Source organism: Phycodurus eques, chromosome 19 (genome assembly GCF_024500275.1).
Source record: "Phycodurus eques isolate BA_2022a chromosome 19, UOR_Pequ_1.1, whole genome shotgun sequence".
Taxonomy (NCBI): domain Eukaryota; kingdom Metazoa; phylum Chordata; class Actinopteri; order Syngnathiformes; family Syngnathidae; genus Phycodurus; species Phycodurus eques.
Genome location: NC_084543.1, coordinates 8,264,883 through 8,539,886, shown reverse-complemented (window position 1 = coordinate 8,539,886; position 275,004 = coordinate 8,264,883). Strand labels below are relative to the sequence as shown.

General features: G+C 41.0%; 33 protein-coding genes and 2 non-coding genes across 74 annotated transcripts in view; 17 read left to right on the top strand and 18 right to left on the bottom strand.

Moving 5' to 3' along the window:
• The window catches only part of sfxn2 (sideroflexin 2), a 9,788-nt gene extending 7,778 nt beyond the window's left edge, over positions 1-2,010 (bottom strand). For 2 of the 4 annotated variants that reach the window (XM_061706444.1, XM_061706446.1), the window contains exon 1: positions 1,432-2,010. The gene's annotated coding sequence lies outside the window, so the exon portion shown is untranslated. Of the gene's footprint in view, positions 1-50; positions 91-844; positions 874-1,431 lie in introns of those variants that run through there. The other 2 variants (XM_061706442.1, XM_061706443.1) reach the window with 2 other exon arrangements.
• A 509-nt stretch (positions 2,011-2,519) lies between these two features.
• Positions 2,520-7,119, top strand: arl3b (ADP ribosylation factor like GTPase 3b). Its single transcript, XM_061706447.1, has 6 exons — positions 2,520-2,581; positions 4,155-4,298; positions 4,522-4,638; positions 4,722-4,772; positions 5,357-5,542; positions 6,453-7,119. Exons 1-6 carry the CDS (start codon positions 2,579-2,581, stop codon positions 6,498-6,500), a joined length of 549 nt encoding a protein of 182 aa, XP_061562431.1. The 5' UTR covers positions 2,520-2,578; the 3' UTR covers positions 6,501-7,119.
• A 2,475-nt stretch (positions 7,120-9,594) lies between these two features.
• On the bottom strand, positions 9,595-23,646 carry trim8b (tripartite motif containing 8b). Its single transcript, XM_061706161.1, has 5 exons — positions 21,215-23,646; positions 14,976-15,071; positions 12,766-13,031; positions 12,572-12,687; positions 9,595-11,527 (listed from the first exon to the last, which is right to left on the bottom strand). The coding sequence occupies exons 1-5, from the start codon at positions 21,818-21,820 to the stop codon at positions 10,875-10,877; spliced, it is 1,737 nt and encodes a 578-aa protein (XP_061562145.1). The 5' UTR covers positions 21,821-23,646; the 3' UTR covers positions 9,595-10,874.
• Positions 23,647-26,209: 2,563 nt separating this feature from the next.
• LOC133395314 (U5 spliceosomal RNA) lies at positions 26,210-26,322 on the bottom strand. Its single transcript, XR_009767226.1, has one exon. It is a non-coding gene; the product is annotated as a U5 spliceosomal RNA (small nuclear RNA).
• A 946-nt stretch (positions 26,323-27,268) lies between these two features.
• Positions 27,269-36,351, bottom strand: LOC133417976 (alpha-N-acetylgalactosaminide alpha-2,6-sialyltransferase 1-like). Of its 2 annotated transcripts, none has more exons than XM_061706264.1 (9): positions 36,226-36,351; positions 34,422-34,695; positions 34,193-34,355; positions 32,907-33,069; positions 30,772-30,910; positions 30,596-30,699; positions 29,577-29,660; positions 29,357-29,456; positions 27,269-29,275 (listed from the first exon to the last, which is right to left on the bottom strand). In XM_061706264.1, the coding sequence occupies exons 1-9, from the start codon at positions 36,324-36,326 to the stop codon at positions 29,078-29,080; spliced, it is 1,326 nt and encodes a 441-aa protein (XP_061562248.1). In that variant the 5' UTR covers positions 36,327-36,351; the 3' UTR covers positions 27,269-29,077. The 2 variants fall into 2 exon arrangements, with proteins under 2 accessions (XP_061562248.1, XP_061562249.1); XM_061706265.1 differs by having other exon boundaries at positions 34,422-34,603; positions 36,226-36,283.
• Positions 36,352-39,722: 3,371 nt separating this feature from the next.
• On the bottom strand, positions 39,723-45,826 carry LOC133418040 (alpha-N-acetylgalactosaminide alpha-2,6-sialyltransferase 2-like). 3 transcript variants are annotated; one of them, XM_061706367.1, is made up of 9 exons: positions 45,708-45,826; positions 44,514-44,811; positions 44,220-44,382; positions 43,309-43,471; positions 43,100-43,238; positions 41,410-41,513; positions 40,707-40,790; positions 40,447-40,549; positions 39,723-40,334 (listed from the first exon to the last, which is right to left on the bottom strand). In XM_061706367.1, exons 1-9 carry the CDS (start codon positions 45,806-45,808, stop codon positions 40,140-40,142), a joined length of 1,350 nt encoding a protein of 449 aa, XP_061562351.1. In that variant the 5' UTR covers positions 45,809-45,826; the 3' UTR covers positions 39,723-40,139. The 3 variants fall into 3 exon arrangements, with proteins under 3 accessions (XP_061562351.1, XP_061562352.1, XP_061562354.1); XM_061706368.1 differs by having other exon boundaries at positions 40,447-40,546; XM_061706370.1 differs by having other exon boundaries at positions 44,514-44,700.
• Positions 45,827-45,871: 45 nt separating this feature from the next.
• On the bottom strand, positions 45,872-49,835 carry LOC133418041 (matrix-remodeling-associated protein 7-like). Its single transcript, XM_061706371.1, has 4 exons — positions 49,380-49,835; positions 48,078-48,342; positions 46,841-46,931; positions 45,872-46,229 (listed from the first exon to the last, which is right to left on the bottom strand). Exons 1-4 carry the CDS (start codon positions 49,704-49,706, stop codon positions 46,115-46,117), a joined length of 798 nt encoding a protein of 265 aa, XP_061562355.1. The 5' UTR covers positions 49,707-49,835; the 3' UTR covers positions 45,872-46,114.
• A 1,664-nt stretch (positions 49,836-51,499) lies between these two features.
• srsf2a (serine and arginine rich splicing factor 2a) lies at positions 51,500-55,511 on the bottom strand. Of its 7 annotated transcripts, none has more exons than XR_009767200.1 (3): positions 54,965-55,499; positions 52,418-53,615; positions 51,500-51,950 (listed from the first exon to the last, which is right to left on the bottom strand). XR_009767200.1 is itself a non-coding variant. In XM_061663879.1 (3 exons), the coding sequence occupies exons 2-3, from the start codon at positions 55,300-55,302 to the stop codon at positions 53,327-53,329; spliced, it is 627 nt and encodes a 208-aa protein (XP_061519863.1). In that variant the 5' UTR covers positions 55,303-55,354; positions 55,435-55,511; the 3' UTR covers positions 52,324-53,326. The 7 variants fall into 7 exon arrangements, 5 of the variants coding, with proteins under 5 accessions (XP_061519863.1, XP_061519862.1, XP_061519861.1 ...); XR_009767201.1 differs by lacking the exon at positions 51,500-51,950 and having other exon boundaries at positions 52,324-52,514; positions 52,704-53,615; XM_061663879.1 differs by lacking the exon at positions 51,500-51,950 and having other exon boundaries at positions 52,324-53,615; positions 54,965-55,354; positions 55,435-55,511.
• A 905-nt stretch (positions 55,512-56,416) lies between these two features.
• Positions 56,417-75,184, top strand: rnf157 (ring finger protein 157). 8 transcript variants are annotated; one of them, XM_061706269.1, is made up of 19 exons: positions 56,418-56,999; positions 59,303-59,421; positions 61,188-61,276; positions 64,235-64,384; positions 64,476-64,593; positions 65,338-65,523; positions 65,610-65,657; positions 65,759-65,830; positions 65,898-66,057; positions 66,137-66,249; positions 67,279-67,508; positions 67,613-67,703; positions 67,780-67,888; positions 68,477-68,694; positions 69,138-69,188; positions 69,266-69,314; positions 70,800-70,910; positions 72,046-72,080; positions 73,358-73,446. In XM_061706269.1, exons 1-18 carry the CDS (start codon positions 56,912-56,914, stop codon positions 72,078-72,080), a joined length of 2,037 nt encoding a protein of 678 aa, XP_061562253.1. In that variant the 5' UTR covers positions 56,418-56,911; the 3' UTR covers positions 73,358-73,446. The 8 variants fall into 8 exon arrangements, 7 of the variants coding, with proteins under 7 accessions (XP_061562253.1, XP_061562254.1, XP_061562251.1 ...); XM_061706267.1 differs by lacking the exon at positions 72,046-72,080 and having other exon boundaries at positions 56,420-56,566; positions 56,667-56,999; positions 73,358-75,183; XM_061706268.1 differs by lacking the exon at positions 72,046-72,080 and having other exon boundaries at positions 56,426-56,999; positions 65,338-65,404; positions 65,480-65,523; positions 73,358-75,183.
• A 924-nt stretch (positions 75,185-76,108) lies between these two features.
• On the top strand, positions 76,109-80,876 carry LOC133418120 (5-hydroxytryptamine receptor 3A-like). Its single transcript, XM_061706512.1, has 10 exons — positions 76,109-76,153; positions 76,742-76,908; positions 76,978-77,022; positions 77,108-77,217; positions 77,654-77,823; positions 78,692-78,852; positions 78,916-79,126; positions 79,632-79,784; positions 79,856-79,938; positions 80,176-80,876. The coding sequence occupies exons 1-10, from the start codon at positions 76,120-76,122 to the stop codon at positions 80,392-80,394; spliced, it is 1,353 nt and encodes a 450-aa protein (XP_061562496.1). The 5' UTR covers positions 76,109-76,119; the 3' UTR covers positions 80,395-80,876.
• A 2,064-nt stretch (positions 80,877-82,940) lies between these two features.
• LOC133395265 (5-hydroxytryptamine receptor 3A-like) lies at positions 82,941-90,939 on the top strand. The gene is made up of 10 exons (XM_061664024.1): positions 82,941-82,980; positions 85,603-85,763; positions 86,878-86,922; positions 87,768-87,877; positions 87,944-88,113; positions 89,541-89,698; positions 89,843-90,053; positions 90,295-90,468; positions 90,561-90,640; positions 90,718-90,939. Exons 1-10 carry the CDS (start codon positions 82,941-82,943, stop codon positions 90,937-90,939), a joined length of 1,371 nt encoding a protein of 456 aa, XP_061520008.1.
• Positions 87,290-87,404, bottom strand: LOC133395311 (U5 spliceosomal RNA). The gene has a single exon (XR_009767223.1). It is a non-coding gene; the product is annotated as a U5 spliceosomal RNA (small nuclear RNA).
• Positions 90,940-93,228: 2,289 nt separating the features above from the next.
• LOC133417963 (5-hydroxytryptamine receptor 3A-like) lies at positions 93,229-97,836 on the top strand. Of its 2 annotated transcripts, XM_061706239.1 has the most exons (9): positions 93,229-94,093; positions 94,209-94,253; positions 94,375-94,484; positions 94,696-94,865; positions 95,296-95,456; positions 96,150-96,360; positions 96,439-96,564; positions 96,983-97,056; positions 97,131-97,836. In XM_061706239.1, exons 1-9 carry the CDS (start codon positions 94,076-94,078, stop codon positions 97,362-97,364), a joined length of 1,149 nt encoding a protein of 382 aa, XP_061562223.1. In that variant the 5' UTR covers positions 93,229-94,075; the 3' UTR covers positions 97,365-97,836. The 2 variants fall into 2 exon arrangements, with proteins under 2 accessions (XP_061562223.1, XP_061562224.1); XM_061706240.1 differs by lacking the exon at positions 94,209-94,253 and having other exon boundaries at positions 93,229-93,473.
• A 1,010-nt stretch (positions 97,837-98,846) lies between these two features.
• On the top strand, positions 98,847-103,245 carry lrrc59 (leucine rich repeat containing 59). The gene is made up of 8 exons (XM_061663860.1): positions 98,847-99,000; positions 99,106-99,216; positions 99,368-99,427; positions 100,171-100,329; positions 100,428-100,532; positions 100,603-100,675; positions 101,179-101,382; positions 102,068-103,245. The coding sequence occupies exons 2-8, from the start codon at positions 99,115-99,117 to the stop codon at positions 102,349-102,351; spliced, it is 987 nt and encodes a 328-aa protein (XP_061519844.1). The 5' UTR covers positions 98,847-99,000; positions 99,106-99,114; the 3' UTR covers positions 102,352-103,245.
• Positions 101,723-105,854, bottom strand: nat9 (N-acetyltransferase 9 (GCN5-related, putative)). Its single transcript, XM_061663862.1, has 6 exons — positions 105,690-105,854; positions 104,726-104,835; positions 104,377-104,517; positions 104,254-104,313; positions 103,871-103,965; positions 101,723-102,753 (listed from the first exon to the last, which is right to left on the bottom strand). The coding sequence occupies exons 1-6, from the start codon at positions 105,764-105,766 to the stop codon at positions 102,583-102,585; spliced, it is 654 nt and encodes a 217-aa protein (XP_061519846.1). The 5' UTR covers positions 105,767-105,854; the 3' UTR covers positions 101,723-102,582.
• A 593-nt stretch (positions 105,855-106,447) lies between these two features.
• syt15 (synaptotagmin XV) lies at positions 106,448-107,940 on the bottom strand. The gene is given in 4 exon segments (XM_061664023.1): positions 106,448-106,554; positions 107,487-107,607; positions 107,724-107,816; positions 107,818-107,940. Coding segments are annotated over 4 exon segments (444 nt in total).
• Positions 107,941-108,850: 910 nt separating this feature from the next.
• Positions 108,851-112,427, top strand: LOC133418049 (G protein-regulated inducer of neurite outgrowth 1). Its single transcript, XM_061706379.1, has 2 exons — positions 108,851-109,228; positions 110,492-112,427. Exon 2 carries the CDS (start codon positions 110,501-110,503, stop codon positions 112,202-112,204), a length of 1,704 nt encoding a protein of 567 aa, XP_061562363.1. The 5' UTR covers positions 108,851-109,228; positions 110,492-110,500; the 3' UTR covers positions 112,205-112,427.
• A 3,664-nt stretch (positions 112,428-116,091) lies between these two features.
• zgc:112285 (uncharacterized protein LOC561476 homolog) lies at positions 116,092-119,822 on the top strand. The gene is made up of 6 exons (XM_061706064.1): positions 116,092-116,194; positions 116,271-116,380; positions 117,769-117,863; positions 117,944-118,224; positions 119,373-119,536; positions 119,614-119,822. Exons 1-6 carry the CDS (start codon positions 116,092-116,094, stop codon positions 119,791-119,793), a joined length of 933 nt encoding a protein of 310 aa, XP_061562048.1. The 3' UTR covers positions 119,794-119,822.
• timm23a (translocase of inner mitochondrial membrane 23 homolog a (yeast)) lies at positions 118,157-122,991 on the bottom strand. 2 transcript variants are annotated; one of them, XR_009770406.1, is made up of 8 exons: positions 122,400-122,991; positions 122,223-122,281; positions 122,038-122,131; positions 121,417-121,501; positions 121,114-121,172; positions 120,925-121,035; positions 119,353-120,240; positions 118,157-118,230 (listed from the first exon to the last, which is right to left on the bottom strand). XR_009770406.1 is itself a non-coding variant. In XM_061706065.1 (7 exons), exons 1-7 carry the CDS (start codon positions 122,503-122,505, stop codon positions 120,116-120,118), a joined length of 639 nt encoding a protein of 212 aa, XP_061562049.1. In that variant the 5' UTR covers positions 122,506-122,991; the 3' UTR covers positions 119,134-120,115. The 2 variants fall into 2 exon arrangements, 1 of the variants encoding a protein (XP_061562049.1); XM_061706065.1 differs by lacking the exon at positions 118,157-118,230 and having other exon boundaries at positions 119,134-120,240.
• A 6,164-nt stretch (positions 122,992-129,155) lies between these two features.
• Positions 129,156-150,729, bottom strand: qki2 (QKI, KH domain containing, RNA binding 2). Of its 4 annotated transcripts, none has more exons than XM_061706798.1 (9): positions 150,236-150,729; positions 148,821-148,969; positions 146,599-146,715; positions 139,674-139,817; positions 137,476-137,563; positions 136,981-137,265; positions 135,848-135,871; positions 134,305-134,382; positions 129,156-131,663 (listed from the first exon to the last, which is right to left on the bottom strand). In XM_061706798.1, exons 1-9 carry the CDS (start codon positions 150,375-150,377, stop codon positions 131,641-131,643), a joined length of 1,050 nt encoding a protein of 349 aa, XP_061562782.1. In that variant the 5' UTR covers positions 150,378-150,729; the 3' UTR covers positions 129,156-131,640. The 4 variants fall into 4 exon arrangements, with proteins under 4 accessions (XP_061562782.1, XP_061562784.1, XP_061562785.1 ...); XM_061706800.1 differs by having other exon boundaries at positions 134,305-134,379; XM_061706801.1 differs by lacking the exon at positions 135,848-135,871.
• A 6,750-nt stretch (positions 150,730-157,479) lies between these two features.
• Positions 157,480-163,982, bottom strand: prph2a (peripherin 2a (retinal degeneration, slow)). The gene is made up of 3 exons (XM_061706142.1): positions 163,363-163,982; positions 160,600-160,846; positions 157,480-158,304 (listed from the first exon to the last, which is right to left on the bottom strand). The coding sequence occupies exons 1-3, from the start codon at positions 163,941-163,943 to the stop codon at positions 158,095-158,097; spliced, it is 1,038 nt and encodes a 345-aa protein (XP_061562126.1). The 5' UTR covers positions 163,944-163,982; the 3' UTR covers positions 157,480-158,094.
• A 1,170-nt stretch (positions 163,983-165,152) lies between these two features.
• On the bottom strand, positions 165,153-166,344 carry tbcc (tubulin folding cofactor C). The gene has a single exon (XM_061706347.1). It carries the CDS (start codon positions 166,316-166,318, stop codon positions 165,290-165,292), a length of 1,029 nt encoding a protein of 342 aa, XP_061562331.1. The 5' UTR covers positions 166,319-166,344; the 3' UTR covers positions 165,153-165,289.
• Positions 166,345-168,538: 2,194 nt separating this feature from the next.
• On the top strand, positions 168,539-178,940 carry bicral (BICRA like chromatin remodeling complex associated protein). Of its 3 annotated transcripts, none has more exons than XM_061705802.1 (10): positions 168,539-168,813; positions 172,851-172,896; positions 173,029-173,077; positions 173,189-173,254; positions 173,767-174,906; positions 175,563-175,645; positions 176,026-176,171; positions 176,242-176,336; positions 177,688-177,790; positions 177,859-178,940. In XM_061705802.1, the coding sequence occupies exons 2-10, from the start codon at positions 172,856-172,858 to the stop codon at positions 178,227-178,229; spliced, it is 2,094 nt and encodes a 697-aa protein (XP_061561786.1). In that variant the 5' UTR covers positions 168,539-168,813; positions 172,851-172,855; the 3' UTR covers positions 178,230-178,940. The 3 variants fall into 3 exon arrangements, with proteins under 3 accessions (XP_061561786.1, XP_061561785.1, XP_061561784.1); XM_061705801.1 differs by lacking the exon at positions 168,539-168,813 and adding an exon at positions 168,824-170,528 and having other exon boundaries at positions 170,619-172,896; XM_061705800.1 differs by lacking the exon at positions 168,539-168,813 and adding an exon at positions 168,824-170,683.
• si:dkey-21c1.4 (uncharacterized protein C17orf80 homolog) lies at positions 177,421-184,290 on the bottom strand. 5 transcript variants are annotated; one of them, XR_009770394.1, is made up of 7 exons: positions 183,986-184,290; positions 182,291-183,085; positions 181,353-181,451; positions 181,139-181,255; positions 181,015-181,051; positions 178,152-178,217; positions 177,421-178,044 (listed from the first exon to the last, which is right to left on the bottom strand). XR_009770394.1 is itself a non-coding variant. In XM_061705808.1 (6 exons), exons 1-5 carry the CDS (start codon positions 183,993-183,995, stop codon positions 181,023-181,025), a joined length of 1,050 nt encoding a protein of 349 aa, XP_061561792.1. In that variant the 5' UTR covers positions 183,996-184,290; the 3' UTR covers positions 177,421-178,217; positions 181,015-181,022. The 5 variants fall into 5 exon arrangements, 4 of the variants coding, with proteins under 4 accessions (XP_061561792.1, XP_061561794.1, XP_061561795.1 ...); XM_061705808.1 differs by having other exon boundaries at positions 177,421-178,217; XM_061705810.1 differs by lacking the exon at positions 178,152-178,217.
• Positions 184,291-186,552: 2,262 nt separating this feature from the next.
• On the bottom strand, positions 186,553-194,386 carry LOC133417741 (guanine nucleotide-binding protein subunit alpha-13-like). Its single transcript, XM_061705806.1, is given in 6 exon segments — positions 186,553-186,791; positions 186,793-187,011; positions 188,329-188,529; positions 189,296-189,346; positions 191,271-191,497; positions 193,861-194,386. Coding segments are annotated over 6 exon segments (1,134 nt in total). The 5' UTR covers positions 194,144-194,386; the 3' UTR covers positions 186,553-186,638.
• On the top strand, positions 193,655-205,995 carry LOC133417740 (regulator of G-protein signaling 9-like). Of its 3 annotated transcripts, none has more exons than XM_061705805.1 (17): positions 193,655-196,953; positions 198,370-198,466; positions 199,040-199,090; positions 199,175-199,281; positions 199,848-199,899; positions 199,976-200,034; positions 200,111-200,187; positions 201,387-201,468; positions 202,686-202,748; positions 202,972-203,001; positions 203,096-203,157; positions 203,996-204,109; positions 204,179-204,294; positions 204,358-204,445; positions 204,611-204,749; positions 204,822-204,904; positions 204,985-205,995. In XM_061705805.1, the coding sequence occupies exons 1-17, from the start codon at positions 196,885-196,887 to the stop codon at positions 205,136-205,138; spliced, it is 1,443 nt and encodes a 480-aa protein (XP_061561789.1). In that variant the 5' UTR covers positions 193,655-196,884; the 3' UTR covers positions 205,139-205,995. The 3 variants fall into 3 exon arrangements, with proteins under 3 accessions (XP_061561789.1, XP_061561788.1, XP_061561787.1); XM_061705804.1 differs by having other exon boundaries at positions 202,954-203,001; XM_061705803.1 differs by having other exon boundaries at positions 202,954-203,001; positions 204,179-204,445.
• A 716-nt stretch (positions 205,996-206,711) lies between these two features.
• LOC133395263 (regulator of G-protein signaling 9-like) lies at positions 206,712-209,704 on the top strand (the record flags this gene model as incomplete). The annotated part of the gene is made up of 2 exons (XM_061664022.1): positions 206,712-207,199; positions 208,244-209,704. Coding segments are annotated over 2 exons (651 nt in total), but the record flags the coding sequence as incomplete, so codon positions are not given.
• A 5,732-nt stretch (positions 209,705-215,436) lies between these two features.
• LOC133417610 (parvalbumin, thymic-like) lies at positions 215,437-217,185 on the top strand. 2 transcript variants are annotated; one of them, XM_061705465.1, is made up of 4 exons: positions 215,437-215,726; positions 215,820-215,947; positions 216,031-216,140; positions 216,979-217,185. In XM_061705465.1, the coding sequence occupies exons 1-4, from the start codon at positions 215,715-215,717 to the stop codon at positions 217,005-217,007; spliced, it is 279 nt and encodes a 92-aa protein (XP_061561449.1). In that variant the 5' UTR covers positions 215,437-215,714; the 3' UTR covers positions 217,008-217,185. The 2 variants fall into 2 exon arrangements, with proteins under 2 accessions (XP_061561449.1, XP_061561447.1); XM_061705463.1 differs by having other exon boundaries at positions 215,815-215,947.
• A 2,266-nt stretch (positions 217,186-219,451) lies between these two features.
• LOC133417612 (parvalbumin beta-like) lies at positions 219,452-226,195 on the top strand. The gene is made up of 4 exons (XM_061705467.1): positions 219,452-219,518; positions 220,553-220,685; positions 221,580-221,689; positions 226,140-226,195. Exons 1-4 carry the CDS (start codon positions 219,458-219,460, stop codon positions 226,193-226,195), a joined length of 360 nt encoding a protein of 119 aa, XP_061561451.1. The 5' UTR covers positions 219,452-219,457.
• On the top strand, positions 225,136-229,025 carry pvalb9 (parvalbumin 9). The gene is made up of 5 exons (XM_061705466.1): positions 225,136-225,160; positions 226,140-226,207; positions 227,950-228,082; positions 228,385-228,494; positions 228,847-229,025. Exons 2-5 carry the CDS (start codon positions 226,147-226,149, stop codon positions 228,870-228,872), a joined length of 330 nt encoding a protein of 109 aa, XP_061561450.1. The 5' UTR covers positions 225,136-225,160; positions 226,140-226,146; the 3' UTR covers positions 228,873-229,025.
• A 746-nt stretch (positions 229,026-229,771) lies between these two features.
• On the top strand, positions 229,772-238,605 carry ccz1 (CCZ1 homolog, vacuolar protein trafficking and biogenesis associated). Its single transcript, XM_061663902.1, has 17 exons — positions 229,772-229,882; positions 230,797-230,872; positions 230,963-231,059; positions 231,175-231,272; positions 231,383-231,476; positions 231,578-231,658; positions 231,735-231,782; positions 231,919-232,002; positions 232,793-232,968; positions 233,039-233,120; positions 233,225-233,286; positions 234,477-234,588; positions 235,606-235,639; positions 235,745-235,862; positions 237,388-237,546; positions 237,980-238,107; positions 238,188-238,605. Exons 2-17 carry the CDS (start codon positions 230,859-230,861, stop codon positions 238,241-238,243), a joined length of 1,443 nt encoding a protein of 480 aa, XP_061519886.1. The 5' UTR covers positions 229,772-229,882; positions 230,797-230,858; the 3' UTR covers positions 238,244-238,605.
• Positions 238,606-240,239: 1,634 nt separating this feature from the next.
• On the top strand, positions 240,240-248,843 carry dlgap5 (discs, large (Drosophila) homolog-associated protein 5). 5 transcript variants are annotated; one of them, XM_061706789.1, is made up of 16 exons: positions 240,240-240,320; positions 240,790-241,037; positions 241,164-241,345; positions 242,713-242,799; positions 242,893-242,932; positions 243,083-243,190; positions 243,781-243,855; positions 243,939-243,988; positions 244,081-244,466; positions 244,610-244,698; positions 244,785-244,945; positions 245,029-245,130; positions 245,264-245,507; positions 246,514-246,840; positions 247,861-247,913; positions 248,030-248,843. In XM_061706789.1, the coding sequence occupies exons 2-16, from the start codon at positions 240,803-240,805 to the stop codon at positions 248,135-248,137; spliced, it is 2,247 nt and encodes a 748-aa protein (XP_061562773.1). In that variant the 5' UTR covers positions 240,240-240,320; positions 240,790-240,802; the 3' UTR covers positions 248,138-248,843. The 5 variants fall into 5 exon arrangements, with proteins under 5 accessions (XP_061562773.1, XP_061562775.1, XP_061562774.1 ...); XM_061706791.1 differs by having other exon boundaries at positions 242,890-242,932; positions 243,939-243,976; XM_061706790.1 differs by having other exon boundaries at positions 242,890-242,932; positions 244,084-244,466.
• rsph10b (radial spoke head 10 homolog B) lies at positions 246,364-256,432 on the bottom strand. Of its 3 annotated transcripts, none has more exons than XM_061706793.1 (17): positions 256,186-256,432; positions 256,034-256,109; positions 255,392-255,460; positions 255,103-255,270; positions 254,299-254,384; positions 253,972-254,128; positions 253,513-253,692; positions 253,244-253,346; positions 252,909-253,006; positions 251,948-252,137; positions 251,408-251,516; positions 251,199-251,278; positions 249,965-250,113; positions 249,507-249,611; positions 249,366-249,425; positions 249,111-249,156; positions 246,364-248,325 (listed from the first exon to the last, which is right to left on the bottom strand). In XM_061706793.1, exons 1-17 carry the CDS (start codon positions 256,302-256,304, stop codon positions 248,201-248,203), a joined length of 1,920 nt encoding a protein of 639 aa, XP_061562777.1. In that variant the 5' UTR covers positions 256,305-256,432; the 3' UTR covers positions 246,364-248,200. The 3 variants fall into 3 exon arrangements, with proteins under 3 accessions (XP_061562777.1, XP_061562779.1, XP_061562778.1); XM_061706795.1 differs by having other exon boundaries at positions 253,972-254,092; XM_061706794.1 differs by having other exon boundaries at positions 254,299-254,363.
• A 566-nt stretch (positions 256,433-256,998) lies between these two features.
• Positions 256,999-264,315, bottom strand: pms2 (PMS1 homolog 2, mismatch repair system component). Its single transcript, XM_061705797.1, is given in 17 exon segments — positions 256,999-257,386; positions 257,470-257,639; positions 257,745-257,845; positions 258,282-258,449; positions 259,005-259,776; positions 259,850-259,898; positions 259,900-260,003; positions 261,039-261,123; positions 261,211-261,310; positions 261,376-261,473; positions 261,552-261,563; positions 261,565-261,720; positions 262,520-262,703; positions 263,473-263,575; positions 263,651-263,737; positions 263,860-264,002; positions 264,079-264,315. Coding segments are annotated over 17 exon segments (2,490 nt in total). The 5' UTR covers positions 264,093-264,315; the 3' UTR covers positions 256,999-257,242.
• A 447-nt stretch (positions 264,316-264,762) lies between these two features.
• Positions 264,763-274,421, top strand: eif2ak1 (eukaryotic translation initiation factor 2-alpha kinase 1). Its single transcript, XM_061663973.1, has 15 exons — positions 264,763-265,323; positions 268,435-268,602; positions 268,695-268,831; positions 270,028-270,071; positions 270,257-270,356; positions 270,442-270,522; positions 270,610-270,703; positions 270,792-270,840; positions 271,039-271,432; positions 272,848-272,956; positions 273,056-273,162; positions 273,247-273,361; positions 273,434-273,513; positions 273,596-273,829; positions 274,059-274,421. Exons 1-15 carry the CDS (start codon positions 265,155-265,157, stop codon positions 274,185-274,187), a joined length of 2,010 nt encoding a protein of 669 aa, XP_061519957.1. The 5' UTR covers positions 264,763-265,154; the 3' UTR covers positions 274,188-274,421.
• The last annotated feature ends 583 nt before the right edge of the window (positions 274,422-275,004 follow it).

Below are 275,004 nucleotides of genomic sequence, written 5' to 3'. Positions count from 1 at the left end.
AACACTCATTATTTCTCCAAACGTTCCTATGACTTCAGTTGCATTTCTACCTGGTGTCCAGGAACTTTTCGTTTTCTTCGCTTGGAGCTCCTGAAACCAAAAAGGCTCCAGTAAGTTAAGCATTATGGCAAGCTGTTTGAACATTTATTTAATATCTTTGATATCCACTTTAAAGTCAATGTACTGGTACGTGCTTTCTCATCACTTTTAAGCCAATTCAGCGCACTAGTTGGATATCAAATAAATGCTGGAAGAGCTTCCTGCCAAGCCGTTTGAGCATTTATTTGACAGCAATACTAATGAGCGGCTAGATGTTAGCTAGTTAAACTTTACAATGTCATTAGTAGTACTAGTAGCACACAGTTGTCAACTAGAGCAAAACTTTGCCTCACTAGGAACATTTACTTTCCCTACTCGTATGCAAAGGTTGTCCTACAAATGAAGACAAGATGCATACTGGTATACGTGGACCTTTAGCTGGATATCGAATAAATGCTCAAACGGCTTGCCACCACTTGAGACAAATCCTTAAACAAGCCCCCCGCTAGAAATCATTGACAGGATTCTGGTGAATGGTTCCTCAGATTGTCTAACTGCAGCAGCGTTCCCGTTACACGACCAGAACCGGCCCAGCATAGCTTCTCAAAAAAAAAAAAAAAAAAAAAAAAAGAACACCATAACTTAATAATTATTCACATAAGGAGTTAGTTAGTCACAGATGCTGCTGCACGTGTTGCTTTTAAGGGACAACCCCACTCCGGCCTGATCTGAACATATCTGGCTCTTTTTACTTTAAAATGTGGATCTGCAAGAGTCAAAGGTCAATTTTGTGCATAACACTTACTGAGCTTTACCAACAAGCCTGGAACTGCTAGGCCCCTGCAGGACATTGACTTGCAGAAAGTAGGTCAGTAGTAGAAAAAAAGACGGGTGAAAAAAAAAAAAAAAAAAAAAAAGCTTATTCGTGGTTGCAATGTTCAAGTTTCCAGATGTTTAGTTAACCACACGCCTGCTACATTAGTAAACAAACGCATGGATCATGAAGTCAAACGACTAGAGTAACTTCAGACAGCATTTTGCTCTCATTAATGCATTTAAGTACAGTTATCATGGCCATAAATGAAGCACCCCTGATTGCAACTGGAGCTTGCCAAACTGGACCTACAAGCCGGAGTGCATCTGGATGTAGTCCACGCTGTCCCTAAACGCCCGAACTGTTTAAAATAACCGAAGATGTGATGTCATTGATTTTGTGAATTGGTTAGAGTTGGGTGGGGATGGTGTGACAGCAAAAGGAGAGAAAACATATGTTGGTAGACTGATCCAACTCGTGACTCGCGTTACTGGCGTACTGCTTGCGGCGACGAGGCAAAGAAAACCTACACAAGCACCTGTTTACAGGTTAGCCTGACGAAAAGACGCAACACTCACCTCTGTACGGGTGGTTTGCCTCCTTTGCGTAAAAAGCTCCCAGGTACAGTCAAGAAACGTAAAGAATTGTTGCACGTGGCAAGCTCTCCGCCAATGGCGTTGCGGGGCAGCTCCCCGCGACGCGAAATTCGACGGGTCCTAAAGCCCGCCCTGAAAACATTAGTCTAGCGTTAGCTTACTAACGCTAAAGAATCCACTACTTAACTAATTCCTCCCTAAACAACTTTTTCTAACTAATTTTTAAATGTCTATAGAACCACCGTCTAGTCGTCAAAAAAAAAAAATCTAAATTAATGTATTTTAACGGACTGGATGGGTGACCGAAAGGGGTCCTTGAAGCAACATTACGCGAGACTGATGAGTCCGAGAGTGAGCTGAGGTTGGTGGAGAACCCGAAAATGAGTATGAGCGCCTCGCGCTCGCATGCGAGTCGAGTAATTGTTGTTTTCGTAGGTTACGGCCGACAGTGACTTATCAAACAGTTGAAATAAAACAAAAAATAAACAGCAGTGTCTCCGTGTCACTTTCAGAACACTACAGTATGTTTGGATGCGAGACGAACAAGACAAATCTAGCCACAACAAGGTGGGTGCATGATCTTACTTGTTGGTTTCAACATAGGGAAAACGCCTCGTTGTCGCCACCTTCGGCCTGACGTGGTATGGCAGCTCGCGTTCGTGGGTTAAAGCCCGTAAATGTAAAATACTAGCCCGGTGCTACAGCTTTCTATCTATCTCGTAAACCACCTATCGACGTAATTTCACACTTCGGTCCCATATCGTCGACGAAATAAAACGAATTAGTGTATCTGCGTACATGTAAATCCAAGACAAATGGCCAAAATAGACAATTCAGTATCTTCACGGTTGGTCTCAAGCGACTTTAGCTTAGCTAAATGTCGCCCACTTGTGGATGCGAGTGAGCACAACTGATTGAATTTTGCCAACAGTAGTTCGTTTTATCTATTTTTATGTTGGCGCTCTTGGGATATATATATATATATATATATATTTATATATAGCGTGGGGATAGTATTAAGAAAGTGCTTATCAAGCACGTTGCGGCTCAAAAAGTAACCCACTCGTTGGCGTGCCTGTGTGCGTGACGTCATCGTCCTTAGTAACCCTCCGCGACACAAGACAACAAGATGGTGAGTGTCCCTAATTCGCTCGTAATGACCTTTAACCAGGCGAAAACGGGTAGAAATGTGCTCGTTGTTACACAGACGGGGATGCCAAGTTGCTAATGTTGTTCGCGGGGGTAGTTATGCGTGAAAGGCCGCCATGTTGCGTTAGCTTCAGTTGTCATGGGGGAGATTAGCAAATTAGCCACTTTTAGCATCTCCCGTGCCTCGGTTAGCGTTATCTGGGCCCACCGCCGGCCGGTGAAAACGCAGCAGGATACTAGTTTAGCCCAATGGGCCAAGAACTTCATCGATTGTTGTGCCGAATTACGGTTTAGAAGATGTCATAACGGCGGCATGGTGAGGTGAGGACCGGGGTTCAATCCCCGGCCCCGCCTGTGTGGAGTTTGCATGTTTTCTCCGGGCACTCCGGTTTCCTCCCACATCCCAACTCTTAATTTGCCCGTAGGTGTGAATGTGAGTGCGAATGGTTGTTTGTTTGTATGTGCCCTGTGATTGGTTGACAACCAATCCTGCCCGATGATAGCTGGGATAGGCTCCAGCACGCCCGCGACCCGAGTGAGGAGAAGCGGCTCAGAAACTGGATGGATGGATGGATCGATGGAAGATGTCATAACACTTTGAACTAGTGATTTGCACGCCTGCCTCGCAGTTCTGAGGTTCAGGGTTCGAATCTCGACTCCGGCCCCTGCGTACAGCATGAAAGACCTGACTCCAAAAATACACCTTTTCTATCATAATTTTAGCATAAAAATCCAGTCAGATGGAAATTTGATATGTCCATCACTTTATTGTCACAGTATCAGATGCAAGCAAAGAAACTGCTTATACATGTTTTCTTTAGATATCGTTGCTGTCCAATAAAAAGATGTATCTCCGTTTTTTATTATTTCCTCCCGAATAATGACGACAACAGGGGACACGGTGGACGAGCTGTTGGCACATCTGACTCAGGGTTTGAATGAGAATCATTACACAAGGAATTTGTCTCCGGTAGTTGGAGCCACTGTAGTACTACAGCAAACAAGCAACTATGACAAAAATACATTTAGGACACAAACAGATACAGTAGGTACAGAGAGTCATTGAGCAATGTGGCAGTCCTGGTACAATGACGATTGTGCAAAGGAAGCAGGGGGGAGTCAATAATTTGAAGTGACCAGTAGTGCGCTAATTGTGGTACAACAACAATTGTGCAAACGGCAAAGGGTGCCGAGAGTCCTCAAGCACTTTAAAGTGACCAGTGGTGTGGTGATACTGACCCACAACAGATATGCAAAATATAATGCAGTGTGATGAAGAAACAGCAATGAATACTGTGATATTGTCACAACAGAGATGTGCGAAATTGGCAAAAGGTCACAATTATAAAATAATTCTTAGTTTTAAGTCAATTGTTAAAGACGTTAGAATACTCTTAAGTTGTCTATAGGTGTGAATGTGAGTGGTTGTTTGTCAGTATGTGCCCTGCGATTGACAGGCAACTAGTCCGGGGTGTACTCGCGTCTCGCCCAAATCCGCTGGGATAAGCTCTATAAAAAGATGGACATACGTAGAATAATGACGTGTTTGTGTGCAGGGATTGCTGTCAATCCTGCGCAAGCTGAAGAGTACACCGGACCAGGAGGTGAGGATACTGCTGCTGGGGCTGGACAACGGCGGAAAGACCACCCTGCTCAAGCAGCTGGCCTCTGAAGACATCAGCCACATCACCCCCACCCAGGTCAGCCACTAACATTACTACGTCTCAAGCGAATGCCCTTGCCTTGAAAAATGCATGCTTACATTACATTTCTGTAAAGTCAAAAACAGAAGATGTAGCGCTTGTTTTATCTCCCCCCCCCCCCCCCCCCCCCTTAAAGAGTGAGACATCCATGGTTAAAAGAATAAACTATATTTACCAGTGTGAAAATTCACAAAATCGAATGCTCTCCTCCTTCCTCCAGGGCTTCAACATCAAGAGCGTTCAGTCGCAAGGTTTCAAGCTCAACGTTTGGGACATCGGCGGCCAGAGGAAGATCCGGCCATACTGGAGGAACTACTTTGAAAACACTGACGTGCTCGTACGCTCGAAATTTCAAAGGACACGTCGTGGAACTGCGTCCCAGTTCACATCTTAACTCGTCATTTGTTTGCTCGTTTGCAGATTTATGTCATCGACAGCGCTGACAGGAAGAGATTTGAGGAGACGGGTCAGGTATGTAACCAGTCTTGAGGTTTTTTTGTGACGTTTGGAACAACTTTCACTCTTCACTAACACGCTACATGTTTTAAAACATGCCTATGCTGAGCCACACACACAAAACAAGTCATATTTTTACATCAATAGGGGCCGCACAATTTTGTTTTGTTAGTTACACACTACGATAGTAAGTCGATTCAACTTTAACAATGTATTAATAAAACACAATGGTGTGGAAGTGGTTTACACAAGAAAATATACAGCCAATTTCTGTAGTTAATTTACTGTACAAAAATTCGGGTTTCCTATGCAGCATCAACAACAAAATGAAATAAAACTCAATTGCTTTTTTAATGCTTGTTTCTGCTTTGGCATCAACAACATTTTTAAAAAGTACTGGAACAAAGAGCTGGTTTCCGTTGCATCATCAACAACAACAAAAAATAAATTCAGTTACTGAAAAAAATAATGGTGATGATAAAAAACAGCAGACGAGTGAGTGTGCCTGATTGACGACAATGTTCATTTCGGGAGCCATTTTGTCGACTGATTCACAAAAAACAAACCAATTAAACATTGATTTTTTTTTGTCTTTTCAGGAGCTGGCTGAGCTGCTGGACGAGGAGAAGCTGAGCGGCGTGCCCGTGCTCATCTTCGCCAACAAGCAGGACCTGCTGACGGCGGCGCCGGCCTCCGAGATCGCAGAGGGCCTCAACCTGCACACCATCCGCGACCGCATCTGGCAAATCCAGTCGTGCTCCGCCCTCACCGGCGAAGGCATCCAGGTACGGCGTAGTTATGGGCCCGCCGCATATTCTATTAAAAAAAAAAATGAAAAGACGGTCCGCACCAGAAGATTTTGTGAAAATTAAGTGGGGCACAGAAGAAAACAAAGGCACAGTCTAATCTGACAAATGTGTGTATTATATTAATGAATTATATTTCCTATTTATTAGGTTTAGACCAATTATCGTCCGGGCCAATTATTGGCAGCAATATTCGGCATTTTGACGCATATCGGCATCTAGCTTTTTTTTTTTTTTTTTTTTTTTATATTTTTTTAAATCCGACGGCTGATAAGAGATCAGTTTAAAACTGGGTAAACTTCAGGGAACTATTTATTTACTTACTTAAATTTATAGTAAACTTTATAAGAGATGCTGCTGAGCCTGGGAGCTCCCTGCACTTTTTCTTAGAATTTTAAAACAAGGACGTCTATTGTCAAAGATTTTTTTTTTTAAATAACAAAAAAAAACGTTAACACGTTGCAAATCTGAAAAGCTGTTTAATAAACGTATGCTTAAAGGCACTTTTACAGCAAATGAATATCGGCTCCAAATATGGGTTGTCGGCCTCCTTGACTACTAATATTCTGTATCGGCCCTGAAAAACAAAAAAGGTCTATCTCTATGTATTATGTTTGTTAAAAAAATTATCCTAATTTCATTTTGTATTTTTTTTAAATTTAAAATTGTGAAACCATTTGAATGTTACAAGAGATGCCTCTATATTTGTATTTAAAAAAATAATCAGATATCACACCAATACGAAAGGCTTTTTGTTTTGTCACCAATAGCACCAAGATGAGATTTGTACTGTTATTGTATTTCTTTCAATATGTTGTCTGACAGCCTATGGAATTGTTTTGCTATTTTCTCTTTATCAATCTCACCGTGATTGCTCCCCGTGCTGCAGGAGGGCATGAACTGGGTGTGCAAGAGCGTCAACTCCAAGAAGAAGTAGCTTCGCTTCTCAGTGGTCTTCTCCTCAGGAGGACATGCGACCACACCTCCTGAGTCTTAAACACTACGGGCTCCACCTGTGAATGTACACACACGCACAACTCATCCAGCGTGGAGTTTTGAACCTGACTGCTGCATGCCTACTTCTCCGACTTTTCGTAATCCATCCGTCACACTTTAACCACTAACATTCCCATTGAGCTGCTGTCTTTCGAGAGGAAGTTTGGCATTCCCCACTCATCATCAGGTCAAAGTGTGTCATTCTTACTTTTTTCTCTTTAGTAATCGTTCCATGCGCTTTCATGGCTCTGTTTGATGTGAGGTTTTCTATTTTTTGTGTTTTATTTATGGCAGAGGGAAGTAGTGCGCTTTCACCACCCCCAAACCCACTAAAGAATGTTACTGTACGTTATGTATAAAACAAAATGAGATAGAGGACTTTTTAAATCCACTGTAAATAGCGTGAGACCCCCTCATGTGCTCTATTTTGTAGTCCTCGTACCAGCAGATTTTTTTGTCCCACTTCTGCGACACCCTTTCGAGCTAGTTTCCTTTTGATATTCTCGAATGTGATCTGTGCAGAAGTGAAGGTACTGTATGTGAATAAAATAAGAAAAGAAATGGAACTGAATCTTCATACTTGCCTTACATGCATGGAAGTGTGGTCAGCAGCTGTCGGTGGCAGTGGAGAGGCCTCGACAGTCAGTCTGTTTGTGTTTGTGTGTGCGTGCGTGCCTGTGTGAGCTCAACTGGACAAAAATACAAATAGATCAGAAAACTCGTGGTGCTTTGGTCCACAATTCAGGTCATACAGTATGTCGAAAACAAAGACAAATGCTGGTGTTGAAAAAGATTCTCAGGGGTTTCAAGGGCTCATCTTCTGTCAAAAACATCCCTTTGTCTCATCCTAGTCATATGCACACAATTTAAAAAATGCACATATTTAAAATGTTTATTACATAAAAATGGTTAGTTGAAATAATATTTAAAAAATATGGTTTTATTAGTAAAATTTTGATATTTTGTATTTAGTAAATGTTTAGTTGGACTACAAAATACATATTTTACTATTAAAATAAGAATGAATTAATAGTAAATTAAAATTATACATATATTTATTTTTTATTTTGTCAAGTAATTGATGGATTAATTTAATTTTTTTGTAAAATGAGTAGAACATTTTATTAGTAAAACATTAAATGGTTGATTAAGTGTAAATTATAAAATATAAAACAATTTGACATTGTTCTAACATTTGTATTGCTTGATTGAAATAATTTCAAAATGAATTATTTTTATTAAACCATTTTACAAATACATCACATTTTAAAATGTATTTTCTTAAATATTTGATAGATTAATTTTAATTAAATACAATTTGCTAAGAGTGGTTATTTTTAATTATAAAATAGTTAATTTTCGATTTCATTGTATTAAATGGTTGATTAATTTAAATTAGATTAATCATAATATTTAAAACGAGAATTTATTTTATTAGGAAAATACACTTAATTAGGCATTTTATTATTATTTTTTTAATTTTAATTATAAATAATACAATTTAAAAATAAATTATTAGTGTTAAAAAAATACTGTTTTGCATATACATTTAACACTTTTTATTTAAAGGATTATTTGGTCGAAATACTAAATTCTAATTATGATAATTATTTTGTTTCTTAAAACTTTTCCATACACATTTAAACTCGGATAAAATGAAATTAATTAGAAATACATTGGGAAAATTCGAATAAATTGTTATTATTCAAATCAACTTTTTACATCCACATTTGAACCGTTTTGGCCCTTGAGCCCAAGTTTGCCCACCCATATCATAAAACGGAAACATTTCATCACATTCACTTAGAATAATTTAAGAAAGTTTTCAAAATTCACAATTCCATGTCCCCAATTTGACTACTCGTATATGCACAGTACACAAATATGTCTTTATTGATATGTGCGTATTTGATACGTGGGCGACCCTATCTCCCCTCTTTCTATTGCATCTGACAGCTGCACGACAGCTGTGTGCACTCGTGTGGGAGAATGTCAGGAGGCTGGAAAAAGGGAGTGTTTTGTGTGTGTGTGCTCGTATACTGTAGAAAGGGAGATGAATCATGAAAAAAATAATACCGTAAGCATTGTTTCAAGTGTGCTCTGCTGAGGTTCCCTCACGTGAAAGGCCTCTGGAAGGGGCACGTAGGTGTGGGTGGGGTCAGAAAAGAGGAATGTTGCGCATGTCAGCTTGCCAAATCTCTTCAACTCTCCGAAATCATTTTAGATTATGGACCTTAAAGGAGACATATTTTGCATTTCGGTGGTTCTTTCATGCTCAAACTTCAACCGGATTTGCTGATCATGTGATTGGTGGAAAATTCACTATTTGGTCACAGCTGGGCGGAAGTAACAGAAAAGCTCACAGACACATTTGCAGAAATAAACTGATATGGTTGTTTAAATTCAGTCTTGATGGTTGAACAGGCACTCCATAGGTCCAACTATTTGTATACAAATATTAAAAGTCAATTTTCCATCACGTCTCCCTTTAAATGTGAGAGCAATATCTGTCGGGGGAGCAGTTGCTTTATACTTATATGCAGACTACAAATGATCACTAAGTATATGGCCCACAATGAAAAATGTATATTACTTAGAATAATAAAGCCATATTTTTTTCATAAAAAAAAGTATGGTCATATTTTTTTCAAGACAAAAAGTCCACTTTGAGTGAAGTATTTTTTTCCAAGACAGTCACAATATTAAAATTATACGAGTAAAAATAGTATATATATATATATATATATATAATATTTTATTTTTTTTGGGCAAAAAGTTCCAAGAGGAAAAAAAAACTTTTTTGTCCACAAGATAAAAAAAAAAAACAGTAAAAATGTCAAGTTATACTTAAGTACAGTATTGGGTGTTAAGAAAAGGTGAAACACACACAAAAAAAATAATAATCACATTTCTCATTACCATTTTCCAAAACAGAAAGTTGCAATATGAAAATTAAGTAATTCTTTTACCAATACTTACGAATATGCTTGCGATTTCAATCATTTTGTAGAAAAATCAAACCACCCAGACAGGAATGTTTTAAATTCCTCTTTATTTGGAATTCTCCTCCAAATCACGTCGTGTCATTTTTCCATTTCACAAAATATTTACAAAAAAGATACTTTCAAGTTGTTGTTTTTAGTCCTTTTTCTTAAAGTCGAGGGTCGTAAATGGCTTCTACGCAAGAAGGATGACCAGTCCATTCTCGTTTTTTTAGAAAAAAAATGTAGATCGTACACTTTTTTTGTTTTTTAACTGCATACATTGTCTCTTCTTCTGAGTGCTTTAAAAAATCTCTTCCTTTGCACGCTTACAGCTGCAAACAGGAAGCCTAGAGCTATCGCGCACGCGTATGTGTGAGTGTGTGCTCATTGCGAGGAAGTGACATCGTAGCCCTGAAGGAAGTTCGTTAAACTGCGTCGTCGGACCCTCTTCTACTCTGCCGGAGTTGCTTGTAAAAAGAGAAATTTCCTGTGAAGTTGAGCATCTGTGGGGGAGGAAAAGCATCCTCGAAGTGCATTGTGGGTGTACGGTGGAAGAGCCTGGGAAACGGTAACAAGTGCAACGACAGAGGGGAAGGAGGGTGAAAAAAAATAAAAGATTTTGTGATGACGACGTAAGGCAACTGACCTCTGCAGACACTAAACGGGGACCACTTGCAGGTCTTCTTCCAGTTTTTAGTTCCACCCATTAAAAGTTCATTTTCATCTCTCGCTGTATAAATAAAAATACAACTTCCCTTCTGCTTCCAGCCTCCCTCCCTCCTTCCGAGTCACTTAAAATAACCACTCGGATTTCTATATGATGTATTTTATGGTTGTTTTCATTTTGTTAAACGTACATTTTACAACACTGACCGAAAATAAAGTAAAAATAAAAAGATCGACCCTGCCCCCGAATGTGTATACATAGTATTCTAGGTGTGTGTGTAGTTTAAATGTGTGTAGGCTATAACGGCTTTAAAGCAGTGTACTGTAATCCCCTGCATATTCATGGTTCGCAATTAAGGAATTTACCAATTTGCAATTTTTGTGCTCTTGTATGTTGGGGAGGAGCTAGGTTTAGCCCGGGTTGTTACAGAGTCTTCGCCACGTGCAAGTCCAGTGTTTGTTATTTTGCCCATAATCTGTAATCCATTTATTTCTAAGTATAATGTAAGATGTGTTTAAAATGTTTGTCTTTAGTTTGTGGTATATGTCCAGTTTCACTTTTAATATCGGCAATTAGGGAGGCTTCAATGACTTGCGAATAGCATGGGATTACATGTTTGGCAGTGTGTGTAAGTGTGTAGTCTGTATACGTGTGTGTGTGTGTGTTAACTGGTGACGTAGTGCTTTGCAGAGGGCTGCCCGTACAGCCCGTAGAAGTCGGCGTGTCTGTGCGACTGCGAGGCGTCGATCCAGTCGCGCACCGCCAGGCCCTGCATGGACGGACCCCCGGAGGTCAGGCCGGGTGGCGGTGGGTAGTCCTGCGCACTGACCCAGGGGAAGGAGCCAGACCGCGGGTACGGCGGGTGGCCGCGGTGGCCCGACACGGACGGAACCCCGGAACAGTAGCAGTTATCCATGGTGCACACCAGGATCTTGCGCCCGCCGTACTGCGGCAGCACCGCCTGCTGCGAGGAGTGCGAGGAGGCCCCGGTGCTGCCGCCCCCGCCGCCGGGAGGGAAGTGAGAGGAGCCGAAGACGCCGCCGGAATGGTGGTTTGCGCCGTCGACGATGTGAGGCAGGCCGCACGGCTGATTGCTGGACTGACCCTCCCCGGAGGACGAGGAGGAGGAGCCCAGGTAGGGTTGCTTGCTCGAAGAAGAAGAGGAAGAAGAGGCGTCTTTGAAACTGGCCGCGCCATTCTTGCCAGAGTTTCCTTCCGGGAAGGCAGCGGAATGCTTCCGTTTCTCCGCACCCGAGGTCTGGCCGCTCGGGAAGGCCGGGACGGACTGCAGGAAGGTGGAGGGAGGGGTGAGCGGAGCTGAGGAGAGACAAAGCACGTGTTAACACAGAAAACACTTTTTTATTTTTTGCATTTACGTGAAATGTCTGCGTTCTTTTAACTATTAAGTTCCTTAATTCAAGCAACTAATTCAAATCTGACCAAATAATATCTGGTGCCTGAACAGGTTAAACTCACACATCACTCACTTCAACATTCATTGTGCTATTGGGAGGGGCTACAAGGAGCTCAAGGCAAGAGCGAGTGATTTAGCGCAAGAATAGTTTTTATTCACCCAAAGTTAATGTAAGCGTGTTATTCCTTCATATGGGGTGGGCAAAGCATGGACTCGGTCGGGGCCACATAAGGCCAGCTCCAGTTTTCATTCCGGCCTGTTAAACATTGACATTATCAAGATTGTTGTCATCAAAATTGGTTAATTTAAATGAATGTGTATGTATGTTTTTTATTTTTATTTTTTTTAAAACTAATCGGGTCCTCGCTTTACGCAGATACCGACATACATTGCATTTTGAGTTTGCACAGCGGAATGATACGTTGTCATGTTGCACAAAAGGCAAACGTAGGTACCATCCTTATTAAAGTTTTTCATTTGATTGTGTTATATTTATGGCCTAGAGGTGATTTCCCGACAAATATGTATTGTAATTATGACCTTCGTTGGCACAGGTTCCGACTTGTGTAAAATCTAATGTTACGTTGCCAGCGTAGGACAAGCACTCCGTTGTAAACCGAGCAAGCCCTTTTTGAATTAGGCTCTATCGCAGTCCTGAAAGGTTTGTACGTATGTACTATGTATGGTGACTCGCAATATCAATACTGCTTACATTTTTGTATTACGAGTTTGAAATGATAGCATTTTGGTATCATAGTTTGTGTTATATTTCCATGTTTTAAGCTAATAATGTGGTCAGTTCTAAACATTTTTCTTGAGGGGGGGAGTGTTAATTACTCTTTTCATTTCGCTATTCGTGCTCGGGCTGAGTCCCCTACTAATAGCGGGGGTACTGTACTGAGTTACACCAGTGAAGACGTTCCTTTCAAAATAATCTGACTTTGTACCTTCCAGCGTTTTCTTCAAGCTCTTCTCCCGCCTGGAGATCTCCGAGAGGAAAAGCTTGGCGTTCAGATTTCCAACCTTGTAGGGGGGAAGAGTACTTCCCACGCATGCCTGAGACCTAAGAAACATTCCAGGATTAGACCCCAAGGCCAGGCAATAAGACTGTGTCACGGATGAGAAGGACCTGCCCGTGTACCTGTCGGTGAGGATTTTGACAGGCTTGGTATTCTTCATGAAGCCCAGCTCCTCCGCCTTGCCGAACGCCGTGTTGATGGCGCTCAGCAACTTGTGCGCCTCGTGCCGCTGCTCACCCAGTGCCAGGACTTGAGCGGCGTTCTCCTGGCAGAAGCGCGCCTGCGCCCGCTCTAATGCCTCAAGTGTGCGGCCCAGGTCCTCCTCCAGGAGCTGGTGCATACGCTGGTACTGCAAGCGCACATCCTCCTTCAGCTCCAGCACACGGTCCTTGCGACGGAGGAGGAGGGAAAGATCAACGTGTTTAGGTCACAAAATGGAGGCTGAATTGTGCAATTAACAGTACATCCAGAAAGTACAGTATTCGCAGTGCTTCACTTTTCCCACATTTTGTTGTTACGGGCTTATTACAAAATGAAACAAATACATTTTTCCCTCAAAACATTACACACAACACTCCACAATGACAAGATGTAAAGCGTTTGTTCAATTTTAGCAAACATATTACAATTTTTATTATTTTTTTTAAATGAAGGAATCAAATGTACATATACTACCATACGTTTGTGGTGACCCTGACAATTACGTGTTTTTCATGAAAACGCACACTTGTACAGGGTGTTTGGAAAGTCAGTGTGCACTTATTTTCATAACAGACATGTTTCAAAATCCAATGCATAAGTGCCTCCTATATTCTATATTGAAACATGTCTATACGTCTCTATTACAGACATGTTTCAATATAGAACACAGTGGTATCGGGCAAAATCCTCGCATCTCTCTCTACAACTCACTCTTCAGGGAAAGAAAAAATCCATTAACATGGCATCATCAAAGAGAACAAGCTACCCACTGACCAATAGTATCGAGTTGTCAAAACATATCAAATTGACCAAGTCAGTAGTAAGATGATTTTACTCATGAATGAAACAAAACAAAACAAACACATTCCAAATCTTAATTTTCACATTTGGATCACAACCAATCAAAGAACAACATACTACTTAGTTTATTCTGACAAAAGCTACAACTGTTGCCAAACGCATTTAATAAAAAAAACACGGGCGACGCCATTTTGACATGGTTTGCATTGCTTCTGCGCATGTACGCATTGTAGGTTCACAGAGATAGCCATGAAGTTTGGTTAAAAGAAAACAAAAAAACAAAAAACGAGCTCTCCGCTGAAGAAGGCTTCCCATAGCCTAGTTTCGGCTAGCAACTCGGATATTCAGGGGCGCGAGCGCCTAAAAGGAAGCCAGCAACCCCAGCAGATTGAATTTAACAAGGTTTATCCAACACAGCGTGAAAGATGGCGAGAGCCGGCTAGCTAGCCAGCAAGCTACATAGAGTAGGGAGACAGGGCAGCTAAAACCCATCAGCCAAAATGCTCCGGCGGGTTTTTCATTTGTTGAACTATTATTTTGGAATAGTAAAAGGAGTAATGATTCGGTTCTGATTCCCTAGTCATTCGTTACTGTCAATACGAATTCTGAAAGCGGATTTATAAGGCGCGTCGAGCCCAAGTACCTCCTGTATTCTATACTGAAACGTCTACTCTTTAAAATATAAGTGCAAAGTGACTTTCCAGACACCCTGTTTATATAGACTCCTATTCAAAAGCTTAGGGGCCACTAAGTAATGTCCTTATTTTTTAAAGAAAAGCTAATTGCACGCCACTTCATTTTCATCCTTTTTGGTTTGAAGCGCGAAGTAGCAGCCCGGCTAACCGACGTCCCTACGAGGTGGCCATGTTGGAGAGGTCAGTGGACGTGCGTGCGTATGCAAGTAATGTCCGTGTGGAAAACATGCACAATGGCGCAAACATGGTTCCGACGGAGTTTTGAGGCAAAAATTTGGGGTTGGCTAATTTTTGTAGTCGACTTAAAAGAGTAGTCAACATTTTTTTCCCCAGGCCTAATATAGACAGGTGTGTGGGTTTCCAAATCATGTCCAATAAACTGACTTAACCAAAGGTGGACTCCAAATGAACTGCGGAAACATCTGAAGGATGAGCTTTGGAAACAGGATACACCTGAGGTCAATTTTCAGCTTTAAGGCAAAGGCCGTGAATACTTATATGTACATGTGACTTCATAGTTTTTAATACATTTTTTATGTTTTTTTTTCAAAATGTCATTTTATGTAATATAAAATGTTGAAAAGTGAAGTGCTGTGAATACTTTCCGGATGCAATGTATGCATGTGCAAACATACCTCTACCACACACTTGTCTGAGTCGAGCTTGCATAGCTGCTCCTCGATCTCTTGCACGCGCTCCTCCACGCGCTCCTGCTGTCTCAGTAGGCTTTGCTGCAAGGTGACAGACGACGAAAAAAGAAGAAAGAAGGTCTTTAAAGGCTGCAATATTCCCCCTCCCACCATGTCCCCATCCAACACGCACAATCCCCGCAGGAGGGGTGGGGCGTGCTGTCATGGCAACCAGCAGCTATTTTGTGTTTGCATAACTGTGTGTTGGGGGTTTGAGTTGATAAATGAACCAACATAAGCAGGCAAGAAAAGCTCTCCCTGCTTTAGTGGCCAGCTACAACATGTGCTGTGTTTTTATAATGATCGTGATAATGCGAGGCTACGATGATGGAATGCTTTTCATTTCGAGTTGTTGTTGTTTATTTCTGTTGTGCAAGGTGGCGGTTATCGTGAACAACTGGCGAGAGGAGCAGTAGTGCTAATCATGAACGTGACCGAGTGTGTTGTAGATTTTTTGGGTTATGTGATTACTAGTTGTTCTGTTTTTCTATTGTGCAAGGTGGAGACGATCATTAATAACTGGCAAAAAAATAAATAAATAAATAATTATTCCACAGCTACACAGTTTAACATTAATTATAATGACACTGGGTACTAATTTTGACATATTTCTGTCTTTAATTCCAATTAGAATTACATCTAACTCATGAATAGTACGGGGAGTGATATGCTTTTTTCGAAAATTGAATTTTTATTATTTCTGGACGTATACGCTTATAAAAACTTGTTGGGAAAAATTTTTTCAAAGCTTTTTCAGGAGAGATAACTCAAATACAAGAGGAGGGACTAACCAAAACCTTTGAATACTGTCATTTGCTTTTTCTAAATGCGAAGGGAGAAAAATGTCATTAGATTCTAAAATTGGAAATGTATTTTTTTATTATTTTAAGACCATATCACCCAGCCCTATGAATCTCCGCACCACATAAATGTGAATGAATCGGTTGCATAGTGACCAATGTCGATTTATCGGTGAAACCCTATAAATGACCCACTAATTAATATGTCTGGCTGTAGAAGGTCCCACACTATTTGTGAATAAAATTCATTATTAAATGTGGAATATAAACAGACACGTGCTGCGTGAACAGAAACAAGACGAGATATTGCGGCGGCATTAACTTGATCCAGATTCGAGTGAACACCCCCCTCCAGCCACATTAGCGCTTCCAGCTAAATGCTAATGTCATCGCGCAGACCTGGCTCTGTGTTCACTTGGCCCATCTTTGTCCTTATTTCACTACCTCGGTGCGTAGCATGCTAACAACAAGCAATTTCAGCGTGTGGAGGTCGAGATTGTAAGACTCCAACGTGGCTAAAAAAGCACCCCAGTAAACATTAGCCCCTCACTCTGAGCAAACAGCTGATTTTATCATCAGTTCCCTGGCTGGAAACCACTGGCCTAGATATTAAATGCGCACACGCACGCGCACACATGGTTGCCATGTTACATGCAGGACTGTGACCTGGTTGTGCTGATTGATTGAGTCGGGCTGTGAGCAGAAAAAAACAGCAGGGTCGAAGGAGAAGCAGCTTAGCAGAGTAAGGTTGCAGCTATGGATACATAGGGCAGTGGATGGTGGGATCGGGTGGTGGGGGTCAAGGGGGGGTTGGGAGGGCCCCTCTTTAGCTGTCATTTCAGCAAAGTGTCTTCTCCATCAGGAGCAAGGGGCCCCGGGCAAGGTCTGGCCACGCCTGGAGGTGCAGTGAGGTGAATTTGACGTGGGGCTAATGGAAGTGGAGGGGAGGGGGATGGCGGAGCAAGGAGTTGAAATCATATTAAAGATGGCTGATACGGTTTGAATCAACGGTTATTCATCTTACCCGGCTGGCAAATCGATTCATGGCAGATTTGGTGAATATGTAAATATATGTTAAATACACTCACATAACTACATATATGAATGCAGAACGCTAATGCGGTGTAAATACTCTTAATAAATAATTCATCCATCCATCCATTTTCTGTAATGCTTATCCTCAGTAGGGTCGCGGACGTGCTGGAGCCTATCCCAGCCATCTTCGGGCGAGTGGCTGGGTACACTCTGAACTGGTTGCCTGCCAATCACAGGAAACATAGAAACAAACAACCATTCATACTCACATTCACACCTATGGGCAATTTAGAGTCTTCAATCATCCTACCGCGCATATTTTATTTGGGATGTGGGAGGAAACCGGAGCACCCGGAGAAAACCTACGCAGGCACGGGGAGAACATGCAAACTCCACACAGGCGGAGCCGGGATTTGAACACTTGTCCTCAGAACTGTGAGGCCGATGTGCTAACCAGTCACCACCGTGCTGCTTAAATAATTCAGCGGGTTATAATTACGACCATCCAGACCATTAATAATGTAGGGAAAAGATGGAAAATAATTTTTTTGGGGGTTGGGGCATAGCTTTAGAGTTCAAATGGGCAACCACGTTCCCGACCGTAACCCCCTCCCGCCCCCCCTCCCTCCCAATCACCCACGACACCCCTCCTGCTGAGTCACAGCAACAGGAAGTACGAGGCAGCTTGACAGTGTTGACACAAAAAGCTGGTGTCATGAGTCAGTCGTGGACGCCTCACGTTTCCCCCCTATGACTAATCTGACTCCCCCCTGACACACACATACAACCCTTCGAGGAATGTGTATGTGTGTGTGTGCGTGTAAAGGGGGGGTTCAAAACGACAGAAAAGCGAGATGTCATTTAAAAATTTAAGAAAAAGAAATATCCACACAATCGAGTGACGAATCACTGTAATCCCTCACTGGCGGTCCCCGGGCGAGGATGCACCTGTACCGGGGAGATAAGCCCACCCCTCCTCCTCCACAATGAGCGACCCTCATTGTCCGCGCTACCCGCAGCCCCCCACCCATCACTGCATTGTGTGGCATTCCGACAGATGAGGACGACGACTGCAGGGAGCTGGATTTATATTCTAGCCTTTGAGAAACTGAAATGCGACCATTTCAAGGCCTGGATTTAAATGTGCTTGTTGTTGTTTGGCTACTATACAAAATGTACAGTGATAGCTTTCGTATGTGTGTGTGTTTTTGCAATGCAGTGCGCAAAACCACTTATTGATCACAGACAAACTTGATTGCGCTCCTCAACCTGTCCAACAACTGCTTCCATGGCAAACGTGAGTCAATAGATGACTAATTGGGTAATGCGATGGCGCACAACACATTGCTACAAAAAACGCTCTTCTACTACGAGATATCTGAAGCTACTATAATTTAAAATACAGTGACCCCTTGCCAGTTTGCAAATTGAGAATTCTGCCAACGATTCAGGAAATTTTATCAAAATGTCCACCATTAGGGGTTAACATATTGGATCTCCATTAATTATCAGTACAGCACCCAGCAGCAGGTTGGAAGATTTCAGTAGAGGTCCGATTGGCAGGTGCTGGAGGCTCCTCGTGGGGTTGATGCCGGAGATAGCAGGGTGATAAAATTCTAAAGATGATGCACAGAAAAGTAGGTAACGGCTGACTGTTCATTGTAAGGTCCACTAAGTGCCCAACAAAAGATTTTGTGATATATGTATTTAAAAAATTAGTGTACAGTATGCATCACTGAGTCAAAAACGTAATAAAATGCCTGAGAGGAAAGTAGCAATTGGTACTTTTACAGCTTGCAAAGCAGCAACATACAGTTTTTGTCACCTGACTTTTTTTTCTAAATCTAATCATCTGTAAGCAATTTAGTTATAGGCAATTATGAACATTTTTAGGACAGCACCTACTATTCAAAACTGTTTGCTATGTGCGGAGGGTAGGCCTGTCACGATAAAATTTTTATTAAGACGGTATATTTTCCCAAAGACTATCATGATAAATGTTTTTTAAAGCCTCTGAAATCATGAACAATAAGGCCCGTCCTAGAGCTGCAAGACTGTGGGTGGTCCACTGAAGACGAGACCTTCACCTGTCAATCAAATATATGTTGATGTTCGCTGCAGTCAACTACTTGCTAAATAAAGTGTACCACTGCAGTTATGCTTAATAAACAGTTGACTTTTCCGTGTTTGTGTTAATTGGTGACTGACACACAACAACTCGGAGAGAGGCGCTGACCATTTAAACTAATTCGCCGTGGTGGAGCCAGCTATTGAGCTCCTTCGCTCGCAGGCTAGCGAACATAATAAACAGTTAACCTTCCCGTGTGTGATGATTGGGGACTAACGCACAACAACTCGGAGCAAAGGACTGATGTTTTAAAGGATGTCGCCGTGGTGGAGCGAGCTGTTTAGCGCCTTAAATTGTTATCTCGTTAGATTGTGGACTAGCTTGTTACCTCGCGGGCTAGCTTGTTAGCTTGCAGGCTCGCGAGCATAATAAAAAGTAAACTTTCCCTTAAGTGTCTCTGTTGTGTGAATCTACCTGTTTCTCATGGAGCAAAGTTGCGCAGTATTGGACGCAGCCACACCGTCAAAAGTGTACTGGTCCGCCGGTGTTCCATGAGCCCACTAGCGGCTAATGACACAGCCGTCCAACTCTGTTTTCGCTTAATGTGTGATCCGCGCGCTGGCTCACCACAACAATGACAATTTATCGAGTCCAGTATCGTGTCCATTTTATTTATCTAACGATAAGTCAAAATACTAATTATCATGACAGGTCTAGCGGAGGGTCTTTGTCCTTAAGCATGTTGTGGAGGCAGATATGGTTTGACTACATAATTGCCAAGGCTGAAATCTTACAAAAGTGTTGATTTGGTGGTTCTTTATCCACCTGTTAGCTAGCTAGCAAACTTGCACCAAATTTTAACAGGTTTTTCTTTGACCCATTGTTCAGTTGGTCGTGTAGTTTAGGCGTAATCCACCTTACTAACGAACAGTGCTTGGCAGAGGCAATTACCATCAGTGCATGGAAGGACAAGGACAGCTGTCGAAAAATGATCGCACCAATCACCACGGCAGAACTAAAGTGTTTCTTTGTTTCTGTTTGTCAACTTAGCTGGCTGCTTCCTGGTTGTTACAAATGGCAAGACGCTGCCATTTTGATTCTGGACGGAGAAGTTAAAGAATTCACCAATGGTACTTGTCAAAGGTAATCCCCCCGGTGCATGTAAATCGGAACAAGCAAGACGTCAATTAACATGAAAAGTCCAACTATGGTGGTAGCTCAACTTCACACTGTAGCTCAATGTTTTCGAAATCAAATAATCTGTAAGCAATTTATTTTTAATGTATAATACTGTATGTTGAGTTTGAAATAATGAGTGTTTTGGGATCTCACACTTTAATATCGTTGTAAATTAATTCCCCAGCATTACCCTTAAAAATAAATGATTTACGGATGATTTGATTTGGCGTGTGTGCACGTGTACTTCTCTCATAACTTCTGCCGCTCACAATCCAAGCTTGATTTAGCTCCTCCCCGACATACAAACCTTGTTTCTCAGTCGAGATGTATAACATACTTCCCTGACATAAATTTTCAGTGAATACCATGAAATTGTATTAATGAACGTATTCACAACAGTCTAATCTCTTCATTTCATAGCGTTGCAATTGGCTGCTGTTTCTTTAACCAATCGGACTTCAAATTCACCTCACAGGGCCAACAAGAGCGGGTTTGACTAGAAAAACACGTCTGCAGTGATCTGCACACATTAATAGATTTAATAATCAGTATCACTGGTAAGAATGACATGGTTTTTTTTTTAACGTTTTGTGATTTTCATGTTGTTGATGTAGATGGCATCGTTGCGTGCTGCGATATTGCCAGTTATAATAAAAAGGCTACTGCCACAGATGCCACAAGATAATGGCAAAGCACTACTGTATTTTTTTTTTAAAATATTTTTATTTCCCGTCTGCATGTTTTTTATGTGTTTTCTGCAAAGACTGGTAAAACCCAATATAGATACAACATGCCGTTTTTTAAATCTTGCAGTATACAAGTTTGATTAGTGTGCATGTAAGTGTGGTGACCTATCCCTGCCCTCTCTGCAGGCAAATAGCCTACTTTTATACTGAACAAGGTAAAGGCCTGTCTAAAGGAATCTCCTCGACTCAGTTCAACATAGATCCTTGGCACCAAGCTGCAACAAGGGGGTGGCAAAGCAATACTTTTCTATTAGACATGAACCAAAATTTTTGAGAACCACTGCCAGGCCCATGAGACAGCAAGCCAGCCAAGAGCAGTTTAGAAAGAAGGGTCTGTTGTGAGTGGGTGTCTCTTACTCTGATGTCATTACGGCGCAGCTCCACGTCAGCGACGGCGTGCCCGTGGCTGGGGTGGCAGCGAGCGAAGCAACAGTATTGGCACACCGCCGTCTTCTCGGCTTCGCAGTGGTATAGGCGGTACTCGTCGTGTTGCGGACACGTCCACGCTTTGACCGCCTCGGCCTCCACCAGCAGGTGCCCGAGTGCCGAGCACGGCTGCTGCAGGTGCGTTTGCACATGCGACTGGCAGCACGGTGCGTTACAGCGCAGGCACACCTTGACGGCGGGCAACGGGGGACCGCGCCGGCACAGGATGCACTGGGGTGGCGGCAGCGACACCTTCTCCACGCTGAGGGCGTTGTACTTCTCTACAATGTTGGACAGCTTGTGGTTCTTCTCCAGGCTGGGCTTCTGGCTGTACGCATGGTTGCACTCAGGGCAGCGGGCCAGCGTGGAGTCCTTGGCCCAGGCCTCGCTGATGCACGCCCGGCAGAAATTGTGCTTGCAGGGCAGCTGGATGGGCTCGGAGAAGACGTGCAGGCAGATGGGGCAGATGAGCTCCTCCTCGAAGCAGTTCTTCCACGTCTCGGCCATGTCGGAAGCCATGACGCCACAGGCAGGCATACGACGACGCCTCTGGGCTTCACCGTGTGTTCTCAGGAAATCCGACCCTACCCTTCCCAGAAAAAAAATAACCTGACACGGTCCTGAAAGTGTGCGTTTATCTCTGCGCTGACACCCTGACTTGTTAAGTTATTGCTGTGGTGAGTTCCGGAAAACTGACCAGAGGAGAACACACACACACACACAAACAAACACAGAGTGAGGCTGACGTTACAAGATTACTGTAAACTGTGACACACACACGCACACACAGGGCGTGTGTGTATGTGTGTGGCCTACAGGAAGCAGCAACCTGCAGGTAAAACCTTGGAGTCCAAACAAGGCACAGATAACTAAACCAGGGGCAGCCCAATATGCAAATGTGCACAGGACCTCCTGCACGTGCACTGACAGCTGCCTAACCTGCGCCCACACCCTGATTAACACACTACTACTTTTTATTTAAACCTGACTCTAAACCTATAACAGTCACCGTTTTGTCCCCAAAAGCCCAAACAGAGAAGCACAAGAGGTTCGGCTCGGCTCGGCCCGATTCTGTTAAGCGCACAGGAGCCATGAACGCACCGCAGACCCACAAAAGGCTCGGATTAATAACGCCTCCGTTTCGTTTTGACGGGAACACGCCATTTCCATGAGATGAATAATAATCCACACACTCACACACATACAAGGCCGCGGCTCTCTCTGGCACTTTCCACTCGATAACAAAAGGGTCTGCTAATCTTATTAGATGGAGAAATCATAAAATCATAGCCGGGCCGTCGCTTTGGATGCGGTTTTACTGCATAGTTGTAGCTTTTTTTTAAGGGCTCCAATCAAAGCTGCTGAACAAAAGAGCTTTTATTTAGCTTTAAGGATCCGTAGGAATGTTGCTCGCTTTAACACCCATCGATCGAATAAGCTCCCCCAACCCACATAGAATAATATTCTGTTTTTAGTTTTACTTCGGCGTCTTGCTTATTTGTATGCTCTCGCCCCCGCCGTCGACCAACAACATAATTAATCGACTTATCTCGACGAAAATCGTGGGGGGGAAGCAAAGCGACTCACCTCACCATTTTCGCAGCACAGGTACACATTTTAAACCGCACTTTCGTCACAAACGCCGCCGTTGCTTGAATACAACAAACACATTATTTTCTTGAATATATATTTGTAACTATTCCAAGCTTACTATAAAAATAAGAGGACATTAAAAGGGGACGTCGCTCTGCTGTCCTTGTTATACGGGCTAGCTGCTGTCATCAGCCATCTTGTTATTAAAAAAAACACACACACACGCAGGATATCCACGGTGGAAAAGGTTGGAGGTCGTTTCGCCGAAGCTTCTCGTCTTTTTACTCGACATTAACAACGACACAGAACCAAAAAAACGGCCGTTGTTGATGTTTGACGTCGCTCTTCTCTTCAGGTCCAAAGTCCACAGTCCTCCTGACGTGCTTGTTATTTAGTCACGGGGCATATTTGGTCACCCGGTCCGATGTAAGAGTCGTCTCCTCTTGATTTATAAACATCCAGTTAGCTTAAGTGCTGCTGGAGACAAAAACGATTACTTGACGTCTTCCTCTTCTTCTTTAATGGCCTCCTTTTTTTCCCTGTGTCTCACTCTGCTCCAGCCAGGCTGTCGACAGAGGAGGAATGCGGACGAGCCGGACGCTTCCTTCGGTTAGCGTCAACGCAGGCCAGCGGCAGAACCGGCCACGTCCTGCTTTTCAAAATTAAACAAAGGTAGAATCAAATCACAAAGTAAAATAACTCACCTACTCGTGTATTTATTTTCCATTGAACCTAACTATCAAGCAGAGGTGGCAGGGAGTAAGTCACATTCGTGCAATTCATTCAAGTTTCAAGTTACTGTATGACTGTAAAAAAAATAAAATAAATAAAAAACAAGCACGGGGTTTGCCTCACTGCAAGAGACATCCGCCTCTTGAACCATGGCAAGAAATATGCTGCAAAAGTACGTGTATATTTTTTTGTATCCTTATTTTGCATGCCACACAACATGTCATTAGACACCTGGGAACTGTTTCAAATTGTGGAACAAATACATAATATGTTCCCCTTGGTACATTATGTGACTCTGTTGGAAGTATTTTGAGTCGCGTGTAGACAGCGTTTCAAAATAAAGCATTGTCAAGCAATACTGAGGACAGTGCGGCTCAGCAGCGTGCTATTGATAGACTCGAGTAAACAATGGAGGTTGATGACACACCGAGGAAAATCAGTATGTGGCCACGCAGACCATTATAATGGTCGCTGGGTTGTCGGCCTTTTAAACCATGCTAATCGTTAGCCCTGATGCTATCACCTACGTGCTATTTACATCAGTGCAGTAAAAAGTCCTTCCACTTACTGTTATACTAGTGGATAAACGTTAACTACTGAAAAATAAAAATAAAATAAATACTTTGAAGAAACCTGACAAAGTAAAAATGCCCAAAGCTTCTCTGGTCATTAGCGTGCTATCCATTAGCCATAATGCATGCTATTCAAGTTAGCATATATTCAATGAAATAACAAGTCCATCCACCTCCTGTTTTAAGTAACATTTTAACGTTAATTGCTGTCATACAAATGTAAAAATAAGTTATAACGCTATATAATAAAGCTAAAATAAAGTACATGCTAGTTACATTAGCATCAGTTAGCATTAGCAGAGGTTCTATGGTTATCGTCACACTAACTCAAAGCACACTAAGTCCTTTTGCTGCGCCCTAAACAGAAGCCTCGTGTGATTTTCTGACTTCACGCGTGATTTGGCTTCATTTTGAAGTCGGGCAGCTGTGCATGCGACTGCGGTTCTCTCCAGACCGATGCAGCTACCCCCGCCTTCCTTCCTTCCTCCCCAGCTTCCACCTACGTCCGGATGGACTTTAAGGTCATCACGTGATGCACCACGCAACAGACGTGTGTGTGTGTGTGTGTGCGCGCATGCTGCAGGAAACTAACTTGCCTGATTGTGTTTCACAGCTTCTTATCAGAGGCCTCATTATGTGTATTGTCAGCCATTGAACGCCTTTGTTTTGCTGTTTACATATGGGAAAGTTCCGAGTAGTGTCTCAAACAAAGAACCTCTGTAAACGTGCAAGAAGTCGTCTAGAAACTTTTTTTTTTTTAATCAAATGAGCACCTTAGAGCAATAATTCCCAACCACTGTTTGTGTGGTGAAGAGGTGGCGAAAGTACTGTCTCTGTACCTGAGTAAAAGTCAAGACACTTAAACACATTTTAAAAAATTGTAAAATTAGAACTATTAATTCAACTCCTTGATGTAAGTGAAACTAAAAGAGTACCAAAAAAAAAAAATATATATATATATATATATATATATATATATATATATATATATAAAATATATATATAATAAATATATATATATTTTGTCAGTTAATGATGCACAATACCTGTGACAAAAGTACCTTTTTTTTCAAAAGTACCACAATACCTGTGACAAAAGTTACTGACATTATTTAGCCAAGAAACCACCAACAAAGTAAATTTAACTCTGTTTATTTAAACTCTTCAATTAACTTGGGGTCACGTTCATAATTCCTGCACTTCGTCAGCTTTTGAACGACTCACAGTGGCGAATGAGCGTTGTACAGTGAACTGAAATGTATGGTTGCAGTTTCGTGGGCCGTACTGCATTTAGCCTGCAGGGTGCGACAAAAAACCTTTTGACGGTGAAGGTGAACAACTTTGTTTACCGAAAACAAAAACAAAAAAGAAGCTTTTAGCTCAAGGGCCACATTTAAATTTTTGAAAAACGAATGGGCCAGCTCATTCAAAGATGCGGTAAAAAAAAAAGAAAAGAAATATATATATATATATATATATATATATATATATATATATATATAAATAACGGCATTTTTTTTCGATATCAAAAAAGTAAAATATAAAAAAATCTAATTAGAAGTAATCAATTATTCAATAAAATATATTTCAAAACGTGTATGCAATATATGTAAATTAGTTAATTTTGGTAATATAGTTAATTCTATTTTTGGATTAGTTCATAACGTAATTAAAATTAATCAACCAATCATTTAAGTAAAGAAAACGTTACCTATATTTGTAAAATGGTCTATTTTACGCACAAATTTAATTCATTCTTATTTTTAAATTATATTATTTAATATTAGTCATATTAATTTACCAGTTATAATAAAATAAAAGGTGTATGTCATTTTTTTTGTTTTATTTTGGTGACATTCTTTCTCATTCTGTATTATGTTAATTGACATTAATTTAATTATAGTTAATTGTTTTAATGAAAACAAATTTTTAATACACATTTACAAAATTCAAAGACTGTCACACGTAGAGCAACTTGACTAAATGGTCATTGCGCAAGCTATTTCGTTTACATTCACCAAAAAAAGAATGCTCGCTCTCGCAAGATATCAAAAAATTCATAGAAACTCTATTTGTCTCTCCCCACGGAAATCTTTAGTAAAAGGCGAAAGATTTATGCTGTTTGAGCAGAAACAAGAGTGCACTCGTTTTCTGCTATCAGCGCGGTGGTCCCATTGTGGGCGCTACGATGTTAATTAACGGTGCGAGTTAAAAAAAATAAAATAAAAATAAATCAGATTACTCACGCAAAACATTTTAGTCGCAAAAATACCCGTTATAACCGACTTTTATACACGTTAAATGTGCTACAATTGAAATAAATGAGTCATAAATCCTTAGAAATGCTTAAAATAAGATTTTTACAGCGCAAAGCATGCTGGTTGGACAAAAAGGGATTCCTGGGTTCGCGGCCGACATGCATGCTGCTAGTTCTTATCTCAGGGTTTAGCTCAGACAACAGCGTATCTCTAGCATAGGGCAGCCACTCCCTCTTGGCTGGGTGGTTTTTACATCGAGATGGGAGAATTTCTGTTTCTCGAAGCTTCATGTGCACACGAAACCATCTGCTGGCCATTTGTATAATCACATGCAGCTGAAGCTACCACATAATGTGTGATGCACTGAATTCTTGGGAATGACTGAATTAAAAAAAAAAAACGTATGACCAAATAATTTCTCGAAGACAGGGAATAATCAAATATTTCAGAGCAGCCATTTGGCTTAGCTCTGGTAGGACTGAGGAGGTCAGAAAATCCTCAGAATTGTAGTGTTTATGGAAACAACGACTATACGTGAGACCGATGTGGAATAACTAATATACATTTGGAACCTTAAAAGACCCACGAACGGCACTAATTAGTCACTTGTAACGAAAAGTTTTTCCCCTTTCTGTGGTGACCTGCTTTTTTCCCCCTGATACCAAACAAGCTTTGAAACACTATTTTTCAAGCAAGTTTTTCCCAGCATTAACCTGCATTAACGTATACAGAAATATATTTTTTCTTGACAGATAATGTGAACATAAGTGCTTCCTCTTGAAAAAATAATGTTCCTTTATTCAAAACATGTACGAAAACACGATCATTAATAAACATTTAAGATAGTAAAATGAGCCTTTAAACTGAGCTGGTCCATATCTCCGGAGTACCGCCGGACCCACTCCAGCTCTCTCATCCTCTTTTCTCATGTAGTAGGATTGTCCAGATGAGGCAAGCAACGTCGACAAAATGTTTACGTGCTTGGCAGCACATATTTGGGTCAAAAGTTTCCAACGTGTTTAAAACCCTGCTTTTTGCAATGTATAAATGCCTTTGGAAATGTTGCGCATGACTGACTTCATGATTGCCTGCCACCAAGCTCCTTTCTTGTCGTATGCTGAAAACAATGTGAAAAGCAATCCACTCACGTTGTCTGTTTCTTAGCGGGAATTAAAGTAGTTTGTAGTTTCTGAAAAGTAGTCGCTCCGAGGGTCGGAAAAGTCAGCAAGTTGGCAACGCCGACTGTGGTTTTATAAACTCGCTCCTCTTCGCTGCCATGTTGTTAGTGAACGGAACGGAAGCTGATGGGGGAAAAAAAATGGTCATCTCCAATAAACATTATTAAATCAATGAAATCCATCAATAGCCCGGCCCTGCATCATGTACATAATATTCATTTCCCTCAAACAAATCCTCTTTATTCCAACTACCTCTGAATCGCGACTGAAATTCAAGACATTGCATGACTTATTTGACCTACTTTTGCTAATTCCTCCTTATTGTTGTGTACTAACGCGTGTCGGAGAGACAATGCCGCAGCCCAGCTCAGAATTCTTCACTTCAGCATCGTGTGCAATCGGGTGAGCCGGTTTTGCCACCCTAGCATCAACACGATGACCTACCGCAATAATGTTTCCCCGTCCATTGACCCCAACCACAATAACACAAGCATCATGTGTAACGGAAAAGCCATTAAGGGAAGTATACTACAGCAATACTATACAAAAACAAAAGCAACTGTGCCACGCACATCATATGGACTGTTGACAATAAACATGTATCTGATAACATAGCAATTAAAAAAAATTTGGTAAAATACTTCATGGCTGACCACTTCTTTGTGCACTGAAGCATTGCAGGCGCAGCCATCAATTTGTAACAAAACAGGTTTGCTCAAGTGTATCTAACCTAAGCATTTTCACTTCTGATTGTCTAAAAAAAACACCCAGAGTTGCAATCTTGAGGTGACACGTCGCAAGGCTCCTGAAGAGTGAGGGAAGCGGTGGAAATTTACAACACTTCTCAGACTGTTGAGCATAGAAGAGCGTTAATAAAATCAACATATTTACAACACTTCAAATTGGTTAATCATGCGTAAAAACAATAGAAGACATGGGGACAGACCAGTCGTATTCATTTGTGAAACATTTAGGAATTAACCATATTTGGATGTACAAGGTTTCCGCGCGACAGTGAGGATATTCACGAAAGATGCTGATAAATAAATGTGTCAATGTGTGCAGATCGCTACATGTCATCAACGGCCAGCCCCGTGAAGACGAATGTGCAATCTGATTGGTTAAAGACGTTTATACTCATACTGGCATCGGTATGAAAAAAAAGTGGTATCAAACATCCCAAGACAGACAGTTAGTTAGGAAAACATTTACACCATTTCATTGGGATTGATCATTGATTTTTGATCGTGTTTATGCCAGAAAAGAGGCTTTGCTGGCGCATACTGCTCACCACTGCCATAATTACTGAAAACATAGCCTTATTTTGTCACTTAAAATATACTGTACATAAATAGTGCTGAAAAGAGTCCTTCAAATGTATTTAGGAGTGATGCTACAGCTGCGGATGTAACATATTGCTACAAAAAAGAAAACGTTAAACCGATCGGACATTCTTCCCAGTTATGTTTTCGGAGGGGGTTTCTTTTCACTTCTTTGATACAGACGCATGATTTCGTCATTGTGCAGTTTCTCCCAGGTTTTCATTTCCAGAGTGTAGTCATGATTGGCATAGAAAACCACGTGGCTCTTGTCATGCTTCTGGAAGTAGTAGTTGGAGTACTTAGCGTAGTCTCTTGTCATGAAGCCGTACGCGTCAACCTGCGTAGAACAGAACATTTTGGATGCGGAAAATATTTTTATGTCATTACATTGTGTAAAAAAAAAAAAAAAAAAACTCACTGTATCACATGTGTGAAGAGCCAGGAAGAGTGTAAAAGCACCATTGGTTGGTCGGACTATTGCCCAGTAACGTGCGTTCAGGTGGGGAGACTTCAAGAACCTGAAGAGTGACAAAAACATGCTTGAGCCATTTGAAATGTGCCGAGTGTCGTGTGGCTGAGTGTTTTTGTTTTTGTTTTTGCACAGGGAGGAAGATGGTAAATAATAAGTGAAGGTCGACCTGTTTCGCACATATCGCAGAAAGTCCTGGTGCAGGACGTAAAAGCGGCTCTCGTTGTACTGCCCCATGTAATACGTCCGGGGCCTGAATGTGAAGGAAGAAAAAGAAAAAAAGTGAGAAAAAGAAAAGAAATCAAATGCAACAGTTATTCTACTCTTCTCTTTATTGGTCAACGAACCAAATTTGGTACCCAAAGTGTGTCTCAGTGAGCATGTAGAACTGCATGACTTCGTACAGCCAATCAGCAGAGAGAAATCATAATATTTAACAATTAACAAAAGAATAAATAAAATAATAACACCTGGCATATTTACAAATAAAATAAAATATGAATAGTAAAATAAAATAACAAAATTCATCAATACATCAATTCTGAAGAAGTAAAGAAAAGTCCCTCATCAGTTAGTCAATGAAAACACTACTTGGAAATTCTACTTTTAACCCTATTGCGGTGCATAATGTGTACTTTTCTGACTTCACTGACAAAGGACCCTTTGAGGCACTGAACAACAATAAAACAACAATACGACCTGAATCATACAATTACGGTCCCTAATTACAATTGCATTTAACGACAATGTCAATCTGTTTGCCAATATTTCATTATGTTATAGTTGTACTTACTAAGCCCTAAAAGGGCTAAGAAATGACCAAAAAAAACCAACTAATTCATTTTTACAGTGAAAGTAAGACACATAGATAACTGTTGGATGGATCAATGCTGAAATATCAATACTCCGATACCATTTTCAAAATATTTTGTAAACAAGTGATTGTTTGGATGATACTTACAAGCTATAATCCTAAAGATGATACATTTTAAATAGGAGGTATATGTTAAATCTTCCCTGAGGTATCAATATTGATATCTGCGCGATACTAGCCTTGCTTATGGTAACAGTAAGGACATTTGTGGAATTAGCTATCACTAACATACAGTCAACAATTCCGCTGTACTTTTCTGCGTTTCAAAAGAAATAAATATGTATGAAGCATATTCAGGCCAGGATATTCATCACCGTTTGTTTTGGTACTGGCCAAGCGGCACCCTTTCCCCTCTGAGGAGTCCTCCGAGCCACTGGAAGTCCCTCATGCCCTCTGGAATCATCACATACTTGATGCCCTGCACGAAATGAGCTGCATGAGTGATTGATTGACAGATATAATAAATGAATGCAGTTGACGGTAGGCTTACCTCGTCGTGGGGGGCCCATTTGTAGCCGTATTTCTTGAACAGATACAAAGACGTGGTGATGGAGTGCGCCGTGTGGACGTAGACAGACGTTTTGTTCCCGACGTCCTCCTCGTAACCCTTGGTGACCGCGCCGTTCATCCTGACACACAAACGCACCCAAAAAGCTTCCAAATCATAACTGCTTTTACCTTGTGGAGTGATTGGTGTTTTTTTTCTTTTTATAGAGTCGTCAAATTTCGCGGCCTCGTTGCACCCACACACAACGAAAAGTTAACCGGTTGTATAATTAGCGTCACCGATCCGTCTAGTATATGCGGTTAAAATTCGGTAGCCGTTGGACAAAAGCTATGGGACAAGTTCAGGAGGGATGCTTAGAAATGGAAAAAAAAAAAGATCCCAAAATGGCAGCGTCATAGCAAAATGGTTGACTTCCTGAATCTTTTGAGGCAGGGGCTTCTGTGACTTTTTATGTGTGTCTAATCGTGATAGAAATACAGCAAATTTCACGTCGCTAAATGAGATAGGCCACTCCAGGAGATTTTCCATCTTTTCAGGCAAAAAAATTGGGGGTCTGCCCATGATAGACACTCCTAGCAAATATCATGCTGTGAAGTAAAACTGCCCATGTGATCTGAATTTCCCAAATAATCTGGGGTCCTGAAAATGGCCAAACTGACCCTAAAATGGCAATTTTAATACAAAATATCAGACTTGCTGTGTCTTTTCGAGCATGGTTATTGAGACATTTTTGTGGGTCTACTCATGATGGACATACCTACCAATTCAGGAATTTCCCAAAATTATGGGTGCTAAAAAATGGTCAAATTGACCTGCTTCAAAACAAAATGGAAGACTTCCTGAGTCTTTAGGCAAAGCTTCTTGTGACCTTTTTGTGGTCCCTTCTTGTTGCATCTTTGTGACACACCTGGCCCAAAAAAAATGTCACTTCTCCAGTCTGGTGGGCAGAACATTTTTGTCTGCTTCTATTGTCAACTTGTCATTGTAAAACAAACACAAATTCCTATTCACTGATACGGTACTCGTGTGTGTCGCCTTTGTACAGTCTGTGCTGTTTTTTGTCTCCCATGAAGTGAGACGCATACTCGCACGAAAAACACTGTCACGCCCTGGAGGTCACCTCCATCCACACGCACCACATGGACTAAAGTATTGGGACACCTGGCCATTCAGTCAGTCTACATGTCCACGTGTCAATCATTAGACACAGCATCAGCGATTGGTCAAGGCAGGGACTCCCATTCTTCATGCAGACGTTGGTCAGTATGAACCATGACTTTCTCTCATGCTCGTGTCTCTGACTTCAGAAACCCGACAAGGTCATTGTCAATCATTGGACGGAGCAATGTAAGGTGGATAGAACACATATCCAACCCCATTTAATAAGCAACGCTATATTATTCACATTTTGGGTGAACGTCACTTCAAAAATAGATCGCATCACCACGGTGTGCTGCAGGATTAAGCCACACGGAAGCTCTTTGTGTTGGACGACACGTGGACAAACTGGTTTGCGTATATAAATTGCCGTAGGCTCTATGTTGCCTTTGTGAGGTATTGTGTGTGCACGCCTTGAGCAATATTTATTTAAAACATCCTGAAGCTTACTAAATTTCAAGCACAAAGAATGCTGCTGACGTTGTGACTCGAAAAAGAATAGACAGAAATAATATTGCATGACAACTCATAATTCTATCTAGCCTTATACTGGGGTTCACTGCAAACTCAGTTTGCCTTCAAGTAGCATGTGCAGTCCACCAATTTAAAATATTGCCTTAGCGCAGGGGTGTTCAAAGGGCTACATACAAAACAATCAAAAGATGTAAGTGCAACTTTGACATTCTTCACCTTTAATTTATTTAATACGCCAAAACCAATCCATCAGTGGAGGTAAATTTATGCTAGGGAAATATATTATGTTTTTATATACAGTATATCGTATATATTTATTATAAACACAGCTAGGTCATAAAGCACAGTCGAAGAATATTAAGGATTTTGGGGTGGACATCCCACAGTTAGAGTGTATCACAAAAGCGCTGGGATTGATTTAAAAAGGAGTAACAGGACTAAATGTGGACCAAAAGGCTTGAAAAATGAACAAAAGAATATATTACCTAAACACGTAATCGTGGGCGTCGATTTCTTTCCCCATTTTGGAGCCGTTCAGGATGCCGGCAGTACCCACAACAGCGCAACGAATGCAACCATCACCGCCTGGCTTTGGAGACAGGAGAGGCTCCTTTGGCTCTGGAATCAACTTGACTGAGGACATTACATCTAAAAAAAAAAAAAAAAAGGACTAATTTTTATGAATGTTTCATGTTTCGTTGTGAATGGTTACATTTCCCATGCTCCACCCACACTATGACACAAATTTAAATTCCTAAAGGCATGGCTTCTTGAGACTCTTGTAGGTCTACTGTTAGACATTTCATAGAGGTTTTAATAGTAACTTACTGCCACCACTGTTTCCAGTAAATTTCTGTAAACCTGATTACAGGACTTATTGACAACAGTTTCAAACCATGTTTCTAATCACTGTGGTACTGATGACCACACGGCTTCAAAATTCTGCCGCATGCAAAATACAGCAAGTCTCTGTGTGACATCAACCAAAATCGTAAGATTCACTGGAAACGGTAGTTAATTACTGTAAAATCGCTGTAAACGTATTTTATTGTAATGTATGTGGTAAATAACTGTAGAATTTACAGGAATGTCCAACAGTGTACTCATGACATCGCAGAGGCTTTTTACAGTAATTACTAACAACACCGTTGCTAGTAAGTTACTTGAAACATAAAGGCACATAAAATACATACAGTAATAAACATGCACATAAAAAGCACCACTTTCAAAATACAGCACTATCTATACTATATATATATATATATATATATATATATGGGGTCCTCAAAATGACCAAAATGATCTTAAAATGGCTGCTTTGATCCAAAATAGCAAACTTCCTGTGTATTTTCAGGTATGGCTTCTTGGGACATTTTTTTGTAGGTTTACTCATGATAAATATGTCTTCCAAATGTCATGTGGCTATAAGAAAATGGCCTTGGGGACTTAAATTTTAGAGCAAATTTTGGGGGCCTGGAAATGGAAAAAATGACCCTACAATGGCTGCTTTGATCCAAGATTGCAGACTTTCTGTGTCTTTTCAAGCATGGCTTGTAGGCTTTTTTGTGCGTCTGCCAATAATAGACATGACCTGCAAATCTCCTGTTGCTATGGGGGCTGGATCTTCCTCAAATTCCAGGGGACCTGGAAATGGCAAAAAGAAGCCTAAAATTGCCACTTCAAAGCAAAATAGCAGACTTCTTAATACTTCCGTTGGACAAAATCTCAAGGAGTTTGTCTTTGAAGGACGCCTGATGATGCATTCGCATACCATTGTAAGAGAATCCCATGAAGCCAAAAGGATTGTTGAAATGGGAGAGTCGGTTCCACTCGCTCATGTTGATGTTGTCCTTATGGAGGAACAAACGTATATTGGGAAGGAAAGCCTGCATGAAGCTCTTGTCCTTGGAATTCCTCAGGGATTGCTGGCAACTCTATAGGGGAAAGAAATTAATTCAATTCAAGCGTTCCTTTTCTTTCCTGCCATGGCGCATACTTACTGTGTTTGCTGGTGCAGCATCCTGGTTATAGACATCGTCAAAGTCCCAGACGGGAAGTTTGGAGAAGTTTGTTTTCAGGAGGATGGGCATGGGGGTCTCGGAGACGACGCCACGCGTGGACACGTTTTCTCTCTTGCGTTCAAACTCTGTGACGGCCATTGATGTTACCCACTTGGCGGGTGCTGTAGCATTTAAGACAATGGGTCTGGTGGCCTTTTCCTCATTATCCCATTTTGAGACGATAGTCTCAGAGTTCCCAGAGAAAGCGGTCCAGCTGAATTGGAGGAGAAAGCGAGAGCAAGGAGCTGACTCCTCAAAGAGGGCTAGAATACTTTTTAACATTTGTGCCATCCCTGTATTTACACTTAATGTACAAAATTATGTTACATCAATATTTTTTTTTCAGTTGGTTGCTTTAATTCCATAATTACCTTTGACTCTGATCAAAATGATCAAATATTATTTTCAGCATTCTAACCCTTTAAATGCCACATTATATCATCTTTCTCCTTTGAAACAAATATAAATGCCATCAATCCATTCCAGCTCCGCCCCAAACAAAACCTACAAAAATGTCATAATATTGTACTGTGTATATAAAAAAATACAGTAATGACATAGAATGTAAAGAAATTAAACAGTTTTGCAATATTTTTTGCTTCAATTCAATGGACATTGATCTGCTCCTTTTGGTGTGCGTGCCTCAGCCACCTTGGGCAGTATAATACAGGCAGAGACACACACTAAGAAGAGTTTCACAAATGACTCAGTAAGGTGCAGCAATATTACTCATTTATTGCAAAAGATAAAGTGCCTTTGAGGTTTGTCTTTCTACAAGTGTTGCTGCACAAGTTTGTTTAACTATCCATCATTCCATGGTTTATAACACCCCGACACCGATGCAATTTGCCCGTCAATGGCGTTTTGCATTGATTGTTAACATTAGGCTAAATGAACTCTTGTAAGGCAAAACTAAGTAGTTGTTTTAAATACATGTGTAATTCTCTTTGTTTTATGCTTAGTTTGACAATAATCTTCGAGTGGGAGTGGCAATAAACAGATGGAAGAAGACTTTGTTCACTATATGCCAAACTGCTTCTTGTTGTGAAGTGAGTTCAATGCCACCACACAGTGCTTGTATCTCAAATCAAATTTTTTGCTCACAACACGAAGCAAAACAACGTCAGAACTGCAGCTTATATCTTGAAAAACTCATAAGTCGCGTCACTTGTATCCCAAGGCGCTACTGTATTTAAGCTTTTAGTCAAAAGAAAAACAAAATTTTTTTTAACATTTTGCAAAAAATAAATAGGAGATTGATTCAACTTTGTTGGTTATTAGAATATTACATATGTCAAAGATTAGCAACAAATGTATTGATTTTTATTTACCTGAAGTTCTTTAGAAGTTCCAAATACTCCCACAAAAATGCACATGCACAAAATCTATCAAATCTCATATCGACATATAAAAATCATCATACATCAATATTTTAATCAGGTTTCTTTTGCTTTAATCCCTTATTCAACTTCAGCTCTAATTTAATTATTTATCTTTCAATTTCTTTAGCTCTTTCAAACCCCCACTTAAAGTTACAGGAACTTTGCACTTTTGGTATGTGTAGTTGTTGGAACTAAAAGGTTCCAAGAATTTAGGAGAAAGAGTTCTAGACCTATCGACCAGTACTGCTTTCAGACCCAATTAAAATAGTAACAGAACTGCATTTTGACAATAGTTCCCACCGTCCATATACAGCACAACTCTCCCAAAAGTTTTACAACTAAAAATAAATAAATACACTTACTTGATGTTTACTGTTACATTTTCTTGATATAGAGCAAAAAAGACAATTCCGATGGAGATGACAAGCAGCCAAGTAAAAATCCTAGATGTGTGGAAGGCCATGGCGGCACCTTGGACTTGCCCGGCTGGAAGGATCGCTGCTCTGCTGGGGGTGGGAGGGATGTGGCACCTTGTGGCAATTACACAATGGGCAGGGTTTCTGCTCTGCACTCGCACAAGCCCACACACACACACACACACACACACACACACACACTGGGCCTTATCACCACACACAAAGGCCAATCACCACTTGTGTGTTCCCGAGCTTCACTGAATCAACAACAGAGGAGGTTTATATGAGGTTCCGGACGAGTTTTATCATCAGCATTAGATGCAAGTTGACATGATTCTTAAGCAGCGTCCTCAAAAACGATTAACCCTCTGGCGCATAGCGGTCACAACAGCGGGCCGCCACTAAAAAGTAACCTTCTCTTTAATGCATTGGTTTCTATGGTGGAACTGGATATCAGCCTCTCTAAATAAGACCATTGCTAAGTGCACTTCAGGAGACATTCGAGGCAGCAGCCGACCCTGAAGAATTGCAATCAGTTGAAGGGCAGACAATTCCTTTCAAGGGCCTACTGTCCATCAAACAATACATACCAAAAAGCCCAAACCCGAGGGGTGTAAGATTCACGGCTATGAGTGCCATTGTTTTTTTTTTTTATTATTCTATACAGTGTTGAAATTTTCCAAAAATTGTTGAAATGTTTTTCAAAGCATAAAAAGAAACAAGTGTTTGTATATTTATAATAGACCACAAGTTAATTCATTTTTACAGTAAGTTCACAATGTTTTATGTTGAGTGCTTAGGCGCATGTAGTCCACTTGTTTGGACATGTCTGTAACTTTAAGAAAAATATCATATACTTGGGGGTGGGGGGGTTAAACATTTTGTTCCATGTCCTGAGAATATGTGCCCTGCGATTGGCTGGCGACCAGTTCAAGGTGTACCCCGCCTCTCGCCCGAGGATAGCTGGGATAGGCTCCAGCACGCCTGCGACCCCAGTGAGGATAAGCAGTACAGAAAATGGATGGATAGAATAAAAAACTGATCAATAAAAAAATAAAAATAAAATCTTGACCACGGTTTTCATAATTCATGCATCAGTGTTAAATATACAGTTCTGAAAGAATAACAATACTTTACATCTGCTTTGTAACATTCTGCAGTCATCATTCTTCGTGGTAGTAAAGCCATTTAAACTGAATTTGGTTTATAACCATCAACATATAAAGGTATTATCATTCCTGTAATTCCTAAATATGGAGGACAAAGAGTGCCCAGCAAGAAATGGACCATTACTTGAACCAATGGTCCAAGTTACTGAATATTACCTTGAATCCAGACTGAGTACTGCTCAGCTACAGGACTAACATTATTTGCTAATCACATTTGAAAAAGCCTCGCTTACACAAAGCATCCAAAAATTAGTTTTGACTCTTGCTGTTCCATCCATCCATCCATCCATTTTCTACCACTTATCCGAGGTCGGGTCACGGGGCCAGTAGCTTTAGCAGGGACGCCCAGACTTCTCTCTCCCCGGCCACTTCATCCAGCTCTTCCAGGGGGATCTCGAGGCGTTCCCAGGCCAGCCGAAAGACGTAGTCTCTCCAGCGTGTCCTGGGTCGTCCCCGCGGTCTCCTCCCGGTGGGACGTGCGGCATCCGAATCAGATGGTCTCAGATTCGGAGGTGCTGATTCCCATCCCAGCCACTTCACACTCGGCTGCGAACTGCTCCAGTGAGAGTTGGAGTCACGGGTTGATGAAGCCAACAGAACCGCATCATCTGCAAAAGGCAGAGATGCAATACTGAGACCACCAAACCGGACCCCCTCTACGCCTCGGCTGCGCCTTGAAATTCTGTCCATAAAGGTTATGAACAGAATCGGTGACAAAGGGCAGCCTTGGCGGAGTCCGACCCTCTCCGGAAACGAGTCCGAATTACTGCCGGATATGCGGACCAAAGTCTGACTCCGGTCGTACAGGGACCGAACAGCCCGTATCAGGGGGTTCGGTACCCCGTACTCCCGAAGCACCCCCCACAGGACCCCCCGAGGGACACGGTCAAACGCCTTCTCCAAGTCCACAAAACACATGTAGGCTGGTTGGGCGAAGTCCCATGCACCCTCGAGGACCCTGCCGAGGGTGTAGAGCTGGTCCACTGTTCCACGGCCAGGACGAAAACCACACTGCTCCTCCTGGATCTGAGATTCGACTTCCCGACGGACTTCTTAAAAAGGGGGACCACCACCCCAGTCTGCCAATCTAGAGGCACTGTCCCCGATGTTCACACGATGTTTCAGAGGCGTGTCAACCAGGACAGCCCCACAACATCCAGAGCCTTTAGGAACCCCATCGGTGCAGGCCCAGCCACCAGGAGCTCGCCTTCGAGCCCCACCTCCAGGCCTGCCTCGACAGGGGGGCCGCGGTGACCCGCATCCGGGCAAGGGAAAGCTCGATCCATTTGTTTCTTTCTTCATAGGGTTTTTTGGAGCCGTGCTTTGTCCGGTCCCTCACCTAGGACCTGTTTGCCATGGGTGACCCTACCAGGAGCGTGAAGCGGGGGAGGGACTTAAGTGAATTCAGTGATTCGTTCAGTGAACTTGTGTACTGAGGAACTGAAGAGTGATTGGTTCGTTGAACGAAGTGGTTCGTTTGTGATTCGCTAAGGAGCAATGTACTAGTACGATGAGTGATTCGTTTGCGCGAGGAATGACGTACGATGCAGTGAACGTAATCTGTTTGCATAACTGTTTCCAAAATGGTAGAAATCATCCATCTATCCCTCCATTTTCTGAGCCGCTTCTCCTCACTCGGGTCGCGGGCGTGCTGGAGCCTATCCCAGCTGTCATCGGGCAGTTCGATTAACTTGAAATAATACACATTTTAATTTTAGAAGACAAACGACCGCTTCCACTGTATATTGACACAGGGAATTCTGTGAGGTAACCGCATTTCCGGGTTTGCTCCAGCACCACGTTAGTTCCCATGTTCCTAAAATGTAGTAATATATTGAAAACATAACCCGTTGAATATAACCTAATTTAACAGGCAGGCTAAACGCACTTTTGTAAGACCCGTTACTGCCTTAAAGCAAGAGTTAAAAGTTGACGGCAAAATAAATTGAAATTGAAAATATTTTCTCCCTACCTTGGATATATGCACCTCTGTCTTTCCCAGTACTGAAGGGGATTATCCATTATTTTTTCATTATTTACTACACTCATAATAAACAATGTTTGGTTCTATGAGGTATCACTGCACTTAATGAAACCAGTTTGTTTCATGTGAAGAAGAAAAAAACATCTTTTTTAAAAATAATGGTCGAAAGCTCCAAAACCAAATTGGAGAAACAAAAAAACTTGGAATTGGAATGAAAGAAGCTTCTGGATTATAGTGGTAACACGTTTCACACCCATTTTTGCACACACCATGAATAAACAAACATCAAATTGTCATAAAAAAAATTGTGTTTATGACAGGAGATTGCCCAAAGTCCAACAGACAACTAACACGCAACATTTCTAGGGAGTCGTTTTCCTCATCCGTTCATTAAACGCATGAACCACTTCTCGAAACACTGAGGCTTCATGTCGTCACTTGCCTATAACGAATCAGGGTTCATAAATTACTTCCAGTATTGCGCCACACATGTATCGAAGCCTCAGCACATCAGTAATTTCCTGTTATATATTTTTTTCTTTTTTTCTTTACATACAGCTTCAAAACGAAACAGTCACAATCATACTGTATAGTGTAATCTTTTATCAGAACACCAAATTGAACTGCTGTCTTAAAATGGCCACCCGTGAATGTTATACCTTATGGTAAATCTCCCAAACACTCGTGTTATTCTTATGTCATTTCTTTCACATTTTTGGGGTCTCTTTTTCACTTCTTTGGTACAGACGAATGATTGTGCTGTTGTGCAGTTCCTCCCAGCATCTCATTTCCAGCTTGTAGTCGTGATTGGCAAAGAATACCAAGCGGCTTTTTACGTGTCTCTGGAAATAGTAATTGGAGTACTTGGCGTAGTCTCTCGTCATGAAGCCGTATGCATCCACCTAGGACGAACAGAGAGAATTGGATGCGGAAAATGACTGTTACATTTTACAAACGGTGGTCTAAACGTCAGTATGTGTGTGTTATGACATTACTGTGTGAACACCAACTCACTGTGTCACACGTATGAAGGGCCAGAAAGAGTGTAAAAGCACCATTGGTTGGTCGAAGTATCCCCCAGGAACGTTTATTAAGGCGCGGAGACTTCAGGAACCTGCTGGCAAAAATACAATAAATGCAAAAGGATGCCCAAATTGGTTTAAGGGGTCCGTACAAAGTCTGTCTAGCAACATGTAGCTAAGCTGATTGTATTTTTTGTTTTTTTTTTTTCCCCAAAGGTAGACATGGTACATAATTGATAAGTAAAGGACAACCTGTTGCGCACATATCGTAGGAAGTCCTGATGCAGGACGTAAAAGCGGCTCTCGTTGTACTGCCCCATGTAGTACGTCCGCGGCCTACATGAAGATAAAGAATTATACAAGTGTGAAATTAACTTTTTCCATGTTTTTTTGTTTTTGTTTTGTTTAACTCTTGAGTTTGTTTTCTATTCATGACAAATAAACTAAACAAATATGTTCCCTTTCCCAATATAGGGACCTTCATATGAGCCATTTTGGATGAACGTATGATCCAATTTTCATCTACAGCTACATCTCAAATTATAATAGTGCCAAAAGCTTAATTTAGTTCGGTAGTTCAATTTAAAAATGTACACTCATAGAGATGCACTACATACACTCAGTGAATTATTTCATGATTTTTAAAAAATATATCTATGCATAATTCTGATGAGTTACAGCAAACCAAAACCCCAAATTCACCATCTCTAGAAAGGGAAATATTACGTAACACACAAGAAACAATAAAAATAATGTTTAATGTAGAAATTAGGCTGGAATTTGACCTCTGAAGTCTTTTTCCAATTGTCAATGAATCCATATATGTATGAGTGCTGAAAGAAATGGACTTTTCTACCATATTCTAATGTAGTGAGATGTACCTGTATTTGACATGAGACATCACACACAATAAGTAATCCACTCGTAAACTCTTATCTGTCTACATAGCCATCACCATTTTTTTCGGTAGGGGCCAAGCGGCACCCTCTCTCCTCTGAGGAGTCCTCCAAGCCACTGGAAGTCCCTCATGCCCTCTGGAATCATCACATACTTGATTCCCTGCACAAAATGAGATGCACAAATGATAAATAGTGGTGCCTTGAGACACGAATGATTCAACTTATGAGTTTCTCGAGATACGAGCCCTCGCTCAGCCGATTTACTTGCGAGCGCAGAATTGAGAGCTGTATGCTGGCAGTGATTCAACTCATTTCACAACAAGCAGCCGTTTGGCAAAACAAAACAAAAGGCTTCAATCTGTTTATAGCCACTCCCAGTTGAAGTTCACTATACTGTCAAATTAACATAAAACAAAGACCATCACATTTATATTTAAAACAACCACATAACTTTGCCTAAGATCAATTTTAACACATAATGGGAAACTCCTTGGACAAGCTAACGGATATCATCCATGTTGCAGTGTTAGAACCCTTTAAGCAACGGATATTTGCATACAAAAGGTGCAGACAGACAAAATTACAGTAATCACAGTCATTTATTCTTCATCATCTGCGAAGGAGGACAAATAGGACTTCCATCACAGTCTGGTTTGGTGGCGCTACAAAAAAGGACAAACTCCGACTGCGACGGTCAATCAAAACTGCTGAAAAGATTGTCGGTACCCCCCGACCCACCCTTGAGGACTCGCACGCTGCCAGAACTAAGACAAGAGCGTGCAAAATCCTCTCGGACCCTCCGCATCCCGGTCACCGGCTCTTCCGGCTCCTTCCCTCAGGTAGGCGCTACCGATCGATGCAAACTAGAACTAGCAGACATTCCAACAGCTTCTTCCCTCTTGCAATCAACTTCTTAAACAGCTAACCTACAATTCCATTGCAACATGCTGCCAATTTTTTTTTTTGTCTCGAGTTTGTTGTCACATTTCCGTCAGGCCAATTATTTATACTCGTGCACTCACTGTAGTAGTCTCGCCACGCTGCACTATTTGCATATCTGTTGTTGACCAATACTGGCCACTCATGCCACACTGACTAAGGAGTATCTGCAACATTTGCACAATCAACATTGTCCCAGATTATTGCGCTACTACTCACTTTAAACCGCATACACTCCTTGTAGTCTGGGCGCCCTTTGCACAATGGTCATTGCACCGGACTATTGCTATATTAGTCATTGAAACTGCGCTAAGTGCTAGAGGTAAAAAAATAATAATAACAATTGTACCAGCATTACCAGATAACTAGCAGCCCTTTATTGCTCAGTGACTGTTTTTCTCAATGTCTTTATGTCAAATGTCAAAAGTGTTCTCTGTCAATTGACTGTCTGTTGTCAGCAGCTCCAATGACCAGAGACAAATTCCTAGTGTGGAATTTTGGACACACTTGGCAAATAAAGATGATTCTGTTTCTGACATTAGCGTGGTGCTGAGGAAACTGTCTCCATGTACCGTACTATATATCTGTCTTTTACTGCCCCCAGGTGGCCAAGGCAAAGTGTGACAAAAACTATTCATTTTAAAAAATATATATTTAATTGTCTTTACTGTATGTTTTTATAAAGCACAATATTATAGAAACGAGTGTTTTAAGTTACTCGTGTGGTAACGGAACAAATTAAACTCTTATCACAAGGCACCATTGTACAGTATGTAGATAAGAGCAACTGAAGCAGGGGCAGGTTACCTCATCGTGGGGGACAGACTTGTAGCCGTATTTCTTGTATAAACTCAAAGACGCGGTGATAGAGTGCGCCGTGTGGACGTAGACAGACGTTTTGTTGCCCACGTCTTCCTCGTAACCCTTGGTGACAGCACCGTTCATCCTGACAAAACGCCCAAATCTCTTGGGAGGTGGGTCTAGTCATAATAGATAGAAAACTAACAAAACATTACCGAAACACGTAATCGTGCGAGTCGATTTCTTTTCCCTTTTTGGAGCCGTTGAGGATGCCACCGTTGCCCACCACAGCGCAATGGATGCAACCATCGCCGTCTGGCTTTGGAGAGAGGAGAGGCTCCTTCGGCTTTGGAATCAACTTGACCGAGGGAATTACATCTGAAACACATCAAACATATGATAGATTTGGGGGGTTTTTTTGCACACATGAAAGCACTTCAGTGTAATTCTTAATCATAATATGGTTGGTTGCCTGCCTGATAAAGGGATACCAATTTCAAATTTCCATATTATGAATATGCATAGGTGGTTTAGTTTTTTTTTTTTTTTTTTTTTTTTTTTAAGTGTCAACTGTATCCATATCATAAATAATAACAACAATACTAATGTTTTTGGTTATTATTTTAGACACGCTGGTTGCATTTGTGAGTTTGAATGCTTGTTTGCCTATACAGTGCCGTGAAAAAGTATTATTATTTTTTTGCACAGTTTCTCCACTTTGTTTAAGCTCATCATATAAACGTAAATATCAGACAAAGATAACCCAAGTAAACAAAATGCAGTTTGTAAATGGCAATTGTATTTATAAAGGAAAAGATGGCTTTGAATAGTTTTTTTCCCCCTTAATAAATAAAATCTTTTCAAAACTCAATTGTACGTTTACTTGGGTTATCTTTGTCTGATATTTAAATGTGTTTGATCATCTTAAACAAAACTCTACAGGAAACTAACAATGCGAAAAAAATAAGAATTTGAGAAGGGGGCAAATACTTCTTCACAGCACTGTATGTGCCTTGCGATTGGCTGGTTCCAGTTCAGGGTGTACCCTGCCTCTTGCCCAAATACAACTTCCCCACAACACTAGTGAGGGTAAGCGGCGCAGAAAATGGATTAGCTGTGTTTGTACCATTGTGAGCAAAGCCCATGAAGCCAAAGGGATTATTGAAATGGGAGAGTCGGTTCCACTCGCTCATGTTGATGTTGCCCTTGTGTAGGAACAAACGTATGTTGGGAAGGAAAGCCCTTTTGAAGCTCTCGTCCTGGGAATTCCTCAGGGATTGTCGGCACATCTAGGCGAGTGGGGGGGAACAAAACAAAAGGAATCAGTTATGCAAAACAACCACTCGCCAGAAACACAAATTGCCTTGGAATCAACTTTTGAGAATTACAATGACATGGTTGACTACATTTGTATACTTACAGTGTTTCTGGGCGCAGCATCCTGGATATAAACGTCCTCGAAATCCCAAAACGGAAGTTTGGAAAAGTTTGTCTTTAAAAGAATAGGCATGGGGGTCTCTGAGCTGACAAGACGCATGGGGCTGTACGCCGTCTCATTTCCAAATGATGTGACTTGCAGGGAGGTCACCCACTCTGCGGGCGTTGTTCTGTTTAAGACAGGGGTGGCGGCATTTTCTTCATTCACCCAGTTTGGGGCAATAGTCTCAGCCCAAGGGTCATCTACGACTACTTCAAATTGCTCAGAGAAAGTAGTCCAACTGAATTAGAGCAAGCAACATACACAAAATCAAGCCTCAAACATTTAAGAGGCACAAATTAGCATTTTTCAAACTACAAAACAAGAAAATGCAATTACGCTTGCTTTTTCTTTTTTTAAATTTTTATTTTTTTTACCCCAAATAGGTACCCTTAATTTAAAAAAAAAAAAATGCATGACAAAACTTGGCGCATGAGCAGCAATATCAGGATTGGGCAAAACTAGACATTACTTGGGAAATACATCTGTACTTTTTAGTGAAATTTTTATAAACAGCAAAATGTCTCATCGATGGTACGGCAAACCAACTAAGTTTCACAAAATGCCTCGATCATTTTCACTAAAAAGTGGCTCGACGAAGACGAAAAGTGTGCACTTGCCTTATTTTTGGGATGAGTCTTGTATTCAATGAGATAAATTAGCCATCGTTATGTGATCGGCTTTTTTCCTATCCTTATTCTGTTTTATACTCGCGTTTTTGTTTCGTTTGTTTTGTCTGGATAATAATGATAATCTTAAAATAACTTAAGATAGTACTTTATAATCACATTGCTACTGCTCTTTATATCTGTATTCTTAATAGTTGTATATGTACTGTTCCGTACTAATTTGTGATTTAAAGTTTAACTCCACGATTGTACCAAAAATGCCCGGATGCTCCTTTCTTAACGATGGACAAATAGCAGAAAGTACCCGGATGTTCCCATCTACGAGTGCCCACCACCATGTGGCGGATCACACCAACATACCAGGAAATTGACCTCACAACGGCGTTACATTGTGCCCAAAAGCTACATGGAGTCAACTCAAATAAACAGTTAACCATTAGCTTTCCTCAATGAGGAATCGCAATATCTTAAAAGTTTACAAAAAACAAAAACAAAAAAAGTAACTTACCTGATGTTTACCGTCAAGTTTCCCTGATAGAGAACAAAAAAGACAATGACGATGGAGCCGACGAGCAGCCAAGTAAAAATCCTGGAGGTGTGGAGGACCATCGCGTCACCTTGCACCTGCCCGACTAGAGCGTTACACGGTCACAAACACACAAACTCCACCTGCGTGTTTAGTTTGGATTTATTACGCAACAGCGAAATGCTTGAAGGGCGGGATGGGGGGGGGGAACATTTATAATGGGAGTTGCTCACTTGGTGGCTATGCTGCGTTAGTCCGGCCGGGGGACAACAGCCAAAACAACACAAATGGACCACTAAATAGCGGCTGATGGAATACTGTCACACAATTGTGCTGGTGAGTTCGGTGGGCGAGGTAAGGCAACGCATGTGACGTCGTCGTTGTCTCTCTCAGATCGAGTAGAGACGCAGCTGCTCCTCCATGTCGCCCTCGGAGACGTCGCCGAACGTCTCCGTGTTGTCCTTAAGCAGCTGGAAGATGGCGGCCAGCTGCTCCCGCTGCACCCTGGGAAAACAACGGAGACCAAGATTGTCCTCAGGCTGGGTCAAAGGTCGGTATACACACGCACACAAAAATAAAAATAAAGAAATAGTTACACTTATTTATTACAATGACATTCATGAAACACGGTTTAGTGTAGTTTTTAGCTTGTAGTTTGCAGTACTATAGCTAAGTGATAGTTGTTTCTAACATTTTAGTTAATTATTATTGATGGTGTATTTAAAGGCAGATTGTTTTTTTCATACAGCTTTTGATTATGCATTAATGCTCTGGCCACACACGCGCATTATGCTTATCTTAAGCACTTGGGCAATGCTTCAAGTAAGTGACTGCTGTACGAGGAGAGCCAATCAACACTTGGGCATGGACCCATGACACCTGGAAGTGACACCTTTAATTATCAAACAGGTAGGAAAGGTGATACATTTCCAGGCAAAATCCAGAGTGCAAGTCCCTGTGTCAACGGCAGGTGTCTTTTGTCTCCGTCATGTCCTGGGGTCAATCTGACCTTAGGTCAGTCTAGCCCGCATCGCACAGCAGCTTAAGAGCGGAAAGCTGCGAGTGAGAAGGCGGCTAGCGCAGATGCAGAACGTCACAGCATGTTTTTAACTGACCTCTGCTCCTCCTCAAGCTCCTCTTTGGACATCATCATCTCCATGTGGTGGGAGCGCGACTTTCCGGGGACGTACTTTAGCTCCGATTTGTCTGCAGAGAAAGAGGTATGCACGTTTAATAAAAACTTGCAATACAAAATCTCCCCTCTTCAACTGAAGTGGTGTTCCTAATATTGTGCCCGTTTTATGTGTATGAATGAGGAACATCTAGTCCAGCTCTGGAATGGACCATCATTCAAAGAAACATCACATGACCAAAACCCAGAACAGGTGAGTGGACTTCCTGTGTATATTGCGATATCTAGCATAACAGCGGTTTGATGACATGATGGTTTGAACCCAAACTTGATACATTTGTGTTTTCTTTATGGTCGGTGTCTTCGGACAAACATTAAATACATGCATATCATTTATTTATACAAATATGATATATGCGGGTACTCTGATTTCCTCCCACATTCCAAAAACATGCACGGTAGGTTGATTGAAGACTCTAAATTGCCCATAGTTGTGAATTTGAGTGCGAATGGTTGCTTATATGTTCCCTGCGATTGGCTGGTGACCAATTCAGCGTGCACCCCTCTTCTCGGACAGAGTCGGCTGGGATAGGTGCCAGCACGCCCACGGCCCGGGTGAGGATAAGCGGTACTAAAAATGGATGAATGGATCATGTGTGTAAAGACAAACGACGCCGAAACATATTTGGTAGTTCCTGAAAACATCTGGTGTAAAATAAAAGACATTTTAGACATTAAAGAGTTACTACAGGTGCTTTTCCCCCCCGGTCTAAACAAAAATGTTCTCATTTTATTAAATAACAGGTTAAATTATTTTAAATAATAAAATTGTAACACAAACTTTACATCCATTTATTTTATTGCACTTAATTTCATGAAATTGTTAATTTATTGCAAATAATAATCATCTTTGTAAAATACAGTTTTTCATTTCATATTTTTAAATTTATTTGATTAAATCGGTTAGTTATGGCAAATAATAAAATAAAAAATAGTAAAATTGTACACATACACGTACCTTTTTATTTATTTAATTAAATCGTTAGTTAAGTGATTACAATTGAATAATACAATGTAAAAACGAGATTTTTATTTTGTCAGGTCTGTCCATTTTAAAACTCAAATGTGGCCTTTAAGGACAAAGGTTTGCCCACTGTGCTGGATTAAATACACTCTGGTAGACTGTACAGAATAAATTGTCAATGGAATTTCATGCTCACCATTGATCTCCGGGCTCTCTGCTTCTCCGTCGGTCTGGGGGTAAGAGAAAGCACACTTTAGGAGCTCCTCATCAGAGAGCCCGATGAAGGAGCGCCGGCCGCGCCCCGACGACGCCTCAGACGACGAGTCAAAGCTTGTGTGCCTCGAGTCGAGCCGCGGCACGGACAGGCTGGACGCCGACGAGGAGGAGGAGCGCTCGGCCGGAGATGCCGCAACCGTCGCGGACTCCGGCTCCTCGTTGGTGTGATGCGGTTGCACCTCGTCCTGTGTGGGAGAATGAGGTGGTGTGTGTGTGTGTGTGTGTGTGTGTGTGTGTGAGAGAGAGAGAGAGAGAGAGAGAGAGGTCCCTCTGGGGATGATTGACAACTCACTGCGTCTCCACACAATTGAAGAACACAATTTTTGTTTGGTGATAATTGCTTTGGGGCTTTTTTTCTGGCAACCTAGTTTGTTATGGACAGCAAAAGGACTTACATTTGATTTCCAATGTGCAGCAAACCTTTATTTCTATTGGTACCCGCGTTTATGTACAGGGAATGAACTTGCAGTTGAAATGGTATTTCTAACGTGCATGGAGCTTTTGTTTCTATTGACACCCATGTTCATGTATGACAAATGGAACTCAATTTCTAGTGTGCATTAACCATTTGATTCTATTGGCACTCATGTTTTCTTACCTTTACTAATGAATTGAGTTGCAGTCAGAAAGTGATTACAACAGACATTGAGCCTTTGTTTCTATTGTCACCCACATTTGTTATGTGTGACATATTAACCAACGGTAAGAAAGCGATTTCTAATGTGCCTTTGTTTCTACTGGCACCAATGTTACTTTGTACAACAAATAAACTCGCAGTAAAAAGTGATTTCTAATGTGCATAGAGCCTTTATTTCAACTGGCACTCGTGTTTATTACGTGGACTTAAAGGTTACAACAAATGGACTTCATGCAGTAAGAAAGTGAATTTCAACGTGTGTCAAGCCTTTGTTTCTTTTGGCCCTCATGTTTGTTTTGTGGACTTAAAAGAAAAACAAATAGACCAGCAGTAAGAAAGGGATCACTAAGATGCATTGAGCCTTTGTTTCTATTGAAACCCACGTTTATGTGGATTTAAGGGTACAACAAATTGACTTGCGGTAAGAAAGTTATTTCTAATGAGCACTGAGCCAGCTAGATTTACAAGTTGACACTCGTTGGTCCTTTGACAGGACAGAGTGGGCGGGGAAGGTAAACAGTTTAAGAGTGACGTAATCTGCCACAGCTTTAACACAACAAACAAACAAATATGAAGGACACTTACTGATAGCACAGATTTGACCACATCCCAGTGGTCGTGGGAGCTGCCGCTCAACTCGCACCAGTCGTCCCTCGCCTCCTTCCCCTGCTTGATGTCCGGCATGTGGCCGTTCTGCATGACCGCCGACTCGCCTCCAGTGTCGGCGTCCGCACTGGGTCCCGCCGGGGTATAACTCCCGGCCGAAGGCGACGACGACGACCGGGAGGATCTGTTTAGCAGCGACGTCGCGACCACCAGAGCGAGCAGCGTAAAGATTACGGCCGATAAAACAAAAGTCAGATCCATGGTTTTGATGTTTTTTTTTTTTTTACGAGGCGCGCGTGGATCCATCGGCAGCCATAGCGACGCTTTGAGGATGATTTCACCCAGACGATCGGCGTTTACTGGATCAGGCAGGAGGCTCTGTGCGGCTATGACGTCACATCCTATGGCACCGCCCCTCCTCCTCCGTTGGCGATCAGGCGCGACGGCAACGTGCTCGCCTCGTCACCTCGCTTTTAATCTCATCAGCGGCCGAGTGTCCAGAGGTACCGTGGATGGATTGTTTGTGACAGCACCCGTGTAGGCCGAGGGTGACTTAAAAAAAAAAAAAGTCCAGCACAGGTCAGCGGAGATGCTCGCCCTGACCCGAGGGAGACACTTCCGGGGACGTAATCACGTGACGTTTCCATGGCGTGTCCAAATTGGGCCGCCGTCGTCCCAAATTTTATAACAGTACCTTACGTTTGTACTCTTTGATGTTTTCTAACGTGGACATACAAGTGATACAAATGGACTTGCAGTAAGCAATTTCTAATGAGCGTTTCTTTCGATGTACGCACAGACGTTTCAGTATGATGTTATGTGATTAAAAAATAGTCTATAACCACATTTCTAATGTGCATCAAACATTTGTTTCTCTTGCTGTCCTAATTTGGTGGGTACAACAGATTGACAGTTGCAAATTCCACTGTGTACTTGCTGACGACTGTTTGTGGGGGCCAGTGGCATTTGTGACATCAATGCCCACAACACACATGGAGTGCCTGAGTTATGGCCAATGACAGCTTTTATCGCTCATGGGAATAAAACGACTGAAAGAAATCAGCAACTGTCCAGACCACAGCTAAGGATACACTTTTTTTTTTTAAAATTATTCGGACCCCCATTTATAGACAAAAAGACTTCAGTAAGAAGTTATTTCTTGTATGCATCAAACCTGTTGCTTTTGGCACATGTACTTTTAATGTAACAAATTGATTTGGAGTATGAAAGGGATTTCATATGTGCAGTGTTGACTTGATGTCAATGTTTTACTATTCAGTATTTACTCCATTTAGCAAGTTTGTATGTTTTGTCACATGGACATAAAAGTAATACTAATGGTAAGCAGTAAGCAATTTCTAATGAGCATTTCTTTCGATATACGCACAGACATTTCAGTATGTTATGTGGTAAAAAATAAAGTCTATAAACACATTTCTTATGTGCATCAAACATTTGTTTCTCTTGCTGTCCTAATTTGGCAGATACAAGATTGACAGTTGCAAATTCCACTGTGGACAAAATGTAAAGTAACTAGTTTTTGAAGATGATGAATTACTTCCGGACTACTGTTTGTGGGGGCCAGTGGCATTTGTGACATCAATGCCCACAACACATGGAGTGCCCGAGTTATGGCCAATAACAGCTGTTTTATCGCTCATGGGAATAAAACAACTGAGACATCAGCAACCGTCCAGACCACAGCTAAGGAAAATTTAATAAATTTCAAATTATTGGGACCCACATGTATAGAGCACAAACTGACTTCAGTAAGAAGTTATTTCTTGTATGCACCAAACCTGTTGCTTTCGGCACATGTACTTTTAATGTAACAAATTGATTTAGAGTATGAAAGGAATTTCCTATGTGCAGTGTTGACTCAATCTCAATGTTTTATTTACTATTCAGTATTTACTCCATTTAGCAAGTTCTCTTAAGGATCAGTGTGATAGCTTCTATTTTTGTGTAGTTTATCGTTGTGAAAACTTCCAGAAGCTCAATGTATTTAAAGTTCAACTGTTGTAAACCTTTAACCATGCAACAAAATTGAAGCATTTTTTTTTTTTTTACCTAGTCTACTAAATAAGCACACAAGCAGCTCATTTTCAACAAATACGTTTATTAGCACTCACCTAAAGAAAATGGAAAAGGTTAACTGGGAATGCGTTGCACAAAAAGGTGTGATGAGGCAGCTGAAACTGCCCTTATTTTTTTCTTAAATTAATGTCAACCCTTAAACTGTGAGCCACACTGGACCCACTTCCAAAAAAAGCGAGTGATGAACCAGACAAGGGTATAGGAAAGAAAGGAGGGATAAAGAGCTGTACAGCACACAGGAGGGGTTTCAAAGAGGGCATGGGGACAAGGAGGAAGGGGATGGATGATCTGCCACACCTGTGAGCTTACAAACCGGCAAACAGCAGCGGAGGGTCGAGCGCCCCGGAACAGTGACCGGGCACTCAGCACCGCAACACGCCACACCATGTCACCACCGCACTGCACTGCATCTTAACAGCTAACCAGCATTACTCAACTGCTACACAACTGCGCCTAGTGCACAAAAGATACACAAGAAAGAGGGTTAGAGTCATAGGAAGCAACTTTAACCAGACAAAGAGTTGACAGAAAAATCCATTTAAAAAAAAAAAAAAACAAAAAAAAACTTTGTCATCAAGACAAATGAAGCCACACTGACAAAACTGATTTATGTACAGCATGTTTGCCCAATTGAGAGGGGTAACAAACCAATTATTTGTAATTGACAACCTCCTGCCAAGAAAAAGACAAAGTCTTCCATTAAAAGATGGAAGTTAATTAACTTCCATTAAACAAAATTAACTCAAACATTTATTGAAGAGTACAAATTCAAAAATAAAGCAATTTAAAAGGGGGGAACAAAAACATACAAATCTATTTCAACAGGCCCAACTTTTTAAATGACAAACATGATTTTTTTTTTTTTTTAGCACAAGAAAGATGAACTATTTAGGAAACATTTAGACCAAGTTCCAAATAACCTTTCAGTCTGCTTTCAGTGGCAATAGTGGAGTCCCCTTGAACATGGTGAGACTCATCCTGATGTCCTCAGCAAAAAGACGCAATCATCTGAGAAATCTGCAAGAAAAGAGATCAGAGTTAACAAGAAAGCATCTGAAAAGATGCCATTTTAACTCTTAACCCAAATATTTACAACGTGCGAGTACACCTCATATGTATGCGTTTACGCACCTTCCGTAGTACCACATTCCCAAAAGACTAGCTCTACACAGGACTCTTGCACTCTGGCATCATTTAAAAACAAACCTTTGGGTTGAGAGGCGGGAGGGCAAAGCACAGGAAGCAGGTGGGGGCCCCACCCCGGGCACGTCCGCCCGCGATCCCTGTGAACGTACCTCACCACACCACCTCAAACACCAACTGACAGCCCCGCACCACCACCATGACGACCTGCTCCTGAACAACCAAGCGTTGCCTGGGTGACCTGCTCCCGAGCAACTGCCATCGCCCCCCCAGCAACAGGCAGGTGACATGGGCAGGTCACACACTAACTGCTCTCATACTGCCACACCCCCATCTCCTCCTCCTCTCTTTGCAAACAGGACTCAGCAGCTTGGAGGAAAGAATTCCACATTTAGGTGAACGTTTGGAGTGAAGCACACCCATATATACTCACATTAGCCCAATTCAAACGCTCTTTTGCATGTGTTTTGAATTGTTTGACTTAAACAACACACATGCTTTAGAGACAAATTCATCTTGGCTATTGTATTTCTAAAATAGTCATGGTTCTGCTGACTTGGTTGCTTATGAGAAATTTTAAAAAGAGCAACCTCAAGACATCAGAATACTAAACATCTGTTCATCTATGTATTTATGACATTCCACCCATCCCACTAAATACCGTCATGTCGCATCCAACGTTTGAGCTAAGGCTCTGTTCCGTTGCCCTCTGGAGACTTGGGCCGGCTCTTGGACTTGGACCTGGATCTGGACCCGCGGTTGGAGGCGGGGGTCCGGCTCCTCGACCTGGACCGAGAGGGGGACTTGGACTTGCTCCGCTTCGGGGTCCTGGACTTGGATTTAGACTTGGACCGAGACCTGGATCGGGAATAGGAGCGGGACCTGGACCGGCTGTAGCGACGGCGACACCTGGATTGGGAGCGGCTCCTGCTCCTGGAACGACTGCGTCTGCGGCGTCGAGGGCTCGCTGAACGCCTGCAGAGAGAAACATTGAAATTTTACAAAGGCCTTAAAAACAGTATTCAATGAAATTCCATCTTGTCACTTTACCGTGCTCTGTGGAGGTCAAACTAAAAAAAAACAGCTAACATAATTAAAGGGGAGGGGCAAATGACAGTGTAGAGTTGGCTGACTGTACTCTTGAGGGGTGGACATCGACAGCTTGTGTATGAATGCACTTATTACGCGTTTGTTTCCTTACCGTTTGTTCAAAGTGATTGAAAATGCACTGCCTATGCATTACAATACGTTGTAATTAGTGATGTAAGCTATATTTAACAAACTATACGTTACCTTGTGTTAGCAATCAGACGGACTGTGTGCTGCAATTTATCTTGTTTGAAAAGATTTCAATCTTTGCACCTTCGGTTTTACAGACTCCTCATGGTTGATGAAATTGCCCCATTTTTCTCTCCAACAGAGTAGTGGATGTGGCTGCAGTAAACCGTGTGCTGAAGAGATTTTGATTCAACTTATTTGTAATCAAATTGTTTCATTAATCTTTACATTTACTTTTGATAGGCTTAGGAAAAAAACAAATATTCCACCACTGCGAAAACTGACTGAAATTGCATTTGGCCTGTTTATTCCGATTGAGTAGTTCATATGAAGCATGTTCATTCGCTTTGGGCTTCTAATACGATTGTACTTGGAATAGAAGGCTCCATGTAAAAACCACAAAAGGTTTATGAAATGTGACACTTACTTGATGGCTCGTTTAAGTCATTTTTTGTTTAATGAAAGCATTTCACAAAGAGATGGTGTGCTGACTGCATTTTGCTTACCTTCACTTACAAGTTTAAAACAACTAAAGACGATGAAGCCCAGTCACCCCCAAATGTGGACAGTGCATTTATTTGAGCGTTGGGCCTCTTCTGAATATATTTGTGTATTTATATTAACATTTGTTTATTCCTGTAGAACTTCATTAGATTTTTACTTCTAAAACTACATGTACATAGATATTTATTTTCTCCTGCGCTCCACAACCAATTTAATACAAGAAAATAGTCTGTTTTAACATTGCTCTGTTTGTGATAAAATTTTCATCATGTAAACTAAAGCACTGACTCCTCTCTAAAACGTGCTAGATTAGGATATTTAAATTGTAAAAAAACAATAAAAAGTTAAATTCATCTCCTTTAATAAACGACAACAGTATAATCTAATTCACCTGTGGCTAAAAATAAACGTTTCGCACGCTCTTTGATGCAACAGAATATATCAAAGCGGTAACGGAAACGGGGGCCTAGCAGACCAAGATCTGAGCACGTGCTAACTTTGTTTCACATCATCTCAATTTTCGCCCCCCTAACCTAACGTACCCTTCGTACCGTCGCGGCGCAGCCCCTCTCCGGCTGTACATAGAGTCCGGCGGCCGGCCGTAGCGGGCCATCTGCACGCGGAGCTCCCGTCCGTCGAGCAGCGCTCCGTCCATGGCGTCCATGGCGTCCTCGGCGTCGCGCTTGTCCAGGAAGCGCACGAAGGCGAAGCCGCGGCTCTCCTTGGTGTACCTGTCCCGCGGGATGTACACGTCGCCTACCCGGCCGTACTTCTCGAACACACGGCGCAGCGTCTCCGGCGAAGTCCGGTAAGTCAGGTTATCCACTTTGAGGGAGGTCATCCCCTCCACGTCTGGCGGCGGCCTACCGTAGCTGCTCATTTTCTCCGCGGAACCGAGCGGTGGCCACTAACTAAAACACTCCAAGCTACTCCTGAATGTAATATAACAAAACGCCGCTAGTTCTGAAATCTACGCAAGACTCCAAAATGATCTCAATGTTGAAGCACTTACGCGTATGCACCACTCGAACGGTCTGCTTCTTGTACACGAAATGGCGGCAACAATGCTTCCTCTCCCTCTTTATGCTCCACTCGTGGTGGCCTTCTCTGATTGGCTGATGGCCTCGCGCGCTTTGCCCCCTCCCAACTGTGCTTCACTGCCCCCTGTTGACGGGGAGGTTACATCCTATGTGGGTTATGTTGCCAATTTAGCGTGGTTGTTGCATGATTTAGCAACTTCTCAGAAAACCACAACTATTTCTCCCCAAACTCACCTAGCAACAAATTAAGCTACTTAAAAAAAAGTCTGGTAAAACAAATCAGTTCTGCTTGCAATTGTTATGCAATGCAGAGGGGTCAAATAACTTTATGAAAATCAAACATTGCAATTTGAATGCACTTAGAAATATACTAAAAACTATATAAACAGCTCGTATCAATGTGACAGGTGCTGTGGTGTATTTTTATTGGATACGATTTTGTCTGGTTATTTATGATTGCACTATTATTATAATTTTAGGTCTTGTGTTTGGATAAATAAAGATGAAATAAGAAATGCCACCGTGTAATCGAGGTTATGTTCTACGTAACTACGCAATGACACCATCACGCAACTTTTAGCAACAAATAGCCCGGCCTTGAGCAGCAGCGCCTGAAGAGGAGTTGAGGAACACTGGCCCATCACTTCGCCTTTGTTCTGTTCAGTCTGCGTCAATGTATCACGAGCTACCTCACGAGTAAACTGAATGGTCTCTTAAATTAGCTAACCATGCTAAGGCATGGTAGCTATGTTTCTTGGTCATTGTTTATTTTTTTTAATAGCTCAAATTACGCATTCACAGGCCTAGCGTAAAAGGCCTCGTTTTCCATGGCTCGCTCATGAAATTAGCCTCCTTTAGCTTTCCACTGTATCGTGTGTTGCTGCTACGTGCTTGTTACCGTCCCTGCATTGCAGTCTTCGCCGGGAGGGTTAGGCTAATATATGAGGCGGCTATGCTAGCTGCTAACTGGAGAGAGAGAGAGAGAGAGAGAGAGAAAGAGAGGGGGCATTGAGTAGAGCGCGAGAGAGAAAGAGGACTGCGCCAAAACCAAGGTCCGGATTTGTGACGTCAACGGGATCCGCAGACCTCTTTGACAGCACCGAGGTGGGGGGGTTGATTTAAAACCAGCGTCCTGCCGCCACCTGGTTGTACATCGATACATCGCTGCGTTATAAATCCCGATTAAACTCGTTTGTTTTTAAAGGGAATCCCACGACTGCTGCTTTCCTCGCTGACCGGCGAGGACAAACAACCAGCGGACCAGCCACTAATCCCCGAGACGGTCACATCCACGGTGTGGAAGGGGGTGCTCGATCCATTTTCACGAAAATGGACACAAGGGGGCAAGCGCCAAGTGGAATAAATGAGTCGAAGTAATCATCATCGAAGGGGTTTAAAAAAGCGAAGCTGAATGTCCATTTGGTCTTTATTATTGTCATTTGACTGGAGATGGGGGTTTTCGCGAGCAGACAAAACATAGGCGTGGAAGAAGTGGATATTCCGTCCAGTTCGGTGTACCGTTACCCACCGAAATCTGGTAAGGTACCAACAACAGGTCAACCCAATGTGTGTGTATGCGTGTGTTATGGTTTCACGGTGCAGAGCGTCGGCCTATTGCAGGTGATCGTGTTTTGAGTTCAAACGATGAAAAAGTAGTGACCACATGATCCCAGAGGCTGCTGACAAGCTGGCTTCACGATGGCATAAAGGCCTTCAGTGCAACATTACATAGCTAGTCGTATTTCGCAGTGACTGGAATGCAATTTTACAGTGCAGTTTGTCATTGGATTGGTGATTTGTTATATTGTACAGTGCCCTGTGAGACCTGCCGATTTAAAATTAAATTCTGCCTTTATAAAGATAATAAGTTGATTTTGATACATTTAATTGAACATTAATTGAAGATTGCTCAATGCACCGCAACATTCCGGGATCTGCTCCTAATATTTAGAACTCTCTTGTATCCGTAAATGTAACCAAAGTGATAGATATCACTTTCATAAGCCAAAGATATCCAGTTCAAGTTAAGATAACAGCTCTCTCTCTCCCTCTACAAGCGCAATCAGTGGCAGTCCTAGCTTGAATGGCACCCTGTGAGTATAAATTTAAAGCCCAGCTCTCTGGACCTCAGACTGAGTCGTGTGTTTGCATGCATCCTGTTTGATTGCAGCGTGGCCCGCAGGGGTAGCTGCGATCCGATTTGAAAGATCACAGATAGATGTTGAAAGAAACATTTCTCTCATATTGACATAAAAGACACCTCAAACTGAATTTGGGAACACGATTGCACTTTGATGTCACACTAATAAATTGCATCATCATCCATCGCGCTGTGAGGTGGTCTTGCCGCTGTCAACTGTTGCAGTATGAGCAAATCTACTTTGTCTGGCTGCAAGAGGAGAAGAAATAGACTTTTGGTTATTGTGAGGCCAACGGTTTTGTTGTTATGAAAGGGGAGACGTTTAAAAAACAAAAAAAATAACTATTTACAAAAGTTCCCACTGTTTAGGTCTCAAAACCCACGAAGGATGAAGATTTAGAGCACACTACACAGATTTCTTGTTGACTGGACACCCCGCTCCATATTCTTGGTTAATGGCGAGTACAGATTTTGTTATCATGACAACCGCGGGTGGAGCTGGGGGATTGAACAGCAAGCAAATGTTTTCTGTTTGCGGGTGTGTTTAAAAAAAAAAAAAAAAAAAAAAAAAACAGTACCCATAAAGACAATGAAATAATTTTCACTCATGGATATAACAGTTCATACACTACACTGTGTGTATGTGGTGCATGGGCAGGCCACTGCTTAAAAGTGGTTCTGGATCTTTGCCCAGCCTAGCTGATCATATGGTGGGCAGAGAAACCCGGAGTGGGGGCGGTTATTATGTAAATTAGGCCATGAAGAAGTGCAGAGCGGCTGGCTCACAGACACATGTTCAGAAATAGACAGATGAAACATTTTCCTGGTTGTTTAATTTATCACTCGATGGGTGGGTAGGCCCTCGAGAGATCATAATATTCATTTTCATATGTCCCTGTTAAAATCAAATTTGCATGTTCTTTTTGTTTGGTATCATCCTGTCAGGGTTAGGGGAAGAGGAAGGAAGGTTGCATATGAAACTGATCTGTCAGACCCAGATCCCGTGAGTGGTATCTGGTAACAAAGCCGCCAACCTGCTTCAAGAGCTGTCATTCAGTCTTCTTTTAGTCCGCAGGCTTGCGAAACAAGTCATGAAGGTGCCAGACTCGAAGCACACCTCCCACATCCTGTCAAATATGTATCCGGAGGCCTACTATTACATTCTTGTCATTCCTCCCTGTGTTTAAAAAGCAGGCCGTGTGTTTTAAGACAGGCGCACACCGAGCGATGTGGCTGAACCAGACGGAACTGAACAATTGAAAACAAATGACGGGTGGCGAGTGACCCTCGCTCACTGTCTCCAACCAATCTGTTGCAACAGAAAAATGGGACCAATGGCACCAGGATGCATCTGAAGATATTTGAGAGGCCACTGGCAATGATAGCCCCAATCATTGACAGCACGATCACCAACTTTCAATATAAGCATTTCATCTCGGAGGCAGGAAAACTCTTCTTAATATTCTGCTTTTTAGCCACAGGTGTATATGAAATTAATATATAGTTAAGTATTCGTCCTCGATGTTAGTGGTTGATACCTCGGGCAAGGAGGTTATGCTTTCTTTGTTGGTTCACGAGTAGGATTACACAAAGCTAGCTATCTTATCAATTTCCTAGTGGGGTGATAGAAGAAGCCATTACATTTTTTGGTCTGTGTTGCCATTTGAATTCATTTTGCTATCTATCCTCTCGGTCCGCAGGAAGTTACTTTGCCAGCCACTTTATCATGGGCGGGGAGAAGTTTGACTCCACCCACCCTGAAGGTTACCTGTTTGGAGAAAACACTGACCTCAACTTCCTCGGGACCAGACCAGTAGCGGTAAGTATTCTCAATGTGGTCACCACATGTAAAGTACCAATTGAAGGTCAACTTATTGCTGAATTAGTAATAATACAAATTTTTGCTTCTTTGCTGGGTTGAGCTAGCTAACCGAGGAGGTGTTGCATTTCACCCATTAAAAAAAATATATATATACATATAATTGTTTTTGTTTCAAATAGCAAGAAATGTAAAGACAAGTTGAAGATTAAAGTCAAATATTTTTGTAAATGTTCAAATTTTCTGAAGGAAACTAATTCGGTTTATTCAATCCATGATTTAAAATATTGTAATTGCGTTTTTTATTTTAATTTGAAAAGGTAACTGTAAAAATTACAATAAATAACAAATAAATAAAAATAAGAATAAGTACTTCATTAAAAATGTTTTTGAAATGAAAAAAATTACAGTTAAAAAGGAAAAATTACATTTAATTCAACCACAAATTCGTTGTAAGCTAAAATAAAAATGTAAAAAATGAAAACCTAAAGAAAAATTACAATTAAATACCAAATTAATATTTTTTACAAAAATATATATTTTTAAATCACTTTCTTTCATGTTTTTCACACTTTTAATTGACAACCTGCTCTGTAATCGGCATTTATTCCGTGTTGATGGACTATACACAACACCTCAGTTGATGGCATCCTGCTGCAGCGTTTAGCAGCTTTCCACACTCTGCCTGACTGCAATTTACAGGAATGTGTCATCTTGTCAGAGTAATTATAAATGACAGGGGAGACGGTACCAAGAGATGAGGCGTTCTCCCGTTCTCTCCCGTGGCGTTCCGATCATGTAACCGGAATGTTCAGTTCACAAGCAGAGAATTTTGAAGTGAAGCTTGTGGTCTTTCTGCCATTTATGTCTAGACTCAGACTAAAATTAGCAGTAGGCTTTTCCTCCCAGATAATGTGGGCATTTAAAATCCTCCCACGGGCTCAGAATTCAGATTATTTTATTTTTTTTCCCCCCCTCGCTTCATCTCTCTTTGAATGAGACGCTCAAAGCAGCATTATATAACACCGTTGGCTTGTGAGCAGATGGTGCAGTAAAATCATAAACCCAGCTTGAGTTGTTGCGCTCTGGCTCTCCTACAAATATGATCACGGACAGGCTATATTTAGAGACTTCTCTCCCCCCTCCCACATGGAATAATCTCCCATAAGGAACTGAGTGTTTTCATCTGGTGTTTAATATACACAAGCGGGAATGACTGCTGTGAAATTTCCAATAAGACCCGGACTGTTGTCTAATGAAAGACACTTTTCAGCACAGGGCGTGTGTGCTTTACAGGCACGACTCCCACCGAGCCCCAGATGCATAACGCTACTGCCATTCACGGCCGCGTAAACACATGAGCGAGGCTTGTGTAATGTGTGGAGTTATCCCACCACATCCTGCATGTTTCTCGCACCTAAGATTGGTTCTTTTATGCGCCGTCAGCAGTTTGTGGCTTTGAAGAAAATCAAAAAGAAACACAGCCAGGGTCAAGTTTGTAGATGTAACCAAGGGATGTTTGATCCTAAAGGCGGGGGCTTGGTGAAAGTTGCATCAAAGATTAATCCACGGCTTGTAACTATCGCCCTGGGAAGCACAGCAAATTTCTTTTATTCATGCTGTCCAATGAAAATCCTTTAATGTTTAGGTTAAATCAGGAGTAGCCATGGTGGGTACGAAAGGAATGTTGCGGCCACTCCTCATCATCTCGTAGTGTGTATTTAACTTTACTTAAATGCTTGTTGTTTTTTTTTTCTTGCTTTTAGTTCCCATACGCAGCCCCTCCACCTCAGGAACCGGTGAAGACGCTACGGAGCCTTATTAACATCCGCAAGGACACACTGCGCCTTGTACGGTACGCTGTAATACAACTCCTCTTGCACAAGTGCTGACTAATGAGCAGCGACCGCTAAATCGAGGCTTTAGAGTTCAGTTGCAAAAGCTCAACTGTTAGCAAAAGTGACAGAAATGGCTATTTGTTTGTCAGTGTATTTGTGAGACGCCGACTTCTGGTTTTGGGAGAACACCAATAGACGTCTATACAGTGTCATTTTCATTTTAGGGTGCACAAAAATGGCTAAAAGTGAGTATAAATTCCTCAATCTTCACTGTTATCTGGATCTTCATTAATGGTAATAATAATGTTTTGGCGAAGCAGCATATTACTCGTTAGCCTAGGTTAGGCTTTCATACGCCCTGTTTCAAGTAACCAACAACAATTGTACAGTGGTGCCTTGGGATAGGAGTTTAATTTGCTCCATGATCATGCTCGTAACTCAAAACACCCCCCACTGAAATGAATTATACTGCCAGTAATCCGTTCCAGCATCCCAAAAAGCCCAACAACGTTTATATCATGTTTTTCAATAAGAAAAACAGCACTCCATAGTATTGCACTTTATAAAAATATACAACAATGACATTAAGATGTTAAGCATTTTTTTCCCCCCATTTTTTTGCGTCAATTAGTTTCCTTTTGGGCGGTATGCTGGACGACTGGTTAGCACATCTGCCTCACAGTTCTGAGGACCAGGTTCAAACCCGGCCTCCCTGTGTGGAGTTTGCATGTTCTCCCCGTGCCTGTGTGGGTTTTCTCCAGGTACTCCGGTTTCCCCCCACATCCCAAAAACATGCATGGTAGGTTGATTGAAGACTCTAAATTGTCCGGAGGTGTGAATGTGAGTGCGAATGGTTGTTTGTGTATGTGTACCCTGCAATTTGCTGGCGACCAGTTCGGGGTGTACCCCTCCTCTCGCCCAAAGTCAGCTGGTATAGGCTCCAGCACGCCCGCGACCCTAGTGAGGATAAGCGGTACGGAAACTGGGTGTGTGGATGGTTTCCTTCTGCTGTGTGCACCTTGGCCAATAGGGGGCAGTATAATACAGACATATGGTTAAACTGTACATACTGTACAGGGAGCCGATCTCAGCTCCTCGGGCCATAGTAATACTAGTTGTTCTTCACAGAGGATAAAGAATGAATTCCTGTGAGTATTGTTATATTATCTGTCTACATGTGTTCCACCGTTTGTGTTCAAATAGCCGTTACTTAAAGGGTTCTAACACTGTAAGAGATGCTTTTCGTTTGTCTGTCTGTGGTGTTTCCCATTATGCGTTCAGTTGCGGACTTTAAGGCAAAGTTAATGTGGTTGTTTTACATTCACAAGGTGTAATTCTTTTTCTTTAATGTTTAGTTTGAAAGTAAACTTTAAATTCAGTGGCAAGAAACGTAATTTATGACAAATTGTTTACTATCTGCCAAACTGCTGCTTGTTGTGAAGTGAGTTGAGGTCACTGCCACCATACAGCGCTCAGATCTCAAAATTTCGCTCACAAGTCAAAGCAATGATAACTGATACTACTACTACTAATATTATTACTACTACTATGAATAATAACGATAGTGACAATAATAATAATAATTAATACAAAATAAATAATAATAATAACAAAAAAATAACTAAGACATTATTCTTTTTACTTATAAGCATCTTATTGGATACTCAAGTTTACCTTACAAACATAGTTAAATCAAATCAGTACCATAAAAATAACAGTACATAAAACATCAATTAAAATTGGAAATAATATGGGAAATGCTCAAGTGAATAGGCAGTTCGGAATAGGTGTTTCTTGAAGTAGGATTTGAAGAGGGTTACTTGGTCTGTGTTTCGGAGGTCAGGTGGGAGTTCCAAAGACAGATGACAGAGCGGCTGAGGGCTCTGTCCCCCACGGTGGACAGATGAGCAGAAGGGACAGTGAAATTGATGGAGGACGAAGATCTGAGAGAGCGGGAGGATATGGAAATGTAGAGATCCAAAAGAGATGACAGGGTGAGGTTATTCATGGCCTTGACGGTTCAGATCACTATTTTATATTGGATGTGGTATTGGACAGGCAGTCAGTGGAGTTGTTGCTGAGCTGGAGTGATGTGGTGAGTGGAGGTTGCCCTTGTGATAACATGGGCGGCAGAGTTATAGAGAAGCTGTAGTTATTGCAGTGGGGGAGACCATATAGAAGGGAGTTGCAATAATCCAGGTGGAAAGTTGACGAGTCTATGATCAACAACAGCAGCAGTGTAGGGGGTGAGGGATGGATGGCAGCGATTTATGTTTCGTAAGTGAAAGTATGTGGACCGGGTGATGTTATTTATGTGTGCTTGAAACGAGAGTGTGCTGTCGAAGATGACACCCAGACTCACAGACAGACAAGCAGTCAGTAAGGGAGGAAGGAGGAAGAGTGGTGGTCGGTTTGGTGGAGAGGTAGAGCTGGGTGTCATCTGCATCACAGTGAAAGTGTAAATTGAATTTACGAAAAATGTTGCCAAGAATCAGGATGGAGGTGATAAAAAGGAGGGGACCCAAGACAGAGCCTCGGGGCACACCGGAAGAAATTAAAGACTAATGGGATTGGACTGATTTCATTTGAACTAACTGGGTGCGGCTGGACAGGTAAGAACTGAACCATTGGAGGTGTGTAATGCCAATGTGATGGAGTCTGTTCAGGAGGATGGTGTGAGAGATGGTATCAAAAGCTGCAGTCAGATCAAAGAGGATGACGATGGTGACTAGGCCAGAGTCAGCTGGCAGGAGGAAGTCGTTGGTAATTTTGATAAGTGCTGTTTCTGTAGTATGGAAAGGGCGGAAACCAGACTGGAATTGTTCATAGAGATTATTGGAAGTGAGGACACTGACTGACACAATGATAAATGACACCACTGTCAACAACAGTCCCCTTATTAAAATCCAGTGCACCTTTTAAAAAAAAAAGACTATTTCAAGGTTAAAAAAAAAAGTTCTTGCTTTACCTTGCAGGTGCAGCGAGGACCTAAAGTTGCCGGGCGATGACGAGGCGGGAAAGCAGCGGGCCTGCTACAACGTGGAGTTCACTTTTGACGCCGACACGCAGGTGGCCATCACTATCTACTACCAGGCTATAGAGGAGTTTCACAACGGTGTGCCAGTGTAAGTTCTCAGAGAGAGTGCAGTGGCGTAGCCTGCACCTCTTCATTTGTGTGAGTGCACTGGTTGACCTTAACGCATTGGTTGCCTTTAGCTACCTGCCCCAGGACAGCTCTTTGCAGTCGGAGACGGTGCACTTCAAGAGAGGGGTGAGCCAGCAGTTCTGTCTGCCATCGCACACCGTCAACCTCAGCGAGTGGGCAGACGAAGAGGTTAGTCCTCTTACTAGTTGCTTGCAGACTCTGACTCTGACATAAGTTGCCAATTTTAGGACTTGGGACTTGCTTGGCTAAAACTTATAAAAGACTTGAGTCCGACGTGGTACTCGTGTGACTAGACTTGATTAAGAGTTGATCTTCATGACCTGTAAGTTGGTTGCCTGTGTGCCAGTTTTTAAATTTTTGATAAAAAGGTTTATGTGTAGTGCACGCAAACCTGGCAACCCATATCAGGCTATGATCTGAACTGAAGCGCAGAGGCCACTTCATGAAGCAAGTGTCAAAAATAAGACATCTAACTTCATCTGTCACTATAAGGTAAGCTATGTTAACGTCACAGTTGTGCTCATGGATAGCTGGTCAAACATTAAGCTTCATGTTGGTTAATGTGTTTAATTGAGAAGACAATGTAATATACAATAAGGAGACTGGTTAGGGACCATTAAAAACTCAGTGATTCAGAATGTGTTAGTACAGCTAACTAACGCAAAAGCAGATACTGAGTGCTGAGTCACTAATGTGCGAATATATGTTATGTCTGAGCAAGAGTGTATAACTTGACTTCTGACTTGCTTAACCCAAGTAATGACTCGACTTGCTTGAAATTAAGTAGGGACTCGACTCAACTTGCTTGACTTTTGCCACAGAAATTTGGGACTTGTACATATGTGACTTGCTCCCACCTCTGCTGTAAGGACAACGTATTACGTTATAACGCCTCCTGTTTGTTCTCCCCAGCTGCTGTTTGACACGGACAAGGAGATCTTCCCCATGGCGGTGCAGGCCGTGGTCGACGAGGGTGATGGTGAGTTCTGCTACGATGCGGTGGTGTTGCAGGTGGAGCTTCAAATTACGTTGTTTTTATGTTTTCTGTATGCAGAACATATGGGGCACTCTCACATACTGTTAGCCACGTTTGAAAAGGTAAACTTGATTGCAACAAAATCCTTAATGATGCTGAATATGCGCATGGAAAGTAGAGTTTCTCATACTGTTGTTTTCCTTGGCAGCACATGGATGGCAGCTACTGTGTGAAGCCTCTGAAGCAGAAACAAGTGGTGAGCACACATACCTTTTGTCAAATATTTTCCCAATCTTTTTGAAACAACGCTTTGATGTCCCCTGGAGATGTGACTTAATTTCTTCTTTCAATTCCCAGGTGGATGGAGTGAGTTATCTACTACAGGAGATCTACGGGATAGAGAACAAGTATAACAGCCAGGAATCAAAGGTAAAGGCTCTTCCTGTCTGCTCCTATTACGCCTGTGTTGATGCGATTGTGCATCTTTTATCTACAGGTGGCCGATGACGAAATCAGCGACAACAGCGCCGAGTGCGTAGTGTGTCTGTCGGACGTGCGCGACACACTCATCCTGCCATGCAGACACCTGTGTCTCTGCAACGCATGCGCCGACACGCTGCGTTATCAGGCCAACTGCTGCCCCATCTGCAGACTGCGTGAGTCCACACACACAAATGCGAGGAGGTGCTCTTTTGCTAAACATTCTCAAACTGTGTTTTTTCTTCTTTATTTTAGCCTTCAGGGCTCTGCTGCAGATCCGAGCTATGAGGAAGAAACTCAGCCCTTTGACACCAACCAGCTTTAACCCCGTCATCACTTCACAGACGTCGGACTCTGAGGAACACTCGGTATTATTAAGGCGCTAATATGAGCTAAGTTTGTGATTGGGAAAACAAAGACACAGCATGCTATGTTTTGTTTACCAAAATACTGCGAACACTCGCTAATAGCAAAAAAAATTCCAAATAGTCTACATCCTTACCCCCCAAAAATGTTTATAATTGCCTGTTTTCATATTTTAAACCCAATACTCCCCAATTTTGATCCCAAACACTTTAATATTATTTAAAATTCATCTCACAAAAATCCCCTAAAATTAAATGGTTTACAGATGATTTGAGTTTTAAAAAAATACACTGGATTCTGGAAGTACAAGGATGCTGGAGTGTTTGTCGCTGTTTTGTAACGTAAAAATACCCATTAGGACTTTCCTATTAGCCATTTTAGTATGTTTTTGACTCGGTGATGCATAAAATGTATTTACCCACATACAGTATATCGCTCTACAGTATAAAGCTCTGTCTTGAGTAGGGGACTACTGTGCCTTACGTTACCAGCTGTTAACTTGCACCACTGGCAATTTCGAGCTGGACCTTTCTCTGTACCTTCTAGAGAAGTTTACCACCGTACTTTCTCTGGCATCAACCCCATTTCGCTGCTGTTTGGCCTCAAGCCGGCCGGCCATCTGCTGCTAGCCGATGCTAGGTACTCCTATGCTAACATGGTGCCTTAAAAGCAGCAGGGCGTTTGGGCGGCATCTTAGGGTGTCACAGAAAGTGCACAAAAATATGCAGATAGGCGCTAATAGGTGAGTTTTTCAGCGAAAGGTTTTAGTTAATTTGCGAGTAGATGCAATTCTCAATAGAATGGTGTCTCTTGACCAGGAATCCTTATACTAAAAAAATTTTAACAACAAAGCAAAAACTTCAGCCAGTTATTGAGACAAACTAGCCTTGTTCGTACTAGAAAGGTCAATGCTAATGTTAGCGCTGGTGTCTGTGCCAGCTGCAGCATGTTTTGCATTGAGGGGATGGCGTGCTTGGGTAATGGTTTCAACATACGTCTTGTTAAAGTACATCCGATGCGCTTTTTTGCAGGCGTCTGAGCACATCCCCCCGGGTTACGAGGCCGTGTCTCTGCTGGAGGCTCTCAACGGCCCCCTAGCCACGTCCTCCGTGGCGCCCCCTCTCAACTCCGGCCCCAGTCACGTGTCGGGGGCACTGCCCCCGTATGGCAGTGAAGCCCACCCGGCGGCGGCCCGCTCCCTCTCCCCGCTGGACCATTCCAACTCAAGTCAGGGGCTCAAACTCAAGAAGAGCAGTTCCAAGTGAGTGAATGTGCTCATCCTATGATTGTAATATTTTTTTTTTGCTGTTGATTGTTTTAAAACTTCTTCAAAGCTGTTCCAAACCACAAGTATGCATATTTTAGGTCGCTTTCCCAGGATTCCTCAGTGCTTCCCGAGGAAGAGGACGAGAAGTCTTGCAGTGAATTAGAGGCCCGTCGCCACAAACCGCAGGAGGTGTGTATTTTTTCGGGGGGATATTTTGTTGGGTTGGGAGCTCCTGTTATAACACTGCTTTTCTTTATTTTTACAGTGTGGAGTCACGCCAGACAGTGAAAATCTAACTCTCTCTTCTTCCGGAGCCATCGATCAGTCGCCGTGCACCGGAACTCCGCTCTCCTCCACTATCACTTCCCCTGAAGGTAACACAAAACGTAATCCATTAAAAGTCATCTTCAAAAACAGTGTCAATGAACTACTGTTGTTTAAATAGTATGCAGTGGTCGTCACAAAAAAAACCTGCTATTTCTGCAAATACTTACTGAATACCAAACGCAGAAGCTGTTGTGAAGAAGATTCCAGGATCGAACATGTTCTGCTTTCCATTTACTGTATAAGTATTATTGACCAATCACATTTTAGTAGCGTAATAATAAACCACCTTTCTAGCGGGCAAATTTTACAGTAATTCTGAAATGCAGACAAAATGTTGAAAGCAAAAGCAATTTATGGAGTGTTTTAACATGAATAAATTATTACCTGGTGCCATCTGAGCATTTAATGGATCTGATAGTTGCCTTCTGTCGTTATTACTTTGGACTTTTCATCAATCGTCTGTGCTTTTCTCAAATATGATATGTATCACGAAGCACAGGAGTTTTTTTTTGGCAATGAACTGGCAGCGGAGGAAGACTGTTTGGAAGAAAAGATGGCCGAACATCAATCAGTTGTCTTGCGCGGTCTTTTAAAATGGCGTCGGATCGTGATGTGTGTTTCCGTGTGTCTGCCAGACCCAGTGAGCAGCAGCCTGGCCCAGTCAGTGATGTCCATGGCCTCGTCCCACTCGCAGCACTCCCACATCAGCACTGACACCATGTCCTCCATGTCAGGGTCCTACCTGGCTGGGGCGGACGGCGAGCCCGGGGGGGGCCGGGAGGGGGTTGATGCGCAGAGCGAGGAGAACCGGGACACCCCCATGGAGAGCCGAGGACCCTCACAGCTGGAAGGGGTAAATATTTGTGGTGGTGTGTAATCTAATGAGTTGTTAAAGGGTTTGTAATGAATTAATTTTCATGTTACAATGATGCCTTGACATACAAGTTTAATTCGTTATGTGACCATACTCGTAACTCAAAACACAATTATTTAGTTTGAGAGTGAACTTCAACTGGGGGTGGCATTAATTGTTCAGTATTTACCAATGTGCTGCTTATTGTGAAGTGAGTTGAGTTCACTGCTACCATACAGCTCTCAAATCTTAAGTTTGCACTTGCAAGTTATGCAGAAAATCGCCCGAATGACGGCTTGTATCTCGAAAAACTCTGACGTCGGTTCACTCGTCATCTCAAGGCACCACTGTAATTGCATTTTAATAGAATAGAAATGGACACAATGAGCAATGTTTTTCAATACAAATGAAAATATTGACTTGTGGTTCTCCCCCTTTCCAAGGAGACAACAGAACTGAAGTACTCTGTGGCTGTCGAGGAGCAGGACTCAGAGGTGACTTGCATATGATGATGATGTGCATCAATGCTCAATGAATACATTTCTTTGAGCTCCTAACTTTGTTTTCTTAGGGAAACGATGTCACGGAAGAGGACCGCTCCTCGCCATCGAATGGCAAAGGTAATTACAATGACCACCCCTCACTTTACACCGTTGCCAGACATGCTCTGTGCAAACTGATGGCACTATAATAATAATTTTGAAATCTTCCGTATAACATGGAATATATGTATGATACACATATCTTGGATTGACAACACAATGGAGCAGTGCCTGATGAAAATGCATGTTAAGTGTGTTACAGTGTTTCCCAACCTATATTAAACCAAGATTAGAAATAACACGCCCAAATAACAATGTCCCTAAAAGTATATATACGGAAATCTTGATCTTGTCTCAATCTTGTCTCAATTTACTCACAAATGTACTTATCAGTTTGTGCGTGCCAGGACTTAGTGAGTTTTATGATTGACAACAAGTGGACACACAGGTTTAGTATGTACCTTCTGCCATCTAGTGGAAGAGCATTTATTTATTGTGCCTGTCACTATACGTTGCTGGCATAGATAGACCCTAACCCTTTTTGTAAATAAATTATAATTTTCGGATAAATTAAGAAAAATTGGATCATTTCCCTCAACACACTTGAAAATCTCTCACGGCTTACTTTATGTACCACTGCACAGTGGTTGGGAATCACTGGTGTAATATACATGGTTTAGTACTAGAACTAGAAAATTCACATTTCAATGGATTAGAGCATGATGAGGTTGTATATCCTTCCAAGCTTGCATTTGCATGTAAAATACTACGCCCTCATGTCATACGTATTAATTACAGTTTGACTTCATTTACTCCATTATGCACTTTTGTGTATGGTGAGCCAACAAACACACAGCAGAGGACTTATAGCAAACAACAACAAGGTCACCTTTCATCAGACAGCCCGTGACATGTAATTATGTATGTGTGGATGTGTGTTTTTTTTTTTGTGCGTGACACGAGTGAGTCCCATGAATAATCTTTCAGTTCTTTAGGGAGCAAGTGCCACCTGACAGGCTGTGGACGTCTATGTGTAACTACAGGATGCATGTGTGTGTGTGCGGGTACGTGCGTGTTTGTCTGTACCAGCATTGCCAGATGGCTTCTGCGTGTGTGTGTGTGTCTGTGTCTGTGTGTGTGTTTGTGTGTTGAATGCCAATCACGTAACCATCCTTGCCTTTTTGTCCTCATTAGTGCGAACATGTGCACCCACCAGTCATGCATTACACATGCCAAAATGTGTTTTTTTGTTTATTCCTCAGTACACTGTAGCAAACACATACACATAAGTTATAACATACAACAATATACACGATATACAGTGACGCCTCACTATTCGTGGGGGTTAGGTACCAAGCCCGATAAGTGAAAATCTGTAAGCAAAAGACAATCCCAAAACACTCAAAAACTCACTTATGATGACATTACTCTGAAAACAAACGTAATGAAGGACACGCATTCAGCAATGCTTCATTCTAGCATGGCCGACCACCTCCCTTCCTGCCTGTGACCCACTCCCCGCTGTGCCTGGCTGCTCTTGTTGACATGTGCCCTCGCTTGCAGGTGGGCGGAGCAGGTTTCCCGAGTTGGCCAATAACAATCAGGGCGTCGCCCTGTGTGACACGCCCTCTTTGGGCTTGGACAATGAGCAGGCTCCTGACGGCCGATTCGCCGGTGAGTGGACGCCGACCAGAAGTGAAGAGAGGGAGGGAGAAGGCATGAGGCTTCTGACGTTAGCTCGCTAGGCTAACACAGGGAAGAATGAATGGCGGCAGACGCTAACGTGGGCTTCCGAGCATCTCCTCTTTTTCCTTTCTTCCCTTTGCTGCTTCATCGCTTGTTAGAACTAAGTAGCTGTGCGCACCCTCCATCCTTAAGCCCTGTTGTGTGTGTCCATGTTCTTCACGTGTGCTTCATACGTGCATGTTCTCTGTCAACATGTCAGAGAAGAGTCTCGGTCCAACATGATCCCTGTTCTCCTTTCCTCTCCTTTATTCCAAGCTCGGGGCAGACTTACACTTGGGCATTTGAACCATGCCAAGTTGTTTTTTTTCTGATGTCAAAGGTGGCAGTTGTTGTGAATTACTGGCCAGAGGAGCGATCACATTAATCATAACACGCATTTTTTATGGTCATATGCCGAGCGTGACGTGGACTTTTTTTGACTGTGGATTATTTCCAGTGGTTTGGTTTATTTCTATTGTGCAAGATGGCGACTAGCTTTAATAACTGTTGAGAGGAGGAATCATTGTACACATATGTGCCAGAATTTTCTGACTTGTGGCTTATTTCAAGTCTTTTGTTTGTATTATACAAGGTGGAGGTCATAATTCAAGAGGAAGGATGAAATAGTCATGATGGCACGTACATTGCTTGGAATGTGCCTGACTTTTTTGAGTTTGTAACTTATTTAGCGTCTTTATATTTATTTCTACTGTGCAAAATTTAGGTAATCATTCATAAAACATAATGGACTCCAGATGTCATGTGGGCTCGTACACTGTTCGAATAGCCTAGTGTGAGTACACCCTTCATCAAGTGTGTTCATTTGCTTTGTATGAACATTTTAATTTAGTGTCTTGTTTGCCTTGATGTCCTCCATCCTCTTCACAAACCCGCTTCCCTTCCCCATGTGGTGTGTTTTTAGCTCAAATGTCGTGCGTGATGTCTTTTTCTCTGTGTGTGTGTGTGTGTGTGTCGTAAAACGTCTTCTGTTATCTCTTCCTTCTTCCTGTGAATTCCTCCCATCCTGTATTCTCCTCCTCCCCCGCCCTTTCTCCCCTTCTCTCGCCTTCTTTTGGATGGAAAGATGAGGAGTCGTGCCCGGTACATATTGAGGACTAGGTATGCAGTGTTGGCTGAGACTGTAGATTTGACTCAATAATTCTTTGGGTCCATTATGCACTTGGACTACATTTGACAAAAGTATTGGGACGTTACAGGAAATGAAAATGGAGCAGTTATAAAAGCTTGTACCATTCTGGGAAGACTTTCTACAAGATGTTGTAGTGTTTCTACTATCACTGTATTAAAAATTCTGATTAAAAAATGCCCATTAATACACAATGGTGTATTAAATTTCTTGACAGTGCCCCTAAAAAGGTCTTAAAGTCCCCCCAAAGTTACCCAAAAAAATTCACACACATCACAGAAAAGAGTCTTGTTAACAAGTGGGACAATGAATGAATGAATTAAAAAATATGTGTAATCAGGCTTCAAAATGGTCAAGAATTGAGACATTCTTTTAGCTTCCAGACGCTGTGGGCATGTCGCTGAATGCTCTGAATACCCCGCCTCCCTGGAACTTTCAGCTGTCAATTAAATATGTGCCTTCTCCTCACGGCTCCAAAGCGGGGAGGGGAGAATTCCCAGAGATGCACATTGCACTCACTCCGACGGGCCACAGAGGGCCTCTCTGTGGAGCCTCACGCAGGGACAATTTTCCCTCCTTTGTCTCCGTTGAAATTCAGCGGGCATCGCGCTGCTGTGGCCGCTGAAGGGTGTGCACCGTATGAGGCCACAACAGTGCTTGCGCCATGGTCCCTGTGGATGATTTTTGTTTTACCTCTTCCTCCTCCTCGCCACGTGACGTCGCGGCCGGTAAACTGTGTGGCTTATGACCCTAACCCTGTTGCGCTGGACCTCCGGAGGCTACTCTAATTGGTGCGAAACCGGCAAGGGGCCGCTGGGCAGTGGAGCCCGTCCGGTTCGCCGCTGCCTCTCAACGAAATGCGCGTGGGGGCAGACGGCAGACACACAGTAGCCCAAATAACACAAAATGCATTAAACTTCAGGGGAGATGTATTTTCTGAAGTTGTAGGGGTAGTCAGTCTTGGCACATTTTCAGCACTTATCTTTAAACATTTAATAAGAAACAAAACTTGACAATGACTTTTGAAGGGACTTTAATTTTGGACTCCTTAAACACGCCCATACCCAGATAAACGCCCATTCATCACTGACGAGGTGTGTCCCAATACTTTTGTTCATGTAGTGTAGCTGCTCTATAATAGTTAATTTCCGTTTTTTTCCACTAACACACACTGACATAATCACTTGAACGCATAATTGTGCATCTTTTTTTTGGGTGGGGGGGTTAAACACCACAATCTCTTTTTCAGGTCTGATGTACCTTGGCGGCTACAGGCCCATTTTGGACTCCACCAGCAACCGGGAGGAGCAGGGGGTGGAGAACCGGGAGGGCCAGAGTCCCAAACACCCTCGCCGTGGGCCTCTTATCGTGTAGCTCGTTCACACGCACGCACACACACACACACACACACACACGCACACACACACACGCACACAAACACTACTACTAGTGGAACTTCCTACTCTGTGCTTCATCGCTGGGTAATGGCTGAACAGGGAACCCCGCCAGCACCACCATCTTCTCCAGTGAGGTGTTATCCGAGCACTTTTATATCTATTTTATTTTTGAGTCTGTTTTTATTTATTACCCGTAGGTCTAACTTACCCGTGACAGTTTCATGTTGTGAGTTTATGGTTAGAAGTTGCTGCTGCTGCTGCTGCTGCTGCTGCTCCTCCTCCTCATCAATATGACCAGCCAATCAGTCAGGGGCTACTGTGATCTGCAATCACCATGTTGGGCGGTCTACCTTAGTGCGCTAAATGCTAAAAACAAAGCCTGCTCATCTCTGGACAACCTCTGCTGAATGTGAAATGAAAGCAGACTTGGACTTGAACATTAAACGAATGTAGGATGATTACCTCCCAGGCGGAGGTTCTACTTTTAAGGTAGGATGGGCATTTGACTGGTTTGCCTTGATTCTTTGGAAAATTAGCACTCAGTTAATCGATTTATTGGTATACACTACTCCCCAAACGTAAGGGATATTGGGCTTTTGAGTGAAGTGGATGTCCTTGGAAATGTTCATGGAGCAAACAGCTGTTTTGAATTTGGCCATTCAGCTTCTTAAAAGCAAGTTGTGCAAAACGTACTGAAACATTGAACAGTTGGACGGACATTCTAAAGCTTAGAGAAGGTCAAATTAAGTTCACCTGTGAAAGTTATAGTGCATTTGAGGTTCATCCTGGAATTTGATCGAAAGCCGTATATCCCTAACCTTTTGTGAGTCTGGTATCTTTAACATTTGTTCTCGTTGAATGTTCTGTTTTGAAAGGTCCCTTTAAAGAAGTTAAGACGGTCTGCGTTTTCCAATTCACTGTCCTTTGTTACGTTTCCAGCTATACTGAGGCAGTGTGAAAGGGGCCGATGATTCAGAAATCAGTGATTATTATGCCCATCCCTGTCCACACTTATCCATTCTTAGAACTGGAATCGTACCCCCGACCACCCAGCCATGTTAGCATGTCCGTATTGTTGCATTGCAATTTTTGAAGCCACCACCAAGCAATAAAAAATGGCTTCATTTTCTCCTCAGTTTGCACTGGTCGGCTACATGTAGACTTTTTTTTTTTTTTTGCTATTGTAAAGGGACTTTTAGTAAGAGACATTCATATCCCGATGATCCATTTTTTAGTTAACCTCTTGATGTTGATTTGTGTTTTTATCTGTTGCGAAGCACTGTGTCGTTAATTAGAATGTGGATGAAACTATGTGAAACATTTGTAAAGTTTTACACACACACATACACACACACACACTCACGTACTGTAGCTGATTATAAAGGGACATTGATGCACTATTAGCCGTTTCCTAGGCGACGTAACGTTGCGGTGCATGAGGCTGAAGTTGAAGCATGAAAAGAAGAGGATGAAGATCTCTGCGTGAGTGTCGCGTCGCGAGGCCCTCCGTTTCCCGGGCTGTCACATGATCACAGTCACACGGCCACAGTATGAATGTGTCGTAGGTGGAGAATCAAATAATCTGTAAGAACAACCCACTTTTGTAGGATTGTAGGCGTGAACGTGAGACAGACAATAAAGTTTTGTTTTTTTGCAACTTCACAGTCGAGTTTGACTGAATTATTTTTATTCATTTATTATTTTGCTTGTGTTATTTCTGACAGAGAGTCCTCTTAACTTTGTTCGGATCCATTCACATCATTGTGTGGCATTTTTCCCCGTTCCATAAATGAAGATCTTGTCAAAATCATTGAAGGCAATTGGAACGCATTCTGTTGCAACACCATCACCATGGGAAAAAATGAATTACAGAAAATTATTACAAAATAGTTTTATTTTAAAAAGCTATTTTATTTAAAAATATTTTTAAACCAAAGAACAAATATTTTAGGTTTTATTTTGTTGTTGTGGATAATAGAAAAGCCCCACAATTTTGAGGTACATGCTTTTAAATAATTAGGTGGCATTACAAGCTAGATAACCAGCAACTGTTGTAAAGTTTTAGTCCAGGAAAAGTGTTAATTGTTTTAGTCATCCCCCTCCATTAGTACAGTACAACAATTTAAATTCTCAACCAAATGCAAAGGCCTTGTTGTACATAATCTAATTGAGTTATAAAGAAAATAATCTACTTTTTCAAGTGTTCAACTTCCTGTTCTGACACTCCCGTCAGTGGACAATAATTGGCGAGCTCGGATAAAAGCGGTGAGTGGTTTTGTGTGTAATGTCATTACGGTGTCATTTTGATGATCAAGTGTCACTCTAATTGACTTGTGTGTGTCTGCATGGAGCTTTTCCATTATTTGTGTGCACACATGAGACCCTCTCGGTGCTGCAGTTCAACCTTAAAAACCACATTCGGACGCCTCTTGTCTTGCCACCTGCTTTTATTTCTTGCGGTGCGGCCTTTAAAGCAATAACAGGATAAGCGCACCCCCCTTCCAAGCGCCACGCCAAGGCCTGATGTATGTCCTCTTACAAGGCCAGTGGGAGGGGATTGTCATCTCGGGTTTAAAAAAGATCTTATTCCACTGAACGTCACATCACGGCGACGATGAAAGTGCTGCTCATTGTCCTCATCCTCTCAGGTAAGAGCTAAACCTTTTCAATGTTAACAACGGCTAAGTTATGCACATTATTACTGAAGTATGTCTTAAAAGTTGTATTATTGATGTAAAACTCTATTCAAACATTCTACATTCAAGTTGATCAAGATCTAGGTTATGAAGTCTTTGATGGCTCTTTTGTTCATTGTCAGTATGTGACCAGTATATATTTATGTCTTGAAAAATTAGATTCACGTGAGAAATGACATCAAAATATATTTTCCAGCCGTTTTGAACACAACTAGGATATGTTGGAGATCATTGTAATCAGTATCTGTGGCAAATTAGGTTTAGCAAAAGTGGGATTATCAATTCATAGGTGAAACTATACCGATTTATTTATTTATTTATTTACAACTACCACCAGGTAGTGCGGACTTTGGTAGATATTTTAATCATATGTAATTTTTGCAAAATGTACTCTCTCGAAAAGTGTGCTTGTTGATTCAGATGTGAAGTGACATTTTTCAGACAATTTCAAACATCTAGATTTGTTTATTGAGTCCATAAAAAGCAAATGGAGTTGAACATTGAAAATGTTAACGCTTCACTCAGTAACTGTGTTCCTAGGCGTGGGACGGGCCTCCCCGGGCAAGGTGTGCGGTTACCAGGACGTCGTGGACCATCTGAACCTAACCTCAAGGAACAGAGCTTTCCAGTATACGCGGCCTGTCCTGGACCACACGCGTGCCACCCTGGTGGAGCTCAACATCCTCCTGTACGCCATCGTGGGCGTGGTACGTTGTTTATTTGCCGAATTCATGCTGAAAGTTGGCGGTGACGTTTCGACATTCATGTTTTCACAGATTGAGAAAACACAAACCTTCATTCCGTTACTCTGGACGATGATGGTGAGTGGATGTTGTTGTTGGTGTTGTTGTTGTTGTTGTTCACATGTTCTCAACATGTGCCCGGTCATTGGTCCGTAACCCACAGTCTTGGACGGATGAACGCATTTCCTGGGACCCGGATGAGTTTTGCGGGATCACGGAAATTTCCCTTCCCACTAACATGCTGTGGATCCCCGACATCTTCATCTTCGAGATGTGAGTCCACAAAGCATTATTACTATAACTATGACTTGCAAATACACCAAAGTATACTCCAGCTGCTGTTATGCTGTCATCCACTTAATGTATAAGCTTTGAGTATGTCTTTTTTTTTTAACGAAAGTAATAATAGCAGACCAAGCAGAGCTGAGCCATTGAAATAGTATATATAATAGTATACGTGAGACGTACTGACAAATATGAGGCTGTGAATGCCAATAATGAGTGATTGTTGGATAACAAAAGGCCTCTTAGTTCCACATAAAGTCACCTAATGACTTTCTGATGGCTGACTCCGTATCGTGTTTTGGAAAGGAAATGACTGAACTATAGTCGCCATTATGTGTGAGTAAACGTCGCTGCGGTCAGCGGTATAGAACAGAGCGCAAGGCGTACCGCCAGCAGGCCGTTTATTGTGTGCATGTTTTGTCAGGGTGGAGAAAGACAACTCACAACACAACCCTTACATGCTCGTCAAGCACACTGGGACGGTCCTGCTGGATCAGGACATACGGGCGGTCAGCATGTGCATGATGGACGTGTACAAGTTCCCCTTCGACACGCAGCGGTGCAACATATCGCTGGCCTCTGCAATTTTTAAGTGTAAGTGCCTTTACACAGAAAAAGCTTTTAAAAAATGTTTTATGATACAGGGTGGGCCAATTAAAAGTCTGTAGAGTTTTGAAAAGCGTTTCTAGCCTGGGTTAGAGTGTGTCGTTAATGTTTCAAGCCAGGGTTAGGGTTTTAAACAAGGGTTAAGGTATTCAAAGTAGGGTTTCAAGGCCAGTGTTAAGGTTTTCAGTCTGGGTGTGGCTTTCATACCATCCTTGTTTGCTTCAATCTGTCCTTTCTTTCATACACCCTTGTCTCGTTCCTTCCTAACCTTCTTTCTCCCTCCTTTCATTTAATACCATCCCTGTTTCCTTCCTTCTATCCGTTTTTGTTACTTACTTCCTTTCTTCACCCTTCCTTCCTCCCACCCCTCCTTCTTTCCTTTCTCACTTCCTTTCCTTCACAGCATCCTTTCCTCCATCTTTCCTGCCTCCCTCCTTTCTTACTTTCCTTCTTTCCTTTCTTCAGTCCTTCCACTCATCCTTTCTTAACCCTACTTCCTCGCTTCCTTCGTTATTTCCTTCCTTTTCTACCTTCCTTGTTTTCTTCCTTCTTTACAGCATCCTATCTTCCTTCCATCCTTTCTTCATTCCTTTTGCATCCTCCTTTCTGTCCCTGCCCTTCCTTCCTTTCATACCATCCTTTTTTTCTTCCTTCCACCCGTCTTTCAGTCTTCCTTCCTTCATTCCATCCGTCCTTCATTCTTCCTTCCCTCCTTCCTTCCTTCCTTCCTTCCCACAGCCTCCCTCCCTCCATCCCATACTTCCTTGCTTAGATAAGTTAATTTAAAAACGTATACAGTCCCTACTTTTGTCCCAACCTGCATTGTTTCGATATTTCCCCCCCCCTCTCGACGCAGATGAACAGCTGCGCGTCGTCTCGGTAGTGAACTCGTCGCGGGCTACCGACTCCACCAAAGCCATGTTGCATTCCCAGGGAGAGTGGGAGTTTCTCCATTTGTCCGTGAGCAACAACAATATCAGCTTCAACGACCAAGTGTGGGAGAGGCTGGTGTACACGGTACGGCAGTGTCCCAAAGTTCCGATAAAAGCGGAAATGCAACACTTACCCCTGTCCTTGCAGTTTGTCATCAAGAGGCGACCCCTGCTGCATGTCATCAATTTCCTGTTGCCCATCCTCTTCTTCCTTTGCCTGGACCTGGCCTCCTACTTCATCCCGGACCAGCATGGGGAAAAATTGGGCTTGAAGGTGACCGTGCTGCTCGCCATCTCCGTGCTGCTGCTCATCCTCAATGACATCCTGCCTTCCGTGTCGAACAAGACGCCGCTTATAGGTACACTATAAATTGTGTCATCTAAAGCGGGGAACGTACAGTACAGTGCATCTGGAAATTATTCATGGCACTTCAATTTTCAACGTATTGATTTTGATTACATTAATTAAACACCCTTTGCTCTGTCAATAAGGATTGCCTGAAAGCCGAAAATTTTAAATCAATAACTTTTTGAAAATAGGACTTTAAATGTGGCCGTTTCAGCATGGGAGATATTTACACATCGAAAAACAAGACAGTTCTTTAAAAAATTGCTAAATTAGAATTATTTTTTTCTAGTTTTACAGTTTATTGTTCAAATTATATGAAAATGACCCATATACCAGATAAGCTAATACTGTTGTTAGGTGAGCTTCTTGTATATATATTTCTATTAGTTTTTCTTCTTTGAGTTTGCGGGTAGACTGTGGCACCATGCTACCTCTCACAGGCCAGTCTTGGTACTGCAACACATAGGGTGACTGTCAAAACAGGCTATACAATTGTATACTTTTCCTCCCGTCAGCCATCTACTGCATCGTCATCTTCGCCCTGATGCTACTCAGCCTGCTCGAGACCATCATGGTGACCTACCTGACTGAGGGGCCCTTGTTGGAGAAGCTGGCGAGGTGCGTCAGGAGCAAACGGAAGAAAGATCCGACCGACAAGGCCGACACGGGTACGTCTCCGAACTACTAAGTGCCCGAACTACCGTTGACGCCGTCACGCTAACCCGCTGTGTGTTTTCAGAAGACATACGACAGACCGGATCTGTGTGTCCGTCTGTGTCGAGCGGAGAGAAACCACACGAGCTGCTGCCTGTACCACAGGAGGTAAAGAGTCACTCATTAAAATGTGTGGACTAAAGTATTGAGAGTGGACACATTACCACCAGGAATGGTGGTTGGTTATGTCACTGTTGATTCGTTAGTCTACCGGTCAGCCATTACTTCCAACCAATGGGTTAGTCTACCTGTCACGAAGGGGTCTCAATTTGATCACTTTGATTGATTAAAAATAGTTTATTAAGCAGCACCGTGTGAATCAAAGCGCTATAAACGTGTGCGCAGATCAACAGCGGCACGCTGGGCGCTGAGTCTCGGCTGTTGCTGCTCGTCGTGGACGAGCTGAAGGAGCTGCAGCGGACGCTGAGCGTGCACCTGAGCTGCAAGAAAGACGGCGGGAAGTTTGCGCACTTGGCCAGCAAAATCAACAAAGTCTTCTTCTTCTTCTACCTCACCGCTGTCACCCTCTTTCTTTCACTCCTGTACCTGGACTGGAAAAGTTAGATGTCTCCATTAACTGAACTTTTTAAAATACGCATTAACTCATTGATTCTCAACCACTGTGCTGCAGGAAATTCCCTGCACTTCACAAGCATTTCATTTTCGAGAACTGTTTTGTCTATGTATCTATCTTCAACTAGATGGCAGAAGGTACAATCAACATGTGTATCCACTTTTTGCCATGCATGCAGCAGAATAATACATTTGCATTCAACTAAACAAGCTGAGGTGGAAAAGTGGACGACTGGTTAGCACGCTCGCCTCACAGGTCAGAGGTTGTGAATTTAAATCTGGGCCTCGGCCTTCCTTTGTGAAGTTGGCACTTTCTCCCCGTGCCTGCTTGGGTTTTTTCCGGTCCTCTGGTTGCCTCCCACTGGCTGGTGGACCAGTTCAGGGTGTAGCCCGCCTCTCGCCCGAAGTCAGCTGGGATAGGCTCCAGCACGCCCGCAAACCCTAGTGAGGATAAGCAGTACTGAAAATGGATTGGGTGGTTGGATAAACAGGCTGACAATTCACATTGCTGTTACATTCCTTATTGTAGTATACTTATATACTTTTTGTGATTTTTTTTGTTTTTTTGTTTAGTGGTGTGTTGTGAGATTCTTCTAATGTAAAATATGTTCCTTGGCTTAATAAAGGTTGGGAAACTGCATTAAGCCATCATGGCAAACACGTGTCGTTATACAGTATACTTGTGTATTTTCTTGATGTTTTTCACTATTCAGTACTATATTTTTACCTTAAATATTTTATGTGACCTTTATTTATATCAAATAATTCTTCCATCCAACATCTTTATTTTTGGGGTCATAAGACGATTATGATAAAGTCGATTATATTTTGTTCATTTTGATCATAAAAACATGGCAATTTTAATTCATTATAACAATAAGCAGCGGCACGGTGGACGACTGGTTAGAGCGTCAGCCTCACAGTTCTGAGGACCCGGGTTCAATCCCCGGCCCCGCCTGTGTGGAGTTTGCATGTTCTCCCCGTGCCTGCGTGGGTTTTCTCCGGGCACTCCGGTTTCCTCCCACATCCCCAAAACATGCATGAATTGGGGATTCTAAATTGCCCGAAGGCATGACTGTGAGTGCGAATGGTTGTCTGTTTGTATGTGCCCTGCGATTGGCTGGCAACCAGTTCAGGGTGTAGCCCGCCTCCTGCCCGATGACAGCTGGGATGGGCTTCAGCACGCCCGCGACCCTAGTGAGGAGAAGCGGATCAGAAAATGGATGGATGCATAACAATAAGCACACTTTTTAATTAAAAGCAAAATATAAATGTTGCTTATATTAAGCCAATTTGTCTTTATTATAACCCCAAAAAATTAATAATAAAAAACAAACATTTTGTTTAAATAGTTGACCGTTTTTGTTATTTTATCCAAGTCGCTTGAACGAAAATATGACTGACACTTACAAATGAAAGTCAATCTTGTCTCCTACTCCTTCAGAATTGATTAATCCTTCTATGATTATTGATCCTACTATGAGATTATTGCATCAATTCCAAATAGCCGGAGTGAAATGGTCGTTGTGAAATTGAGTGGCCGCTTGCTCGTAACGCGTTTTGACCGCCAAAGTTACGAGGCCGATGCCTATTTCTAATAAGTGGCTCAAAGAAATCTTGCCGTGGAATGTCATTAACTTCTGTTGAGTGGTAGGCGTACCCATTTAGCAGATATTGGCAAAGTGGTTGCATGATTTTGCCAATATTTTTCACACTGTGCCTATTTCCGTTGATGACTGCTAAAACGTCACACTTCGGCGCTGGTCAAAAACCACAAAAATGCGTTTGACATGGTTTATTGCAAAATAATTGGAGGTGGAAATGTCTTGATACAATATTATTTTATATCTACATGTTGATACGTGATTACTGACGATACTGTGCCTGTGTTAATATGTGATGCCTTTTAATGCATTTTGCCGTTAATAATTGCTTGTAACATTTCACCACATCCGTGGAATGACCAATATAAATAAAACTAGACTATTTGTGCTTATTATGATAATCAAAATGAGGTTAACGTTGTTCATATGATCAACATTCTTTTTGTTAATTATGATATTAAAAACATGTTTATTTTTCTCTATTGGTTATTGTTATAATACAAAAAAGCTTGTTTTTCTTTATTATTAAGCTATTTGAGGTCTCTAAATCCACAAGTTGACTCCGACTGTTAGCGCTGAGGTAATGGATAGCGTGTGTATGCTGCTTTTATTGAGTTAACGAATTGATTTAAAATTAAATATGGACATTGACATCGTCATCAATAGCCTCTTAACAATGCAATTCATTATTCATATTAGTGTTTCACTGCTGCTGCTTGTGTGTGTATATATATATATGTGTGTGTGTGCGCGTGTGCTTGTGTGTGTTTAATTAAATTGCCTCACTTAGTTTTAAGGGCCCTGGTATTACATGTAGAAAAGAAAAAAAATCATCACCATCGCCTCTGACGGGACGAGGAAGACTCGCCCGGCTCATCCCTCCTCCTTCATAAAGGACACCAGGGAAGAGACCACTTATGTCAGGACTTCATCATGTTCACAGCCTTCGTCGTCTCACTCCTGATCCTCGCTGGTAAGCAAAATCAGGCATGAATGAAATTATTTGTATTGCTTTTAGAATACTGCTTTCATTTATATTTACTGTTTATTTGCACCATAAAGTATGCGGTGGGTTTGTGGTGAAAGATGTCAAATTGTGGGTTTCAAAGTCTGTCTCAGTTTGTTTTCTTACGGGAGATTAGCCGAATTTTATGTTACTAGTTAAATACTGAAGGCACGATCATGTTTGACTGATGATATGAGACCAACGCCCAGCTGCTGATGGCGCTTCAACACATTGGCAGCGTTATCACTCACAGGACACTTCATTAGGTACACCTGCACTCGAGAGATCTGAGGTTCTGGGTTCGAATCTCAGCTCCGGCCTTCCTGTCTGGCGGGAAGGCAGTAGGGCTAGAAGTTTAGGGGCAGGGTTTAAATTATTTTTACCATGGTGTAGATAAGGAAGAGAAATGGAGTCCGGGTTATTTTATAAGAAGAGTTGGTGGTAGACTTTGCAAAAAGGATGCAAATGGCTGTAGTGAACACTTTTTTCCAGAAGAGGCAGGAACATAGGATGACCTACAAGAGCGGAGGTAGAAGCACGCAGGTGGATTACATTATGTGCAGACGATGTCATCTGAAGGAGGTTACCGACTGTAAGGTAGTGGTAGGGGAGAGTGTGGCTAGGCAGCATAGGACGGCGGTGTGTAAAATGACTCTGGTGGTGGGGAGGAACATGAGGAAGACAAAGGCAGAGCAGAGAACCATGTGGTGGAATCTGAGACAGAGCGAAGAAGACTGGACCACTGCAGCCAAGGTTATCAGAGAGGCAGCCAGGAGAGTACTTGGTGTATCTTGTGGCAGGTAAGGAGAGCAGGAGACTTGGTGGTGGAACCTCACAGTACAGGAAATCATACAAGGAAAAAGGTTAGCTAAGAAAAAGTGGGACACTGAGGCGACCGAGGAGAGATGAAAGGAATACATTGAGATGCGACATAGGGCAAAGGTAGAGGTGGCAAAGGCCAAACAAGAGGCATATGATGACATGTGTGCCAAGTTGGACAATAAAGAAGGAGAAAAGGATCTATACAGGTTGGCCAGACAGAGGGATAGAGATGGGAAGGATGTGCAGCAGGTTAGGGTGATTAAGGATAGCGACGGAAATATGTTGACTGGTGCCGGCAGTGTGCGAGCTAGATGGAAAGAATACTTTGAGGAGTTGATGAATGAGGAAAATGAGAAAGAAGGGAGAGTACAAGAGGCAAGTGTGGTGGACCAGGAAGTGGCAATGATTAGTAAGGGGGAAGTTAGAAAGGCATTAAAGAGGATGGAAAATGGAAAGGCAGTTGGTCCTGATGACATTCCTGTGGAGGTATGGAAGCATCTCGGAGAGGTGGCTGTGGAGTTTTTGACCAGCTTGTTCAATGGAATTCTAGCGTGTGAGAAGATGCCTGAGGAATGGAGGAAAGGTGTGCTGGTGCCCATTTTTAAGAACAAGGGTGATGTGCAGACCTGTGGCAACTATAGAGGAATAAAGTTGATGAGCCACACAATGAAGTTATGAGAATGAGTAGTGGAGGCTAGACTCGGGACAGAAGTGAGTATTTACGAGCAACAGTATGGTTTCATACCTAGAAAGAGTACCACAGATGCATTATTTGCCTTGAGGATGTTGACGGTACAGAGAAGGTCAGAAGGAGCTACGTTGTGTCGTTGTAGATCTAGAGAAAGCCTATGACAAAGTACCCAGAGAGGAACTGTGGTACTGCATGCGGAAATCTGGAGTGGCAGAGAAGTATGTTAGAATAGGTACAGGACAGGTACGAGGGCAGCAGAACAGCGGTGAGGTGTGCTGCCGGTGTGACAGACGAATTTAAGGTGGAGGTGGGACTGCATCAGGGGTCAGCCCTGAGCCCCTTCCTGTTTGCAGTGGTGATGGATAGGCTGACAGATGAGATTAGACTGTAATCCCCGCGGACCGTGATGTTTGCAGATGACATTGTGATCTGCAGAGAAAGGCAGGGATCAGGTGGAGGAACAGTGTTTTGGAGACAAAGTTAGAGAGAGCAGATTTCGATGGTTTGGACATATCCAGAGGAGAAATAGTGAGTATATTGGTAGAAGGATGATGAGGATGGAGCTGCCAGGAAAGAGAGCTAGAGGAAGACATGAGGGCAGTTGGTGTTCGAGAGGAGGAGGCAGGAGATAGGCTTACATGGAAAAGGATGACGCGCTGTGGCGACCCCTTAAGGGACAAGCCCAAAGGAAAAGAAGAAGGGGGGTGTAAAAAGTAGTTTTTAAATCGTGAGTTACAAAAGTTAGTCTTTGGAAAGCTGATTCCCACCAGATTTGTCAAATCAAGAAGTCACTTAAATAGTACTTGTCAGACAAAGTGAAGTAGACTAGAATATCTCATCAATAAATGTATAATGCCACAATCCAAAGTGATAAAAACCCAATGAGAAACTAAGTGAAGCCATTTCGAAGGCTTTGGGACTCAAGTGAACCACGCTCAGAGCCATTATCCTCTAATGGATAAAATTGGTAACTGTGGTGAACCTTCCCAGAAGTTGTCAGCCAACCTAAATTCCTCAAAGACCTGGATGACCGAACACTCGTACCTCAAATCATCTTTCTTTTTCTTTCTCTTTAGCCATTGGAGCAGAGCCAGACGGCTGCAGTTACCAGGATGTCTTGAACCACCTGGGCCTGAATCGAAGCAACGAGCTTTTCTCCATGACGCGGCCCGTCAAGTACTACAAGAAGGCGACTCGCGTGTCCCTGGAAGTGCTGCTGTACGCTATCCTTAACGTGGTAAATGATGCTTATACTTTATTGACATTGTTGCAAAAAAAATCAAATTAATTATATCATCATTGTTGCATTAATTGAGCTGTTTTTCTTCCTAAAATTGGTTCTTTAAAATGTATTTATTTTTTCTTTATTCATTTATCTGAACAAAACAATTGCCCCATGTATTTATTGTAAATAAGAAAAAATATTAGTAAAATATTTTTGGGGTATTATATATGTAATTCATATATTATACATATATTATTTGGTTATTATTGGTTATTATAACTAAATTAATTATAAATCAAACAATTAAAACATGATAAGGATTTATCTTACATTTAAAAATGTGCTTTTTTTAGATGTATTTTGTTGAAATATTGTTTAAAGAATTATAATTAAATTCATTATAAGGAATACAATAAAAAATGGCAATGATTTCTTTTGTTTTTAAATTTGAATAAATAATTGATTAATGGTAATTCAATTTTGTATGAATTATATAATTAAAGCATGAGAATTATGTATTAGTTTATAATCAAACTACAAAAATTAAATATACATTGAAATTATTTTTTTAAATGTACTGTATTTTATCAAATAATTGTTATAATGAAAATAATGAGATAATAGAATATTTTCATTATTAACAGAAAATGCATATACAATAACAGTTTAAAAGGTAAGTTATTAAATGATTGGTTAAATATAACTAGTTAATTATGAATGATACAATTAAAACATGAGAATGTTTAATTTTCTTTTTCAAAGAAAATAATTCACTTCATTTTATTTTATTTGATTCATTTACATTTTGTCCATTGACAAAATGAATGAACCTGGAGTATAAAAGTTTTCGCCTGCACGCAATGGCAAAAACTCGAATCCCTCACAATGTATTGTCATCCAACGGTCTAGTATCTTTAAATTTGCTGTCAGTTGGACAAAATGTGTAAGACGAGTTTGTCTTTGAGGGACTCTTGGAAAGAAATGGCCGTTTCAAACCAACAAAATCGACTCCCTGTGTTTCCTTGAGACTTGTTGCGGGTCTACTTACGCTGCCTATACAGTGTAGTTGTGTTTCATCTCAAACAAGACCAAAGCAGTTTCTTTAAATTAGATGTCCACCTTCCAGGTGGAGAAGGAGCAGAAGTTTGTTCCTTATGTCTGGACCGTCATGGTGAGTTCTGCTTTGAAATTGATGGTGTTGATGTTGATGATTTTTTTTTGTTTGTTTTTTTTTGCGCTCATATGCACCCATATTACTGTACAGTTTTTTTGTAACGTAAACGACGGTGACAAGTTGTTGGAAATAAAAAAAAATGATTTAAAGTTGAGACTGTTTGAAAAGTTAAACATTTTAGACAAACTTAACGCCTTCCAAGAAAGAACCCGACCGGTACTTGGTGGTAGTTGTTGTAAGGCAGCTTGCGTAAAGCGTTTGTCAACTTTGAAGAATGTCAGAAAGTGACATTTTCATGGAGCTGCTTGACGGGATCGCCATTGCCACTAACCAGCATTAGTTAATTGCTATTCACATTTAAGAAGGCCTCGCTTAACGCGAAGGCATCCAAAATTGCTTTGTACTCTTGCTGTTCCTCCCCACGGAAATCTTCAGTAAAAGGCGAAAGATTTATACGACTTGAAGAGAAACAAGAGTGGAGTAGCTGCCACGCTTGCAGACGGCCAAGCCATTGTGGGTGATACGATGTTAACTTACGGTGTGCGTCATATTATTTCTTACTCATATTTTAGAAAGCCTCAGTTACACAAGGCATCAAAAAAATAGTTTGTACTCTTGTTGTTCCTCCCCAACATGCTCATTGTGCAAAGAAACTGGAATTTGAAGGGTTGAAAATGACAAAGAAAATGTTATATGGTCATAGAAGTAAAAATATTTAAAAAAAAAAAAAACATCTTTAAAAAAGACCGATCTGTACATGGTCGAAAATGGCCACGAGCAAGCTGAAAGGGTGGTAAAACTGAACAAGGCCTGAGGGTTAAAAACCTTTTTGTGGTTTTCAGAGGTGGCACAACGAATTCATCTCCTGGGATCCTCAAGAGTTCTGCGGGATCAGTAATGTGTCTCTTCCCGTTGGCATTTTGTGGAAGCCGGATCTCACCATCGAGGAGATGTAAGTGTCGAGGCGTGCTTGACGTCGAGCCCCGCAACGCCCGCCACTCAAAATGTCTCCGAACAGGGCGGAGAAGGACAAAGCCCCCCCGAATCTTTACCTGACCATCAGCGCCGACGGCCTGGTGGAGGTCACAAACGACCAAGTGCTGTTCAGCATGTGTCGCATGAACATCTACAATTTCCCCTTCGACATACAGCGATGTAATCTCTCCTTCAAGTCTATCATACACTCAGGTGAGTCCCACTCACATGTAAAATAAACCTGTCGGCGTGCGAAAACAACAGACGCGGAATTCAAATCAATGGAATTTTTATGTCGTATTTTTTTTCTTTAAAAACGATTATTTTCATCAAATAATTAGATTTAAAACTTTACTTAATATAACAAATATTTTAAGAATAACCCTAAATTGTTGAAATGTATGACAAATATTTTGGAAAAATATAAAACATGCATATTGAAATATTATTTAAAAATGTACATAACAATTTTAATGCTAAAAATGCACTTTACTGCTATTTTCATACTTTTTGCATTATTTATTCGTTTTTAATTTTAATTAGAATAATTAGCAATATGTTAGTTTTACCAAAATATTTTAAATGAAACTATGAATGTAAAATATTAAAAATAAAATTGAAATGTAGATGTAATTTGATTTACAATACTTTAAGATGTCGTAAACTATACATTGTATTTACAAGATATTAAAAGAACATATAGAATATTAATAATAATATATACATTTGTAAAACATTTACGGCTCAGAAAATGGATGGATGGATGGACATTAGAATGAAAATATTTTCGAAAAAAGTCACTATTACTGTTTGTATTAATTATTCAATTATATATTAATACTCTATTTTTGCTGTAGGTACTGTGGTTTTTATAGTTTTAATAAAAATACTGAAAAGAACATAATACTACTACTATTATTATTATTATGATTAATAATCCACATTTGAAATAATATCAATAATAGTAATAATAATATAATAGTCCAATAATATTTGAAGGAAAATGTAAATGTTTAATCATTTTCTATCATTTTTAAATGTGCAGTATATCAATTCAAATAATCTTAATAAATTAAAACCATAATATATTCAATATAAATAACATGTTTAGTAAAATAATTTTTAAAGTGTCAATGTTAAAATATTTTTTCAAAAATAACTTTCCAATGTTAATTTTATTCAAATTATTTTAAAATTGTAATATACATTGTTCATTTCATTTCTAATATAATCAACATTTTATATAAAGTATTAAGTATTAATACTAAAATACAATTTTAAAAAATGTACCTTACAATGAAAATGTTTTCATAAAAGCACTTTACTACTGTTTGTATTAATTATTAGATAATTTATTTGTATATTTCATTGTAAATACATCAAAAATGATGTATTGCATAAGTCAACAGAATTGAAGTCAAACAGGTTGCTAAAATAAAAAAATATGACACGGTTTCTTTACATTCATTCATTTCAAAACTGAATGACTAATCTGTATTAATTGCCAAATGGGTAAAAAAAGAAAAAAAAGAAAGAAAGCGTCATCGTTGATCCTTTCCAGTTCTAATGTCAATAGAATTCCGTCGTCCGTTTTGGGAAGAAATGAAGCGGCGCTAATGAATTCCCGACTTCCGCCGCAGCCAAGGAAATGCGCCTGCAGCCGAGCAACAACTCGTCCCAGGCCACCGAGTGGTCGCGCGATTTGATGCCCACGCAGTTCGAGTGGATCTTCCTCAACATGAAGGTGACCGCCATCAGCGCCAGCTGCCCGGACCACCAGGATGTTATCATCTACACGGTCTGCTGCATTTGTGTGTGTGTGTGTGTGTGTGCGTATATATACTGTATGTGTATATATATATATATATATATATATATATATATATATATATATATATATATATATATATGCTGTGAAGACGATGTTGACATGATTGTCCAGATTACCATGCGGAGGAAACCCATCTTGTACATCATCAACTTCCTGCTGCCCGTCCTCTTCTTCCTGGCTCTGGACTTGGCCTCCTTCCTTATCTCGGACTCGGGAGGCGAGAAGCTGAGCTTCAAGGTCACCGTGATGCTGGCCGTCACCGTGCTGCAGCTCATCCTCAACGAGATCCTGCCCTCCTCCTCCAACTCCATCCCTCTCATCGGTACAAAACCCATCGGAATGATCATTTCCAGAGCATCCGGAAAGTATTCACTGCGCATTCCACATGTGGTTGGATTTCAGCCTTATTATAAAATGAAATAAATTCATTTTGTCCTCGACATTCGGCACACAACACCAACAATGAGGCGCTGGGAATAGTTTCCGGATGCTCTGTAAATGCACTGTATTCAAGAATAAATGTGTATTTGTTCAAATTCTAATTGAAACGCCATCATCCTCAGCCGTGTACTGCATCGGCATCTTTGCGCTGATGCTGCTCAGCCTGCTGGAGACCATCTTGGTGATGCACCTGTTGGAGAAAGACAACAAAAGTGACGACGACGACGTGGCCGCCGACGGACAAGGAAGAAGCGACGAGCGTAACATCAAAACCGACTTCCACAACCAACATGGAGGTGAGAACCATCATGCCTTTTATGGACAACGGTCAGACGCTGGTCATTGGTCAGTTTACATGAGCAGCCGCGATTGCTTGCTTTGCTCGCAGAGGCGAACGCTTGGACGCAGTGTGAAATCATTTACTCGATGCCTAAAACTCCAACTGAAGTGATCCTGGTAAATAAAGAAGTGAGTCTCAACATCCCTCGTGTGTTCCAAGGTCACAGAGTAGGATTTGAATCCCCATTTCTATTTTATTTTTGAAGGACCAGGGTGGCGCCCTGTGCCAAATGCTGGAAAAGCTGTCAGATGAGCTGAGGCAGACGGAAAGAGCGATGACCCTGCTGCTCAACGGCAGGAAGAAGAAGCGCAAGATGGGTTACTGGGCGCAAGTGGCAGGCAGACTCAACAGAATCTTCTTCATCATCTATCTGACTGTGGTCATCATCTTTTTGACTATTCTCTTTTCCAAGTGGACCAGTGTCTAGCACTAAAGTTATTCACACACATTACTGCCCGTATTCTGTGTCCATGTGTTTGTCTGCGCTGTCTTTGCTGAGCATGATCATACAGAATAAATATAGGGAAAAAACATCTGCTTGTACTGAATGTCTTAAATGACAACTTTGATGTTGGTCATAGCGGCACGGTGGACGACCGGTTAGAGAGCGTCGGCCTCACGGTTCTGAGGACCCGGGTTCAATCCCCGGCCCCGCCCGTGTGGAGTTTGCATGTGCTCCCCGTGCCTGCGTGGGTTTTCTCCGGGCACTCAGGTTTCCTCCCACATCCCAAAAAACGTGCATGAATTGGAGACTCTATAAATTGCCCGTAGGTGTGAATGTGAGTGCGAATGGTTGTTTGTTTGTATGTGCCCTGCGATTGGCTGGCAACCAGTTCAGGGTGTACCCCGCCTCCTGCCCGATGACAGCTGGGATGGCCTCCGGCACGCCCGCGACCCGAGTGAGGAGAAGCGGCTCAGAAAATGGATGTTGGTCATCAAGACCGGTGGTGAATTACAAAAAATAAAGCACTATATTATGTTTCCAACTGGAGTATTTTTCAGTGCCAAAAAAGCATGGTGAGTCTCGCCACAGCACACTTCAAAAACATAGTGGGCATGCCGTGGTGCAATGAAAACAACACATTTTTGTTGCACGATTCTTGCAATGAATACAACACCATTTCGACATGAAAACAACACATTTTGTCATTAAGACGCAAGTTTTGAAAGTTTTGATTGATTGAATTTTGGAATGAAAATCACATTTTGATACAACCACGCAATTCTTGCAATGAAAACAACATTATTTTGTCATTAAAACACTAGTTTAAAATGTAGCCATGAAAATGTTATATTATGAAATAAAAATGATGAGCATGGCCATGAAATCAACATTTTAACATCAAGACATACTTTTCAATGAAAACACTACATTTAGTCAATACAAGTTGTATTTTGAAATTACAATGATGAATATGACCACAAAAACACTATTCGTGCAATGAAAATAACTTATTTTGTTGCAAAACTACATAAGAGTATTTGGGCACAAAAACACAAAGAAACTAAAATATTTTGCCCAAAAACAGACAAACTCTTTGCCATAAAAACAAAATACTTTGTCCCAAAGCCACTATTTTTGCATTAACAAGAAAGTGTTTTCATCTTGTAATGAAACCAACAAACTCTATTATTCAATATTAAACACAAAGAGAAAACGAGGGAGCCATATTCGAGTGTTAAAGTGGTCGGTCAGACAGACAAGAATGAATATGGCCACAAATGAGGCGGTAACGAGCATCTACTGGCGCCATGATCGCATTTGCCATTTGGACTCAAATGTGGCCCAGCCCTTTCCCCCCCTTTTCATATTTCCATACGGATCAAAGAGAACACGGTCAAAGCATCATGATGCTCGCTACTGGACCCTTCTTCTTCATCACGCTCCTCTTCACAGGTGAGCTCATTTTCACCTTGATTGTTTTGTTTTTTGTTTTTGTTCAATTCTATTTAGCGTTCATGTTGCTGTCGTTTTGTTTCAAAGGGGTGGTCTCCTCCGAGCGAGTGTGTTCTTATCACGAGGTGCTGGACCACCTCAACATGAGCGCACTCAATAGTTTGTACTCCATGACGAGGCCTGTCAAAGACTACAGAAAGCCAACAGTGGTTTCACTCGAGGTCATCCTATACGCCATTCTAGATGTGGTGAATCCATTTATTTTATTTTTTTAACAGCTTCGGTGTCTCTTTTTTCCCCCATTTTCTATTTGATACTGTGCCTATTAAAAGCCAACACCCTAAAAGAACAAAATACAATTTCGTTAAAAAAAAAAAAGGAAAAAAGAGACGAAGAAAACTATTACAGAAATAAGAAATTCAAATGAATGATATATGCATCTTCCCTGCAGTAGCACTGCAATTTTGAATGACAATTAAATATATATATATATATATATATATATTAAATGAACTTTTTAGAAACGTTTGGGTTACATTTGTACTATTCAATTAGATTAAATAATACAACAAAATAATGCAATTAGAGGGAAGTTTGCAGTTTGAAAAAAAAAAAAAAAAGAAAAACACTTTAAGGCATACATGTTAAAACTGTCTGTATGTAAAATTACCTTTTAAAAATCCATCCCTCTCTGGCACCACCATATGCCTTTAATTAATTAAAATGTAATTATTATTTTACAAAGGGGCCGGGCATGACAAGAACAGCCAATCAGAGACTGTTGCGGCAGAAGGCGTGACTGAGGGGGTGACACTCACACACCAGAGCCACGTGGGGCCTCACGCAGACTTGCTTTCATGGCCGGATTACAGTATTAAGAGCAAACGTTCAAAAGAAGGAACAGGACAGGCCCAGAGACAAAACGTGAGTGAAGGGTGAGGGTAAACAAGGGCTTTGAACGTGCACCGCTAAAAGGAACGCTGCCATCGGAGGCGTGAGAATCACCACCTACTCAGCCAGCACTCTAGGACTGACACAGAATTATTCCCATTTCCGCTTGACAGGTACATTTATTTTCATTTGTGTACATTCTAAAAAATACATTAAACAGCTAGCAATGGCTAAGACTGACTTGTTTGTTGAGAACGTGACTACAACGCACGTCTAGTTCGTGTCCACGTTTGTGAGGGGCGCGGCTTTGGTCAGGTGGGCCAGGGAGGAGTGGCGTGAGGCGGCGATCGAATTTGGCTAGCAGCTTTAAAAACGGCAAACTGTAGCCCAAATCAGAATTGAAAGATAAGATGTATGCCGCGTGAGTTTTGTCCCTATAATGGTGTTAATAATGTACACTGTAATGAATGAATGTGTAAAACTAAAATCTAGTTGCGATATGATAATCTGGAATTTTACAGCGTTTTGATTTGTGTCAAAATCAAGGCTGAGATCAAACTACAACAAATCTTTCTCTTGGAGGGGTTGTACACTATGTGCACATTTATTCAATAAATACTATACATTGTGTCAATGGTGACATCTTAAACAAGACTGAAAGCTTTGAAAATAATTTTGCGGTTAAACGGTCTTACCCTGACGCTGCTTGAGGGCTTTAATCCTTTAATCCTTCTATCATATTCAATGAATAATTAACCAAGTCATTAATGCTTTTATGGTTGCCAGATTGCGGGTAGGTCATCCTCCCCTTCAACAACAACTTTTGATTTACACTTTCATGCAAACGTCTTCGACAGCAGTGTGCAAAAGTCTTAACATTTGTAACTTTTCTTTTTGCCTGTCAACAGAGGGAGATAGACCAGACCTTCATTCCCTACGTTTGGATTTTTACGGTTCCTTCAAAACACTTTTTTTTTTGCTCTTCGACAAACACTTTATCAATTTAAAAATGGACATACTTTTTTGGGGGCGGGAGGGAGGTCAATAATCGTCGTAATTGTATTTTCTGCACAGAGCTGGCACAACGAGCACATCTCTTGGGATCCGGAGCAGTTTTGCGGCATTAAGAGCATTTCTCTTCCCACCGAATTGCTTTGGAAACCAGATCTCACCATTGAAGAAATGTAAGAGGGCCAGTTTATTCAACCAAACATGAACCCTAACCCTAACTCCATGAACCACAAACCTAACCCTAACACCTTAAAACCCCAATGCCATAACGCCCTGATCCGAATCCTCCTAACGCAATAACCCCAACCCCTAACTTTCTAAGACAACCCAAAATGTGTTGAAATGTTGCCAGATGTCAGCAGTGTGCTGTTTGTTGCCTTACAGGATAGAGAAGGACAAGGCCCCCCCGAGCCCCCACCTCACCATCTTCAGCAGCGGCAGCGTGCACGTGCAGAACGACCAGGTGCTGCTGAGCACGTGCAAGATGAACATCTACCAGTTCCCCTTCGACCGGCAGAGCTGCAACCTCACCTTCAAGTCTGTCATCCACTCGGGTGAGGCTCAGGAAAAGAGGTGGCAAAAGTACTCACACTACTCTTGACTAGTATTACTGCAGCTAACTGAGTCAGTTGAGTCAAACTCTTCTTCGAGTGTGTCTCTGTCTGTTTTATACTGCCCCCGTGTGTCCAAGGCGCACACACCAGAAGGAGCAGCACAATGTCCATTGAACTGAAGCAAAAATTGGAGCACGAACAGTGGCATTTTTTTTACATTCTATTTAATTATGTCATTACTGTATGGTTTTTTTTAATAAAGATAAATATGATGACGAGCTATTTTTCCTTAATATAAAACATTACACTTTCTGAAGGGGGCGAGTATCGTCACGGAACGAAATTAAACTTGAAAGTCAAGGGACCACTGTAGGAGTAGAAGTAAAATACTCAAATGAAGGTCAGATTTGTGCGTCACTTCCTGTCTCAGTGCAGGAACTCCAGCTGCTTCACTCGCTCAGCTCCGCCGAAGCCACCAAGTGGTCGCGGGAGGTGATGCGCACGCAGAACGAGTGGCTCTTTATCGGCATGGCGGTCGTCAACAAGACCGTCAGCGTGTTTGGCATCCAGCAAAACATGATCGTTTATACCGTGAGTTCAACAGGTTTTGCCATTGAAACGTTACTTGTTGCAAGGAAAACCACATTTTAACACCGAAATTGTATTAGCGCCCCCAAAACCACGAATTACGCCACAAAAACTTGATTTTGCAATAAACATATTTTTGGGGGTCATAAAAACCAATATTGTTTTGCTGCAGAATATTATTTTTTTTTTGCATTTAAAACAATAGACATTGCCATGAAAGTGCAATAAATTAAAAATATATTTTACCACGCAAACCATATTTGCAACAGAAGCATTTTTGTAATGATAAAAATGTTTTTGGATTGAAACGAACAGGTGATGATGACACAAAAGCTTTTTTTGAAAAAAAAAACATTTGGCCACAAAAACTTTTCCATAAAAAGTATTTTTGCAAACCAATACATTTTGGCATTAAAAAGCTTGTTTTCAGTACAACACCACATTTTGTACAAAAAAACAAGACACATTTTATCATGAAAACAACATATTCTTGCCACACAAAAAAAAAAGAGTCATTGAAAACAATAGATGTTGCCATTAAAAGAGGTATTTTTTAATTGAAACTGAGATTTGACCTTTAAAACGCTCCCCTTTATAATTAAAAACACCAGCATTAGTCAATAAAATTCCAGCATTAGTGAATAATGCGCTATCGAATGAGAAAGTGTTTCCAAAACTTTTGTGGGGACGTCACAGATCAGCATGAAGAGGAGACCTGTGCTGTACATCATCAACTTCCTGCTGCCCGTCATCTTCTTCCTGGCTCTGGACTTGGCCTCCTTCTTCATCTCGGACTCGGGAGGCGAGAAGCTGAGCTTCAAAGTCACCGTGCTGCTGGCCGTCACCGTCATGCAGCTCATCCTCAACGAGATCCTGCCCTGCTCCTCCAACAAGATCCCTCTCATAGGTCAGTCGGACGGGATAGTTGACCCCAAGCGCTAACTTGTTTCGGCCTCCATTGATGCCCTCTTCTGCCGTTCCTCAGCCGTCTACTGCATCGGCATCTTTGCTCTGATGCTGCTCAGCCTGTTGGAGACCATCTTTGCCATGTACCTGATGGAGAAAGACACCGTTGGCGTGGATGGCAACAGAGAGGTCGACTATGTTGCAGGTTAAAAGTCCTCTGTTTTGGTGTTTCAATACTTTTGTCCACTTACTGTCTTTAGCGAGCCAAGTTATTTGGATTTTGCGACAATTAAAAAATTTACTTCTTTTTGACTTTCAGAAGAAGAATATTCTGCAGTGATTTATTTTTTGTCATTGGACATTTTTTTGTCACTGAGACACGATTTTACATTATTGTTACTACTTTTTGGGGGAAAAAAAACAAACTTTAGCTTTCATCCTTAAAATCCTTTAATCCCTTACATACATTTTCAACTTTTTTTGTTGAATTGTTTTACCAGGAACATTATTTTACCAATGAATATGGACACTTTTTTTGTTATCACATAACCCCGATGTTTGCAATTAAAATGAAAAAGATACTGTAGTTGCCATTGAAAAGAAGACATTTTGTTTGTTTGCAGAAAAGAAGAAAAGTCGATGTTGCGTATGCATCTGCGACGCGCCCGCAGATGAAAATCCACCTGAAATGCTGAAGGTTCCTCCCATTCTGCAAAATCGTATGTTATTTATGAGCCCGATTTTCACAATAATCGGCAAAACCCTTTGCAGGACGGCCGACTGACGGAGTTCAGTTCTCTGGAGAAACTCTCCGATGAGACAAGGGACTTGATGAAGGCCCTCACGCTGCTTTTGGACAGCAGGAAGGAAAAGGAGGCCAAGCCCGGCTACTGGACCAGATTCACCTTAAAAATCAACAGAATCTTTTACATCATCTACATCATCGCCGTGTCTTTGTTTTTAGCTGTCATGTGCTTCATTTGGCAGCAAAACCACCAAGAATGAGGGTTAAAAAAATATCAAACTATGATTATTAAGGGGGAATCACACAGTAAACATGCTTTAGACAGCATATGCATGCTGTGGTTATACAATATTCATGATGCACAACTGATTTCCTTTTAATGTAAGATACAACGCTTTTCTAATACCCCATGCATTGCTGGAAGATAAATTGTATTTATTTCCATATCCCTGCTCTATTAAATAATCCACCCATCCATTCACGACAGATCTTGTTCACAGGTGAGCTGGGTCCTATCTCAGCTGATGAAAGGTGGCGAACACCCTTGACTGGTCACCAGATAATCGCAGGGCACATAGAGACAAGGACCTTTTGACACTCACATTCACACCTAAGAACTGTGATTAGAGTGTTCGATGAACCGAACGTGTGTGAATGTGGCAGAACACGCTAAAGTCCAGATTTGAATCCTGAATCTCAGAAGTTTGAGACAGATTTGACAGACACACTGACTTTATGAAATAAAAAAAAAAAAAAAGGTATTTATTTCTGCTTTTTTTTTTTTTGCACACTCAAAGATGCTAACAGCAAGTTTAGTTAGCTAGCTGCCTACTTTTAAAAGAAGGATCAGAAGATTAAAATGTTGCATATTGGTATATGGTAATAAGTATAGCCGAATTCTTCAGTAATATTTGTTCAATTAGTGCAAAGTGGGAAGTATAATACTGCATTATTGACAATGACAAATAATGATGTTATGTTGAAGTAAAATATAGTACACTCATATGTACTGTTACGAAGCAGGAACAAGAGGGTATAAAAATGTGCAAAAACAGAGGATAAAACAAGTTTTCATTGAAGTTTTTTATATATTTTTTTTTTATTGGCACAAAATCGGTGTCAGTTCAATTCTGTATGACAACGCTTTCAGATTTTTCAAGCTTACATGAAAGCATTTGTCTTGCATGAAAGCATTTGTATTGCATGAAAGCATTTGTCTTGCCTACTTCCTTAAAATGTTTTGGTCACCTTATTTTTGGAAAGAAACGCACCATTTCTTGTAAACCATTTTTACATTTACAAACATTTATTTATCCATCCAGGTAAGACATTAACAATGTTTATACTGTCTTTCCTATTAATGTAATGTTGTCTTCATTGAAAAAAAAAAAGAAAAATAGAGGTTTATAACCTACTCACTACCTACTCCAAAGGTTTAGAGGTTTCCAACTTTTCCATGTTTTAGTAAACTACTTTTTGTTCTCTAACAAGAAGGTGAATGGCAAAATTGACGTTCCCCCCCCCCCCCCCCCCAAGTATATCCATTGATTAAAAGGTTTTTAAACAGTAAAGTATATAATTTTAAAATTCATAGGAAATAAATCGTCATGCAAGAGGACATGATGCAGTATTTTTTCACTCCTGCGACATTTTTTATGGGGTCGTTTTGGGGTGTAATGTGTCTCCGGTACTGTTGAGGGCGCTGCTCTCTGACACGCCTCCACTGCCTTAAATCCGTGACGTGGATTTTCATTCAGAGTCCGAGTAGCCCCCAAACATTCTCCTTACGGCGCATCAAAACCTCTTTTTACGTCACTTTTGTTACATTTACAACAAATAGCTGTTTTTTTGTAGCTTGCGACGCTTTAGACAGTTTTTACACGACGCAAAACACAGGTGAGTGTGTCATTAAACCGAAAATGTAAAAAAAAAGAAAAGGGGGGAAAAAAAAGAATCACCACAAAATTGCCGTCACGTGAGTCCTTTTTTTCCTTCCCACAGGTAGACAAAATGAGTAAAAACACCAAAGTGTGGAGTTTGAAAGATAAAATAAGCGATAACGAGATGGATTTGAGTCTGTGTAACCTCTCCGAGGTGCCCGTCAAGGAGCTGGTGAGTTGGCGTGTGTGGGGAGAGCTTGGAAAATACTGCACACATCTTCACATGACGTGCAATCACTGACTTTTAAAGTGGAATATGAGTCAGTTCATTTAAGTGAAACACTTTCGTTACTTGCTAAATGATAATAAATTCATCCCTACAGGCTTTATTCACCAAAGCGACTATTTTGGACTTGTCCTGCAACAACATCACCTCTCTGCCGGTAAGTCCATTTATTATTATTTTTAAACCTGCAAATGACTTTTTCGTATTTTACTTTGAGAGATGCAACATGGCAGAATTTTGAACATTTTGAAGGTCCCCCCCCCCCCCCTTTAAGCTGGTGGAAGGTTAAAAAAATGCATCATGATTTTGTTGTTGTTAAAACCTAACTGTTAAGATGTTTTACCTTAATGTTTCATTCGGATGAGTGGACGATGGAGAGAGAGAGAGAGAGAGAGAGGCTATATTTAACCAAGCATGGCAGATTTAATAGTTTTTCCTCATATCAGCCTCACATACACAACAGCTATTAAGATATAAAAGTATCAAAGAATTACTGGCACAGGAAGACTCCTAACCCTAATTTGTAATTGTAATTTAGTCTCGAGACCCTAATTTAAAACCCTCACTCTTGTTTAAAACCCCAAATTTCAACCCTACTCCTTACTTGAAAATCTAATCCTACCCTAAAATTTTACTTTGAAGCCCTAACCCTGGTTTGAAACGGTCTTTTCAAATCCTAGATTTGGTTGAAAACGCTAACCCAGACTGAATATCCTAACTTGAAAACCTAACCTTTCTTAAAACTTTAACCCTAGTTTAAAACCCTAACCCACTCCTGAAACCCCACTTTAAAACCTTCGTTTCTGGTTTAACCCTTGTTCGAAAACCCAATCTCAAGGCTTGAAACCCAACTATGAAACCAAAAACCCTAGTTGTTTTTCCTCTTCTTCCACATGGTAGCCCGAGTTCTGCAACCTGACCCACTTGGTGAAGCTGGACCTGAGCAAAAACCAGCTGACCTGTTTGCCGGACGACCTAGGGAACCTAGCTGGTCTGCAGCACTTGGACTTGTACAACAACAAGCTGAGCAGCCTGCCCGTCAGCTTCTCTCAGCTGCGGGTTGGTGGAAGCGCGCACAAAACAAGTGTGGTGCCATTTTTGTTCCTGGCGCTAGCTATCACTAAGCTAATAGCATGGGTTTTGTATTTTGCTGTCAGAGTCTGAAGTGGTTAGACCTCAAGGACAATCCCCTGGATGAAGGCCTGGCCAAAGCGGCGGGAGATTGTCTGGACGAGAAGCAGTGCAAACTGTGTGCCACCATGGTAAGAAAGACAGACAGAAACAAAAGATGATGAGTAAACCAGAGATTTTTTTTATTTTTTCCCTTGTCAGGTTCTCAAGCATATGCTGATGCTTCAGGATGAGGCCGACCGTGCGCGAGAAAAGCGACTTTTGAGGGAAAAAGGTCAGGAAACAGAAAGTTTGTTCAGAAATTTAAATATGACAACTTTTTTGGGGGAGGAAGACAAAACTATTTCATAAGATTAATGTTTTTTAAAATATGAATTTAATGTTAAATCTTAAAAAAAAAAATCCTGGAAGAAAATACAACTTTTCAAAGAAAATTATATATGTAAGATAATGAAAGAAAGACAACTTTATGGCTTCTTTTGTCGAACAGTCCAGTTTTTCTCAGGGGAGAGTGCTTTCCTAGAAAAAAAGGAGCATTTTCATAAAGTTTAACTTTTTTTTCTCCCAAAAGAAGCAACTTAAAAAAAAAAACCTGACTTTACGTATTATGATTTTTTCTGACAAAAAACCTGTAAAAAAATATAAATAAGACTTTATTCTTGTAATTTTTTTACTGGGATAAACAAAACAAAAAAAGAATCAGTTTTCACATTCACTTCATTCTTGTAATACTATTTTTTTCCTGAGGAAGAAAAATACTTGTTCTCATCCTGTTAGAGCTGGAAAAGAAGCGAGAGGCCAAGAAGCGGGAACGCGAGGCCCGAGAGAAGGAGGCACGTAAGCGGGAGAAGGCAGAGGAGAAGGAGAAGCGGCGGAAGGAGTACAACGCCCAGATGGCCGCCGCCGCCGCCGCCGCCCAGGAACAGCCGAAGAAGAGGACCGAGGAGAGGAAGACCAAGAAGAAGAATGGACAGGTCTCAGGTAGCGCAACTGCATTCCAACAAGATCACTTCCCCCATTTCTATTTTTCATATTCTGCAACTTCCACTGGCTCATTTAAATATCCTCAGTCATATCTCCCTCGCGACAAAAATTGTCACCTTCCCCAAAAACTGCTGCAAAATAGTTATTCTTGTTAATTTCACATTTATCATGAAGTATTGCATTATTTGAAGATTTCATTTTGGACTTATTAAATACATTTTTATATGTTTATTATAACAGACAGCGCTACTTCCCGCATGCAATCAAAAAAGGGCATTATTGTCTTTTGCTATGTAAAACTACTTCAGCCTGAAATATATAGCTACATCTCAGTAAATTAGAATGTTAGAAAAGTCCATTTATTTCAGTACTCATACACTCAAAAGATTCATTAAACATTTGGGGGTGGGAGGTTATTGAAATTAAAGAGTATCACTACTGTATTGTAATATTTTTGCTTCTGGAACAAAACTGTCAAAATCCGACATGCTCAAAAAACGTTTTGTTGAGAAATTCGACTTCTCATACTAAACAAATGTTTTGGGCTCAAAGTAAGGGCTTTTAATGGCAACAAATGCACCTTTTTGCCATTTTAGGCTAATTTAAAGAAGAGGTAACCGTTGTAAAGTGTTTTTGAAAACAGTCTCTGTCGTGACTGTCTTTCTTTGTGTCGTGTCTTCAGAGAAGAAGACCATGGTGGCGAGGGCGGCATCTAAGCCTCGCCGCTCACTGCTCGGCGTGGTCTTCAAACTCTTCCTGCTACTGCAGCTCGGCGTGGCCGTTGCCGTCGTCGCCTGCCGGATGACGGAGCTACGGCGGGAGGGCGTGTGCGTGCCGCTGGACGCTGTCCTGGACCGGGGCCTGGCTTGGGCCCGCGAGCAAGAGGGCGAGGTCCGCCGGCTGCTAAGTGACCTTTCCTCTGCCGTCAAGGACTTCCTGGAATCAATGCAGACGTCCAAAAGCTAAAGCTGGGATTTTAAAGATAATCTTCTCATTAAGATGGCTGCCGCTGCTTCTCATTCATGCAGAAAGACAAAAGGGGGGAGGGGCACACGTGTGAAAATTCCTATGGAATTGTCGCCGCTCTTTGTACAACCGCCTCTTTTTAAAAAAACATCTTTGTCTTCTCGCGCCACTTTGCGGCGTTCCTCTCGCCGTTAAATAAATGCGCTGACTCCACGCTTCTGTCAAACGAGATCACATGGGAGGGTCCGTGGCAGCCCGTGACGCGGCTTCCCGTCTTCCGCCGCGGGCCGCCTGGTAGTCCTGCTCTGTCACGTGGCCCGCGTGCTGCAACAGCCTCCGACGAAGCGACACGTCCACCGCAGTCTCCAAGGTGACCTCCTTGAACACCCGACACACAGACACCTGCGAAATCGTCACTAATATTTATGTTCAACAACAGCGTTTCCCATCTCCCATGAATAGCTCAAATCTGCAAGGAATTGACAGTCCCAAAAAAGGTTTACAATTGCCAATAAATGGCGCCAAAGTACTACTTTCTATTTGACAAGAATTATGGCCAAACTAGCTCTTGCATTCACTTCAACATAGTTTTTGGCACTACAATGGCTCCAAAGCAATGTTTTTGTATTCGACAATACTTTGGCCTGACCACAAAAATACGACTATTCGAAACATTGACATTTCGAATGAATTTTTTTCCCCTCGTAAGAATGACAATTTTCCAACATTTTGTTTGTCTCATAGTATGACTTATTTTCTGAAAAACAAAAAAAACATCCATCCTAAAATAATTTTTTTTTTAAAGACATTTTAGAAAAAAATGCTATTTCAGTAAAAATTACAACTATAAAGTTATGACTTTTTTTCTTTGGAAAAAAATAGGACTAGTCTAAACAGTACCACTATTTTTATTTAAAAAAAACAAAAAACTTCTCAGATGACTTTTTTTTTTTTTCCCCTGTGGAAGTTTTTTGTTTTGGTTGTCAAAAATGTCTTGTTCTAGAAGAATTTATTCTCTAAATATTATTATTTTTACCTCAGACAAATACACAAAATCTCTCAAATATACTATTCATAAAATTGCAACTTTTTGTAGTATATTTTTCTGTCATAAATATAATTAAGCCGGCACGGTGAATGACTGGTTAGCACATCTGCCTCACAGTTCTGGGGACCGGGGTTCAAATCCCGGCCCCGCCTGTGTGGTGTTTGCATGTTCTTCCTGTGCCTGTGTGGGATTTCTCCGGGCACTCCGGTTTCCTCCCACATCCCAAATACATGCGTGGTAGGTTGATTGAGAAGACGTTAAATTGCCCGTAGGTGTGAATGTGAGTGCCAATTAGTGCCAATGGTTTTTTTGTTTATATGTGCCCTGCGATTGGCCAGCGACCAGTTCAGGGTGTATCCTGCCTCTCGCCCAAGGATAGCTGGGATAGGCTCCAGCAGCCCGCGACCCTAGTGAGGATAAGCGGTAAAGAAAATGGATGGATGGGAATATAATTATTAATATCGTCTTTACCTGTTGGAAGTGTAGTTTCTTGAACATGGCGATGCTGATGTCGTTGTCCAGGCCAATTTTCGCTTGAAACCTGCTGATGCCGAGTTTGGCGACCCCTGGTGGTAGACAAGGCAATTATCTGAAAACCTTTTTTTTTGTGTGTAAAAATATTTTCCTCATTAAATTAATTTTTTTTATTCCCCCCAGAAAAAAATTAAAAATACCACACAAAATACATGATTGTTGTATGATTATGACTTTTCTGCAGTAAAAAGCTGTTTCAGAAACAAAATACAACCTAATTCTTGTGAGAGTATGACCCCCCACAGCATGGCCCTAATACTTAATCACAGTAGTCTTGTTTTAAATGTGAATGTACAAGTAATAACATGCAAGAAGCTCACCATAGTGCATCATCATTTGCGTCACCTCCTTCCCGATACCTTGTCCTCTGTAACTGGCCTCTGTAAATAAATCATTTTTAAGTCAAGCAAGAAGCTAGTGGAGAATCTAGCTGGTTGGTTGACCTGCTATCATGATCTCCAACTCAGCCATGGAAGGATCTGTGGGGTCTGTCAGGAAGATGTTGACGTCTCCGATCATGCACTGTGCCTCCTCTGTGCCAGAGTCCACCCAAAGCCGCTTGTCCAGGATGATGAAGGTGCACTCTGGGAAAACAAGATAACGAACATAACCCATTGCAAAGACATACGTTTCCACATTTTTAAAATGGTTCCCAGGTTTCTTAATGTTCGGAGTCAGATTTTTTATTTTTTTTGGTCATGGTGAAATATGCTCATTTTAGGGTGGATTTGTTTAATGCAGTGCACCGGTCTCTCCTCGCGAAAGTCTTCTCGGGCAGGCCATGTAACTTACTGTCGGCGTCTTCTCTCCAGCTGCGTTGCATGTCATATTCCTGCTCCAGCGTCAGAGGCTCCGAGGCCGTCAGCTGCTGCAGCTCAACAGACTTCATCCACTCGTGGTACCTGATAACATAGATAAAATAAAAGATCGATAACGGACCAATTGATATACATTTCAGGGAAGGGCAAAGTAGGTATACCTTCTTTGTTTTGTAATCTTTACTTTTTCAGTTTTTTTTTCTTGGCATTTTTCCTTATCTACTTCCTTCCCTCAGGCCTGCCTTTGACTAATGAATCCTTCAAACTTTTCTACCTTGAGTTCTGTGTGACCCCCCCCCCCCCCCTCCCAGACCTGCATATTTGCTAGAATCTTTCCTTCCTGACCTTCCTTTTTTTTCCTGCGTCCTGTCTTATTTCCCTCAGTTCTGCTTTTTATCCATGCACCTTTGCATCCTTAAACCTGCTTTTCTGCCTTCCACCTCAGAATGTTTTTCTTTCCTTCCCTCAGGACTGCTTTTTATGCATCCTTCCATCCTTCACTTTATACACTTTTCCACCTTACGTCGATACTTCCGTCTAAGTGTTCTCATTCATGCATCATCAAGTTTTAAAACGTTTTCTGCCTTCCTTTCTTCATTACCTGTTCACCACTACTTTACAAATCACTTTGTACATTTGTTTAGGACCCCTTTAATGTATGGTCATTGTTAAGACACATTTGTTACCCTCTGGTGTCAAGACTACCAAAGTTTGTATTTATCGAGTTCCATTATTTGCCCTTATTCACGATACCTGTACAAACAAAGTTTTGAATAATAATTACAGTAACAATTCGAATACATACTTTTGGCCCACCCTGTATATATACACTTATACAAGAACACAAATTAATTATATCGTTAGTACATCTTTGAGTATTCTGAGATCTGCTCTGTATATAAAATCATTAGCATTATTATTGAGATGACGGCGATTACCTTGGGACGTGCTCCGCATTGTAAGGCACCAGCACGACTTTATGTCCTTCTAGCAATGTGTTCTCATTTATTTTCATACTGAAAATCTATATTATATGAAGCTTTAAAAGTCGTTCCGTAGGTACGCGTTCGCAATTTGTGAAAGTGGACGCCGAGGACTTCCGGGTTTATTCTCACTCTACGCTACAAATTGGACAGCACAAAAGACTACCAGCGCCACACCGTGAACATAATCGGTATTTCAACATACGGAAACACTGAATCAAGAATAGAAGTAGTCAACAACTTAAGTTTCCTCACGGAATAGTAAAACTATTAATAGTTATACTATTAATTAATATTATAATAGTATAACTATAACAGTATAACTGTATATTGAGCTATATATCGTTGAGTGCGTTGCAAACTGACTTCCGGGTTAGTTCTCACTCTAAGCTTAAAATCGCAGTTGCTCAGAAAAGTACAAAGGCTGCGCTACTTGCTGGACAGGAGCGGTATTACATTATTTATTTATTTATTTTTTGACTTGTACTTCACAAGAAAACGCTTTATAAACTCAACGACACTTCGAAAATGTAATGTTCAACACGTTTTAAGTTATTTTCTCTTTTTGTGTGAAACATCTCACTTGAAATGATTGCATCATTGTCAAATTGGAACGAATCAACCCCTGAGTCAGTTTGTCTCAGTTGCTTGTATTTCCATATATTGTATGTCAAATATTGCAGATAAAACCTGCACACAAGGTGGAGTAGGCTCTAAGCGGCCGTGCAGAGTCCATGCCACATTTTGACCTCCTGGTGTGGTGTGTTGACCATGTCCATCCAATGCTGCAACTGCAAACCCCTGGCGTACATGAACGGCCCTTTTACCGTGGGGGAAACATTCCAGACGCGCCCACAGTAGATTAGAAACTGTGATACAGGGAGACCATATTTTTAAAAAATAAATAAATATATATATATATATATATATATATATATATATATATATATATATATATATATATTTTTTTTTATATATAGTTTTACCACTCCAACATGCCTAAAGCCCATTTAAATTTATTAAAACACACATTTTAAACACATTTGAAATGTATTTGAACACAAATAAAATAATTGGAAGCATAAAATATAAGTATAGAAAACAATATATATTGTAGTGTCTGTCCCTTTAAGAGGCGGGGCCTAGTGGGATGACATGCAATGCAAAAGGACAACTATAAAATGGTCAACGCACCAAATACAGCGGTACATCGACTTACGAGCTGTCACCCAACCTTTTTCTTTTTTGGTCTTGAGTTGCGAGCAAAAATTGGAGTTACTAGTGCTAGATGGTGCTAGCGAACTTCTTAACAAGCAGTAGTTTGGCAGACAAAAATATAAAGTAAGAATATGCAACTTCAGATATTGCCCAACAATATCACTTAACTACACCAATACTTCATTCTTTATAAAATAACAAATAAATGACGGCAAATTCAGCGACATAACAATTCGTTTCAAACAAACGTTGTTTACACATGTGAAGCGGCACAATAGTCTCACGGGAGAGGGATTGCATAGAAAAAAGTTCTTGTAGGCTGAAATGTGGACATTTTTATGCAGGCACAAATGACAGCGCATGACATAGCTTTTCTTTCTCAGTGTGTAACTTAAACATACTGCACCGTATATGAATTGTGAGGCCTGACCCATTCCCTTTCCCCACTGTCGACCAACCTTAACATAAACACTGAACGCGAATACACCTAAAAAGTGACATGTCGTCATCCAAGTAGCAGCAGTGGTGACCTACTCTGAACGAAGAGAGATCCCCGATGGGCCAGAATGTCCCTGCGAGCCTCCGTCTTCATCACCTCCGCGTCGCTCTGAGACGTCGTGAAGCGAGGCGGCAACGTGAACGGGATCTCGCCGGGCTTTCATCGCAGAAAAATTACACAACACGACATTGTGGATGTCCAAAGGCAAGCACCGCTTGTGAACCAAAGGACACATTGTCATGTACAAATGTGCACAGCTGGGTTAAAAGTACGCTTAAAGGTACTGACTTGGCGTGAGAGCCTTGCAAAACCGGGACGACCGGAGCGGTGCACGCTGGGATGCGAGGCGCAGCGGCGACCGGCTGCCTGGTATCGTCTGCGATCACGTCTCCACTTGCTCCTGCACAGACACAACATCACCAGGCCCAGTAGGACAAGAAGAAAAAGAAGCAGCACCAGACGTCCTGCAGCGAGGCCGACCGGAACCATCGGACCTAAATCGCATGACACGCTGACACAAAGTTAAGCAGTGCAGGAGCTCGCATGGCATGTTTGTTCACCTGAAATTTTAACTTCTTCTTGTTAACTTGTCTTCAGTTAATGTATGCTGTCTGTTACAACGTGTATGTGCGTGCGCGTGAGATGGACACGAGATGGATTATTTATGGACAAATATTATTGTCCATAAGATGTTGGCAATAATAAATACATTTAATAAATGTAATCAAATACATCAACAGAACAAATACATAAAAAACACACAAATACAAATACATTTACTGAACATAGAATAATTTAAATAAAGCGTGCCTAAAGTAAATTAAAAAAATAATAAAAATTGCCTCAATAAAAATGAAAGGAAATATGAAAAATACATCAAATACAAAAACTACACCAAAATTAACTGAACAAGAAAAACATTTAAACTATTAAAAAAAACTTTACATCAGAAATTAAAATGTAAAATACACAAAATCATTAAAATTAATAAACTCCTAATGTAAATTAAAAACAAAAAAATGCATGAAATAAGATTTTATACCAAAATTAACTAAATAAAAATGAACTAAAGAAACAACATTAAATAAAAAACAAATCCTAACACTACCCCTAACCCTATTGGAAAGAATAACTACAAATCTAGAAAATTATTCAAATAAACTTCTTAACTTACTACAAAATTAAAAAATACCGAAGTAAAAAAATAAAAAATATTTTGAAAAATTACCAAAAAAACTTAAAAAAATGAAAATGCATTTAATAAAAAAATTATATTAGTCTGGCTTCATTCAAAGTAAATTGGGATGTATAGAAAATGGATGGACGGTTGAATGTAAAGGATCCCCCCCCCCCCCCCCCCAAGATTCATTAATATTATACTGTACATCCTGTGAACAATGAGTACAAGAAACAGTGTGCATGGAAATCCTGCCAGCTGACCTGATTTTAAATCTTTAGCCACTCACGCACACACACAGTGTGCAGAGATTGACCATCGGCTAATGGGATGACAGGTGGCGAGTTAATCCTCGGGGGCCAAGAAGCGGCACACCCACGGCACCCGCTCGCTCGCGCACTCTCTCCTCTCCCATGATTCATCAGCGCCATATTGACGCTACAGGTTGTTTCAGAGAAAACGCACACAAACATACTCACTCATTGGTGTGTGATCACCCAAAAGAAGTAAGTGATGTGTTTGAACGACTGAAAAGATGTTGGGAGGAAGACGGGACACTATTTAGCGGTGAAGAAGAGAACACCGAGGGCTATCTTTAAGGTAGGAAGTGGGGAATTCCCTTTGAAAACCAATAGGAGTGTGGTGTATTGTATATGTATTGTAGCATAAGATGCTGTCGTGGGATGGGTTCTACGAAAAAAAAGGAGAATCATTTACAATACCAGGATTCTTAAGATTACCTGGATGTGTAAGGGTGCTCCCTCATCTTCAATCTGGTCTAATTGACCGCATAATCTGAACTGTATAATCCCATTTAGGTTTAATTAGGAGTACAATTTAAAAAAAAAATATATATATATATCTTTTTTCATAGTGCTCGCCAGCGACCCAAATGAGGACATTTGGGTCGCTGGCGAGCAGGAGCCTATCCCAGCTGACATTGGACAAGAGGCACAGTACACCCTGGACTGACAAGAAGCCACTCACATCATTTGCGACTATATTTCTGTGCCCAAACATATAATGTTTCACCTATATCCATCCATCCATTTTCTATAGATCTCAACCTGTTCAGTGTTGAGAGAAACTGAAGCCAAGCGAAACGCAGACGACACCCAAGATTGGTTTCCAGTCAATCACAGGGCACATATAGAGACAGAGAACTATTCACACCACCTGAGTGGGACCTGAACACTAGCTGCCTCCTCTGAAGTCAGGCGAGTATCCCACTACACCATCAGTGATGCTGTTCACCTAATCAAACCCAAAAAGGAACTTAATGAATGTGGTACTAGAACTAAAACTGGTCTAGGTGTTGCTTGGTGGTACCCAGGTGCCCAAAGTCATACCGGTCTATCTCTTTACGATTGCTTTGAGGTCCTCCCTTCACGCCAGAGATTTTGAGTCTCCTCATTGAGGGTAAAATACAACTAGAAACTCATTTGTTCCCAGAGAAATAAAAGCGATACATTTGCACAAAGCCATAAACAGCTAAAGCGTAATCGGTGCATTTGCCTGTGTGTCTTTCTTTTTAATCTGTCGACTGTCTTGTCTGCAAGGTGAACTTTTCCTTAAATTGTCTGGACTGTTCTACATCATTTTAAAGTGTCTGTTAAGTGACAATAAATAAATTGAACACACCACAGAGAAGAGTGTTGCCAACAACGCTAGCTAGCTCACTGCATATTGCAATTGTGTTAAGCGCTTATTGAAGTTCTTTTCAGGTCGTTGAGGGGCGACTCCAAAGTGCATCAGGCGATGCAGTTTTAGCATCGCCCCCCCCAAAAAAAAAGGAAAATTAAAATTGTGAAAAACAGTTTAATGCTGAACTGAATTGAACCAGTGAGGTGTCTTTCTTTTCAGGTTATTGGCATGGCGATGAGGCCTGTACGACCGGCTTCCGAGATCTACCCGTCAGTGTGCTGTTCCGTCAGTCCGTCCGTGTCCTACTCCAGCTTGACAGTGATGGAGGGACCCGAGGACGACGGCGAACCCCACACACCCATCTTCTCCATCTCCAAGAGCTCCATGGACGTCTTCAAGCGCGACCCGGTGTGGACCGCCGTGGATCTACGCCGCAGCTCCAGCGCCAACGTCGAACAGGGCCCTCTGCAGCAGCTGCACGGGTGGCGGCGCGTGGGCAGCCTGCAGTCACCTGACCCCCACAACTCGCCCGCCCTCAGCGAGCGCTGGGTGGCCAACATGAGGCGCTGGAGCCGGTGCAGCGGCGGGAGCGGCGCGCACAGCCGCAGCAGCACGCCCGACACGGTGGTGTGGGGTGGAGGGACGTCGCGGCCCTGCAGCCTGGCGCGGGACGCGACCTGCTGCGCCGCGCCTGCCTCCCCGAGCACCCACGCCTCCTCGCCATTCATCTCCCCGCTGCTGACGCCCACTATGCCATCTGTGGATCTCTGCACCTCGTCCCCGGCGTCCCCTCTGGCGTCCCCCACCGTGCTGTTCCCCGAGCAGGGAGACTCCGAAGGGTCCCCTCTGACGTCCACCACCCCACCGCTGAAGCCCTTTTTCCGGGTGACTAGCACAGAGAATGACGCCTACCCGGGTAACCGCTTGCTTTATTTCCAGTATCCCTCCCCGATGGCGTCCTCCGTGTGCTCAGAGGAAGGTGCGTTGCTGTCCCCCGGAGGCCTAACTGAAGAGGAGACGGCGCCGATGTCCGATCCGCGAGCGCGAGTGACAAGTTCAGCGGATGAGGAGCAAGAACCGGACGAAGGCGCGTCGGTGTGCCACCTCCAGTTGCCGTGGCAACCGCAGCCGAGGAGGCCGCCGCTGGTCTCCTCCCTAAGCGACTCGCTTCTGGGTGAGGGGTGCAGATGGTCCAGAGGAGGCCTTCAAAGGGAGCCCTTCTTCGAGGAGAAGGCTCGTCGGGAAGTGGTTGACGCTGCCGTGCAGACGCTCTTCTCCCCCGCGGGCTCCTGGTTGGACCTCCGCAGGAACACCTCCCGCTCCCCCCTGGGCTCGCCGCCCGGATCCAAGCTGGAACTGAAGGCCTCGGTTGGTTCCAACTCCAACCTGGTCTCGCCGTCCTCCAGCATGTTCCCGCCGGGAGAGGAAGAAGAGGAGGAGGGGAAGCCAAAAGATGTTCTGGAGCGCAGAAGGTCATGTCTGAAGGCCGGGGAGGAGAAAGAGGAGCTTGGGGAGAGGAGGAGGAGCAGCATGAAGCAGGTGCAGTGGGACGAGGACGGGATGACGTGGGACGTCCACGGCATGTCCGTGGAGCCGGAGGTGCTGAGCACAGCCATACGAAAGCACCTGGAGCTCCACAACAGTCCCCAAGCCGGCAAACGACCCTCCAAGAAGAAGACCAAAGCACCTAAACCTCACGCTCCTCCCGCTTCTCCTCCTGCGGCGCTCCCCGACGCGACCCCTCCGACACGGGACGGGGGAGGCAAAACGGAGGAGGCGCCTCCCGAAGCAAGCAGAGCGGAGGGAGGAGAAGCTGGAAATGACGGCGTTTCAAAATCCCCCTCGCTCTCGCGCGGGACCATCCGGAAGAGGAGCGTGATGAGGTCACTGAGACCAGGGTGGTGTGGAGGCTTGAAAAAGGAAGATGACTAAGATTAAAAAAAAAAAAAAAAAAAAAAAGATGAGATATATTGATCCTGCGGCGGGGAAATTCACTGGTTACAAAGCAAAGGACAGTGCAAGAGATTTAAAATGTATAGAATATAATGGAAAAAGAAACTTTATAAAAATAAACAGATGAGAGAAAAGTTTGTACTGATAAGAGTTATTTTGAGCATTACTTTAAAACAGCAATATTGTTTTCATACACATACTGTAAGTGGTATTGAAAGTGTTTTTTTTTTTTAAATTACTAACTGACTAAATGTACATGGCTACTTCTCTATTGCTGTTCTTTGCACAGACTATTCAAACTTCAAGTAAAATTCTTTATTTTACACATTTTATTATTTTGTGTTACTTATTTATAACTGATTTACTACACTGTGGATCAGAAGTCTTGACTCACTTAATTGTACATAGTTTTATTTATTGATTAAAAAAACGAGGACAACAACAAAATCCTATAAAAAAGTATATTGTAATATGATATACGGTGGTATCTTGCGATACGAGTCATACGACTTATAAGGTTTTCGAGATATGAGCCGTAGTTCAGCCGTTTTTTTTTTTTTTTTTTTGCTTTGACTTGCAAGCGCAGACTTGTGATACGAGCGCCGTATGGTGGGAGTAATCTCACCTCAACTCACTTCCCAATGAGCAGCATTTTGGCAAATTGTGAACAATTCTTCAAAAAGAGGCTTCAAGCTGTTTATTGCCACTCCCAGTTGAACTTTAATGTCAAACTGGACATGACGCAGAGAGAATTTCTTCGCCTTTCAGTCCACTAGATGAATACTAACGCTAATTAGCATCTACGTTGCGGTGCTATAACCGTTCAAGTAACGGATAGAATAGAAATGGTCAAGCAACTTACAAAGAAGCACAAAATAACAGTATTCACAGTCATAAATTCTTTATCTTTGAAGAACGACTAATATTAGTGCCGTACTGAAGAGCTGGGGGGAGGTGAGACGTCCCACTGAACAGTATAGCCATCTTTCTGTCTTATACTGCCCCCAAGTGACTGAGGCGGGCACACCAGAAAAAAGCAGCACAATGGCCATTCAATTGACGTACTGTGACAAAAACTGTTTAATAATGTAAATACTGTATGTTTTTATAAAGTGCAAAATTATAGAGTGCGTAAAATAGACACTACAATAACAATTTTAGTTGTTTTTGGGGGGTGCGTGAATGAATGAATTTACGGCGTTACCATTCATTTGAAAAAAAGATGGTATGAGATGTGACTATTTTGAGTTATTAAACTCATATTTCAAGGCTCCACTGTACTGTACAAGTGTACAATGTTTCTCCAAGCTGAGCAAAGCCTGTGCCATAGAGAGTAAAATTCTGATTTTAAAAAAATGAAAACATAATAAAATAAGCCGCTAAGCAATAATAAATACACAAGTATATTCAGACAAATATGACAACATAACAATGATATCAAGTGAGTCATGTCGTACCCTGTATTTCATTTATTATATGAATAATTCTATTTAAAATGTATGTATTATTTAATTTTATAACACATTTATTATTGATGTATTCACTTATTTAATATTTTATTTTAATCAAACCTGATGACTTGTGGTACAACTCGTGTTTGTGCTCTCATTTCAATTCACGTGGAATGATACCAGCTGTTGAATACAATTTGTTTTTTTACAGGAATGATTTCCATATTTGCATTATTTCATGAATTACAATGATGTGAATGAAAAACCCTTTCGGACTTTTGATTAGGTACCCCTAGAGCTCGAGTGGCATCAAACATTGCACCGCTTTCTAATAATTTGGCACCTCTCATGTGATAGCTTAATATGCCATGTAGAGTTAGTTCTTCGACACAGCCTGCTACAACTGCAATAATAAAAACATGAAGGGTCTGGTTAGGTTGTGCGGCTGTACCTAATGTTATGCTCTTTAGCTGCAGTCAACTTGTTGAACCACATTGAGGGGCTGCAACCATTCAATGTTTCAGATGAGCATGCACATTCCCATTCACAGAGTAAAAAAAAAAATATCAACAACAAAAACTCACTGGTGACTTCCAGTGTGCTCATCCTGTGCTCTTATTTTCACAACATGTAGAGTAGAGGTGGAACAACATTGTGATATAGTGTATATATATATATATATATATATATATATATATATATATATATATATATATATATATATATATATTGACAGATGGCGTCAAATTTGGAGAAAGTCGTTGAAATGAATGAGCCGTTCTCAGATGAGAAGTTCGATCGGAGTCAAGACTGGGCTCTGGCTGGGCCACTTTCTCACTTTTCTGTTTTTAATAAATTGAAAACAAAAATGAAAAAGAGTTGTGTGTTGAATTTTAAGGAAAAATAAAATTCCTCCAAAAAAACCAAAAAAAATCCCTGTTTGGAATAAGGCTGTAAATGTAACTAAATGTGGAAAAGTATCACACTGTGAACACTTTCCAGATACACTGTACTGTATGTACCGTGGTTGTATTGTATCCTAACTTACAATGCATGTTCTACCTCTTATGCAGTGTTTCTCAACTTGTATTGAGCTCAAGCACAAAAATAAATAAAATAAATAAAAAAATAATTTCAAAAAAATACAAATCGCACGCACACAACAAAACAAAAAATGTCACACGAAGTATATACACAGTATACTGTTCGTCGAACATGAAGCTATGATGATTTTGTTGCATGAATGGCAACATGTGGATACACAAGTTAATTGTACTTTCTGCCATCTCGTGGAAGAGCACTTCTTTGTTCTGCCAGTCACTTTATGTCACTGGCATGGATACAGCGGATAAAAAAAAGTCTACACACCCCTGTACAAATGCCAGGTTTGCCTATAACCTGTCCTAACCTATAACCAACTAAAGTGATTTAAAAAATATATATATTTTTGGGAGGGGGGGGGGGTTAAACTAAACAAATGAGATAATGTGATTGCATAAGTGTGCTTACAGCTGCTTGCAACTGTTCTGTGTTCAGAATTAGCCAATCCAATTCACGTTAAATGGGAGTCAGCACACACCTGCCGGCGTTTAAAGTGCCTCAGATTAACCCCCCAAACAATTTCAGACGTTCTAGTAGGCTTTTCCTGACATATGTTGCTATCTAGCCAAAGCCTGAAGGTTATGTTCTAACACTGACTGCTATTTGGAACTGTTCAAAATTTCTTACACCTGGTCTAAGGCCCCGTGTTCAAGCTGAAGAAAAACAGCCCCAAAGCCTGATGTTGCCACCAACAGGCTTCGCTAAAGGTAGAGTGCTCTTTTGGTGATGAGCAGTGTTGCGTTTGCACCAAAACCTGGCATTTGAACAGGGGTGTGTAGACTTTTTATATCCACTGTAGATAAACCAAATAAAAATACTTCTATAATACTATATTGTTAGTATTAAAATCAAAGAAAACTCATGAAAATGAAATTGGATACGTTCCCACAGCACACCTGATGATCTCTCACACAAAGTATTGGGAATCGCTGCTCTCCTGTAATTACAATAGTGATTTATTCTTATTTTCTTAACTTCAGAGGGCCGCTTCACCCGAATTACAGAGAGTTATGCATACAATGTTTGAATAAATGAGGGCGTTTTGCTGTTGTGTATCCCCAGATGTCATTTGGAGGTCACTGTGCCACTGTAATAGGTCACATGACATGATGTTTGTGTACACCGACGTGTGTACTATGTGCGTGTGTGATGAGGCTTTTTTTTTTTTTTTTTTTTTGTGGAAAGTCATCGCTGCAGGAGAACAATCCAGCGCCTCGTTGTGATACAACTTATTGTGTGTTTGTGCGTGTGTGTGTACCTGCTGCTATAAATACAGTGGGTTACGCGCGGCCTGGCGATTTAGCGTAGAAGACGATGGCTGCCGCGCTTCATGTCGTGTGTTTGCTGATGCTGCCCCTGCTGAGTGAGGCGGCGTACACATACACGCCTGGCAAACAGCATAAGGTGCTGCACCTGGGTAAGAATACACACACACACACATAATCAAAATAACATGGTCGGTGGCCAGAACATGGTTGTGTGTTTCTTCGTAGACTGGCCCAAAGACTGCGGGATGGCCTACTTCAAGCCCAACATGGTCGAGAGGATCGTGTCAGGCAACGAGGCCAGACCGCACTCCTGGCCCTGGCAGGTCTCTCTGCAGGTATATTCATAGGAAAATATATTCTATACCAAACTTTTGCGCTCAAGAGGCCACGTTTGATTTTTAAAGGGGTAGAGGGTCCAGGTCATGCGTAGATGAGGAACAACCCCCCCCCCACGGTGATTAACTAAGCAATTCATAAATTACATGAACAGTATTTGTAATTTCCTTCTGTTTATTCTCCTAAATTTAGATTTCATTTCATGTCATTTTAAGACTTTGTTCTTATATTATTACAAGTTCATTATCACAAAATGTAGTTTTTTTCCCTTGTAATATTAGGATTTTATTTATATAAAACCTTTTTTTTAGTCTCATAAACTAAGTTTTTTTCCTTGTACAATATTATCACTTTACGTAAAAAATACTGCATTTTATGTTGCAATACTAAATGACGACTTTATGCTCGCAAATCACAACTTTATTCTCTTAAAATTTCTGCTTTTTTCTTGTAAGATTATGACATCATTCTCTTAAATTTGAATTAATTTCTTGTAATACTATGTATGACTTTTTCTTTTAAGATTACAACTTTGTAAAAAAAAAATTGTCATAAAATTCAACTTTTTTTCTTGTAATATTACAACATTCTCATAAAATCACCTCTTTTCTTTTGTACAATTACAACTTTAGACACATAAATTAGAATTTCTCTCTTGTAATATTCTGACTTTGGTCACATAAATTCCACCTCTTTTTGTTGTAATACTACATTACAGCTTTATTCTCTTAAATTTGACTTTTTTCTTGTAACATTATGACTTTATTCTCATAAAATTTCTATTGTAAAATTTAAACTTTAGACTTGTAAAATGTGTGTTTTTTTTTGTAATTTGACTTTATTCTTGTGAAATTACACATTATTTAAAACTTTCTTTTTACTTGAGTACTTTACAAAAAGCTTCCTATCTGGCAAGTTCAACACCCTGCACATTATAGTTATCTATTGTGTTAAGCAGTGGATCCCGTGATTGTGAGCTTGTAGCATTTTACCTTTGCCGATTGTGGTACGCGGACTCCCTCTAGTGATATGTGAAGGTATCACCACCCAAGTCCAGTTTAGTTATATTTAACTTATAATTTACAGTTAATACAACTGAACTTTGAAGCGTTATATTTAAGTGCAGTGTTAATGTTCAAACTGTGCATAAATGTTACAGTGGCTTACAATAATACTGAATATACATTTTAGGAATAAAACCTCAGTCTCGGGTTTGGTGAACACTTCGGCCTTCAGCGGTGCTGTATTTTAATGTCGGTCATGATAGAGGTACTTGGAGCGCTAAGTATTTTTTAGGTGGTACTTGGTGTAAAAACTTTGAGAACCGCTGCAGTAAATGACACACGACTTACTGAGGCTTCTTCTTCGTCATCTGGTAATTTGTCAGGTTCGTCCCAGAGGCAGCAAACATCACATTCACGTGTGTGGAGGAACTCTGATCCACAAGAACTGGATCCTCACTGCTGCTCACTGCTTCCAAAAGTGACCCTTAAAAAAAAAAAAATTGAAATTCAGCACAGTATTACACACTCGAGCAGTTAGTAATAACTTCCTTGTTCCAGGGGAAAGGCCGAGGACACCGGCTCGTGGAGGATCGTGGTGGGCAAGCACCGGCTGAGGCGCTCGGAAATGGCCGAGAGGGTCTTCCCCGTGAAGCGCATCTACCGGCACGAGAACTTCCGCTACCCGGCGCACAGCGAGCTGGACTACGACATCGCCCTGGTGAAGGCCGCCGCCGACATCCTCCCGTCCAACTTCATCCGCTACGCCTGCCTGCCGCGCAAGCAGACCAACCTCAAGCCGGGACACTACTGCTGGGTGACCGGCTGGGGCGACACCCGGGGTGAGTCTGGAGGAACATCACACGTGGACAAAAGTATTGCGTAGATCTCTACTTTTGGCAGAATTTCAACAATGTAGCAGTTTGAAAGAGGCCTAAACATTGCTTTGGAGTTAATTGGAAAAGCAAACCAATACCTAAGGACCATTTTTGCAAGAAAAAAATGGTAGCATGGCATCACAAAATGAGGCATATGAGTGGCCATATTGGTATTGGGCAAAACCATTTCAACTAGGAGCAAATTGAAAAAAACCTAAAACCTACGGACCATTTCGCAAGGAAAAATGGAAGCATGTCAACACAAAGTACGTCTAAACCAATTTATTGTATGGTAAATCGGTACCTGAAGTTCATTTTCCCAAGGAAAGTTTCATTATACGGTCGCAAAATTAGATGTTTGGTCAGCCATATTGGTATTGGCAGTGCAGTTGACACCAGGGCCTTCAGTGGGGATTTACCTGACCTAATCCACCTCTTGATACCACCACTATATATAGAAACTGTCAAATCTATCCAAAAACACAATTTATCAAACATGAAGAAAATAAAAAAGTTAATTAGATCATACTCACCAGAAATGTTGATTATTAGCTGCATCAATGCGTGCAGATGGCTACATAAGTGTTTTGCTAGTTGAACTTGGATCGCTGGCCAAGCATTAAGGATGGAAAAACGCTAACTTCCTGTGAGGAGACTTTGACGTGATGAGCCACAATATTGGTATGCTGCAAAATTAGTCCGCTATAGTGTGTCGTGAAATGGTGCATTTAGAGATGGAAAAAAAGTCTCTCTGTATTTAATTGTACAGAAAATTTATATTCAATGTTCATTTGGCAAGAACAGTGACAGTATGGGTCACAAAATAAAGTATTGAAACACCATTGGTACGAAGCAAAAGCCAGTTCGCCAGAGGGCATGTTTCTTGACGAGCTTTGGTGAACTGCCATCATAAAAAAACAACTTGATACGCTACTTGCCTTTAAATCAACTTTTGAGGACTTCATGGTATGGAAAAATCTTACAGAACCAACCAAAAACGTTGCAGCTTTAGATTTAGCTTCTTTATTTTAGTAAGACATTTTTGGACAGTTGTGTGCTTTGTGAAAGTTCATTACGAGAAGCGGTCATTACGTTTCATTCAATAATTCCAGGCGGCAAGGAAAACGTTTCCCTGGCAGAGGCGCTCAACCAAGCTCGACTCCCCATCATCGACTTCAAAACCTGTCGGCAGAAGAAGTTCTGGGGTGACCGCGTGCGAGACTCCATGATCTGCGCCGGGTTCAGGGACACTGAGGATCCCCCTGCCGCCTGTCAGGTTAGTTTCCGCCCACCGTACTCCTGCCAGCCTCAGGCGGGAAATTAAGACATGAACCAGAGCGTCGCTCTTTTCAGGGGGACTCGGGAGGTCCTCTCCTTTGCCAACTGGGCCGCGAGCGCTGGGAGGTGCACGGCGTGGTGAGCTTCGGCCCCATCGGCTGCACGGTAGAGAACAAGCCCAGCGTCTTCACCCAGACCGGCACCTACATCCCCTGGATCGAGGCCACGCGCATCCGAGACTTTTTCCTGCACTGACGCCACTTCCACAACAATAAAATGTTTGCTTTTCTTTTTAATGGTATTTCTCCTTGATTTATTACATCAGATGATGGGAGACAGATACACTCTTCTTCTTGCAGTACAGCTTCTAATGATCATCACCGTGAAATAAATACAAGTGTAGCTCTGACTGTAAGGCAAAGTTCATCATTGAAAGATCCACTCGCAGACCTGCAGCCACTCACCCACACGTATACACACACCAAGCACTTCCATCCCAAAGTCTGCACACTGCCTCTTGGAGATAGTTTGGCCCTAACGTCAGAGGAGGAGGAGGAGGAGGAGGACGAGGAGGAGTTCAGTAAAGCCGAGAGGACGACGGCGACGACGTTCCGGTCAGGTGGCCCCAATTGTTGTAGACGGCGTAGGCACCGGACAAGGCCAGACCAGCCAGACCCCCGCGGGCCACACCCTTCAAGCCACCTGCCAAAGCACAGATACAGTGGTTATAAAAACTCTACACACCCCTGTTCAAATGCCAGGTTTTTGCAGTCTGAGAAAATGAGACCAAGAGAAAGCATTTCAAAACTTTTTCCACCACTAATGTAACCTGTAAATCTTAATTGAAAGGAAAGAAAAAAAACACGTCTAGAGGTGAAGTAAAAATAAAAAAACATGAGAATGTGGTTGATGGCTATTGTCAGAATTAACAAATCACGTTCAAATTCATCACATGGGAGCCAGTAAAGACCTTCCACCATTTAAAGCACCTCCAATAAAGTTCAGATGTTCTTGCAGTGCAGCAAGAAGGAGTAAAACCCTGGACCTCATGTATGCCAATGTGAAGGGAGCATACAGCTCTTCTTCTCCAACCTCAGGACAATATGACCACGACTTCAATGGCAGGCTGCCAACATAAATACTGCGATAGTTTGGTCTAAAGACACAGAAGAGGCGCTGCAGGGGTGTTTCCATGTCACCAACTGGATTTATGTTTTTAAAGAGGTACATTTCTATTTAGGGAATATTGTATTTATTTATTGTCATTATTTTATTATTGTGTTTCATCTTTTATTTTTTTGTAATCATGTATGGCACTTTGTTTCCGCTGCGGTTGTTTTTAAGTGCTCTATAAAGCTAAAGCTTAACAGCAGAATAGACACCTACCGGCTGCCTTAAAGAGCATCCCCGTTAGCGTGCCGGCAGCTACTGTGTTGATGTCGTCCTCTGCTCCTCGGGCCTTCTCGATCACCACCCCGAACGCGCTGTATAACAAGGCTGCAACCACACCACAGACATCATTGTCACATCAATGACATCAATCTGTTTATATTACGATTCCGTGTTGAGTCTTACCTACTGAACCCAAAGTGTTGGCCCATGAAGCCCCTTGTCTGGTCACCATGTTGATAATCCTGGTCAGACAGCACAACATTTAGAGGGCAAACGTTTGTGCTCAAGGGCCATGTTTGACGACAGAGTCGGAAGCTAATCTTCCGAGCGGGGGTTTGGAGCGTGGGGGAGGATAGACGGAGTGTCCCGATCAGACGTTAATCATCGACGTGGTGGTTGGCTGCACAGTCTACCGATTGTCAAAAAAAAAAAAAGTGCTCGCGGCCCAGTAATTGGGGACCACTGGTATATTAGCTCCATACTCACTGCACATTCCGCGGTTTGGACCACGCCATGTCTCTGGTCTCCTTCAGGCCCATCCTGAGTCCGTTTAAAGCGCCGAACGAAGCCCCTGTAACAACATTAAAAAACAAGCAAATGCATAGTTGGTAATAGAACGAATAAACAGAGAGCTTGGTTGTATGTTGGAAGTTGCTCCAAAAACCAACAGAGAAGAGCCACAAAAAGGCGCCAATGACGGACTTTCGTTCCTACGACAAATGCTTTACATGATTTTGTGGGTTTCATACGAGTAAATATCGCTTCTATAACCAATCACATCTGAATTCTCGTTTTCGTTAAACAACAAGAAAACTCTTCACAGAAAAAGTGTTTGTTTGCATGGCATATACACAAGTGCTATTAATCAAAGTAGTATCACCTCATGCCTCAATTTGAGCCAGGAAAAACCCTGCTATTGTACCCTGAGTGGTCATTTTTCTTGGCAACAATAACCCGTAAATTTGAAGTCTCTCTTTTTTCTATTTTTAAGACATCTGTTCATGCACCGCTACTGTTTTAGCAGCGGTATCTGGAAAAGAAAAACAAAAAAAACTCAAATGATGCCCATCCCTGATTATCATAAGAAATGAAGTGGCAAACCTTTACCTGTGATGCAGGAGCCTCCAATGGTGAAAAAAGCCAGCTCGAACCTTCCTCTCGTCTTATTAGCGCCTGTAGGCAAAATGAACTCCTCTGTGTCCTGAAAAACACACAATTATTGACATTAATTATACATATTTTCATAACAGGACATTAAGTCTACTATAGGCTGTTTTTGGGTTCTGCCTTACCTGAACTAGGTAGCGAGGGTCGACGTTAAGGTAAGGCGACAGGGGGCTCATTCCAGTCACTAAAATGTCAGGGAGGAAAAACGACACAAATAGCAACATTAAATCCAACCACACACTCACTTCAGCATGCTAGCCGGTTAGCTGCTAAACTAGCCACCGAGCTAGTAGGACGCGTACATGGAACACCGGCGAGCTCCGTGTTGGAATATTCCGGCGCTCCACCGCCGAAGAGACCACCGAGACTCGCCTTGAGCCCCCCGGAGCCTTGCGGGCTGCTGTCCATGTCTGGGAGGGTGGTGGGAATAAAAAAACAAAAAAACAACAACAACAAAAATCTTGCTTAGGCTAATGCGCGCTAGTTGTGATGCAACGGTGACCAATGCTAAGCTGTTGTACGTCAACGCCAGTATTATAGTAATAATACAGTTGACCGAAAGCGTCTATTTTTTTAAAATCATTAAGTGTGGTTTACATAAGAAAACGAGCATGTCTACGTCGGGAACTTGCTGTTCTGTCATTTCCCTGACCTCGACACACAGCAGCAGCAGCATGCTCTTGCCGTAAAGCGAGGCTGTCAAATCACGTCAACGGCACCGGTCATCGAAAGAGAGAGCCTGGCCACACTGTTGTGAAAAACATCGGGTACCGTCTTCGACGTTCTTGACCATATGTAAAGTAAGTCAATCACGAAAGTCGTGTTCAAAGTTTAAAGTAAGTCTTGTCATTTTTACGAGCCACAAATCTGACATCCTTTTACGCCAGTTAAGGAGGAACTACGGCAGTTCCCCCGAAGCCGACAAAATGAATAATACTGATATTTTTTTTTTATTAATAATGAGACACATTGTCTTAATTTAATTAGTTATTCGCTTCAAATTGTACAATATTGGTTGTATAAATTCGAAATTCGTCAACCAAAGCATTTTCATGTACTAGACATCCGCCAATAGAGGGAGCCGTAGTCCACATTTTTTTCTGCAATGTTACGGATTTGCCAGAGACGTTTTCACCAAAGCCAACATTTTATCAACAGTGTACTTACCTTGTTGATCCACATAGGCATTTACCGTGACTTTTCTTTTGTAAAACGTATTAAAACCATACGTACATTACCCGGTCTCAAAATTTGGACCCAGTTTCTCATTCAATAGCTGCAAAGTTCAGACTTTTGACTGCTTGTGTCGATACAGGAGAGTGAATAAATGTGAAAATAAATGCAATGTTCTTTAGTTTTAGTAGTGATTGTTGCTGTTCTAAAGAATATATATTTTACTCCAAAACGTTTCCCCATGGTCACTGATGGTGTAGTACACTCGCCTGACTTTGGTGCAGGCAGCGTGGGTTCAGTTCCCACTCAGTGACGATGTGAATGTGAATGCGAATGTACCCTGTGACTGACTGGCGACCAGTTCAGGGTGTAGTCCGCCTTTCGCCCGAAGTCAGCTGGGATAGGCTCCAGCGTCCCGCGACCCTAACCAGGATAAGCGGTGTTGAAAATGGATGGATGGACGTTTCCCCAAAGGCAAAACTTGCTTTGTCATTTTTTGCTGTAGCGTGTAGTTCATCATTATTGCGCTAGAGGGCAGCAGCGAGTTGACAATAAGGAACAGCTGAAGAATAAAAGAGTCAAATGCTTTTGGTTCTGTACTCTTGAGGTGACATACTATGCGTTTTAAAACAATTCCAAAGAGTCTTAAAACATGTCCGTGAAATTATTTCGTCAAAATACTCAACAGACGAAGAATTATGACATATTTCTACAGCTTTTTTATTTAATTTAATTTAATTTAATTAATTTTTTAATTTTTTGCCATGGTGAAATTGGCTCTTTTTAGGGGCGAATCTTTCTCACGCAGTGTACCAGCCCTCATGCTGCCTCACATAATGTTGTGCCTATGGCGAGTCCAGCTTTTGTTGTGGGGATCGACTTGCTTCTAATCGCAGAAGCACGATGTGGAAAACAAGTGAATACCCAAGACAAAGAAAACTTTTTTGTGGCGCATGGACACATCGCCAAAGACACACTCCCCCACTTCACCAGCGACTTCACAGAGCAATTAAGTAAGTGCCATTCTTAAGAAGCAAACGCTGTTATCTCATATAGATTCCATCGCATTATTACGGGTGGGTGCAGCATTTCATCACCAAGCCACTAAAATACATTTGTCAGTTAGTGTAATGGTTTTGCGCCCGACATCGCAAAACACAAATACCCCCCAACCCAACATAGACAACTTAGTCGAACATTATTATAACATTATTATCAGAACCTAATCTGTGCTAACACTGCAGCTCTGCTTACCTGTTGACTATAACATGATGGGCGGCGTCCGCATCAAACTAGTTCTCCCCCCCCCAACAAAAAATAAGTTTGTGTTTTTTAATAAATAAAAATAGCACTCTGTAATATTGTCGATACTTGATTTAAAAAAAAACGTAGAATAATAACATAATTACATAAACTGTAAAGAATCAAACAGCTTGTGAATCATGATTTAATGCCGTAATCCAATTCATTGTGCTGCTCCTTCTGATGTGCCTGCCTTAGCCACCGGGAGGCAGTATCAGACTACACTCATACAGACAGAAACAAAAAAGAAAATTAATTCGACTGCTACTGTGACTCAGTAAAATGCTGTAATATTAGTCATTTTTCATAGAGCATAAAGAATATATGCCTGTGAGCATTGTTATATCTGTTCCTGTTATCTATATCCATTGCTTCTAAAACTTCAACTATCGATGCTAACCGTTAGCATGGAAATAGCGTTTTGTGTAGTTTATTATTATTAAGATAAGCATACTTTGCTAAGACAAAGTTGTTGTTTTAAACGCAGTTTACCGCGTGTAATCCTCTTTGTTTCATGTGCAGTTTGAGAGTAAACTTCAACTGGGAGTGGAATTAAAGAGCTTGAAGCCACTTTTTCTTTTATGAATTGTTCACTATTTCCCAAACGGCTGCTTATTGTGAAGTGAGTTGAATTGACTTCACTGCTAACATGCAGCACTTGTATCTCAAGTTTGCGCTCACAAGTCGAAGCAAAAAAATCAGCCGCATGACGGCTCGTATCTTGAAAAAGTCGGGTCACTCGTATCTCAAGACGTCACTGTCGTATGTCTCATTTAAAGTTGTGATGCTCGTTTAACTTGAAAGATTTAGTTCCGTTTGATGATCATTTGACTTGCTTAACGTTACGCGGCGAAAGTGCGATACTTGGATCCGCCCGTCAGGAGGGCTCGCCGCGCCTTCTTTCCCATGATGCACCGGTGAGATGGACCACACGCACGCACCCATACGTGCACGTTTTAAAACGCGGCCCCCCTGGGGGCCCATCTGCTGCCCCGGCTCAAAGCGACACTGAAGGAATTCAGTGTGCTGTTGCCGAATTTCCCGAATAACACAGCATCTTAGCTGGGTATTCTGCCATTGTGTATGTGTGTGTGTGTGTGTGTGTGTGTGTGTGTATGTGTGTGTGTGTGTGTGTGTGTGTGTGTGTGCGTGTATTCACAAGGGGCCAAGTGGAGCGATGAAGTTTGCCATTGTCACCCAGTGTGGGTGTTTTTCAGACTCTCTGGCATCATCTGTGAGTTAGTGTTCTCTGTGTTGCTGCCCAGTGTGCCCACTGTCTTCCCACAATGCCCCATTCAGGCCTCGGGGCCTCTCTCCCACTCTCTCTCTCCTTTTCGTCCTTTTTTGCACCCGTAGAAGGAGGGGGTGCTGTAATCATCGTCAAATTTTTGTGAAATAGCTGTGATGTCATCTTTTATTTTTGTTTTCATCCCCACACTCGCTCTCGTTTTCTCATTTCCTTCCATCTTTCTTCCCTTTCTGTCTCTCTGTGAGCTCCCAAACACAAAAGACAAGGGGAGGCCGCGACAGGACCCCAGTGTATGCTGGTTGCCGGGAGACGGGGAGACAGTGTTGGGTCTTTAAACTGCTCTCACTGAGGGGTGTGTGGAGTTTCTTTGGGGGTGGGGGAACTGATGGGGGCACTTATTTACATGGGAAGAGGACAAGGGTGAGAGCGAGGATTGGAGGTTTGAAATAGAACTTTTTTTTCTCCCCCCCCAACCCCGTCGTCGCTCCTAAAATCATTCCGCAGCATCAAATATTTACAGAGCGGAGGAAATGTAGAGCTGTTCATTATGTGGAGAATGGATAGCAATCTAAATCAACTTGTCTCACATATACACACACACACACACACACACACACACTTTGATGGTGGTGGGAGCCTTAGTGTGCGTTGGCTCGCCGGCTGGCGCTGACTGCAGAACACATTAGTGAAGCGCTTCAACCCTCCTGTTGTGTCAGATTGACCCATTTGAAAGTTAAAGAAATACAACACAATATAAAGCTGCAATGAATGGACCTTTTTTAATGGAATATCCTCCAAATCATCAAACTTGGACATTATGTAGTAAATGGCAGAGGCAAAAATTTAGCATGGCCTACCTGTCCAGGTTACCTGCTTCTGATCGGGGCTAATTTGGGCAAATTCGTAGAAAAGCGTCGTAGAATTCGCCCAAAGTGGTTGTTTAAAATCCAAATGGTCGCCTTCCTGATTAAATCCGGACATGGATGCTCTTGACTTTTTCGTGCATCCTGTATCGATAGACATGTCCGTCTGTCGCCACCAGCCTTGGAATCATTGTCCAATTTTGATGGCATGCTCTGTTCAACATTAGATGATACAGTGCTGTTTTTAGATTTAAAAAAAATAAATAGTGGTGTATTTTGGCATTGCAATTCATTTCAATGAGGAAAATGGATTCGGTATAAGAATAAATTGAGTTAGGTCATGTAACAAATTAAGATCATAAGTCAAGATACGACTGAACTCGATTTTTTTTTTCTTACATTAGGGCTCGTTTGGACGACTTCACGAGTAGGAATTCGTCAAAGTTAAGCCATGGAATTCACCCAGAATTACTGCTTCAAAACAAAATGGGCCACTTCCTGTCCAGTTTCACTTGTGGGTTCTCAAAAGTTTTTTTTCAAGATATGGCAATTAAATTTTGTGTTGTTTGGTGAAACTGGTGTCTGGGGCAAATTGTTTTCAAACTTTCAAGGGGGTGCTACTGCGTGAATTTGGCGGGACCCCTCAAATACACATATTTTCACTAGGATACACAAGCTTAAAATAATTGTGAGTGTTCGGGCAAAAGTAATAATAATTAATCATGAGATTTACAATGTTGTGTTTTTTTTCCTGGGTCAAAGTGACCTGTGAGCATTATTGCTGTGACTGAGAAACAGTAATAAGAGGGTTTTGAAGACTTGATTGAAAACAGGAAAAACAGACAAGAGCGCACACACCCATCCAAACACATGCATCCACTCTCCAGCAACTTACACCCCGTTCAAAAAAAAAAAAAACTCTTTCCCTTTACTGCTATCTTCCTGTCCAGAGGACTGTCAGCGACGGTCACATTATGTTCTTTCTCTCTCAGTAATCAGGGGAGGGGATGAAGCAGGCTCAACTCCAAGCCTGAAGTTCAATATCAAACCCCCACCACCACCCCTCACCCCCCACCACCCAACAAAAACTCCACAATGAAAGCAGGAAGGGCAGGCAGAGGACGAATGAGCCACCCATGGCTGCATTCACCGTGGAAAACGCTGTGTTGTTGTTTAACTTTGGGATTTAAAGGGAAACTTTGTTTTCAGCGCGCGTGACGTGACTATATTTTTATTTTGTGGGCCCAAGCATGGCGTGCCAAGAAGGCCCCTATTGAAAGTGCTTAGTTTCTTTACACTCCTTTGAGGGCTTTCCCATACTTAAAAACAAATTCATTAGATTTTGTTACATTTGGTAAGGATTGTGGGCGTGTCCAGAAAAAATAAAAATAAAAAAATTGTCTCGGTAATTCAGAATTCAAAATTCAGCCCCCAAAGCCAGTTTCACTAAGCAACATCAAATTTACCAGGCATGTCTATCATGAGTAGACACAAAAACGTTTCAAGAACATATGCCTGAAAAGATACAGGAAGTCTGCTATTTTAGATCAAAGCAGCCATATTAAGGTGACTTCCAACTGTCCTTCAAAAGTGAACTCCTCCCTGGTAATTTTGTCTGATTGTATTGCGGAAAAGTTTGATGACCAGGTAGCGGCCCAAGAAGCCATGGGAAAAATGCCATTTCAGATCAAAGCAGAGACATTTTATTCGATTGCGACCAAATTGTAAAGCTATATAGCCGTACTTGACAGAAAAGTGACGCTAGACTATGAAACGCAGTCCTTTTGTGTGGGTGGAGCATTTCGGCCACATTTAATGACTCGCCATGAAGTCAGCTCCACAAGGTCAAATTTCGACCAATTGTCTTGTGTGTGAAGCTCTCATCCTGAAGATATTCATAGGTGCCCCCCGCTGGCAGAAAAGTATATATGCAATAGTGCTGCAGCTGACACTCCCATTTCCTTCAAATGTCTCCGTCTGGGCCCGTTGTTGTTGTAGGAGTTGCACTACTTGCCGTGATCCTCCGCAGATGTTTCAGGGCGAGCTTGCGCAATCAATTTCCCTTATATTCCCTCGACATTTAGACCTCCAAACCTGACACCCGCGGCCGCCCCCACCTCTTTTCTCCCCCTCCTTGTTATACATGTGCATGCCTCGCAGAAACCATGGTGAGCCGGGTGTGTTTTGTTCTCTTATTGCACAAATATGTGTAATGCCCTCTTCAAGCTGGAGACAGGATGGAGAGAAGACAGGGAAAAGGGGAAGTAGGACGGAACATCTTGTGGCCTTTTCCCCACATTTCATCTAAAGGGCTGTGTTTTTTATTGCATTTGTGTGTCTGTGTGAGAAAAGGCCTTGTTTTTGGTGATTAGTATGCAGAAAGGAAGCCCATTTGCATAATTAAGTGCTATTGAGAGTGAGAGAAGCAACAAAGTTGGTTAGTTTTTACAACAGAGTTTAATGATCACGTTATTGCTGCTCACAATGTTAGAGTCCATCATTCCCAGATCCATCTTATTATGTACGTTTTAGAAAGAACCCCCCTCAAAAAAGCATATAGACAGATACAATTGAAGTGGTTAAACACAGAAGATTTTAGTACACCCAATACAGTGGCCGCTGAAGGGCAAATTAATATGGAACTACACTGTTAATTGTCAAAAAGACAACAAATCCAAATAAAATAAAGGCACAAGAGGCAAGCGCTGGCGCTCTTCTCCGAGGCTCCAGTTAACACACAAAACATCTCCAGTATTTCAGGACACACTGTTGTATAGATATGTATACACAGAGCAAGGCATCAACTCTGAAAAGGTCATTTAATGTACAAAATAGCATATAAAAATACATATAAACTCGTTACAGGTGTTACGACCCCGTGTTTTTTCATACCAAGGCCTCGGTTGGCTGTGTTGCATGTGCTCCTTTATATAGGATGTGTGGGCAAGTTATGACAAAAAACATATTGCAGTGTTCCATCCTCACGCATACATAAAAAGACATTTTATGAATCACTGCTTAATACTGTGTGGCACTTGGACAGGGATTGGGCAGTAAAATGAGGGAGAAAGCGGTAAATTGTAATAAAAAACATTTTAACTGGTGATTTTTTAAAAACATTTTGTAAAGGCACTTTTGTTGAGTTGTTGTGCAAATGTCCTTTCACGTGTTCACACTTGGCATTTAAACCCTGCATGTTGACTCACAGTACTGCGAAAGAAGCATCCGGATCCTTGACTTGATGACTGTGATACTTTGGCCCTTTTGGATTTCACTTTCTTTTTGCGGTGAGAGAGGGTCCGCCTTGGCATTTTACTTCGCTCGACGAGGGTAACGGAAGCACAAAATTCAAGGCACTCTTTAAAACGTCAGTGATATTTAAAAGAAAGAAGGATGATTCCAAAAACAAGTTCCCTTGTTTTTTTTTTTAATGGAAGCATTAATAAAATCAAATGAAATAAAACCTCAGAGGAACTCTTTAAAAAAAAAACTGTAGTCCCTGTAGTCAGGTGCTATTTGTAATAAGTATGGATGTTCGATACCACTATACCACTATTTTTCAGACCGATACCAATACTTACTCGAGTACTCGCTGACTACCACAAGTACTTTTGATACATAACATTTAAATTCAATTACATATAATTGTGAAGAAAGGCCATTCTTACTTTTAGACACGCACGATGATTCACCGATATGTCAAACCGCCATAGTGTAGCGCCAACTACTGCCGAAGAGGAATTACTTAATGTCAGATCATTTTGCTTTATGTATCGGTGGCTGGTATCTGCAGCCTATAGTACCCGATAAGGTGAACTAAGGATGGTCTCGGCCCGATACCGATACCTTGTATCTGTGCTATAGTAATAAGGACTGATAAAATGCTAGCATACTAACAATTGGTATGCTATCATCTAGCAAGATAGCAGCATGAGTACAGAAAGGGCTGAGGCTGGTCAATAAGGATTTAACATTTTGCCCTGTAGTCGGGTTCCATTTCTAATGAGGATTGATAAAATGCGAACAAGTTAACCATTAGTATGCTAAAATATACAGTTGCACAGTCGCAACCTGAATAAAAAAAACGCTGTGGATTAATAAGTATTTAACAACCTGGCCTGTAGTGGGGTACTATTATAAATGTGAATGTATAAAATGCGAACATGCCATCAGTTTGTATGCAAACATAAGAGAACTCCATCGGGATGGTCATTAAGGATTTGACATCCTGCCATATAGTCAGTCGCTTTTTTCGAATGAGGACTCATAAAATGCTAACATGCTAACACTTGGTATGCAAATATGTACGAGAACACACTCTGGAAGGTCATTAAGGATTTTTTTCCCTGCCCTTTAGTTGGGTGCCCTTTCAAATGAGGACTCATGAAATGCTAACAGTTGGTATGCTAACACACAGCAAGAAGTACAAAAAGCGCTGAGGCATGTTGATAAAGGTTTTTACATCCTGCCCTGTGGTCTGTTACTGTTACCCCAAAAATGAACATTAATTAAATGCTAACATGTTAGCAGTTGGTTGCTCGTTGAGATGAAGTAGAATGCACAATATCAACAGCTCTCTCTCTCTGTGGACGGTTTGAGTGCAGGGTGAGTTCAATTAGAATCTTCAGTAGTTGAGTTATAAAGAGGAGTAATAATTATTGCTTATGCAGGAGCTCGTTCGGACCCCCACAATGACGACGGTGGGCAATATGCGAGAGGAAGGCACGTGGGCTAAAAGTTTGATGGCAGCGGTCCCTGCTGGGTTATCGTCGCCGCGGCCGCCGTCCGCTGCTGGTTAGATGGAAGGGTCGCTTCCGGGGCCGGCCTCTGGTTGGCTGAGCCGGGTAAGGGTGGGAGGGGGGCGCCGAGGGAAGGAGAGCGCCGGGGCTGGGGGGCACTTGGCCAATGAGATGGGGTAGGGGAGGGGGCTGGGGTCATCAGTGGGTGGAAAAGGTGTCATGGGTTAGTTGCCGTGGCAGCTAGAGTTAGACGGGACACAGACAGACCAGGAAAGGAAACGGAACAAAAAAAAAAAAGAGGCACACAGAAGGGGACATAAAAAGAAAAAAAAACAAAAGATAGAAGAGAGATTAGTTTCAGCTAGTGGCGTCGGGATGACAACAAGGCAATTATCTTTTTTTCTACGGTGGTTGCACCCGGTGCTAGGGGCAGAATGCTCCGCTGCCCCCAGCATCATGTGACCACCGTTACCGTTATGCTACTCATGTTACCAGACGGTGAAACCATGAGGTAGAGGAGGAGATGCTGTGGTTACCCAAAGTGCACACAGCGACGACGAGCCATGACTGTGCGTGCATACATTGGCTGTCATCGTGGATGTATAACAGTATTCTTGAAAAAACAAAATCTGCCTTTTTAAGTTTTTTTCTAAAATATATTTTTTTCCCCTCAAAAATCTATTAAAAAAATAACATTTTCCAGAATATCTGCATATACTTTATTTCTTGAAAAATGAGATTTTTTTGAATATCAGACTTTTTCTTGAAAATTGTCAACTTTGTTTTCTCAAAAATAAAAATAAAAACCTCAAATATATACTAAATTTTATGTCCAAAAATATGGTTTTCCTTGAAATTAAATACATTTTACTTTTTAAAAAACTTTTACGATAAAAGACAAAATAATTTCCCTCGAAAAATAGAATTTTTGTCCTCAAAGTATTTTTTTTCGACAATATACTAGCATTTCCTTGAAAATATGACTTCTCTTGAAAATATACACGTTTTTCTTTAAAAAATTAAATGATAAAATCTCTTGATCTCTTAAATTAAGATTTCTCTCCTCTACAAACTTAAAACGATACAGTAAGATATTACTTTTTGAAAAGATATGACATTTTCTAAAAAAAAAAAAAAAAAACTATTGTATTCTTGTAAGATAATTTTTTTTCTCAGAGTAAAATTTCATCTAAATTAAAAAAAAAAAAAATACTACTACTTCTGCCCTCAAAAAATAGGACATTTTGACTTTTAAAAATACCTTTTTGTGAAAATCCGTTTTTCCTTGAAACACCCTCAAGTTTTTCTGTGAAAATATAGGGCTTTATATTTCGTAAAATTAAAATTTTTTTTGAGGAGCATAATTGTGTCGTCCAAATTCGCATCTTGCACTTTTTCCATGTGGAGTTGCCGTACAACTCCTGCAGATTTAGCACTGCGTGCACTTTGGGTAACCATGGACGGCATGGTTTCATGTGGGTGAGAGCGTGACCCTCTCGTCGTAAGGAGCTATAGAGTTGCAAGTAAGCCTGACTGATTACTAGTATTATTGATTATGCTTTGTTCCATTGGCTAGGAAGTATTAGCAGAGCGGCTAATGTCTACTGTGAGCAGAGAGGTGCCGTAGTAAGAGATAGCAATGAGAGGTTAAAAGATGGTGATTTGTTTGTTTTTTCAGAGGAAACAAATTCAAAATAGACAGTCTAACTACAAGAATTTAGAGTCTTTAGGTTGTCTTTGGAGATTTATTTTGTTCTCAATAGTCGTCTTTATTGCCTTTTAGTGTTTTTTTTTGTTTTGTTTTGTACAACAGGAGCACCACTGCTCACACATACATATTGTAGCTAGCTAGTCCATGTCTATATTGCATAAAAACAGTCATGAGGCCTGTGCATTGAGAAGGTCACCTCATCTTTAAAAACAACAAAATCAAAACAAAACAAAAACACACACACAAGCACAACAACGCTGCCTTCCAGGGAACAGTAGGAGCTACACACTCGGAACAGAAGTCTTACATGGAGATACTTCATCTATAAAAAGCATACTGTAAAAATAAAAATGTACAAACTAAAAAAAAAAAAAAAAAAAAACTACAAATACTTTCAAGCGATTTTGTTCCATTAGCTTCATATAAGCACTTTAAAATCCCTATATACAAATGTATTTGTCTTTTTATTGTTTGCAGCTAAATACATGGCAACAGCACCACTCTGGCTAGGAAATATAATATGAAAGATGTAAACAGTCCCAATGATAAAGTCCAGTGGGCGACTGATAAGACCACAAACAACAGTATTTCATACAAAAACAAAGAAAAAGAGCTCGGAACACAGACTTCAGTAGTCATCACACGCTGTGTTATAGTAGTAAAATGGGATTAAGTGGCGTGTAGTCATCGGGCACAACACTTTGATCATTCACAACAAAATGTGGGAACTAGTGGAATGAAATCGGGTATAAATAAAAGGTTCCCATAGGACGTGCTGGGTAATAAGTAGCAGAGATGGAAAAAAAAAACAACAACAACAAAAACGAGAACTCCCGAGTCCAGGAGTCACAAGGAAGGAAGTCACATGAATGGAGTGATCCACTCTAATTGAGAGTGGCCGCCCGGGTTAGCGAACAAGAGATAAGAGAGCCCCCCCCCCCCCCCCCCACATCCCCCCACCCCACCCAACATGGCTCCTCCCGAAATGTCACTTTTACTGCAACAAAACTGTTTTCACATTTTACGCCAAGCTTGGCATGCCATGCTAAGACACACACAAACACATAAACTGGTCCCTTGGTCTGCATGCGCGCGCACGCGCGCGCACACACGCACTCACACACACACACACACACACGTACACAAAAAGTGGCTGGTGAGCTAACTAACCTCTGTCTGTGGTCACTACCCTTTGGTAAGGATGGATTCTCTTGTCTTGGCGGCGTACCTTAGCGGTCATGGCACCTGCTAACAAGCGCGATGACGTTGGCCAAAACAGAACACAGAAGGTTACTCATCACAAAAGACATCACACAACGTCAGCGGCCACTTCTGGGAGATTTGAGGGGGGGGGGGGGGAAGTTGGGGGGGGGGGGGGGGGGGGGGAGGGATTTATATTTAACCCTCCTGTTATGCTGTGGGTCAAATGGACCCGTTTTAACCCCCCAGCTATGTTGTGGGTCAAATTGAAAAATCTAGGAAAATTGCTTTTTGTTTTTACAAATTGAGGTTAAACTATTAGGCTTATTTTTCCCTCATCCTTTTTAAAAATAAGTTAAAAAATTATAATTTTTTGTTGTTGTTGACTACACACAAAGCGGGTCACATTGACCCATGAACATTGTTTGTACGAAACATGCAACAGGAGGGTTAAAGTTTGATTTAAAAAAAAACTTTAAATAAAAATTATGATAAAACCTGTTCTGCTCGCATCATTTCTTCATTTAAAAATTATTTAAAAAAATAGAATTTGTATTGTATTTTTTATGATTAAACGAAGAGTGACTCATTGACTCAAAAAATATCTGGAAAAAATATTTAAGGATTAAGATAAATCTTCCGCTGGCCTTATTTTTGTCATTTTTCTTAATTTCTTATATTACATATTTATAAAAATGTTTTTTTTTTATATTTGCAAACACCTCCCTTCCCATACATGCTCTATTAAATATATTGACCTGGCAGTGATGCAGCGGGTGAAAGGAGTGTGCTGAAATGGCTAATTCTTTTCTTTGCAAATATTATACACTCATTGTCCAATATAGTTCATATCATACACACATACAAACAAACACACACACACCTTATTTCACCTCAATTTAACACACAAAAATAAGTGATAAGTGTTTGTACATAACAGGAGTGTTAAGTCATTCAAAGAGGACAGAATTTTGTTGTGTTGTGGTCTTCTGTTCTCTAAAGATTAATCCAACCCACTAAATTTCTATTAAAAAAAGCTTCACTAGTCGCTTCAAAATCACACTAATGAGGCATTGGAATCATTAAACAAGCTTTTTAAAAAAAAAAAAAAAAAACAACAACAAAAAAAACATCACAAACAGCGCGTGCTAGAACATCTACACTAGAAAATGTGTTAAAATTACAAGCTGAACTATTTTTTTGTTAAAAAAAAAAAACAAGGTTAGAATTGAATGCGTCACACCACCACGCTAGTCAGCTAATAGAACGTCACGAGCGAGATGAAGCCATGGACACTTAACTATAGCACGAGGAATCTGTCGTCCCACAGTGTGAGCAAGCTGTGAGCCTTTGCTCCGTAACATACTGTAAGTATTTAGAAGGATGGGTGGGGTGTAGGTTCTGGAAAGGGAGGGTTTGGGTTTTTTTTTTTTTTTTTTTTTCCTCTGCAAGCCAGTCCGTGTGCACTAAGATGAATAGCTAATCGCTTAGCCTTTGGTTGGGAAAGCCATACCTGCGAAAACACAGGACGAAGGGACTATTAGCCCGATGATGAGCTTCTGCAAGCAGGTTTACATGTGGATGGATGTATTACGAGAGCTGGACACAGATGGCTGCCATCACCCATCTTCATCTATTGTCATTGATCAAGTTGTGTGACGTTAAGGGCTGAGGAATACAATACAGAGCGTACGTGGCATCTGTAAAGCTGACGTTCGCAGCAGATTTTAAAGAGAAAGTGCTGCTCCCGTGAACAAAGCTTTACTATCACTATGACAAATATCCAATGCCACCCCATGTGCGGGGTAAACGTCTTTACCACAACACACACTGCCTGCACAGCAGATATGCCATTTCTAAAGTTGAAGTTCACAGCAGCGTAAAGATTGGAAATCACTGTGCTAGACTGCTGGTCTAACACGATTATGGTGAATTTTATCAGGGCACAGGTACACTGAGGTGTGCTGACACATTTAAGTCGCCAGCAATGATCAACAGCTCATTCTGTATATCCACTCACATTGTATGTTGCCACACCGGACAAGAACAGTGACAATGCTCCACTCACATACGGATAGCTGCCATTACACATCGCCATCTTCCGCACAGAAGATGTGTCTGTCGAGACTGCATTGCACCACATTTAAAGGGAATAAGAGGAGCCGCTGTGATTGGAGTCGGCTGTAAATACTCCCGTAGTGGTGCAGCCTGCCCACTCTCTGGTCTGCCGGGTTGCGCTGATCTACAAAAATTACCAACACCGGTCTAGCCTGCCCCTGGCACACAGTTGCGCCGCCTGCCACACACGATTTATGCGGTTTATGAAAATAGAGCCCAAAGTGTTGACCTGTGAACAAATAAATGTCACACCTCAAATTGTAGTAGTAATCCCCTTTCCATATAATGTCTGATACCACCATGTATGAATGCAGCTGGCATCTTTACCACAACACACTGCAGGACACATGTGGCATCTGTAAAGCTCTAGTTTTAACCACAGGACATATTAGCGCAAAGAGCAATTTCTGTGTGCATGGCATCGACTGAATTTAAATTTTTGGGTTGATGCCTTGGAGCCAAGCATCCAGTTCTCATAATACATCCCTTGTCCAAGTAGGAACATGATGAACCGTAGCGATTAATTACCTAACACGCCGGTCGAGTCGATGGGGTATTCCAATATGGAGGGCGTCAGTGTGTAGGGGTACTCGTAAGGCGTGTAGATGATCCCCGACTCGGGTCCTTGTTGCACCAGGGCCGGATGCGGGTTGCCGCCCGGCACCAGGGCAGAGCTCTGGATCTGACGAATCAGAGGCATGATGGTCGGCGTGGTCACGGGGGCGGGGTTACGCAGGGTGGGCGGCAGGACGGGCGTGGGGCCGGTGATGATGCGAGGGGCCTGCGGGGTGCCGAGCGGGAAGCTGGCGGTGGCTGCGGCACACACACGCACATAAGACGCACAATGATTGTGTGTGCGCACCCACACATAGACGTATACACAATGGACAGGGGACGAAGAAGGGAGAAACAGTCTCTGTTACAAGGAACAGAGGTATTGTTTGGATATACAGTGGTCTGCTGTGCAAAGACCCCCCACCATCCTCCTCCCGGCCCCCTCCCATCCTGTGTTTTGATCCTTACGTGTCTTGACATTGGCGTCTCTGTAGGTTCCATTCAGGATGGCCAGCTCCATCAGCTGCATTTTCTTCAAGTTGTCCTCACCTTCAGCCTATACAAAGACACACGCAATCTCAATCAATGTCAAAGTTGAGGTCGTAGGGAAAGGAATCTTATAAGGTCATGTTAAAAATGGACGCCACCAGAACTCTGAGATTCCCAGGTAATCAGCAAAGAAAGACAAGGAAAAGGTGAGAAATATAAAGTCTTAGCACTGCACATAGGATTTTATCCTAGTGGTGTTACCGTACGACTGTAGATTTGGTTTTCCGCTACAGAATGGTTGTTACTGTAAAAGCGCTGCAGTATGTAACGCCAGCGCTTATTTGTGCTTTTATATGACATGTAACTATAGACTTATTTGTGAACTTTTGAGCTGCATGTCAGCAGCCTGGCCGTATTTCCATCACTCTGCTTCTTACTGGGCGCCACAGTGGACGACTGGTTAGCACATCCGCCTCACAGTTCTGAGGACCGTGGTTCAAATCCCGGCCCCACCTGTGTGGAGTTTGCATGTTCTCCCCCGTGCCTGCGTGGGTTTTCTCCCGGTACTCCGGTTTCCTCCCACATCCCAAAAACATGCAGGGTAGGTTAATTGAAGACTCTAAATTGTCCGTAGGTGTGAATGCAAATGGTTGTTTGTTTATATGTGCCCTGCGATTGGCTGGCGACGAGTTCGGGATGTGCCCCGCCTCTCGCCCGAGGGTGGCTAGGATGGGCTCCAGCGCGCCCGCAACCCTAGTGAGGATAAGTGGAACGGAAGATGAATGAATGCTTCTCACTGTCACATTTGTCCACTCTGCGCCTCCTTATAATGTGATATTATCGGGAATACAGTTAGTCATTCAGCTGGAGTCCATGTGCTTTTAAACCCAATTGCAGGCTGTCAGAGCAACAGGGGCCAAGGCCATTTTAGCCAATCGGAGACTTGAAGAAAGTCATTTCCAGGAAAAGGCGCAAGGACATCAAAGGCAAATGGAGCAAAAGGAAGGCAAGTGTGGATAATAGTGAAGAGGGGTGCACTATTGGTTAGCACATCTGCCTCACAATTCTGAGTTCCGGGGATCGAATCTCCAGCCTTCCAGTGTGGAATTTACATGTTTTCTGGTTATTTTAACTTCCTTACACATTCAAAAAAACGTTAGGTTCATTGAAGACTGAAATTGTCAATTGGTGTGAATGTGAGTGTGAATGTTTGTCTATATGTGCCCTGCGATTGGCTGGTGACCAGTCCACGGTATATCGCACCTTTTGACCAAAATCAGCCGGGATAGACTCCAGCTCACCCACCACCCTAATGTGGACAATTGAAAAAAGCCAACACACAAACGCGAACGGCACACACTTTGACGTCATGAATCTAGAAGCAAAGATTCTGGCATCGTCAGAGACTCTGAACAGCACCCAGTCTGTGCTATTCTGTGTCCAACAAGCTAGTTGCACCTTAGCTCCAGTTACTGCCCGCTGAGAAGCTCGTCTGATTTACTGCTTCAAGGCAAAGTTGTGGGGTTAAGCCAACACATATCATTAGCCAGAGGCTTCTGCAGCTACATAGAATTAACAGGTACTGGTGCTCCCGATAACCACGACGTCTTATGGCCTTAAACTTTGAGGTTCGACTGCAATAGAATTCATGCCACTGGTCTTTTCATTCTGCCCCAGTTGTTGCAAGAGAAGGCAGGCTTGTGATTTCCCAATGTACGATTGTGTGTGTGTGTGTGTGCCATTTTCCACGTGAGCACCAGAGGGCGGGACGTATGTAGGTGGCGCTGGAGAATGCGACCGATGCCGAGGAGTCCAATCAAAACGTCCCCTTGTGCGCGGACAATAACAACGGCGACGGAAAAAGGGGAAAAAAGGAATATTGTAGCCGGTCGTTGGGAATGAAGTGAGTTGTGAACGAGTGAAAGGAGTGATGGAGTGGGGAGGACGAGTGAACAGACTCGCCATTCATTCACACAGCCTTTCAAACAACCCGGTGTTGCCGTGGCAACCCCTTTTTGTGCATGTTCCCTAATTACCCTAACCCCTTACACATACTCACTCACTCACACACACACAGACACACACACGCACACATTTTTGGACCGACAAACCCCTTCCCCCCTTCCGTGCATACCAAAACGCTAAACTCTCATCCCCGCTTCTTTTGAGATACTCACAGCGGGGACGAGGAGTTTCTTGACTTCGTTGATGGCCCGCTGCAGCTTGATTTTGGCGCGGTTGTTTGTGTCCTCCACCGTGATCAGGACGTGCAGGTCCTCGCTCAGGTGCTCCCAGTTAGGCTTGCCTCGGTTCATCTCCTCCTGGATGGAGTAGAACAACAAGAAGCGTACTCGGTTTGTATGCGCGGCATGGGCCCTATCCCATTCATGCGCTACAACTAGCGTCATGTAATGCGGCTCAGTGGGTGTTTTCTTAATCCTCCTGTTATGCTGCGGGTCAAAGTGACCCATTTTATAATTATGGAAATGAAATTTAAAATCCTAGTACGATTTAGTCAACGTACGAGTCCTGAAATTCACCCAAAATGGTTGCTTCAAACCAAAATGGCCGATTTCCTGTTAAATTTGAGGCAAGGGTGCTTGAAACTTTTTTTGTGCATCCTGAGAGGATAGACATGCCAACCAAATTTCATTTCACTCGGTCAAACTGGAAAACCTGCAAGCAGTGACGAACAGGCTCTTGCGCCCACTTTTTCATGCCGAGTCCCCGAAATTATGACCATACGTAGAGACTTTGCTACACCCACATTAGAAAGCATACAGTGGGTAGAAAAAAAGCTTTGCTAGCTTCATTCGTCTGTCCAGGTTACATGGTTCCGATTGGGGCTCACCTGGACGAATTCCCAAGTAGGAATTTGGCAACGTATGAGCCCTGGAATTTGCCCAAAATGGGTGCTTCAAAAAATGGCAGACTTTCTGTTTCATTTTGTACATGAGCCCTTGAGACATTTCATGTGCCCGATTATGATAGACATGTACACCCAATATCATGTTGATCGATGAAATTAGTGTCGAGGGCTATTTTTCAAGGGGGCGCTACTGATAGGTCATGCTTGGGACCAGTAAAATACATAAACCTTTACCAGTATACCAAAAAAAGGTGAATTTTTGCATGTTAACCCTCGTAAAAAGATGATTCAGTTCAGTTCAAAGTTAAAACTGTAATCAACATAAAAATTATACAATGAAAATGGTTGATTTCACATATTTGCAATGACAATTGCAATGTAGTGAATGAATAATGAGATATAATAACTGGGAACAAAGGCGTGTTGTCTCGAGAAATAACTCGTCATGGGTTATGCAACATTCTCAAACTCCCTAAATCATTAAACTTTCCTGCAATTTTCCAACAACTCACAACTGTTGCAACATGTTTCTTGCTTATCATTGTTGTGTCCTCCATTCCAGAAGACGATTATCTGAGGGAATCAGTTAGTTTTCCATTTTTGTTGGAATAATAAACGTTTTTAATTCACTAATACGTAAAATCTGTGGAAAAACTAACTTCTGTTGTAGTAACAGTCCCAACAGCCTCCCTACAGTATGCATTTGCTACTAGCTTAAAAAGTTCATGTGATCGAAAAGAGATTACATTGAGTTTTATATTTCAAAAATTTGCTTGCATTATGCTCGTCGACTTCACCGTTTAGCTGCTATGCTAAGATAGCCTTTTTTTGCTTCTCTGATCATATCAATATTTGCAGTTAGGTCAATGTGGACATATTATGGAAAATTGACTTTTCATTGTTTGCATATGCCTGACCACTCATCAAGTGTGAAATTAAACAACCATGTTTTTGTTTAGTTACAGTATGTGTCGGTGAGTGAAACAGTGGTGCTAATTAACATAATAACCACCAACATAAGGTTTCTCAGCCAATGACATGAGCGACATTCCAGAGCGAAAGAACCACTTTGACATGACCGCCCGAAGCACTATCATATCAAAGCCAAAGGGTAAGCAGAGCTGCAGTGTTACCACCGATTAGGGTTAGCCAAAGGAGTAATCAGAATTAGCTTCTGATAATAGTGGTATAATGATGTGGTTAAGTTGTTGATGTGTGTGTGTGTGTGTGTGTGTGTGTGGGAGGGTTATTTGTCTTTGCCGATGTAATGCGCCACACTGCTGCACTAACTGAGCGCAATTCAGTGGCTTGGTGATGAAATGCTGCCATGAATGATAATGCAATAGAATCTCAATGGGCACTCGCTTTAGGTGTGTGTGGAGAAGGTATAGTTAACTACATAGGACAAAATCCAATTACTACTTTTCTATTGGCCATTTTATTCCATTTTCTAATCAGTGATGTATAAATACTCTTTTTTTTTACAACCCCAATTCCAATGAAGTTGGGACGTTGTGTTAAACAAATAAAAACAGAATGATTTGCAAATCATGTTCACCCTATATTTATTTGAATACACTACAAAGACAAGATATTTAATGTTCAAACTGATAAACCAGATTGTTTTTATCAAATAATCATTAACTTAGAATTTTGTGGCTGCAACACATTCCAAAAAAACTGGGTCAGGGTCATGTTTACCACTGTGTTACATCACCTTTTCCTTTAACAATATTCAATAAATGTTTGGGAACTGAGGACACTAATTGTTGAAGTACTGTCCGTATTTTACGCTTTATACCACACATAATGCGCCACACATTTTCAATGGGAGACAAGTCTGGACTACAGGCAGGCCAGTCTTGTGCCCGCACTCTTTTATTACAAAGCCACGCTGTTGTAACATGTGCAGAATGTGGTTTGACATTGTCTTTCTGAAATAAGTAGGGCCGTCCGTCCATGAAAAAGGCATTGCTTGGATGGCAGCATATGTTTCTCCAAAACCTGTAAGTACCTTTCAGCATTAATGGTGCCTTCACATATGTGTAAGTTACCCATGCCATTGGCACTAACACAGCCCCATACCATCACAGATGCTTTTGAACTTTGCATCCATAACAACTTTTTCAGTCTTCTCAGTCTTTTTTGCCACCTGTCCCAGCTTTTTTGGAACATGTTGCAGCCATAAAAGTCTAAGTTAATGATTATTCCTAAAAACAATGAAGTTTATCAGTTTGAACATTAAAGATCTTGTCTTTGTAGTGGATTCAATTAAATATAGGTTGAAAATTTGCAAAATCATTGTATTCTGTTTTTATTTATGTTTAACACAACGTCCCAACTTCATTGGAATTGGCGTTGTAAATTTATATTTTGCAAAGACTATTTTTAATTGGGCACTTATTGTAGCTTGCTGTACATTGAGCAGCGACTGTTTAGCAATTAACCTCCACTACTGCCAATAGCGATCTGGACAGTTCTCTGCATAGTCTTGAGAAGTTTACCACAATGCTTCCTCCGGCATCAACCCCACAAGGACCATTTCCTGCCTGTCAGTGTTGGGCCTCTACTAAAATCTTCCATAAAGCTGCTGTTCGCTGTCTTGGTGCCAGGAAATCAGGAGTTTTTGTTGTTAGTTTGGTTCTACAGAAAAAAATGGGAGTAGTGAGTTTTACTGTATGTTGATCACAAAATGACAAATCCCATTGTTACTTTGAATAGACTCTACCTTAACTGTGACCTGAATGACAATAGGAATTGGACTTCGACATATACAAAAACTAAACCTTTAAGAAACAATGCTAAGCTAAGCATTAGCACTGCAGCATTGATCATGCCCACAGGCCAGAATTGTGAAGAATTTTAGCATCTCGGCTCTAGTTCATATTTCATAACTCGGGAAAAAAAATGTAATAGGAGACGAATATTTGATGCAACCACACGCTGGTCGAAAGCAAAGTTACGAAAGCGTCCGTCACAGTGTGGGCCGTGTACACGGGAGTGAGAGACGCCTGCTCTGCGAATGTTTTGTCAAGTGAGATGTATCGTTTTGAAGAGCACTAAAAGTCAACATCTTTCTCTCGCCCCCCCTCCCACTGTGTCTCTGTTTTCCTTCCTATGTGTGTGCGTCTCTCTCGGAGGGTGTGCGGGGTAGGGAATGTTCTAGAGAGAGAGATAGAGAGAGTGCACGAGAGAGAGAGAGAGAGAGAGAGAGAGAGAGAAGGGGAGGTGGGTGGGGGTGCGTCAGATGGAATGCTGGACTTGCTCCACCTGCCGTTTGGAAAGCTGGAGCCGTCCAACGGGAGGAGACACCAGGGGAGAGGAAGGAAAGACAGATGGACAGACCAGCGGGACAAGGAGAAAAAACTGAAAACACATTGTGGGTGGCGGAGAGAGAGAGAGAGAGAGAGAGAGAGAGAGAGAGAGACAGACAGACAGACAGACAGGCAAACGGACAGACAGACAGACAGATAGATAGATAGATAGATAGATAGATAGATAGATAGATAGATAGATAGATAGATAGATAGATAGATAGATAGATAGGTAGGATAGATGTGGAAAGCTATGATTTCAAATGACCCATGAAGGCAACACCCGATTATATTTTGTAGCTAGAGACAGATGATGTGAGAAAATTTAAGATTTCTGACAGTCCCTGAAGGCAACACTTCTTTAGATTCTGTAGACCGACAGACAGTGTTGAGACTGCTCATGACGGCAACGCACGATTAGATTCTATAGATAGATAGAGATAGATAATGTAAAGAACGCTATAGGTTCAAACAGTCCATGAAGGCAACTCCCGACTTCATGAGCTTTTATGTAGATGGATAGATAGTGTGATGAAAGGTATGATTTCAGACTCTCCCTGAAGGCAACACCCAATTTCATTACATTTCGTAGTTTCTCCCATTTCCAACATTCATCTATTGAGCAACCTTGATTTGTGATGTCTGGTGACCTCCTGACACAAGTCATTACAATTATTTTGAGTGTGTCAAAGGAACAGCGCTTCCTGTGAAAACAGGAAGTGAGGCCTCGCTCGGTCACTATTACTCTGATTAACCCAATGCCACCTTAAACCACAAATATGTATTTTTTCCCTTTAAAGTAATACCGTTGAACTCATATACACTGGTTTATAATAATTTTAATAATGCTACTGCTGTTACTATGGCTAGCACCGATCACCTACCAGCCTAGACACATCTTATGTTGTGTTAGAGTTACCGTCTGTGCTGCTATTGAATGTTGTGGCCTGCGCTCCTAAACACACCAACATGGACGGACAATGCGCATTCCCAGACTGGAGCAAAACTGTTTCTTAGTGCTAATTTAATAAGGGTTTCCATTCAGTAAATACACACCAAGATTCATGTTCTGTTAATGTTTACAACATTCATTCACTGGCTAACAATTAAAGTAAATGACACATCACAACTCCAGGGGGAGTGCTGGAGACACCGCTGTTCCGTACATATCCTTTAATAAGTGAATCTTGAGTAAATGTAATTAAACAACGTGTGCAAACATTCTTGCCGTCTATTAAGGACACGCAGAAACATTGCGTTAGCGTTTCGTGGATTCACTGAATTCTTTAGCTTCTGTAAAGGACACTTCACCAATGTTCCTAATTAATCCTTTAAAAGGTTAGTCCTTAGTTACATCCATCCATCCATCCATCCATTTTCTGAACCGCTTCTCCTCACTAGGGTCGCGGGCGTGCTGGAGCCTATCCCAGCTATCATCGGTCAGGAGGCGGGGTACACCCTGAACTGGTTGCCAGCCAATTTCAGTAAATTTAATTTTAAAAAATGCACACACATTCCTAATGAGAAGCAGAAACATATTAGCACATTGTTGGCTAACAATTGAAAGGAAATTCACAACTCTAGGGGGAGCACCTTTATAAACTGAAACTCATCAGCCAATTGGAGAAGGGGTTCCACGAGTAGCAGACGAAACCAAAGGATCAAGGAGATAATGTTGAAAAATAATCGAGTAATACTGTTTTACTCTAATTTGAAAGCATTTTTTGACCAGATTTCCTGTAGGCGGTATCTCACGAAAACATTCCTCAAAATATATATTTTTTTTTTACACAAAAAAATTCACAAGAACCCATCATCCGATTTTCAAAACTCTTAGTGCATATTACTTAGGTTGAAGTTGCCATTCCAACCAGACTCAGCATTTTGACAGATTGTCATTTTGGAGAAATCCTGTCATGTTGCTGCTCTCAGGGGAAGCCTGAAGCCTCAGCTGTTTCTTACTTCTACTTTAATAAATGATCCTTCCATCCATCAATTTTCTATACCACTTATCCTCATTAGGAGGACCCGCAGAAAACACACGAAAGCAAAAGGAGAACATGCAAACTCCACACAGGAAGACTGGAGCTGAGATTCGAACCCCAAACCTCAGAACAGTGAAGCAGTTGTCCACCATGCTACCAAAATTATTAATTTTATAAACAGTAATATAGTCGCAGTTTGCATTATTTACGAATTCACCTATTCATGTTTTTTTTCCTGTGGATCCTCTCTTCCCACTCGTCACGTAAAAACTCATCTAGTCCCTATTTGGGGTATGTCCGAAACAGCCTAAGATGCCACAAGATGCTGTCAAAGTGTTGACTAAATTGGAACGTGTCAAGGAAGTATGTTGACGTAATACGTCTCGACTGAGAGTTAAGCTTCATATAACAGGGAGGAGCCAAGTATAGCCTGGGTTGTTATTGGTAAGTATTGAGCATCTTCGCCGCATGTGCATGTACATGCACACTTCTGGTGCATTTTTTCAAAATCAAATCATCTATAAGCCATTTAGGATGATGTTGCAAGATGAGTTTGAAATCCACTAATGCGTTTGTGGTATATTCACTATTTAAAAGATGAGTATAGACAATTACAAACATTTTTTAAGGGGGGAGGCATCAATAACTCATGCTTTCTCGCTCCCCTGATAACTGTATTAGAAGAAACGGTCCTATTACAGATAAGAATAAACACTGATGTAGCCTGTTAGCGCTGAGCATGTTTGTCCATTGGCCAGGGTTCTTTAGCTTCTGTGGGCTCATAACTGAAAGTAAAAGACACTTCACAACTTAAGGGGGAGCCCTGGAGCCACAGCTGTCCCATATGACTCCTTTAATAGGCGATCCCTTTCAGTAAAGGCAATAAAACAAGATCGACAAACGACCCGAGAGCCTGTTAAAGAGCTACTCGTACCTTCTTCTTGTCTCGCATTGAGCCTTTCCCGCGCACCATGATCTTGCAGCCGGTCTCTGCCTCCAGCTGTTTGGCCGTCAGCCCGCGCGGGCCTAGGATCCTCCCAACAAAGTTGAACTGGACCCAAAAAAAAGAATAAAAAGAATATCATACACAAGAGGGGTGCATATGACATGAGTCCATTTGAGGTCGGCGGGGGGCTTGTGTGATGTGTTTGTGTTACCAAGCGTGACTAAAATAGATCATCATAGGGGGCGCTTAGCGGTATGAGAGGACGGCGGCACTCGCTTAACCTTATCTGTCACAGAGACTGAGTGATTAACAAGACAGCTGCCCCGTGTGTGTGAGTGAATGTGTGTATCCTCGTCACTCACACACATAAAAAAAAATTCTCAGTAGCTGCTCGTCGACGCCGCGTTGACCTCTGACTCACATGGGCGCGCGCACACCGATAGAGATGAACGGCTCCTCTAAATTTAACCTTGATCTCAAGCGTTTGCCGTCATGTGAGTGAGGACAGCCTACTCGCTGATTGGCGAGCTGATGCGTGGTGCTGGTGGAAGGGAGGTGAAGGGCAGGAGGGAAAAAAAAAACAAAAATAAAACAACAATAAAAATTGTTGAAAAAAAAAAATCATGTGAGCCCTTCAATCTGAATCAACACAACTCATATTGAAGTACTTAACTGTACTTGGCGGCAATCGGGAGGATGTGCCGGATGCTTGCGCGCTTCATAGGACATTATATTTAGGGCAGGGGTAAGACTTAATCCACCTTTTTAAGTGCCTGTAAATATGGATGCGGTACGGGGCCCCGCAAACGCTGATTAAAACTGCATGAATAATCAGCATTTATCAGTAAACTAAATTTATAAATTGAATACAGTAATTTGATCATTATATCTGTTTGAGATGAAGTTGATTCAAAATTGGTTTCCAGCATTTGTTTTTCGCAGATTGTCTCCTTTGTTTGACATCCAAATTTATTCCCTGCTAGCGTGATGACTTTATATATATCATTCATTTTTTTTAATTCCAGCAACTGAATTGTTTCATTTGTATGACTTAATAACAATAATAATAATAATAATAGTAATAATAATAATAATAATAAAATGTATTTATAAGCTGCCTTTCAAGCCACTCAAGGTCACTGTGTAGGACAATTAAAGCATATTTAATATACAATTAAATATACAGATTTTTTTATCACATTTTACTCCCTCACTTCCTTTCAGCGCAATGACTTTCGAAATCGTCTAATTTCTTATTATTCTAGCATGGAAATAGTTCCCTTGTATGACATCACAGGTCATTTCCTATTGATTGGATGGGTTTAGAAATAGTTTGTTTGGTATTATTCCGGCAACTACATTGTCTCCTTTGTATGCCATCACAGTTTACTACCTAATTTCCTATTGGCGCAGTGACTTTAGAAATTGCTTAATAGCTTATTATTATGGCACGTAAACTGTCTCCCTTTTTTTCCCTATGACATCACAGCTGATCTCTTATTGGCATGATAAATTAGAAATCGTTCGTCTTTAAAAATTATTTGTTTCTTATTATTCTGTCATGTATATTTTCTACTTTGTAGGCCATCACAGCTAATTTCCTATTGATGTGATGACTTTAGAAATTGTTCATTTCTCTAAAATGCAAAATGACTACTTATGGGATTTATGGTACTGGTACTCAAAAACTCAACAAACAGCGTGCTCACGGAAATGTTGGTATTTTAGGGGTGGTGGACACTAACAGTGCATCTGATTTTCACATAGTCCAGCACGGCTGTCCATCACTTTGCAGGAAAATTAATATAGAAACCAAACTGTGAAATGCACAGGTGGTCAGCAATTTTGATTAGAAGATGCCGTCTCCTTTTTTTTTTTATAGTTTTAGTATTCTACTCAAACTTTGAATTCAAGATCTACTCCACTAACAATTTTCAATGATTTGCAATTTGCTGTTGTAGTTGTAATCTATCTTTTCCTTGGAAATGACTTTCCTTGGGCTTCTGATTGGCTAAAATGGCTTGACTGTTTTTTTTTTTTTTTTTAATGAGAGTATACTGTACATAGGTTTAATGACATTGACCGGTCTCGTGAAGCCCAACTGACTTTTTGGCTTCCCTCCCGCTGCCGACAGGAGATAAAAAGGGACTATGGTGAAAAGTAAACGGCTGGCAAAGGGGTTCGAAGGTCACACACTGGCCCCCACTCACGTCAGGGTACTCTTTGACCGGCACGTAGAGTTTCTCCTGCAGCTGGGCCACCGGGCCGACGGCTTCGGGCAACTCCTCCATGTCGCGTCCGTTGAACATGCCTCCGTTCACTGTGTCGTTGTACATGTCCTTGCGTACCCGCCCGATCTCTGCCGGTCAAGAAAAAAGACACTGTGAGAAACCAATGACAATCACTCCTGCTATGTTGACACATTTTCGTCCTTTTTGACCAAGTAAATGTGCTCGGGAGGTCACTGTGACCCAATAATGAAACCGGACAGAAAGGATTGCTCATTTTGAAAACTCATGCGACGTCTGCTCTTATGCGCAGAGGTCCAATTAAAACACTGTCATTCTTGTAATGTTTGTTTAGGCTTTGAACCGACGGCCCACAATGCCTCTGTAATGACACCCCGGCGCAATAATAAGTGCTTACATGCCGACCGCACGCACGCACACAAACACAACCCAATGGCTGCCTTGAGGCGCAAATATCATCTGACCTCAGCAGGCTTGTTGGCTAGCTACAATTCAAGCCTCAGTGATCCCTTAACAACCTCTTATGACCCCCCCACTTTTGGGTCATGGCGACACTTTGACGACAACATGAGAAGTGAAAGAAGCTGTCGAAACGCTGCCATCATCAAGTCATCTTGCGTTTGTTTCGTGTAACAAATGAATAGCCGTCACGTCGATTAGCATGAGTTGACATACAGCACGTGTCCACAGTACTCTGAATTGGGCTAAAGGGTGTGCGTGAGGCATCCGTCGCGTCTGTCCGGTCTGGGCGCCTGTCCACATAACTCGGGCCGGGCCAGAACACGCCGAACATGGGCCACTTTGATTCTAAACGCGGCTGTCACGCTATCATGTGGTGCGAGGGAGACAGAGACGCTCGGCCTTCCGCCTATGTGCGTGTGTGTTTAAAATAATGACTTGACCTGTTGTCAAAAACTCAAGTAGCGAGCGTCATGCTTAAAAAAAAGTATCGCAAATGACTCGAGTACATGATTGGAATGACGTGATTATTTGTGTATTGGTGCTTTAGTGAAGAGGAATGGAACAAGTTTCCCAGTGACATGTTGTGTCGTTCCTGTGCAGGGATGGGCTGCATCACTCCCACCATAAGCCTGCGCATTAGGTCACTGGCAAAGACTAACAACTGTCTGTTTGTTCCCATCACCAACTCACTCACTCACTCACTCACTCACTCACTCATTCACTCGCTCACTCACTCTGTGTGTGTGTGTGTGTGTGTGTTTGTGTGCGTGTAACTGATAAAGCACAGAGAAAGGCATATTGTATGAGAGATGAACTTAAAAAATTTCACATTTGGCCAGTTTAAAGTGACCCCCCTCCTCAACCCCCAAACACACACACACACACACACACGTACACAGCAACCACCACATTACCTTCATCCAGCAGCCGCTCCAGATGCGTGAAGATGCCGCTGAAGTTGGGCAGTGAACTCATCACCTTCCGGTCATTCATCAGCTGCATTAAGTAGTCCGGATTGGACTTGGGTCTCTCCTTCACCTCTGTCTCCCCGACCATGGCTGGAGCGTCGACGCAAAATGACTCTGCTGGGATTTAATATTAAAAAAATATATATTGTGTGGTGGAGGGGAGGTGGAGTGTTTAAAAAAAAAACAAAAAGTCCCCAAATGCCAGGACAACACCGTCTTCCGGCCGACGAGCGTGTCTCTCAAGCGGCTACTCTTCAAATCACAGCCGCCCCCCACCCCCTGCTCGTCTCCGGATGATGCGAGCCCCTCCGCGACTCTCAAGTTGTTTTGAAAGGTAGGGCGGCGAGAAAAAGTTCACTTGAGAGCTGTTCGCGAACAAGTCGGCGGCGGCTGCGTTGTCCCGGAGCCGGGTTCGCTATCATATGATTACAGTAGCGCGGCTGAGCACGAGTGTCGCTCTGGGGAGCGCGCCGCGCGTCACCGCCAACGCCTGAAGGGTGGAGGCTCGTGCTCGTCCCCATTGAGCAGCGCATACTACGACGCCTCCTCCCCTCCCGTGTGGCGTCGCGCACGCGCACGCACAACTGTACGTACCGGGCAACGTGAAGGTATGCGCATCTGTTGCTTCGCCGCAACTGTCCCGCTCGACCAGGGGCGCGCGCCTGCGTTTTTCCGGCTAGTTTAGCTCGAAGGCTAGCTAGGTTGGAACATCGATGAGAATACACTTACATTCACCAACAGGAGCACTTGTTTTTCTAGATTTAACCTAACTATATAACGTAAATATATTTGTATGTTTTATTTATATTCGACATAATGTATCCAGCAATTCACGTGAATTGGATTGTTGACATACAGATCGACACCAAGTTCGTTGAATCTGACTTCTGTGATTAAACGCAAAGCATTGCGGGGTAGACATGGCAGAAGAAGCGTGAATCTACGCATCATTTTGACCATATATACACGCAGAAATAAATTGTAATGCCATTATAATCTGTTCCAGCCCACCCAAAAACCACCATTTTTAAATTGCGTTTTTAATAAAAATAAAAATATCAGTATTTTGTTTATAGCAGGTGTCTTCGAACAAAAGTTAAATAGATGCATATCTTTCATTTATTCAAATATATGTAAACACAAATGAAGCGCAAACATCGGATATGGTCATCTTTTGTAGCTCTCTAAGACATCCTGTGTAAAATAAAAGCCAGTGTAGATGTTTCATATTTCTGGAGTTGCTTTATATTTTCCTGCCAATGGGCTCCGCCAGTCACCTGAACCTGAAGTGCTACGACCTGTTTTGCTGAATGCGAAAGTTGGTCGCGCATAATTTCTATGTGTGCGTTTGCTGGGGCTTTAAAGGGTGTGGCCTAGCTCCGACTTCAGCTTCGATCGGCCATTTACTACTAGACTTTACACCGATTTTATCGGCCTTATCGGTATCGGCCGATAATTAGCATTTTATGCTGATCGGCTTTAATGCCATAATTCGCCGATCCGATCAATGACGTCATTAACCGGCTACGCAAAAGACATTTATTATGCGTCGCCATCGTGCACAGTATATTTGAATCCAAAAGCTAGTTTATTTTTAGCCTTGTCGTGTGTCTTTTGGTGTAGTCCTGTAAATATCTGAAGGCCAAAAAAGTTATGTCGGCAGCGTGGGACAGACAACACGTCTGAGGCAGACAACACGTAATGCCCGAATCAGACTACAAGACAAATTTGCTCTTTCAAGATTCAAGACTGCAGTAAAATCTTGTATTCCGATACCACCGCATCCCATTTTTTACGATCATTGGGCTTTTTTTTGTCAACTCAAATGCGACCGGATACACTCGTTACCGCGGCGACGACGACAAGAGTGGATAGCGCCGACGACATTATGTGGACAAAATGGGGGAAAACGTGTGTTGGTGGTCACCGGTGCTCAGGAGAGGAAAGGATGTTCGTTTAAGGCTTTCTTGAGGTATGTTCCCGTACTTTTAATACGATACAGCTCGCAAGCAGGCAACAAAAACGTTAGCCTAGCAAGCGAGTGGTAGCACGAACGGTAGGACGTTAACATGCCGCCGTTCTGTCGAATCATGCTCTAAAGTTTCAGTGTGGGTGAAGTCATTTAATTAAAAATAAAGTAATTAAGTTAGCAACCATTATTTCTGGCATGTAATGTTGGTTTGACCAGACTGATTAGAATGCACGATCTGACTAGAGTAGTGATTTCCAACTTTTATGGAGCCAAGGAACATATTTTACAATTGAAAAATCTCACGGCGCACCAACAAACCAAAATGTCACAAAAAATCGATACATTAATTCCTGTATTTACTTCCTGCCATCTAATAGAAGACCATTCATTTGTTCGGTCTGTCACGATGCCTCACTGGCATAAATAGAGGTACAAAGATACTTTATTTACTGTAAATATATTTTTTGGAGCAATTAAGTACACAAGTATATAGAGTAAATGAACAGGTCATTTAAATAGACACATTCCTCCATCTTGTGACGGGCTCGGTGATCGGTTATCGTTTTTCTTAACTCGCTGATCGGCTCCAAAAATCCTGATCGTGTAAAGCCTATTTACAACGTGGTTAGCTCAGTGTGAGTGTGTTATCATTTTAGATTTGTGTGTTTGACTGTTTGTCGCATTCAATAAATGGCTGTAAGTTCTTTTTCACTTCATTCGAGCGTGGCGTATCTGAAGCTCACTCAAAATCTTTCATTTTGGCTCGCAACACAAGGCAAAAATTCGACCAAGCGACAGCTCGTAACTCAAAAATCTCGTAAGTTGGGGCTCTTTTAAGTCAATGTACCACAGTATTTTGTTGGTGTACTGATGTACCCATGATGCATTTCACATGGATCGGGAAAATGAATTCATGCGTTAATTAGCATAGTTAACTAGTTGTCTTTGATTGATTATTAGATACTATAGTTTCGTTTGATAGCTTGCTAAATGAAGCATTTATTGATAAATTCCAACATAAGTAAAATTTAAGAATCAATCATAACAACCTTGCTACTGTAAGTGTCAGCATGGCTTAACTTGATAGTTATCTAGTTTTGATAATGTAGCTCAAGAAATTGACTCCCCACGGAAAAAGGTTTATAATTGCCTATAGATGCCATGAAGGTGGAAAAGCGCTACTTTTGTCTTCATAAAACTCCTCAACTCACTTTGAAATAGTTCCTTGACATAAAGATGCCACAAGATGGCACCAAAGTAATACTTATATTGCTTTGGCTTTAGCCCAAAGCAGCGAGTAGGTGAATTTTCGGCAATTTTAGCATGTATAATAAACAAACACGATATTCTCAGTTGCTCCTTGTGAACATTTAGGAGTTAAGTTAAATGCAATTTCAGTCCCAAAAAAGCTGAAGGGGAATTACCTTGGCTTTACCACACGTAGTCAGTGCAGAGTTTATTCAACTTGTGTGGCTGTCACGTTGTCACTCTTGTGAGTTTGAAAGACAACAAGTGAACATAATGTGTTTTCTATTCTGTTTTCTTTCCAGTGAAGTCAGGCTAGTGGGGCGTCACACCACGGCATCCTGCGGCTGTGCGACCAGGTGGATGCGTTGCTGAACTAACAAGGCAGCGCGAAGTGTGCGCTTGTTCTCGCTGGGTGGCTGCCTGAAATGTCAGCGACGGAGGAACAGATAGGTGCTAGAGTCTAAACATAACCTGCTGTAAATCACACACACACACACACACACACACACACACACACACACACACACGTAGGTGAGACAATATGTGCGTGTGTGCGTGGCTGTTGGCGGGTGGGTTGCGGCCTTGTCTATATCTGTGTGTGTGTGTGTTTGTGTGTGAATTGTGACGGGGCAGCATGGTAATGGCTGGTCAGCTGGTATGGCGAGTATTCAGGGCGGGGGCTGTGCATTGTCCTCTCATGGCTCCCCAACAATGCCCCTCTGAGCAGCTCGCCACACATCTACCAGTCACGGGCCTCTCTCTCACCCGTTCTCTCTCTGCTGCTTTGCTTTCCGTCTGCCATATTTATTCAGCCGGGGCGAGGCGTAAAGTGAGACGTGAGGGTTGTTGTGAGAGCCGCGATGCCCCTGACCATTTGGGCGAAGGTCAAGCAGCGAGAGACCCCCTGCCGCCTCCACCCCCAACCCCCAACTCACCATGCTCCAAATCAAACCACGTCATTCACTCTGGAGCTGCCAAGACACATACGATACCTCCATACAAACGTCATCACATGATGCAGGTGTTGAATAATTTATAGAGCCTAATCAGTTCTGAAAGGCTGTTTTTCAAAAATAATGTGCTCCCGTCGTGCATATGTACACGTAACTGATGGCATTTTATGATAAAGTGACAAAAGATTGATTGTCGCTCTAATGTTTAAGTCATAGGAACGTCAACATTTGAGTGTGTTGTAAATCAAAGAGCCACGGAATCCTGTCAGACACACTCCAAATGTTTAAAAAGTCAACAAGGCAACAACATTTGTATTTTTGTCACATTTCGCTTTCTCCAAAACTTTTGTCCAACTCATGAAAAACATGTACATCCAAATATTGTTAGTTTTATGTTGGACTAAGATAAATATTTTAGATAAAAAGGGTGTTAAAAAAAAACATATTTCTTTCACTATTCACTTCCCGGAAGTGTCTGTGTTAAACATGTATCCAACTTTCATGACTTTCATGTCTGAATAAACTATTTCTGATGAAAATGGCAAAAAAAAACAAAAAAAAAAAAACTCTCCACTTTCTGCTTGTGGAATTGGTCCCAAAACTATTGTCTTGTATGAAAAAGACTGTATCTACAAATTTTGTGAGTTTCATATCAGAATAACATAAATATTTTGGATAAAAAGGGCAACAAAAAATAACCTGGTCTATTTCTTTCACTTTTCAATTCATGTGTGTGGAATTTGTCCCAAAACTCATGCCCATATGCAATGGAAAACATGTACAGTTCCTACAAACTTTGTGAGTTTTACTGTATATCGGAATAACAAATATTTCAGATGAAAAGGGGAAAAAACTAAACAAAACCAAAGAAACAACACGTTTTTTTTCAATAATAATAATAACAATAACAAATAATTACTGATATTTCTGATACAATTACAAAATATTAATTGTCTGTTCAATGTGTTCAATGTCACTGGAATGCCCAAATGTATTGGTGTGCGAAATATGGCGCCTTCACTTTTCCACATTGTGTTCATCAGTGAAGGCTTGTGAAAAGACGCCTTCTTGTGGACGATGGGCACAACTATCTCTGGTCAAGATCTAAAAAGTCACAAAGATGAAGAAAATACGGAGAAGTTGAGTCTTCGAAAATCTCCAAAAGGCAAATTGTTGCAGATGATTTGTTAAATGAATCGAATTTGAACAAAGCGCTGGGGGGCGAAAGATCTCAGGGCATTACCTCCTCTCATCTGCAGGGGGCGACAGAGCAACAAGGTGATAGCAGCAGCTTCCTCTGATTGGAAATTAAAGTACTGTATTAGACAGTTAACATTTTGGTTATTATGTATTTAACATACGAAATGTTTTATTTTAATTTGTATTTAACATCATTTATTCAGTAATTCACGTCAATAAGAATTTTGCCTTCTAGACATACAGACCGACAGATAGATAGAGAGATAGATAGATGGCAGCATTAATTCAACTCCTCTCCTTGTTTTTTGTCTTTGTCTGCTTTCCTCCGAGGACTCTTACGTGTACGTGACGTATAAGTGCTCACGGTAGGACATCAGCCGCTCACCTGGCTGAGGGAGCTCAGGCTAATCTCCAATCCGATTAGGCTCCTTATCTACTCAGCGCTGCTTTTATGTTCTTTGGAGCCAACTGAAATAACGTACAAAGAAGAGACGGCCTCTTTCACCCTCACTGCGTCAGGGAACGGGAATGAACTTCAACTACACTGATTAATGTCCAGATGTATGCCTCGAAACGATGACTGAATCAATCAGGCGTGACTCTTCATTTTATCAAGACATATGGGATGATTCTATGCTCTTAACTCTCCAGGGAAAGCTTGGAGATGGCATTAAGGTGTGCTTGGATGGGTTTGGTGTGGAGGAACCCACATTAGACAGCCAGAGAATCCTGACAGACATTCTCCAAACATCTTCTAGAAAGTCTGGAAGCTGTCGTAGCTGCAAACCTTGATGACAGTTATTTTCGTGAAATGTATCATATTTATCCTCAAACGTTTGTATGTAGTCTAGTGAAAAATATACTGTACATTTAAGTTTTATGTACGAATAACAATTATTTTGGATGAAGAGGGGGGGGGGGGGGGGGGGGGAACAACCTTGGATGTAAGTCTGTGCCGGTATTTCCTTGACTTTCACTTCTTGTGGGTGGAACTCATCTCAATACTGTTCACTTGTTCACATGAAAAATATACATATCTACACATTTGGTGACTTTTATATCTGATTAAGAAATAGTTGGGATGAACGGGGCAAAAAAAAAAGAAACCTGGGAAATTCTTTTGGGTGGAATTTTTCCCAAAACTTTTATCCATATGAAAAATAACGTATCTACACATTTAGTGACTTTTATATTCAAATAACCTAATAAAGATGATGGGCAAAAAAACTATGTCTGTGTTTCCTTCACTTTTCACTTTTTATGGATGGAAGTGGTCCCCAAACATTTGTCCATATGTAATAATAAAAACCCCAAAAAAACATGTACCTCCACATTTCATCACCTTTCGAGCCGAATGAAAACATGTATTTCCAAATTGTGTGAGTTTTGTATCCAAATAATATAAATATCTCAGATAAAAGGGGAAAACAACTAGAAATACTTGTGTACTGTATTTCCTTCACTTTTCACTTCTTGTGAGTGGAATTCCTCCCAACACCTTTGTCCATATGAAAAACATATACAGTACCTCCAAATTTAGTGAGTTTTATATACAAATAGAAAATATAAAACTTGGCACAGTGGCACACAAATACCCAAATCACTCTTACTGACACACACACACACACACACACACGCACACACGTTTGTTAGGTCAAGGCATGTGAAGTCTTCCCATGTCCATCCATGTCAAAGCAGTAAAGAGCATAATTGCCTTGATCCGGTTGTGGACTTAATCGGGAGCCTTGCGGCCCTCGCTGTGTCTCGGACTTCCTCGATGCGACGGCTCAAAGTCAAAAGACGACAAGACCACCATATTTTCTCACACAAACTCTGAAGTGATTTTATTGGTCTTTCCTGTTTTCTAGACACACAGCCCATATACATGCATTTACATAGACAGATTACATGATATATAGTGTATATTTTTTTTTTTAAAAAAAAGTTTAAATCATCAGTATTTCTACACTATGTACAAAGACCGCCACCCCGTTGTTAAATATACAGAGACTGAATGATCGTCTGACAAAGGATGTGAGGGGCTTTCGGGGGGGGGGCAAAATATTTAGCTGCCAAATTCATTCACAATATATTATTCCTATGAACAAAAATAAATAGATTTTCTCTTCAATTGTCCTGTGAATACCTCGGGTTGCTGTGATAGGGGGGTTGCATAGTAACCACCATCCCCATCCAAATCTCTTTGATTGGATCTTATTTGCAGGTGTACCTAATGGTGTGGACTCTTACGTTTCATCATTGTCTTGGTTAACTACGCCTCTGTATTTACTACACACGCACAGGAGATTTCGTTCAAGGAGCCAATAAAAAAAAAAAAAAATCAATCAATCATCTCACACGTCTCTTTAATCCCGTTTGGGGGTGGTAGCGGTGTCAGTTTTGGCAGGGCGTGAGGGGAGTCGATAGGTCGCTCAGCTCACGGTGGCTACGCCGCCCTCCTCGCCCCCCTCCTCCACTTTGCCGCCTTTGCCCATGGCCTTCATTTTGGCCATGATGTCGGTAAACGTCTCCTTGACCGTCTTCTCCAGGAGCCAGCCTTCGCTTTCGCTCTCAGGGTCTTCGGGGTTGGCCAGGGTGGACAGGGAGCTGTGGACGTACTGCAGGCCCACCGTCACGGCAACCTACGACAGGACGGGGAAAACGCGACTCAAATAAAGCGGAAAATGGCATGGAGTCACAATTTCATGAAAATTAAATGGGGGGGGGGGGGGGGGCATGCCATTTTTCCTCAAAATGACAAATATAGACTGATATACAGTAAATGTATGAGTACTTCCACACCATCAACGCTAACTTCTGATGGCCTTTGATGAACTTCACTTCCAGGGAGTCGCCTTCGTCCAGGTTTCTAGAGCAAACTGTTGTCTGCTGGACTTAAGACATTACATAAAAGTGTCTGCAGCCCAGACAGGAAAAGTAGGGGCCAATTTAAAGCAGCCACCAAAACCCCCGGGTCTTGCGTCGACTTGTTTACAAGCTTCATCAGCCATGTGAACAGCACACAGAAGTTGAGCGAGAGGAGAGATTGATGAGGAATTGCTACTCTTTAGGGTATTGGTACAGGCGAGATACTGACGGGAAGGAGGAATGATTTTTGGGTCGTTTAGGGAAGAGACTGCAGTGAGTATAAATGAGGAAAAGGAAGAGGGAAGTAGGCGACGGAAATGCCAGCTGGGTCAAGTGTTGCTCACCTGGAACCATGTGATTAGGAAAAGTCGTCTTGACACTCTCCTCAAGCACTACATTCAATGTGTGCTGTATTATGAATATTAATTCTATGATTATACAGTACCAGGAACGTCTAAAGTTTTCTAGAAAATGTTGCTATTCAATATAATTTTGATATTCTGTATTTCAGCTTTGTGCTATCGATGACTAAATAGTTATTCATAGGTGTGCAGGTGTGGGTATACTTATTGCCCCCCAGCTCAGACGAGAAGGTAGACTCCCTCCGCCTTCAGGTGGGGGGACGGGTCCTGACTGTTGTTTGTGCCTATGCACCAAACAGCAGTTCAGAGTACCCACCCTTTTTGGAGTCCTTGGAGGGGGTACTGGAGAGCGCTCCCGCTGGGGACTCCACTGTCCTGCTGGGGGACCTCAATGCTCACGTGGGCAATGACAGTAAGACCTGGAAGGGCGCGACTGGAAGGACCGGCCCCCCCCGATCGGAACCCGAGTGGTGTTCCGTTATTGGACTTCTGTGCTCACCACGGATTGTCCATAACGAACACTATGTTCAAGCATCGGGGTGTCCACACTTGCACTTGGAAGCAGGACACCGTAGGTCGCAGTTCGATGATCGCCTTTGTGGTCGTATCATCGGACTTGTCTCGGACACTCGGGTGAAGAGAGGGGCGGAGCTGTCAACCGATCACCACCTGGTGGTGAGTTGGCTCCGATGGTGGGGGAGGATGCCGGGTTGACCTGGCAGGCCCAAACGTATTGTGAGAGTCAGCTGGCAACGTCTGGCAGAATCCCTTGTCTCCGGCAGAACTTCATCCATGTCTCGGGGGAGGCGGGGGACATTGAGTCCTAGTGGACCATGTTCTGCGCCTCTATTGCCGAGGCCCCGGGGGTGAATGAGATGCGCCTGGAGTTTCTAAAGGCTCAGGATGTTGTGGGGCTGTCCTGGTCGACACGCCTCTGCAACATCGCGTGGACATCGGGGACAGTGCCTCTGGATTGGCAGACTGGGGTCACACTGACAAATAAACCAGGAACCCAAATAGACTGTATTTTTTTTTTTTAGATCTTGTAGCACCCAACTTTTTAAAACATATTTAATGTGACCATTAAAAATAGTGTGATACCTTGTAGTATTCAACTTTTAAAATGATTATAAATAATAAAATACTGATATATTTGTAAAAAAAAAAAAAAAAAAAAGAAACAAAATACTGACATATTGTAATATTCAACATTTTTTTCATTAAAATAGTGTGACATTTTGTAACATCAACTTTTTTTATTTAAAGAAATGTATTCATATACTGAAATTGTGCGATATCATGAAACAAAAAACGTGAGATCTAGAAACGTTCAACTTTGTTTAATGGATAGTATTTGCATGTACTGTACTGATGTTGGGACATGTTTAATTTTATTAGAATCCACGTGAGGCCAATAGAAGAAAATGGCCCGCAGGCTGGACTTTTTACGCTAGTGTTTTTTGTACGTTTACGGCCCAAAATATTAGGTACACTTTCCCAATCTTATGAGATCCAATCAAGCAAAATATGCACAGGTACGTGAGGGGTACCCTGAGAGGGGTTTCTAATACTTTTGGGGCAATTTTAGCTACATGAAAGGGCCTTATATTGAATCCATTATACGGATGAGGTGCACTTTACTAGTATTGTGGTTGCTGAGTGGTCGTTAAAACATGCTGATGGTGTAATTGTTTTATGTTCCCTGACCTCTAGCAAGGTGACCAGCAGCACCAGGGCGCCGATAGTGGTCATCATGCCGCCATAGTAGTAGAGCAAAGCGTCGCGGCAGCCGCTCTTCCACACGTTGAGGTCCTCGGTGTAGTGGTCATAGCTGTAGTGCGCCGAGTTGTTGGTCATCTGCTGCTGGATGCACGGCCGTGGCGAACTTGGGTTGCAGCAGCTGAAGGGCACGCCGTCCATCAAGTACTGGCCATCCACATTGCTCCCGATGCGGCTAGGAAGCAATTATTACACTTTTATTAGTGTAAATAGTTTAAAGTATAGATTCATATAATGTCATTAGTCTAAATCATTTAAAGTCATCATTAAGTCTACTTCCGTACTTTCAATTAAAAAAAAATACCAATAAGCTTTCTAAATATTGAGGGTTTTTTTTTCTCTAGGTTTGTGTCGATTCGCAGTAATCCGGGTCATGGTAATCCGTAAACAGTGAATCAAGGCAACTGGACTCTTCTTGTTTGTTAAATTTGTTGTGTTTTTTCTTGTTTTACGAAAACGTCCAAATATGACCTTGGTAACAATGCTACTAGGAAAACAATGTAGTTTGCATTGTAAAAGAAAGTAAACAACAACTAAGATGCTACACTTACTTTAACATTAAAAAATAAAGTAAATGTCTATTTTTTTAAATTGGGTATTTTTTGTTTTATATTGAATATAAAATAAATGTATATCAAACAAAAATGTTAAATCAAATCTTTTTTTTCTTTTACAAATTTCATTTTTCATGATTTGTATTTTTAAAAATACAATCCTTAAAATTATTTCATGTGATCTGTATTAAAAACACAAATAAAAATGTAAACTACAAAATGTAAAATATTTTTTTTTACATGATTTGCATTAAAAATACATGTGAATAAAATAAAGATACATAATGATATTACTATTTTTATCAAATACAAAAAATAACAGAAAAACATTTTTAATATGATTAATGTTTCAGAATTTTGTTCATTAAAAAATCTTTTTTATTAAAGTTATGCCCCTCTGAACCGTAACGGTTGAGACAATCAGCTATAGGAACATCCTTGATTAACCATAAATAGAGTTGAGCCTCAACAATGTAAGGCAAAGTGTGCAGGAAGTGTTCCGCGACAGTTGACTGACACTTGTGGGTCAGAGTCGGAAACACTTAATCCAGAATCAAACCGAGTAAACCTCTTTGATTGCACAGGAAACGCGATATATGGGTCAGTGCGCAGAACTGCAACCACTAAGGCCTTAAAATATTTAATGAACAACATTTCACCTTGACTGTTCAAAAATGTCAACACAATCACTGTCCCTCCTTCTTGAAATCTTTGAAAAACTTCAACAGATGAGCTTTCCCAGAGTCCAGAAGGGCTGATTGGACAGGACGCTGATGCTTGAAGCGCTAATCATGTTGGGAGCACGAAAACAAACTGGCACAACATTAGGTGCACACCTCCAACGGGTGTTTTTAAGATTGCGCGTCTCCTCCTACGGTTAGGGGTTGCTTTTAAATGTAAAAAATATATAAAAAATATATACTATACCTATATAAAAAGAAGAAAAAGACAGAGGTAAGGCCATCAGATGACGTTTTACCCTCATTTAAGAAAAACATTCATAATAGACCCGCAATATGACAGGATGGTTTTTATGAACCCGGCTAGGTTTCTTTGGCACACCAAAAATGTTCATGGGTCATTTGTGACGTGCTGCATGTTTCATCATAAATGTCATCAAAACTGAGCATTTTTAATTGATTGACTCTCGTATTGACTTTTACTAGCAGGTGTACCTGAAGTTGTGGTGAGGAAAAGTATTTTGACGTGTACTTTAAAATCCTCCCTGTGCTGGTTTGACTCCCTTAATCCCACGCGACCACCCTCTCACACCCGACCCTGGCAAAACTGCCTAGTAGCCTCCACCACTTACTCATTCGCTGTCACCATTTTTGTCACGCTAATCTTCAAAAGGGCGCGTTCGAATAACACACCTGCCCTTACCTACCTTCACCCCAAATCCACTTATACTGAACTCAGCTTCAGAGTACCACCACCTCCTTATCCCTCGGATCAAATGACCAGTATTATTACTATATCAAAACTATCAGAAGCGCTGACCTATATTTACAACCTAAATTCGAATATTTGTTCCATGAAATTGTATTAATTTATTCCCAACGGTCTATTCTTTGAATTTCGTAGTGTTTCTCTTGGCCGCAGTGCATCCAGTGTGTGTATGTGGATTTTAGATTTTTATTTTTTTTGTGCAATCAGATTTTGCCCTCTATCTGTTGCCATGTCAATCAAATCAGTGCAGAGCATTCAGAATCAGTCGTGCTGGCTGATGTAACTTAAACTATATTAGCAATAGGACTGTGTCTTTAACCTGTGTCTGTTCTCTGATTGGTTGCTCTGAGCACATCAAGTTCAACTAGCAAAACATATCTGTAAATTTGCACACATTAATACATTTAATAATCAGCATCTCTGGAGAGTGTGATGTAGTTCATTTATTTTGGGTTTTTTTGTCATCTTATTAAATAAATATTGATTCTGATGATGTAGGTGGCAAAGTACCATGCTGTTATATTGCGTTTTTGTCAGTATTAATGGTTTCTATCATTTTGTTGTGATAGTGGTGGTATTAAGAGGTGGATTAAACAGGTAAATCCCCACTGAAGGTCCAGGGACCAAGTGCACCGCCTGCCACTGCAAATGACACATCAAATTCATAGGAATATTGTATTCTACTCACTCTCTGACCTCCTTGGCCCTGAAGTCTAGGTAGCGGTTGCTGACCCACTGTATCTCGAACCAGTCCCGGAAGTTGTCGTTGCCGCAGCAGCGGAACTCCATCTGCATCAGGTCCAGCGTCCGCTTCATGTAGCAGCGTCCCGGCGTGTCCGTGTCCTTGTAGTAGCGCATGCCGTTGCGCAGGCCCTCAGCCAGCGTGAACTGCAGCGGGATGCGCATGATGAAGCACAGCAGAGCCGTGACCACCAGAAGGGCGTTGAAGACCACGCACACCACCAGGAAGGTCTTGAGCATGGGCTTCCACTTGACGAACTTGCTGGGGTCCAACGAGTCGTAGCAGACCTTTCCGCCAAAGGCGTTGATGCAGCACGCCACCAGCCCCATCAGGATGAGAAGGTTGGGCAGGAAGTGGCTCTCGTTGTTGTCCATCAGCTCCGAGCGCTTCCGCAGCTCGATCTTGAAGAACAGGCCCATACTGAAGACCAGCACGCCGGCCATGACGGCAAACCAGAACAAGAACCATACGCTTTGGGCGAGCTTCACTCGCTTTTTCAGATCAAACTTGACCTTCATCAAAGCCATTATTCAACTGGATGTGTCCTTTATAAAAAAAAAAAAAAAAAAAAAAAAAAAAAAAAAAGAAAGTCCAGTTATATCCTAGGAAAACTTCTTTCTAGATGGTCGTTTTTTAGTAACCCAGTCGCGGTTTGAACTTTGACAGTCTCCTTTGGTGAGTCAGTAATCCATCAGAGACCATTCCTGTTGTGCCCCGGCCAAGCCCAATTATGTTATTCATTTAAAGCCACCGCCATTCCGCCCCAAAAAAACTTCCCAGTTCGACGCGTTCCCTTCGCTTGGATTTCTCCAGGAGGATTTTTGCATGGATCCTCATGACTAAACTCACCAAGTTGCAGTACGTCATGCTAAGCTCCTGTAAGCGGCCTGATCCAATTTGCCAGAAAAAAATCCCCCTGCACAAGATCAGCCCGATTTGAAGTCGCAGCCCCGGGACCCTTAATTGGTTTGAATGATCACGCGGTCGCCTCGGTTACTTTCATGACGGGATCTCCAAAGACGAGCAGCATGGAAGCGACGCTATTCCAGGAGTCATTCACAGGCGCAGGTCCGCAGGTTCAAAACAAAGCGGATGTCCTAACTGCTGGAGGCCATTAAGACATCAACAGTACTCGCACAAACAGTACGGCTTGTAATATTCCTGTGCACTCAGTGGACACTTGTTCAGGTACGCAATCCAATGACATCCAACACAAGAGCATCATCAAGAAAAAATTACATGTATTAATATAACAATGTTTATTATTGTGGTTGTAGTTCAACCTTTCTTATATTGTTAGCCTAATAGCATTATTGCCTAAATAATTTAAAAATATATCTAAAAAATCAATATTAATTAAAAAAAGCAATGGCCTTGCTAAAAAGTGTTATGTTTTCATGTCTGTGTAAATTTTTAGTCAGCCGCAAAAGTTGAATTGAGGCAACTGGACTTCCTTGTTTGTTGAATTTGTTAACTATTTTTTTCTGACACTTCAAAAATTACGAGAAAAATATTAGTTCTTAAGCACCTGTATTGGACTAATTTACATGCACAGGTGTACCTCTAATTATGAATGTAAATTAAAGAGTCATATCTCTAAATCCCCTGAAAGTTTCACTTTAAAATAAGGTTACCGAGAAACCAACTTTAAAACCCACCAAATTCGCATATGTTGAAATAACAGTTGCACAGTAAATATAAAACTGCCCAAAAGAAATTGAGGCTACGGTCTTCACTTTGTTGGTAACATTTATTAAATAAATCAAGGACAACTTTTATTACAGGAGCTTTTTTAATTTTTTCCACACATACCAACGTTTTACAGTTGAATGAATCTTGGTAAAGTTTGTCATTTAAAGGCACTGAAGGGATCCTAAGGGTCCCATGTGGTCTTCCGGTCTGCTTCGGGAATAACCGTCCAGTTGGGCGACGGCGTCCCTGCGGCGAGCCAATTAAAGTCGTCCACCTGGTCCCAGTTGTTCCGCTCCGGGTCCAAGCCGGCTGCGCGGAAGTCCTCCTTCAGGTTAGGATAGGACCAGGAGTACGGCGCGAAACTGACGCCGCGACAGTCCTCCACGATGGCACGGCTGGTGACGTGCAGGTAGACTCGGGTGTCTTGGGTGTTGTGGGTTCGCAGCTGCTGGCAGGCCATAGCCAGGGTGCTGCTCTCACAGCAGTCCACGAACACAGAGGTGGACACTGGGCCGCACAGGATCTCACAGCGGTCGATGTGCTTCAGGTGCAGTGTGCTCGGTGTGCCGTAGAGTCGCACCTTGCAGTTGGACAGGTGGGACAAGAGCACGTCCTCTTTATTGATCTCCTCAGCCGTCTTAATGAGGACCACGTCGCTCTTGTTAGAGAAACCGCACTGTGCACTAGCAGGATCTCCATCCACTTGTGCGGCGCTGTGTTCTGCGGGTGGAGAGACAACGGAGTCCTCCACCGTGGCGGCTGAGGTCGCCTTCGTGCGACCCCGGAAGCCGAACTTCTTCTTGGGCAACGCCTGCTCTCTTGTCTCGTTGAGGCACGTCTGCAGCTTCTGGAGGGCCACCTGGGCTTTCCGCTGGTCGTAGGTGGTCAGGAAAACCATGCTGTCGTTGAGGAACTTTTGCAACTGTACCGTTTTGCTCGCAGCCTCCTCCAGCCTCTGCGCCATCGCCTTTTCGTCCGCGCCCAAGCAGCTGCATAGCAGCTCCTCGACGGCCGCCCGCTCACCGTTGAAGGTGTTGAAGAAGTAGTCAACGCTCTCCTTGGCAACCGAGTGGTTTTCTTTGGCTTCTTTACGACGCTCCGCGTCCTCCAGCCTCGCTTTGTGAAGCTTTTCTAGCCGCTTCTTCATTTTAAACGCGCCCTTACAGCTCTCCGGCTTGTCCACCTGACCCAACTCATCAGCCGCTTCCATGTTGTGGTTCGGTGATGACGTCAGCGATTCTTCTTCGCGTTTGTTTTAATGGCAGCCAGCGCCCCCTGCTCCAGATGGCGACACTACAACGGTAACAGTGAGCGTTAACCTGGCGTTTTGCTATTAGGTTTTCGTTTTATCTGTCTGTAGCAATTTGTGAAAGTGTTCATGTTTAGTCCAAACGTATAAAGACTTGTTAAAATTACCTTAACCTGTCGTAAGTGCGTTAGAAGAGCAATGCTCGTGTATTGTAAGCTGAGCAACAACCATGACCAACCGTGTTTCTTCATAACTTTAATATCTGATGTCAAACATGACGAGTGCTCTTTGACTAGGACAAAATGGAGGCGTGTAAGGATCTTCAGAAGGAGAAACCCTAACCAAAGTTTATTATTATTATTTTTTTAAATATATGTGGGACCCATTATAGTGAGGATAAGCAGTACAGAAAATGGATGGATGGATAGATGTATTTGATCCGTGGTTTGTTTTCCGTGTCTGGATGCTAACTGAAATTATGTATTGTCACTACAAATGATAAAATAATAATTTTTCCATAGTGCTTGTCCTCAAGTTAATGTATATGAAAGTAAACTTGTTGTCCTGTGTATGAAAGATGAGCACTAGTCAATGTCTGATCTTTTGTAAACACTAACAGTTTTAACATCAACATCGCATGTCCTATTGGATTTGTTTATTTCATACATTAGAATAACCCACACACTTCATCATAAACAGAGTAGGCCAATGAACCACACAAGATCCAATTGTGGTTTTTATTTCAGTGATTATTCCCATGCAGACACTGTAAATAAACACATGGCCATCACAAATACTGTATAGGTCAGTGATTCTCAAAGTGTTGTATTTAACTTTTAGATACAATTCAATACATTTTTATTTAATCTTTTTTTTTTTTTAAACATTTAAGTATGATTTGCAAAACATTGTAATGGAGTCATCATTTAAGTAGTTTTCTTTTCCAATATATAAGTGCATTGATATTGTTCAAATTGTGCATAATGTTGATGTTACACTTTGTGTATTTAAAACAACCACATAACTATGCCTTAAAGTCCATGAGTTTATTCAAGAAAATGTCTGCTAGTTTAATGCAAACACATAATTGGAAATGCTATTGATGGGCTAACAAACAGCATCAGCGTTGCAGTGTTGTAAACGTTGAAGCAACGGATATTTGAGTACAAACAGTGGAGCAACACATATAAGCATATAATATAACAATACTCGCAGGCATAGTCAGGTTCACTGATATTTGGACATAGGCAATTCTCATCTTTTTGGCTCTAAACTCCACCACAATGGATTTGAAATGAAATGAACAAGATGTGCTTTAACTGCATATACACAAACTGTTGTAATTCCCTTAAACCTTAAACATGCATATACAGTAGAAAAACCATTGGAATTTCTACGTCGTTTGCTTTATTTAGATGTAAATATCCTCAAATTAAAGCAAAAGCAGTCATCTCGTTCATTTCATTTCATATCCATGGTGGTGGTGTTTATACCAAACATACGAGAATTATGTCCATGTCCCAATGTTTATGGGCTTGATTTTTATTCTTTATCCTCTGCGAAGAATGACTAATACTATAATGATTTGTCTATATACTACACCGAGGTGGCCGAGGCGCACACACCAGAAAGCGCAGCACAATATAAATTTCAGCAAAAGATGTGGCAAAAACGGTTGAATTTCTTCACATCCTATTTCAATATGTCAGTACTGTATGTTTTAATAAAGTATATTTTAGAATGTTATTTGCCTCATTAAAAAAACACATTTAAAACCTTTTTGTTGTTTTTTTTGGGGCGGGGGGTAGAATGGATTAATGTTATTTCCATTCATTTCAATGAGGAACGATAATTCAAGATACGAGTGTCTTGAGTTATGAGCGTGACCACGGCACGAATTAACTCATATCTCAAGGCACCAGTGTACGTGGAGAGCTATGCTTTTTTTTTTTCCTTTTCATGGTGATACTAGTGTAATTCAAACGACAATCAAGGTTTTGGCCGGCAGGGGGTTTGTGTGCACATTGGCGAATGGACAGGAAAAAAAGAATGATGAAATATTATGTGTCAAACTTTTTGTCCTGTGTATAAAAGACGAGCACTAGTCCCAGGTAACTTTAGCCACACCTTTATAAGAGTCGCTTGTCATGTGTGACGTCACGCATCACAGGCCCGCCTTCTACTGTTGGGGAAAGTTCACTAATTGCGAGACGGCGTCATTTTCAATATGCATTAATGAATGTATTTTTTTAATTTTTATTTGACCAAATCCCCCATCATGTCAACTTTTATTATGGCACAAGCAGGGGCGTCGTGCGGGTTGGGGGGAGGGGGGCCTGCTGGTGCTGCTGTGCCCTCCTTGAACTTGCTCTTCCAGCGGCGCGCGCGCTAGCCCCCACAGCCCGTGCAGCCATGGCGAGGAAACCCCGTTGACAAGGCACTGCTTTTTCATGACGGTGAGTTCCCCCCTTTGAGTGTATTATCATTTTGGGATAAAAATTGCAAGGGAAAAAACACACACGGCCTCCTTCCCTGTTCCTCCTTCGGGGAGGGTTAGGGAGACTACTTTGAAAATGGAGCCGAGGCAGCACAGTGTGGGGAGACAGTAGTGAGGCGAAATAACACGAGTGGTGGGAGAGAGGGAGAAGAAGAAGGAGGAGGAGGAGAAGGAGGGGGCGAGCGAATTAAAAGTTGGCCAAATGGAGATATTGGGTTTCAAGTGGACTGGAGAAGGGAGTAAGAAAAAAAAGGGGTTGCCTCCGCAAGTCTTTATGTTATGCAAATCGGGATAAATATTTATAGATGAGTTTTTCCGTCGAATAGCGCTTTCAAATGGGGAGGGCGTCGACGACACCAGTGCGGGCTAGCTAACCGAAAAGCCGCTCGTTTTGCCGTCAAACGGTCTCCGGAGCGAACGAAACCGAGGAGGACGAGGACCGCGTTCAAGAGCGACTACACCCGCCGGCACAGCCTTGGCTTCGGGGGAAATGTGACGTTTTGGCCGCTCGGGACGAGTGCGAAAGCCTTGCCCAAAACGCATCAAGGCAACCACGTCGACCGGCCCCCGGACTGCGAATGTGTCGATTCGGGGCTATTTTTGGAAATAAAAGCTTACAGGCCGCAAATTGAGCCGATTTTCTAGGCTTCTTTTTGAAACGGTTTTTGCAACGCGGACGTGTGACATGGCGTACCAACGAGGGCAGATTTGCTTTGAAAAGCAATTCGAGCTTTGTCCGGCACTTGATTGGCACCGAAGCTAGATTTTTGTCGGTGGTACCTAACGGCGATTATTTAAATTTTCTTTTTCCTTATGGTTTGGCTTAAATGCATTTTTAGGCCATTCTACACGTTCGTTCTTTTATACGACGCCATTTCACAGTTCTTTAGCTACGACGCCATTCCAAACTAGTTCCTTTTCGTCTTCACGTTTGCCTTTTTAACCAATTCAAATATAAATGAGCGTCTTTTGAAATATTGTGGCCTTGTTGTGTTATATGTATATATTTTGTATTTGTTGTGGTGTTTTAAACAACATAATGGCTGCCCAACGATATATATATATTTACCACAAGTAAAAGCTCCATTCCCCAACAATGACGATTCTCTGTGATATTTTCACTTCTCACGCTGTTTTTTATTTGTTTTTCTCGGAAAACCGCTCAAAGAAGAGCATTTTGAGCTCAATGGTTGTTGGTCTGAGTAGTTCAAAGATGGAGGGTGAACGTGGCTGGCGCAGCGCTAAAAAAAAACAAAAAAAACGACTGTCTGGCTTTGATAGCAGCCATTTTGTTGTTCTAGCTTGTCCAGTGTAGAAAATGCCACTTAAGCTTCTCATTACTCGCAGTATGGACAATAAGCATTCCCTTCTAATGCTGAAAAACTGTCCACGTTGCTCCTAAACACATACAAAAGAAACTCAAAACACTTTTTATACTTGGTTGCTTTCCCCCTTGATTATTTGCTATACAACACACTACACTTGATGGCTGACATAAAGCCAAATATCCATTATGTCTGCCCTTCAAGGTTATTTTGAGCATGGTGCAGTTGCTTCTACATAAGTGCCAATTCGCACCCTGTGAGGTGACTGGTGTGGGGCAGGAAAGTGATTCGTGGGACTACTGTCACGGCAGCCGTGTTGCCTGAATGAAGGCCATACTGCACTCCGTTGGTGAATCATTTGCATCGGCGTTCTAGCTCTCCCGTACTGTGTGCCTCCTAACTTATTACCACAGTCATGTCGTCACCTCCCTCCCCGCAGCCTATCTCGTTACTGGAAACGTTAGGGTGTTACATGACTGGATCCATGCGGCCCGATACTAATCTGTGAGTGACGCAAAGTAATGAATACACACACATTGGGCACAACATTTGGTAACCCTGCTCCCCATTCAATTCGGCTTTACTCAAATAGTGCCAGATATGTATATACAGTGGGTATGGAAAGTTTTCAGACACCCTTCAAATTTTCACTCTTTGTTGTATTGCAGCCATTTGTTAAAATCATTTAAGTAATTTTTTCCCCTCATTAATGTGCGCACAGCACCCCGTACTGACAGAAAAAAAACATAATTGTTGAAATTTTTGCTTATTTATTAAAAAGGAAAAACTGAAATATCACACACCCATAAGTATTCAGACCCTTTGCTGTGACACTCATATATTTAACTCAGGTGCTGTCCGTTTCTTCTGATCACCCTTAAGATGGTTCTACACCTTCATTGGAGTCCAGCTGTGTTTGATTATACTGATTGGACTTGATTAGGAAAGGCACACCCCTGTCTATATAAGACCTTACAGCTCACAGTGCATGTCAGAGCAAATGAGAATCATGAGGTCAAAGGAACTGCCTGAAGAGCTCAGAGACAGAATTGTGGCAAGGCACAGATCTGGTCATGGTTAAAAAAAACATTCTGCTACATTTAAGGTTCCTAAGAGCACAGTGGCCTCCATAATCCTGAAATGGAAGACGTTTGGGACGATCAGAACCTGTCCTAGAGCTGGCCGTCCGGCCAAACTGAGAAATTGGGGGAGCAGAGCCTTGGTGAGAGAGGTAAAGAAGAACCCTAAGAGCAATGTGACTGAGCTCCAGAGGTGCCGTCGGGAGATGGGAGAAAGTCAACCATCACTGCAGCCCTCCATCAGTCGGGGCTTTATGGCAGAGTCGCTCGATGGAAGCCTCTCCTCAGTGCAAGACACATGAAAGCCCGCATGGAGTTTGCGACAAAAACCCACCTGAAGATCGTGAGAAATAAGATTCTCTGGTCTGATGAGACCAAGATAGAAATTGTTGGCCGTAATTTCAACAATAGTTTTTTTTTCTATCAATATCGGGTGTTGTGTGTACATTGATGTGTAAAAAAATATGAACTTAAATGATTTTAGCAAATGGCTACAAGATTAAAGAAAAAGAAAAGGTGAAAAATTGAAGGGGGTCTGAATACTTTCCGTACCCACTGTAAGTTTGCCAAACCACTTTACATAAGAAGTACTTTACATGTCATCATAAGCATCTTATATCTCTACAGAAGCGGCAAAAGTACTCACACTTTGTGCTAAAGTTGATATATACAGATACTGTGTAAAAAGACTGGTGAAAGTGTTGATTAGACTCCTTAAGTAAAAACAAAAAAGTGCAGACTTTATCTACAAATGTAAACATGCGTTTTTAGTATACATTTTATACAATTTCTATTTAGATAAAGTGGCAAAATTTTTGTAATTTCTAGCTAGCTAGTGTTGGCTCAGGCTTGTTGTCAGCAATGTTATGGGAACATGTTTTAATGTTGTGAACTGACTAACAATAATCCTAAATTAGCTAATGATAACTGAAAGAAATACAGGTTACTTGTATTTTTTCAGATTTGACATATTTTTTTAGATTTTTTTTTTAATGCCAGAAGCTTGAGGTTTTTAGGCTGGTACAAGACACAGAACATTCTCAACAATTCATCCTTGGAGCTGACAACAGTTGTCTTAATTAAGGCCCTGGATGGGGAATAACTGTTGCATCATCATCGTTAATGCTCTCTGGTTCATGTTGCTCCATGTCGCCTTACAAACCCCCAAAATTAAAATCTATCAAGATAATCTCATTACCTTTTAGGATTTACGTCTTTTTTCCATTGTGTCGCCATCTGTGGAGGTTGAAATAAGTAACAAGTCTCTTTTGACAAGGGAGTAGAAAGTACATCTGTGTGCAAATGTAGGGAGTAAAATAAAAAGTCATCAGAAAAATAAAAAAGTACAGATACCTGATCAATCCACTTAAGTACAGAATGAAGTACTGTACCTCTAAAACATGCAACCGAAATACTAGCAAACTACAGCTGCTATGACAAACTATCAATAAAACTGAGCATTATTATATGTGAAGAGGCAGTATTAATGCAGACCTTGTACATAATGAAGTGTCCAGTGAGTGTATGGCAGTGAAGTAATCTTTTAAAGTGACTTTTAAACACATTTCACCTGGTTTATTCTTTATCTTGAGGTGTCATGGACGATGAGGACGATCGCCATCTTCTGGATATCTTAGGGTAAATAAGCAACAACCAAAAACAACCAACATTTGCATTTGATAATAGCGTTACATGAGCATGGGACCTTTTCCATTTTTGTTCAATTACTGTTTATGGTCCTTGACCTTGACACAGTTACTTTGTTTTCAGTGATGTGGATGCATTGAATGACTATCTCCACGGCAACAACAGCAAGTCTGTGAGTGGCTTTAAAAAAAAAAAAAAGATATACTGCCATAAACATTTGGCATGTTTAAATGGAGCTTTCCATTTTTTTGAGGTCAGCGTTACAGTGTTCTCTCTCATGCAGATTGAAGAGGACGATGTAGCCAATGCTGCGTACGGCTCAGATGCGTCTTTCTTCGCTGGTGATACTGTGAGTATGCGGGTTTGAACCTCTGGTTCAAAATAAATTGTGGTTTGCTCTATGTGGAGAGGAATGTAGACATGTCATACAATTTTATTGCCATCGTCCTTGCCAGTTATTAGTAACAGCTGGCACTTTTGACAATAGAAATGATCAATTAAATTGCTCGTCTTGATGTTTATTCAATATAACTGAGACCTTGTACAATAGAAATAAACATGACTAGAGATTATCCACTAAAATGAAAAAGAAATATCCATTGTGCAATTTGGAGTGCATCGGGAAGTTTTCACAGTGCTTCAATTTATCCACATTTTGTCAGGTTACAAGCTTCATTTCCAAAATGGAGTAAATTGATTTTCCCCAGAATTCTACCCTCTCACACCTCTCAGTATTTACAGTACCTTCATAACCTCCACTGTGCAAAATAGAAATGAACAGAACAACTAAAAATAAGTAACACACAACAAAATTCCACAGCACTTTCCATCATTCGTCAATTCTCTAAATGCTTTGTTTAGGCAAATGCTGGAATCAAAGATGGCTCCTCCACAATGGCAGAGTTTGGCGGGGATCCAGCAGGAGATGGCCTCCAGCTCTCCAGCAGCCACTCCTTTATCGAGGACCAGCTGGGAGCCAATAGCCCCCCCGGAGGCGGCGTGGACCTCGGCGAAGACCAACCCTTCGACATCCTCCAGAAATCCCTCCTGGAGGCCGACATCACGGAGCAGACACTGGCACAGGAGGCTTTGCTGGACGCCCAGCCCGCACCCACCCTCGTGCAGCCCCCCGTACCCTTCCCTTCCCAGCTGGTCTCTGGGGGCTACGGAGGGGGTGTGGTTACCACGGCGGCGTTACCGACCGGACAGTTCCTGCAGGGTGTGTCGCCGCTGCCTAATGGCTCCACGCAGCACATTCAAGTGCTGGGCTCGTTCGGGGCGGGAAGCGGAGTCATGACCCTGAGTGGTCTGGAAAGAACACCTCAGATTGTGCTGAGGCCGGCGGGCCCCGTCAGCGCTGCGGGGTCTCCGGCTCCGGGCGGGCAGGTGTTCGCCCCCACCCAGGGGCATCTTGGCCAAGTGGGCTTCAAGAACATCCCCCTCCAGAATGTCATCATCCAGAGAGGTCCGGGAGGGACACAGGCTCTTGTCAGGCCGATCCAGCCTAAACCGCATCAAGCTGGAGCTCAGACTGTCTTCAGCCTCCAGCCCACGGCCTCCAACTTGTCTAGTGTGGGTAACAGTGCTACAGCGCAGTACACTGCCAATGGCTCGCTGGTGGTGGATCAGCAGCAGGCGCAAACCAGCATACAAGCGGGACAGTTCTTGCTGCCCACTTCTTTGGCCATCCACAACGGCCCCCCCACGGACTCCGCTGCTCAGATCACCGCCCACAACGCGGTGCAGATTGTCGCCGGGCAAAAATTTACAGCTCAAGCAGACGGGCAGCTCATTTTGAATCAGGGCGCGGTGAGCGGCGGTACGACGCAAACTTGGAAGGGCGCAGCGCCCACGGGGTGCACCCCCGGCCAGCTAGGGCTGGTCAGCCAGGGGCAGCTCCCGGGTAGCCCCGTGCAGCGCCTCCTAGTGACGCAAACGCCCAACTGTACGTCGTTGTCCCCTTTACCCAGCACGGTGACGCCAGCGCAAGAACACAGACAGGTGAGGGTAACATGGGAATGTTGCTTCTTCTGGCTGTGTTAGGAATCACTCACTATCCGCTATATAACGCACTATGTAGTGAGTTTGCCATTTTATAGTGTTGTCCGAATATGTAGTGACTATAAATTATCCCCTATGTAGCGCCCTCAATGTATTCCACAATGCGTTATGAAAAGTAGGGCGCAATTGATGCAATATATCCCATGATGCATTGCGCTGATGAAGAAGAAAAAAATAGTTTGTTTCTGGGGTATTTTTTTTATTTTCATTTGACCGATGAGTGCACAGGCTGACTGGTTAGCACATCTGCTAACTGTTCTGAGGACCTGGGTCAAATGCGCCCTCACCTGTGTGGAATTTGCATGTTCTCCCCGTGCCTGCGTGGGTTTTCTCCCACATCCCAAAAACATGCATGGTAGGTGTGAATTTGAGTGTGAATGGTTGGTTGTTTATGTGGCCTGCGATTGACTGGCGACCAGTTCAGTTGGCTCGCAACCCTAGTGAGGATAAGCGGTACGGAAAATGGATGGATCATGTGTGAACTACAGTATATAATCCACTATCCAGAAACCCTATATCGTGACTAGGGAATGAGTAAAGAATTCCAAACACAGAGTCTCTTCTTTCCAATGATGGGTCACTTTCTGATTTCCCAGAATGCTTCAGGATCTGCCATTAAACAAGTGCAGCTCAACGCACAGAAGAGGCCCGCCCCCGCACCGCTGACTAAGGGAGGAATGTGAGTTCTGCCGTCGCTCCTTGACACCTCACATAGAAGAGATAAACAGAACTAGAAATAATCCAGTCAAAAAGTCCAAGACACGCTTGGTCACATGCACACGCTCAATGTACGCATCATGATTAGTGTAATCGTTCCTCGCCGGTTATTCATTATACCGACCACACATAAACACGACTAGAAAGAACAAACACAAATGTAAAAAAAAAAAAATCAACGGTATGCTCAGGTACATTATAAAGTCAATGCGATTACTCCACCATCCACCAATCAATGATATCTGCCGCCTAGCAGAGTAGAATAGAATCAAAATAAACAGCACGACTGTAATTAATCAAGTAAAAAATGCCAAGGTTTTCTAATTCTTTTTTTTTTTTTAGGGTTTTACAGCAGCTAAGGGAACATCATGAACGGGTAGACACGCCCGACCGGAGACAGTTCATGTCGTTCAGTGATGTGCTGCAAAGGCTCCTGCCCTTTCACGTCTTCCAAGGCACGCCGCCCAGCCAGGAGGAGTTCTCACAGGGTACCTTGATTTTCTTTTTCTGCCATTTTAGGCTAATCACATCTTTAATGTTCTTCTTTGTAATTGCCAGTGGATGAGGAGTTTGAGTCAGTTGCAGCGCACGTGTTGATGAGGACCCAGGCCATGATCAATAAATACAGACGACTGCTTTTGGCTGAATCTGAGGTATTCGGCGCTTGCCATTTTTATGTTGTAAGGCATATTTGTATGGAAACCTTTTTAGCTATCCATGTAACTCGAGATGTTCTCATTCAGTACAGACAAATGTCTCCACCCGGTTATTATATATATATCTTTTAACATTTGTATCCAAACAACATGGTTTATTTATATATATATATATATATATATATATATATATATATATATATATAAAATAAACATTAAAGCTTACCTGCCTTTGGTGGTGTCATTTTTTTTTACTGAAAAGGTATAATTAATTTGAATTTGTACTTAAATATTATTTTGTTTATTTGTATTATTTAAGGCGGCACGGTGGACGACTGGTTAGAGCGTCTGCCTCACAGCTCTGAGGAGCAGGGTTCAATCCCCGGCCCTGCCTGTGTGGAGTTTGCATGTTCTCACCCGTGCCTGTGTGGGTTTTCTCCGGGCACTCCGGTTTCCTCCCACATCCCAAAAACATGCATGGTAGGTTAATTGACAACTCTAAATTGCCCGTAGGTGTTAATGTGAGTGCGAATGGTTGTTTGTTTGTATGTGCCCTGCGATTGGCTGGCAACCAGTTCAGGGTGTACCCCGCCTCCTGCCCAACGATAGCTGGGATAGGCTCCAGCACGCCTGCGACCCTAGTGAGGAGAAGCGGCTCAGAAAATGGATGGATGGATGTATTATTTAATTTTAAAATATATACAAATTGTTTCTTTACATTTTGTGTTTTTTTGGAAATACCTTCTTTTATAAAAAAAAAAAAAAAGTCCTGATTAATAACCAAAAAATAAACATTTATTTTTTTGTTGTGGAGATTCGTTTTAATGGCATGGAGAGCCCATCTTATTAATGTATAAATAATATATAAATAAATAAATATAAATGTGTCCTCTCTATTGAGCATATTGTCCCTGGCATAATTTAAAAAAACGTTTTTTTTTTACATTTCTGTTTTTAAGGAAAAAAATTAGCTACCTGCTCTTGTTGGAGATGAACATTTTGTATTACTTAATACTTAAATTTGTCTTCCTAGCATGTCATTTTCTGAATGAAAAACATCACAAATTTTGTATAACCACATTATCTCAGCTGTTTATTTTTACACATGGATGCATTTTATTTTTATTATAACATTTCTGTTGTTTTTATCAGCTTGTGACTTGTCAATATCAATGTATTTTATGGAAGCTGTTTCATCTGTGATGTAAAAATTTATAACATTTTTACATCACAGATGAAACAGCTTGGATTTGTGATTTAACGTCGACTCTTTTGCGACTGTTGAAACCTTCTTATTGTTATCACATTTGGCTGCCATAAAAAAAATGTGCCACTTCCCTGCGGGCAGCATTCCAGTCCTTCGTCAGAGATGGTGATGATCGATAGGACCTTCAACCAAGAGGAGCGCAGCTGCCTGACGCAAGACAAGCGCATGCTCCTCGTGGATCCAGGTAGCAATTGTCCACTTCCATGTGTTGTGAATCCATTTTAGGTCTCACTGTCTGCTCTGTTCTCCCAGACACTTTCTTGGATGACTTCTGCTGCGGGCTGAAATCCAAACGTTTCCAAGATCCCATCCCCTCTCCACCACCACCGCCGCCGCCCACCACCACAGACACGGAGAAGCCGGCATACAGGACAAAATCCCAGCCTGGCTTTGGCGACCCAGGAGGACGAGGCGGTGGCGACAGACTCCAAGCTTCACCTGTGGAGAACAAGAGTGTCCTGGAACTGAAGCGATCCCAGCAGCAGCGCTCAGGGCAGGAAGGTAACCACTCATCTTTTGCAACAACAGAAGGGGGGCACACGCACCATCAGACAGCGTCGCCCCCGCAGCTGGACCCGGACTCGGCTCTGGAGGCGGCCGTTAACAGCATCCTAGAATGTTAACAAACCGCATGGAATTCTGTTGTCGTTCATTAGTGAAGTTTGTTCTGCTCTTTATGTAGCACTATCTTTGTTTTATTTGAGCAGATACAGGGGGTCCTCGGTTTACGACGGGAGTTTCAGTCTTGGGTAACCTGAATTTGAACACAAGTTGAAACGCAGAGTTTTCTCACTAAACTACACTACATATTAGTAAAGACATAGTTACAGTAAATATTTAAAAGAAAAACACTTCTTGGTCATAAATAATAAACGTTACAATTAAAAACACTTAAGTACGGATCTAAATGAGTGCCTTAATGTGCCGCTCGACGCCGTATTCTTGTGCCGCTGTGCAAACTTGTTCATTACATGCTATTCAAAACCTCAAAATGTCATAATTACAGTCAATAATTGTGCGAAAAACACCTCGGCTAGAAATATAAAACGAGAAAAACGAGCGTGCCTTATTGTGCCATGTGTCGCCATATTGTTACGCTGCTGTGCAAACTACGACATTTTGTGATGCATGTAACCTCAAAATGTCATAATTACAGTAGATATTTGTTTGAAAAGCACTTTTAGGTCATGAATACAAAACATTCAATGAAATACAGTAAGTACGGTGGTTACTGAGCTTGTCTTGTGCTGCGTGGCAACCTAGTCTAACACTGCTGCGCAAACTAGTTAATTATACGCCATTCGGAAACTCAAAATTTCATAATTATGTCAATATTTGCTTGGAAAAAAAACCTAGGCCATTAATGTAAAACAATCCAATGACAAATCCTAAGTACGGCGCTAACTGAGCATGCCTTATTGTGCCACGTAATGCTGTATTACGCTGCTACACAAACTAGTTCATTTTGCGCTGTACATAACCTCAAAATGTCGTAATTACAGTAAATATTTGTATGAAAGACACTTCTAGACCATAAATCTAAAACAAAACAATGGAAAACAGTAAGTACAGCACTAATTGAGGAGGCCTTCTTGTGCTGCGTTACCACGTATTCTTACGCCGGTCGCAACCTGGAAATGTCGTATGTCGCGTAAACTGAGGACCCCTGTACTCTGGAGACAGGCACTTCTAATCACCTACGACGCTGTGGGAATGTGTGCAATTGAAAGGATCCATAGTGTTTATTTCATGGCCAGTTTGCTCACTATGGCAACTCCGTGCCTCCGGCTTTTATTTCAAAGGGTTTACATGAAGAATCCTACATTTCCTTGACGAATTGCACTAAAAGCCGTTTTCATCGGACTGCACACAAGTGGCACGTAAGCCAACATGCCATAGCCGCTCATTTTTGTTTGGCATTTTCTTCGGCTGTTTTCCCTTTCTTTTGTACCTTAAAGGTACGCGAGCCCCTACACGCCAAACACGCAAACTTGCCTATCATTTCAATGTGTTTGCGCTAGGGAGAGATTAATCCTCAGATTGAGGAAGTTACTTTGTTCATTTTTCTTAAATCACTGTTTTTATTTACTTTGGTTTTAAGATGGAAGGTTCAATGATTGTACGCTTTGTCTTGTCTGCTCCCCCCCACCCCTCAGCAGCACAACCAAAAAAAAAAAAAGCATCTTTTGTTGACATCACATAGCACTAAAACTACATTTTATGTGACTGAATAAATTAAATCCAATACATTTCTGCCCAAGTTTAAACCTGCTAATAAACTTCAACAGAAGACTGAAGGCATTTTAAAAATGTTTATTTTACAACCATTAGTGCATTCGCACATCTGCCTCACAGCTCTTAGGTTTGGGATTCGAATCTCAGAGTTTGCATGTTCTCCACATATTCTGGGTTCCTCCCACATTCCCAAATCATGCATTTTAGGTTCATGGAAGACTCAAAATTGCCATTAGGTGTGAGTGGTTGTTTATCTCTATGTGCCCTGCGATTGGCTGGTGACAAGTCCAGGGTTTACTCTGCCTCTTGCGTCAAAGTCAGGCTCAAGCTCACTTGTGACCCTAATGAGGTCAAGCACTATAGAAAATAGATGGACAGATAGTTCGTCTAGCCACAGCTGTGCATTTGACAAAAAAATGTCTGGTTTTAAAGCAAGAAGTTTTTCTTAAGCCACGCCTTGCCATTTTGTTGTCATCAGTATGCGGGCCCCATGCTACTTGTTCCGCTTTCTACCCATATTGTCAAACTTAATCTGTATAGTTTGTCATTTTCTATAAACAAACAAAACCAAAAAATATTTATAATTTTTGTATGGAAGAAGGAAAAAAAAGAATGTAAAACAAAAAGAAAATGGCAATTATTTTGGATTATGTTGGTGTCACTTGTTCATTGTTGTGTTGCCCACAGCAGCAACAATAAATTCATTTTGAATACAAATAAAGCACCCGAGTCTCCATTGCTATTCTGTTTAAGCATGCATAATGACAAGCTGCGGCGGGGGATCAACCTCAAGAGACGGGTCTGGATATATGCACCAGTGCTACATCTGGGTTCGAAGATTTTATCTATCTAAAAAACGTGCCTTTTCCCTTTTAATCCTCTTACAAAGCCAGCTCACGTGATGCATGACAAACAGCCCCACGTTTGAGCACACAACTCAACAGTAACGCCGAGTGGAGCCCTGAGGAACTGCCCAGATGGCTGAGACTAATAAAATGACAAACAACCTTTTCCGACTGTTCAAATTGGCAATGATTTGTAAATAACTGGTGAGAGGGGCGATCAAATTAATTACATGAAACCGACATTGGGTGACCAAGCCACATTTTTTATTTTTTTAATCAATTATTTCTAGTTGGTGTTTGTATTTGTGCATGGGAATTTTTCATCTACCTCTGATCTTAATGGTACTTCCTCCAGCGATCATGCTCTAAAAAACAAACAAAAAATTTAAGCACTTTCCTCCTAAATCTTGACACGTTAAAGCCACGTGTGTTTATACGTTTACATTACTTACTAAGACGAGGGTAAGACCAGACGTAGCTAAGCACACAGTATCCGGCCAGCAGCATGCCAAGGCCGCCCACACCGCCTTTCCTCACGTCGATATACTTCCTGTAGTACCACTGCCAGCCTGTACGGGAGGCACAGTGCACGGTTTTAACAGACCAATGAGCAGGGGTACCTAATGATGTGGCTATATAGAATATGTTGTCATCTTTTGTATTCACCTCTATGCATCATTTCCACTGCGTCTCCTGGGCGACGCGGCGTCCTGCAGGCCAGCCACTCGGGAAGCTCCCGTAATGTCACCTGACCCAGGGTCCGCCCTGCACAGTAAAATAAGAAACGCCGACAATGAGGATGTGGTACGCTTTTGACCCAAATGTTACGAGACCATGGGAAGTTGGAACATTTCTGGACAGTCCCTTTCAAGAGGCTCCATACACCGGATCCTGAGCCAAATTGAAGCAGTTTTATAAATAAAATAAAAAAACTGAATTACCAAAATAAAATGTATTTCCATATACTGTATGATCAAATAATATATAGCACTTATATTTCACTTTGATTTTTATAAAATCTATAAGAATGGGACATTTGTATTTAATCTATTAAACAATGTCCAGGACTATAGAATAATAAAATGCATATTTTACTATTATATTTTGCCTAAAGTGATTAATTTTAATTTAAAAAATAATCAAATAGTGTATAGAACCCATAATAATGAAAAACACTTTAAATTATATTTTGCATTTATAAATATAAAAATCAAATAATACAATAAGGAAGCAAAATAATGTTTAGAACAATTATTTGTATGGTAAAGAAATTTTAAATAATTACTGTGCAAATAACTAGGTAAACAAAACATTTAATTGCATTTCACTATAGCAATGAATGGGCAATTCAATAAAATAATTAGTGTCCTTTGTCTTGTCTCCTGCATTTCAAAGTAAATATATAAATGAAAATCAAATTGCATTTGAGGATGGTCCTCTAACAGGGTCCACACTGACCCTAGGTCAGATTTAAGCACTTCAAAGATTAATTTGTTTTCAATTTAAAAATTCAATATTAATTTAAGTTATATTTTACATTTATAACATTTTCTGGGCAATTTAATATATTGATTTAACTTTGGACCGTACTGCCGAATATTAACCTGAGGAGTCGTCTTTCCGCATCTCCATTGATGTGAATGCGTCTGCGCCCCTGGACTGGGGGTCGAAAAAACGTCCCGGCGACACAGAGGGGAGCTCTGTCCGGTGCAGACCCTCTTTGGATGTTTGGAGGTCGGACACAGGCAGAGGCTTATGGGAGGTCGCTTTATACCCACAGGAATCATCTTTAAGCAGAAATGGTGACTCTTTTGGTTGTAAAATGACGCTCGTACTAGCTGGACTTAAATCTGGACTAGGTTTAGTGTTTTTTTGTGTGGTTTTAATCTGGATGGCAGGCCTGCTGGTCTTGGCCCAGCCTAATGTGCTTCCAACGTGCTGGAGCGTAATCCTGGGTATCTCCTTCCCTATGGCCACTATTTCTTTTTCTGTGGATTTGATTTGTTTCTTTTTATAGGCATTTTGGGGTTTTGGGGACTCCGTGGGTAACACGGCTTTGGATTTGGACTGTGTGCTTGTGGCCAGACTTTCTGGTACTGTATTCAATCCTGTTGGAATCTGGCTGGACTTGGCTGCCTCTATTGAGGCGCGGATGTCCTTCTTTTTGGGTTTAGACGTAGACAGAGGTGAAGTATTTCCACTCTTCCCAGGCACCTCTGGAGACATCTTATTGAGCGGCAGCGTCTTCCTCTCCTTCGTTTTAGACGAGTTTGCTTCTAGCTGACCGGATGGCGTAGACGCAGCAGGCCCACGTTGACTCAAAGGGGGCTTGGCTGCCTTGCAATGGGGCAGGTGGCTCTTTAACCTCTTGTAGGAATTCCCACAGAATGGACACACCTCTGTAGTTGGAACAGGAAAAGAATATGATTGGAATGGAATTTTTAGACACCGTATGTTGAGAGTTACACGTGCTGCTGTCATATGTTGAAATTAGTAGCAATTACCCTCAGGGGGCACCTTTCAAAATTACAATACTTCCCTACTACTGTACGGTGCATCCAGAAAGTATTCACAGTGCTTTCAATTTTTGTAGAATTTTGAGGGGAAAAAATATATTTTTTAATAAGACTAAAATAAAATGTGCTTTAGCTACTTGCTGTATGTTTTGTTTTTGTCACAAGCAAAAAAAAAAAAAAAAGCACGATAAAAGCATAATTTCAGCGGTGCCTCTAAGTAAAATATTAAGAGTGATCCAATCCATTATCAAGTCAGCCTTTTTCCACCTTAAAAACATTGCCTACTCTAGGCTACTGCAACAGAGTCCTGTTCAAATTCAATTTTGGGCTACTCTACTGCCAGTATGTCCAGAACTCCACTGCCAAGTGTTCTCGCCCCCAATGGCAGCACATCACCTCCACCCTCGTGCACCTTTCACTGGCTCCTAATCAAGTTCCAGATAGTCGCTGAACTTCTCCTAATGACTTCTAAACCATACATCACCGACCTCTGTCATCTCAACATCCCTGCCCGGAAGCTGCCGCACAACTTTGGAATTGTCCGAAGCACATATTTAGTAACATGGACACAGACAGACAGACAGACACACACACACACACACACAAAGCCCCAAAAATTGGTAAACGTCCTTGGTTTACATAAATAAAATGTATTATTACAATGAATATTACCTAAACTACTACTACAAATAATGATTTATTATTGGTAGTAGCTACTAAAGTAAGTATTACTATCATTAGTAGGTAGTTTGTCACGTCGTGACAGTCGTATTCGAAACTTACCGGGGGCCATTTCGCACGTGCCAAAGGGAAAAAAGAAAATAATTTATAAAAGTTAACTTATAACATTTTATAATCGGGAATTAAACGTATCTTAGTTTAGAAGTTACTAATTGCTCTCAACACCGACTGGCTTTAACGGTCATGTTGTGACAGGCGAGTGTAGCAAGGACCCCTGGTTACACTTTGGTGGCCAGTCCGAAGCCGGAATGAAATGGGTAAAATTAGTACAAAATGTGGTTTGGCTTATAATGCGCGCATGAAAGGGACTGGAGATGATCGTATTAAATGTAATTCAATTAATTTAATTTAGAGGCGTATTGTTACAACAAGCTGCGATGCCGATGTACTTACTCACGCTCATTTCCGGTTTGTGGTTAAAATAAATAAATAAATAATAATCCCAACGAAACAGAAAGCGAAATATTCCAAAGCAAAAAAGAGGTACTGACTAGTGTTTAAACTAAATGTGAAATAGGGCGAGAAAAATTTGCAATCACATAATGGTAACGTTTCTTTAGAAAAGTGTGTTTTATTGATAAAGTTTGAGTGGCATGACAGTTGACACAGGGAAATAATTTCCCCAAAAAGATGACAGAAAACATCTTTGGGGGAAAAGCAGTGATTTAGAACGACAAAAACAAAACAAAAAAAAAACGTTTCTACAACCATTTACATACAACGAGATAAACCTAGGTATTATTTACAATGGAAAAAGATTTAGGTATATACAACCAAAAGCTGAGCGTGGGTTAGTTTTTGAAAGGGGCGGGGAACACCTGGGAAGCTCAAAGGAGTGTGTGGCGTTTAGCAACAAATGGAAAGGAGAGCTCTGCGCTTTCATGGAGATTCTTGACTGCTTTCTAAATCAACCCTGAGAGAAGTGTCGGCTGGTGTCCGTTAGACAAAACATAACCAAGTTAACTAGTAACGGACAGTGGAAAGGAAATGCATTGTGTTGCCGGAAATGATCAAATTTCACTTAATTGGTAAAAAAAAAAAAAAAAAAAATTAATTCTTTACGACAAATGTATCATTGTCCATCTATTTATGCCATTTTTTTTTTTTTTTGTAATGATGAGAATGAGACAAGATCATAATTTAGTATACCGTGCTACCCTGCATATTTGCGAGTTGGCACTCGCAGATTTTTTCGAGCGGAGAAACTCTCCTGTTATTTGTTGAAAAACTCAGTTTGCCGTTTCTGTGCTTACGCCCAAGCCATGTCTAATATAAAAGTAGTGCTTTGGGACCAAGATAAGGAACTATGTTGAAGAGAGGGGAGGGGCGGTATTTACAAATGCCATAGTAGTCTAATTGTAAGATCATGCTTTGCTGCCATCTATAGGTCATTAAAAAACTTTTAAGGGGTGTCAATTGCTTGGTCCCAGTTGTGATTAGTGGGGGAACACTATATACTTTGTTACAGTTTTGTTTGGTGGTGTGCTGTGAGATTTTTCCAATGGAAAATATGTACCTTGGCTCAATAAAGGTTGAGAAACACTACAGTAATGGTCTAATGCAGTGTTACCCAACCGTTATTGAGTCCATCCTTCCATCCATCCATCCATCCATCCATCCATTTTCTGAGCCGCTTCTCCTCACTAGGGTCGCGGGCGTGTCGGAGCCTATCCTAGTGATCATCGTTCAGGAGGCGGGGTACACCATGAACTGGTTGCCAGCCAATCGCAGGGCACATAGAAACAAACAACTATTCGCACTCACATTCACACCTACGGGCAATTTAGAGTCTTCAATCAACCTACCATGCATGTTTTTGGGATGTGGGAGGAAACCGGAGTGCCTGGAGAAAACCCACACAGGCATGGGGAGAACATGCAAACTCCACACAGGCGGGGCCGGGGATTGAACCCTGGTCCTCAGAACTGAGAGGCAGACGCTCTAACTAGTCGTCCACCGTTATTGAGTCAAGGCACAAAATTTACATTCGAAAAATTGCACAGCACACCTCCAAGCAAAACTATCAGTGGATACATAGGTTAATTCTGCCATCTGGTGGAAGTGCATTTAATTGTCCTGCCTGTCACTATACGTCACTGGCATAGATAGGGGAATAAAGACATTTATAGGCAGTAGTTTTTTTTAAGGGGGGGTGGGGGGGGCAATTTAGTGAAATTAGATAATTTCCCGCAGCGGAATTGATGAGCTGTCATGGCACAGTGGTTGGGATTTACTCCTGGCACAAAATGCAGGATTTTAGACAGTAATTCAGTCTCTGTTAAGGCATCACAGGTTCATTCAGTTTTTTCCCCGCAGACATTCAACTCGTGACCTGGGAGACGGTCGGGGCTGGGAAAATTTGAGAGAAAGGTACAAGTGGGCTATCTGCTCTTTATCTATTCACAAAGCAGCACGGGGCAGGGATGGACAGTGCAATAACCGACTCGAGTTACTTGCGTGAATTCAGTGCTCAGACAAAAAACAAAAAAACAAAAAATACGGGCAAACAGAGACAACTGAAACCTTTGAGCGTCCTCTCGATTCCCCGGTGTGAAACGTTTAGCGTGTAGCCAAAAGACGTCTGGTAAGCGCTGCACCACCAACGACCAAACCACGACTCACTAACGTATAAGCAGCCGATGAGTTCTACCGGATTCTTCTTCTCGAGTCCCGCTTGTAGGTCGTGCACAGAGGGTCATTGGAGCATGAGCTGCTTGAGGTTGTCGTGGAGAATCGTGTCCTTGACGTCCCGGAACACCAGCCGGATGTTCTCCGTGTTGATGGCGGTGGTGAAGTGGTGGTAGAGCGGCTTCTGGGTGGCGTCGCGTCGCTTGGCCCGGAAGCACTCCTACCATGAAGGCCTGCACGTCGGGCAGGCTGTGCTCGGGCCCGCTGTAGTCGGGGAAGTAGTCCTTGAGAGGCACGCTCTTCACCTTCTCTTCCAGCAGGTCCATCTTGTTGAGGAAGAGGATGATGGACACGTTGGCGAAGACGCGGTTGTTGACGATGGTCTCGAAGATGTTGAGCGACTCGCACAGCCGGTTGGTCTGACGGTCCTCCATCAGAACCTGCGGGGAGCATTCAAGTAGCATACTAGAAATAATCCAGACAAATTGTTTCTTTAAAAATGAGCAAATCATTTCTCAACAGTTTTCTACCAATAATGTGAGCTAGAATCTGTACAACACATTATTTTTTTTATCTTTTCAAGAGGAAAGTAAAAACATCAAAAATAATGTGGCTGCACAAGTGTGCACACCCTCATAACTGGGATGTGGCTGTGTTCAGAAGTCACCAATCACATTCGAACTCATGTCAAGAGTCAGCACACACCTGCCACCATTTAAAGTGGCTCTGATTAACCCCAAATAAATTCCAGTTGTTCTAGTAAGCTTTCCATTACATTTTCTTTGCCTTCTAGCAGAAGCCTGAAGGTTTTGTGCCAACACTGACTACTATTTGAACTACTCAGAATTCCTTGCACCTTGTGTAAGGGCCCAGTTCCACCTGACGAAACGACGACAACATATTCTTTAAAACACGTGGGAAAATATTTTAGCGTCTGATGTGACCAAGGCTCCACCTTTTGGTTACTCATTACCAAAAGAACACTATACCTACAGTGAACCATGATGGTGGGACAATTACACTTAAGGGCTGTTTTTCTTCAGCTGGAACTGGGCTCTTAGCCAATAGTGGTGGAGTGAATTATAAACAGTTCCAGATAGCAGTCAATGTTAGCACAAAACCTTCAGACTTCTGCTAGAAAGCAAAATAAAAAAAATAAAAAAAACAACAACAACCAAACAAACAACCAAACAAACAAACAGGGAAAGCCGACGAGAACATCAGAATTTTATTTTTGGTTATTCTGAGGCCCTTTAAATGGTGGCAGGTGTGTGCTGTCTCCCATTTAACATGAGTTTGAAAGACATTGCTTAAATTTACAACATAGTCACATACCAGTTACAAAAATGTGTGCACCCTTGTGCAACCACATTTTTTCAGTTGTTTAATTTACTTCCCGACGCAAAAAGATAAAAATCAAGTGAGTTGTACAGCAATATAGGTTGCAATGATGGACAAAGATTTTGGTCTGATTTTTTTTATATCACAGAAATCTGGCACTTGAACATGGATGTGTAGACTTTTTATATCCAATGTACCTGTCCTATAATATCGGCTCCTTAGAGCAGTAATTCATGATAATGGCCACTTTTCACAATAGTAATAAACAGAACAACTACAAATAATGTACACAGTAAGGAAAGTTGCAGTCGTGCATCATTGTACTTCATTTGGTTAGAGGTCTTCATTTGGCATCTACACAAGTCTGGTCTGGAGAGAGAGAGAAAAACAAAAAAAGAGGGACGTCTCCTCCTCACCTGGTCGTACTCGGAGGAGGATACGAGGAAGAGGATGGAGGTGACAGAGTCGAAGCACTCGAACCAGCGTCGCCGCTCGGACCGCTGGCCGCCCACGTCCACCATCTTGAAGGGGACGTTCTTCAACTCGAAGTTGTACTCGTGGATCCCCTTGGTGGGCTTTCGGGCCAGTAATATGTCCTGCTGACTCGGCAGGTAATTCTGGCAGGCGCAGAGACACAAAATTATTTTATTGAAAAAAATGACTTCTATGGAAAAATTTGAAAAGACTTTTCTTTCGACAGCGAAAAATCCAATGAGGGAACAAAGTATAAGAAGACAACTGCAGACTACAAGCTACAATAAACAACACATTTTAAAATTAATGTATCGTAACTGCTCAATGTAAATACATTCTTTCATGACATCTATTTTTATATGAAAATAATTTTTATTTAATTTACTTTTTAATTCAAAAATGACTACGAGCACAATTTTCATATATTAAATTACATAAAAATATTAAAATATATAGTTTAAATAAAAATGCCTTAATATTTTGTTACATGACAGAAGAAAATAGAAACACCAACTGCAGACTACGGCCACAAGCACTGTAAAATATACAAAATAAATTAACACTAAAATACTACATTTTGAAAATTTAATTGAAGAAATATAGATACCCAGACAACTTTAGACAAGGCACAATAAAATTTTTTATATGAAATAGTTATCATCAAATCCAAACCTTTTCATTAAATTTTGAACTTGTAATTAGTGTTTGTTCGGGTGTATTGAACGTTGTGGCTGTCTTGGCGGTGAAGCATTTATTTAACAGGATCTCCCGTGGGCGACGTTGTTGTCTAGACACATGAGATATGAGGCCGCGACCTCAAAAAAGGGGGCTGGGGGGCTGCAAGGTAGGAATCTCCCAAAAACAACCAACCAAACAAACAAAAAACAAACAAACACAAAAAAAACTTACCGGCTCGCCAAGTTTATCCAGATTATCCAAGAAATACTTGACGGACTCGCCCTGCAAGACACACACACACACACACACACACAAGCACGTTACGCTTAAGTCACATGTGGATGATGTAGTTGGATGAGCCACACAAACACAAAGAAATGGAGACACTAGCATGTCTGCAAGTTTTCTAGAAACTTCTGCTGAAGGGGCAATTAATGCAAGCCCGGACACGAGGCCGCCGAGACACACATGCATTCCTTTATCAGCTCGTGTGTGTGCATGGAGGGATTTTCCTTATCGTCTTTCCTGGTGTCTCTGTTTGGGACTTTTAGTTTTAAGACTTCTCACTGGAACAACCTTTGCACACATTTTGTGTTCATTTCGCTATTTGACAAAAAAAACAAACAAAAAAAGCAAATAATCCTAGTGACGCATTTTCCAAACATTTTGAAAAACTAATCTGACCTGAAGAACCTGTGTGCGTAATGCGTGTGTGTGCGTACGTGAGACGAGTCGAACGGCTAAGCTAACGCGGTGAGGGAGAGAGGACGCTCAAAATGGAGGACAGGCGTGGGGCGACGTTTCGAAATCGTCGACGAATCGGTCAGACGGGGAAGGAGAGAAAGAATTAACAAAAAAAAAAAAAGGAGAAGCGAGACAAGCACCAACTCAGATTTTTTGTGCTGTGAAAGCGAAACTGGAACATTACTGTATATATCTATCAATCATCAGACCCACACACACAGTATCACACGCACAAATTTCCATCGCACAGTCACATATACGCTCACACACTTGCACATTCACACATACTCTTGCACAGGCGCGCACGCATACAGACGTCGCTCACACACTGCATCACATTCACACCCACACACGTGCAAATTCACACTCGTACTCAAATTCACTCGCACACAGACTCCCGAGCACACTATCACACAAAAACCTGCCCCCCGTCACACACATGCAAACACTGTTTCATACTGTATATAACATTTAGATGTTTGCCAAATTGTATTTGGAAAAATAGGGATCATTAGGAATCTTCTGTCAGGGGCCCTGAACGCACCGCACAAGATGATGACATTAGGACCGGACCGGCATAGAAAAAGAGCGGGGCATCGTCCCTGGAAGGCCGATGACATCATTTACGCAGGGCGAAGGCCGTCCCAGTTCGAGGGCGCCTTCAAACGCCGTCTTTTACCGGTGATCTGTTTAAGCAGGAAACAAGTAGGGCCTAACTGTGCACTCTGCTGGTTGCCTTTTAGACAAATGCTACAGGATCAATGAAATTCTGAACAGGAGCAAAGCTTTTAGGGCTTGTGACTGAATAAAGACAGACCCCCTTCTCCCTCCAGACCCTTTGCAGCAACATCAACACTCCATTTTCTTTCCAACACATTATGGAATTTACAAAATTACGGCAATAGTTCAAAATGGCCCAGAAACAAACGTACTTCCTGTTTTGATGACAACGACGGTCCGTTTAGGCACAACATCGTTTATTTATTTTTTAAATGCGCATAATACTGTGTCTGAATTTTCGTGTCAGTCCCTACACTGCGTGTGTTCCGTGTGCAAGTAATACTAAGTGGGTGAGCCACTGCCCCCCTGTTTGTAAGCATAAAGCAGTTTAACGCCAGATCAACATTCCAGTTCTGATCACACTTGTGTCTGTGTCCTGGCGTTAACAAAACACCATTGAGTACCTGCTGCAGCAGCCTTGTGCAACTCAAACAAACCCATAAAAAAGTGTATTTTCATGTGAAAGAGACGTGAGGAAGTGTCAGGCGACTCAAGGGGCGGACTGGATCTCAATCCACGGTTATAGAGAGCGTCCAGTGAGCAACTCAGCTAAATGTCAGCGTCTTACAACAAGGAGGAAGGTGTAAACAGGAAGCTGAGCGAGTCACATGACTGTCCACTCAACAGTCAGCTGGGAGGAAAAGGAAGGTTCACTTATATTAGCTGATGCCTTTCTACCCACCAGCTGAAACTCACGACGGCGGTCATAGGCGTGCTGGATGCCGGTGTCGGCCCACAGGGCTTTGGTGGCGGGCAGGTACTGCAGGAAGACGGGCGTCTCCAGCTGCCCGCGGACCATCTTGGACGAACGCGTGTCGAAAGCCATCAGCTTGTCGCCCCGCTGCTGGTTGCCCGGGTCACCCCATGGAATGTGCAGCTTCTCGCGGGCGTCCACCAACACACGAATGCCTGGAAAGAGGAGAGGGGCGAGAATTGACAAGTTAATTAAACACACACAAATACTTCGATATTAGTTGGAGCAAAATAAAAATACAGATGAAATCACGACTAAATAAATGCTAAACAAATTGACTACATTCCTCGAGCATTAGAATAAATATCAAAATAAAAATTAATTTTGCACCAATACCAGTATCGGTTTATGTGTCGATACTGTAATTCTGTACTCTTACTTGGAAAAATGCTCCGATACTACAACACCGATGCCATTTGACCAGTGGTAGGAGCCGTGAGGGGATGGCACGGATGACAACACTTTTAGCCGACCGCAAATTATGCCCTGCAAAACGGATGAGCCCAGTCACCCGCTCGGCTCTGGCTGAGCCAACCGTGCTACCGTCACGGAGCCGCGGCCAGGCAACCCGGTTGACCTTGTCTGTAACACATCTACTATTTACTGTAACCTCAAAGATTAAGCCACGTAAATCTAAGAATGCACAGACATGTACAGTGGAACTGTGGTGGGGAGAAAAAACAAATCTACCCCTCAATTTATTGATAAAACAGAGTCCAGATTAAAGAGAAGTAGGCCATGGTGTGATAATGTATTACTTTGGTTGCCCTGACAGAACTTAAATGCCTTGTGTTACAGGCTACATTGATGTGTGGAAAGACAATTACAGATACATGCAGTTGGATATTAAAACATCAGTAATTACACATTGCTACTATAATACCTTGTCAGTTCCGGCATTCATTTTGATATTGTTTAATTGTGCCAAATCATTTTTTTTTTTTTTAATCTGATGACTTGATTAATCAATGGGATAATCGGTAGAATACTCAGTTCTGAAAAGATAAAGCTGCAGCCCCATTTGTTAGTAATTTATTTTAAAGGTTAATGTAGATTTATTTTGGAACAATATTAAAAGTGTTTTGTGATGATCGTTTTGGGTATAGTTAGTGGTTGAACTATTAATAAAGGAAATTCTAAACACTTTTTGGAGGGGGCTGTCCATTACTGGCAAATTTTTGCCATTTGCATCAGGGCTTGATCCCTAACCCCTGCAAACAGCGAGGTTTTCTTTTTTATCCCAAAAAATATGCATACGCATAATAGAATAAGAAAATTAGCAATTGATTTTGTCCCAATCTGATCATGTGATCGGAAATCGTGAACTCGTGACGTAATTTTCAGATGAGAAGGGTTTTTTCCATTTTCTTAATATTTTAAAGGACATAAAGCAACATGATAACCCTGAAGTACAAAGATATTGCCAAATGGAACATCAATATCTTCTTTAATCAATCAATATATTCATATTACACAATGCAACATTTCAGGTTTGTGCGGTGGTGTGGAAAAGACATCCACACGAGTGCTGGGATTAGACCAAAGCCAAAATTTAAAGGACTCATGTTTGGATACCTTTATTGTAATCAATAAAAATGAAGACAGTTGAGACCATTTGCATGCGCTCTCTTTTTAACCATCGGATCGGGACTCGGTATCGGCAGTGACTCAAAATCAAGTGATGCAGACTTGGACTAGGCATAAAAAAATATATATGATTGGGACGTGCCTGGTAAAGTGATTCCAACCAGGGCGGGCAACTGCAAATAATGCAAATAATTGCAAATAATGTATCATTGTTCGGTCTGTGCCAGCAGTTTTACTGACAGTCAGAACAATTAAATGGTCTTCCACTACATGGTAGTAGGTACAATTGTACCTACAATAAATTGGACGAGAATTTATCTGACTAACGTTTTTGTTTGGTGGTAAAATATGTGCCATGGCTCAATAAGGGTTGAGAAACACTGGATTATATCAATGTACTAGGGTTAACTTAAAACCTGCTGTTGCCCAAGTCACACAAGCATAAAGCCACATCTAGCAAAGTTTGCAAATAACCTCATTATATGACTTTAGAAACAGACTGCTTTGACTATACTCTGATTTATTACACCCATGTCTATTTTATCGTATGGCAGGTTGACCTTAGTCTTACTTTCCATGAGAGAAGTGGCCTGCGGGAACACCTTAGTTGCTTCCATCCCATTTGAGGTGCTTGTTGAGCAACAATTCCCACTTCAAGCTACTTTAGTGACTTTGAAATATTTGACTTTAAAACCAAGCGACGACACAACCCGGTAACGTATGCTTAAAACAACACGTTCGAACATGCAGAAGGGGACTCTCGTGTAGGGTGTGTCGAGGACTGTTTATGTGCCTCTCTGGCCAACTTTCCCGGCCATTATTAAACAAGAAAAAAGCTGGCCTCGCCGCACATCCACACGTTGAGACAGAGAAAAGAAATGCGACATTTGCTGTCTTTTTTTTATTTTTATTTTTTTTAAGTCGACTTTACCTTTGATAACGTTGCTGTAAATGGTGGCTCGGAAGTCCTCTCGGGCTCTCTGGTCGAAGTCCTGGCCGTGGATGATCCGCATTTGTTTGAGGAACGTCGACTTGCCGCTCTCGCCCGCGCCGAGCAGCAGGATCTTCACTAGGCGCTTCACGTAGGTTTTCTCCCGGGAGAGCCGCCGGTCGATCTCCTTGGAGCGGCGGACCTGCTCCACCTCGCCGCTGTTGAGCAGACACACGGGCAGGCAAACTTTGAGCACGGAGCGCGACGGCAGGAAATCCGCCATGTTCGCGAGAGCCTCATCGATGCTAATTTGGCTGCGCTGTGCGGCGGCGTAAGGAGGCACGGGACCAAGCCCCTTCCCTCCACTCAGGAAGTAGACTTGTTTGGTCGGCCGTCTCCGGTGTGCGCGGACACGGCATGATTAGCTCGTTAAAACTCCGCCATATCTTATCTTTGCGCCGTTTGGACGTCGAGGAAAAGACGTATTTATATCGACTGTAGTTTACACGTATGACGCTAGCTAGGAGGAGGGTACGATGTAAGCGCTAAGGAGTTCTTGGGTGTGTGTATGTGACGCCATATCAAAAGCTATAAGTGACAAAAATAGGCATTTTATTATTATATCAAACGCAGGAACGACCGTAAAATTAAACTTTAAACTCTCGATAATGGAACGTCGCCCTCCAGAGGGCAGTGGTGGTACCAGTGGTGGGTAGATTAGACACACAATTTACTCAAGTAAGACAACTGTTACCTCTCAATAATGCTGCTCAACTAAAAAGTCGTCCTCCAAGTAATTACTGAAGTAAAGGTATAAAGTGTAGGGGTGGGTCAAATATCGATTAATCACAATAATAATTAACTGATCACAATATTCTTCACCCAGCTCAATATCGACTCAGGGAGTCCTCTGAATTGATTCACAGTCTGACCACTGGAGGGCGCATAAGATCTACCTCTGCACACTTAGCTATAGCCAGAAATGAAGGTCATGTGATATATATATATTTTTTGAAGTGATCTATCACAATTTCCAAGAGGTAAGAAATATTATTGAAGTTTGCAAGCACTTTCCTTTTTCATGCACTCTGGTGTGAGTAGCCCATCCCCCACCATTTCAGAATTTGAGCTGTCCAGTGACACGGTTGGCAGGAGCGCGACCGGTCAGCAGTCACATTATGTTAATCGCCGTACCGTGGCCCAAGGTTGAACCCAGGCAGGCTTTCACCTGTCATGGTGGGGTAAGGTCTCACTTGCTGGGACAGCTACCCTGTTTTTGTGCCAGCTAGCTATCGAGCTCCCTCAGCAGTTTCTAGCTCTCGTCAGTTTCCATTCCGAAGGCCCAGGTGCTTGACTCTGCTATGCTGTGGTTTTCCTGCTCCACCCTTGAACTCTTTCCCATCTGCCTTGCAGTGGTTAATCCTGCTTTACTTTCTCCCGCTCACCTGTCGTCCACCTTCAGCGTTAGCTCCTTCATCCCTGCTGCTCCTCGGGCTCGGCTACCGGACACTTTCTCCGGTGAACGTTTTTCATTTCGTCTTCAAATCCGCTACGCTGGATGGGATGGACATTTGCTCATACACGCTAACCCCCCGTTATTGTTATTGTTTCTGTTTATCATACTGTAAAGCGTCTTTAGGTGTCCAGGAAAACACTCTAGATATTGATTCATTGTAATTTGAGTATTGATATTATTATGTCCACACCCATGAGTAAATTGTTGTGTGTGCTTATTTTATGATTATAGTCCAAAGTTACTATTAAATTTTGAAGGTGAGCCTCCTCTAATGTAATTTACAGTAGTGGCATTTGATTGACAGTTAACGGCTGAGCGGGGCGTGGTTTCAGAACATTCAGTGGACACACCCACAGTGTTTCAGAGTGGCGAACATGGCTTTATTTGCCATACTTTTTAAGTCTCCTTTTATACAGTATATTTTACGATGTATTTTTTTAATCATTCAAATTGGGCAACGTTGTTAATAACACTCTTCTCTGTAGCGTGTCAAATTTACATGACATTTATTGGTTTTTGTTTGTTTGTTGCTTTACAGGGTCTTTAAAACAAAAACGTGTCCCCTTTCTTGAGCCTTGGGTAGTAGATACCGATTTTACTTGGGAAAACTCTCACAGCACACGTGATACCACCAAACAAAAATGTCACAGAAATGATCGATTGTGAAATAATGTTCCTCTCGTAGAGTCCCGCTGCAGCTAAAAATGTAAAAATGGCAACTGCTATGTATTTATGTGATTTATAGCATGAAGTTACATCAAAGACACCCAGGAGTCGCAATCAAGTGGATTCATAGCACCTGCAATGTTTTAATCGTTGTGTTAAAACTGGAATCACACACAAAATGGATTTAAATGTGCAGTACGGTATTTATTATATGGGTCATATGAGTTAATATGACGCTTGCTCGGAGCACAAGGAGGCCATGTAAGCTCAAACAGAGGTTTTGGGTGTACAGTCGACGACAAATCTCAATTTGTAATCGACAAAATAATTATTTTATTATTTGTATTAAGCAGGGGAATGAACACAAACGGACACTAAAACTCAATGATGGAAACCTGCCATCTAGAGGATGCTTTTGGTCATAGTAACTTTGCTTGGGGAGAAAAAAAAATGCCGCCTTCTTATTGGTCCATTGCTTTCAGGTTGAGGTATGGTGCGTTCATAGGCATCGGAGATGAACTCGTGTAAAAGGCTGTCTTTGACGGTAGAAAAAACGAAGTGACGCCTTAACCATGTTTAAAAGGCACCACACCTGAGCATTTATTATTACAACTAGTAATTTATCGATGGGATCTTGTTGATTTGCCACTAATAGCAATACAACTCGTTTTTTCCGAGCTTTTGGGGAGCACAGGAAGACACCACTGGTACTGATCGTTGCACGTCCCCTCCAGCCAGCAAGCATCCCTACGCGAGACAGCTCACAGCGTGCGCGCGTGTGTGTGTGTGTGTGTGTGTGTGTGTGTGTGTGTAGTAAGTGGACATTATTATCATCGGTGATCATGACAATTAGAAACACTCTGCGGGATCACGGGCAGAGGTACCGACCACGGATGGCGTGTCTGAAAAAGGTAAGGTTCTGCTCAAACAATACGATGGCTCCATGATAGTATGTATATCCGTGGGCATGGAACACAAAACATGTATTGTTGAGGTGTGACACAACCTCATGTAATCTTTTGCATGGCTAGATTATTTACTCTGACTAGCAACACTGATGATGTTTGTATTGCTTCAATTATGAATGCAAATCATAACCACCAGTGAACAGGAATGATGAGAAATGCATGAAATGTTATCAGAATGTCATCTCCTGGTTACTAAACTGTGTTCACCTCCTCATAGTAATAAGGTCATGCAGTTTAATAAGCATTAAGCCGGGATCATTGTCAGTGAAGCGGACCCCATGCAGAAAGAAGTTAATCCATCTACTGGAGCTTGACTCATCTTGCCCACATCACGCATGAGGAGGAAGGCGTGGGCATCTTTATTTATACTTTTGTGTTGATTTGGCTCTAAAGTTGTCAGGATGTCATTTTTTAGGCTCCGCGCCATACTAACGGAGGTGTTGTTTCCTTGCGTAGGTGAGAAAACCCACTCTCGCTTTAATACATGAAGCAACATCCAAAACACTAAGGAGTCATGACCCACAAGATTAATGTTATCTGTAATGTTTTAATAGATGTGTTAAATGTTGTGTAGGATGTCATTGGGCTTTGCTCCATACTTATGAAGGTGTTTCCTTGAGAAGGTCTTGAGAAAACCCCCTTCAAATTTAAAAAATGAAGCAACATCAAACACACTCAAAAGTCACACACAAAGTGAAATCATATTGCCTGTTCTAATTGTGCTGTTCGAAAAGCTGTGTAGGATGTCATTATAAGGCAGCGCTAAATACTTAAAGAGGAGTATATTAACATGCGAAGGATTCAAAGCATGAAGCAGCATAAAAAAAAAAACTCGAGTCACACACAAAGTGAATTCAGTTACCTGTTTTAGTCGCGGTGTTAAAAAGTTATGTAAAATTGCTTTTTTGACGCAGTTCTCAATAGTTACAGAGAAGTTATTACCATGTTAAGGTGCTTCAAAGAACACTTTGGTTTCAAAGCATGAAGCAACATCTAACACAAAGTGGGTTAAGGTTACCGCTAATCTTTTAATGGCAGAAATTTGTGTGAGATGTCATTTTTAAGGCAGCACCGCATAATTACAGAAGCGTAACTACCTCACGAAGATGCCACAAAAACATTCATGTATTCACGGATTCAAAGCATGAAGCAAGCTCAAAGGCACTCAAGAGTCGCACACAAAGTGAATTTATGTCACATATGATGTTTTTAATTCCAGAGTTCTGGAGCTAAGAACCTAGAAGACATTTCAGTCCCGAGCTACCCTTGCAACCCGTTGTCAAAGCAACCCTTCTAGCCCCCTCACCACCCAGCATCCCCCACATGGGTTGTCACGGTAACCTCTTCCTCCCCTCGCAGGCGGAAAAGGTATTGCTGGAGATGCAGGATCCCAAATCGGGAGTGAAGTCTCAGCCACAACGACTTGTCATCACCACAATACCGCATGCCATTACCGGTGAGCACATACACACACACACACACACAAACACACACACACACACACACACACACACACACACACACGTACACACGTACACACAGATAAGTAGTGCATACTTCATGCTGAGTGATTGTGTAATCAGCGGATGATAGCCGAGACGTGTGGCCTCAAACTCGAGAGCTACAGATCTTGTAGCCATGACAACCCCATAGCCCCATCAAAGTGAGGGGAAAAAAGTAGGAGGAAGAGGAGGGAAATGAAATAACAAGTAACAGAGACTGAAGCAAATGGATAACAAGACATGGATAGAGGAGGCGATTTAAGAGGGAGAATACTTATGAAATCTACTTTACTTTCCTATCATACCTTTCTCTTTCTTGTATCAGTTTCTTTTCTTTTTTGTTCAGTCTCTTTCCTGTTCTTTCCTAACTCCTCACACTAGCCGGAAAGGCCCACAGACTGTCAAGGTAGTAAACTGTTGTGTGTAAGAGGGGATTTGGCATTTACACAAGCATGCACACACACACACACACACTAACACTAACACTGTGTCAGTCAAAGGATGTCATTTCAATATGTGGTCATCAGGCGAAGACATTGTTGCTTGGCTGGCAGACAGATTCCAAATAGACACAAGAGGTGAGTTTAAAGCCCAAGAACTCTATAACACTTTTAAAGTCGACACAAGGAGACAAATATGTGCTCCCGTGTTGCTGTGGTCAGAGGCCAGGTGTTTGGGCTCCATGCTGGTGGCGCTGGGCTTCGTGTACCCTCTGCAGGACCACAAACGCTTGCTGCTCAAGCCCGATGCGTCGCTCTATCGCTTTCAGGTAACGCAACAACATTATGGTTGTTTACATTTGTCATAAACCCAGAAAACGCATAAGGAACTTCTCTAGGCTAGAACTTACACCCAGATGTTCATGCGCACACAAACCGGCCAACCTGACTCCAGCCTTTGGCGTCACTCACAAGGCCACCCCCGTTAAAGGCAAACATTCAACACATGAGTACTACAGTATGTACCATAAATACACTTTATGAAACCAGTTTATTTATTTACATTCTCTTGTATGGTGCGATTTATATGTTAGAATAAACGGAACGAAAGAATTGTGGCGGTTTGGAGGGCTGGAACGGATTAATGACATTTCAATTCAGTTCAATGGGGAAAATTGATTTTGATAAATAAGTGAATTGTGTTACAAGCTTGGTCACAGAACTAATTAAACTTCTGTCAGTGGACACCTGTATATACGTTTCGTGACATCTTTGTTTGGTGGTTTGCCGTGAGATTTTTTTTTAATGTAAAATATGTGGCTCAGCTCAATAAAGGTTGGAAAACACTGCTTTACATTGTCATCCACACACGACATCAACACACTTTTCATTTCAGACGCCGTACTTCTGGCCCGCCCAGCAGTGGCCCGTGGAGGACACAGATTACGGTAAGCACGTGATCAAGTTTCTGCACATCAAAGCAAACGCACACTGCATGCTTTGATACGTCTGCCTGTGCCGCAGCAATCTACCTGGCCAAGAGGAACATACGCAAAAAGGGAATCCTGGAGATGCACGAGCAGGTCAGGGAACGAGAACGTGACTGCTTCTGCTGCGGGTGTTTACTGTTGTGTTATTGTTATTTTCGTACTTCCTCAGGAGCAGTACAACCGCCTTCATAAGTGGATGAATCACAAGTGGGACTTCATCGTGATGCAGGCGAAAGAGCAGTACAGGTAGGACATGAACACTGTGTAGTGTCGGGCTTTGTTCAGCATGAGGGAACCATATTTGGTCATCCAAATGCAAGTAGGAAGCCTCCCTATTAGGCTACAGAAATGAGTATTAAAATATTTACCAAATATTTACATTGTTAAATAATCAATCCATCACATCTGAAAAGTGCAAATTTTGTTTATAAGTGAGTATTTCCTTTGCCAGCTAAGCAAGATTACAGGTACGACTTGTTTCGTTTATTGCATACTGCTGGCTAATAAAACTACAAATGATCATTTTAGGGCTGTAAAGTTCTGGAAAAGCTTGAAACAAATAATAAAGCTCAAATTGGAGCTTGGAAAAGGTGGATACAGTACATCCTGCATGAACAAAAAAATACTTGAAAATATTCTTGTATTATACAGTATATACTGTAAATATACAGTGGTGCCTTGAGATATGAGTGACCCTACTTACGCGTTTTTCGAGATACGAGCCTTTGTTCGACCAATTTTTTTGCTCTGTCTTGCGAGTAAAAATTACACGTTATGTTATGTATTTAAAGCGACCACATAGCTTTGCTTTACGACAATCCGTTTAGCTTAATGCTAGCAAAAAATGTAAAACGCCACAATGCCATTACCGAGACACGTACTAAACGGATATTTGGACACAAACACATGCAAATAGACAATAAAACGATACCCACAGGCATATATTCTTTATCCTCTGTGAAGAACGACTACTATCACTGCTGAGGAGTTGTGACATCTCCTCTGTCTCCATGTATATTTGTATTATACACGTAAGAAGCTTGCAACAGGTATATAAACCCTGCATAAACAAACAAACAAAAAATACTCAATAAGTAAAATACAATATTTTTGTGCTAATTTTTTTACATTTATTCGGTTTCAAATTGCATCAATCAGTCAGCATCTGTGTTTTTTAATGAATTTTAATTTCCATTTTGCACTAAGCAAGGTTTAGAACTGATAGGCTGCAGAAACTAAAATACTGTTGAAACTAAAATAAATGCTTGCAATAAATTTAAATATTATTGTATTTTATCTAAATTAGACTTTATGTTATTCACGGGCATAAAGTTGACATTACTAGGTTCCCATAATCATTGAAATAATTTTATGTTAGTTAAGCATAACATTATGAAGTGAATGTGACAATAAAATTAAACAAGGAGTGTTGTGTGTGACTATAGGGCCGCTAAGGAGAGGAAGAAACCAGACCGTGTGGTGTTTGACTGTCAGGAGAGGGCTTACTGGGTGGTCCACAGACCCCCGGTGAGACAAACACACACACACACACACACACACACACATTACACACATGGCAACTTCACGTGGACGCCAGTCACTTGCCAACTGGAAATAAATTGCACCTCCTTTCTTTGCGGGGTATTAATTGGCTCTACCCACGATGTCTCGTTACCATCACATCTTCCATCAGAGCCAAAAGGTCACGGCTTATTAATATTTCACGCCGCGGGGGAGAATTACCGCCACGCCGTCACTCCCATTTCAACCTCCAGACTTGTACCATTGACAACTTATGTTAAGTTCACGCTTTACTTTATATTAATAATTGACAGTAATATATGTTTTTGTTTTTTGGGGGGAGAATATGCAGTCAAATTCTACAAAACTGATAGGCTAATGCTTCATGATGCTGATGGATAATGTCCCTAGAGACATTTTGAAGTCTTGAATTAATAAAATTGAATACATTAATAATAAATCAAATAAAATGGCCTAGTGTGTATTAATTTATTTTTTATATTATACTTAATATAGATTTCTTCAATTCATTGAAAAATATTGATTGTATGTATTGATTAATTTCTTTACAATATCAACTAATTAAAATTAATAGCCAAATATTTAGTAATTAAGATATTACAGTTAAAATTAATCTATTTATCAACAAATTAATAGTCAATTTGTTATTATTATTATATTGTTGATTAATTATTGTATCATTTATTAGTTATTATATAATATAAATACATATCAAAGATATATAATATAAATATAAAAGTTATATAATATAAATGATATGTTTATTTTGTATATTCTTGTACTATACTTTTATTTTTATAATATTCATTGAGTAAATTATTTTTTCATTAATGGTCACATTTTTATTAATGAATTGATTATATTATATTTTATATATATATATATATATATATATATATATATATATATTATTATTATTATTATTTAATGGTTAAAAAAAACTATGACTTGCCAAAATAGTGGCCCGGACCAAAGGAGCGTCTCAGTAGCTTAATGGTACATTTTAATGTAACCTCGGAAATGAAAGCTGAAAGTCCACAACACTTGATTCTTCTTATTGCTTGTGTTTTTGGTGGTTAATAAAGGCAAAATTAAAAAAAGTGTCTGAATACCTTTACACTACTTATGTTCATCTGTGCGTGTGTGTGTGTGTGTGTGTGTGTGTGTGTGTGTGTGTGTGTGTGTGTGTGTGTGGGGGGTAGCCAGGCACCGTGAGTGCCATGGACTACGGACTCGACCGGCGAATCGATCCAAACGCAGACGAGGTAACCGGTGAGTGGATGTGATTTCCATCCGTCAGCTTTTATTCCGTAATACTTCCTATTGTCCTTTTCCTCACTAAGCATGTTTCCCCTTTCCCTTGTCTTCTGTCTCCTGCAGGCCTTTCTCACCGCTCTCTTTCTCCTAAAGTGGTCGTCTTCCACACGCGTCTTACCTATAGTTTGTTATTATCTGTGCCGTCACATTCAGTGCTTTTTCTTCTCGCAGGCGAAAACGCCGGACTACTACGAGAGAATTGTAAGAAGTATAACGTGTCTTGTTTCGTAGCAATGGATAATTTATTTTGTTTTATACTCTATCGTTTATGATTATCTCTTCTTCCCCTATCTAGATGATCTTCACCCAGCACTCCATCATGAGGCCCAGAGTCAAGTCGTCCGTATCCATCGGCGCGTACGTTTGTCGTCCGTTTTGTAGGCTATCTTTTGGTGTGTCTTGTCTCGTCTGTTGATTTCTATTGTGCATGGCAGCGGCTGTCATGCGTCACTGGTGACAGTTTAATTAATTGTATTACACGTACATTGTGTGCTGTAGACCTTTTTGAAGCTGCATTATTTGTTGTAGTTATACATTTTATTTATTTATTTAAGGAAGGAAGGGAGGGGGGAAGGATGGTTTGAGAGGAAATAAATATGGAAGGAAACAACTTTGGTATAAAAGGAAGGAAGATAAGGATGGAAGGTAGGTAGGTATGATGGGTGGAAAGCAGGAAGGAAACAAGGAGGTATAAAAAAGATCAAAGGAAAGAAAGAAGGGAGAGAGGGAGGAATGGCAGGAGCAAGGATACCTTGAAAGGAAGGGAGGAGGGAACAAAACAAGGTTATATGAAAGAAGGGAAGGAAAGAAGTGAGGAAGGAAGAATGGAAGGTAGGTATGATGGAAAGGAGAAGGGAAACAGGGATATAAGGATGGTATGAATGGAAGTAAAGAAAGGAGGGAAGAAGGGAGGAATGGAGGGAGGAAGGCTAATTTGAAAGGAAAGAAGAATGAATAGAAAATAGGTAAGTAGGAGGAAGGAAACAATGATGTATGAAAGGAGGAATGAAGGACAGAAGGATTTGAGGGAGGAAGGTTGGTATGAACGGAAGGAATACATAAGTGTAAATATAAAAAAAAAAAAAAAAAAAAAGTATGTACTTGGGCCCACCCTGTATTATTTCTAATGTGCAGGGTTTTAAAAAAAAATCTGCAGTGAATGCAGTTCTGCTTTTTAAAAATGTCTTTTTTCCAGGTTGGTGAAATACAGCGCCACTTACAACAACCACGACCCGTTCCTCTCCAAATGTCTTCCCAGCAACCCCTGGCACACCGACGACATCACATATTGGACCTTGAACATGCCCAAGTAAGTACACCATCCTGTTACGTAACGCTTCACTTTTAAATCACATCCTTCCTTCCTTCCTTTCGGCAGTGTAGAAACGCCGACCAAGATGCGTGTGGAGCGCTGGACGTTCAGCTTTGGCGAGCTGCTCTCGGACCCCCGTGGCCGCGACGACTTCAGGCGCTTTCTGAAAAAAGAGTTCAGCGGTACAACGATGATGATGATACCAGAGGATATGTGGGATTACAAAATGATCGCTTTTTTTACAGGTGAAAACTTGGCATTCTGGGAAGGCTGTGAGGATTTAAAGTGGGGCACGGCAGCGACGATGCAGGAGAAGGCAGAGCAGATCTACAAGTAAATGCTTTACTCATTCGGAACTTTTTAATATTCTGTGGATTAATTTCATTTGTTGCGTTTATTTCTATTGTGCAAGGTGGAGGTTTATCAGGAATAACATCTCCATCAAACTGCGTTGTTGGAATGGACTGATTATTATTATTCTCGATCTTCTGATCCCAGGACGTTCCTGGCCCGCGGTGCCCCGCGGTGGATCAACATCGACGGGAAGACGATGGAGATCACGGTGAACGGCCTGAAGCATCCGCACAGATACGTGATGGACGCCGCCCAGACCCACATCTACATGCTCATGAAGAAAGTCAGTAAGCGATCACCCAAGCTTGGTGGCACTTTCCTTTCAAAGAATTCACCCCTGAGTGTGGAATTGCAGGACTCGTACGGCCGCTACATGAAATCGCAGGTTTTCAAGGACACGTTGAAAAAGGCCAACTGCCCCGAGGAACACAAGTTCACGTAGGTGGTCCGTGCCTTCGCTTGTCTCGATCTCCTCCCTCCTTAAGTCTTTCTTTTGAACATTACTCGTGCTCTTCCAGCGACGCCCAGTTGGAGCAGAATGCTAAGAGCCGGCGGCCCAGCCTCAGTCCCATCGTCCTCCGGCAGCAGGAGCTGGAGGAGCGCGCCAAGATGGCCACCAACACGCCCGTCGACATCACACAGGTCATGAGCAAACTCAGCAGGCAGAAATGATGACGCTGTCTTTGTCTGTCAGCTTGTTCTATCCGGGCGTTTTCCAAATGTTGAGCATTTTTGTGTGACTTTTATTAGTTTATTTACTATAACTTTAATTGTAAATAGATTATTATTATTAGTAGTAGTAGCAGCAGCAGTAGTAGGTCGCAGTTGCATTGTTATTAATATTCTTACTGTTAGATTGTCTAAAAAATATTTTCCTCCACTTTAAAATTCTGTAAAACATGTATTATTATTATTATTTATTATTATTATTATTATTATTATTATTATCATCATCCTGTAGTATTTATTTGATTAAGTTAGCCGTTTCTGTCAAAAAACCCGTTAATTATAACTTAGTTATTATTTTTAATTAATCTTATTAAATAATTGGGTAATTGTTTTATTGTAAATAATAAAATGAAAAAGTATTTGTAAAATAAACAATTCTATAAATACATTTAACATTTTGTTTTTATTTGATTAAATAAATTTTACTATTATGTACAGTATGTTACAATTTACAATTAAATCCATGATAAATAATAATATTTAAAAATGAGGATTGATTGTTATTTTATTTAAAAAATAATAATTATTATTTTTACATCATCAATAAAAAATAAAAAAAAGTTTGCCCACCCCTGATCTTAATTGTTTTCATCCAGTTTTTAAAAAAAATCTCTAAATGTTTTTTTTTCATTTTCTAAATCACAATCGTGGCCCTAAAGATACATTTTGAATTTACTTAATTATTATTTAAATAAGATATAAAAGAATAAAATAGGCAAATGAAATATAATAAATATTTCATTTGCCTATTTAAAAAAAAAAAAAATACACAATTTAGTAAACATATTTTATTTCAGACCCCAAGTGTGTCGCTTTAACTACTTTCAGGTGGAAAAAGAAGAGAATAGTGTTTAGAAAATTGTCATGTAAATCACCCATCTGTCATATTTCTGTATTTTGGCTCTGTTTACTGTTTGTTTCCCTCCCCCACTCCCCATCCATGAATCCAAGCACTACTTGTACTGTCTAACGCGTGCATGTCATGACGACCGTAATAAAACATCCACCAACGCCTCATCTGTCTGTCCCGTCATTCCCCCGCCACCGATGTCCATCCGGCCAATGATGACCATCCTCATTAAGTTGCATTGTCAGCTGAAGAGTCTATTGATGGAAAAACGTAAGCAAAAATCATATACAGTTCTGGATTTATTTATATATCCATTTATTTTCAAAATCATTGTGATGTGCCTTGCCTTCTGTCCAACCAGTACCTACAAACTGCAACGTTCATGTTCCTGTAAAAATGTTTCATTTGCTCTTTATTCTACTATAATTACGTCTCGGGCTGGGCAATATAGCCCCAGCTACATCGCAGATTTTGATATTTTTTTATTTTAATTTAATTTTTTCTTTTTTTTGTGGAACGTACTGTACTGATTGTTCTATTGTAAACTAGCTCAACTCTGTTCGCAGCTATGTTGTTAGTGCAAGCAGTGCACATCAGTGGGGACATGCCTTGAAATCCAAAGACTAATAAAAATGTAATAAAAATCATCCTGCCAAATAGACTTGATTGAGAAAATCACCTAGCCCTTATCGTTCCCATTTAAATGGCAACATATGTAATCTCTTGAACCTTCCTGTCTCTTTGATCCCACAGCTATGCCGCTTCACCACCCCGGTGCCCCACCTGGCCGTGTACTCCGGCCTCACCGATTCCCCCTTCCCCAACGCCTCGCCCTCCCTCGCCATCCTTGCCCCGTGCCCGTCGCCAGTCAGCGTAGCCCCGGACAGCACCTCCGGCTCTGAGCGGCGGGCGGAAACCGGTGTAGAGGCGGAGCGGGGCGGCGAGACGGTCCAAGTCCCCGGCCAGACGTGCAAGTCGCGGGTGGCGCTCTCCCTTCGGCGGTTGCTGACGCGAGGCTGCGGCGTGGGCGGCGGCCCCTCCGCCGTCTTCGCCAGCCTGTCGCCCAAGTGCCACGCTGCTGCCGGGGCCAGCGGGCGCATCCAGCCAATCAGTCCGGACGCCTCCAGCCAGGCCCCGCCCAGGAAGCGTGGCAAGTGAGTGTAAAGCATTTACAAAGATTATCATCAGAATATTTGCAGTCAGACTGCATTATTTATTATTATTATTATTTCTATTGTGTAGGGAGGCATTTATCATTGATACTGGAAATGGCAACAAGAACAATTGCCTTAATCATAACTGAGTGTGTTGTGGACTTTTCTTTTTGTCTATGGATTATTTCTCAAATCATCTTTCCCCACTGAAATGAATAGAAATGCTGTTAATCATTTCCAGCCTCATAAAAACCCAACAAAAAATGTCGTAATGTGTTTTTTAATAGGGAGCACTTTATAGCACTTTATAATATTTTCTTTATAAAAAAAATGCAGTAATGACATAGTTAAACAGAATGTAAAGAATTAAACTGGTTTTGCCACATTTTGTGCTTCAAGTCAATGGACATTCCGCTGCTCCTTCTGTTGTATGTGCCTTGGCCACCAATATAATACAGACATGGCTATACTTGAAGTTGGTGATCAAAACTTTTCAGCCTCAGTAATATGTCATTCTTCGCACTAGATAAAGAATATATTTCTGTCAGTACTGTTATAGTGTACGTCTACATGTGTTGCTCCCCCGGTTGTGTTCAAATATCCGTTGCTTAAAGGGTTATAACACCGCCACAAAGATGCTATTCATTAGCCCATCTATTTGTGTTGGCATCGATTTTAGCCTTAAGCTAAACAGAGGCCACTAAAGCAAAGCGACGTGATTTTTATAAATACAAAGTGTGTAATTCTTTGTTTTATGTTTAGTTTGACAGTAAACCTCAACTGGGATTGGCATTAAACAGCTTGAAACCTCTTTTTGACTTATTTTTGTACTATCTCACAAACCGCTCCTTTTTGTGAAGTGAGTTGAGTTCACCGCCACCACGTAGCGCTCAATCTCAAATATTTACTCACAAGTCAAAGCGAAAAATTGGCCAAAGGACGGCTTGTATCTCGTACGGGTCACTTGTATCATCGTATCGAGGCGGTTATCATGAATAACTGTCGAGAGGAGTTATCACATTAATCCCTGTCTTCGTGCGGCAGCTTTTTTCAGATCAAGGTGGACATCCCTCCGGAATGTCGGATCTACCCCATCGAGTCTGAGGACGAGGAAGAGGACACTCGAGCCGCCTCCCAGGGATCTTTGGGGGCCAAGGAGATCATCTGCCCTTGGGAGAGCCTCACCCCTCACAATGGGACTGGCTAAAAACAAAAACAAAAACAAAAGGTACTGAAGGTTTTTTTCCTGAGCTTTCTTCACAGCATTCCACCTTAAATATGATCAAATGTGCCCTCTAATGTCTGCTGTTTGAATGTCTGAAAAATGGTAGCGTTCCCGTTCCAACCTAATTCTGAGTAGCCCCAGTGCAGCCTTATTGATTAGTATACGCCTTATTTAGTTTTTGCCTTACACCGACTAATAATGTCAGTAAACAAAAAAAAAAGAAAAGGGGAAAATACAATTATAAAATGCCAAAGACAACGTTTGGACTGAGCCCTTTGCTTTTAACTTTAGCCTTCATGTTTTTAAAATATACCCTGTCCAATGAAAAACATTTCTATTTTGTGAGTTTTTACTTTTTGTAACTAAGATGATTAAATAAAATGAATACAAAAATTAAAGTAATTTTTGTGAGGGGTTTGGATAATAACTAAGAAAATGTGGAGGTACAGGGTTCCACTGCCATATTGTGCTTTATTGTTCAGGCCCCCCTATATATTGCCAATTTTTAAGCGATGGTTTTTGTTTTTTTAAATGGGATTTTACAGTATACTTACTTACTGTAATGCCCTCGCATGTGGGAAAGGACAGCCACAGTCACTGATGTGCTTTTCAGTCAGTGAGAGCAATAAAACATAAGCACACTCGTGCAGAAGCTGCTGTCGTCCACAGCTCTCCCCAGACGTTCACACGCAGACTTGCGGACGTCGTAGGCCAACAGGCCCCGCTTCTTAAAGGCACGTGCATGTATCTAATTATAGACATCTCAATATGTACAGTATTTTCCTTACAGTTAGTTTTTTTGTGTTTAGATACATTTAGGATATGTTTAGGAAGTGTTTCATTGAAATTTCAATGTTCTTAAAGTATGTGGGAGGGGTAAAACTATTACAGTTTTTTTTATATGGCCTCCCAATATTGCAGATTTTCACCTATTGTGGGTGGGTCTGGAACATATCCACCGCAATAAATGGACGTTCACTGTACACGTTTTTCAATGGACGTAGTCTATACATGCAGCATTGAGACGGTTTCTTGTGTATGTCGTGAAGTAATTTTAGCAAAACCTAGTTTTGTATGCGATGCTGTTTTTGTACCGTAGCGACGTTTCGGTGCTTGGCGTGAGCGACGCTTATCATAACATGTTTACAGATTGAAGAATGTGAAATTTGATTTAAATGGCGTGGTGTTGGACGGGTATATTCTGCAGCTTGTGTCAAGTGCCTCAATGATGAGTACATAAATAAATAAATAACTTGTGTCTTAAGGTGAGCTGTATTGATGATGTGTTTGTTTTATTCACTAGGAGACAGTAGGGCCAATGTCGATCATTCAGAGCCAATCAAATAAGACAAAAATATGAAATTAATGGTACATGAATGTATAACGAAATGAAGGGATTAAATACATGGGAATTTGAAAATAATGATAGCAATATCTTTCCAATAATATTAATGTCGATGGCTAATGATGATGATTATGATTGTTGAATTTATCAGTATTTTTAAATTCATATATTTGTATTATTTTAAAATGTACTTTTTAAATTTGTTTTATTTTTTTTATAATTTATCATTATTCACATTTCTATTTATATTATTATTTTTAGTATTGCATTATTTATGTAATTATTCAAACAGTCCCATTGGTAATATACAGTAGTTGAAGTTATCTTGGCCAGCACAACTGATTCTGAAGGCCCTGGGCAGATTACACTGACATGGCAACACAGAGGCTGAAATCCAGTTGGACAAAATAAATCCAACAGCCACATACACGTACTGGAAGCAGTGCGGCCAAGGGAAATGTTAAAAAATTAAAAATAATAGAATGTTTGGAATAAATGTGCACAATTTCATGGCCCAAATATTAGAATTTAGGTTTCTAGTGCTTCTGATCGTGTTTAGGCTGGTGCTGACTGCCCGGGACTGCCCAGGACTCTTAGTTGGACCTGGCCGATTGTGTCCTCCCTCTGGCAACAAAATCACTGATGCTGGAGTTCTGCTTGACACACTCAGACAGCATCAGGATGTTGTTACCAGAAGTTAGCAATGGTCCATCTCTAGCTCCCTCCATAAGAACGTGAAAGATTCTGCAATGAAAGGCAGAATTTACAGCCCAAGCTTTTCTCCAAGACAACAGTACACTATTTCAGTACTAATGTCATACGGCATGTTCCTGTTGTATTTCACGTTCTATTTTCACATTGGACTCATGATGGATGGGTTCAGTCTCAGTTGCTCATAATCTGATATAGCCCTCGTCAAGCATCCAAATGTCAGATGAACGAGTGAGAAATCTTTGGTTTCAGTCTGAGTGGCTGCATGGAAGTTCAGAAAGACTAATTAATATCTGCTATAGATCCCATACACTGCAATGAAATTGAATGAATTTCTTTGCATATTTATCAGATTTATGCATTGCATCATCAAGCCAAATTTCCTCTGTCACAAAGACAATCCAAGTAAATACAAAATGCAGTTTCTAAATGGTTTTTTTTATTTACTAAGGGAAAAAAATAGTTTCATGGGGCAATTACTTTTTCACAGAAGGTCAGATACAATATCTCAGAAAAGTGAGTCCACCCCTTACATTTTTGTATATAGTTGATTAAAACCTTTAATGGGACAACACTGAAGAAACGACACTTTGCTTCTATGTAAAGTAGTCAGTGTGCACCTTGTATAACAGTTTAAATTTACTGTGTTCTCAAAATAACTCCACACACGGCCATCAATGTCTAACTACTGGCAACAAAAGTGAGTCCGAAGTGAAAAGAAACGTGAGATACTGTAGATTTGTATCCCCCCCCCTTAATTGATGCAATTATTGTTTAGAAACTGCCTTATATATTTACTTGGGTTGTCTTCATGAGATACTGAAATTGGTTTAATGATCTGAATTTTTTTTTTTTTTAAATGCATATACATTTATAACTAAATAATTGGTTAAATAAATAAATAAAATATACATGTATTCATTTAAATTTTATTACAAACGTCACCCTTAGAAATTGCACAAATTATTAATTTGTTATTAAAATAAATGATTTTACAATTTAAAAAATCATCTACCAACGACCCGCCCCATCTGTGTATTTTCAAAAATCAATTGTGCCCCTTGAGCACAAAGGTTCGCCCACCCCTGGTCTAATATAAAGATGTCATGATTGGCCATGTCAGTGTTTAATTGAGCAATATATTCATGATTGTTGTTGCAGTAGTACGGAATCATACCAAGAACTGTTAGTTAATCAAAATATAAAAAACGTTAATAGTATCGGTGTGATGCAGGGCAGTTCTACATCTTCACTACCTTCAATAATATTGATATACACTTAAATTAGTAATCTAAAACATTTTTAGCATTTTCGTTTTTGTGTTGGATTTCATTCGATTAGTTATTAGATTAGATTACATTTTATTTTAGTTCTGCATTTTGTGCAACATGTTTTCACAGCTTTCGACCACTAGAGGAGAGTACATTCACAGACAAACATAAATCAAATAATAATACAATATGTGTATTACTATCAATGCCAATTCTTGGTAAACCAAAACAAATTAAACCAGTGATAAAAGTGCTTTTGTAATCTATGAATTCTTATAACAATGTACTTAATGCGTGAGCAAAATGATTACGCAATTTGATTATGAAGTTTCTACACATTTGTGTGCGCACACACACGCACGCACAGTCGAACTGTTTGAGTACTTCATACAGGCAATTTCAATGCAAAGTTGAATTGTTAATCAATTATTTTCTAAGAGAACGATGCACTTCAGTCGCACCTCAGTTAACAGGCAACACAAATTTAAACGTCTCATTAAACCAAGGGTGAGATTAGTACAGCCACATGCAACTCACCACGTTGTTTAATTGAATTTAATTCCACTGAGCATTTACACTATCAAGAGTCCTACAACATTTGGTGGATTCATTTAGCATTTTTTTCCCTAAAACGCATTGATTAAAAACTATTCAGTTTATTTATTTTTTTAATCATTAATCTCATTAAATAGTTGGTTAATTGATTTATTGTAAGTAATAAAATAGATAGATATTCGTACATTAACCTTTTTTTGATGAATTTTTTTGAATAATCATAATTACATTCATATAAATAATACAATTTTAAAGTTATTGTTTTATCACTAAAGTAAACAATTTACATACATTGCAAACATACCGTATTAATCAAATAATACATTTTATTTTTATGATAATTTGATAATGTACTTATAATTAAATTATACATAAGTAAAATTACAAATGAACATGCATCATTATTATTATTATGATTATTAAAATTGAATGAACTATTTTAAACTATTTTACACAAAATAGAAAAATCTAAATGAAATAAGCAATTTTACATTTTGTATTTAACAGTGGGTAAATTAATTATAATAAATTCATCGTGAATAATAACTATAATAATAAATAAACATGCATTATTGTTTTCTTACTTTATTGAAGAGTTAAATTATTTTTAATTGACTGTAAATAAATAATAAAAAATTAAAATGTATTGTTTTAATATTACAATAATTGTATGCAAAATAACAACATATATATATTTACATTAATTATAAATAATAACATTTGAAAATGAGAGTGGCGTGTTATTTTATTATTAAAATCATCTTACATGCATACTTTCGACAAATGACTTGGCCCATCTGTCCATTTGAAAATCAAATGTGACCCTTTAGCACAAAAGTTTGCCCACCCTTGCATGAAACAAACATGTCCTTTCACAGTACGTCACAAGGAAAGATTGTTTATGAATGAAGTTCTCATACCTCTGTTTGATCTCATGACATGCTCATGGCTCCAAGACAAAGCACAGCTCCAAACTCAAGTCTCAAAATGACCTCTACACCACTCCCTGTTTCGCAAGTGTCTCCTCACCAATACAGCTGCATATTGTGCAACCAACACAAACGTAGTCATATCTCTTCATACACCACCAGAACAAAAAGTGCGAATTGCCATCCATCCCTCTCTACCTCTGTCCCATCCCCCTTTTTTCCTCATCTCATCCATCACACAGGAAGAGTGGTCTTCCTGAAAACAAGCACGGGAGTAAGGAAAGGCTCAAGGCCGACGGTTGGGGGGCAGAGGATGTTTTTGTCGTCGCTCCGCTCCTCGGCCTGTCGCACCGTAGCTCCATCCTGAGGAAACGGGGCTCACGTCACCGTGTGGTCGAGCCAGAGGCCCTCACGTGTCGCCTGCGTGACGCGGTAGCGTTCGCTTCAATCCATTATTGCCTCACACATGGCATGGAAAACACTGCATTGCAAACCAAATTGTAACTGACATGCCTTTACATATGTGACCTATTGACCAACTTGAAATCAATAACAGAGAGCCTTTTATTAGAACAATTTAACTGGATTTCATACAAGTTCCATCTATCCATTTTCTGTAGCGCTTGTCTTCATTAAGGCCACGGGTGAGCTGGAGCCAATCCCGGCTGAGCTTCAACAAGAGGCGGGGTACACCCGGGACGAGTTCCCAGCCCATCGCAGGGTACATATAGACAAACTACCGTTTACAATCACATTCACACCTATTGACAGTCTTGAGTCTTCCGAACATGCCTGTTTTTTGGAATGTGGGAGGAGGCCAGAGTACCCAGAGAAAAAAACCTAGACAAGCACGGGGAGGACATGCAAACTCCACACAGGAAGGCCAGAGCTGAGATTCAAAACCCTGAACCTCAGATTGACACACTGTGTGGCAGATGTGCGAACCACTAGGTCACCGTGCTGCCCCCAAAAGCAGCAGCTCATTTGTAAAAAAAAAAAAATAAATAGACACTATTTTGTGCTACTTGGATGTATGAGGCATAACAGCCTTGAGATACAAGTGACCCAACTTACATTTTTTTTTTTACATACAAACTATCGTTCAGCCGTGTTTATTATTTGTTTTATGATTATTTTTTTAATCTGATTGACATTGATAAACAAGCACACACACTCACATTCACACCTATAGGCAATTGAGAATCTAAAACAAAACTAAAATGCTTTGGGAATGTGGGAGGAAGCCAGAGTACCTGGAGAAAATCCACGCAAGCAAGGGGGAAACATGCAAACGCCATACAGGAAGGCTGAAGCCAAGAATCGAACCCCTAACCTGAGATCTGTGAGGCATATGTGCTAAACACGTGCCGCCTGCTGTCATCAGCTTCCATATGCTAAATGTAACATGTGGCGACAAGGAAACCGCGTCCTGATTGTGACAGAGGCCAGGATAATAACAGGATGTTTACAAACTGTGGAAATACTGCACGGGTGATTATGAGAGTGGCAAGGAGCCACTGAATGAGACTGAATTGAATTGTATTAATTTCTTTCCATATGCACCAAGTTTATCACTCATCTCCTTTTTATATACCGTGTGTCCTCATGAGGTCATGGGGAGCTGGAGCGTACCCCATCTTACTTTGGGTGAAAGGCAAACTATGCCCCGATCTGGTCGCTAGTCCAGTGACTTACAAGCACTTAATCTATTTCACTGAATAGGTTTAAAAAAAAACCTCATAATTAGTTTTCCACAAAAGAAAACGTATCTTTATTGATCGCCAGACCTCAATCTTAAGGGGGCACGTAAAAGTTTACCTTTCTTTTTACCCTGCAGACAGTATATATTTATAAAAAAAAAAAAATTACGTTTCTTTTTACCCTACAGACAGTATATATATATACACAGTATAATTTAAAAATATATATTTTTGATAACTGATGTTATCGAAAAGACAAATTTGTGTATTGTTTCTGTTCCTTGTTAGACTTTTGTTAACAAGAGTTTACAGTATTTTCTTGTGTAGTTGTGTGAGTCGTGTATGTTGTGACTGAGCAACATTGTCTCACTTGACTTATGACTTGCTTATCCCAAGTAATTACTTGACTTGCTTGAAATTTAGTGAGGATTGAACTGGACTTTTTGCAAAATCTTGAGATTTACGTACCTGTGACTTGCACGTACTGTATGTGACTTCCTCCCATCTCTGCGATGTCTTCCATCTTCTTGGTGCGTCAGCCCGTACGTTAATCATGTCTGAAGTGGTCAGCTGCAGGTGACGGCGGACAGAAGGTCGCTGGTGGTTTCTGACACCCGGCGGGGAGTGAAGCCTATTCACTGCGCTGCCTGGTTTCTTTCTTGCACGTCAGCGGTCACACATCATACCGCCGTGGCTGCGACATCCACCACAACAGTCACGGAGACTCATCATGGCCATTACCGACGTTCTAGCTGTCTCAGACATTACCTCTGCTATCAATGCGTGTAAAGGTAAGAGCTTATCACTTTCTTTTTGGGCTGCTGTTAGGATGCCAGCGCCAACATTTAAGGTCTTATTTGTTTGTTTTCTTTACTCCAGCAAAGGATTCCTTTAATCCAAAGATGTTTTTTAAAGCTGTGGGTTTATCAAAGAAGACTCCAACTGAGATTGAGACGGTCTTTAACATCTTGGACCAGGACAAAAGTGGCTTCATAGAGCAGGATGAGTTACAGTTGAGTTCATTACTGAGTTTCTGGCTTTTAATTTCTCTTGGGTGTGTTTTCCTATGAAAAGCATTGATATTTTCGCCATTAGACTCTTCCTGCAGAACTTCTCCAAAGGAGCCAGGACTCTGACTGCCGCTGAGACCAGAGCCTTCCTGCTCGAGGGGGACTCTGACGGTGATGGGAAGATTGGATGGGAAGGTAGTTGATAAATAGATTTTTTTATTTTGAGAGAGTGGAGCCTGCAATCTTCCCAAAACAAGACTAAAACATCCAGTTCAGTGTAGCGCATGCATTAGGAAACAAAAATGCTCAATAAATATAGTTACAACAAAACAATAAATCCATACAATGTCATTAACCAACAGAAGGAACATCCAGTCTCAAATTGATCACATATCACTATTAACATACAAAAACAAATAGGAAGAAGTGAAACTGTAGTTCTAAGTACCAATTCTGTGTCTATGTTGTATAAATGTCAAAGGGAAGAATAAAGCACACTTCCAGTTCCAACCTAGAAAATAACCTTAAAGACCAGATATGTATTGATTTATTACCCAGAAATAGCATACACAAAAATAGCTAAAATTTGCCATTTTAAGGTCGAGTTTCCCCATTTCAAAACAAGTTATCGCTTTATAGGGTTTTACAAATCAGATAAATAACAACATTTGAATGGCAAGATGCTACATTAACCTTAAACAAGAGCAGTAAACCCCCACTATTTGTGGGACATCGAGGGACCGAGCCCTGCTGCAAAGAGCAAGAATCTGTGAGTAATTGACGCCCCCTTAAAGGGTTTGCATTGCTTGCAGATGTAAAAAATAAATACAAAATGGAGGCAAAGGACGACTTTTGTCTAGATGAAGCTCCTCAGCTAACTCCAAATTCTTTACTTGCCTTCATAACAGCATTGGTTTTGCCTGTGCACAAAAATGTGATTTGAATATTACTGTTTAACTCACTTCTTATGAACGTCATCATAAGATTATATACAATACTACATTTTTTTTAATCTCTTTGCTTTATATTTCAGAGTTTTCCGCGCTGGTCAAGTCTTCTTAAGAGCAGTGTTATTGCTATGGTTTTATTGGATGGTAATGAACTCAGGGTGGACCTCTTTTTATAATGTTAACTCATGACAGCAAACAAGAAGAGATTGTATGTGTGTCGAGTAGAAAAACATTGCAAGCGTATAAATAAATGGATCCTCTCTGTTATGGTTTAAATAAAGAAACTTCTCTCCCTCACAAACCGAAAGTATTTGTTATTCATTTATTAGATGTAGTATGGAGTGGACGTTGCTTTATGACCAAAGCGCATGGACGCATCATACACGTTTTTATAGATTATCTTGGAAATCACCATCAAATGGAGTGTAAATGATATCCACCCATCCATTTTTCTAGCCTGCCTGTCCTGCTCAGGCTTGCAGGAATCTGGAGTCCATCCCAGCTGACTGCAGACAAAAGGCGGACTACACCCCAGATTGTTTGCCAGCCAATCGCAGGGCACATACAAACAAACAAGCATTCCCACTCACATTCACACTATATGGACCCACGACCACTGAACTGTGAGGCAGATGTGCTAACCAGTTGTCCACCATGCCGCTATAAAAATCATATAGTTTATATTCTTGTTATTGATCCTAGTACAGTAGTAGTAGTAGACATATCTTGACTGTAATCGGTGTGGTGTGCAGTTGAGAGCGCAACAACTTTGGCACAGTCTAACCTGGGAACCTTGAATTCTGGCCCAGCCTCAAACTGGTTTGCGGAGAACTGGCCGGCGGCACCGCAGTTCTGTGCCAGTACATTTCCTGTTGTTAATGAGCCCTTTATTTAAAACTTTCTCACAACTTTGCAACCGGACAAACGCAATGAGATGACTACGATCCGTCCTCTGCATTGTTAAATTACTAAATGAATATAAGTAGTCAAGTTGTATTCTGTTTTATTTCGGCATATGTGTTAAGTATGTGCATGTGATTTCAATATGTTGGTGGGGGGGGGGGCGCGCTATCCCCACTGTGCTTAAATTACAGACACCTGATGTGCTTTAATTGCTGCTCTGCGAGGATATTTGTAATGTCACACGGATATTAAAGTAGGTGCAGGAATAGTTACAGTATCTGAGGCCCGTGTCGTTCAAGGTGAGAGACCTCGCTTGACCGTGGCAAGTGTCAACGCGGAGAAATTTAAAGACGTCTCAGTCGATTCCACCTGCAGAACTTGTCAAATACATAATTCATTATTAAAGGGGAAGCTTTGAAAATAAATAAATAAATAAAGCACTGCTGGGTTACATCAACACTGCTACTCGGGCCAGTGTGAAGGCAGTCATTCATTTCACATTCGCGTGCAGCCTTTACTGCAGGAACGGTGATTTATTTTCCTAAAGTAGCAGCCCGAATACTTTCATCACCATAAGGACAAATTGAATGGGCGTAAGATGTGGGACTATTGATTAAAATCAAAAAGCTGGCAGACTTTGCTCTGAGGCACATAAGCATCGAGGTGTGGTGATGTCCAATCGAATCGCAGTGTTTGAATCAGTCCCTCTGCTCTCGTCACAACTGGAGCTCATCGTGTGATTCACATCAATACACTGCAGATATCATCTATCCATCCATCCATCCATCCATCCAGTGTGTATGTGTCTTGGTATGGAGCAGTAGTGTGTACGTTGTAGACACAAGAACCGAGCCTGCAATACATTGATTTAAGATGTCACGCATAGAACTAAGCTCTGAGGCGCACGTTGTGGACAAACCTGACTTAGGAGGGAGTCGGTTGCTATGATACCAAACAAACTAGCCCAGCTGTCTTACGTGTCGACATGACGGCCTTACGCCAAACGAAATTTACCTTCATCTCCCGCTGCGCTTGTGTCAAGTTAGACGACGCGGCCTTAGTGCCTGTTTCACCCAAACCGTCCGTGTGTATTATTAGCCCCATGCAATATCAAGCACTTTTTCACATGGGCCTTCACACTCCACATGGGCCCACCATTTAAGCATCTTCATTTAATGAACACATAAATAGAACGGCTCTGTCTACTGGACACATTTTTACCGTCTGCTTGGACCGCACTGCGCACCGTGTCAATTACTCGGCCTATGCATCAAATTTCAGGGGAGCGCAGGTATATAAGTTGATGTGATGTGAGCACGGAGCCCCACTGCAGTGAGCAGATTCTTTTCAGTGAATCCTGTCGAGTCTTTGAGATAGAACATCAAGGTGAGTTTCACTGTAGCTTGTGGCTTTACGAGCTTCAACCTCATGTGATGGGACGTATGCAACGCCCAAAGTTAAGAACTACCATCCAACCACGGGGCTTTTATTTTGCCTTTCGCTTCTTTGTTCTGGAGAAATTGGACTACCTTTTCGTCTTTGCGAGGAACATTTCCAGTGAACCTGATGCATGCATATAACTGTGTTACTTGGATCGACATATTAGCACATCCATCCTGTTTTATTTTGCTCTCTTATCCTGTGCTCCCGCAGTTAAAGATGGCATTCGCTGGAATTCTGAGTGACTCTGATGTCACTGCAGCCCTTGCTGCTTGCCAAGGTAAAAACTCTGATGATGAAGTCACATGGGAGCCTTAAATCAAGATGCACACTTTATTAACTACACTTGCACAATGCGATCCAACACAAAAAAAATAAAAATAAAAATGTCCACACATTTTGTAAATTGACTACAAGCAGACAATGTACTGTACATGCCGGAGCAAAATATGTGAGCATTGCTGACAGGGTGGACAATGACAGGGTGGACATTTTTGGCTAATGTTCGCATCTAAGCAAGCTCACTGTGTATTTTGTAACTAGTATAATTTGAAATTTCTGAAAAGGTTTTGCATCTCATTATGATAGTGTGAGCATGTTAAGCTTGACAGCGACCAACCACACACAAAATATGATGAAAATTATGCAAGTGTAAATTTGTATTCTGCCGCAATCCAGTTTCTCAGCCTCCATTGAAGAAAGACAAAATGCTGGTCGAAACGTCACTGAAAGCACCACAGGGTTATTTAAAGGGGCAGGTATCCCATAATGACTGTGTGGACATCAATTTCAGTGACACATGCGATAAATAAATAATAATCACATACATGCATTAAAAAACATAAAATGACACATTGAATCAGGCTTAAAAAAAAAAAAAAATCTAATAATCAATTATTTATTGAAATATATCAATAATTGTTCAATTTGTATATAAAATAAATTATTTGAATAGAAAATATGATTATATTATTTATGAGATAAATGAATACAAATGAATGAATGAATATATTTTAATTACCCAATTTTAGAGCAGTGTGTGCTTTTCCAATGGCCAGCCATAGTGTAAGTGTACATAATCAAATGTCCAGTGACAGTGATGTCCCTGCATAGAAAATTACTAACTGTACATGTAATTTCAGTGTCAGAATATGTATGTTGTAGTGTAAATCCCAGTGATTTTAAAGCTGCGTGTAATACGAAATGCAGTCAACATGCAATAGTCGGAGATGATCGAGCACCTGTCAACCAGGCAGCGTGTGTGAGCGCCACGTCACTAATGTCCGTCATCCATCCGTGTGTGTCTCCTGGCAGCTGCCGACTCCTTCCACCACAAAGAGTTCTTTGCCAAGGTCGGTCTGGCCGGCAAGTCCACCGATGACATCAAGAAGGCTTTTGCTGTCATTGACCAGGACAAGAGCAGCTTCATCGAGGAGGAAGAACTCAAGTAGGCGACCCCTCATCCCTCCCTCCCTCTCTCGGCTTAGATTTCAACTTCTCAGAACCTTGTTGTGCTCGGATCGTGTGTCTTGAAATCAGAATGATGTCAGCTCCGCACAACATCTGAGAGGATTTGAACGGCTGGGTGTTGAACACCTTGGCACCAACGCGGATTATTATTTGCATTTATGTTTGTCACCTTTAAGAATTTGCCATACAGGATGCGTTATTTTGTTCATTATTAAATCATCAATCATTTAAATCATCATGTAGTTGAGTTAAAAATGTACATTGAACATGCTTAGAAGAGAACATACCCATCAGTTTAAAAATAGTTTTTTCTATAATGTGATTAAAACGGTGGATTTAAAAATTCTACACACCCCTGTTCAAATGCCACTTTTTGCGATATGCAAAAATCTGACCAAGATAAATAATTTCAAGATTTTCATTTTTCAACGTGTTTGAACGTGATTGGTTAATCCTGAACACAGCCATATCCCCAGTTATAAGAGGGTGTGACACTTTTAGTTTATTTTTACTGCCCCACTCTGAAAGATTTCTCTTTTTTTCCCAATTGAGTTGTACATGTTATACTCTAGGTCACATTAATGGTAGAAAAAGTTTTAAAATGATTTATCTTGGTCTCAATTTTTAGATCACAAAAATCTGGCAATTGAACAGGGGTGTGGAGACTTTTTTTTTTTTTTTTTTTAAACAAATCTGTTTAAACATATTTTATTTAATTATTTTATAATATTTTTTTTCCCATTGTAAGGAGACTTTGTGGACTCCTTGTACATCCAATATCATCATGGTGAAGAACTAAAAATGAAAACAAAGTCAAAGGTGCCTTTGATGTGACCTTCATCCTCACTGTTTGTCTCTGGCCCTGGTGCAGGCTTTTCCTGCAGAACTTCTCTGCTAGTGCCAGAACTTTGACTGACAAAGAGACCAAGGAGTTTCTCCTGGCCGGTGACACTGATGGCGACGGCAAGATCGGAGTTGAGGGTGAGAACGTGTCTCTCTTTGTCCTCGCAGAACTCCCCAGTCAATCACCGATGGGGTAAAAGAAAATGATAATTGGAATCAAAATACACTATATATACAGTATATATATATATTTTTTATCCTATATTTTACACCAATCAGTAACAACATGTATGACCATCTGCGCAAACTAATGATGAGTAATTCAAGACAAATATTGCGTTTCAGAATAATGCTGAATTTACAGCATACCTACGGTTTCCAGTATTTTGACTCACTCATGTAGATGAAATGTTCGACCAAAATAGCCAAAACAGCTCGAAGTACGATGCGGTAGAGTTCAGTTATACTGTCGTTTGCTGTGGTTTACACTGAAAACATTCTTTTTTACCGATTTATCAAATTAAATAAATGTTTTATTGATTTACTGCAAATTTAAATATTGTGATAAAAAGTATTAGTAAAATAAACAATTGGACACATATATTTAACTTTTTTTTGATACAATATTTGGTTAATTAATTGCAATAAAATTGACAGATTCTATTTTTCTTCAAATTGAATGAATTCTTTCATATATTTGTTCATTTTTCTTTTATGTATTTGTTCATTTTTCTCTTAAACATATTTGGTTGGTAGATTCATTGCAAATAAAACATTTGGTTTAATAAATAATTGGTTGATTAATTAACTCTGAATAATAACAGAAAATGAGAATGAATGATTATTTTATTGTTAAAATAAAAAAATATTTATCTGTATTCCAGATTTGTTGGTTTCAAATGATGAGAGCATAGAGTATAATTCAACTTTCTTTCTCCCCCCCCCCCGTCTCTCCCCAGAGTTTTTAGTTTTGGTCAAGTGTTAAACAAACAAGCTGACCAACCTCTTACTTGACTACTCTTAAGGAACAACTTGAGCCCAGATGCTCGCCTCTTCCCCTCTCTCACTCTCTCCCTTCATCTCCATTTTTTTTTATATTTGGCCCTTGACCTGTGAAGCCAAATTGAGGCGCTTCACCTCCTGTTGGCGTCGTTGATGTACGGTGACTTTTGCGGACTGTGAGATCAGTGATGGTGCAACTGTTGTGGTAATCAGACGGACGATGAGAAAACAATAAAGGTGCTTTTTTTCAATACTGTGTCTGTCGGTGGTCTTTATGCCATCAAGTGTGAAAATTAACAACCAAGTAAGTCTTCTGTTGCCTATTTTTGAGGCGTTGGGAAACTCCCTCCCCACTGTTACCAAATAGTGGTGGGGCTCATTTACATAGAAACCCCCTTCATTGAACTTTCTAAGACATGCTGCTGAGCCTGCACTTTTTGATAGAATTTTAAAACAAAGATGCCTATTGTCTAAGACAATCGTCAGTCTCAAAATTGGTAGCAATTAAATGATAACCGGATAATTTCTAGAGGCACAGTGGTTGGAAATCGCTAGACTAGCAACCAGTTCAGGATATTATTTGTACAAAATAATTTTCTAACCAATGAAATTGCATAATAGAATCCCATTTACTACATTATAAAGAGAACTCTTTCTAAAGTACCGAAAACACCTCCGACAAAGAAGAAATGATTTCATTATTATCAAAGTAAATACAGATGTTTGAATTTGATTCAGCACTTGTGTCGGATCTTACAGCATGATGCAGGTGTGCCTAATGAAATGGCCGTCGCGATTGCTCAGCTTGTGATTACCAGGTGGTACTGTCGCTCTAATTTTCTTTTTACAAAATTGATGAAAGCCTATTGATTTAATCATAGCTTCTGCTAAATAACACCTTAGCCTTAATTACATGAACACATTGTTGTGGTACACACAGTACGACTGGCAGTGCTGACACATCAGACCCCAGAAAGAAAAGAACATGGAGAAAATAATGACCTTAATTCCCTTGGTTCTCTTCCCCTACCTGTGTTGCATTAGACAGAAATGCTGACTGAAACCGCTAGAGATGAAGTTGGCTTCCCAGAGGGAACCCATCAGTGAGAAAGTAGCTGGTTGTCATGGTAACCAGGTGTAATCACCCCCCCCACCCACCCAAAAAAAAAAAAATTAAAAATCCCTGGAAAGAACTTCCATTTGTGCTGCGACCGGTGAATTTTTTTTGGTATCGTTCTTTAATCCACGGAACTGAGCATTTACACGATCAAGACCCCTGTAATAGCTTTTGAAATATTTTAACTTAATATTTTCCCCTCATTTATCTCAAATAAATATAGGTAATATCAAGGAAATGTGTTTAAAAAACATTATAAATTAAAACAAATGTACGTATATGTGTACCATGTTTGTATTCCTTGTATTAAATAATTGGTTAGTGTATTATAATTGAATTAATTATAATTAATAACGTAAAAGTTCCATGAATTATTATTTTATTATTAAAATTAAGTACAGTATTTTACGTATTTCACTTTTATTTATTTTTATTCATTTATTCATTCATTCATTCATTTCATTCATTCACTTCATTTGTTCATTGTAAATTGTTGTTGTTTTAACTGAAATTGGTTCATATTTGTTTGTTTTACTTTGATTTTTTTCTCATTAAATAATTGGGTAATTCATCTATAGTAAAAAATAATAACTAATTTAAGTAAAAGAAACCATTTCATTTAATTATTTTGTCAAATAATTCACAATTTAACGCTGACTAAATTAACTACAAGTAATAGAATAAAACTGTAATTAATTAATTGTATTAATAGAAATGACTTGTTTTACGTTTTTTCTTTTCTGAATTTAATTTGATCATACTCATTGTATTCCCTAATGGGAAATTCAGCTTACACTCCAATGTATTTTTAAAAAAATAAAATCCTTCCTTTATTCCATTACATAATGGGTTAATTGATTTATTGTCAAAAAAATATGATTACATTATTTTAAATTACACCATTGGGTAATTAAATACAAAATAATAACATCAAATGATGATTACATTTTTTATTATTTTTTAAAGTTTTTTGGTATTTTTATGTATTTATTATTATTATCATTTATTTGAAAATAATGTTTACCGAAATGTACATTTTTCTTTTGGCCTCATCCGCATGTTACCTCATCACCTCATCTCACATCTTTACCTCATCTGTCCATTTTAAATGTTCCAATGTGGCCCTTGAGCACAAAAGTTTGCCCACCCATCATGTATAGATTAAAGAGACTTGATTAGATGTGATATGTGTGTAAGCTCTCGTGTGCTCATGCAGAGAGAGGAAGGGATGGAGGATGGGGAAAGGGGTAGGGGGAGGGGGAGAGCGCAGAAGAAAACTTGATTGGATGAAACCCCTTCGCGTTCTAGCTGAAGGAAAGCGTGAGCAGCGGCTATAAAAAGTTAAAGTGAATCGGACAGGTAGAAGGAAACCAGCGTTGGAAATTCACGCATTCCCATCAGAGTACATAAGAGTGAGGCAGATATCAGGGGGCACCTCCGAGAGTTATTTGCAGTTGTTTTGGACCTGAGAGGACACCCAGTTGACAGAGGTGAGTCGCACATCCGCTCTAACGCGGGTGTTGGCCAGGTGAGAGACATGCGCGTTCCATTTCAAAGGGAGGGCACAACACTACATGTACCCACAATAATGAATGTACTTCAATTCGGACCTCTCTGACAGTGTCAATACAAGAAAAGAGAGGATTATTATAATTACAGCTCTCGTAATGCATAGCATTAGACTGTGAAGGTGTACCTACACTCCAAAACCAAAAAGCTAACCAAGATAAAAAATATTTCAAATATGCTTGTTCTCTGTCAGCCAAGATATTTCTTCTTACCAGGCAGAACACTTCACTTGCTTGAATTATTTTTTCTTTAAAAATCCAAATAAGTTTTTAGACATTTTTTAAATTGAGATTTCATTGTCTGTATGAGTAAGTTTGGCTGGAAATAAGAAATGCCGTAGCATAATTATACACTAGCTTTAATACACCAGTGTTTTTTGTTTGTTTGTTTGCGAAGTCAAATTTTCCTGTCCAACTGGTAGATAATTTGCCTTAAATTAAGTAATATATTCCTCATTTAATTATTTTTATTTCTTGTTTATTTTAACCCCAGTTTTTGCAATGTAATGCTGTGGTCGATGAGTGTTTTAACATATAAAATTGGCATTTTTCATTTTGGTGTTGCATCTACTTTGACAATCTGGATTCGTAGTATATTAAATATACAGCAGAAACCCATCCCTGGCTTTTACCCTGCCATAATCCCTCCTAACATAATAACCAATGTGTAATTAAAAAGCCCCCACGGGGCAATTTAGTCAATTAGCCTGGTTAGTCAGGCATAAGATGTAGTCATAATATCCATGGACCTTTAAGACAGACTGCATGAAAACATCAAACTCAATTTTTAAATAGAAAAAAAGGAGTCTAGAGTGAATGAAAAATGGACTATGACCGAACGCGTGAAGAAGGTGAGAAAATCAACTGTGTCAAATTTTCAGTGTTTCTTTTCACCCTGCAGAACCAGCATGTCCCTCACGTCCATCCTCGCAGCAGAAGACATTGAAAATGCTGTGAAAGACTGCCAAGGTGACACACGCATACCAAAGCATAATATATGACAGATCAATCTTCGATTTCCATGACCTCAGCAAAGAAAATTAAAGACGTTTGTAATCTTTTCCCCGGCTTTCACTTTTGTAAAGTACCCTCTTATCTCCACCTCCAGATGATTGCAAAAGCTTTTCAATCATCCCGTGTGTTTTGCTGGTGGCATGACTTTGCTAAACTTTAAAAAATAATAATAAAAAAAAAAAAAACAGTGAGTGGGGAATAGAGCTCCCCCAGGCCAGCAGCCGCAGGCATTTTTCTATCTCACTTTATCGGCCTCCTCTATCAAACTATTTCATATACAGTGGTACTTCAATATACGAGTGACGCGACTTATTAGTTATTGAACTTCACAACAAACAGCAGTTTGGTCGATAATGAGCAGTTCTTCTTCTTCTTAAAAAAAAAAAAAAGAGGCTTCAAGCTGTTTATTGCCACTCCCAGTAGAAGTCTACTGTTAAACAAAACATAAAACAGAGAGAATTTCATGTGTACTTAACCTAACGTTGCGTTGCAAAAGTCAGCTAGCTTAATGCTATCATGTAATGGGAAACACTATAGACGGCATACCAAAATGAGCACTGACATAGCTAGTCATAGCCTACAAGCAACTTATTTGATTTGAATACAAACTGCGGCAACACATGCAGATAGACAATATAACAACACTCACAGGCATATATTCTTTATCCTCTGCAAAACATTATACTATTATGATTATTATTGACGTTCTTCTTCTGTGTTTCATCATCAAATCTATGTGAAGTGGTGCCTTTAGATACAACTGACCCGGCGTGCAGTTTTTTCTGACGTGAGCCTCCGTCGGGCAGATTTTTTGCTTTGACTTGCGAGCAAATCCTTTTAGATACGAGCACCGTATTGTGACAGTGAACTCAACTCGTCACAATAAGCAGCACTCGGCGGGTAGCCAACAATTCTTCAAAAAAGAAACTTCAAGCATTTTAAAGCCGCTCCCAGGTGACGTTTACGGTCAAGCTAAACATAAAACAAAGACAATTTCTCGTTGCATATTTTAAACAACCACAGAACATTGCCTTCAGAATCCCGCTGTTAGTTTATTGCAAACACATAATAGAAAACGCCATTGAAAGACTAACGATTGGCAACAATAGTCACGGTGCTAAAACCCTTTGCACAATACATATTTGAAGACAAGCAGTCGAGCAACACATGTAGACAGACAATACCACAATACTCACAGGCATATATTCGTTATTTTCTGCGAGAAAAGGACTAATATTATTGCAGCTGTCCAAATCTCTGCAGCGATATTAGGAATCCCACTCGTGTTCTAGGCAGGCCTGGGAGAGGGCGTGTCCTGCCTAGAACATGAGTGGAATTCAGAATGACGCTTACTCGTTTGGGTCTCAATGAGTGTATAATACTGCACCCCGGTGGTCAAGGCGGACACACTAGAAGGAGCAGCACTATGTCCATTGAATTGAAGCAAAAACGTGTCAAAAATTGTTCAAGTCTTTAGATTCTATTTAATAATATAATTACTGTATGTTTTTAAAAGTACAACATTATAGAGGGCCATTTTCCTTATTGAAACATAACATTTCATGTTTTTTGGGGGGCTGGCTGGAACCTATTAATGGCATTTCCACTCATTTCAATGGGGAACAGTGACTTGATATACAAGTGTGATGAGGGAACGAATTATAGTCGTATGTCAAGGCACCACTGTATTTCTGCAGCTCCGGACTCATTCTGCTACAAGAAGTTCTTCGCTCAATGCGGCCTCTCCTCCAAGACGCCCGAGGAGGTCCAGAATGTCTTCCGGATCCTCGATGAGGACAACAGCGGTTTCGTAGAGGAGTCGGAGCTCAAGTGTGACATCTCATTGCTTTTCAGTTGTATTTATTTATTTCACATCACTGATAGTACAATGTTTGCCCGTGCATGACAGAGAGATTACCTCATAACTCACACAGCTGTATTAAAGCCATGCATTTGTAATCCACGTGGATTATAAATGTGTAAGTGTTATTATGGGGTTTGTGTTTCATAATTCAGCATTTGGTGTTTTATCGTGATTTGACAAAGTGGCGTGTCCTTATGAATTCCTCTATTTCAAATATCGACACAACACATCTTGTTACCATCTAGGGGTGTCATTTGTGTTTGTGCAGGTTTTTCCTGCAGAGGTTCCTCCCCGGAGCGAGAACATTGACCGAGGCTGAAACCAAAAGCTTCATGTCAGCAGCGGATGACGACAGCGATGGCAGGATCGGAGCAGCGGGTCAGTATCTGATTTCATGCAGCTAAACAAGCTTTCGATGCGAGTGAGAGAGAAAACGTTTTTTTCCTGCAGGTTGCTCTCCTGAAGCAGTGAAGTTTAACTAAACCTTTCAAATTATTTATGATGTTGGACAAATTTGTATATGCAGTACAGTTGAGTCTGTTTCGTTAAATAAAATATACAGATTTTATTTTTGGTGGATCCTTTTTTTTGTTTGGAGCCATTAAGATCACCTGGAACATTTTCAGCCCACAGTATCTACATGAGGACATTTGAATTAGGATGCTCATACTGTAACTGTCCATGCAAAAAAATTCATTTGTTATTTTCGCAATGTTTTGTTTCTTTATAGAGTTCCAAATGATGGTCCTGTCCTGAGTTCCTGCATGTGGATCTCTTCAGTTCTTGCTTCCAATTCATTGATTTTTTTTTTTTTTTTTTTATTTGGTTGGCTTGTATTTTAGTCGATATTCTATCTTTAAATGTCTGGCCCTCCCCCATTAAAAGACAACAATTATTAAAGTCTGTCCTTCAAACCTGTGGCAATGAAAGAAATGAAATGTGTGGTCTCTCTGTCGTATGATATAAAGTTGGTACCGATACATACTACTGGTCATGTGCCTTACAACACTAGATTGCCACGATTAATGTTGTAGTATTGTTTATGCACAATGCCGTGAAAACGTAGTTTAAGGGATTTCTTGATTGAATAGTTCTGGAGTTAATCAGGTGTTGGTGTCATGAGTGAAAATTAACCAAAACATTGTGATTAGCCACAATTATTTCATGATTTAACATGGTGGGAATCTCTTTTTTGCAAAAACAGTCAATTGTCCACTTTGGAAACTTTTGACCCGAGGTATGTGCTTCCAAGCTGAAAATATTTTACCGAGTTCACCTGGCCTCATCTGTACAACTTGAAAAGAGAGAGAGAGAGAGAGAGAGTGGGGTGACGCTTACGTAAGGACCAGCTGAGCCATGCAGTTTGAAGGCTCATTTTGTTATTTTAAATTGATGAGCATTTAAAATCTTCGTTAATTAACTTAAATACATGTTTTGACAAAAGGGACATTTTTGGAAGTAGAAGCATCATCATGATCAGATCATGTGAAAATAAAGCATTTATTTTTTCCAGATAATGTGAAAATAAATTATTATTATTATTATTAGTAGTAGTAGTAGTATTATAGTAGTCTCTCACTTTCAATGGGGTCATCGGAACCATTTCATGTTTGCAGTGTTTTTCACCCGGACAGTTTCAGACGTAAACGCTTAGCTGTCAAAAGCAGGAAGTGGACGATTTTGTCGCTCCTCTTCTTTTATCGCAGATTTTTCACTGGTGTAAGACAACAACGTGCTCACGAACTCGTTTATTTATGCTCTGTAAGGTGAGACTTTCTGGTTATCTTTTACGATTTCGATTTTGGTGTTTTTTTTACGCGATGAATGTCCGAACACCGGGAACTCTTGCTATAGGCTAAGCTAAGCTAATTTGGTAAGTGCCCTCTGTAGGTTTTAGCTCTGTTGGATGCTCTACTCGTTGCACTTTTTAGTTGCAATGTGGACTTATAACAGAGGTATGGAATACGAATTTTGTTAAAATGGCTGTTTGAAACCGAGATATTGATGTAAAACCTCATGGGATTCATTCTACAGTACTACATGTTAATTTATTAGTGAGCAGGAGGTAATGCTGTATTATAGCCTTGCTCTTACTTTTCAGCGTCAACTCAACAATAAAAGTGGTTTCGTTTTTGTTGACACTTACTCTCAATTGCGCTACACAGCTAACAGTTGGAAATAACCAAGCTGTCTTTAAAAAATGTAGCTGTTTTCTACTACACCTGCAAACAGATTTCCTTTATTTTCTTCCGTTTGGTTTTATTTACTTCCTTTTGGTTTAATCGTTACAGGCATATTGCATAAGATCATGTAGGATCATGTAAAAATATTATTTTTATTGTACTATGGGTTATTATGGCAACACTATAGAGAAAAAAAAAAGGAAACGAGAGAACATTTATCTCTATCTTTATTGCCCAGTTTATACAAACGCAAACACAAAAGTCAGTGAAAATTTGATTTAATTGATCCTGTATAGTTATGTTACCCATAAAGTGCATGTTTTCCTTCCGCAGGCAAGGAGCAAAGTGGCAAAACAATTATTCGCAATAAGAAAGAGAACATTTATATTTCTATCTATTTTTATTGCACAATTGATGTCAACAAAAAAGTCAATAAAGGTGTGATTTTATTGATCTGTGAAGTTGTTACCGATGAAGTGCTCGTTTTCCTTCCGCAGGCAAACGGCATGCCAGCAAAACAATTATTCACGCAAAAGAAATCAAGACAAACGTGACACTGATGCTGATGATTAGGTAAAAGCGGATTCATTTTCTTTAATGCACAAGGTGATCTTGACAATACCCTGATATAAATGTTCTTGTACGTATTCTTTTGACTTGTAGCCCCAGAATGGCCTCAGGAGTGCAAGAGAAACAGTACACGGCATCTCTGCTCAATTTCTTTGTTTATAATCCCACATTTGGACCGCGGGAAGGAGAGGTGGGCTCCACATCACGGATGATGTGTGCAATTTACACCTGGATTGATGCACTTATTGTATTTTTACCTCTGTGCTGAATATGACTGATGTAGTGGGATGTTTTTATTACTCTAGGAAGAGAAGAAGATTCTTTTTTATCACCCCAGTGATGTGGAGAAGAATGAGAAGATCCGAAATGTGGGCCTGTGTGAAGCTATTGTCCAATTTACCAGGTAGTCAGAATAAAAGGGAAACATTGCAATAAGCTAATATTAATGTACATCAGATGTGGTAAAAGAGCTAAGAGAGTAGCTCATGTTTGTTTTGGGTTTTCTCATTCTAGAACATTCTGCCCAACAAAACCAGCAAAATCCCTGCACACGCAGAAGAACCGACAGTTTTTCTTTGAGCCTGAGGACAATTTTTGGATGGTCATGGTAATGGTCAAAGCTTTTCTCCTGTTTGCTTATCTTTTAATAGAATGTGATCCATTTTCTATTTAAAGACCACTTGTTTTGGCGTCAAATTTATTGCTCAGGTGGTTCGAAACCCAATGATCGAAAAACCAAACAAAGATGGCAAACCTCCTACAATCGAGTATCAGGAAGAGGAAATTCTTGTGAGTGTTCGTTCTTTCTTCAAATACTATCAGCTTTAAGTTGTTTACCATGCTTTCTGTACCCATCTCCCCGTAGGACACAGTCTATGGTGCAGTGGTAAAGCAGTGCTACAGTATGTATAAGGTAAGTACTGAAATTTTTCCCCTCTTGAAAATCTACTTTTTTTGTTGGAGGGGGGGGGGGGGCATTTTTGGCATTTGAACAGGGGAGTGTAGTCTTTTTCGATCCACTATATGTGATGACTTTCCTTATGCTACAGCTTTTCAATGGTACCTTTGGGAGAGCCATGGAGGCTGGCGGAGTGGAGCTGCTAACTCAGAAGCTTGAAAAGTTCTTCTACAGGGTAAAGAATTTAAGATTTATGAAAATATTTATGGAATTGCGTTGCTGTTGTTTTAAAGTTATCTAATGAAATAACTTGTTCATATATCTAACCAATAACATTACACAATAACCAATAATAACCAATCTCATAGAATGATATCACCTGATTAATGTATAGCAAGTCTCTAGAAAGAGACAATAGCAGCTGGTCTGTGTTTACATTTTGACAAAAATGGTTCACAAAGTGAACTAAAAGCTACCATACGTAAAACATTAAACAAGAATGGGGTTCATAGGAGAACACCAGGAAGGAAGCCGTTGCTGTCAAAAGAAAGATCGTTGCACGTTTGCAGTTTGCGAAAGAGCACTTGGATGTTCCACAGCACTACAGGCAAAATATTATGTGGACAGATGAAACCAAAGTTGTGTGCCTTTAAGGGGTGTGGCTTAGTGAGTGACGTCAGGAGCTGGAGTCAATCGGTGCAGCGGGTTATTTCAGGGTGAGTGTCGTCTGCTCCTTGCGGGTGTTCTCATTTTGTATTTGTGTGTTCGATTGGTTGTCATGTTCAATAAATGGCTGAAAGTGCATGGGCAACTGTGGCTCTCCTTGCCCACATGCGAGGGCATTACGGTGCCTCAATTGCTCAGTTTTTGTAAGCGATGGCTCATAAATTGTGGCACTCATAAGTCAAGGTACCACAGTTTAATCCAAATAACCAAAACGACATAAAATAAGACAAGAAAAAGCATTGGTTCTGCTTTGCGTATGTGTATTTAATATGGCGCTGTCTGAATTTTCGTCTTTCCAGTATCTGCAGACTCTCCACCTGCAGTCCTGTGACCTGCTGGATGTATTTGGAGGTATCAGCTTCTTCCCGCTGGACAAGATGACATACCTGAAGATCCAGTCGTTCGTCAACCGCGTGGAGGAGAGTCTCAGTCTCATCAAATACACAGCCTTCCTGTATAACGACCAGCTCATCTGGTAACAGGACGGGCACGTCTACTCTGCGCACGCTGCTTCTGTAGGTGTTGAATTTTCTTTGCGTCTGCAGGAGCGGCCTGGAACAAGATGACATGAGGATCTTGTACAAGTACTTGACCACATCGCTGTTCCCCAGGCACTCCGAGCCGGAGGTGAGGGACGGGCTGCAGTGCACTTCAGGCAGCGAGGATGTTTTCGATACATGCTTTATACACGCGTGTTGCACATTTCTCCTTCCATTCTCATTCTCATATAGTTGGCCGGCAGGGACTCTCCTCTGAGGCCAGAAGTTGCAGGCAATTTGTTGCACTACGGGAGGTAAGTCCCTAAATCAGGGTTGGGCAAACGTTTGTGCTCAAGGGCAACATTTGATTTGTAAAGCAGACAGATAGGCCGGTCATTTGTAAATGAGGATAGATAAATGAATAAAAATAGAAAGAAAGAAATACAGGTGTTTCAGTTAAATAGATAATAGTTAAATGTGTATATAAAATAGTTAATTATAATAATGACATTCGTTTTTATTTTTAATTTCTAAATATGATTAATGAGCCAATTAATAAAATAAATGCAAAATTGTTAAATTTACTACTCATTTTTGATTTATAAGAAATCAAGTACCCCATTAATGTTAAGATGTATCTAACGTGTATGTTTAAAGAATTAATTCCCATGTTTTTGTTATTCATAAATAATTATAGTTAATAAATAATCTTTTTAGACATTAAAGGTATGGATTTTTTCCATTTTACTACTGACACTAAATAAATCATTGAGTGAGATAAGAATAACTACATCAAAGGATTAATGAAGTCATGTAGTTATAATTAATCTACCAAATATTTGATCAAATAAAAATTGCAGAATGTATTTTTTTCAAAAACAATTTTATGGTATTATTTACAATGAATGAAACAACCAAGTATTTAATAATATGAATGAATACCAATGTATAATTTTAACTGATTATTTGTGAGGAAAAACTGATAAATTAATACAGAAAATATCACAGGACTCGTGATAATGTAAAGTAAATCCTTGGAGGGCCAGATTAAACAACAGAGCAAGCCACATTTGGCCAGCGGTCCATACTTTTCCCACCCCTGTCCATACTTTTCCCACCCCTTTGGGTACACCAGTACAATTTAATGTGATACAGTACAAGAGCAGTATGACAAATAATCCTTTATGAATATAATAATGCTCAGTTTTAATTGTGGTTGCAAACAGCTCTTCGTATGACACATGCATCATTAGCACACATTTGCATTTTTTCTAACCCTCATTAAAATGCTGTTAATTGATCCATTTATGCAATAAAGGCTCTTTCATGTAGTAAATTACTGATTGAGTATATCAGCATTTTAAATCAAGTATTTGAATTTGTCTGAATGTTTTCTTGTTACAATCTAGTCATACAATGTACCCATGTGAATGATGTGCATGAAAAACACGAGTTGAAACTTTAAACGTTCTACAAACTTAGATACACACACTGTTCTTTTCAGGTTTTTGACAGGACCAGCCAATCTTAAAGACCCTGAGGCCAAATTCCGTTTCCCCAAAATATTTGTCAGCGCAGAGGAGGGCCATGAGGAGCTGCATCTGATTGTGTATAAGGTAACATTTTGTAAACACAGCCAAGTCTCACTTGGTCTCCTGATTTTTTCTCCATAGTTTTGCTTAGGAGTGGCAAGCTCTCAGGGCTACGATTTGATTATTGGTGCATCTTGAAGACGAGCACAAAAGGAAAGAATGAAGGAAACAAGGACGGTATGGAAGGAATGAAGGAATGGCCTCACTGCCACTCTTAGGATCTCTACCCGGTCAACACACGCAAACCTACACCCGTAATTGAAACCCTAACACCGGCCTTGAAACCCTAATTAAAAAACCTTTACCCTTGAAGTCATGATTTGTAACCTCAACTACAAAACCTAACCCATGCTAGAATCCTTAATGTGAAACCCTAACCCTGGTTTGAAACCCTCCTTTGATACCCTAACACTGGCTTGAAACACCATTTTGAAAGCCTAATCCTGTCTTGAAACCTTACTTTGAAACCCAAACAATTGATTATAAACCCTAACCCTTGCCTAACATAACTAAGGCTTAAAAGTAAATAAATAAAAAAATCATCTAGGAGTCTTGTATTGAAATGGATGTAGCTCTGAATTTGTGTGTTTCAGTGGTCTAGAAAAGTTAGAGGAATGTTGCAGTGTCAAAGGAGGACATTTGAAGCATTTATGAGATTAAACTGTTTAATAATCTTAATCATATTAAGTGTAAATAAAATAAAAGAAAAGAAAAATGGCCCACCCTGTACAATGGGCAATAGGAATGTGGGCTGCTAATAATGGATTCAAAATCATTTTCATCTTCACGATGCATCTAAGAATTTATTATTTCTGCCATGCATAGTTTTGCTGTATGAAAGAGATGTTCATATTATAACTTTCATCATGTGTGAGTGGATGAAATTAGCATGAAATATGATGCAGCTCTGAGGATATGGTTTTTTGAGGATTAGACGTGCATTTTAAAATATTGAACATGCACATCCCATGATCCTCAGCACAACTAATGCATTTCATACCTGTGTGACCTTGTTTTTGTGTTTGAACTTCTGTTTTCCAGGCGATGAGTGCCGCTGCCTGTTTTATGGTCAATGGTGAGTGTCTTACGCCGCATTTTTCGCCCCATTGCAGATTACAGCTTTGTCAAAACGTTATTTTTCTTCAACACATCTTCTGTCATGTCCACTTTCCACTTTCAGCCTCTGTGGAGATGACGAGGGAGTTTTGTGAGCAGTTGGACGGCTTGGTGGGTCCGCAGCTCACCTTACTGGCGTCTGATATATGCGAACAGTTCACGCTCAACCGCAGGATATCAGGGTCAGTTGATGCAACAAAATGGCTTGCTCTTGTTTTGAGTCCCTTCGCTGAAAACAAGGTTTTTTTTTTTAACACTTGAACGTTGCTTCATGTTGCAGAAACTAGCTACATGACTTTACTGTAATACAGGAGCTGCCAAATGTTACGGAACATCCGTATTTTGTTACAAAAAAATCACTCATCGTTGACTCGTTACGGCCAGAACACTGATTGTTCCGGATATTAGGAGCGAAAAAATTCCAACATCCAACATTATCGGCCAGTATGGCGCCATGTCTGGCCACCGTAACAAAAATGTCATAATTGAATTTGATGAAATGAACACTATATTGTTTTTAAAAAAAAATACATTTAAAAAGAGAGGGGGGAAAAAAACTGCTTGGTGCAACAAAGATGCATTATTTGTAGTACAGTGAAACCCCCGCTATATACGGGGGAAAGAGACCATGCTTAAAATCTGCAAATAAATGACGCCCTCCACAAAAAGGGGTTTGTAATTGCATATACAGTAGATTCCACAGGATGGTGGCACTGTAGGCAAATTGTAACGGCGGCCAAGGAGAGGAGACGGGCCCAAACATAAAACACACAATGAACTAAACCTTACAAAACACCAAGATACAACCAGATGGCGCCAAAGAACACACAAAAACTGAAATTAGCCTTTATTTTCAGATAATAACTGAAAATAAAAATGTGCAAATATGCAAATTCACAAATGCTGGACCGCAAATATGTGGGGGTTCACTGTAAATAAATAATATTTTTGGGACCAAATATGTGAAGTTGGTTAATATCCCGTGGGAAAACTGATCTCCCACGACAGACCAATGTGCTGCGGCACAGTGGGCGGGAATGACTGCTGTAGTATGTATTTACTAAATTGGGCAAGAGGCTCCTAATTCCACACTAGTAACAAATGTATTAAATAGCTCACATTTTTTAAACTTTGGGATTGTACTGAACATTTTGTAGCTTCGTACAGACAGCCGTCGAGCATCCATCTGCCCCAGCAGTTTGCTTCTGATACATCCGTGACTGTAATCCAAGCATCGACTTTAGTGAACAAGCCACTGAATAAATAATGACAGCCTGAATTCCTTTTCTGCCGCCTGTCCTGATTTGGCCGTTGTCGACGAAACTGCGTCAGTAACTGCTTCCTCAACTAACTTGTTCCATAGGCCATAATCCTCCAGAGTGACTTATCATTGTGTATAATTCATAAATCCTAGCACCACGGTGGCTATTTTAACTGCCATTATGGTTAACTGACTGACTGCAAGAACAACAATTGAAGTTTGCTATGACATGGGGTTTCCTCCTCAAATATGAAATTATTACTACGTCACAGTAATTACTTGCAGAAATCATCCTTAAGCATGACAGGCGATTCTTGAGCAAAGTCACGGTAGAGCCGCACAATTCCAGTTTCATGATTGATAGCTGTTTTTAAATCGGTAATGCTGCACTGAATGCATGGTGTGCGTATTTTTTGTTCCACGTCTTCAATGTTGCATCCATGTAGGCCGGAGAAGGAGCCCCAGTTTAAGTTTATTTACTTCAACCACATGAACCTGGCAGAGAAAAGCACGATACACATGAGGAAGACGGCCAGTGTCTGTCTCACCTCTGTCCATCCTGACCTCATGAAGATTCTGGGGGACATCAACTGTGACTTCGCCAGGTAAAGCAGAGAACATTGGCAATTTTAGGAAGCGGTTCTGAAAATTGCTGGCCGCAGGTTAGGGGGCTTGCTTCAAGTAGATCACGTTGATTAGATGACGAGAGCACTAAACATCTTTTCTTTTTGTCTCAACATTGTGTGAAAAGATTTGGTTACTATAATTAATTGTGTGAAGTGGCTAAAGCCACAAGCACTGATTCTTGGAGTAGAATTGTGTCATATTAGTAGATAATGCCCCCCCCCCCCAAAAAAAATAAATAAATAAATAATGCGGTGGTCATTTAGACAGCCATCCAAAGAGTTTATTCTACCTCCTTTATTGATTTTCAATTCGGTTTCTTCTGACAGAACACAAAAATTGTGATTGTGAGTTTTTGCTTTGATTGAAAGCGTTAGTAAAAAGGAAAATAATTATGTTTTTGTTTGTCTTTAGAGTTGATGAAGATGAGGAGATCATTGTAAAAGCTATGACAGACTACTGGGTTGTTGGCAAAAAGTCCGACCAGAGAGAACTGTACGTGATCTTAAATCAGAAGAATGCCAATCTGATTGAAGTCAATGGTATGTTTATAGCCAACTCTTCATACAAATCTCCATTATTCTATAATAACATTTCATGTTTCATTTTTTCTCTTCCGCAGAGGAGGTTAAGAGGCTTTGTGCGACACAATTCAACAACATATTCTTCCTGGACTGATGGAATGAACACAGAGACTTTTTGACCACACTACAAACTGTCAGTGTTGCGGGGTACACGGCAGCATCAGTGTAATGCAAAAGTTGCATTGTAAAATTAAAAAAACTAAAATATTTCTCATCATTATTTGTAATTTAACCTTAAAAATGTCATTTTGTAAGTAAGTGTACATATGTACTTCTTCATGTCATTGTCTTTGCACATAACTTTTTAGAGAATTCTTTCTTAAGATGTCAATGTGTCTTTTCATTGTACACTGTTTCTGTTCCTCAAACTGCTATTTCGATTTTTTTTTTTTTTTTTTTTTTTAAGAATATCACATCAGAACTTAGTTTTTTAAACAACTACTAAATTTTAATAAATTATGTAGTAAATGTACATACTGTAAATAGCCTCTGTTTCTTATTGAAAGTTAAAGGGTGTTTTAGTAAGGTAGTACAAAAATGGCTTAGGAATCATTATCACGTGTATGGTGTAACTCCTAAATGTTTAATAACACCTATTTTTAGGTGTGTTTTTTTGTTTGTTTTTTGGCCCCCATGCTAACACCAGTGACAGGGTGGGTAACCATAGATCTTGGAGCCTTCCATTATCATGATATTGTTGCGTTTGTAATTATAGACTACTTGCTTCAGGTGCAATCAGATGAACACATGGATGTGGTTTTAAAGAACACCTACAAATAGCCCTTCACCCCCACGTTGACGACTTATGGTGGTTAACACTGTTCGCTAACGCAGCTTTGCTTACCTTATGGCTTTGACATGATAGTTGGCAAAGGTGTTGTTTTGCTCTGGAACGTGAGCCAGCCTAGCTGATCATGTCAATGGAGGTGGTTATGTTAACTAGCCCCACTGGGGAAGTGCAGAACCCGTCCACAGACACATATTTAGAAAAAGGCAGATACCTAAAGATTTACTTGGTTGTGGTTAATTCCATACTTGATTGGTGGGGAGGAAGTCCAGAGACCAAACTATTTGCATACTAACATTAAAAAGTCAATTTTCTGTGGTATGTCTCTTTTCGATAGATATGACTATACAGGTACAGTATTTCTAAATACCCTACCATCAAGTATGAATCAGAAAAATATTTTTCAAGCCATTGTCAGAATCATAATATTATATATATATATTTATTATATTATTACTGAGAGACAAATTAGCGGAACCTACAAAATTCATAAGCGTAATCGTGCTTTACGTTAACGTGTTTACAGCATCAGAGGTGACGTACAGTACAGTATTGTACAACAAACAGTTCTCAACTGATGGGTCGGGACCCAAAAGTGGGTGGGTTGCAGATAGCTAGTAAAAAAACAAAAACATGTATTCCTATTTTAATATTTTTCCAGTATTGTACAGAGGCGTTCTAAGTTCCCACACAGAACATAGTAGGAATGTGACAATAAATGTTACATCCTTGTTCTCTAGCCACTAGTTTTACTCGGTCAACGAATGCAGAGCAACTCAGCCTTTGGCTGGCCGAGGTAATGGCAAGTAATATATCTTTTGGTACAGTAAACTCATTTAAAACGACGTTTAAAAAAAACAAAAACTTTTTTTTTCTTAATTTCTATGAAAGTGGGTCACGATTTAGGAACACTAGGAAAATGCGGATCCCAGGGTGACAACACAAATCCTTACAATATATTCCCTTATTTGTACAAACAAATCAAATTATAATTTTATAGAGGCCTGCTGGAGGTCCAAATGTGTTTTGACGAACGAACCAAAAAACTATTTATCGAGATCAGCCGTCGTTGTTTGTTTATATTCGCCTGGTACGCTTTGAGATCGCAGATGGTACAATCCGAGTGGGATAAATCCGATTTCCCAATTTTATTGAACGCAGTGTTGACATAGTAAACCTTATTTTTAAAAAAAAGAATTTTCTGAGGCGGAAGTACAATATTCAAAGAGCCAATGAGAAATCACTGTTTGCATGACGTCAAGCCAATCAGATCCTTAAGATTTATTCAAAAACATTTAGGTGCTGGTGTTCATTTTGTTGTTTTGAGTTTGTGCTGGGAGAAGGCTGCGTCTTGTTCCATACACAGTTTTTTGCTAACCATAAGGTAAGATGAGTTTTTAATAATTATCCGCCACACGGTGTTGAAAATTTGCTTTTCGTAGTTTTTCAAAATTAGTTCGTAGCCACCTGAAAGCTAATTGCAGTCGTAGTGGACTTAGCTATGTCATTAATAGCTAACTCTCTCGTTTTTTTTTTTTTTTTTATTTGACCAACCCCGACATGTTATTATCACCTTTTGGCAATTCGATTGATACTGCGTTATAACCGAAATTGCTATTAGTAGCGCCTATTTCAACCCACCATAGGTGACAAGAGGGTAAAAAGACTTGTTGATTCGACGCGGGGGGGGTAAAAAGTACAGTCTCTGAAATGTGCTTGAGTACAAAGTAAAAGGTCATCAGATAAAAATGTATACACAAAGTTCAGACACCTGGGGGTAAAAAAAAAAACCCCAAAAACTTAAATAATGTATTTATACGTATTCCCACCACTGTCTCCCCTATTTACCGCAGGCTCATCGTCACCATGGATTCCCGATTTTCCTACTTGCGCCATCGGGACAACAGTGTGACCATGCTGAGGATCAAAATGTCCCGCAGACTGAGTCAGAACCAGAAGGAGAATCGAGAGCGGGTTGTGGATGCACGAAGACCGCTGGACAATCTCCAGGAGCACGAAATGTTATGTCAGGATGACTCGACTCTGACCAAGACATCACCAATGAAAGCTATAACAAATGTCGAGGAAAATTCTGCAAAAGGTATGTCCCGCGCCCCCACCCCATCTCAAACACACACACATGAATTAACCCTCATTTTGTATGTGCATGTGCACCTCATTATTCGTAAACCGTCTTTGTTTTACACCAAATCCTTTTTATCTGCAGACAAGGCCATAGAAGAGAAAGTCAAACAGCTTGCACGTTGGAAAGAGAGAAAGGCCCTTGAGAAAGAGAAGCAAAAGCAAGCGAGGGAACGGAAGGGAGTGTTTAAGACTGGCCTGTATCGTCCTAAAGACACTGTTTTCATGATTCATCCGGTACCGGCTTCCTCGACCAACGCAAATGAAGTAAGCAAAAACGGTTTGATGACACTGCCACTTTTTTCAATCCTTCATGGTAGAGGAGCAACAATTAATCGTCAACTAAACAATTATCTAATTAATTGACAATTATAGTATTTTGATAATCAATTAATCATTCAGAGACCTTGTTTAACTTAAAAATGTCCAAATCATCGGAATTGTGGCCTCTCAACGGTAAATATTCTCAGATTTCTGTAATCCCCCATGAAAGCAGACTGATTATCTTTGTGTTGAATCAAATGAGACATTTGCAAACACTCTCTTTTACTTTGGAAAACAATAATCAACATTTTTGCCTATTTTCTGACGTTATGGACCAAACCAGCAATGGGATCATAATCAAGATGTGTATTTTCTGCACTGTCAATATAAAATAATGTCCTCTCTTTAAATAAAGGGATGAACATTTTAAAATGCCTTTTTTTCCCCTCTAAAAAAATCTGATTAATCGACAGAATAGAATAGAAAAAAGCTTCATTGTCACTGTCACACAAACTGAAAATAAGTTAGGCATCTCCCAATTTGCAGCATTGTGGTACACAAAAAAAGTTGACATGCCACACAATTATCGAGAGACTCATTTATAGAATGTAGAAATGTTCACATTTGGGAAAATGAGCATTTTATTATATGGCATTTGGCTATTGCACCGATAATAATCAGACAATATAGCACCTTTTTTTTTAAATGATCGGATTGTGATAGATTAATGGATATATAAAATAATCAGTAGTTGCAGTCCAAGTTCTCGGCTTCATTTCACATTCCCAAAACATGGATGTTTGGTCCATTGAAAACTCTCAAACTTGTTTTAATTGCGGGCCACATCGTACTTATGGTTGCCAGTTAGGACAGTGACATAGATGTGTAATCATTTGGGTCGTACATGCCAAGAAGGATGGTTCGCTACGTTACCTTGGTTTTGAGGTATTGGTTCGGTTCACGTTGGTTATGAGTGTAAACGGGAACAGATTTAATAACATTTCAAATTAAACATTAACAGTTTGTCTTTCCTTTCTAGGAAGGTGTAATGTAACCCTAATAGTTTCTTCTTTTTAGCAAATAAATGATGTCGACTAGTGCAACAGTATCAGCTTGAACAAACAGTGTGAATTATTGCGCTATTAAAAACACTGGTAATATTTGTTTTTTATTTTTATTTTTTTTGCTGCTTTGGCAATCCTGGAATTGGCTGGCAACCAGTCGAGGATGCACCGTAACCCACGTCTCCCCCAAAGTCATTTGGGATGGGCTCCAGCTCACCTGTGACTCTGAGGACAAGCGCTATAGAAAATGGATGGATAGATAGGGTGTGTGGCAATACTTGCAATAATTATGCTTGTTCTTTATAGACCAAAATAAACGCAGCTCCATCACAGAGCGGCAGAGTCACCCGTTCAATGAAACAACAACAGCAGCAGCAGCAGCCGCAATCGCAGGTGTGTCTTGATCTAATCTTAATTTTTCAAATGCTCTCATTTAAAATAACACGGTGTCATAACTGTGCCTTTCTTTCCCCTCCCTTTTAGCAGCCTCTGAAGACGCACAATCCAAATACGGCAGCTAAGAAAGGTATATCCTAGTTTGCTTAAAGTGATTTTATAGAAACATTCTTTTAAATATTTATATACAAATAGTTGGGTGTATGAAGATTTAAGACATGGAAAACTATCTGATACCTCCTTTTTAATATGACTTCTAAATTGTATTCCGCTTTTTCAGGTCCATCTGGTACTCAGAGAGCAACCAGGGGAGCTTCGACTAGATCAGCCAACAGGCTTTTTACAGCAGCTTCCACAGTGAAAAAACAACCAGCCGACAAATCTCCTGGTATGACTTGGTGCTATATAAATGAAAATGACTTGACTAGATGGAAAAACAAGACATATTATATCAATAGACAAATATATATTTATATATGTGTATAATTGGTGTTATTAATTTCTTCTCTCTGTAGTTTAGTGATTCCCAACCACTGTGCTGTGGCACATTGTTTACATTTTTATTTTATTTAAAAAAAAAAAAAAAAAAACTACAAATAATGCATTTTTGTTCATCTATCTATGCCAGCGTTCTATTGTGACTGGCAGAACAATTACATCCTCTTTCACTAGATGGCAGAAGGGTCAATTAGCCTGCGTATCTGTTCCTGTTAATACAACAGAATTCTTGGCACACACCTAATTAGTAAATTGGTGATTTAAATAGTAAAAATGTGCCTTGGGTGAGGTTGAGAATCGCCAGCATAATACCACCCCGTTTACCGTAATAAAGTAAAAGAAAACAAAAATTGTCATTTTGAGTGTGTTATTAACTGTCTGCTGTCTATCACTGTAGCTGAAAAAGCATAGAAACTGACCCTGAAAGTGCTTGTGACATTTGCAAAGGTGTATGAACTGCATGTATTGCTAACCAATCAGATCAGAGAATAACAAGGAGCAGAGCCATTGTTTTCCCTTTGCCGCAACCCTCTGCAAGTGGAAAGAACTCCACAGGTACAGTATTATGCAATTTTTCAGACTACTGGTATTACTCATTACCCCCCCCCATGAGAATAATGGGTCCACATCTTCTGCAGCCGACAACAACCTCGACTTCCATCAAGCTGCGCCCGAGGCAAGCATTTCTGTGTGTGTAACACATAGCACGCTTTAAAAAGAACTTTACCGTTTACCAGTAATTCAATTAACGTCCCTATTGCTAATTTCTGCCTTGTGTAGCAGCCTTGGTTAAAGGAGCGGGACAATGTGGAGCCAGTGGAGGAATCTCGCTGCCTCAAAGAGGAAAATATAGCAGGGGACACAGGACTCGCTGAGAAGCCCTCTTCATTCGCTCCTGAGGGCTTTGTGTTCCAAGCTCCCGCTGGCTTGAAGGCCTTTAATTCTGCACCCCTCAGTCCTCGCTCAGCAGATCTATTTCTTGCCCCGAGGTCTGCGTCGCCGTGCTCGACACGCTCATGCGTCCATTTCCCTGCTGCCGAAATACTCAGTGATGAACGTCAGACTGAGCCAAGTGAATCTCCTTGCCGCTCTGCTCCTCCTCTTACGGCGGCTTCTCCGATCCCAAGCAGCCCCCTCGAATCAAAGCATGATGTGCCGTACTTTAGGTAAACAACCTGAAATCTCTGTACAGTGTTCCCTCGGTGATTGCGTGCGGGAACACCAGAATGCAAATCTGGACTCCCCAAACGGGTGTACTGTATTTAAAATGTGTGTCCAGTTGTAAATATTTTTCTTTTATGATGTCCAGGTCAGAGATGGCCAATGAGACAGACCGACTGACATCTCTGTGTGGTCAGTGGGAGACTAAAGTGGATGATGAGTCAGTCCCTGAAGAAAGTGAGTAAACCATTGTGCTATACAGGACATTTGCTTTGGTGCAATTGAAAAAGACAGCTGCACACCCCCCGTTTGTATGTGATCAGTGAGAGGCTGCATCCGTACAACCGTGGGCCAGGCCAGGCTGCTCATGAGGGAGCGTTTCAAACAGTTCAGCAGCCTGGTGGACGACTGTGAGTTGTGCCGAGGGGAGAAGATCACCACCTGTACCGACTTGCAGGGCTTTTGGGACATGGTTTATTTCCAGGCGAGTCCTCAATATACGGACCATGTTTGTTTCCAGATAGCACTGAAAGATGCCTGTCACTTTGCACGGTTTGCCTTTCACAGGTAGATGATGTACATAGGAAGTTTGGTGACCTCAAAGAAGCAGAGGAACGAGGCTGGGTGGAGGTACACAACCCGCCGCCACGGCAGAGGAAAGCAGTCAAGGTGACCAAGTAAACTCCTTTTTAGTGTCCAGCAGGGCTTAAGTTTGACGCCTGTGTTCTGGATTGTTGTAAAAGTTTCATAGGTACTGTACGCACTTACTGTATCAAGTTTGAATAATCTTTTGTCTCGACAGAAACCGGCAGCAGGTCCTGCCAAGCCAGCAGTAACCAAGGCGGCGGCCAACTCTCGCCTAGCTGCGGCGAAAGCGGCCATGAGAGCCCAAAAGCGGGCGGCCGAGGCAGAGAAGGCCGCAAAGGATGCAGGCGACGCGATGGAACACGAGCACAGCTCGTCCTCTCAAGTAGCAAAACGCCAGTCTGATGTTGTGGTCTTTGATGGAGGCTTCTTCCGTGTGGAGAGCCCAGCCAAGACACCAGGTAATCCTAGTATAGAGATTCTGCTGTGGGGTCTATAGTTGAAATACAGAGGTGACAAAGGTACTCAAGTAGAAGTACAGGTACGGGTTTAAAACAAAACAAATAAACTGGTTGAAGTGGTGAGTCTGAAATGTACTCAATTACCATAGTTTCACTGTCAATTACATACACAATACCCATTTTTATAACTTGGCAAAGCTGGAAAAAAAAAACAAAGACTGCACACCAAATAGTTGCCCTCCTTTTATTAACTTGCATTGTGCTCATACTGAGAAGAAAATCACATTGCATTTTTGTTTTTTAAACAAACAGGCTCGCTGCTTGGGAAAGTAACAAAAAACCGCTGGGGTCCAAATTTTTTCTTAAAGGAAGTTGGGAGAACAAAAATCACACCTCCAACCCAATTTCTATTAAAGCGATGGTTTAGCAAAAGTAGTCGACCTTCCTTAAACCAAATTGGGGGGCGGGGGGGGGGGGTAGGAGTCACTATTCGGGGTGAGGTAATGGTGCAAATTGGTAAAGTAAAATGAAGACGGAATCAACGGCTTGATTCAAAACGCCAACTGAGGTTGTTGAATCCCTGATGACACAACCAACTGAAGAGATGGGGAACCCCCCTCCCTCCTGATATTTCCTCAATTCATCTGATCGTCACCAAGAGTGCCTGATAAACCCAGCTGCACCCAATAGCTCTTGATTAGGTGTGTAAAACAAGCTAGGGTAAGTCTTCATGACCCAGAACAGGAGCGGGTTGAACTTTGTAAATAACGCAAGGTTATAAAAAAAAAAAAAAAGACACCCCAAAAGTGCTGTCTTTTTTTTCCATTTTGTTTTCATCTGGAGAGGTCAATTTAGTAACTCAAAATATACAGATACCTGAATAACCTGTTTTCAGTACAGTACTGAAGTACCGATATGTATCGTTACATCCCACCACTGCTGAAATAACACTGAAACTACCTAAAAGGCTCCAGATTTCCGTGACAGAAACGTTGTGTATCGTTAGCCTCAGGGTGGGTGAGAAGATCCAGCCGACTGGGTGCTGCCGCGGCTCCACAGGCCTCCCCCTGCGCCAACGATGCCACGCCAAGAAGAGTTATTCGTCGCTCCCTTGCATTGGGACAGACCTCCGGCACGCCAGTTCAGTCCAACTGCACGCTCACGCCCCTGGGCCGTGCCACCAACCATACCTCCAGATGTTCGCCTCGGCCCTCCCGAAGAGAAACCGACCCATCTCTTTGTTTCAGCCCTCTCGTGGATGCGACTCCAGGCGGCACCCAACTGAAAGAGCCCGCCCGTGCGAAATTTGAGCATCTGACTCTGCAGAAAGAAGGTATGATGATGCGTAGAGGTGCTGCGCACAAACACACACACACACACACCCAGTGAATGTGTACTTGGGTTTCCATAGCCAAATAACAGCCATAGTGTTTCATCCATCAATCAATCCATCATGGATTATACACTGCAGTGCAAAAGTGTGGGGGGGTCACTTTTTTATTATTCTTATTTATTTATTTATTTATTTAAGCATATCAAGTACCGGCGGCACGGTGGACGACTGGCGAGAGCGTCAGCCTCACAGTTCTGAGGACCCGGGTTCAATCCCCGGCCCCGCCTGTGTGGAGTTTGCATGTTCTCCCGTGCCTGCGTGGGTTTTCTCCGGGCACTCCGGTTTCCTCCCACATCCCAAAAACATGCATTAATTGGAGACTCTCAATTGCCCGTAGGTGTGACTGTGAGTGCGAATGGTTGGTTGTTTGTTTGTATGTGCCCTGCGATTGGCTGGCAACCAGTTCAGGGTGTACCCCGCCTCCTGCCCGATGACAGCTGGGATAGGCTCCAGAACGCCCGCCACCCTACTGAGGAGAAGTGGCTCAGAAAATGGATGGATGGATACCAAGTCCCTACTTGTTTCTTGGTATACAGACGGAACGAGAAAAAAAACAGTTTTTCTTCCAAGATAAGGCATTTTCTTAGAAATGGTCTTATTTTGACCATGGTAGTGGATCTGACTGTTTCTTTCCCCCCCAAACAGTGGTCATGCACGCTTTTTGTTGTAAACTCACATACTGCATTAGAAAAATCTCATGTCACCTCACTAAACAAATGTCACAAAAAATATGCAAACTGAATGAATGCTTAACTGGTCTCAGTTTATTCAAATTTAAGTTGGTTGTACCTTCTGCCATGTCGTGGAGGAGCATGTAATTGTTCCGCTCGTCACTATATGTCACAGATAGAGGTACAAAGCTGTATTATTTGTACTGGTTCATTTCCTAATAATCTCTTATAGTCATCACTGCACTACATGTCTTGGTTTACTGTAAATGTGTCTTTTCTTTCTTCACAGTTTTGCACACTGTCACCACAGCACCTCCCCCGTTAACTTCCCAGTCACCACAGGTTCAAACTTTTATTTCTGTAATTTATGACCATTTAAATTAACATGAGACTGCAGTAACTTGATTTGTTCTTACTGTATATTCATACTGCGTTCTATTTCGGTGCGTATTTTGAAGGCCCAGACAGCTGAAGCGTCCTTGTTTCTCTTCACTCCAAACCCCAAGGACAAGATACGGCCATCTGCATGCCCGAGTGACCTGATGTACTTCACTCCGCCACCCTAATTGCTAATCCAATTTTTTTAAATTTGTTTTTTGTTCCCTTTTGTGCGAGTTGCTTCTTGCTTATCACATTATATGAAGGAGGGCAACAGCAGGGAAGAAGATATGTTTGAAGAAGTGATGGATCTTATGACTCCAAGCATCCAGTTCACGGTCTTGGGCCAGCGTTTGTTGCCACTGACGTGCCAGTGCTGTAGAAAATTTAAGAAAACAAATACGCATTATGCCCCTTAAATTAGGGCTGGGTGACAAATTGATTTTTCGTGATTCATTTGAGTTTATTTGTTAGGACTTTTTATTAATTTAAAAAATATGTACAGTTTCTACAGTTTAAATTGTATCCCGGCTGTTGTGCACTGCTTACACTAACAACATGACTGTGAACAGAGTGAAGTTAGCTTACAAAAGCAATAGCAGTGTTTCCCATTTATGGATTTGGATGCTATATTCAGCCACTTTTGCAAACTCTTTAGTGACTTTTTTTCAGAAAAGTGGCTAGTGAGTTTTAATTCCTATTAATTAATAAAAGCACAGTCAGTGTTGCAAAGTTAACATGATGTAATATTCAGCAACACCGCTCTAGCAGTGACTATTTTTTCAGAAAGCGCCAATAGTGAGTTGAATTCTCGCTAGGAAAAGAATTTATGACATTTTTCCAAAAGGAAAAAAGAAACTAAAAAAAAAAAATCCATTATTTCTGTGAAGTTGAGGCAAGTTAATGCTTGGAAAAATGACGTTCATCAGGAGAAATAAAACCGTTTTGAATCTCGTCATTTGTTATTTTATTCTATTTGCAAAGGGGAACAATCAATTGAAATCGTAAATTGGATTGTTGTGAAATAAAATCGGAAATTTGATTTAAAGGCCATATCCCCCAGCCCTACTTTAAAGTAAAGATACCTTTCGACATGATATTAACTGAAGAAATAGGAAGTCATCATTTTCAGTTGTATCAGATGGTAACTTGTGTACAAACCTGAAGAGGATCGAGATGGTCCTATCTTTGGGTAAGGACCTGTCATCTGTTGAGCAAATTTAATCTGGCCTGTTACAGTGACTCACCTCCGTTTAATTCTATATAACAGTGACAGAACTGAATGATTTTTTTTTTTTTTTAACCACCCCCGCCCCAATTTCAAGCAGTAAACCAAAACAGTGAATCCAAATCAAAGCGTGACCTGTGGTTTTTGTTTGTTTTTGTTTTCCCTCACGCACACTGAAAAACACTCACCTGCTGACACTTCACCTCGCCACAGCCAAGAAGAGCCTCAAAGAATTCCAGAAATGTAATCTGTAGCATAATTAAGGGCATTAGCAAACTGCAGATGTTCAGTCAGTCAGTACATCAATGGTTCAATTGGACATACTGTACCTCATTTTCCATGCAGGCGGACAGGTTGCTGGGATCGAGGGTCTCTGCGGAGATGATCTCCATTACCCTCACGATGGTCAAATCGCTGTCGTAAAGATTGAGATCCTAGGGAGGCAGACCGAGAAATGCCTTTGACAGCTAATCATGTTAGGGTAATTGTAGAGGTATATTACTTTAACCGTACAGTGATTCACTTTTTTTTTGTGTTAGAGCCCTATTACAAAGTGGAATAAATCGGGTTTTCACTGGGTGCACTCCGGCTTTCTTCCCACATTCCGGAAACATGCATGTTTGATTCATTGAAGACTCCAAATTGTCCATTCACACGCCGTGAACCTAATGAGGACACTCACGATAGAAATATGGGTGCATTACTTTTGGCCATGTGGACCATATGTGTTCAAAATAATACAAATGCATGATAAAATACAGACATTACATCACATTAAGAGTTTTACCTTATGCATCCATAGTATATGGCGGTTTGTCATGGTGCTGTCATCCCTGGGGGCTTTGTTGACCCTGCAGTAGGCCTGATACACCTTCCAGCATTTCCCTAGGAAGTCCACAGCTACAATTGTTCGCTCTGGTGGCTTAAAAAGGAAGCCTGGACAAAAAAAAAAAAAAAGATGCAATTATTAAGTACAGATTTGCATGTAATGTAGTGTAATCACGCTGAAACAACATAATATCCCATCCATCCATCTATTAGCCTGAAAGGTGGCGTACACGCCGGACTGCTTGCCAGTCAAATCGCAGGGCGCATATACTGTAGACAGACAATCATTCACATTGGAACCTTTGGAGATTTTAGCCCGAGGACCACATATGGCCTGGTCCGTACTTTCTTTATTTTTTTTTTTAACTGCGCATGATCAACGGTCCTATAATATTTGTGGAATTTATTTCTTTATTTTTCTCCTTCTAAAAATGTGTTTATTTTAATTTTAAAATGGATCTATATTTTTATTCATTTATCGTATTAAATAGTTAATTTATTGTAAATATTAAAATAAACATATATATAACATATATTGTACATTTATCAACTAATTAGTTCATGAACTGTAATAAAATTAAGTATAAGTAATTAGATAAAACATGAATAAAATCAAATTATTTTGTTATTGAAATAAACTATTTTACATGTATCTATTTTTTCATTTAGCGCAATAAATTATTGGTCAATACATTGTAAATGAAATTTTTTTTAAAATATCAGTAAAATGAAAGAAAATACATGAACAAATTTATTTTACTGAACAATTGACTGATAAATCATACCTAAATCAATTACAAAGTAAATAAAGCAATATTTGATTATTAAAGTAAACCATGTTACACATTCGAAATGTATTTATTAATTATATATTCCTCTAGTTCATTAAAGAATTGGTCGTCAATTGAGTCATTGGAAATAACTAAATACAAACTATTAGTAAAATAAACAATGTCACACACGATGCATTTATTTAATTAAATAATTGATCCGTTAATGATAACTAAATGAAGTATGAATGATAACAGAATTATTTATTCGTTTGAAATTAATATGAACTATTTAACATACAGTATTTTCCATTCCCATTGAAAAATGTAATTTAAACCTCACAAGTGTAGGAGGTGCTAACATCTCTTTCACTGTGCTGTCAACCCAATATTCCATCAATGTTAGATCCGTGACCGTCGTACCTTTTACATTCTTGGCATGTGGAAATATGTCTTCGATCAAAAGTTTGGAGAAGCACGCAGCCAGAAGGTGATTCGATGACCTGGAACAAGAGCATATTTTTCACCCATGTTACGAATACAGTTTAAAAAGCTGCAGTTTTGTCTCAGCTGCTCAATCTTTAAAAACTTTGCCGGGGGATTAGAAATGCAGAAAATCCAAAATATCTTACTCCATGTCCTCATGGTAGATGTGGAAGGCAATGATCACAAGGCAGCTGAGGAACCGACTAAGCATTATGGGAGTGAAGGGGGAGTGAACCTCTGCTGGGTCCGGGTTATCTTATGCAAAAGGAGAGTAAATCCATTAGATATGGATTTGCTATCAAGTTCCTGTGCTGTACAGGCGAAAATAGTACACTACAGGTGCATCTTCATCAATTAGAATACAAAAAATTATATCCGTAATTCAATTTTTAAAAAATGAAATCATATACTGTACAGTCATTATTTGCATATTTGCAGTTCTCTATTTACAAAGTGACATCATTGTGCTTCCCCCCCCCCCCCCCCCCCGTGACGCTATTCACTGAAAAACTCAAATATTTCCCTTCTGCCATGCCCTACGATGCCACAAGATGGTGCCAAAGCCCTGTCTAAATATGAAAGTAGTACAATCATTGGTCCAAGGAATTATCATAGCACTGTGGCACTGTGGCTGGGAATGACTGTACTATTTTATTGAGATGGGGAGAATACGGGGTTGTTCTCACCTCGTATGTAAAGGTCGAGCTCCGCCAAGGTGACGCCACGGTGGTGGACGTAACAGTCTTTGAGCAGGCGCCACAGCTGCATGCGGGACAACAGGAAGGCGCCGCCCGGAATCTGAGGTTGGCCGAGTCGGCTGTAGAAACGATAGATGGACCTCAGCTCTGTCTTGTGCCTCAGCAGCGCAAACCTCACCTGTTGAACGAAGTGTCAGCATGAGGGAACAAATAGGGCAACGGTTACCTTGTTACGCCAGTGATTCCCAGCCAAATTAGTGTGGCAAATGAGCCACTTTTACAAATAGTTCATTTCCTAAAAATAATTGATCTTTGCGAGTGACATATAGTGACAAGCAGAACAATTAAATGCTCTTCCACGAGATCGCTTGTTCTCAAAGTGTGGTACAAGCGCCACTAGTGGTACGTAGAGTTAGTTTGAATGAAATCCAGTACAGTATTTTAAGTACAATTCAGTTGTATTGACTTTTAAATACAAAACATTTGCATTTAATTATTTAGAAGCATTTGTTTTTAAACATTGATTTAGGTACATTTGTATTATTTTACTATATTAAAGCACAGTGTTAATGTTCAAACTGTGCATGATGTTACAGTGGCAAACAAACATGTTAAATGTACTTTTTAGGAATAAATCCTCTGCTTTGTTTTTGATGAACACTCAGGCTACTATGCTACTGTATTTTATTGTTGGTCACTATGCTGTTACTTCTTACTGCATTTTCGATGCGGTACAAAAAAAAAAAAAAAATCCCATTTCCGATTCGATGGTTCAAATTCCAATAAGACTATTATTAATCGATCAAAAACGGTGTAAAAATGCTAATCATGCAGCCCTACTAAAAACTGTAACAGTAATAATATTGATAAAGTAATACCTCTGATTGTCATTCTTTATAATGTTTTCTACAGGAGTAGCTAATGTTGTGCTCACGAAGCGGGAAGCGACCTGTTTGTGCTCAATTTCGTGTTTTCTCCCAGGGATTTTCTCCAAAGCGCAATCGATGCTGACGGTCATGTCCGGTCCAAGAGAAGATTCGGCCATACCTGATGTGGGAAACGCACATGGCACAAGAGGCAAATTAGAACATTAGAACATTTGAACATTTTCCGTAGCGCTTGGCCTCATTAGGGCCACGGTTGAGCTGGAGCCTATAGCAGCTGATTGGTGGACATTTTCGAGTTAATATACCTAACATGCACCTCACACAAGCATGGGGATCACATGAAAACGTTCCCAAACTGGAAAATGTCCTTTTCAAATCACGCGTGGCGGCTCTTTACCATGTAGAACGGGGGCTTGGTTTGCTGTCATATTGGGGGTCACCATCTTGTCATTAAGGAATTGTCCTTGAAAAACACAGCCGTCCTTGAGGGTAACTTTTCCCTAAAGATAAAATACAAAATGAGCACTTTTTGTCACTCTTAAAACATTTGCGTGACCCTCAGTGAGACAGCTAGCGAGATAAGAGAGATGCTTTATTCACACTGAGGGAAATACAATTGTCACAGCAGCAAAAACAACCCGCAAAGTAAAAACATACTCAATTCACCTTCCCGTGTTTTTTATTGTCCTGCCATCCTCCCTCGTAGACGGCGCCGCCAGCGTAGTAAAAGATTCCCGGTCCGTGCCTGTAACCCTGGAAAAAATTCCCCGTGTACTGATTGCTGGGACGGAATTCAGCTCCGGGTTCGCTTCGCTTCATGAGCCACACGTGTGTGCCATGGCCTTGCTGCCGCCAGAAGAAAATCTGTCAGCTGAATCTCTACTATACGGTGGTACCTTGACTTACAAGTTGAATTTGTTCTGTGACCGAGCTCGTAACTCAATTTGCAAACCCGTTTTCCTTTCTAGAATTGACCCGAAATGTGATTTTTTTGTTTGTTTGTTTTCATTAAAAAAAATAAAAGAACTATATTTTTAAAAAAGCAAAAATATAAAAGCGAATGTAAAGAAATAAACAGGGTTCATAAAGTGGAATTGTGCAAACGTCACATTTCTTACACCCTACCTGGACTCCGTCGTGCCAGTTCCCAATATAGAGCTGTCCCTGATTTAGCCACCGCATGGTGCCCTCTCCATTTCTCAAGTTATGCTTCCACTCACCAAAATAAATGTTACCAGTAGGGTAGCTGTTAGGAGGAAGTCGACACGTTGTAAAAGTAGAACTAAGAAACAGGAAGTACAGATATCTGTTGTCAAATGTAGAAAGTAAAAGTAAAAACAGATACCACAAAAATCTACTTGGGTACAGTGACCAAGTATTTTTTTTAAATTTTTTTTTTTACTTCCTACCACTCATTACATCATAATACATATAGAGTCCAGTATATTTTACCGTCTTATTCCCCATCCCTCTCTTTCGTTCATCACCCAGTTGCCTTTGTACCAAGAAGTCTCCTCCTGGTTATAATACACAGTGCCCTAATTAGAAGGACAAACCAAAACAATAACAAAAAAAACTAGTTTCAACAAGATCCAGAAGGTCTAGGACCGAGACATTACATCGAGATACACATTTCAAATCAACAGATGAGGTTTTAATCCGATAAAATTAGGCAGATGAAATTAATCTAAAATAAAAAATTCTATTCTATTCTACGCGCCACAGCACAATGGTTGGGAATTATTGATCTGGAGCAGTGATTCGTAGTGTGGTATGAGTACCACTAGTGGTATGCGGGCTCCCTCTAGTGGTATGCAAAAGTATCACTGAATAAAATACAAAAAAAAGATTTACATTTAAAACACAAACTCAATCAAACATAATAGAACTGAGCTTGTAGCTATCCATACAGCCTGTGTAAGCTTTTTTTTTTTTTTTTTTTTAAATCCAGGACAGTACTTTTTGTTTTCATGCATATTTTAACATAGTTTTTTTTTGTTTGTTTCTATATTCAAATGCTGATTTAATGTTGAAACTGTATTTAAATTTTATTTTAATTCATTTTAAAAAAATGTAATACAATGTTGTGTCATTTCCAGCTAAAAGATACCCAATCACCGAATCATATTCACTTTAACTCAAAATTTGGCGAGGGATACGAACACATTTGGGCCTAATTTGTACATCCCAAGCATCGGCATAAATTTGCACCCCTTCGGAGGTAAAGTATATCGAAAGTGGTGTACTATGCGTTACCTTTCCGTGCCTCTTGCTGTGATTCCATTGCCCTCTGTACGTCACGTTGCCACTTTTGTGGGTTCCGCTGCCATGCCTGACACCATTGCACACGTCACCTTCGTAAGAGCTGCCGTCCGGCCAAGTGTACTTGCCTTGGCCCACCGGCATGTTGTGCACAAACTCTCCCTGTTTGGACGACAACCACGTAATAGTGTTTATACGCATTTCTGTACATGTAATAAATAATACGTCATCCATGTTTATCAGATTATATTTATTCTACTATTTATTATTAGTCATATCCTACCTCATATCGCACCTTGTCGGCCCATGTGAAGACACCAGTCCCATGCATAACTCCCATAGAGAACATGCCCTTCAAAAACAATGCTTTAGCTCCATTATTGTATATTTAATTCAGGGACACATTTTAGGGCTAAAGAGGACTTTAAAATCTTTCAAATTTGATTTTAAATGCAAAGATAGTGTTGTGCTTGTAGCCAATTTAAACAACGATAAGCAACATGGTTTTATGTATAAAATTTGGAAATACTTTATACTGGAGCTCAAGTCAAAAAAAAAAAAAAAAAAAAAAATATATATATATATATATATATATATATATATATCAATATATTTGTTGCATTGTTTTTTTTTTTACCCACACAATTGTTCAATTACAATGCATTCATTCATTTTGTCTATATTTTCTTATTCATTTGTCTCATTAAATAACTGGTTTATGAATTTATTGTATTACATAAAACGAAACATATTACGAACATGGAAACTTGTGTGTTTATAGACATTTAAAAAAATGTGTAATTCATATAAATAATTATAAAGAGAATTAATTATCGAATGACCTGGCCCTTCTTATCCATTTTAAAATAAGTCACTGTCTGTAAAATAATGATTGTATTGTTTTCAAATGTCACATGACTTGTACCTTGTAAGTGTGGCCTCCTTTAAACTTGGCAATCCCTCTCCCGTGGAACTGTCCTTCTCTGGTTTCCCCCTCATATCTGTCAAACATCACATCCATTCGCAAATTGCGGTATTAGGAACAACAACAACAAAATATCAGCAACGTTTATTCACCTCTGAAAAGTTAAAACAAAAAACGAAGGGAGTTCAAGTGAGCCATCGTCGTGCTGCTCGTCGCCATCAAAATGCGCCTGTTTTGTCTGTCTTACTAAATTTGAACTCCCGTGTATCATCACGACATTTTTTTTTTAAATGACCAATATTATTCAATTATTATTCCTTCATTCTATAAAAGCAAATCATTTTCTATTCAACTTGGGTCCAAAAGCGAAATGTAAAGAAAGGAGTCTGTCTAAAACACCCCAAAAGGACAGACAATAAACAGGCTGTTTCCATGGCAACTAGGAGCAGCAAGAAACATACTTACGTAAATACCGCATTTAAGATTGAATTCTACGTTGACGTCGCCGCCATATTGAATGGGTCAAAGTGGAGCGATCGGACATGTCTCATTCTTTCGACTATATTACTATTATACTAAAAGAGATTAAGATTGAACAATGACTTTGGATTGTTTTTGGCTATTGCAACAATATTTTGAAAACAGAATTTGCTAACGTTTTGGCTAATTACCAATAAGAATAGCTAATTTTCTTGTGCAATTAGCAGTTAGTTAAGTTACATTGATCAAATATTAGTAGTTTCAGAAAATCAGTCACATCTGCAGTACTGTGCAAAAGTCTTCATCCACAAGCACCAGATTTGTTTTTATGATTACAATTCATTTTGCAGGATTACAAACAACGCGAACATTAAAAAATAAAGTCCACTTAATTTTGTAGAGGGATTATATTTTGTTGTGCCGCCCTTGTTGGAGAATCCCGATTAAAAAAAATACAGAAAAATAAATAAACATGTATCTCTGAAACATTTTTTATTTGACATATGTAATAACGTTTGTTCACGTATAAACCTATACTGTGTGTTGCTGTAAAACTTAAAATTATAACATCTTGAAAGAATTTAAGAGTAAAAAAATATTCAAAACAGTCACATACAGAATTTACACCAGATATAAACAGTATTCATAGATTGGAGTCAGGTTTTGATTCATCGAGTGAATCAGTGGGTTTAAGGCAACTTGAGCCAGTGAGTCTTCGAGCGTTCTTTCTCAATCTTGTGAGATGATATCCAGGTTGACCAGGTGTCTCATCGTGGGCCTCCCGTGAGGACAGTTCCACGGCTGCTCAATCTCACCCATGTGTAGCACCAGCTTCTTCATCTCGCTTGTACTCAGTGCGGTGCCAATCATCACCTGGGAAAGAACACGAGCGCCGACGACATAGGCAAACGTGTCCAACTAGTATTCCGATAAATGGCGGGAAATTATAAACTCACGGATTTCCGACAAGCTCTGGAGGCGAACATCTGCCTGACGCGTGACGGCCGACACATGACGCCCGGGCTGTCGCTCAGCATGAAGATCAGCTCCTCAATGTCTGCTGGACCAAATGTCCAGTTCTTACTTGTGGGCAGAGAAACCAGCTTGACCCTCTCCATCACCTGAGCTACATTGAAAGCGGGTGGGGAAAAAAAATGCTGAATAGGTGTACTCATCTAAAAGAGAAATCGGGTTTTGAACTTGATCACGCTAAATGTCATCGTGCTCGTACCTTCCTCGTCGACCTGAAATTCAAAGCCATTCTTTCGGAAAATGTCGATGTTTTCCATAAGTACGTTCTCATTAACTGCAGTGAGGTCAAGTTTTTGAGGGCTGAAAATTAAAGAACAAATATGACTAAAATGGTAATGGTCACATCTGGAATACTTCATGACGCTACACCCTCACAATCTATTACGATCCAATACAATAGACGAATACAAATATAATATAATACAGTGTGGCCGGACCAAAAGTGCAGTAGCTATAATAAAAATCTACAAGTTTTGTGATCTTGGTTATCTTAGTCTGATTTTTCTACAGGTACATTATACAAAAATCAGACCACGATAAACATTATCCACCATACATGTAACGTTTCACCTGTACAACTCAATTTTTAAAAAAATTAAATCTTTTTGAGATGGGACGTAAAAATAAACTGAGAAAATGTTTTAGCAGAAGAAAGACAAGTGCAATACTGACAATTACAATAATGATGAAAGTAAAAGTGTATAGTACACAAGTATACGTATGTTCGGATACTTACACAATGAGTTTTTGTCCTTGGAGCACGGTGTGTTTCTGCAGCATCTCAAAGTTGTATTTCTCATCAGTGGCGTGCTGGTCAATCATGAAGATGTCCGAGTTGAGTTTGGTGATGATAAAGCCCAGATTAAACTGGCCCACGATCTCCATCTCTTTGAACATGTCTTTGCTGTTCAAACACAAATTCAAAACAAACCAATTTAAATATAAATAGAATGTAAACAAACAGCTTTCCCCCCCACATTTTTTGCTTCAATTTTTCTTCAGTCGACATTGTGCTACTCCTTCTTATGTGCGCGCCTTGGCCACCTGGAGGCAGTACAATACAGACATACGGATACACATGAAGGAGGCGGTCACAATTGCTCCGTAAGCTGCAGTGATATTTAGTCGTTCTTTGCAGAGGAACAAGAACACATACTTGCGTATTGTCATATTATCTATCTGTCTACATATTCTGCCAAACTGCTGCTTGTTGTGAAGTGAGTTGTGTTGCATTCACTGCCACCATACAGCGTTCGTATCTTGAATTTTTGCTCACAAGTCTTAGAAAAAAAAAAAAAAACAATCGGCCAAACAACACTTCGTAACTCAAAAGACTAAGATGGGTCACTCGTATCTCAAGCCACCACTGTACATTGAAAAAGTCTTCGAAATTTGAGTTCAGCTCATGAACAATGGGAGCAAACGTAAAAGTGTTGCGTTCAGATTTATGTGATTCTACCTGATTTCCTTCTTCAGCTCCTCCTCTGCATGTTGGCTTTCACCCGGGTTGATTTTGGCTCTGAAGCGTCGGTACTGAAGCTCCTCACGGGCTTTTTGCTTCTGCTTTTGGGCCTGTAAACTCGTCATCTTCCCGGTCACTTCTTGCAATGAGAAGTGGAGCGGCACCGCCCTCTTTTGTAAAGTGACCGGCGCATCCACCGCGCAGCACGGATTCTCTTTCTTGGCTCTTTTCGGATCTGGACTCATAGCGCTGCACTCGCTGTCATGCATCTCCTGGACAACTTTGTGGCTTTCTGGCTCTGTCACCGCTTCCGTTTTTATGTCGGGTTCTTCCGCATCAAAAGCAGGCGAGTGTGGGGCAAAATTCTGACTACCTGGTGAAGGACTTATGTCACAACTGGACAGAACAATGCCTTTGGAGTCAATATCGCTGCAAGATGTCCCCTTGCCATACCTGAACCCATCAAGCACTGACCTCCCTACTGAGGAGCCTGTATTTAAACTGCGTGTGAGTTTTACGGGAGATTTTACACTTGGATGATGGGCAGCAGTTTTCCCAGCGTCCTTAAAGAAAGACTTAAGGGTTTTCTGTGCTGGGCCGTTATTTGCAGCTTTTGAAGCGTTGGATTTGAAACCACCAATGACGCCGTGGTGACTTGAAAAAGCAGCTTTTAAACCAGCCAGGTTCAGTGGTGACTTGGGGCTCTGCGTCACTGCTCCGGTGTCTTCAGATTCTAGCATGTTCTCTTCAGATTGTTGAGATGTAGTCGCTGCAAAATAAATTCGCAGATAGTTTTACAAACAAGTTTTTCTAAGTTCGTGAATAAAACAATGTCATCTTACTGTTGCCGGGGATGAGACTATCGTTGAGACTGATTTTATTGACACCAGCCTTCAAACATGTTGATGAGACAAGACTTGAGAATAGCCAACAAGAGCTTCTCCTCCTGAAGGAAAATCTGCCGCTTGTCTGGGGTAACGTTTACATCCACACACTCTGGGGGGGGAAAACAATAAAAAATCTACAGTTCAAATTGGTGCTTCTGATATCAGAAATTACAGCGAACCCCCTTTCATTTCAGGGAATAAATTCCAGACACACTCGCTCTAATAAGTGATAATCCATGATATAGAGAGACCATATTCATTATCTACATGGTTTTACCGCTCTCAAAACTTTCAAACACATTTAAGCTTCTTAATACACACTTTTTAAACACGATCTAAACATATTTGAACACATAAAAGCAAGCACAAAATGTAGAGAAAATACTCTACATACTGTAGTGTCCGTGTGTTTGATGCATGTGCCTTTAAGAGGCGGGCCCTGGCGGGGTAGCATGCAATGTCAGCGAGTCTCCATGTGAGTGTCTGGGCGTGAGCTGTGGCCAAAAGCAGCTCCTGTGTGAGTGTGCTTATTGTGTTTTGCTGTTCTCCCAACCTTCAATAAACAGCATTACAGTAAGTAATATTATAGTGCACCACAAGTAATTGACCCGCCCCAACTGCCGATAGATGCCACAAGATGGCAGAAAAGCACTACTTTTGCCGAAATGAAGTTCCTCAACTCACTTCAACATAGTTCCTTAACCCCGCCATGCCACAAGATGGTGGCAAAGTACTAGTTTTTTAAATGAAGATCATCAACTTACTGTACTTCAACACATTTTTTTGAAACCAAGATGCCACACAATCGTGCCAAACTACTTTTGTCTAAATGAAGCTCTTCAACTTACTCAAACAGAGCTCTTTGGCACCAAGATGCCATAATATGGCGGCAAAGCAATACTTTTATTGCTGAATATGTGACTTGGCGAAAACCGAACCGCAAATACGAGGGGGTTCACTGTACTGTAAAAACCCATCAAAATCGATTGCTATAAAGCGCAGATTTCCGCGATATAGCAGTCATTTTCATGACAGACCGATCGATACAGTCCGCCAAGAAATCAGCGAAGTAGCGGGGCTGTGAATGACGAACCACGATATACTGATGGAACAATGTAACATGGCTAAAAGTCTGTTTTCTTACCTGAGGCAACTTCTATGTTCAGGGCAACAAAAGGATACTGATGTCTGTTGTACATATGATAGATTTCATTCACGAGTTTGGTCACCTGCGAGATGAGAAGAACCAACATTGAAGGTGAAAGTAAAAGCCCCTGTTGCAACCTCTTATCCCCACTAACGATTCCAGTACACACCTTTTGGGGATCACATGGTCGCTTGTTTATAAAAAAGAACTGTCTGTCCGTGGCACTTCTTCCCACACCATGGTCTGCTTGCGACACAAACCCTGTGATGCTGCCAAAATTGTGCTTATCAACTATAAAATACACAGGACACCACAATGCAACAGCGGAACTCACCTAAAGAGCTTTTCGGGGAGTTCTGCGTTCTCGAGTCCATATTCTTCCAAGACCTTTTCGTTAGGGGGTACTTGCTTAAAGGGTAGAAGGTTCTGGAGCTGCAGAAACAAAGAAAGAATGTTCAACAAGTCCGACATCTCAGAGAAATGAGCGTTTTGCGAAATCTATTTTCCAACCTGTTTGGGTCCCAAATACAGCTCCTATGTTGTCTCTCATATTCCGGCTACCACTCGTGCTGACAACTGTGTTGCGCTTCCCTTGCCCACTTTGGTTGGAGCATGTAATGCGCACTCCTGAGGCGATGATGCAGTAAGACTGCAAAACATGCACCATTTTGGTAAACTCCTGAAAGACAAATGGCAAATCAATCCGAACATTTAAAAAACCCCAATGATGATGGACGCTAAAAGGTGTTATAAAAAGTCTACACTCCCCTCTTCAAATGCCCGGTTCTTGTGATGTAAAAAGATGTGACCAAGATAAATCATTTCAAAACCTTTCCACCATTAATGTGACCTATAACCTGACCAACTCTTTTTTTTCTTCCCCCCAACAGGGGAAGTAAAAATAATGAAATGAAATAATGTGGTTTCACAAGTTTGCATATTCTCATATTTAAAAGGTGACAGATATGTGCTGAATCCTATTTAACATGAGTTTGAATCAGGTTAATAATTATGAACATAGCCACAACACACTTATAACAGGGTGTGCAAACGTATAAAATCAAATTTTTTCAATTGTTTATTTTTACTTCCCCTCTCAAAAAGATTGGAAAAGAAACGTCTTTGAGTTGTACAGGTTATAGGCCAGATTAATGTTGGATTTTTGTTTTTATTTTAAATGATGTCTCATTTATTTTATATCGCACAAACCTGACATTTGAACTGGGGTGAGTAGACTTAATATTCACTGCATTATATGTTGTTAATGCAAGCAGTGGACATCAGCAAGGGCGTGTTAAACAACAGACGATGGCCCCAAAAATCTATTAAAAACATGTTCTGAGCAATAAACTCAAATTAGTCAATAAAACCACATTACACGACATTAGCTACTGTGCACTCTCACAGTCTAATCAGTCAATGACATGATAAATGACTGCATCATATTGAGAGTTATATCAAACAAATATTCGACTGGCCTTCTTAATATTGCGCTGGAACTCCTTGTGTCTGACCGGCAGGGTGAGGAAGAGCTGCTGCAGGCTGACCGTGGTGCCTTGCTGCCGCGGATGAGGTACCCGCTGAGCCAAGTGACCTTTGTGGTCAAAGAGCAGCTTGGTCCCCACAGGGCTGGACTCATGGCATGTCACCACACTTAGGTCACTGGTGGGAGAATGACAGATGGACATCGACATTTGATTTCGATAGTATATATATCACTGAGAGGGCTCACAACTTGATTCTGATGGTTAAAATAGAAAATCGCAAACATCATACAGTTAATACAAAAATGTTTTTACTGTTTTGTTTTTTTTAAATTTACACAGAGGAGGCAGTTGTCGGCTCAAATGGAAGCGCATTATACAATTTGAGAGCAACGGACTGCAAGGCTCCATCACAGCGGTGGGCATAGCATTGCTCTCAAAGGCTACATTTGATTTTTTTTTTTTTTAACGGAAAGGTGTGACAAGTCATATGTAGATGATGTTAAAATAATAATAAAGTGACATTTAAAAAGTGGCGCCCAGGCCATAATATTGCCCTCCCTTGCTCGATGACTTTTGGTTGTTGACACCAGATGCACTAAGTCTGGAGGAATCTGAACATTGGGGTCTCTTTAAGTAACTTCCATTCATGTATTCTGGACTGCTTGGAGATAGTCTAATGAGCTTTTGTTCAGAAAGGTGAGGAGAGAATTGCTATAGCCAGGACGTGAGGAGATAAAAACATGGACGATTCAGAATGAGATAACACGGACCTAAGCTTTGGAATATTTTTTAAGGCGGAAAAAGGAAGAACTGGTCACTGTTTACAAACAAAAAGCATGGCCAGATCCAATATCACCCCAAGGTTTCTCAATCTGGGTCATCATTTGTAGACTGGGACCCTGAACATATGGCGGCTGTGGCATTAAGAAAGGCTGTAGTGATACCTCAGAGCACACAAAGAGCTGAGGGCTTCGCCTCTGAAGCCAAACGTCTCCACGTGGATGAGATCGGAGAAATCCCTCAACTTTGAAGTATGATGTTTTAACGCTGTGGGACAGATGAGATTTCACCATTCAAATATCTTAACGATTAGAATGGACGGATAAACTCGCAGATACGTACTCAACCCTTCAAAGTTGGCCTCCTCGACGCCTTTTCCATTATCCGATACCTCCACTAGTTCTATTCCGTGCTCTTTCAGCTTGACATCTGGAACATTTAATAAAGTTCTACTGCATCCTTGAAGGCGCTAAGATCCATACAACTTGAAGTATCTGTACTTCTACTGAAGTATAGTGTGAGTACTTTTGCTGCCTCTGATTCTTTCTTACCAATGTTGGTGGCCCCAGCATCAATGCTGTTCTCCACCAGTTCTTTCACAGCAGTGGCCAAGGTCAGCACCACCTGCCCTGAGCAGATTTGATGCACCGAGTGCTTATCAATGGCCTTGATGGCTCCAGCAGGTTCCGAGCTGCTAGACACACAAAAGGAGATTACAATGCCCATGCACGGTTTTGCTTCTTTCTAGTCAAAATCAAAAATCAACATACCAAATGTCAGTCATCTTGCAGGAAATGCTACATGAATTAGCGAATAGAACGTCCGGAGGTTTTACTGCTAAATATAAACGTGCTTAATTGTAAAACGTAGATAATAGGAGACGAAATGATGTTCCCATTGTTAACTTTTCATAATTTACTCAATATTCATTCATAAAATAGCTGAACTAAAGTTAGCCATGAAGTTGTAAACAAACAAAAATGAGCTCTCAAACCGAACCGCGCAGTGGGGACTGATTGTTTGAAAGAGTCACTGCTGCGTAAAAACTGCACATATTGACTGAGGAATAATAAACCTCAGGGACCGCGATAGACAAACTCAAAATCAAAATACACATAAAGAAATAATATCATATAAACGAATAATATCGACATGTAACCTCTCAATGCAACGTTTAATCAACGAGGGACTATTTTAAAGAGTCACTACTGCGTATTAATTTCGCATATTGACAAGAACAAGGACCGTGATAGAAGAGAAAATTACAAAACTATCCATCAGTTTTCTTTACCGATTAAAAAAATTTAAATAAAAGAAAACAAATAGGAGGATACTAAAGGAATAAACTATATCTAAATGTTACCCCTCAATGTAATGTTTCATCACCGTATGCACTTTTAACTTTGGCCGAATACGGTTTTAGGGCGCACACACAAGTGCGTCATTGTGTTGAACGTACAAATAAAGCTTTGTCATGGGAAGGCAAGGGAACCTATTGATTTTTCTTAAAATATATGTAAACTATCCCCTTATAGAATTTAAAATTATCTGTTCTTGTTTCACTTCTCATGTTTTTAATGACAGTAAATAATTGTTTGATAATAAATGGTATTGCCAGACGGTCCCTCCTTATAAATCTGAGGAAAAAATGGCCGCCACCTTGGCTCGGAGTGCAACTCGTGAGAGTTTCTGTCCGAAACTTGTAACCAAGTTGATATTGATTAAAAAAATGTAGCTAGCCAAGTTTTACTGTTATTATTATTATTATTATTATTATTTTAACAATTGTAGGTAGGTTTCGCTCACGTTAATTCCGGTTCGACGTGATTTAATTTGGCTAATTAACATGTACAGTTTAACGTCCACCAACAGGCTCGTGCGATCAGATGAATGTTCTAGTAGCAGTAATAAGCTTCTAGTTCCCCGAAGCCGTCTGCTGAAAGCCGTTGGTAATCATGACTGCACTAGCCTGCCAAGTCTTGCCACCCAAGACGACGATGAAGTACACTTTGACAGTAAGCAGCTTTTCTTCTTAATAGTTTGTCTTATGTAACGTTTCCACACGTAAAGTTAGCTTCGTGTTAGCCAGTAGTCGCCTTCTTGGTTTGAAATGCTAAAACGTGCTCATTGCTTGCAAATACGTTAGAACATTTTGTTGCTCGAGTTAAAATACCTTGTTAAAGTCTACAGATTGGGATGAATAAAAAAAACTATCAATCTATCTATCTATGTAATCTAATCTAAAACTGTAATCATCATGAACATACTAAATAGTGCATACGTCAGTGGTGGGAAGTACTTTGTTACTCTTAGTTTTCAGGTATCTATACTATACTTCTATAAATATAAATACTTGAGTATTTATTATAATAAATACTTATTATATATATATATTTATTTTTCAGGTGACTTTAATTTTACTCCCTTGATTTGAAAACAGATCTGTACAGTACTTTCAACCCTTTGTCAAATTTGGCTCGTTATTATTTTTTTAAATATATAACTCTGCAGATGGCGACACAATGTAAAAATGTTGTAACTAGAGAGAGGTATACATTTTGATTTACTGATCGTTTGAGATCTTGGGCACTTAGACAACGCAAACCAGGAAGCATTAACGAATACGCAACATATTCAGAAATATATTCTCCATCCGCAGCCTTATTTAAGAGTCTTGTTTACCTTTTTTTTTTTTTTTTTTTTTTTTGCTCTGCCAAGTTATCAAAATGTTATAAAAAGATATTTACAGTAAACATTCATATTTACTTTTGTACTTAATTATGTTTCAGAGGCTGTGCTTTCTTTTTTCTTTAAAGAGTTCATTCATTACTTCTTTCTTAATTTACACAAGTCCAGTTATCTGTACTTTTACTTAAATGGGATATGAGGACAGGTAGTCGGTCGGCGCATCAGACTAGCAGTGGTGCCTCAGCCGTGTGGAAATATTTTACTAAAAATGAGACTGGTAGCCGTCCCTTGCAAAATATGTAAGTTTGTTTTCGAATATAACAAAAGGAAAAGTGCTGAGAACGCCATCTGAGAAGGTGTCAGCCCCCGAACAGCCAAAATCCTCACGTCAGCTGTCAGCGAATTCACCAGACAGTTTCTTGTAACAGTGAAAAGACAGACAACATACTGTAGCGTCCGCTTGGACGACACGAGTTCAAGCGGTGATCGATCAATAACCTCTTCATTGTGAAACTGAATGGTTAATGTCAACAACTCGTATTTCCGTCAAACCATCCCATAGACACACGGGGCGCCGGCCCCCGACTCATTCAGTCACTGCTCGCAGTCAGACACACAAAACCTAAGCTCCTGAACCTCAAAACCAAATGCTTTGAAAGAGTCTACAAAACACAAAAATGTAAATAATTCTTAGTTCTATATCGGTTTACCATTTCCTTTAATCCATGTCAGTACTGTGTTTAGTTGTATTATTTATTATCTATGGACTTTACAAAGTCATTTAAGCGGAGCAACAAACTTTTCTACAAGACTTTAATACAGATGTTCTCACACTCGGGTGTCTGAGACCGAACTTGGGGAGCCACAAAATAATTTGCAATAAATGATGTCGTTTCCAGATATCATTACAGATCTATACATTCTGCTACATGATGAAGGATGTTAGAATATTCTTTGAAGAGACAGCGCTTCAAGATCGTGCTGTTATTATATTATCTCATCATGCTGCCTCTCTGTTTGTAGTGTTTAGGGAGGTGGAGGTCTGGTGGCCACTGGCCCCTCAAGATAAGCATGACTGCTGTACACGCCTCCTTCTATATTAACTAGATGAGCATATTTGCCTTAAAATTGAACAGGATTCTCATTAGTGCTGCTCTGGGTGGTGTTATGGAAGCATGGACCGAGAAGAAAAAAATATTGTTGAAATTATAGCTAAAGTAATCGAAGAAGGTAAGAGAATTATAACTTTGATAGAACAGTTTGTGTTCAGTGTGTCTTTATTTCCAAAATAGGTTGATTGTCAAATCATGAGCGCCAAATATATCTGGAGTGTAACACTTTTTAAAAAGAACTTTTTTTTTTTTTTTTTTTTTTTTTTATATAAATATAAATAATATAACAAGTACTTATATTAGGATACTCGCCGTTACTTGAGTAGGCCATTACGTCTTGCAGTTTAGATCAAAATGTTTTATTTTAATAAAATGTTGCTCAAAAACACAAAACACTCACCTTTCTTGAACATGTTTAACACTTTTTATTCTAACAATTTGTCATTACCTTCCAACTGCATGTTTTTCTAACAGTCTTACATTTCACTTGAATGGAGCCTGTGGTAAAAAAAAGGTGTCTTAGTGTGCTGTCTCAGTCTGAACACTAGGGGGCAATATGTCAAAGAAGTACAGTTGACCCCTGCATATTTGTGTTTTGACATTTGTGAATTCACCCATTGTTGGATTTTTTTTTTTTGCTGACTTATCCCTGTTTTTTATTTTTATTATTATTATTGAAATTTCTTTGGGGGTGGGTTAGGGTATCCCCTGCTTGTAAGTTATTTATTTATTTATTTATTTTTATTTTTTTAAACCCAACCCCTCTCTAAATTTATTTTTCTCCACCCCATGGCAATCATAAGACAGTGTCAATTATTCCTGGATTTTTTTTATTTTTACAGTCAGGCTCGATCACTATCCCCTGCAAATAGCGGGGTTCCACTGTTCATTCAGTAGATAGAGAGAAATGCACGAATGCTTTTGAGAATACCACAAGTTATTATAATATCAAACTGACTGGAAAACTGAAGGAATACTTTATTACACCATCACTTCTCTTTACTCGTTCGTGATGGGAGCCCGAAACTGAGCAGTGCAGAGCTGAACCGGCGACTGGGCTCGGGAAAATTGCTGCTTGCTGGACAGCCTGCTGCTGCAACTCGTGTAGCGGAGTTCATAAATTTTGCAAAGCAAAATTTGAGGTCGGCTGTATCGGTGTGTAGTATTGGAGTTATTTTTTTTTTTTTTTCGTCAGAGTTCAGTTTGAGTATAGAAATAAGTTATCAACACCGATAGTTATTGTAAACAACAACATTGTATGACAAAGGAATCATAATTCTTAGTTGTTATTGGTGTATGATTAATGAATTTTCCCTGTATGTCCAGCTTCCGACGCCGACAGTAACCATGAAGTGCTCATGGCAGGTAGACGCTACCCGTCCGTCCAAGAGTTTGCCTCAGCTATCCCCAACCACCTCCTCCTGGGCTCTCTGCTGGAGCACCTGTGCTTTGTTTATGAGAGTAATCCAGCACGCTCTCGAATGCTATTTAAAGGTACGGACTACAATGTTACATTGATGTTAAATCCTGCTTCTGCCTGAACTTTTTCCATTTCATTTATTTTTTGTTTTCATTTTTCTTTGAAGTTATTGGCCAGCGCTTAGCTTCTATGAATCTTCTCTCACCTTTGGCCATAAGCGACGAGTTCAGCACGGTCAGACTCCAACACAACCGGGCCTTCACCGAGCTGATACATGCTGCCAGCTCCTCACTGTACCCACAGGTAATATTCACCAAAAAGTGTAATAGTTTATGAGACTAAGGATATCATATTATGAGGAAATATTAATGGTATGACCCCACTATATAGTCTTGAGACAGTGGCGGAGGGTCTCAGACTGTTGCGTTTACGTGATAATTTTGACATGCATTCATTCAAATTGACTTCTGATAATGTTAGGTGTTCCGTTTCCCCCATGAAAAAAGATTTTTGTTCTTGTGATTTTACTCCCCCTCACGTGTGGCCCCAATACTTAATACTCGAGCTTTTTTTTATTAAACACGAACAAGAAATCTTGATATAATTCCAGAATTGCCTGTATATTATATCACCCTTCTGTTATAATTTAGTTTTTATTTCAAGGGTAGCCTCCAAGTTGATATTTTTGTATGTATTTATAAAAATGTGCGCGTGTTTACATGTTGCACAGTATCTGAATATGCACATTCTAATATCTTATTTAATTGTATCCCAACAGAGGGACAGGCCATAGTTTCATTTATATAACTTGCAAATTACTATTTGAGATTTTTTTCATATGGGCAAAAAATGGTATCGCTTCAATTTTGACAATGATGACATCTTTCCTCATTGATGTCATAGATGTTATTGTCATCTACAGTCATAGAAAAAAATATTAGACCGCTGTGTTTCTTCAATTTCTTGTTAATTTTAATGTGTGGTACCACTAAAGGTATATTACCCGAAGAATACAATGAACGTGACAAAAATACTGCTGATTCTATGATACTTTATCCTGGTTGACATGCTGAAGCTCAATTGTAATTCCAATGATTTTGGTTCCTGTCAAGAAAGGCATAGAAAAATGATTAGATATCAGCTCTTAAATTCAACCATCATGAGCTATTTTTGATGTCATCATTCGAATTGTTCAAACAAATGTACCTTTAGTTGTATCAGGCATTAAAAATGAACAAAATACTGAAGAAAAAAGGGTGGTCTAATAATCTTTTCCATGACTGTAATGTCATACAAAGATAGTTAGCATTTGAGTTTACCTTATTTTTGGAATCTAAATGATTTGTTGAACATCTTTTGGTACAAATACATACACAGTATGATAAACAATTATAATTGAGATGCATTGTGGTCATTTAAATTCACGCATTTCTAGTTTAGTTTGTTGCCGCCATTGTTTATGGCTTGATTATTGTTTATGTTCTCTTCTCATTTGATAGGAACAGCAACCGCTTAACATAAATGCACACAATCCTGCCGTAAGGTAAGGTTTACTTGTAGTTGGTGAAATCCTTGAAGCATCTCAAAGTGCTTTGAAAATCATGATACAAATAAAATGCATTATCATTACGAATGATCACCTGACCTGTTAGCTTTATGACATTCCATAGTATATGGATATGGCAAGTAAGGGAAATGCGTTTTAAGTTGCTGTTTGTTCTCCTGCAGCCTGAAAGAAGGACTGTTTCAAGCACAGACGTCACGTTATCTGAGCGAGTTTGAAGAAATCGGGAGAATTGGAAAGGGATCTTATGGAAACGTTTATAAGGTACCTGCTGCATTGTTTATTTGGATTATTGAAGAAACACAGGAATGGGATCGGTCGCCACATTTATATTACCTGTGACATAAAGGTGGTGAACAAACTGGATGGGCAGTACTACGCTGTGAAAAAGATTCTCATTAAAAAAGTCTCCAAGGATGATTGCATGAAGGTGAGCGGTCAGTGTAACTTTAAATTCGGCTTCACATCCAGATATCAGCTCCTAACTGCGATGTTCCTGTTTATGCTTACGAAATAGGTCCTCAGGGAAGTGAAAGTGCTGTCCAGCTTGCAGCATGTTAATGTCGTCGGCTATCACACAGCGTGGATGGAGCACGTGCAGCCAACGACATGTGAGTACACGCCTGTAAATCTTTGTTTATGGCAAGTCTGTTGTAAACGCAGGACAAAGCTGTAATGGCAAAATGTCTCCCAATGTAGATGCAGAGACTCTCCTACCTGAACTGGCTTCACCTGCACAAGAAGACACGTAAAATAACTAAAACATTTACAATTAACAATAGTAACCTTTTATGCCAAAAGTATTTATACCAATCAAAGTAATCACTCAAAGAATCCACGTGGAACTTACCATTGTATGACTTGTTTGCTGTATGTAATAATTTCTATTAGCGAGCAAATAATGAGTCTAGCTTTAACATAAATTGTCTGTTATTCTTTTTTGCAGTTCGGATGAGGACCCTGACAGCAGTAGCTCAAGTTTCTCTGTAGTTTTCCAAAGCGCTAGCCAGCCACAGGCGGATGGTTGTTCAAATGCCGCGGTGTCTCCGAGTAATGGCCCACCTGCTAAACCCCTGGCGCTGACGCAAGAGAAGGGTCAGGGGGTGTGCCCGAACATGATGCGACGCATCCCAGAGAACTACGTACCCTGCGTGTTCCTGGGACAGAGAGGGCCCATTAACAATTCCAAATGTCCCGCCGTTGGTTGGGACACGTCGGGACTGTTGGAGGAGGAGTCCAGCAGGAGCAGCATTAAGCTCAACAACAACAACACCTCCTGTGCTGAAAAGAAGTGTGAGCACTACAATAACAATAAACACATAGCAAGACCCTCAAAAGAGGTAGGTGCAGTAAGATACATTCCCTTATTCTCCCTCTTGTCAGTTTACTGAATAACTTCCAGTAGTAGTCGTCGTAGTGAAACAGTTCTTCTTCTTTGTTTGTGTCTGCATGACCATTATACTGCCCCCAGTGGCCATGTCACGCACACCAGGAGAAGCAGCAGTGAATTAATCATGATCCACAAACACTTTAATCTTTGGATGTTTTTATAAAGTACAATGTTATTGAGTGCTATTTTCCTGACTAAAAACACATTACAAAAATAATTTTTTTTTGTTGGGGGTGGGGGGGAGGCTTGAACAGGTTAATAGCATCTCCGTTCATTTCAATGGAAAAAGGATTTGAGATTTGAGAGTTTGGAGGTACAACAGTGGTCACGGAATAAATTAAACTCGTATCTCAAGGCACCAGTATGTTTGAGTGATGCATCTCGACTGAGACAAGCTGAGAATGTTATAGAAGAGCTAAGTGTAGCCTGGGTTACTGAAAGTTACGGCGCGTCTTGACTACATGTGCATTTACATGCGCACATCCGGGTGCATTTTATTCTAAAATCAAGTTTATTTTTAAGGGTAATGTTGCAAGATGAATTTGAAATGATATTAAAGTGTTTTGGGATCATAGTTTGTGGTATATTGTGGGTTTAAACTATTAATATAGGCAAATCAAAAGTTTTTTGTGGGGGGCCTCAATTTCTCATGGTTATTCGCTATTTGCGGCAGGGCTCAGTCCCTGTCACCCTAGTTTAGGTTTACTGTAGTCGTACGATCGACACTTGAAAACCAAATGTAGTCAACCAGTCTTCACGCTCACATCCCCAGCTTGTGCAAAGTGCAGCTGCACACAGCTCTGTTGGCCGCCTGTGCGTTTGAGAGTCCATTTTAAAAGGATTTTATTTGTTAAATCTTTAAATGGTCTTTCTTCGCCTTACCTCGCTGAGCTGATTTACCTGTACACTCCTGCCAGCTGCTGCTGGATTTAAACAGAAGCTCACAAGGGACAGCATTTTCTGTTGCTGCTCTTAAAATGAAGTTGGGTGGATTTATAGCTAGATACACTAACTTGCAGAGGAATACAAAAAATCACTATAGTTATTTTTTTATTAAAATAAATTAAAAAATAATAATAAAATAAAAAAAATACTAATTATACATTTACAGTCTCTGTGTCCCAATCTGCCTTTGCACATTAGCTTGGCCCCTTTATATTAAAAAAATAAAAATAAAAAATAAAAAAACACTTTTATTTATTTCCAACAAGTGTGAGACTATGATTTTGGTTTATTGTTTATAATGTATCACTGATTTTAGTAGTAATTTGCTTATATTAATCATCTGTAATTTACAGCGTTTTGTTTGAAGTATTTGTTTTTTTAAGTGCTTTATGAATAAAGTTATAAAAATGGTGTGCGCAGGTCCACCTCCACCTGATGCTCTACATCCAGATGCAGCTATGTGAACGTTCACTCAAGGACTGGATGACCGAGAGGAATTCCAAGCCCAAAGAGGAGCAAGCCTCAAGATGTATTCGCCCGGCATCAGTTACATACTCAAAATACAATATATGCATATAATTTATTCAAATAATATGGTTTAACATGGTTCCAATAATCCTCTTCAAAGGTCCTTATGGATGTGTGAACGCTGAGCACACGTTCAGTCTGCTAAGGAAGGTACTCGAAGGGGTGGAGTACATTCACTCACGGGGAATCATTCACAGAGACCTCAAGGTAATGTGCTTTGGAGCCTTTGTACCATTCACTGGAAAAAAAGTGGCACTTGAAGCTAATTATCGTGTTGTCATTTCTTCCCAGCCGAGGAACATTTTCCTGAACGGTCATGACTGTCACATTCGTATTGGCGACTTCGGTTTGGCCTGCAGTGATTTAATACTAGATACTCATGAAAGCGCCCTTTCTCCCCTAAGTGGTAATACTTCACTGCTTTCAACATTTTAACACCAGAAAACCCGGTTATTTGTTTTAATATTATGTTTTTCAGATTCCCCACATACTATGGGTGTCGGTACATTTGTTTACGCTTCACCAGAGCAACTGAAGAGCTCCCATTATGATTCAAAGGTATTTATAGTAGGAGTAAGACAGCTGACTAAATACATTTTAAAAAACATTTCTTTGCTAAATGTTGTCCTTTCTCTCACAGTCAGACATGTACAGCATTGGGGTGCTTGCTCTTGAGCTTTTCCAGCCCTTCGGAACAGAAATGGAGCGAGTCCGGACATTCGGGGACTTGAGGGAGGGCAAAATACCAGACTCCTTCAGCAGCAGATGGCCTGTTCTAGCCAATTACATCTTGAAGCTGACGAGTCATGAGCCCAGCGTACGGCCCACAGCCAGCGAGCTGCTACAGAGTCAACTATTCTGCAATAAAGATGTGGTATGTTCTCTTAAGTTCAGGTTCTAATAATATATCAAAGTCATACTGTGCAACTTTATGGAATCAAATGTATTCATGGGTTACTAATTCTGTTAATATTTTCATGTGTATCACCATTTTTAAAATAAATAAAATTTTAAAAAAGAGGTCACAAATTCCTAAATTTTTGGCAAACCAGATCGTCGAATGACTTCAATGAAATATTCCTGTTCCAATTTTCTTCAATCAGGTGATCTGTGGTTTGCAGAAAAAGGTTGAAGAACAAGAGGACGAAATCCTTCATCTGAGAAAACAAATACAGCGGCTCCAAAGTTCACAGAGTACATTTCAGAATTGTCAGAGCTGGGAAAACACCTGACACTTTAAAGGTTCACGGTGTATCTACAATTTAGTGGCTCACTGTGTGTGTGTGTGTGTGTGTGTGTACACAAGTGTCTTGGACACTTGTATGTAAAGGTGTATTATTCATCATTCTGAGGTCATTTAGAAAAAAAATTGTTCATTAACATATTTACAATGTATTTTACAGTATTGGGCAGAGATTGTTTTTGCCCCATTGTCAACACTTTTAAGTAAATGTATAGCAGAAGTTCTCCTCTTGTGCATATGGATAAATTATTTCCTTATACATGGTACCCATAAAGTATCTTAACAATTTAACAACTTTATTACAAACGCAATGTGTGTTGGAGATTTCGTTACACTCCAGTGAAACCAACGTTGAACATTTTGGCCATACTGTAATTCCAAAAGGTATGTTTGCCACAAACACAACACTGCTGATCACCTAAAAGAAGTGTGGTGGCAGCAGGCTGCTTTGGGGCTGCTTTTATTTGGTTGGACATGGGGCCTCAGACAAGGTGGAGGGAGTTACAAATAGTTAAAAATAGCAGTTGGTGTTCGCAGAAAACCTTCATGCTTCTGCTAGAAAGTAAAAAAAAAAAAAAAAAAAAAGTGTTAAGTTTGAATGTGATTGGTTAAATTTCAACAAAGCTGCGTAATCATAAAGCACCACAGATTAGAGGGTGTGTGCACTTGTTCAACCACATTATTTCAGTTATTTTTACTTCCTCTCTGGAAATGATTTCCCCCCCCCCCTCAATTGAGATGTGTCGTCACAGTTGTATTGGTCACATTAAGGTTGGAAAAAAGTTTTGAAAAGATTTCATTTGTGT

What these genes read in the sequence shown, in the direction of transcription:
- LOC133418041 (XM_061706371.1), bottom strand. Translation starts at nt 49,706, where the DNA reads ATGGATCCACGCGCGCCTCGTAAAAAAAAAAAAAACATCAAAACCATG. An exon ending in AGAGAGCCCGGAGATCAATG is followed by an intron (nt 46,932 to 48,077) that starts GTGAGCATGAAA and finishes CTTTCTCTGCAG; the next exon opens with ACAAATCGGAGCTAAAGTAC. An exon ending in GAGCTTGAGGAGGAGCAGAG is followed by an intron (nt 46,230 to 46,840) that starts GTCAGTTAAAAA and finishes TTGTTTTCCCAG; the next exon opens with GGTGCAGCGGGAGCAGCTGG.
- pvalb9 (XM_061705466.1), top strand. Translation starts at nt 226,147, where the DNA reads ATGTCCCTCACGTCCATCCTCGCAGCAGAAGACATTGAAAATGCTGTG. An exon ending in GTAGAGGAGTCGGAGCTCAA is followed by an intron (nt 228,083 to 228,384) that starts GTGTGACATCTC and finishes GTGTTTGTGCAG; the next exon opens with GTTTTTCCTGCAGAGGTTCC. An exon ending in TGGCAGGATCGGAGCAGCGG is followed by an intron (nt 228,495 to 228,846) that starts GTCAGTATCTGA and finishes GTTTCTTTATAG; the next exon opens with AGTTCCAAATGATGGTCCTG.
- LOC133417740 (XM_061705803.1), top strand. Translation starts at nt 196,885, where the DNA reads ATGACAATTAGAAACACTCTGCGGGATCACGGGCAGAGGTACCGACCA. An exon ending in TCGTCCGTATCCATCGGCGC is followed by an intron (nt 203,158 to 203,995) that starts GTACGTTTGTCG and finishes TCTTTTTTCCAG; the next exon opens with GTTGGTGAAATACAGCGCCA. An exon ending in TGGACCTTGAACATGCCCAA is followed by an intron (nt 204,110 to 204,178) that starts GTAAGTACACCA and finishes TCCTTTCGGCAG; the next exon opens with TGTAGAAACGCCGACCAAGA.
- arl3b (XM_061706447.1), top strand. An exon ending in GCCACATCACCCCCACCCAG is followed by an intron (nt 4,299 to 4,521) that starts GTCAGCCACTAA and finishes TCCTTCCTCCAG; the next exon opens with GGCTTCAACATCAAGAGCGT. An exon ending in TTGAAAACACTGACGTGCTC is followed by an intron (nt 4,639 to 4,721) that starts GTACGCTCGAAA and finishes GCTCGTTTGCAG; the next exon opens with ATTTATGTCATCGACAGCGC.
- rsph10b (XM_061706793.1), bottom strand. Translation starts at nt 256,304, where the DNA reads ATGATACACGGGAGTTCAAATTTAGTAAGACAGACAAAACAGGCGCAT. An exon ending in CCAAGCCCCCGTTCTACATG is followed by an intron (nt 253,007 to 253,243) that starts GTAAAGAGCCGC and finishes TTCCCACATCAG; the next exon opens with GTATGGCCGAATCTTCTCTT. An exon ending in GCGAGGTGAAGTGTCAGCAG is followed by an intron (nt 249,157 to 249,365) that starts GTGAGTGTTTTT and finishes TTTGCTCAACAG; the next exon opens with ATGACAGGTCCTTACCCAAA.
- trim8b (XM_061706161.1), bottom strand. Translation starts at nt 21,820, where the DNA reads ATGCCTGCCTGTGGCGTCATGGCTTCCGACATGGCCGAGACGTGGAAG. An exon ending in TGCGCCGTAATGACATCAGA is followed by an intron (nt 15,072 to 21,214) that starts GTAAGAGACACC and finishes GTCACCTTGCAG; the next exon opens with CAAAGCCTACTGAGACAGCA. An exon ending in GTCAAAATCCTCACCGACAG is followed by an intron (nt 12,688 to 12,765) that starts GTACACGGGCAG and finishes AATGTTTCTTAG; the next exon opens with GTCTCAGGCATGCGTGGGAA.
- LOC133417610 (XM_061705463.1), top strand. Translation starts at nt 215,666, where the DNA reads ATGGCCATTACCGACGTTCTAGCTGTCTCAGACATTACCTCTGCTATC. An exon ending in TGCTATCAATGCGTGTAAAG is followed by an intron (nt 215,727 to 215,814) that starts GTAAGAGCTTAT and finishes TCTTTACTCCAG; the next exon opens with CAAAGGATTCCTTTAATCCA. An exon ending in TGGGAAGATTGGATGGGAAG is followed by an intron (nt 216,141 to 216,978) that starts GTAGTTGATAAA and finishes TTTATATTTCAG; the next exon opens with AGTTTTCCGCGCTGGTCAAG.
- tbcc (XM_061706347.1), bottom strand. Translation starts at nt 166,318, where the DNA reads ATGGAAGCGGCTGATGAGTTGGGTCAGGTGGACAAGCCGGAGAGCTGT.
- LOC133417963 (XM_061706239.1), top strand. An exon ending in CCTACGTTTGGATTTTTACG is followed by an intron (nt 94,254 to 94,374) that starts GTTCCTTCAAAA and finishes TTTTCTGCACAG; the next exon opens with AGCTGGCACAACGAGCACAT. An exon ending in ATCCACCTGAAATGCTGAAG is followed by an intron (nt 97,057 to 97,130) that starts GTTCCTCCCATT and finishes AACCCTTTGCAG; the next exon opens with GACGGCCGACTGACGGAGTT.
- LOC133418120 (XM_061706512.1), top strand. Translation starts at nt 76,120, where the DNA reads ATGAAAGTGCTGCTCATTGTCCTCATCCTCTCAG. An exon ending in TGTACGCCATCGTGGGCGTG is followed by an intron (nt 76,909 to 76,977) that starts GTACGTTGTTTA and finishes ATGTTTTCACAG; the next exon opens with ATTGAGAAAACACAAACCTT. An exon ending in GACATCTTCATCTTCGAGAT is followed by an intron (nt 77,218 to 77,653) that starts GTGAGTCCACAA and finishes ATGTTTTGTCAG; the next exon opens with GGTGGAGAAAGACAACTCAC.
- si:dkey-21c1.4 (XM_061705808.1), bottom strand. An exon ending in GCGGAAAGACGACTCCTCAG is followed by an intron (nt 181,452 to 182,290) that starts GTTAATATTCGG and finishes TTTACTGTGCAG; the next exon opens with GGCGGACCCTGGGTCAGGTG. An exon ending in CTGGTCTTACCCTCGTCTTA is followed by an intron (nt 181,052 to 181,138) that starts GTAAGTAATGTA and finishes TTTGTTTTTTAG; the next exon opens with AGCATGATCGCTGGAGGAAG.
- rnf157 (XM_061706267.1), top strand. Translation starts at nt 56,912, where the DNA reads ATGGGGGTTTTCGCGAGCAGACAAAACATAGGCGTGGAAGAAGTGGAT. An exon ending in TCGGGACCAGACCAGTAGCG is followed by an intron (nt 59,422 to 61,187) that starts GTAAGTATTCTC and finishes TCTTGCTTTTAG; the next exon opens with TTCCCATACGCAGCCCCTCC. An exon ending in TTTCACAACGGTGTGCCAGT is followed by an intron (nt 64,385 to 64,475) that starts GTAAGTTCTCAG and finishes GGTTGCCTTTAG; the next exon opens with CTACCTGCCCCAGGACAGCT.
- LOC133395265 (XM_061664024.1), top strand. Translation starts at nt 82,941, where the DNA reads ATGTTCACAGCCTTCGTCGTCTCACTCCTGATCCTCGCTG. An exon ending in GATCTCACCATCGAGGAGAT is followed by an intron (nt 87,878 to 87,943) that starts GTAAGTGTCGAG and finishes GTCTCCGAACAG; the next exon opens with GGCGGAGAAGGACAAAGCCC. An exon ending in AGGATGTTATCATCTACACG is followed by an intron (nt 89,699 to 89,842) that starts GTCTGCTGCATT and finishes ATGATTGTCCAG; the next exon opens with ATTACCATGCGGAGGAAACC.
- LOC133418049 (XM_061706379.1), top strand. Translation starts at nt 110,501, where the DNA reads ATGGCGATGAGGCCTGTACGACCGGCTTCCGAGATCTACCCGTCAGTG.
- dlgap5 (XM_061706788.1), top strand. Translation starts at nt 240,803, where the DNA reads ATGGATTCCCGATTTTCCTACTTGCGCCATCGGGACAACAGTGTGACC. An exon ending in AGCAGCAGCCGCAATCGCAG is followed by an intron (nt 242,800 to 242,889) that starts GTGTGTCTTGAT and finishes CCTCCCTTTTAG; the next exon opens with CAGCCTCTGAAGACGCACAA. An exon ending in TGAGTCAGTCCCTGAAGAAA is followed by an intron (nt 244,699 to 244,784) that starts GTGAGTAAACCA and finishes GTATGTGATCAG; the next exon opens with TGAGAGGCTGCATCCGTACA.
- lrrc59 (XM_061663860.1), top strand. Translation starts at nt 99,115, where the DNA reads ATGAGTAAAAACACCAAAGTGTGGAGTTTGAAAGATAAAATAAGCGAT. An exon ending in ACAACATCACCTCTCTGCCG is followed by an intron (nt 99,428 to 100,170) that starts GTAAGTCCATTT and finishes TCCACATGGTAG; the next exon opens with CCCGAGTTCTGCAACCTGAC. An exon ending in GAAGAATGGACAGGTCTCAG is followed by an intron (nt 101,383 to 102,067) that starts GTAGCGCAACTG and finishes TCGTGTCTTCAG; the next exon opens with AGAAGAAGACCATGGTGGCG.
- qki2 (XM_061706798.1), bottom strand. Translation starts at nt 150,377, where the DNA reads ATGGTCGGGGAGACAGAGGTGAAGGAGAGACCCAAGTCCAATCCGGAC. An exon ending in AGAAACTCCTCGTCCCCGCT is followed by an intron (nt 137,564 to 139,673) that starts GTGAGTATCTCA and finishes GTCTTTGTATAG; the next exon opens with GCTGAAGGTGAGGACAACTT. An exon ending in AGACGCCAATGTCAAGACAC is followed by an intron (nt 137,266 to 137,475) that starts GTAAGGATCAAA and finishes TGTGTGCCGCAG; the next exon opens with CCACCGCCAGCTTCCCGCTC.
- prph2a (XM_061706142.1), bottom strand. Translation starts at nt 163,943, where the DNA reads ATGGCTTTGATGAAGGTCAAGTTTGATCTGAAAAAGCGAGTGAAGCTC. An exon ending in AGGGCCAAGGAGGTCAGAGA is followed by an intron (nt 160,847 to 163,362) that starts GTGAGTAGAATA and finishes ATTGCTTCCTAG; the next exon opens with CCGCATCGGGAGCAATGTGG. An exon ending in TGCTGGTCACCTTGCTAGAG is followed by an intron (nt 158,305 to 160,599) that starts GTCAGGGAACAT and finishes GTCCTGTCGTAG; the next exon opens with GTTGCCGTGACGGTGGGCCT.
- ccz1 (XM_061663902.1), top strand. An exon ending in ATCAGGAAGAGGAAATTCTT is followed by an intron (nt 231,659 to 231,734) that starts GTGAGTGTTCGT and finishes ATCTCCCCGTAG; the next exon opens with GACACAGTCTATGGTGCAGT. An exon ending in CTCAACCGCAGGATATCAGG is followed by an intron (nt 235,863 to 237,387) that starts GTCAGTTGATGC and finishes GCATCCATGTAG; the next exon opens with GCCGGAGAAGGAGCCCCAGT.
- eif2ak1 (XM_061663973.1), top strand. Translation starts at nt 265,155, where the DNA reads ATGTACAGTTTAACGTCCACCAACAGGCTCGTGCGATCAGATGAATGT. An exon ending in CCAAGGATGATTGCATGAAG is followed by an intron (nt 270,523 to 270,609) that starts GTGAGCGGTCAG and finishes CTTACGAAATAG; the next exon opens with GTCCTCAGGGAAGTGAAAGT. An exon ending in CGCCCTTTCTCCCCTAAGTG is followed by an intron (nt 273,362 to 273,433) that starts GTAATACTTCAC and finishes TATGTTTTTCAG; the next exon opens with ATTCCCCACATACTATGGGT.
- LOC133418040 (XM_061706367.1), bottom strand. Translation starts at nt 45,808, where the DNA reads ATGGTCCTCCACACCTCCAGGATTTTTACTTGGCTGCTCGTCGGCTCC. An exon ending in ATGCTGCGCCCAGAAACACT is followed by an intron (nt 44,383 to 44,513) that starts GTAAGTATACAA and finishes CCACTCGCCTAG; the next exon opens with ATGTGCCGACAATCCCTGAG. An exon ending in TCGCACGATTACGTGTTTCG is followed by an intron (nt 43,239 to 43,308) that starts GTAATGTTTTGT and finishes GCGTTTTGTCAG; the next exon opens with GATGAACGGTGCTGTCACCA.
- timm23a (XM_061706065.1), bottom strand. Translation starts at nt 122,505, where the DNA reads ATGGACAGCAGCCCGCAAGGCTCCGGGGGGCTCAAGGCGAGTCTCGGT. An exon ending in TCCAAACCGCGGAATGTGCA is followed by an intron (nt 121,173 to 121,416) that starts GTGAGTATGGAG and finishes CTGTCTGACCAG; the next exon opens with GATTATCAACATGGTGACCA. An exon ending in CAACACTTTGGGTTCAGTAG is followed by an intron (nt 121,036 to 121,113) that starts GTAAGACTCAAC and finishes GTGTGGTTGCAG; the next exon opens with CCTTGTTATACAGCGCGTTC.
- LOC133417612 (XM_061705467.1), top strand. Translation starts at nt 219,458, where the DNA reads ATGGCATTCGCTGGAATTCTGAGTGACTCTGATGTCACTGCAGCCCTT. An exon ending in AGCCCTTGCTGCTTGCCAAG is followed by an intron (nt 219,519 to 220,552) that starts GTAAAAACTCTG and finishes GTCTCCTGGCAG; the next exon opens with CTGCCGACTCCTTCCACCAC. An exon ending in CGGCAAGATCGGAGTTGAGG is followed by an intron (nt 221,690 to 226,139) that starts GTGAGAACGTGT and finishes TTCACCCTGCAG; the next exon opens with AACCAGCATGTCCCTCACGT.
- LOC133417976 (XM_061706264.1), bottom strand. Translation starts at nt 36,326, where the DNA reads ATGGCCTTCCACACATCTAGGATTTTTACTTGGCTGCTTGTCATCTCC. An exon ending in ATGCTGCACCAGCAAACACA is followed by an intron (nt 34,356 to 34,421) that starts GTAAGTATGCGC and finishes TTTCCCCTATAG; the next exon opens with AGTTGCCAGCAATCCCTGAG. An exon ending in AATGGGCCCCCCACGACGAG is followed by an intron (nt 30,700 to 30,771) that starts GTAAGCCTACCG and finishes CATTTCGTGCAG; the next exon opens with GGCATCAAGTATGTGATGAT.
- bicral (XM_061705802.1), top strand. Translation starts at nt 172,856, where the DNA reads ATGGACGATGAGGACGATCGCCATCTTCTGGATATCTTAGG. An exon ending in CATCTTCTGGATATCTTAGG is followed by an intron (nt 172,897 to 173,028) that starts GTAAATAAGCAA and finishes CTTTGTTTTCAG; the next exon opens with TGATGTGGATGCATTGAATG. An exon ending in ACGGCAACAACAGCAAGTCT is followed by an intron (nt 173,078 to 173,188) that starts GTGAGTGGCTTT and finishes TCTCTCATGCAG; the next exon opens with ATTGAAGAGGACGATGTAGC.
- srsf2a (XM_061663879.1), bottom strand. Translation starts at nt 55,302, where the DNA reads ATGAGCAGCTACGGTAGGCCGCCGCCAGACGTGGAGGGGATGACCTCC. An exon ending in GCGCCGCGACGGTACGAAGG is followed by an intron (nt 53,616 to 54,964) that starts GTACGTTAGGTT and finishes TTCTCTCTGCAG; the next exon opens with GCGTTCAGCGAGCCCTCGAC.
- nat9 (XM_061663862.1), bottom strand. Translation starts at nt 105,766, where the DNA reads ATGAAAATAAATGAGAACACATTGCTAGAAGGACATAAAGTCGTGCTG. An exon ending in CTGGAGAGAAGACGCCGACA is followed by an intron (nt 104,518 to 104,725) that starts GTAAGTTACATG and finishes TTGTTTTCCCAG; the next exon opens with AGTGCACCTTCATCATCCTG. An exon ending in GCAAATGATGATGCACTATG is followed by an intron (nt 103,966 to 104,253) that starts GTGAGCTTCTTG and finishes GTCTACCACCAG; the next exon opens with GGGTCGCCAAACTCGGCATC.
- zgc:112285 (XM_061706064.1), top strand. Translation starts at nt 116,092, where the DNA reads ATGGCTGCCGCGCTTCATGTCGTGTGTTTGCTGATGCTGCCCCTGCTG. An exon ending in GCTGCTCACTGCTTCCAAAA is followed by an intron (nt 117,864 to 117,943) that starts GTGACCCTTAAA and finishes TCCTTGTTCCAG; the next exon opens with GGGAAAGGCCGAGGACACCG. An exon ending in CGGCTGGGGCGACACCCGGG is followed by an intron (nt 118,225 to 119,372) that starts GTGAGTCTGGAG and finishes CAATAATTCCAG; the next exon opens with GCGGCAAGGAAAACGTTTCC.